Source organism: Oryctolagus cuniculus, chromosome 15, assembly GCF_964237555.1.
Source record: "Oryctolagus cuniculus chromosome 15, mOryCun1.1, whole genome shotgun sequence".
NCBI classification, from domain to species: domain Eukaryota; kingdom Metazoa; phylum Chordata; class Mammalia; order Lagomorpha; family Leporidae; genus Oryctolagus; species Oryctolagus cuniculus.
In genome coordinates, this window is record NC_091446.1 from 51605010 (window position 1) to 51893367 (window position 288358).

Below are 288358 nucleotides of genomic sequence, written 5' to 3' on the forward strand. Positions count from 1 at the left end.
TTATTACTTTAACACTTAGGATGCATTATTACTACCCTGCTCAATGGGATTTGGAATCCAATGGTGAGTTTTTAGCTGTACCCTTAGAAATAGGTCCATAGGCATCTACACAGAACTATACAGTTACACACTTTCTCCTCCCTCTCTTATTCCCACTCTTATTTTTTACTGGGATCTATTTTCAGTTGGCTTTATATACATATGATTAATTCTATGTTAAGTAAAGAGTTCAACCAATAGTATTAAGAAGAAGAAACCTATTTCTCAACAGTCAAGACAAGGACTGTTCAAGTTATTGCTTCTCAAAGTATCCATTTCACTTTTACAGGTTTCCTTTTAAGTGCTCTATTAGTTATCACAGATCAAGGAGAACTTACGGTATTAGTCCCTTTTGCACTGGCTTATTTCACTAAGTATAATGTTCTCCAGATTCATCTATTTTGTTGCAAATGACTGGATTTAATTTTTTTTATCATTGTCTAGTATTCCTTAGAGTACATATCCCATAATTTCTTTAGCTAGTCTTCAGTTGACAGCATTTAGGTTGATTGCATGTCTTAGCTATTGTGGAGCAAGTTGCAATAAACATGGTGGTGCAGATAACTCCTAGAAGTGGGATGGCTGGGTCATATAGTAGGACTATATTCAGATTTCTGAGGTATCTCCAAACTGTCTTCCATAGTGGTTTTACCAGTTTACATTCACACAAATAGTGGATTAAGGTACCTTTTTCCCCATATCCTCACCAGCATTTGTTGTTTGCTGATTTCTGTATGAAAGCCATTCTAACTGGGGTGAGGTGAAGCCTCATTGTGGTTTTGATTTGCATTTCTCTGATGCCTAGTAAATCTGAGGATATTTTCATATGTCTTTTGGTCATTTGGATTTCCTCTATTGAAAAATGTCTGTTTAAGCCCCTTTCCCATTTCTTAACTGGGTTGTTCTGTTGTTGTGGAGTTTCTTGATCTCTTTAAATATTTTGATTATTAGTTCTTTATTAGTTGCTTTATTTGCAAAAAAATTCTCCCATTCTGTCGGTTCCCTCTTCATTTTCTTGTTTCTTTTGAGTACAGAAGCTTTTTAATTTGATTTAATCCCCTTTATTAATTTGACTTGATTGCCTGTGCCTCTGGGGCCTTTTCTAGGAACTCTTTGCCTGTGCCAATATCTTATAGGGTTTCCCCCAATGTTCCCTAATAATTTGATGGTATCGGTTCATAGATTTAGGTCTCTAATCCACTTTGAATGGATTTTTGAATAAGGTGTAAGGTAGGTGTCCTGCTTCATACTTGTGCATGTTGACATCCAGTTTTCCCTGCATCATTTGTTGAAGACTATCCTTGCTCCAGGGATTGGTTTTAGCTCCCTGGTTGAGTATAAGTTGGTTGTAGATGCTTGGATTGATTCCAGCACTTCTATTCTGTTCCATTGTTCTGTGCATCTATTTTTGTACCAGTACCAGGCTGTTTTGATTATAAATGCCTTGAAGTATGTCTTGAAATCTGGTATTGTGATGCCTCCAGCTCTGTTTTTGTTGTATAAGTTTGCTTTAGCTATTTGAGGTCTCCTGTATTTTCCTATGAATTATAGCATCATTTTTTTCTAGATCTGAGAAGAATGTCTTTGGTATTTTGATTGATATTGCATTGTATCTGTAAATTGCTTCTGAAAGAATGGACATTTTGATGATATTCTTCCAGTCCATGAACAAGGACGATTTTTCCATTTTTTGTATCTTCTTCTATTTCTTTATTTAATGTTTTGTAATTCTCATCATAGAGATCTTTGGCATCCAAGGTATTTGATTTTTTTTGGTAGTAATTGTGAATGGGATTGATCTTAGAAGTTCTTTCTCAGCCATGGCATTGTCTTATGTATACAAAGGCTGTCGATTTTTGGTGTATTGATTTTTGTATTCTGCTACTTTACCAAACTCTTCTATAAGTTCTTATAGTCTCTTGCTGGATTTTTTTGGATCCCCTATATATAGAATAATTTCTTTTGCAAATAGGGATAGTTTGACTTCTATTTCCCAATTTGTATCTCTTTGATTTCTTTTTCTTGCCTAATGGCTCTGGCTAAAACTTCCATGACTATATTGAATAGCAGTGGTGAGAGTGGACATCCTTGTCTGGTTCTAGATCTCAGTGAGAATGCTTCCAACTTTTTCCCATTCAGTAGAATGCTGGCTGTGGGTTTGTCATAAATTGCATTGATTGTTTTGAGGAATTTTTCTTCTGAACACAATTTGCTTCGAGTTTTCATCATGAAAGGTCATTGTATTTTTTTAAATACTTATTTATTCATTTGAAAAAGTTACACAGAAGAGGCAGAGAGAGAGGTTTCATCCACTGGTTCACTTCCCAATTGGCCTCAATGGCTGGAGCTGAGAGGATCCAAAGCAAGGAGCTAGGAGCTTCTTCCAGGGCTCCCATATGGGTCAGGGACCCAAGGACTTGGGCCATCTTCTACTGCTTTCCCAGGCCATAGCAGAGACTGTATCAGAAGAGGAGCACTCAAACCAGTGCCCATGGGATGCCGGCACTGCAAGCGGCTGCTTTACCCACTGCATTACAGTGCCAGCTCCAGGGTATTGTATTTTATCGAACACTGCTTCCCTTTCTTACTTGCTCTTTCAGCGAGGATCTGCCCAGTCTCTGTTAGCCTACTGGGCTTCCTGACATGAATGTCCCACAGCTTTGTCGCCAGCGTGTATCTTCTCTCCTTTTTAACCACCTGTTTTGCCCCACGTGACTCGGATCATCGTCCTCTTGCTATACCACCATCTTGTGAACCCTGTGTTATTGAATTATTACTTTAAATCTTGATAAAATAACCAAGATTGATATCAGTATATAATTACACTAGTCTTAGGATATGATCCTAAGAACATGTTAACTAAATAAATTTCAGAACAACTATTCCTAGAGATAATCAATACATTGTTAATATTATGATTTAAGGAATCACGGCATTTCTAATAATAATTTCAAATTATAAATGGGAGATGTGATCACTGCTTGGTTAACCTGTCTCATTTTTGCAGGAAGATGAGTAGGCTCAGATTTTTTTTTTTTTTTACATTCTTTCCGGATTTTTTTTTTTCAGGAAAACAAAAACCACGGGTAACACACGTTTTGTTGTTGTTGTTGATGTTGTTGTTGTTCAACTAATGCATCTTGGGACTTTCAAAGTGAAAAATTAGTAATTCCTATGAAAAGTAAGGATAATTAGTTATCCTACCCATTGTCCTGGTCTCTTCTGCCTACCTGGAGAGTGAATGCAATGCACAGGGACTAAGTTTTTTCTTGAGACTGTTAAGACAAGTGTTTTATTTGGATATCATAACAGTTAGAGTAAAAAAAAACCTGGTTCTCTAGTAACCTCTCTTACTAGCTGTATCAGTGTTGAATTGCCTACCTGCAAATATCATATTAGGTAAAAAAATGCAATCACTTTTTCTCAAAATGCTCTTGCAGTCTTTTCTGTCAAATGCAGCCAAATGCAATCCTAAAACCTGGACACATCCAGTTGAATCTAGAGATTAAGAGCAGATTTTGGAAGGATGAGGATTAGGCTAGGTCTTGATCAGTGATTAAGGATTGACAAGGTGAAGAAAGTCTTTTAGCCTGAAGTTGAGTAGACACCTCATGGAGTTAAAAAAAAAAAAAAAAAAAAACAAACCTTTGTTAGAAAACCCACAGTGTCTTTAGTGTTGAAGAACCAGAGGCCAAGGTGCAGGACAAGCACAGACACTGGAAAGTTCATGTGTGAGGGGAAGGGGGTGGAGAATTATTTCATAAAGAAGAGATCCAAAAAATATTGAAAGTACAAGAGGAAAATTACCTATAAATACAAGAAAACAATAATTGAAATTACTACTTAACTTCGCTTCAGAAACAAAGGCCAGAAGACAGGAACAAAATTGCTAAGGTCTGAAGGGCAAAATCTATCAACCCAAAATTCTGCAGCAAATGGAAATACCTTTGAAAGATAAAAGTAGAATAAAGATATTTTTAGACAAAGAGAATTTCTTTTTAACAGATCTACACTACAAGAAATGCTCAAGGAAATTATAAAGATGATAAGAAGTATTATCAGTTAGAAGCTTAAAACTTCAAGAAATAAAGATAATTTGAAATGGTAAATATAAAAGACAATATATCCTCTTATTAATTAAAATACATATACCTGTTTTAAGAAATTATACCAGGGCTAGCATTGCAACATAGTGGGTAAAGCTATCACCTACATTGCTGGCATTCCATATGGGTGCTGGTTCATATCACTACTTCTCCACTTCCAATCCAGCTCCCTGCTAATGGCCTGAGAAAAGCATCAGAAGATGGCCCAAGTGTTTGGGCCACTCAACTCTATGGGAGGCCTGGACAAAGCTCCTGGCTTTGGCCAGGCCCAATCCTTTCCACAGAGGCCATCTGGAGAGTGAACTAGCATTTGTAAATGTGTTTTTTCTCTCTCTCTCTATCTCTCTCTCTCTGTGCCTCTCTCTCTCTCTCTCTGTTTCTCTCTCTCTCTCTCCTTTTTCAGTATAACTCTGCCTTTCAAAATAAATACATCTCTTATTTTAAGTTTATTTTTATTTATTTGAAAGGCAAAGTTACAGAGAAAGCTAGTGACAGAGAGAGAGAGAGAGAGAGGTCTTTGTCAGCTGGTTTACTCCCCAGATGGATTGGGCTGGCCCAGGCCAAAGCCAGGAGTTTGTTCTGGGTCTATCTACATGGTTGCATGGGCCCTAGCATCTGGGTCATCCTCTGCTGCTTTCCCAAGCGCATGAGCATGGAGCTGGGTTGGAAGTGGAACAGCAGGGACACAAACCAGGACCCATATAGAATGCCAGTGCTGCAGGTTGGGACTTTAACCCACTGTGCCACAGAGCTGGCCCCAAATACATCATTATTTAGAAGAGAAATTAGAGCATTGTGCTGTGGGGGTTTTTATATGTGGATGTAATTTGTATGCCAACAGTGGTAGTGTAAAGGATGGAGGATTATAATGAGTGGGCATATATAGGTAATAGGTTTCTACATTTTATATCAAGTAATATTAACCAAAGTGTAGGAATTGTATTATGTGTATTTAAAGGTACAGCTAAGATGGAGGAGTAACTTGATCTGCAGTACAGTGAGGTCACTGATTGAAAACAGTTCATTGTATGTCTCTGAATGTTCCCAGCACAAATGGTCAATGTGTGAGGTGATGGATATGTTAATTAATGTGATCATTACATGTTGTATACATGCACTGTACCTTATAAGTATGTACAATGGTGTCAATGACGAACAAACATGCATATATTAAATGAATAATGGTAATAAAATGTCAACATATATATTGAAGTGGAATTCCAAAAAACTTCAGGTAACTCAGAAGTTAGTAAAGGAGGATCAAAGGGAAACAGAGTAGGGAAGACAAAGAAAAATCAGGTAATAAAATATGAGATATAAATCTAAGCACTCCAACAGTTATATGTTAGTGAGCTATATAACTCAATTAAAATCTGAGATTATCATAAAGGATTAACAAAAAATATTCAAAAAATATCTCCTTTAGAATGCACTTTAATATACTGACACAGAATGTAAATGAATGAGAAATAGAAATGACACTGTCTGTAAGTATAAGCAAGTGAGAGCAGGGTACTCAATATAAACATCAGATAAAGGGCCAGTGCCGTGGCACAGTAGGTTAATCCTCCGCCTGCAGTGCTAGCATCTTATGTGGGCGCTAGTTCTAGTCCCAGCTGCACCTCTTCCAAGCCAGCTCTCTGCTGTGGCCTGGAAAAGCCTTAGAAGATGGCCCAAGTGCTTGGGCCCCTCCATGTGGGAGACCCAGAAGAAGCTCCTGACTTTTGGCTTCGGATTGGTGCAGCTCTGGCCATTGTGGCCATTTGGGTAGTGAGCCAATGGAAGGAAGACCTTTCTCTCTGTCTCTCCCTCTCACTGTCTGTAACTCTAACCCTTAAATGAATAAACAAATAAATCTTTCAAAAAGTTAGATAAAATAGAACTTTCAGACAGAACAAAACCAGATATAAAATGAATATTTCATAATGATAAAAGTTTCACTGAAAGTAAACAACAACCAAAAATATGTCTACACCTAAGATAGATATTCAAAATATATGAAGCAAAAATTGAATTAAAAGGGGAATATAATTATTTCATTGTCATGGAGATATCAACATAATTCCCTCAGCATTTGATTGACGAGTATGCAAAATTTAGTAAAGAAATAAATGATGTGAACAATAGTATGTATCATTTGGATCAAAATGGTACTATGAATAACTACAGAATATGCATTTTTCCCAAGTGTAATAGTATGTTCAACACAAAAGGAAATAAATCATACAAAACATGTTTTCTGACCACAGTGGAATAGAATAAAAAATAAGTGTAAGGTATCTAAGAATTTATTATAGGCAGATCAAAAGGATATGAAGACAAACTTACAAAGAGTAGGCTGAAAAGACCGTATTGACACTTATGTCTAAATACTGTTATATGAAAAATACTTAGCAAAACAATATAAAAGGGACTTACTATATAATGTGCAAACTTCAAGTTCCAGGTAATAATCAAAGTTTGTGAAGCATAACTCTGTGTGCAGATTCTCCAATAAAACATGAAAGATGGAGAAACAACCTATTAAAGAGATTAATTAGCACTGAGGTTAAAGGAATCTGCATTTCCAGTAAAGATAAACACTGATCTTTTCATTCAGAAGCCCTTGTTTTAAGAAAAAGGAGCTTCACAATTCTAGCTCCTGTTCAGTTTGGGGAATCCAGAATACATCCATTGAATGCTTTTGTATTTGAGCTTCCTGTTCTTATCAATCTTGGTCATAGGCTTTTTACAGGATTCATGAATTAACAATCTGAAGCCCTTTGGGGTTACTTGAGAAGACAGTGTTTATGTCTTTTGTCCTTAGAGTAGAAGTACTACTGGGTGTTCAGTGGTTGTATTGTATGCTTTTCTTCTAGGACAGAAGTTTGTGAGCATAAATGTTGTCTAATCACAGTCTCTTCTACCTGGTGGTACATAAAGCTAATAATTACTCTGAGAAGTCTCAGAAAAGGGAAACCCTAGGTACTGGAGGCACAGACTTTCATCATTTCCTGCTGACTGTGCATGATACTTTCAAAATTGAACAAGAGGTGGGTAAATTCTCATGACTAGAATCAACTTCCCCCCCAAATCCCTAAGAGACCTCATTAGCCAGTTCTTGACTAAAAGCTATAGTATTTAAAATCTTGATCCAATACACTGTGGCAACCTAGAGGTAGGAAGTTCTGTGCATAGACATAAGGAAGGTTTATATTACTACCTTGGGAAACTTAGTTAATTGTTTAAAAGGTAAAAGAGACTTGAAAAATGCATGTGATTCTTTAAATGTATAATTATAAATGGGTGAAATGTATTCATAGCCTAGATTCAGGTGAGGCAACTTTGCAAGGTGTTTGTCAAAAACTAGTCAGAATAATCTGCCTCGATCAAATCCTTTTATTCTGTTTTCATAGCACCGTGTTCAGTGAATTATTGCAACTTTAGTTTCAGTGATTTTAAGTAATTTCTGTTAAGTTACAAAGACAGGTATGATGTTTTTGTTTGTTTTGTTTTTGCTAAGAATTGGATTCCTAGCACTTAGCATAGTGACTGATAAAAAGTGGGCATTTAGAAAATATTATAATAGAAAAAATTAATTATCGAGTAGTATTCTTTCAGCCCCACTCATATTTCCTCACCCATATGATGTGGATAATAAAATACCATTAGCAAATGTTACAAAGATTAAGTTAGATAAATCTCATTAAAGTTCTTTCTAAACAATAAATTGCCTCAAATCCTTAATACCCTTAGCCTCTCTCAATCTTTGCCAAGAGTTCTTTTTATTCTCATACTTTCTCCACTTCTTCTCTTCTTCCTTGGCTGTGTTCCCTTTTCCGTATCCGTATTATCTCCCTATAGATTAGATTCATTATCTTCCATTCATTTCTCTTTCCTGAAGTGGAGACACAACAGGGATGATGATCATGCAGACACTGGAGCTGAAGATATGGGATTGTGTGAAGTTTCATTAGGATGATAGGGTCAAGAGTATGAGAAATGCAAATACATATGGGCATGATTCCCTATATCTGTGGAACTCTTATCTTCTTGTCATTGGCAGTTTCCCTATATATCTCTCCTCTTTTTTAATATCACATGTCTCTTATGTTGAAAAGAATGAAAGAAAGAAAATGCTTTCAACACATCAGAGAGAGAAGACTAGTTTCTAGCTATGTCTCCTTCCTCTTTAGCTATATGCTTTTACTTAAGACTTGAGTTTAACTCAGGTTACATCTGACCCACTTATTCCCAAACCTTAAATCCTTGTAGAGAGAATCTTTGAGCTCAGATTTCTGATTCTCTTCAATTTTATATATTTGCAGTTAGTTGGATTGTGAAGCAAACCATTATTGGTTCAAATATGAGCTTAAGTATCAACAATTGTAGAGTCCAAGACTACATCAGTTTTTGTTTTTTAATCCTGTGTATATCAGGTAATCCATAGCTGCATGGGAAACTAGTCCCAAATAATGGATTCAAAACAACAACCATCATATTTGCTCAGGAATTGGTATAGGATTCAGTGGAGTAGCTCTTCTCCATGTGGGATCTGCAGTGGTCATTCCCATGGTTGGTAGCAGCTGATGGGTCAGTTGGGTCCTATGCTCAAGCATAGTACCGGTGCAGCTGAGGCTTGAACGTCTGTGTCTTCATGCGCATATCTGGCAGCTTAGCTGAGAAAACTGGAACTGTTAGTGTGGGGTGGACATCTTTCTCTGTTTATTTTTCCCTCTCTAGTAAGGTAGCTGGCTCATTTTATGTAATGGTTCCAGGATCTAAGAGAGAGGAAGTAGTGGCTTTCTTAAGGGCTAGAATCAGAAGTCATACTGTACCATTTTCACCAACTTAACATTTGTCAAAGCCAGTTATAGGGACAGCCATATTCAAATAGCAGAGACAGTCTTCACTTCTTTTTTTCCCCAACATTCATTTATGTATTTGAAAAGCAGATTGAGAGTCAGAGTGAGAGAGTGAGAGAGAAAAGAAGAGATACATAAAGATCTTTTGCCCCCTTGTTCACTTCTCAAATGGCTGCAACAGCCAGGTCTGGGCCAGGATGAAGCCAGTAGTAAGAGACTCCATCCAGTTCTCTCAGATGGGCCATCTTCCACTGCCTTCCCAGGCACATTAGCAGGGAGCTGGATCAGGGACAGCTGGGACTCAAATTGGCACTATGAAATGGATGCTGGCATTGTAAGTGGTACCTTGACACACTGCACCACAACACTGGGCCCAAGTCTTCATTTCTTGTTGAGTAGATGTCTTTGGGCCCAAGTCTTCATTTCTTGTTGAGTAGATAAAGATACAGATATCTTTATATACAGAATTTGTCATACTTGGATATATTTCCTATTTGGGTGGTTTTTTGAGTACGTTTGGATTTGGCATCTTCAAGAAGGAGTCTTAGAAGTTTTCTAGACTAACAGCTCAACCTATCAATAATCCTATACAAGTACATAACATTTCTATCAAGTTGATAACTCTCTATACCCAAACACTTTTTTTCATTATAAAAATGGTGGGTGCCAGTGCTGTGGCACAGTGTGTAAAGCCTGTGGTAGTAGCATCCCATATGGGCGCTGGTTTGAGTCCTGACTGCTCCTCTTACGATCCAGCCCTCTGCTATAGCCTGGGAAAGCAGTGGAAGATGGCCCAAGTCCTTGGACCCCTGCACCCATATGGGAGACCTGGAAGAAGCTCCTGGCTCCTGGCTTTGGATTGGCACAGCTCCGGCTGTTGCAGCCAAAAGAGGAGTGAACCAGCAGATGGAAGAGTCACTCTCTCTCTCTCTCTCTCTCTCTCTCTCTCTTTCTGTCTCTCCTCTCTCTGTGTAACTCTTTCAGATAAATAAATAAATCTTTAAAAAATGGTTTTAATTTGCACATGGTAATTGTACATTTGTGTGGGATACACTGTGATACTTCTGTAATGTGTGTAATGGTCAGGTCAGGGTAATTGCTATATACATCATCACAAATATTTTTAACTTCTTTGTGTTGTAGAAATTCAAAATCTTAGGTAATAGCTATTTTAAAATATGAGCATTAGGGTACTTAAAAAAGCTTTTGGTTGTTCTGAATAGTTTGAGAAGAATTGGAGTTAGTTCTTCTTTAAATGTCTGGTAGAATTCAGCAGTGAATCCATCTGGTCCTCGGCTTTTCATTGTTGGGAGGGCCTTTATTACTGATGTAATTTCTGTCTCAGTTATGGGTCTGTTTAGATTTTCTATGTCTTCCTGGTTCAATTTAGGTAGGTTGCATGTGTCCAGGAATCTATCCATTTCTGATAGATTTCCCTGTTTGCTGGCATACAAGTCCTTGTAGTAATTTCTGATGATTCTTTTTACTTCTGTGGTGTCTGTTGTTACGTTTCCTTTTTCATCTCTGATTTTATTGATTTGGGTCTTTTCTTTTTTTAGTTAGTTGGGCCAATAGGGTGTCAATTTTGCTTATTTTTTCAAAAAACCAGCTCCTTGTTTGGCTGATTTTTTATAATTTTTTTTTGATTCAATCCTGTTGATTTCTTCTCTGATTTTAAATATTTCTCTTCTCCTGCTAGATTTGGGTCTGATTTGCTGCAGTTTTTCTAGATCCTTGAGATGCATTGAAAGCTCATCTATTTGGTGCCTTTCTAATTTCTTGATGTAGGCACCTATTGATATAAACTTTCCTCTCAACACTGCTTTTGCTGCGTCCCATAAGTTTTGGTATGTTGTGCTGTTATCCTCATTTACTTCCAGAAAGTTTTTGCTTTCTCTTTGGATTTCTTCTATGACCCATTGTTCATTCAGGAGCATGTTGTTCAATCTCCATGTGTTTGCATATGCTCTAGGGATTCCTGAGTTGCTAATTTCCACCTTCATTCCATGGTGGTCTGAGAAGCAAAAATCCTCAATAAAATTCTGGCCAATAGATGGCAACAACACATCAGAAAGATCATCCACCCAGACCAAGTGGGATTTATCCCTGGCATGCAGGGATGCCAATGTTCGCAAAACAATCAATGTGATATACCACATTAACAGACTGCAGAAGAAAAACCATATGATTATCTCAATAGACACAGAGAAAGCATTTGATAAAATACAACACCCTTTCATGATGAAAACTCTAAGCAAACTGGGTATGGAAGGAACATATCTCAATACAATCAAAGCAACAAGATGGAGGAATCTGGAAAACATTATGCTGAGTGAATTAAGCCAGTCCCAAAGGGACAAATATCGTATGTTCTCCCTGATTGGTGACAACTAACTGAGCACCAAAGGGGAAACCTGCTGAAGTGAAATGGACACTATGAGAAACAGTGACTTGATCAGCTCTTGTCCTGTTGATGTACAATGTAATACTTTATCCATTTTAGTATTTTTTTTTTGTTCTAGTACTATTGGTTGAACTCTATAATTAATACACAATTATTCCTAGGTGTTTAAATTTTAACTGAAAAGTGATCCCTGTTAAATATAAGAGTGGGAATAAGAGAGGGAGGAGATGTGCAATTTGGGACATGCTCAATCGGACTTGCCCCAAATGGTGGAGTTAGAATCGTGCCAGGGGATTCCAATACAATCCCATCAAGGTGGCATGTACCAATGCCATCTCACAAGTCCAAGTGATCAACTTCAGTTCACAATTGATCACACTAATAGGTCTAAGAGTCAAAGGGATCACACAAACATGACTAGTGTTTGCTAATACTAACTGATAGAATAAAAAAGGGAGAGAACAATCCAACATGGGAAGTGAGATACACAGCAGACCCATAGAATGGCAGATGTCCTAAACAGCACTCTGGCCTCAGAATCAGCCCTTAAGGCATTTGGATCTGGCTGAAGAGCCCATGAGAGTACTTTAGGCATGGAAAGCCAAGACACTCTGGGAAAAAAAAAAAAAAAAAACCTAAATGGAAGATCTCTGCAACTGAGATCCTTTGGAAAGAACGGGTCATCAAAGAAGGAGGTACCTTTCTCTGAAGGGAGGAGAGAACTTCCACTTTGACTATGACCCTGGCGGAATAAGATCGAAGTCAGCGAACCCAAAAGGCTTCCATAGCCTTGGCAACTCATGACTAGAGCCTAGGGAGATTACTGACGCCATAAACAAGAGTGCCAAATTGTTAAGTCAACAACAGGAGTCACTGTGTGCTTACTTCTCATGTGGGATCTGTCCTTAGTGTGTTGTCCAATGCGAAGTAATGCTATAACTAGTACTGAAACAGTATTTTTACACTTTGTGTTTCTGTGTGGGTGCAAACTGATGAAATCTTTATATACTGAATTGATCTTCCGTATATAAAGAGAATTGAAAATGAATCTTGATGTGAATGGAATGGGAGAGGGAGTGGGAGATGGGAGGGGTGCAAGTGGGAGGGATATTATGGGGGGGGAGCCAATGTAATCCATAAACTGTACTTTGGAAATTTATATTTACTAAATAAAAAAAAGCTTTTGGGAAATGTAATTAAAAGATAAATTTACTTTGATGCAAAAAACGTTTGAAATCCCCATCTGTGCCCCTAACACTTCAAGAAGCAGTTCATTTTTACACCAATCAAATTTCTTACAATTTTCTTAGTCAAGATTCAGACAAAATCTACAAATTGCATTTTGTTGAAAAATGTCTCACATGTGTTTTAATCACCAACAGAAACCCATTTTATCCTTGTTAGTACATGCCATTTATTTGCTAAAAACTGGCTCATTTGTCTTATAGAATTTTCCTCATTTTGAGTGTGGCTTATTGCATCCCTGGGATGTTTTTTAGCAAACATGCTCTATCTTCTGTAATAAAATAAATAAACTATAAACAACTTATTACTATAAGTTAACTTATGACTATAAAATAACTTATGACTAACTGAACTCAAATTCAGTATTCCAGGAACAAATACATTAGAGTTGGTACTATATACTTTTGGTCATGTCACATCAGGAAGCACTATATGCCTTGTTGTCTCTCTTTTTACAATTTAAATTTTATCCGTGGATTCAGATGTTGTCGACCTACCATTCCCATTATGAAGTTCCCCAAGAATCTTTCTCCTAATTGATTTGGCAGTCAAAAGGCATTGCTTCATTAGGTGTTACAACCTGAGCATTTCTGAAGTCTGTGCTTTGGCATTTATTAGCTGAACTTCTATTAAGAACTTTGGCTTGACTTTTTGATTTCACAGTTTGTTTAGCAAGGGGGAGAAATACATACGTGACTTTTTCCCTTTTATTTTCCAGTTTTCAGGAGAATGATTTGGTGCTCTAACAATCTTTAAAGGTGACCACTGAGTTGTGTTTTGTTTGGTTTTGAACTCATGCATCTTAATGAACTTGTTTCAATACACTGGTGTCAATATTCTTTTGATGCACAAATGCCCATCTTTGGCCTGTAACAGTCTTTCAGAATTGTCTCCTGAGTCCTCTTGAAACCACCACAGTGGACTCTGATCTTCTTTGCTTTCTAGCATAATGAGATATTCTGGTCTAATCTGGCATATTTCTTGCCAGGATGTGGCATCAGTGATTTCTCCAAAGAGACTTGATTCCTTGTAATACGGAACAGTAATAGGGAGAGCTTGGTCTGGACTCAGGGATAATTGCTACTTTGTTGACATTGCTTCCAGGAATTTTTCAGGGGATAGAGCCAGGACCTAATTATTTATATTTGAAAATACATCATGAATTTATATTGAGACAAACAATTCAAACCTAAGATTAAGGATTTTTCCATAACTCATTTCACTTAGATATAAGAATACCTGAAGATATTAACATAATTATTTAGGTATGAAGTAAATAAGAAATGAATCATGATAATTTAACACATAAATGTATGTATTATAAAATAACTACCAAGTTATTACTAAGTATTTTGTACATTTTCTTTTCTGTTTATATTAAAGATATATCAGCCACTATTACACTATTATATACTGAGATTATTAAGGTTTTTTTTTTTTTTTTTTGACAGAGTTAGAGACAGAGAGAAAGGTCTTCCTTTCTGCTGGTTCAAATGGCTGCTACGGCTGGTGCGTTGCACCGACCCAAAGCCAGAAGCCAGGTGCTTCCTCCTGGTCTCCCATGCGGGTGCAGGGCCCAAGCACTTGGGCCATCCTCCACTGCCCTCCCGGGCCACAGCAGAGAGCTGGACTGAAAGAGGAGCAATTGGGACAGAATCCGGCGCCCCAACCGGGACTAGAACCTGGGTGCTGGCGCCACAGGCGGAGGATTAGCTAAGTGAGATTATTAAGTTTTTAAGTTTCTTGAAAGATTTCTTTTCTGTGCAACCAAGTTACCAACTTGATATACAGTTAGTCACCCGCATGGGAGACCAGGAGGAAGCACCTGGCTTCTGGCTTAATTAATTTTTTTTTTTTGTTACTTTTGTTTTTAATTTTGTAAGGAAATTTCCTTATCAGATTATTTTGACCAGGTTGACTATATGTTCCTTCTTTATATGATTATCTTATTAAAAACAGATTTATTAAGATATTTAACATATAACATGCTATTCACTCATTTAAAGCACACAATAAAATGCTTTTTAGTATAGTCACATAACTGTGATTCATCACCATAATTTAAGTTTAAATGATCTTTGTTCTACTAAAATGGAACTCCATCCTTATTCGTAGTTCCTTTCCCTTTCCCACCAACTCCAGGCCCTATGCAGTCATTAATCTCCTTTCCATCTCTATATATTTGCCATTCTGGACATTTCCTGGAAGTACAGATCAGACAATATGTGGATCTGGCCTTGTGTGGGTGGCCTTTTCACTTAGCATAATGTATTCAAGTTTCATCCATGCTGTGTTTATCCGTGCATTATTTTTTATTGATGGGTTATATTCCATTGTGTGAATATAGGTTTCATTTATCCATTTAAAAGTCTGTGGACATTTTGGTTGTTTCTACTTTCTGGTACAAAAGTGCTTTTTTGTGTGAATATATGCTTTGATTTCTCTTGGGTGTATGCCTGTGAGTTCAGTGTGTGTGTATATATATATATATACACATATATATATATATATATCTTTTTAAAGTATACTTCTTTCTTATTAATAAAAATGGTAGTGATGCTATTTTTCCTGTGTTTCAGTAGATCTTGTACTAACAAATATGTATCATCTTATATAATAATTCAGAAAAAAATCTTAGGAGAATTTTCCCATCTTTCTCTTATTTAGTCAAGTTATAAAGGAAATATGTTGTCAACTGAAAAAAGAACCAAGAAAGGAAAATCTAAAATTCAGTCACATTATCCATGCCTCCTTGTGTTTTCCTGACAGTACTTCACACCTACCTCAACTCTGGCTGATGGTATGAGTTTATCTTCTACCCACAGCTCAGAAATACCTTTGACTGATACTCTTTTGTGTATATTTCTTACTGATTAACCAAACTATCATAGGGTAGTAACTAAAATAGAGGATATGGAGAATCATATACAAGAAAATTCATGTGATAGAAAGTCAGAAATAAGGGTTCATATCATGACTCTGTGACTCAGTAGCAGTGTGACCCACAGCAAATCACTTAAGTTCTCTGCTCCCATGTTCCTTCTCTGTAAAATGACGATAAGTGGACAGAACAGATTTTGCTGACCTGTGAACATTAAAATTACATAACATAAAGTGTATATCAGGATGGCTGACATGTTCTACATATGTTCCTGACAAGCAGTGGGCATAATTATTTTTATTGCATAATTTCAGTTTGAGAGTGATATTAAGATTCAGTGAAAGGAGTTTAGTAACTTCATTGAATTCACATTCTCCAAGCTATATATAGATTTGGAACTGGTATTAGCAGGCAATGCACAGTTTCCTTGACAAATCATTTTGGCAAATTGGAGTGCTCAGCTTTCAACAATTCATTTTCTGCCTTTGTTTTACATACCACAATAAAGAACTTGGAGTGTTCAAGGGGACAGATAGGAAAGTGTCCTTAAAATTGACTACAGGAAAAATGAGGCTGGCTTGGCCACTGCCCAGAGTTTCTTAATTAGTTAAATGTAAATATGCAGAGTATTCAGCATTCTCTGTGGACGCTTAGACCTCTTCTTGTAATAAAATTAATTTCTCTAGGTGGAGTTCCTAGTAATAGCGTCCTAATAGGTCCCTGTGTTCAATCATTGAATCTAAGTCAGTTGTCATGACCCAGCTTCATTTGTTTCAAATTCTAATTATGTTTTCCAAGTTAAGTTTATTCATAAATCTTCCCAAATGTGCAAAGGTCCACATTATGCTCATAAACTTGTTTTAAGCTTAGCATAATTTTAGATATTTTCATGTATTCCATTTAATACTGCATACTACAGAGCTGGCAACAAACCAAAGCATCTTTGATAACTCTGACAACAATTTTTGTGTTTTACCAAATTGCTCTCTAGTTGTTGCTTCTTTTTTAGATATCTAGCATGTGAACAAACCTGGAATGTCCTATAACTATTTTCTATTAAACTAGTTAATCAATGTGTATCTCCTACAAATAAAATTTTTAGTATAAAATAATATTTGACAAGATAAAAACTTTATAATTTTATCTTTGGAAGTAAATATATGTACAATAAATGCATGTATTTGAAGCATGTAATCCTATTCATTTTGATTTATGTATACATACCCCACTAAACACCTCAACCAAAATAATAAATATAACATCACGCATAGTACGTACCTCCTACTCCACTGTTCACCTTCTTTCCTACACTTCTTTTTACCCTCCCAGTGCTACTCTATCCTTAGACAATCATTTGTCTTTTTCCACTATGAATTCATTTGTAATATAAACTTTTTATTTAAATGAGATCAGTACATACTCTTGCTTTTCTTTAATTCAGTGAACTTATGTTGAGATTAATTGATGTTGCCATGTATATCAATATTCTTTGTAATGCTGAGGCCATTGCACAGATATTTCATAGAATATTTAAATTGGTTTGAGTTTTGATTATTCCAAGCAATGCATCTGTGAATATTTTTTAAATGTGTTTATTTGGTCATAACTTTGTTATCCTCTTGCATAAAAGAGTAGAGTAGCTGGATCATGTGTTTCATGAAGGGTGAGCTTTTGGGATCCTTGCATCCCATGTTGGAGTGCCTTCTTCCAGTCCTGCTTCTTTCATTTCTGATTCAGCTTCCTGCTAATGTGCATTCTGGAAGACAGTAGTGATGGATCAGATACTTGTCCCCTGTTTACTATGTGAGAGATGCAGGTTGCGTTCCTGATTTCTGGTTTTGACCTGGCCCATCCCTGGCTGTTTGGGGCATATGGGAAGTGAATCAGTAATTACTTTGTCTTCTCCTTCCCTCCCTCCATCCCTCTCCCCTTCTTTTCTTCTCTCTCTTCCTCTCTCCTTCTATCTATTCTTCCCTACCTTGCTCCCTCTCTTTCAAATAAATACATAATTTTTTAAAAGAATAAACAGAAACTGCTCAAGTATTTTTCATAATAGTTGTAGCATTTTATAATTCCACCATTGTGTATCAGAATTCCAGTACACCCACTTTGTACAATCAGTCTTTTAGTTTTTGCCCTTCTAATAGATGTGCTGAGATAATACTATTGTGCTTCTGTTGTATTTTCCTAACTGATAATGATATTGAGTATCTTTTAAGTGCTTACTTATCACCAGTATATCTTCAGTGGGTTGTTTGCTTCGTAACTATTCATCTTTAGAGTTACTTAGATATTCTGGGTACAAGTCATTCATCAGATATATGCATTTTAAATGTTTCATCCCAGTTTGTGACCTTGCCTTTCCTTTTTCTTTAATGGTGACTTTTTAAGTGCAGAAGTATTTAATTTGAAAAAGTTAAGTTTTTATGGATTGTGCCTTTAGTGTCACACTGAAGAAATCCTTCAGTAACATGGAATCACAAAAATTTTCTCCTATGTTCTCTCTAGAAGATTCATACTTCTAGATTTTATACTTAAGTTTATCGATCCTTTTTTTATATATAGTGTGAGATATGGAATGAAGTTATCTTCCCCAAAAATATAAATTTCAAATTATTTCAACTTTGTTGAAAGGACTAACCTTCTCCACTAATCATTTTTGAACTATTATTTAAATCAAATCCACAAATATGTGACTCAAGTTTTAGCTCATAAATTTTATTATTTCCCACTCACTTCCCTATGTGAACACACCAGTTATTTCAGGTACTATTCCTGGACATAACACATAGATGGATATTTCTCTTGGTTCGGAGTATGGGAATGAGATGTAGCAATTAATTCACTGTGCACTTTATTTCTGTTTTCTACTAGTGTTTTTATCTTTATAAATACAACAGTTTGGTAGTTATTGCCTCGATGTTTATGATGATAACTAGAACACCAGGCTGATCATTCAGTATCAATGAGTCACAGACTGAGGCATCAAAAACCCTATGTGCGCAAGAGGCACTCCTTCAGAAAAATCCAGGCTGATACGGGAAGAGGGCAGACATTTCAAAAACTGCCTTACATATGTCTGCTCTAACTGAATCATCCAGGTAGTTCAGTCCTCTCTTGTGAGAGTAGGGCATGCATATATAGGATTGAAAGTCTGTATACAGAAGAGGAAGGAAGGTGGAAGATAAAGATAAAAAGAGGGGTAAGCATACTTTTGTGCCTATTTGTAGATTATGTGGTCCTATAGTGTCTATTCCTAGATAACTATTGCTCTCTGATATCATATGCATTTACTCAGCCTTTTACAGAATGGTGATACTGTAAGACACATAACAGACCACTTAGGAAGCATGTTTGCTCATCCCCATTGGATTGAGATTTACAAATGAACATTTGGCTTTGAATCACAAGAAAGCTATCTGATAACATTGAACTGGTAGATAACTTTGAGTATGATTTTTCAGGAACTTTTACCATACTATTATACTTTATTTTTCATGTGTGCATATACACACATACACATTTACACAAATTTTATATATATATATATATATATATATAATTTTTTCTCCCTATACTCAAATGACTACTTGAGGGGAGATAAAGAATAAGAAAATCCAACATGTGAAACCAATTAAATAACTTAATTATGTCTGCCAAATTACTGGCATAAGAGAAGATATTTCATATAAAAGTTGTAACTAATCCTTCCTAAGTCATCTACATATGTCATACTATCTGCACTTATAGATTCAGCCTTAAGTATGATTTTCCTTATGTACAGCTGTCATTATTCAAGGCATTTTTTCTCCTTCACACAATAAGTTGGGAATTTAATATTAGAATTTAGAAGTTCACATTATACAATAATAAATTGGCCTAGTTTTTACATCCAAACTTGATTATGTGATGGTAATGTGATTATAGTAACAATGTATGAAATTCATAAAGAGCACAACTTAGTGAAAGCCCATAATTTGATGCCACTAGAAACATACTAGCTAGCAAGGAAGATATTTACACTTAAGATATATTAATAGTCACAATATCTGAAAAATAAGAGAATACAAGCAGATTATAGTTGCAGCCAATGGATTTCTTAACTACAACATTGCATTATCGTAAGTATTCCATTAAACACCAATCATTTGTCCTTGACTTTATACATTTTTTTCATGTTTTTAAACTTTGGTTACATCTAAAAACCTCATATCAAATTATTCTCACACATAATTACTTCTAAGTCACCAGATAATAGAAAACTTGAAAAATAGGGCCATCTCCATTGGGATCATATATATTTAATTCTACAATAATGATTGAATAAAGGTTTACAGATTTAATTATATTTTAAAATATAAATCACTTACCACCTTGGGATAAGTCAACTGTGCCTTTTTAGGTTCTTGATCCCAAATAGTTCATCCCATGGACTTTGTCTCCAGATGGCCAAATAGCCACCTGCTCCCACATAGGGTCATTTAGCTAACTCTCTTATGACTCAAGTCCCACACAATTGATTTATATGTGGTGCTTTCAGAAGGATTGAATAAGTTTGTCTGTCTATTGTATTTATCTGTATTGTAACTGCAGCTCCCGATGAAACTTGCAGAAAATTAGAAATTGAGAAACAGTAGTTTTGACTATTGTTGCCCCAAAGTTTAAAATTCTTTCAATAGATTAAGTAAATGAGCTACTTTAGATATTAACATAAAGTCTTGACTTAAAGTGTGTAACTAATGGTGATCCACCAAGTTGTTTGCAGGGAGAAAATCCCTATCTTTTGGTATACAGAAGAAGTAACTATAAATACTTAAAAAATACTGACAATGTACCAGGTAATTTTCTGCATGTTTTATTATATATATATAATATACATATATACATATATTATTATATTATATATATCCATTAATTCATTTATTGGACAACTCTATGAAATGGATCCAGTTATTATCTTCATGCTATCAAAGTAGGAACCACGTTACAGAGGGTTTAAGTAACTTGTTCACAGTAGTTTTTAGCAGAACTGGAGTTTGGATCCTGACAGTTGGACTTCAGTGCCTGTGCCCTCACTCAGTAGACTGTTTGCCTCTCCTTGCTTTTTTCTCTGCCTTTTATTCTCTCTCTCTTTAACTTACGTCTTACTCTGGTTTTGGAAAGACATTTCATCACTTCTGTCCCTTTCTCAAAGTGACCTCTTCCACATAGGGTGATGGGAATAAGACCAGAAAATAGTTGCATTGAGAAGTAATGAGCTCAATGATCAAAAATGGTTTTTATAAATTGAAGAACTAAGAAAAAGTGGTATTTCTGAGTAGGAATGGGAAAAGTTAAAGGAAGGAAAAAAGTTTGATTAGTTTCTCGATGGATTTGATAGGAAGTAAAATGAGAAATTTAAAGATCTAAATTCCCTGAGATAGCTCAGTAAGCATTGTGAATCTTTAATAATACCAACTATCATGTCTTAGATATATCTCCAAAGTTGTACAAATTGCAGTTCAAGTACTGGGACACAGTATTCACTGTAGGGCAGAGCTAAAGTCTGTGAGCTTTGCAGAGGTATGCTAATAAAGGTTTAAAAACCGGGTGGAGGGAGGGGTTAGCATTAGCTAAGTGGTTTGTGAAATAAATATCTTGACTATGGCCAATTTTAAGCTTCCAACTTTATGTCACTGAAGAGTTTGGAGAAAAGAAATATAGTACACTATTATATAGTCTTTTTGAAATACTGATAAATATTTATAAACTCAAGAATGTATATAGTAGTAAAATATTTAGAAAATGATATATTTTGAGTACTTAAACTTTTGTCTATGAATATTTTATGTTATACAATCTAATTTTTAACAACAGCCATGTTAAGCAACCAGATTGCAAGATTCCTGATAATTTTTTTTTTTTTTTTTGGACAGGCAGAGTGGACAGTGAGAGAGAGAGACAGGGAGAAAGGTCTTCCTTTCCCTTTCGTTCACCCTCCAGTGGCCACTGTGGCCGGTGCGCTGCAGCTGGCGCACTTCGCTGATCCGAAACCAGGAGCCAGGTGCTTCTCCTGGTCTCCCATGTGGGTGCAGGGCCCAAGTACTTGGGCCATCCTCCACTGCGCTCCCGGGCCACAGCAGAGAGCTGACCTGGAAGAGGGGCAACCGGGACAGAATCCGGTGCCCCAACCGGGACTAGAACCCAGGGTGCTGGCGCCGCAGGCGGAGGATTAGCCTACTGAGCGGTGGTGCTGGCTAGATTCCTGATAATTTAACATTTCGCTCTTACAAGCTAAAATTAACTGACTAGGGCACTCTACTGCCACCAAAAGTGTCTAGATGACTTTGAAGACCCTAATGGCAGAAAATAAGAGTTCCATAAATTTCTCAGTTCCTCTATTAAGTAATTAATTATACATAGGACACATCTTTCTCCATCCTAATTCAATGTGGTAAATAATACCATTGTATCAGTTATCAGTAACAAAATAATCTTATTTCACATTTGTTGTGGTTATTTGCTGTATATAATTTAAGAATGCGTTTGCCTCACATATATGTGTGGCTTACCCTCTCTGGGCCAGACTGGGCTGATTTTAGCTGGGATTGCTTTGCTCACGCATCTGTGCTCAGCAGTAGGACAGGTAGACAGATTTACTGGTCCTGGCTGCACTCACTCACATGTCTTGGGATTGGCTGGCTGTCAACTGATTTAGGATGGTATTAATTGTAATGACAGAAACAATTTGGCTCTGTCTGTTCAGGTATGTGTTCACAGGTTCAAGAAGAACAGTAAAAATGAGGAGGAACATTTTAAGCCTTCCATTTGTATCATGTCTGCTAACCTCTCATTGGCCAGAGCAAGTCACTTAGCAGTGTCCAGAAAATCAATGAAGGACACTACAAGGTCACATGGCCCAGGATGTGTATGTACAAGGTGAGAAGGTACCGTTAATGCAGTTCACTGCATTCATCATCACTGGGACAAACCAAGTCACGAAATTATGCATTCCCTGGGTACATGTGAGAATTGATTCCTAAAATTTCAAGAATTTTTGGAAATGGTTGTTAAACCATTAGTATCCTGAGATAAGCCATGGTGGAAGTATTTGTACCACAAAAACTAGCAAACATTATAGATCAGGGCTTTGTAAAGTCAGTTTATCAGCTCACCACTATATACATTTCAGTCTAATGCTTCTATGTATAGAAATTCCAAGTGATTATGTAATCAAGTTACATTTCTATTTTCATCAAAGAAACTAATATAAGCATAATGATCAGGTTGCTGTTTTGTTTTATTTTCCTTAGTTACCTAAAGGAACTAATTTTCTAAAGCTCTAAGCTCATTTTTCTAAAGATAGATGGTTCATCATTTCTTGAACAGGTACAGTCAGAACAGTAATTATGTAAACATCATCAAAGAAATTACTTATGAATGTAAAGATTCCAATTTGCTATTTTAAGGGCATTTTAATTTTCACTCACTTTGTGTTTTTGGTAAATGTACTATAGATAATCCAAGGGGCAAAATCAGGTTATGGCAGCTATGAATTTTGTCTGCGGACAGTTGAAGTTATAAGTTAAGTTGACCTGGAATCATAGCACAAAGAGCCAGTTTCTTTTACCACTCACAGTATTTGGGCAGAGATGAGTTTTTGCTTCATAGAAATAACATATAAATTTCTTCCATTTCAAATAGAATACTGCTTATGAATTACAATAAAGATTTTAGAGTTTTATAATGAACTAAGTGGAGACACAAGGACTTTGTTATATTTGCAAGCATGGAGTTTAAATACAGAGAATAGACAATTGGAAATCTCATACATACAAATACGTGAATATTGGCTATGAAAAACACACTAAGTTAAAAATTGACAATTGTGAATCTATATTATGTAAACTGGATTTCATATACCATACTTATATGATAGAACAAAACAGATAAAGACTAACGAGATTACTTGCAGATCTGTTTGGGAAAGCATGTGCTGTGGTGTTAAGTAGCATCTATAAAACAGGTCCAGTTTGCTTTTTCAGGCTTTATTTGAAGGTATGGCCAAAGAAAAGAATTATTGAAGCTTTAAAAATGGAATTTGCTATAGTTTTAATGAATAGAAATATAATTATTTTTAAAAAAATTTATTTATTTTTATTTGAAAGAGTTACAAGAGAAGGAGAGACACAGAGAGATCTTTGTGCACTGGTTCACTCCCCAAATGGCTGCAACAGTTGGGGCCAGGCTAGGCCAAAACCAAGAACCAGGAGCTTCATCTAGGTCTCCTACATGAATGGCAGGGGCCCAAAAACTTGGGCTATTTTCTGCTGCTTTTCTCAGGTCATTAGCAGGGCGCTGGATTGGAAGTGGAGCAGCAGGGATATGAATAGGTGTCTATATGGGATGCTGGTGTTGCAGGCAATGCCTTTACCTCTGATACTACAACGCCAGCACCCAAAAATATAATTCTTGGTTATGAGAGACTAAGCCTCATATACTTTCGATATAATAGTCACAGAATATGTTATAAAGAAACTATGTTAGATAATTTTTATTTTAATCATTGAAAAGAATTTATAGTATGACATATAATCTTTAAAAAATCAACAAGAATCCATATTCAGAACCCCAGGTTTTCAAACAATAGTATTGACAGATCAACCTGCTTTATTTAAGACAAAATAAGAAAATAAAGTGCTTATCAGCAGTTTTAAAAATAATATGAAAGTAATTTATGATATACATAAATGCTTTCATTGTAATAAATTAAAATTTTATTACCTGGTCTCATATTAATTACTGTTAAATGCTCATTGTATACAGAGCATTCATCCCTAAACCCTGTAAAAGAGTGCAGTTTTTTCTTATATATCTACAGAGAACAGGGGGAAAAAAAGTGTTTATAGAGGTAGGATGAACGCTTTTTTGGATCCCTGTACAGGTCAAAATGATTGACCAAACAGTACTTAGAGTACAATGTAGAGCCTGGAGAACCAACCTGATGGCACTGTAGTTGACTGTTCGCACAACACTCACAACAAGTGCTTTACTCACATAGATTTCCCCTAGCTGAAAGAAATTTCTCACTTATTTGTGCTGGTACAGCACATGAATTCTTTCACTCTAACAGCATCTGCCATATTTCACCTTAATCTAAGCTCTATTTTTCATGTAAAAATGTGAAACATCAATATTTACAAATATCTTGAGGAAAATTTTGTTTTCCTGTTATTTCTTCCCTCTTTTTTTATCTCTCTTCTCTAAATGAATGGTCTGAAGTACATGGTTGCTACACTGAAGGCCAAGTCTAGGTCAACTGGTACATTTTAAAACAACATGGAAAATGAAAAGGAATGAATTAGTATACAGGTACAATGTCACAGTTTACCTATTTTTGGTCTATATATTGGTATGGCAGAAAATTGTTAATTTCATTCTTTCTTAACAAAAAATATTTGTAATACAGTATCATGAAAAACAGATTACTTGTGAGAGATTGATGTCCCCTCAATGGGAGTAGATTGTTAATCTTCTTAAGGGTAAATTCAAATGCAGAATAAAATCTTACATTTCTCTGTATCCTAGCACTTAATACCTTACACATTGGAAGCATTAAAATCTTTGTAAAATTGCAGTAAGAAAATCAATGGACTTTGTTAATCTAATCCTTGTTAAGCCAATGATGTGGCATACCTCCCACTACTACCTGCTCTCCATGAGCCACTACCATCCAGGAAAAAAAAAAAAAAGCCAGAAAGCAAGAAAAGAAAAAAGATTAAAAAGTTTCTAAGAGGGGTCGGGCATCGTGCATAGTGTGTAAAGCCGACACCTGCAATGCCGGCCATCCCATATGGGTGCCAATTCATATCCCAGCTCCCTGCTGGGAAAGCAGTGGAAGATGACTTAAGTGTTTGGGTCCCCGTACACACATGGGAGATCTGGATGAAGCTCCTGGCTCCTGGCCTCGGCTTGACTCATCCCTGGCCATTGCAGCACTTGGGGAGTGAACCAGCAGGTGCAAGCTCTGTTTCTCCCTCTCTTTCTGTAACTTTGACTTTCAAATAAATAAATAAATCCTTAAGAAAATGGTTCTAAGTGATTTAGTTTTAGCTGTTTGGGGATAAATCTGAGCAGATAGATCTGGTCGAGGAGTCTAGGATGAAAGAAGTTTTGAATTATAACTCAGTTGTATAAGGAACTTCACAAGTTTACCCTTTGAAATTTTAGGGAAGCCATTACTGTAACAAAGATACCGAGGCCTTAGGAGTCAGCAAATACAAACAAGAGCCTTGAAACAAACTTACGTGTAGTTGTAGGGGGAAAGATCTGTCATAGTTTTTGGTCCATAATGATTTTCCTTCTCTTCCATAAAGAGGTGAGACCAGTAAGCACCATTTGTATCATCTGCTGCAGTAGGGACACAGGAAGAAGCTATGATGAGCTGTTGTGTTCACTTTCCATTATTATATTTTTTTATTATATTATTTCCATTATTATAAATACCTAGGGCAAGTTAACTTTCTAAATAAGCTATTTCAGCTCAGGATTCCAGATGTATAAGGGGTAGGGGCTTCCTCTAGTGATGGCCTTCTTGCTGGCAGAATTCTGAGGCAGTGCATAGCATCAATGGCAAGAGAAAGGGAGCACATGTGTCTGTCTAAATCTGTCTAGTCTCTCTTCCCCTCTTGATAACATCACTAGATCTATTCATGAGGATGCCACCCTGTTGACTTGACCTAATCACTTCACAAAGGCCCCATCTCCAAATACCATAGTTAGATTATGTTTCTACCCTCTACATACCATTAACATAAGACTTTGGGGATTCAACTCCTGCAAGAGTTCAGGGGACAAATATGCAAAATCATAGCAGTTGTGTATTAAGCTTTAGTGTGGTTTCAGCTAAACACTCAATAGATGCCTGACTTATTTATGTGACACCAGACAAATGGATTGGACTGAATATACACTAATATATTTACTGAAGGAACACTTGCCTGAGAGCTCACGTATATTAAAAAAGAGAGAAATAGACAAGCTGACTGAGGGCCTATTATGTTCCAAAATGAGGATCCTCTCTTTGTGATTTTGTTCTCTTTTCCTCCCCACCCATCACAGAGCATTTGGCTATTGTGAGGTGGGAAAAAAGACAAAAATCTAGAAAGAAAGATTGATCCATGAATATAAGACAGTGAAGTAATATGGAGCAGAAACCAGGACAACAGAATATAGTATGTGGTAAGAATGAACCAAATGTACTTGGTCTGTCTTCAAAGCTCAATTCTGCCAGTTGATAAATTAGAATTTAACTTTGTATTTGTATCACTGTGGTTACTGGTGTATCAGAACTTTTTCTGTAGAGTTAGTACCCATGGAGTGTCTCTGTAGATTTGTTCTTTGGCTATGTTGAATTAAGGGTTCTTTACCATCAATTTTGTGATATTATAAATAGATCATTATTTTAGATGTTCATTTTTTTGTGTGTGTGTGTGTGTATGTGTAGGAAAAATTAAATGCTCTGGAGAACTGTGCTGTAATAAGAGAATTATCACATTAAAGCCCAAAGAAACACTCTTATCACTACTGCAGCATCAACTAAATCCATACAAGACTATGAGATTTGCTCTATAAATACCTGAAATAAGGCTTCCTTGTTGCATTTCATGGACTGTCAACATCTTCCACACCATGGAAGAGTAGCCCATGATCTGTCCCACAAAATGCGTGAATCCACAGATACTTTGATTATATGACACATATCATAAATAGAAAATCTTATTATCAAGCTGCATGCCACATCCTGATTTGAAAGTCTTCAAGATCATACAGTAACCAAGAGACTACATAAAATGTAACTAGAGTGCAGCAGTTATTTCATTTTTGATATGTTAATCATAATTAGCTTTAATATCAGCTGTGATTTGTAAAAATAAGAGGTGTAGACATTCTTTTCAGCTTACAAAAGCAAAACTTCAAGAAAACTGTTGTGAGGAATAATAAATGAGTTATTGTGAAGGACTTTATGAATACAAATAGCCATACATTGTCAAACAGTCAAAGAATATTTCTGAATGTGAATAAACATGTAATTTATTTAAAAGTGCTTATTTGTAATCAAACAGTTCAGATGGCTATAGAATTGCTCTATTCTGGTAAGACCACCCTCATTATACTGTGTTTAGTTCTGGACATTATGTTTTAAGAAGAAAATGTATAATTTCTGAACACATTTGGAGAATAACAAGGACATAATACCCTTGAAACAGGGCTGAAGTATTTGGAGAGATCTAGAGAAAAGAAGAATGGGGGCAATACTATGTTTTGATTTCTCTCTCTCTTTACCTGTTTTCTGTGTCCCCAAGACAGTAAGGAAACAGTGACAATGAGAAGACATGTTTGATTCCTTATAATGAGATGCCTCTCTCTTTAAATTAAAAAAGACTATCTTAAAAGGAAATAGTTTTCTAGTTGCTAGACAGTACTTACATACAACTTGGTTTAGTTAATGTGGACAAGTTTCATACACAGAAAAGTCAGTGGTAAAATAAATTGCCCAATCTTGAGCATTTGACACCTTTGTGACTATTATACAATGAACAGCCTTGTAAAATAAATGGCTTCATTTATGTCTCCTAATAATGGAGCCCTGATTTGAGACTTATTTAAGATTATCAGCAAGAGATAGTCATCTGTCTCCATGGCCCTCGTGGCCTTTCTAGCTGAAGTCCCTCCTATGAATAGCTACTGAGGTTATGTTTGTGATGATATTTTCCTCGTGAACAACAATTAACCAGAAGCAACTCCATTTATATACCTTCTAAGATAACAGTGATAACTTGGGAGTAGTTGGCAATGATGGTAAGGGCAGTGTCTCTATTTGTATCATCATAAGAAATTCAATGTTCACTGAGTAATATGTATTTAGTTCATATATACTGACACACATGCATACATATGGATATACATAGTATTAAATTATCCTTTGGTGGGTCTTAGTGGCAGACTAATCTCTGTAATAAACTTCTACCCACCCAAATATTTTTCTTATAATGGATCTTGGAGAAGACCTAGTTTGGATGGAGCCTGTAACATCAATACCAATTGAAGGCAGTGTGGTAGTTTTGTTTACCTAAATATTACACAGAAAATCTCAAGGCAAGATGTGATTGTTAAATCAACCTTTCTCATACTTATGCGTATATGGCAGATGTGAACTATATAACATCTCTGATGTTACAATACAATATGAGAGGTGGTTAGGGAATGTTCAGGAAAAATGAGAGTGCTTTTAGAGATCCTGCAGGCATTAATTTTAGCTCAGAAAGAACATTGGGGAACTAAAACGTGTTCATTATAAAAATCACAGTTCTAATTCAGCTGAGATAAAAATTCTTGAGAAAGACTCATCAGAAAACTTCTGTGGTTATATTTAAGGGGACACTAAAAAAATAAGGGTGTAAAGGGAGCAGGTTTGAGCTCTGTTAAAGGAATGGACTATAGATCCTCTTTGTCAGTAATGTAAAGAATTATTTTTGAGCCTGATGAAAAACTAAAAACTAGAAAGATAAATCTGTGCAGGCAAGAACAAACCGGCACTTGTGACAAAGTAGTTGTGACATTAGATACTTGTAACTCTTCTCGCCACATATATTTTATTTCCTAGATTCCCTCACAAGATACTTAGGGAAGGCTGTGCACTTGAACACTATCTTAGAATACTCTAGATATGGAATAGAAGGGAGATGAAGAGAAAGGGAGAAAGGAGATGAAGAGAAAAACTCCCAGAATAGTTCTGTCTGAAGAGAAGTTCTTTATTCTCCATTCTTCTAAATATTTCTTCCCCCCACTCCCCAACACCAGTACCTTCTAAATTTTAACTAGTTGCAGCAGAGGATATTCCAAGATAGGCTATTCTGAGAGCCACTTTCCATTTTGTTTTTTGTTTTTTTTTTCATAGTATTTGTTGAACTCTTTACTTAACATAGAGTTAATCACATGTGTATAAAAGTAAGTGAAAATAGATGTTAGTAAAGAAAAAATAAGAATGGGAATAGGAAAGGGAGGAGGAAGAGAGCTGGAAGAGTGGGTGGGAGGTCAGGTATGGTGGAAGAATCATCCTGTTCCTAAAATAGTAATTATGAAAAGTATGAAGTTTGTATTCCTTATGTAAAAGAACGGTTTCTGGGGGAATAAAAGGGAAAAAATATTTAAAAAGAAACGAAAAAAGAAAAAATTATGGAATAGCAACAACCAAAGAAGTTGCTTTAGTTCTTAAGGATAATCTATTCATACAGAAAATAACTGTTGAGCTCTAAACATTGGGGAACTATCTAAAATATATTTTTCTTTGTATGTTTTACTATATTATAGCATACTAAATACTATATGTATAGTATATAAACATCAGTATTATGAAAATGAATAGCTTAATCTTTTATAATATTGATGGACCGCTCAATTTCATGACTTTTTTTATGGTCTTAGAAACAAGATTATAACATCACTCTCTCAAATCCATTGCTTTCTTTTCATCCCTAATTTCATTGTCATAGCCCATAAGAGTTGATCATTTCTTGCCTTGATTATAGTAACTTCTTAAACTCTAGCCTTCCTAAATTCCATTCATCCTAGGAGTCACATGGACAGATTATTCTTTTTAAAATTCTACTTTGCAACTTCTTAAAACACTGACTAAAAAGTTGCAGTAGCTTGACTTTTGCTATTGAACAAAAATAGGTAGCCATTTAGTTTGTTGGGCAAATCTGATTAACAAAATGTTTTACTGTGTTAATCTTGGTATCAATAAAGACTAAAGAATGGGGGTAGCGAGAATATATACATAATGATTTCAATAATCCAGTCAAAATGATTAGAACTCAGTATAGTGGAAGTAGTAAACAGAAACATCCAAGGAGTACTGAAAAAGTCTGATTTTATAGTTTGATTTAAAGAGTAAAAAGAAAATGAGAAAGTTGGGTAACTACTGCTGCTAGCACCTACAATGGGAAAAATTAGAAAAGTGAAACAGTGTTAGAGAGGAATTGATTAATTATAAATGATTTTGGGAATGCAGATAAAATGTTCATCAGATAGCCCGAAATGTGGCAATGGCTTTTGTTTACAATTCAGGACTTGAGAGAAGAATTTCATGATAAAGTTGAGAATTTAAACATTGAGATTAAAATTCATGATAATGTGTGAATTCTCAAAGGAAATGGCCTTAAATAGAAAAGAACATAGTGGCAAAGGATGAACTTTAAAGAACATCTATACTCAAGAGGGTAGCATGGTAGCTAGAATTGATAAACATTAAGTATACATGTAGGAAGAGATTGGTAGGCTTCACCAGCACAGAAATTCAGCAGAAATAAACTGCTGCAATACAAAGAAGATGCAGATGATAAAAGGCATCTATATTTGGCAAAATGAAAATTGTACCAAATCCAAGTGACATTTGAATAGTAAGAATTACAGTGCTGAAAATAGGTGATAAGTTGTATGAACATTAAAAGTAATGGAGGCAATAATAAAACTTTTATAGCATTTCACAATTTGTAAAAAAAAAAAAACCTCAGACATAAAGAGATTTTAAAAGTTCATGCAAAATGAATTAAAAGGTAAGTTTTATTTTGGTGAAAACCATGGAAATCCATGTGTTTTTTTTTTCAAAATACATATTTTCCATAAACTTTTTGAAGCACTCCCATAGATTAGAATATTAAGAAATAGACTAGTACCTGTTTGCTTAAGCAGATTAATTGTTAAATTCAGGGATATTGGGTGATATGTGAGGAGAGGAAGAGAAGCTGGAGCAGGGAAAGAGGATGATAACTCTTACTTTGCAGTAGCAAACAAGCACTGACCCAGGAGCAAGGATGAGGGAAAGGAAGTACTCATAGTGTTAGCTCAACCTACTGAACTAAGAAGAACGAAGGCAGAGAGACAGGTGTTGGACTTCATGGTTAAGATACACACATCCCATATCAGAGTGCCTGGGTTCAATACCCAGCTCTAGCTCCAAACTCCAGCTTCCTGGCAGTGCTGATGGCTCAAGTCACTGGGTTCCTTGCATTCATAGGCTGATCAGGATTGAGTTCATAGCTGCCAGGCCCCCAAAACTACTGTTACTATTGTGGGGAGCAACCCGGACTAGACTAAGTTACTGGAATTAAGACTTATTCTATGCATCTGCTCTCCCACAATATGGCGCTGAGAAGGGAGAAACAGCTTCTACACAGCTGCCTCCAGTTCAACCAATAAACTGTAGGACCTGCTCCTGATTGGAGGAGAGCAGCGTACTCAGCGTGTGGGTAGCAGAGTTGGGATTGGTGGAAGAGGACTATAAAGGAGGAGAGAGACAACATGCACCAGGAACATCTAAGAGGAACACCTGTGCAGCCCCCAAGAGAGCCGGCCGGCGGTGTGCCACTCCCCCGCGGAAGTGGGGAAAGTGGCTAGGGGGAACCGCCTTTCCACGGAGGTGGAAGGGTCGGTAGCCAACCCGGGAAGAACCAGCAGCAAACCCGGGGAGGGCCGAGCAGACAAAAGAACAACACAGGGTCCTGTGTTGTTCCTCCACAAAGACGGGGAGCGACAACTATTAATTTGATTTCTTTGGGCTTCTATATATAAGTAAGGTCACATGGTATTTATTTTTCTGTTTGGATTATTTCATTTAGCCTGTCCTCTGAATTCATCCAGTTGATGCAATTCAAGTGTCACCTTTTTAAAGGCTGAATAACATTCATACATATATATGTACAGAAATCACATTTTCCTTATCCATCCATCCATCCATCCATCAAAGGACACTTAGGTTGTTTCCACACCTTGGTTATTGTGAAAACGGCTGCAAAGTACATTGGACTGTAAACATCTCTATGAAATATTTATTTCAATTACTTTGGGTATATACCTGAAAGGGATTACTGGATTACATAATAGTTCCATTTTTAGTGTTTTGAGGAAGCTCCATAGTTTTTTCCATAATGGCTATACCAATTTGCATCTCCACCAACAACGTACAAGTTTCCTTTTGTCTACATTCTGGATAACACTTGTCATTCGTTGTTTTTATAACAACCAGTCTAACATGAATGAGGTGACATCTCAATGCGGTTTTGATTTGTATTTTCTTGATGATTGGGTGGTGCTGAACATTTTTACTTATACCTGTAGTCCATTTGCATGTCTTTGGAAAAATGTCTATTCAGGTCCTCTGCTTAGTTATTAACTGAGGAGAGAGTGACTCATTCCGATCTGCTAGTTCACTCTCCAAATGCCAGAAGTCAGGCCAAACCAAGGAGCCAGGAACTCAATCTGTGCCTCCCATGGGGGTGGCAGAGACTCAAGTACTTGAGCCATCACCTACCACCTCTCATCAGGAGCTAGCTGAAACCCAGGCATTCCAATATGGGATGCAGGTGTCCTTTTTTTATTTTTGGATAGCAACCTCTTTGAGGATATGTGATTAACAAATATTTTCTCCCATTTCATAGGATACCTTATTTTTTTGTTTATTTCCTTGGCTATGCAAAATATTTCAGTTTGATATAGTCCCATTTAGCTATTTGGCTTTTCTTGACTGCTTTTGGTGACAAAAAAAAAAAAATCATTGCTGAAATCAATTTCAAAAAGCTTTTTCTGTTTTCTCCTAGGAGTTCTATGGTTTCAGGCCTTACATCTAAGTCCTTAGTCCATTTTGGGTGATGTTTGTATATGGAATGAGAGAAAGTCTAATTTTTTTTGGTAAGGGTGGGGCATGTGGTATGGGCATCCAGTTTTCCTAATACCATTTATTGAAGTGCTTATCCTTTTTCCATTGTGTATTCTTATTATTTTAATAAAAATTAATGACTGTATATATGTGACTGCTTCTCTGCTCTGTTCCGTTTCATAGACCCATGTGACTGTTCTTATGATTACTATAGCTCTGAATTACAGTTGGAAATTAAGTGTGGTATCTCAAGTTCTGTTTTTCTTGCTTGGATTGTTTTAGCTCTTTGGGGTACCTTTGTGACTTCATATGAATTTTGGAATTGGTTCTATTTCTGTGGAAAATGCCATGAAATTTTGATAAGGTTTGCATTGAATCTGTAGATCACTTTAGGTAATGTGGACCTCTAAACAATATTGATTTTTCTAGTCTGCGAACATGGGTTATCTTTCCACTTATTTGTTCTCAATTTCTTATATTATTGTTTTATAGTACAGATCTCTAACCTTACTGGTTAAATTTATTTAATATTCTTTTTAATGCTGTTTTTGAATAGTTTATTGTTAGTGTTTAGAAATGCTGCCAATTTTTATATGTTCTGTGAACCTTGCAATTTTATAGAAAGTGTTTATTATGATGGAGACATTAGGGTTTTCTATGTACCAGTATAAGATATCATCTACAAAAAAAGACAATTTAACTTCTTCCTGTCTGATGTTGAATGGCGTTTCTTTTTTCTTAACTGTTCTTATTAGGATTTATAGTACTGTGCTGAACAGAAGTTATGAGAGTTGGCATTCTTACCTACTTTCTTTTTTTTAACTTTTATTTAATGAATATAAATTTCCAAAGTACAGCTTATGGATTACAATGGTCCTCCCACCCGCAACCCTCCCTTTTCCCTCTCCCTCCCCCCTTCCATTCACATCAAGATTCATTTTCAATTCTCTTTATATACAGAAGATCAGTTTAGCATATATTAAGTAAAGATTTCAACAGTTTGCACCCACATAGAAACACAAAGTGAAAAATACTGTTTGAGTACTAGTTATAGCATTAAATCACAATGTCCAGCACATTAAGAACAGAGATCCTACAAAGTGCACAGTGACTCCTGTTGATGACTTAACAAATTGACACTCTTGTTTATGGCATCAGTAATCACCCTAGGCTCTTGTCATGAGTCGCCAAGGCTATGGAAGCCTTTTGAGTTCACCAACTCTGATCATATGTAGACAAGGTCGTAGTCAAAGTGGAAGTTTTCTCCTCCCTTCGGAGAAAGGTACCTCCTTGTTTGATGACCTGTTCTTTTCATGTAGGTTTTTTTTTTTTTTCGCCAGAGTGTTTTGGCTTTCCATGCCTGTAATACTCTCACAGGCTTTTCAGCCAGATCCGTATGCCTTAAGGGCTGATTCTGAGGCCAGAGTGCTGTTTAGGACATCTGCCATTCTATGGGTCTGCTGTGTATCTCGCTTCCCATGTTGGATTGTTCTCTCCCTTTTTTATAATATCAGCTAGTATTTGCAGACACTAGTCTTGTTTATGTGCTCCCTTTTGTCACTCCCCCTCTTCGTGGAGGAACGACACAGGACCCTGCGCTGTTCTTTCGTCTGCTCGGCCCTCCCCGGGTTTGCTGCTGGTTCTTCCCGGGTTGGCTACTATCCCTTCCACCTCCGTGGAAGGGCAGTTCCCCCTGGCCACATTCCCCACTTCCGCAGGGGAGCGGCACACCGCCGGCCGGCTCTTCTCGGGGGCTGCACAGGTGTTCCTTCAGCTAGGTGTTCCCCTTAGATGTTCCTGGTGCATGCCGTCTCTCTCCTCCTTTATAGTCCTCCTCCGCCAATCCTAACTCGGCTGCCCACACGCCGAGTACGCTGCTCTCCTCCAATCAGGAGTAGGTCCTACAGTTTATTGGTTGAACTGGAGGCAGCTGCGTAGAAGCTGTTTTCTCCTCTCCCAGCGCCATATTGTGGGAGAGCAGATGCACAGAATAAGTCTTAATTCCAGTAACTCAGTCTAGTCCGGATTGCTCCCCACACCTTTGACTCTTAGTCCTATCATTATGATCAATTGTGAACAGAAATTGATCACTGGGACTAGTGAGATGGCATTGGTACATGCCACCTTGATGGGATTGAATTGGAATCCCCTGGTATGTTTCTAACTCTACCGTTTGAGGTAAGTCAGCTTGAGCATGTACCGAATTGCACATCTCTTCCCTCTCTTACTCCCACTCTTATATTTAACAGCAATCACTTTTCAGTTAAGTTTCAACACTTGAGAATAACTGTGTATTGATTACAGTATTCAACCAAAAGTATTAAGTAGAACAAATAAACAAAGAAAATACTAAGAGGGATAACGTATTAAGTTGTTCACCAACAGTCAGGGCAAGAGCTGATCAAGTCACCGTTTCTCATAGTGTTCATTTCACTTTAACAGGTTTCTTTTGGTGCTCAGTTAGTTGTCACCGATCAGGGAGAACATATGGTATTTGTCCCTTTGGGACTTTCTGATCTTAGAGAAGTTTTCAATTTTGCACTTTGAGTATGATCTGAGTTGTAGATGTAGATTTGCTATAGTTGTATATAGCCTTCATTGTGGTAAGATACATTTTTTTTTGACAGGCAGAGTGGACAGTGAGAGAGAGAGACAGAGAGAAAGGTCTTCCTTTTTGCCGTTGGTTCACCCTCCAATGGCCGCCGCAGCCACGGCGCTGCGGCTGGCGCACCGCACTGATCCGATGGCAGGAGCCAGGTACTTATCCTGGTCTCCCATGGGGTGCAGGGCCCAAGCACTTGGGCCATCCTCCACTGCACTCCCTGGCCACAGCAGAGAGCTGGCCTGGAAGAGGGGCAACCGGGACAGAATCCGGCGCCCTGACCGGGACTAGAACCCAGTGTGCTGGCGCCGCAAGGCAGAGGATTAGCCTAGTGAGCCGCGGCGCCGGCAGATGCATTGTTTTTATACCCAGTTTGTTGAGGTTACTTTTTTTAATCTTGAAAGGGTATTAAATATTGTTGAATCATTTTTCTACATCTGAAATAGTATGTTTTTTGTCCTTCATTCTTTAAATGTGGTGCCTCAAATGGATTGATTTGTATATGTTAAACTGTCTTTGTGTTTTAAAAGCTCCCACTCACTAAATCCTAAAGACATTTTAAATATATAATTTCTCAATATTTTTAAAGTTAATATTTCCAGAAATTATTACTGTAAAATTGACCAGATATACTTCCCTAATAGGGTTCTTAGTGTTCTATAATAATATGCTAGCTTTGAGTAGTGTCTAATAGTTCATATATTTTCAATCCATTATCTCACTGGATCTTCATAAGTCCAGAAATTACTCAACTTTAATCAGGACAAATAATTTAGAATATTTGAGTTGCTTTCAGCTTTGTCAATCATGTGTCTTTTGCCTTAGGAAAGGTTACAGTATGTTATTAGGGGAAATAAAAAAGCACTCCTTCATTTATTAAGCATTTTGTGGAGTTTGTTTCTACCTGTAATTCTGGTCCTCTTTAGTCTCTGCCTAGATAAAAAAAACATGGGTTATACCTGAGGCTATGGATCATATAAGATAGACCTTTACACAAGCCGAGTAAAAGGACTTTGTTGAGCTTTCCTTTGGCTTTGATGAAACCCTAGGCTTCTTGCAGCGGTATCACTGAGTGCACATTCAAAGTACAGAAGTTCAAATAATTCAGTAAATTGTACCAAGTACCTTCTCTATGCAGATACTCAAATATGTGCTCAAAATTTACAATATTATAAGAAAAATAAGAAATGTTCAGGAAAGAGGTGTAGTTTTTTATGTGTTTACAACCTCTGGATGTGTGAGCAGGCTGTGATCTCTCAGAAAAGCTAATGTGCTCCTGAGTTGCTTTACAAAATGTCTAGCATATAGAACAAAGATGGTGATGGCAAACTATGTTTTCTTTTATATTGTTGTTACATTTTCACACCTGGCATATTTACTTACGGAATCTTAAAAAAAATGGAAATATCTAGAAGTGGGTGTCAAGATTGATAGACTCAAAACAAGTTGACATCAGAAACATTTCAAAAGAATTACAATTATTTAGCCAGAGATTTGAATATATATAGGCAAAAGGATTATTGTGTACAACTAACAGAGGGGAAAATTGAAGTCTTTGTAATGAGCTTATACGATGCGTGTATAGGCTTGGAATGAGGAAGACTTTAGAGTATTTCATGAAGATTTTAATTTACTATTTATTAGAAGAGAATTTCTCTTCAAGGGCTTCAATTTCAGATAGGTATTAAGATCCTTCTCAAATTTAAACTTGATTTTTCTGTATACTAATTTCTAAATCATAATGTAATTATCTATAGGAGTAAAGTCCCATGGAAATGCAATGGTTTTTGGAAAAACCATTATATTATATTATATTATATTATATTATATTATATTATGATTCCTTAATCATTTATAATATACCATTCGGTAGGGGCTTGAATAATTGACAGGATTTTGACTCTAATAGTGGACAACTCAGCTAACAACTAGGTGAGTCAAGTATTTGTAGCTTCTAATTATTCACATTATAACTTCTGTATGAAAAGGTAGAATTTTCATTTTATCAAAAACTGTTTTGATCTTTATGAAGTCTCATTCACAGAGGCACAGGAATACTTTTAGTATGTTTTTGGTTTAATCCAGGAACCTGTGTTCAATCAGAACTTTAATCATTCCATTAGGTAAAGTTCAGCTTTGTTAGGTTAAAAGTCTTTGGTCTCTAAGATGTCCAGCTTTCTCCTACATCTCATTTCACATGGTATCTGAGAATATCAGGGGAGAGGGACTTGCATTCCCCTGAGGCATTGGGGAAAAGGATCATTGGATTTAAGTGGTGCCTTCTGCTTCCTTTTGCCTCTGTGGTGACATCCTTGCACACCCGGTTGCTCCTGAGCTTTCATTTGAAGTTGATGGATAGAGAAACTCATACTCTGCACTCTCAGTCTGGTTAGGGACCTGACTGATGAATCTCATCTCTTTGTTACTTTAGACATCTCTGATCTAGAAGGCCAAATCCCAAAGTCTTGCTAAAGGATCATCTTGCTCTTTTAAATTGGGATTCATGGAAAACCCCCTACCTCTTAACTCAGCTACCTTCTGAGTACAAAGTGCTTCAAAGTAAACTCCTACTCCCCCTGTGCAGAATATGATGCCCTGATCCAAGGTTCCTTGAATGTGGTTCCTGCTGAGCCTGACCATGATGTAGCCTCCCAGATTCCAGTATCTGAGCACAAACTTTACTTTCCATGAATTTTCCCACAACCCCTCATCCTACATCCTTATGGTAACAGTGAGTAAAAATGTTTTTGGTATCCTTCCTCTAGCTCTTCTACCTTTTTAAAAAATTTTGTTTAAGGTATACAAATTTCATTTATTTCCTACATAGAGATTCAGGAACATAGTGATACTTCCCACCCTACCTTGCTTCCCACCCACATCCCTACCCTTCCTCCTCCTCCCTTTCCATTCCCATTCTTAATTTTTTTTTTTTACCATTCTTAATTTTTACAAAGACCTGTTTTCAGTTTACTTAATACTCATAAGATTAACCTTGCACTACGTAAAGAATTCAACAAATAGTATGAAGAAAAAAAAAACTGTTTCTCAATAGTTTAGACAAGAGCAATCCAGTACTAAAAGGACAAATACCATGTTTTCCCTGATCTGTAGCTCTTCTACTTTTTCAAACTATCATGAGGTCTATTGGGCAAAGATATATTAAACAAATTTAGATTTTATCTTTTGACAATGCCTTGAATTGAAACCAAGAAACTTACTTTAAAAATGTTGTATCAAGGGTGGATGTTTGGCCTAGCCCTTAAGACAACCATGTCCCATAATGGAATACTGTGTTTTATATCTTTCTCTGGTTCCTCAACCCAGTTTCCTGCTAATGCAGACCCTGGGAGGCAGTGGTGATAGCTCAAGTCACTGGGCTCCTGCTACACACACAGGAGACCTGGACTGAGTTCTCCGTCTGTCCTCCAGCCTCTTTCCAAACCTGGATGTTGTGGGCATTGGAGAGAACCAGTGGATTGGAGCTTTCTCTATCTGCTCCTCAAATAAGTAGTTTTAAAAATTAATCCGAGGCCGGCACCGCGGCTCACTAGGCTAATCCTCTGCCTGTGGCGCCGGCACCCTGAGTTCTAGTCCCGGTTGGGGCACCGGGTACTAGTCCCGGTTGCTCCTCTTCCAGTCTAGCTCTCTGCTGTGGCCCGGTAGTGCAGTGGAGGATGGCCCAAGTGCTTGGGCCCTGCACCCGCATGGGATATCAGGAGGAAGCACCTGGCTCCTGGCTTTGGATCGGTGCGGTGCGCTGGCCGCAATGCAACGGCCGTAGCAGCCACTTCGGGGGTGAGCCAACAGAAGGAAGATCTTTCTCTCTGTCTCTCTCTCTCACTGTCTAACTCTGCCTGTAAAAAAAAAAAAAAAAAAAAATTTAATCCTATATTGGATATCAAAAACAAAATATTCCATCTTTCTTTTGTATTTCTTATATAATAATCCAAATTCCTAGCAGAAAGGTCCCTTGGATCAAATAGATCTTATACCCAGAAAACCACGTTAATATTTCTCAAAATAATACCTTTTCCAATTACACAAGTATCCTTGCCTATAAATCTGGTTATGCTAATTCTTCATTTAAAGCTTATTAATAATTTTTTATTCCATTAAGATAAAATCATTTTAGAGGTTTCCTAACAATCCAATGACTCTGTGTATGCTTCTACACTCTCCCATAATTCCTCTTTCTTAACATTCATCATTTTAAGTGTTTGATTGTTGTTCATTTCAAAGGCAGAACAAGGAGGGAAAGAGAGAGAGAGAGAGAGAGACAGAGACAGAGAGAGATCCACCATCTACTGGTTCATTCTACAAATCCTTCCAACAGTCGGGGCTGCAATAGGCCAAAGTCAGGAGTCTGAAATTCCCCATCCAAGTCTCCTTCATGGGTGGCAGGAACCCAACTACTTGAGCCATCATCTGCTGCCTCCCAGGGTACACAGCAGCAGGAAGCTGGATTAGAAGCAGAGCAGAGACTCAAACCCAGGCACTCAAACACAGGATATGAGAAAATCAAGAGATGAACCGTTCATACTGCTAATTTTCTTTTTCTTAATGGATTTGAGCTCCAAATTTCCAACATCTAGCAAACGTATCGTCTTGGACATAGTAAGTGCTTAATAAATATTTGTATCAGTTATAATTTTAATTTTATGCATATTATGCTTCTCATTTGTCAACCAATAAACTGCTATTCTAACTTACACAGTTCTATTTGAGCTTTGTAAATCTGAGACTACTCTGAAAGTGAACGCACTGAAGTTGACAATATCAATTTCCAGTTACACAGAGCTAGGCATTCAACACAAGAAATTCACCAGTAAGTACTATCTTTTCCCATCTCTTGACAGGTAATAATTTGCCTTCTCTTTGGGGACACCTCTACCTTAACACAAGAGTTCTTTCAAACTTCATAAAAAGGAAATCCATCTTCATTAACATCTAAGTTCATAATGAGGATGTTTCACTTTAAGATACTCAATTATCTTTCACAGATTTTTTTTAATCAACCTGCAGTTGTGCTATGTTTTTTTCTCCAGGTTTTTTCCCCTGTTAAGCTGACTCCTCCATTTTATGAGCTTTCAATGAGTTAATATTTAGTCATGTTACAACTAAATGGATGTGACTAGAAAGGGTAGCATATAGCAATCTATATGGAAATTGTTACTTTATTGGTTAACATTCATTTATGAAATTACAAAATCAATAAAAGGAACAAATTAATTGCTAACAAGCACACACTATAAAAAGGGGCATTGTTTTTGATCCTGACATAGCAACAAAACTAAAAACTATTTCAAAATGAATGGGATCAGCGGTCAGTAGGCTGTGACCTATACTCATCTCATTTTAACAGCATCTGCACATGTGCTAGGTGCCCTGCAGAAGCAATGGGCCTGTGAGTTTACGGTAACTTGAGGAGGGCACAAGTCAGTCTTCATCCTCCCAGCATAGCAAAGGTCCCTTCCACAGCCAGACAGATGCTGCCTTTCCCCTCCTCCTTGAGGTCAGGAGCAACGGCTGGCAGAGTATTTACTACTCAGTTGCTGAATGAACGAACGCAGGAAGCTAGGCTGCGAAGGCAGGCCGACAGGTGGTGTGGGCCCACGCAGGTTAGCTGGCATCTTCCACTCCTCTCGCTTTCGCGGCAGTCGGGAGTGCCCAGGTTTGACCCTGTTTTGGGGTGGCCGAACCCCAGTGCTCCTCCTTCACCCCCAAGGCAGATCGTGCGTGGACTGGGTCTGAGCCAGCACGGTGCGGGCAGCGAGGAGCTCAGGATCGCGAGTGGGGAAGGCGGCCTGCAGGACCCAAACCCCGATACAAAGGGGCTGGGCCCTTTTTTTCCCCATGCTTCATCAACAACCAACCTGCTCGCCCTCGCCTCCCTGTGCAGAAGCCTCAGTGACAACTCGGGCTCCGCCTGACCCCATGAGGAGAGGGGAACGCCAAACCGCCCCGGACAGCAGACAGCGCGGCGGCGCGTGGCGTGTCGCCGCGCGCAGGTTCCCTCGCGCCGTCTCGTCCGACGCCTCACGCGCCAGGCGGTGGGGACCGCGGCGCAAGGGCAGCCGGGGGCGCGTGCGCTCCAGAGGGTGGGGGCGGGGCGCCGCGCTCCGGCAGGGGGCGCGTCCTGGCACACACACACACACACACACACGGGCGCGTGCGCGTGTCGCGCTGTCTCCCTCACGTTCCTCGCGCGCCGCCGGGAGCGCGCACCTCCCGCCCTCGCGCCGGGTCCCGCTCGGTCTCGGAGAGCCAGCCGCACACTCCCCGGAGCTCCCGCCACGGCTGTCGCCTGGGCCGTGGCTCTCCAGCCGGGCTGCTCGGACTCGGCGCCTCAGTGCCGCGTCCCAGGCCTTCGCTCGTCCCTCCGCCACTCCCCCCTCCTTTCCCGCCCTTCCTGCTCACCCGGCCCGGCGAGAGAGCCTGGATACGAAGCAGGCGGGCTTGAGAAGGGGGTTGGAAAAATGGAGGTGCCGCGCCTGGAACATGCCCTCAACAGCCCCACCAGCCCCTGTGAGGAGGTGATCAAAAACCTCAGCCTGGAGGCCATTCAGCTGTGCGACCGGGACGGTAAGAGCGGTCGGGACCTTGAGGAGAGGGTCCGAGCCCGCCCGGGCTGGGGCATCGCGGCCGCTCCGACCCCGCTGCCCGGCCTGGCCCCGGCCCCTGCCCCTGCCCCGGCCCGCAGGGTCTTTTGTTGTCCCCCCGCTGAGCGAATAAATGCAGGTGCGGGCTCCCCACCGGCCCCCACCCCCATCACCCCAGAAACAAAAGGACCCCGGGGCTTGCGCTGCGGTGCGGGAAGTGGCCGCGGTCCACGGCCCGGCGCCCTGGCCGCCCTCGCCCGTGCGGCCCCGGCGAGCGCGGGTTCCTGGCCGCCGCGCCTGCCCGGACCCGGCGCTTCCCGGCTTTGCCGCAGTCTGGATTTCCTGGGTCCCCCGGCGCCGACCGGGACATGCCCTCTGGATGCTTCCAGCACCCACCGCCGCCGCACGCGTTCGCTAGTTAGCGTTCTCCGCCTAGAAACTTAGCCCTCGCTTCCCTTCTTTAAACCGCCCATCCTTAGACGGCTCGCGTTTGAAGTCCTTTGAATCCTCTCAAACTGGGACCAGAATGACAGTTTTTTTCAGCCAGGGGCCAGAAACACTGCGTTTCAGCACCAAGGACAGACACAGGCTTTGTGGTTCTGGGCTGCGAGTCAGGGACTGTCCAAAATCTGTGAAGGAATCGGCCCGCTAGAGGGGCTGTGGTTCAGAATACGTGGCGAGTCCGCACCATTGTGTGTTGACATTCCATCTTTTATTCCATTAAGTTGGCAGTTTCTGACGGAGGGGATGGATCGAGCCCAGCTCGGAGCGCTACAGGCAGAGCTGGTGCTCTGTGCACCGAGGTAGTTACAGCGCTTCTGTGGTAGTTGGGCTAGTTGGAGACTCAAAGGTGTTTCGTTAATGTGGACCAAGTCAGCCGATTATTAATTGATTAGCCGAACAATTGGAAAATTCTGCCGCTGACAAAGGAAAAACAAGTTGTATGTTCTGGAGAGGACGTTGGGCACATTTGATTGTCAGTTAAATTAATGTTTAACTGTACATTGTGGTAATGATTGCCAAGTATTTTTCAACCAAAGGTGTGTGGAGAGATTGAATGCTCACAGAAAGGTTGTAAAATTTATCAAATTATCAGTGTGATCCAAATAGGGAGCAGAGGTCTTGCTTCCAAAGTCACTGAAATGGTAGTTAGTAACTTGGTTAGGCTTTGCGGTAGGTACATTTAGCTCAAAGGAACAAAATTTGAGATTATTGATAATATACTTTTTATTACAGTTTTAATTTACTGTTAATAATTTGCTATTAATAAATTTACATGTAATAATTTTTAAACAAAAATTCAAGCTTTCTGAAATCAAAGCCACTTTAAATAATTTCTTGAAAAGGCTCTTTATATTTTCTTTATTCTTAGACCATTTTGATCACCATAGTAGTAAGTGCACAAATTTATGTCATCTAAAACAATTTTTCATTCTGTTACAAAGCTTGACTGATTAGACTATAAAGATTATTTGTAATATACCACATAAGAGGACATTTTGATTTTAGTTTATTCTTTCACGAAATAGCTTTTTGTGATGTTACCATTGTAAAATACCTATGTTTTTATTTTGTTAGATGGGTTCAAGAGAAAACTTAAGAATCTAATAAAAGTAGATTTTATTTTTACTTCAGTGATTTATCAGATGCTCCTCTTACACTAATTAGAAATAGGCAGTTCATTGTTGTTCCTTGTTTCAAAAATACTAGCAGAAATAAAGGTTTGTTTTTAAGTTTACAGAATTAATAATATGAGTACAAAAATTAATGCTACATTTATTGTGTTCTCCTAGAGTAGGAGCTATCCTGGCAATTTTTGTAGTTGTTTATTTTATAAATCTTGCAAAATAAGCAAATTATGTGACATTTAATTTGAGGGGTACTGGCACTAAATAGTATATGAAAATTACTATTTTCAGACTTCTAATTGATTTAATATAGACTAATTGAATAGAACTCTAACTTGTAAAATAGCTTTTACCAGTGCATACAAAGAGCAAAGTCTTCCTTTAACAACTTCACTACATGGGGGGTATATCTTTTAAACACTTAACATTTTTGTGTGTGATCTTAGCTTATGTGTCAATTACATAAATATTAAGTTGGCATCACAGGAATACATTAGGTAGGGATAGTACAGTTGTTTTTATATCACAGTTTACCCAGTGTTACATTAAGTTTGTAGACCAGAGTTTATTTGGCATCATTTTATACTGAGAAATTTTCAGTTAGATATTGTTTTCTCCTTCAGTTTCTGTTACTTTTTCCCCCTCTCAGGTCTCATTATTTTACTTGTATAAATATATAGTATAGAAAGGCAAGTATGTGGCAGAAGATCTGTCTTATATGTAAGCACATAATAAGAACTATATTTTCATAATTTTCTTATCCTAGGAATGCATTTGTTTTGCTTGCTGTTTACTTTTCATACTTTATTTCACCCTATTAACTTAGTAATGAAAACAGTAATTCCTTGATGGTGGAATAAATTAGCATAAATATAATTACCAATATATATTTCCTTTACCTTGTCCACTCACAGATGTTTTTAATTTTATGACGTTCCGCATATTGTATCAACTAAGATCCATAGCTGCTGGCGATCATAAATGTCTGTTTTCTTCTCTCTTATTTATAATTTTCTCTATTGATTGCTTGCTTTCATTTAAATTGATGTTTACTACATTATTAGCATCCATTCACAATGTTTCTCTTTTAATAGTTTCTCAAAATATTTAGTAGTCTCAGAAGAATATGAGATAGAGTTCAAGTGGTCATATAATTGGATTTTTAATTAAGCAAGAGGGCTCTTAGACACACATACACATTACCTAATGAATAGCATGTGCACTTTAGTTGTTTGTACATGGTCCCTGTTCAGATGTTAATTGCTGTAGCACAAAATGAGGATTCTGGGTAGACTTCTATCAGGAAACCTTCTGGAGTTGTATGGTAGTTCCAATGCTTTCTGCTAGTTATGATAGCAAACAGAAGAGTGTTTCTGTTAATCTCTGCTCAAGTTGAAAACATGATTTACTTGCATTTTGACTTTAAAAAAAAAACTGAAGATGGAAAACAATTTTTTACCTGGAAGCCTTAATATGTGAGAACCTACTTCCAGTTTATTTCTCCAAGTAGTTATTTTAGACCCTCATTGACCTGTGACAACAAAATAGCTGCGCAGCCTACCCACAGAAGCCTGTATTACTTCTGCTTTTCTTTGTGTTTTTATTATGCAAATATGAGCACACACATATATGTATATGTATTATACATGTACATATATATATACAGGGTCATAAAGTTCACAGAAAATATGTTTTATGGAAAAACTGCATGAATTACAATAATTTTTAAACCAGGATAATATTTTAATTTCATTTTCTATGAACTTTTTGAAGTATGCTTGTATACACAAATATAGATACAGATGTATTTAAGTTTTACGTCCTGAATATGGTTAATGGAGTTTATAATGCTAGTCAACAAAGGAACGCTTTTTAATGAAAACTACACACACAAAAGCTGATAGATTTTCTTGTCTATGTACATATTTTAAAAGATTGTTTGTGTTTGGACTTTGGTATATTTAAATTATGAATCAGTTGAGACCTGATTATGCTCATTTACGTGTTAATAAGACAGTTTTGAACTTTGGAAAGTATAAAGTACTGCCATAATGTTTGGTAATATAACACAGTAATAAAATAATCCTTAATAACATTTTCTGAAGTGAGCAAGCATCTAGAAAGAATACTCACAACTGTTACCTTTAATGTTTTTATTATAAGAATGTCAGGTAGTCTTTCCTCAGTCTTACTGACACATGGTATAACATAGTATTAACACCATTTTAGATCTTGAGTTAAAGTAGTTTTTAATTTTCTTTTTTGTGAATATGTAGATCTTCGTTTTTTTAAAATAATTCCAGTTGTATTTTCAATTAGGAAATGATTTCTTAATGAGTGATTAATGGAAACTGTAAATTTTGAATTTTAAATGAGCACGAAACTTAAAAATCACAGTTACAGTACAGTTATCCCTTCTATTTTACCATCCCTTTCATGCTAGCCTTATCCTAAAAGCTAAGTTTTCAGCTTGCAGTTCAGATCTGCTGTTTGCTGTTATTCATGTGAATTGTGACCTTGATACCTACTTCACATAGGTATTTGTATGAGAGCCCTCTTCTGTTCTTGTCTTACAATATCTTTATGACATTTTCCCTTAGGCTAGATCTGTGCAATGACATGTGACCTCTGGATTCATTTCTTTGACCCAGATGTGACTGTAGAGATGCTGTAAATTCTTATTAGTGAGTATCAAACAAAAGAAAAACTAAAAGAAATAAGAACCTTGAAAACCATAAGATTTTGTTGAACCAATTCATATTCTTGGTAGGGGTTCTAATTCATTTAAGACCAGGAAGTTATGAGTAAAAGTCACCTCAAAGGATATGTGATCAGACTCCCTCCAGTGGTCGAGTTACTGATGTGTCAGAAGTAGTGACGCTGGCAACTTGCGTTGTTGCCTCTGTAGGCCACTTAGAAATTCTTTCTCAATAGAACACTTTTAGACAGCTTACAATTCACTTGGCTGCCTTTTCTTAGAATTCTTTCTCATTTAGTCTCAGACTTGGTTTTTCTACTACTTTATATTTTCCTGATGACTTTTATGTTTTGTACTGGGCTTTAGTACAGATAACAGGAACTGCATCATTCTTGCAGAAAGCATAAGCCACCTTGTTTCTGGGTTTCCTCTCTGCCCTTAGTTGATGCATAATTTAAGTTTTCCCCTGCAAAATGTTCCTCTTTCTTGGGCTTAGTTTTCTTTTCTACTTTCTTCTTTATTATTAAATAATTCTATTTTTATTACTCTAAAACATATATTTTATTCTTTAACTGTTTGAAATACTGTTACTATTAGCTATTAGACTATTATTGAAGCAGGCTATATTTTATTTACATAACATTTGAAAAGTACAATCAAATGTTTGAAGAAGATTTTTGGCTGAAATATGTAGAATGGGAAAACCTAGGCAGGAAGAATAGGAAATTTCAGCATATTATCTACATGTAGGATAGTAGTAATTCTATAAACTAAATGAAGAAATAATTAGTAAGAATTCATGATTGAATTTTTAGACAAAATGGGATATGAGCATGAATAACTTTAAGATTTTGCCTGGAAAACATGATGAATCATTGGCAGGAAAGGAAAATAAGAGAAAGGAAAAAATATTTAGAGATCATGATGACATCAATTTTTAATACATAAAATTTTAAGTTTCAGTGGATACCTAAGTATGTCCTAATCCCCTTTTCAGGAACACTTCTATCTCTCATAGATACTGTATCACTGGAAAAATATTATATATTACTTTCTCATTATTTCTGTGTGACTACTCACAAGAGAAGACTCTTAAATTCCTTTTAGACTCTATTCCCACTTCTCAAAAGCTACTTATAATCTAATGATAATACTTGGAGAATTATTACACTTAAAACTGACCATTTGGTACTTTAGAGAATATTATGAAAAAGAGATCTTTCAATAATCTATAATAGTGTTGGAATCTTAGGGGACATTTTAAGGAGATTAGTATAATGTGAAAACATGCAAGACTTTTGGAATCTAATGAGGGATGCATTGGAAACTTAGAATCATTGAGCGTTTTTTCTTATGCTCTGGGGAAAAGAGTTCTAGAATGGGGAGAAGAGTTCCTTATGGCTACATATAGATACGTATATTTCAAAAGAGAGACTAGAACTGAAGTGAACACAAGAAGGTCAGAATTTGGCTCCAATTTTAGAGTGAACTCTAGTGAGCTGTGTATCTCACCCCTTGAAACAAAGTAGTGTTTTGGAGAAGGCCAACTTTAAACCCAAAGATCTACAATCCAGGTTTGTTAAAAATGTAAACAAAAGTGCTATATTTTTAAGTTGTTTAAATAATGTGATTTGAATAAAGAGCTTTGTACTTGGAATTTCAGTCAGTTTTGTTATGACTTTAGCCAGGTTGTGATTTATTTAAAAGGGGATGCTCTGTGGGAATATTGAGTGTATACTATTTGTTATAATGATTGTGGCAAATAGTGTAAATAAATTTATCTATTTTTTGTTTCTATAACCTGTGGGGATATTACTATCTACTGATATTATGAAACCTTAAAGCTTTCTTAGACATATATTGGAAAGATACAAAAGATTTTTCAGTAAAGTTTGATTTTCTTAAAAATGGGGTCACATCTTCCATGAGCCTGAATGTTGGTAAATTTTTCAGTCTTTAAAATATAAAAAATTGGTGAATAATGCCAACAGCAATCATAGTTTTGGCTCATGTACTATGTGATAGATGGGTTCTTAGTGACTGCTTTTTGGGTTTTGTCTATAATTTAGAACAGGGATCAGCAAATTATGGTAGTTGGGCCAAATCTGCAAACACGCTGCCTACTTTTTTGTAAGTAAAATTTTATTGGAACACAGCCATGCCCATTTGTTTATTTATTGTCTATGGTTCTCTTGCTATGGCAACAGAATTGAGTTGCTGTGACGGAGTGCATAGCTCACAAACTGTACAATACTTACCGTCTGGCCCTTTCATTAGATATTAAAAGTTTGCCAAATCGGGAGTTGGGAACTCAATTCAGATCTCCCATGTGGGTGACAGCAACCCAATTGCTTGAGCCATCACTGCTGCCTCCCTGGGTCTGAGTTATCAGGAAACTGTAATCAGGTCCTAGTACTGGGTATTTAAACCAGGTACTCTGATAGGTGATGTAGGCAGCCTAACCAATGGCTTAACCACTAGCTGAACAAATGTCCATGGACCACACTTTTTTTAAAAAAATTTTTTAATTATTTATTTTTTTGACAGGTAGAGTTATAGACAGAGAGAGAGAAAAAGGTCTTTCTTCCGTTGGGTCACCCCCCAAATGGCTGCTACGGCCGATCCGAAGCCAGGAGCCAGGTGCCTCCTCCTGGTCTCCCACTTGGGTGCAGGAGCCCAAGCACCTGGGCCATCCTCCACTGCCCTCCTGGGCCACAGCAGAGAGCTGGACTGGAAGAGGGGCAACTGGGACTAGAACCCAGTGCCCATATCAGGTGCCAGTGCCGCAGGTGGAGGATTAACCAAGTGAGCCGTGGCGCAGGCCCCCCATGGGCCACACTTTTAAGTAGTGCTTGAGTACATTACAAATTTATTCTTGTTCAATGATTACTTTATAGGTACTAACCTTATTAACCAGTTAAGAGTCTCACCATTTCCTTTTGTTCTTTTTACAGTTTTTTAAAATTTGTATTTATTTTTGTTTGAAATGCAGTGAGGGAGAGGGAGGGTGAGAGGGCGGCGGGAGGGAGAGAGAGGAGGAGAGAGGGGGAGGGGGAGGGGGAGGGAAGGCAGGAGAAAGGGAGAGAGAGAGAATCTTCCATTCCCTGGTTCACTTCCCAAGGTTCTGCAGTAACTGAGGCTGGGCCAAGTCAAAGCCGGGCTCCTGAAACTGATTTCAGATCTCTTAAGTGAGTGGCAGGGACCCAACTTCTTGAGTTGTCATCGCTTCCTCCCATGGTGAGCATTAGTAGGAAGCTGGAATTGGAAATGGATGTGTGACTTCAACCCAAGCAATCCAATATGGTGAATGGGTGTCCCAAGCTGTTTTTAATTGCTGTGCCAAATGCCTGTCCCTGTATTTACTATTTACTTGTACATTGATTCTAACTTTAGGATCTGTATTAAGAATAGGGGGCAGAAAGGATCCAAGAATGAATTTATCTTGGATCCTACATTCAAGGGATTTAGGGAGATAGTTTATCTAATTGATAAATGTGTGATAAGTACAATATGGAATATAGAAGAGAAAGTGATTAATTCTGTTTTGAATCTGAGAAGCAATATTCTGGATGTTGAAAGTAAAATAATTTTTGAAAAGTGAGAGAAGAGCATTTCTGGCAGAGAAAGGAGTATATCTAAAGGCATCAAATTGTGTATAACCCAGGAATGCATAGCTTTTGCTATTAGTGAAGGAAAGAAGTCTGCCTGGTGGGAAATTAAACTGCAAGAGCTAACTAAGCTATGTCATAAATAGGAACAAAAGTAACATTATATTAGTGCACTTTTATCTGTAATTTCAAACATGCCACATTTTTCAAATTAAGTCATTCGTGGTGTTCTAGTGTATAGTGGAAAATTTAAATGAGCAGTTATGTTTAAAAATTGCTGTTTTATATCAGCCTCAACATCTACTTTATTTTTATTGCATTGTGGATAGAAAGTTCTGGTTCATACAGATAAGTGGTGGCAAACTAATGTTTTTAATCATTTTGCCTTCTCAAGATACTCTTCAAGCAAATCGATCTAGATTTAACAAATTAGTAAAGTTCCTCCCCCCACCCCACAGAGTTGAGTCATAAAGGAGCCAGTATTCCCTTTGAGGGAAGTGATTGAATCAGTTAATGTTTTTTCATAGTTTAATGATAAAATCGGGTATGTGCTTTATTCCAGTTATGTTATTTTTTATTAATAGGTGATGTGACAACATTTTTCTAAGTACATTGTAACTGTCAGATTTATAATAACTTTAGCCACCCTTGAGTTAGGGAACTTGTCAAAACTGTCTCACTATTTTTGCAAAATCTTTTCTTATTAAACCCAATCACTACAACGTAAATCCTAATGATAGAAGAATGTGATGCATTTTAGCTTTGCATGACTGTGTCTGAGGGTTTCCAGCCTATTTCATTTTGAATATTGTTGCCACTGTGGTACATATTAGCTGAAAAACCAGCTGATATAATTAATCGTAAGACTTAAGACATCATGAGTCAAATCAGTCTCAATATATCTTTGGGAAATTTGTCTAATATTTAGTTTTTAAACTAAGGATTCATTTCTAGTTTTATAGGTAATTATTTATTACCTACATTTAAAAATGTAGAACTCTTAAACTAAGAATAACTTCATCATTAATACAGTTATGGAAGAAGGCCTTAATCTGTTTAATTTGTTCTTATGAGAGGAAGGGCTAAACAGATACACATGAACCTTATCCGCAACTAATTAAGTGCTTCATGCAAGCCCATAATGTGTTTGTAAAATTTTATTTGAGTATATACTTGCTGGCCTGAATTTAAACAAATAAACATGAAATAAAACTCCACCTTTTATACATTGCTATTTTTATACATGGCACTATCAGTTTTATTTTGATGTGTACCCCAAAATACATAATACAGCACAAAATGATGTATGCTATTTGTATTACAGTTTTGAACAGTTTAAAGATAATTAAAAAGCAATAAAACAATGAAAAGAGAAATAATAATGTTTTCTATACCTCAAATCTCTGTATTAAAAATTAAATCATTGTTCAGTAGTTCTTAAAATGTATCACTTAGGGAATTTGTTAAAAAAGGTTGCTCGGCACCATCCCCTGAGTTTCTGAATCAGATATGCCTTAGAGCACAACAGTTTGCTTTTCTAATTTCTTTCCACTTGATATTAGTAATCCAGAATCAACATTTAGGAAGCAATGCTATAGGTAATGTAACCAAAGACATTCTAAGGTAGCTAAGAAATAATAATAGGTGGTTTTAAGAAATAGCATTCTTGTATCAGTTGGATAAATTAACTGAGATATTGAGCTCAGGGATTTTAGCCCCTTTTTGGCAATTACAGATAATAAGGATTGTTCAAACAAGCTACACAAAAAGGAATTAATTGAGCTATATTTCTGAGGCAAAAATCTGTTGATTTTGTGATTAATATAGACATGTGAGATACGAAAAAGTTGTGAGGATGGCTAAATTTGCTAGTTGGGGAGATTGGGGACATTTTGACACCAGCAAATAAAATAGGGGTTGTTGGTTGGCATTAATATGGAGTAATCTTGATAACAAACTATTAAGGTTGTTTCTTGACAAATTAGATCTAAAATACTTGTGGAATATATAGATGGAAATGTCCAGAAGGCTGTCAGAAATATTCATCTATCTCATAGGGAGAGGTTGAAGATCAAGATGAGAATATGGTAGTGATTTCCAAGCTGTTTTTTAGTCTCCCTTATTTTACCTACATCAAGTGTTCTTTTATCTTCTAGTCCTTCTTTGAGACCCGTGACAGGTTGTTGAACTGCTCATTAAAGTGAATAAATTAGAATGCTGATGGATTTTTTGTTTGTTTGTGTAGTATCTTTTTTGTTGTCTCTGAAAGGATCATTTGAAACTACTTTTGATATGATTGTATTTGGTGGAATATGGTTATCATGTGCAGATAATATGGAAGAAATACAGTTGACCTAAGCTACATACTATATAGATTTCTACTTATTTTGAATTGCAAGAGAATTGAATGTATGATTTCCTGTGTTTACTGTATAAATGCACTGGATTAATTTTTCCCACTCTAGCAATATAACCTGCAGTACATAAAATGAATAAACTGTTAGAACTCAAATTAGAAAAATAATGACACTGGAGCCTAAAGAAAAACTAAAATCTTTACTGAGTCTCTTTCTAAAGTTTTCATGCTGAACACGTTTCCCAGATTTTCTCTTGACCATGAACTCGCTAATTTTAATGTTTATCAGGGTATTTCTTGAGTGCCAGCTTAATAATAGTCTTTTTTAAGCTTGTGCTTTGGTTTTTTTCAGATTCTTTGTGTACAAGATTAGATACACCTTCCATTTTAATAAGTCTTTGTATGACGTTTTCCAGCTGTGCTAGAGTTGGTTGTTTGAACATATATATTTGTTTTACTTCTGGTGCAATTCGGTATATATGGTACTAATTCCTCTGGTGCTTAATACCTGGACATAGTTTTTTTGGTTGTTATTTTTAGTGATACAAAAAATGAAGGCCTATTGACTAAAACAGTGGTTCTGAAATTTATTGTTGATACTGATTTATACTAGCTAAAATCTTTACTCACTTAAATTCTAAAATAAAATTTATAATAATTTGAACTTGAAATAATGATAAATGTTTCAAGTAAAATCTAGCCAGTTCTGCTAGAACTTTTATTTTTTTCCATGTATTGTAGAATTCTATTTTCACCTCTTATGCAAATATGACCAACTTTGTAGAAGAAGGAGGTACCTTTCTCTGAAGGGAGGAAAGAACTTCCACTTCGATTATGGCCTTGTCTAAATAAGGTTGGAGTTTGTGAACTCAAGAGGCTTCCATAGCCTTGGCAGCTCATGACAAGAGCCTAGGGTGATTACTGACGTCATAAATAAGAGTGTCAATTGTTAAATCAACAACAGGAGTCACTGCACACTTATTCCACATGTAGGATCTCTGTCCTCAATGTGTTGTACTATGCGAATTAACAGTAAAACTAATATTCAAACAGTAAGAGTACTTCAAACAGTACAGATACTTTGTGTGTCTGTGCGAGTGCAATCTGTTGAAATCTTTGCTTAGTATATACTAAGTTGATCTTCTGTATATAAAGATAATTGAAAATGAATCTAGAAGAAGAATGGGATGTGAGAGGGAGTAGGAGATGGGGTGGTTTGTGGGTGGGAGGGTGGTTATGGGGGGGAAAACTGCTATAATCCAAAAGTTGTACTTTTGAAATTTATATTTATTAAATAAAAGTCTTCTTAAAAATAACTTTGTAGATATTTCTAAGGATTTAAAATGAATCAACCATTTTCTTTGCTGTCCTCAAAATAGTTTAAAGAATTTTTTCCAATTTCTTATCTTCAGTGATATTTTTAAAATAAAATCTAATGATGAAATCCATGAATTCCTTCTCTTCAATTGGTCTAATTAGGATTTTATGTCATAACTCTGTAACTGAGTATCTCCTTTATCTGCATGTTCTCTTTCTTCCAAATCACATATTATTTGAGCTTTAAAAATAATCTGTTGTGCTGCAGTAGGTTAAGCTGCCACTTGGGATGCCTACATCCCATATGGAAGTACCTGGTTTGAGTCCCAGCTACCCTGCACTTAGAATCCAACTTCCTGCTAATGTGGCTGGGAGGCAGTCGATGATGGACCAAGTGCTTGAGTTCCTGCCACTCTGATGGGTGATCCAGATGGATTTTTCTGGCTCCTGATTTTGGCCTGACCCAACCTTGGCTTCTGTAGGCATTTGGGGAGTCAATTAGTAAATAGAAGATAGCTCTGTGTCTCTTCCTGTCCCTCTATCACTCTGCCATGCAAATAAATAAATACATTAAAAAAATCTTTTTGACCTTTTATTTTTAATTTCTATCCTCCCTGTTAAGAAACCTTAATTCAATTATAATACATTTGAGTACTTTCATAATTCTTATTGCAGCTTTCCATCTTTTAGGTTCATTTGTTCATTTGGGTATCTTTTACCGTATTGTTTCCAACCTCACTCTGATGACTATCAGCTGTACGTACTCTTTTTTTTCCTCCTGTACTCAATATGTCTTTCTTCCAAAAATCCACCTAACTGATTTTCCATGTGCAAGTTGTACTGCTATCGAGGCCCATATTCTCACTTTTGCTCTTCCTTGCAGTTTACAACTGTCTTATATTCTGGTTTGCTACCATATATATTGTCTTTGGCTTAATACTTTGACTTCTCTAGGTTTATACTTGTTGGTTCCTGTAACATTTGAGTGCCAACTTTTCCTTCAAGTCATTCTTTTTTTCTTTTAAGATTTTTTTTTTATTTATTTGACAGGTAGAGTTATAGACAGTGAGAGAGAGAGAGAGAGAAAGGTCTTCCTTCCGTTGGTTCACTCCCCAAATGGCCACAACGGCCGGAGCTGCACCAATTTGAAGTCAGGAGCCAGGTGCTTCCTCCTGGTCTCCCATGCGGGTGCAGGGGCCCAAGCACTTGGGCCATCCTCCACTGCCCTCCCGGGCCACAGCAGAGAGCTGGACTGGAAGAGGAGCAACCGGGACTAGAACCAGCAACCATATGGGATGCCGGCATTACAAGCGGAGGATTAATCTAGTACACCACGGTGCTGGCCCCTCAATTCATTCTTAACATACAGTTACTTCCTCCTTTAACATTTACTCTGCTTATATTTTTTTGCGCTTCTCTTATACATTATTCATGTTCATTACTTTTTGTTTTATTCTAGGTCACATTGATTGAATTTGATTGAATTTGTTTCTTTTTGTTGCCAGCTACTCAGGGTTGTGCCTGGGGTTTGATTTGTTTTGTAAGGTAAAGTAGAGAGAAATAGTGGGCATAAGAATTTGGATTTATTGGAAATGTGAGTTCCCATTTTGGATGGGTATCAGCACTTCCTTGGACCAATCCTGCTATATAAGATGACTTTAAAGAGTTGGAGTCTCAAGAAGGCTTCTTTATTTCAGTTTTAACCACTGAATAATAAAATTTGACATGAAACTGGAAAACTTACTAGCTCTTTAACAAAATTATGAATTTAAGACGTTAAGAGAAAATCTGGGCCTTGATAATTTTTAATTTAGGCCGGCACTGCGACTCAATAGGCTAATCCTCCACCTGCGGCACCGGCACACAGGGTTCTAGTCCTGGTTGAGTCACAGGATTCTGTCCAAATTGCCCCTCTTCCAGGCCAGCTCTCTGCTGTGGCCCAGGAGTGCAGTGGAGGATGGCCCAAATGCTTGGGTTCCTGCACCCGCATGGGAGACCAGGAGAAGCACCTGGCTCCTGCCTTCGGATCAGCACGGTGCACCAGCCACAGCGGCCATCTCTCTCTCTCACTGTCCACTCTGTCAAAAAAAAAATTTTTAAATTTATAAATATGTTTGAAATCTTATGAAGATTGAAGTTTTGTCATTCATTCCTTATTCATCTAACAGAAGTATATAGGAAGATATGCTAACTGGCTTGTGATGAGGAACTCATGAGGGTAAAGTCAAAGAACTTGAAGAAGAATGAGTAGAAGTTGAAATGGAAAAATTGGGAGGATAGGTAAGCTCCCTGGAGATAGTGATACACAATGGGTAAAAGATGACATAGGCAGTAATAAGATATAAAAGAATCACTCCAGCAAAAGCTTAGTAGTGGGTGGTGAGAATCGAAGTCAAATAAGTTTGAGTTAGATAGGAAAATGTCAGATCTTAAAGTGTCAATTTAAAAAGTTACCCTTGTCAACTTTATTACAAGGCTAGCCAAGGAACTGTTTAACACATGAGAGTAACATAATCTTCACATTAGCAGTCAGACAGATAATTTAATCAATTATAGGGACATTTAGCTTTTGGCAAATTACATAGGTAATTTAGATATATCTGTTTTTTCTTCTGAATGATACCACTTCTTTTATGCCATTTTGATTTGTTGATAAAGCTTTGAATGAAGTTAATAATATATTTTGTAAGCAGAGTTAAACAATTTTAGGGCAAGAAAGTAGCTTAAAGTTTATCTAACTCAAATTTTCCATTTGTCAGATGTGAAAATAAAAAAAAATTACTGAGAATTAAGTAGCCATTAAGTAAATTTAAGTAGTCCTATAGCTGTTAAGAGCAGAGTCAGGATTTGAACCAATTTTGTCTATTTCTGAGGCTCATGCTCTTAACCAATATTATTCTATAAAATAAAATCAATAGTAAGTATATTCCAGACATGATTTTAAAGTGTTTTACTCTGTACTGTTACTTTGCAACTTAGACTATACATAATTTACACAGACACATTAAAGTATACATGTCTCAACTTCTGCAAAATGTAGTGTTTACCAAAAATGCTATAGATGATGATAAATAGCTCATTTTGATAATTAAGTATACTATTCCATTAAGTAGAAAGGGAGCAAGGGAGGACCCTTTGGTTACATGTTTCAGAAATCTTCACCAAAGTAAAATTCCATGGAAAATATTTATGTAATTATAGAATATATAGGGTTTGTAGAATATATTTAGGTTTATACCCATAAGCCAAGCTTCTAAAAGCTATAAAAAGAGCTACCATAATTTTAAAACCAAGTTATAAAATATGCTTTAGGATGTACAGATATTTAACTTAAAAATTCCATCTTGTTAGGAGTCTGGACCTTAAATTAACATGAAAATGACAATTGATGACTAACTGCTACTGCTGTTACCATTACTCTATTACTGTTAGGGTATATGGTCTAATTTGAGGAGATAGTTGTAACCATTTTAAATAGTTTAAGTGGGAACTGGTGCTGTGGTGTAGTGGATAAAGCCTCCGCCTGCTGTGCCAATATCCATTATGGACGCCAGTTCGAGTCCCAGCTGCTCCACTTCCTATCCAGCTCTCTGCTATGGCCTGGGAAAGCCATAGATGGCCCAAGTCCTTGGGCCTCTGCATCCACATGGAAGACGTGGAAGAAGCTCTTGTCCACATCCTTGGCAGCATTTGTTACTGTCTGTGTTTTGAATTTTAGCCGTTCTGGTGGAGTGAAATGATATCTCATTGTGGTTTTGATTTGCATTTCAATGATGACTAGTGATGTTGAGCACCTTTGCATATATTTGTTGCTTATTTGTATTTCTTCTTTTGAGAACTGGCTATTGAAGTCCTTTGCTCATTTCTCAACTGGATTGTTCTTTTTGTTGTTGTTGAGTTTTTTAAGTTGCTGATATATTCAGGATATAAATCCTTTGTCAGGTAGTTTGCAAATATTTTTCTCATTATGTTTGATGTCCTTTCATTTTGGACATTGAATATTGCCAATCTTGGCAGAGAGTGCCATCTCCAGTATGCTTTTAGCCATATTTATATTTTCATGAATTCATGTTCCCATCCAGTCATGCATTCATCATTCACTCTGTAAATAGGATTGACATTCGAACAATTCATACCAAATGTATATTAAAAATGTATGCTTAGATTTCAGATTCTTTTTGCACCAAAATACACCTAATCTTTGAACTTCCTTTTCCCATGAACTTTCTGAAGTATCTTCACATGTATAAGGCCAGGTGCTCACCTAAAAGAACATAAAATTACGTATGTAAAGTTAGACAGGAATAAGATAAAATCATCACATTTCTCTGTGAACATTTTATTCAAATTGTCCTGCTGCAGCAGCTCTTTGGGCGTGTGACATTCTAGATAGGTATCATTAATAAATGTGAAATTATCTTGTCTAAACAAGATAAGAGTCGGAGAACTCAAGGGGCTTCCATAGACTTGGAAACTCATGACTGGTGCATAGGGAGATTACTGATGCCATAAACAGGAGTGTCAATTTGTAAAGTCAACAACAGGAGTCACTGTGCACTTACTCCTCATGTAGGATCTCTGTCCTTAATGTGCTGTACATTGAGGCTTAATGCTATGAGTACTCAAACAGTATATTTCACTTTATGTTTCTATGGGGGTGCAAACTGTTGAAATCTTTACTTAATGTATACTAAACTGATCTTCTGTTAAAAAAAAAAAAAAGAAGAAATTATCAATTCCCAACTTGACTCTCACTGGGATTAAACATGACAATAGGTCTGATCTGATTTCATCATCATTTAAAAAATCATCTATTATTTTTCACTTTATGTTTCTGTGTGGGAGCAAACTGTTGAAATCTTTACTTAATGTATGCTAAACTGATCTTCTGTATATAAAGAGAATTGAAAATGAAAAAAAAATGTGAAATTATGCTTATTTTGTCCATGGGACAAAAAGGGAAGTATTTGATCCTTTTATATACAGAATAATTTTCTCTGATTTTTTTTCTAATTAAAACATTGCTCTCCTGGCTCCTGGCTTTGGATCAGCGCGGTGCGCCAGCCACAGCACGCTGGCCACAGCAGCCACTGGAGGGTGAACCAACAGAAAAGGAAGACCTTTCTCTCTGTTTCGCTCTCTTTCTCACTGTCCACTCTGCCTGTCAAAAAATAAAAAAAATTGCTCTTTTCTCAGCAGCCATGCAATTTCTTGGTTGCACATTATTAGTACTGTTTTAATTTTATTCTTTAATGTCCTTAATGTGTTCACTTTTTTCGTGAACTCATCCTGGAGGGCATATTTTAATTATTCATGTGATGCATTTATCTTTATGCCCCTTGATAAAATGGTATGCCATTCTAGTTACCAATATGCTAGCAAATTGCTGAGTTTTATGGGTAACCTGTATCCATAATTCTACTTCAGCTAATATTTAGCAGAAGTATATTTTTCAGCAGAAGGAGAAATCACACCTAAGGCTTGAATTCTGGGGTGGCTGTTAAAACAGAAGCAGTTTAATTAGTATTAAGCCATAGGTCTGAACCTGATAATTGTTCTAAGAAACTTGAGTTTCTTAATGTCACATGGAATTTCAGCCCTTCTCTTGACTGTTGGAACAATTCTGGATCTGAGAACTGGTACTGGAAGAAACTCACGGTCAGGATTTCATGACTCTAGCATCAGCTAATTCTTGGCATTACTCTGTCCTGGTTCTAGTAAATAAATTCTCATTTTGACTTACTTGATTAGGCCTCTTCTTATATCTGTCTGAAGCAACTAAATCTCTGTAGTTTCATCTAAAAAATGAGTCTGTGCATTATTTTCTTGCCCAGTATTCTAATTTTGTCTTTCATAGTTCTTCATAGGTAGAACTATTCAACTTGCTATTAAACTCCTTAATGCAGCAGGCTGATCACCTGAAGTCATTCCTTATTGGCTATTATAAGACTACTTCTCCTCATGTCATACTTTGCCCATCGAATGATAATTATGCCACTTGTAGACTGCCAGATTTCTGTGATAGTCTGTCTGAATTCTTTTCATATCTGTTACTTAGAATTTCCCAGTCTGGTATCACCACTTCAAAAGTCTAGTGTCGGTGCATGCATACTGACTTCAGCAGTGTAACCCATCCTTAATCTGATTCTGTTTTTAGTTTTTAAAGACTTATTTATTTTATTTAAAAGGCAGAGTAACAGTGACAGACAAGGAGGGAGCAAGAGAAAGAACTTTTGTCTATTGGTTTACTCCACAGATAACTGCAACTGCTGGCTCTGGTCCAGGGCAAAGCCAGGAGACTGAACTCACATTCACATCTCCCACCTGGATAGCAAGGGCCCATGTACTTAGGCCACCTTCCACTGACTTCCCAAGCACATTAGTAGGAAGCTGGCTCAGAAGTGGAACAGCTGGGACTTGAACCAACACTGATACGGGATGCCAGCACCATAAGCAGTGGCTTAAGCTACTGCATCACAACCCGAGTCTCTTGTTTTATAGCAGCCACCTGAAAACTCCATGTAAAAATTTGCTAATTCTGGAAATCTAGTTGACATACCATGTTTGATGAATACAGCTGCATGTCGTATTTAGGTTTAGAAACATTCAGAACCACACTTACTTGATTTAAACCTAAAGCTTGTGATTAAGGGAGACAGAAGGTTGAGCAAGTGACTAAGTGAATAAAAGCTGTCCTGGGTCTGTTTTTGTTGTATTATTTCTTTGTAGTTTTCAGAAAATTGAAATCCAGAGACAAGGAATGGAAAAAAAGCACCTGGTAGTTCAGGGCAAGTTACTACATTTTAAGTGATCACTTGCAAGTTCAGTTTTTGTCCTGCACTAGTCATGTTTTATAATTTGTCCAAGTTATAGAAAGCATGGTGTGATTTATTAATATTTCATATAGGTAAAGATTTGATTCTTCAGAAAATAGTACAGCAATACTTATTTTGAATACAGAAAGGTAGTTCTTTTGAAAACAGCAAGAGTTCTTTTCTCAGCCTTTTACTTAAAGAATATGAAATAGCTAATTTACCTTAAGAATGTTACAAATAGATTGTTTAGTTCATGTGGTGTACATTTACTCACAGCACAGCATCTGAGTAAGCCAAATGTGAGGCCAAATGATTTTTATAATTTGTCTCCAGTAAATTTCAAAAGCCTAATTGATGTCTTTAGAACCAAGTTAAGATTTTCTCAGATAGAAAATTGGTTACCATTTTATATCTGATTGTCTGATGCAGCTACTCATGGCTGTCAAGAATTCCTAAACTGACCACTGGGGTCAAATTGTGAATGCCTTACTGTAAAATGACTTGAGTCCAGTGAAGTATCATTTGGGTTAAGAATATTTCAGAGATTCTTAATACTTTGATTTTTGTTTTCTGAAATTGGATTTTATTTAATCTTAATTTTAGTTCAACCAACTTTTGTGTTCTGTACATGTGATATTTGTACCATTAACTGTTATGGAAGTTCAGTATTATATATCCGTCTCTACACTGTAATGTACTTTTTCACAAATGAGCAAATAAGTAGTATCCTAATTTTTTCAGTTCTAGTCCAGTTGAGAACCAAACATGGTAGAAAGGAAATACACATATAAGATGAAACCATTCTGTTAAAACCCTATTATACTGAATTTGAATTAAAAGTGTGGTTGTTTGTGGAAAGGGGATTTAAGTGACGAGGTGACATGGTAGGTGGACTTTTTCATAGCATGTGCCTTGGAATTTTTGAATATTAATCAATCTTTGCTTTTAGAGTGATGAAATCATTTAGAAGTATTTGGCAATGTGAATTCTGGCTTATTGTTTTTGTCTGTGCCTGAAAGAAAACATTACTTGGGGTGTGGTTTGCAGGATTTACCCATATAATGTGATACAGAATATTGTGGTATCATATCATATAGTGTTTTAATACAGTTATTAACTGCTTTATCGAATTACAGAGGTGATTGTTGCATTCTAATAGGTCATCACCATATTATTACAAGAAAAATACTCAGTTTGGTAGCTGAGAGACAACTGAAACATTTGAGAATTTATTTAGAGGCTTTGAAAATCAAGTGATTAATAACTAAAATTTATTTTGCCAGTTCATCTGATGGTATTTTAGAAGTATAAAAGTAATACACTATTTCCAAACTCAGGGTATAGATGTGTTCCTTTATATAATTATTCACTTATTCAGTACATATGTACTAATTTTGGATACTGTAGCAATATTGGTGACAAAGGGATCACAGCCCCTGTATTCATAAATCTTATGCACTAGTGGGAAAAACAAATTAAATACACAAATAAACAAATAGATGATAACATGTAGAAATTGTAGAAGTGCTGTAAATAAAAAAGAATTTCAGGAATCTGTCATTAGTTGTGGGATAGACTTAGATCAGATTGAGTAGTCACAGAAGGCTTCTCTGAGAGATGATACTTAAGTTGAGACTTACAGATGAGAAGTAGTTTTAAAAAATGGAGGTAAAGCATTACAAGACAGGGCATGCAACCTTCAAGGAGCAAAGAACTTGAGTTTTTAAATTATTAAAAAGGTGAGTGCCAGCATTGTGACATAGCAGGTAAAGCCACCCCCTGCAATGTCGGCATCCTATGGGCATTGGTTCATGTCCCAGCTGCTCCACTTCCAACCCAGCTCCCTGCTAATGTGCCTGGAAAAGCAGTGGAAGATGGCCCAAGTGCCTGGGCCCCTGCACCCACTTGGAAGACCTGGAGGAAGCTCCTGGCTCTTGGCTTCAGCCTGGCCAAGCCCTGGCTGTTGTAGCCATTTGGGGAATGAACTAGCAGTTGGAAACCTCTTTCTCTGTCTCTCCCTCCCCTATCTGTAACTCTTTGAAAATAAATAAAATCTTAAAAGAAACTTGCTTATTAAAAAAAAGAATTAGAAGGTTAATTAGGGGTCGGCCATGGCTTATGAATATATATTGAAGTGCCTTTCAGACTCCTGGATACTTTGTCTCAATCCAGCTCTCTGCTCATGCCCTTAAGAAGCAGCAGAAGATGGCCCAAATATTGGGCCTCTGTCACCCATGTGGAAGACTAAGATGGAGTTCCTGGTTCCTGATTTTGATGTGGTCCAGACCTTCTTGTTAGCAGCCATTTGGGCAGTGAACCAGCAGATGGAGTATCTCTCTGTGTCTCCCTCTCTCTCTCTGTCTCTATGTGTATCTCCATTATTCTCTATTGCTCTGCCTCTAAAATAATAAAATCTTTAAGATCAGTTAACCTGTATTAGTTATTGAAGTCTATAATTTATGAATGGAGCATCTAGTGCTCGGTAGCCACATTTCCCTGATGGCAATCATAATAAATAGCACAGGTAGAAAAAATTTCCTTTATTGCTGATATTTCAGCATTGTTTAGAAATTTGGTGCTGGTCAACAAAGAGAATGCTGGCCTCAACCCCAGAGAAACACTAACTTTTCGTTAGACAAAGATCTGGAGAATATGAAGGAGTAGTTAGTGAGGTAGGAGAAAAACTAAGAACATTTTAATACTTAATATATTTATTTGAAAGACAAGTTAGAGGCACAGAGAGAGAGTTCTTCCATCCACTGGTTCAATTCTTCAGTGACTGTAGGGGCCAGGTCTGATCCAGGCCAAAGCCGTGAGCCTGGAACTATATCCATTTCTCCCATATGGATATCAGGGGTCCAAGTAGTTGGGCCATGTTCTGCTGCTCCCCTGTAACATTAGCAAGTAGATAGCTCAGGGTCAAACAGCCAGGAGTAAAATCAATTTTCATATGGTGTGCCAGCATCTCAGGTGGCAGCTTAACCTGCTGTATCACAATTCTAGTTACTAAGAATATTTTAAGAAACAGCAAATGATCTTGAGACATGTATGGGAAAAAGATTTTTCTTCACTCAAAGCTAAGTTTGTGACTTGAGACCCACGTAACAACAACAAAAAGTACTAACTAGAAAAGCAAAGATTTTATTAATTTGTATTTCTTACATGACAGTCTTCAGAAATGAAAAATCAAAGAACAGGGAAAGCTATGTATATTTTATGCTAAGTCTGATGAAGTGGATAGCCAATGCAGAGATATAATTGAACTAAGAGGGATATGATTCAGTGGTAAGAAATTCTGGAGAATTTAGCAAGGCGCATTTGTTCTGATTCTTCCCTGTGACTTTGTGTCTTCAGAGAAAAAAATATATTCCTTTCTTCCAGGTATAGGGAAGACCCCTGTGGAATGAAAGTCTTATGAAAAGAAGTTCAGTTAATTTTTTTTTTATTTGACAGGTAGAGTTACAGATGGTGAGAGAGAGAGACAGAGAGGAAGGTCTTCCTTCTGTTGGTTCACTCCCCAAATAGCTGCTATGGCGAGCGCTTCGCCAATCCAAAGCCAGGAGCCAGGAGTTTCTTCCTGGTTTCCCATGTGGATGCAGGGACCCAAGCACCTGAGCCATCCTCCACTGCCCTGCCAGGCCACAGCAGAGAGCTGGACTGGAAGAGGAGCAACCAGGACTAGAAACCAGCACCCATATGGGATGCCAGCGCTGCAGGCGGAGGATTAACCAAGTGAGCCACGGCGCCAGCCCCTCAGTTAATTTTTATGGCTTGCTCCAGGGGAGAAGGATGGGAGAAAGTCAGAGTGATCTTTTAGTTTCTGCTATGCCCTCCAATGGCAAGATACTATATTTGGGCATAAACTCTATGCCCTAAACTCTATGAGAGAAAAAATGAAAAGTATACATGGATTTACTTCCATGCATTTTCTTGATGACCTGACAAGATATCTTTTGCTGCATCAGCATAGAAAGAAACTAGATTTGACTGAGTTTAAGAGTGAATAGGTGATAAAGAAATGGCATGTATTTGGAGTTAAGAAGGGAGGTAAATAAGTGATCATCTGAAAGGTTATATAGCAGTAAGTGCTTTAAAAATTAACATGTTTGTGCATGTTACAGGTTGTAACATAAGCTCCTTGAAAATATAAACCCTAGGGGCTGGCACTGTGGGATAGCACGTTAAGCCTTCAAATGTAGTGCCTGTATCACATATGGGAGCTGTTTCGAGTCCTGGTTGCTCCACTTCTAATCCAGCTCCCTGCTAACGTGCCTGGGAAAGCAGTGTAAGATGGCCCAAGTGCTTGGGACCCTGCACTCATGTGGGAGACCCAGAGGATGCTCCTGGCTTCAGCCTGGCCCAGCCCTGGCTGGTATGGCCATTTGGGGAGTGAACCAAAAGATGGAAGATCTCTCTCTCTCTCTCTCTCTCTCTCTCTGTGTGTGTGTGTGTGTGTGTGTATGTGTGTATGTGTGTGTGTGTAACTGCTTTCCAAATAAATCTATATTTTTATCTACATATATATATCCACTGTCTCATCAGTTCATCTTCGAATACTCTAACACTTAATGCCTTCAACCAATAATGCATGTCTGTTGAACCTGTAAGTCAGCCTTCTCCATGAGAAAAGTTTGTAATATTTTACTTTTCCTAATCATCAAAATTTGTGTATTTACTTATGGAGAACTGCTTTTGCTTTTTCATAATGTTGAGGTGGCAATTGATAGTGTACTTGACTACATTTTGCAAAAACATGTTCTTGTCTATGTTTATTTTGCCACCAGGGCACTTTTTTGACTTCTAGTATAAAGAGAATTTGAAGGGATGGAGAGAAAAGATGTGCTTATTAATATTAATATTAATACTATTTAGAAAGATAGATTTCAGTATGCTGATGAATTTTGTAGTAGTACTTTCATTACAAATATAGCCTCAGTTTTAAAAGAAAAACACATTAAAATGTGATATTCTTCAGTCTTTACAGATATACTTGGTGAAAATTGGAATTAAATAAAATGACTAGTTTGTGAATAACAACTATTATATATATTAAGATAAAAAATTTTAAATTTTCAATGCAGAGGAAATGCATATCTTCATTTTCCTCTATGATATCATATTGTGGTATTTGTATTTCAAAGAAATATTTTCTCTTGAAATGCTTTAGCTGCTTTTGTACATTATGAAAACTGTTGTAAGTATTTGCTAATGTATATAGCATTTAAAATATTTTGGCATCAATTTATTGAACCTTACAATGAAAATGTATATGTTTAAAAATATTTATCTAGAAATATGCTATGCAGTTCTACCTTATTAATCATTATTTACAAATACAATTTGGAATACTGTAATATACTTATGATTCATAATGAAAATGTAAGGAAAATTTAATGTAAATCACTTCCTACTATATAGATGTAATAGGATTCCATCAGTCTTACCTTCATTGGAGAAAGTTTTTTGTTTTTTTTGTTTTTTTTGTTTTGTTTTTTTTTTTTTGGTAAAGATTCTTACCATTACAAACACAATCTCTTTTATCCAGGGAATTTTGAGTACTTCTAGCATAAACCTTGGACTAACATCAGGCTTTTACACTCTTTGACTCATTGTTTCTTTCCAGCTGATCATTCAAAGAAAAATTTTTAATATATAACATAAATCTCATTGAAATCAGATAAAAAAGTGCTGGTCAGTGCCAATGCTCTGAGTCATCAGAGTCCCTGAGCTAAGGATTTTTGGTTACTAAGATGTTCCTGTTTATCTTTTTTTTTTAAACATTAGGCCTGCATATCTGTAGTTTTCATATTAGGTGGCATGGATCCATGTTTTTGTGGTGCCTGAAGTTTATGCAATTTTGGGTACCCTTTAGAGAAAAGCAATGTAAAATTATAGGTACAAAATCAAGTCAGATTTTAAAAATAAAAAATAATGTTAGCTACTAAATTTTCTTAAGAAATAATAATCTGTATTTATACTTAAAAAGAAATCAAACGCTGGCGCCGCGGCTCATTACGCTAATCCTCCGCCTTGCGGCGCCGGCACACCAGGTTCTAGTCCCGGTCAGGGCGCCGGATTCTGTCCCGGTTGCCCCTCTTCCAGGCCAGCTCTCTGCTGTGGCCAGGGAGTGCAGTGGAGGATGGCCCAAGTGCTTGGGCCCTGCACCCCATGGGAGACCAGGATAAGTACCTGGCTCCTGCCATCGGATCAGCGCGGTGCGCCAGCCGCAGCGTGCTGGCTGCGGCGGCCATTGGAGGGTGAACCAACGGCAAAGGAAGACCTTTCTCTCTGTCTCTCTCTCTCACTGTCCACTCTGCCTGTCAAAAAAAAGAAAAAAAAGAAAAAAAAAAGAAAGAAAGAAATCAAATACCCAGGTATGTGCACATAAAGATTCCTTAAAGCTTATGCTTCCTGAGTTTACTGAAAAATTCACCTCTGATGGTATTTTATGTATCATTCTCCTAAATTTTTTTAATATTAATTTATTTATTTGAAAGAGTTACACAGAGAGAGGAGAAGCAGAGAGGGAGGGGTGAGAGAGAGAGAGAGAGAGAGTGAGTGAGTTAGTTCTATCCACTGGTTCACTCCCCAATTGGCCGCAACGGCCGGAGCTGTGCCAATCTAAAGCCAGGAGCCAGGAGCTTCTTCCGGGTCTCCCATATGGGTGCAGGGGCCCAAGGGCTTGGCCTGCTTTCCCAGGCCACAGCAGAGAGCTGGATCCGAAGTGGAGCAGCCGGGTCTTGAAACGGCACCCATATGGGATGCCGGCGCTTCAGGCCAGGTGTTAACCTGCTGCATCACAGCACCGGTCCCCATTCTCCTCAGTTTTAAAGTGAATCGCCTGAGTATAAATAATTTGAGTAATCTCTAGTTAGACCACAAAACTAAAAGTAGCGGATATGATTCCAAAGCCTTGTCTGATTCTAAAGCCAATAAGTATAGAATAACTAAGTAGAATAGAAGAAATATATGACCTATGTGGGTAGAGTACCATTAGAGTTCTCAGAGAGAAGCTATCAACGAACCCTATGGTGGTCAGGAAAGGCTTGCAGGAGGTGGGGCCTGACATCAACTTTGAAAACTAGAATGTAAAATATGGTTAGATTCATATATTCATAAAACATTTATTGTGTCATGTCAACCTTATATATTGTGGGGGACCTTCTTTAGAAAAAAGAATGCATAATTATAAAAATATTATTTATTGCACTAAGAAAGTAAACCTTGCAAATGAGGAACATTCAGAATGTCAAACTTCATTAATCTCATGGTTATTCAGCTTGTATTATAAAGTAGCAGTATGGATTTTACATGCAAAATTCATCCTTTTAGGAGGGGATGTGCAATCTATTCTCACCATATTATAGAAGTTGCTTTGAAATTAGCTGATGTTTTCCATGCTGAAAAATTAATTTTCTTTTCAAACCCTTTTTGATGCCCTTTTACTAGATTTGGACATGCATTTCTTATATGTATTCATTTTTAAAAAAAAGTGTTATTTAAAATAAGAAGTCAAATATGCAGAGTTGGGAATAAATTGTTGCAGTGTTAATAATTCAATGTCTTGCTCATGGAATAAATTCTATATATGGTTTGCTATTTCTAAATATACTGGATGAACAAAGATCATTATTAGAGAAAGTGAAAGTAGGAAGAATGTTGAGTTGACATCAGTAATGGGTAGATACTCTTTTCCTTAAAGTAGGTTTGGGCTCTTTCAGTAATTCCATGTATCTTTGTCAGAGTTTCTGGTTGAGTACAATATATTAAATACAAAATATATGACTTAGTTAGGTCATTTAAAAATAACAATGGAAAAAGCAAACCAAAAAGCAAATAGGATTATTCTAAGAACTTGTATTTACTCTATCATAGTGGAGAAAAGGAACAACAGGAGTAGTTCAGACCCTAAGTTTAATGCAGGTTCTGCCTCCTTTCACCCCAGTTTTGTGGTGAATTGCTAATAACTAAAAAATTGAATAGATATGTCTCTTGCCTACTCTGACTTTTATGTGCCTTTGGGTGTCCTTGTTGAGGACAGAATACTGTAAGGTGACAGAAAGTTAGGCATAGTCAGCTGCTAAGTAAATCAGAGTTGATCTGTTGTGCTTTTTATTTGTTTTCTCAAAGTGAGACAAAAATATCACCAAAAAGAATAGAAGGCATTGACATTATTCACCTAGTATATTTGTCAGTGTATAAGTTAAAGAGGAAGAATTTTAACTTCAAAAGAGGTTACCTAGGTAGGGCTGTAAAACATCTCAGTGTGAGAACTTGGACCATATACTATTCCCACTCAACTACACTATGGAATCTCAATTAATTGTTGTATTGCAAAGAAGTATTATCAGAAAAGAAATGAGTTCTTGAATTAATTTATTTTAATCATGAGGTGATGTAAATTAGTGTCAACTGATAAATGCCAGAAACTTAGAAGTTGTTCATTTGAGAATATATGGTAACCTTAGGATTTCTTTTTAAGAAAAGATGTATGTTTTATTTGTTTGAAAGGCAGAGTAACAAAAAGAGAGGCAGAGACAGAGAGTTTACTCCACAGATGGCTACAACAGTCAGCTCTGAGCCAGGCTGAAGCCAGGAGCCAATAACTCTTTCCTGGTCTACCACATGGGTGGCAGGGGTGCTAGCACTTGGGACATCTTCCAGTGCCTTTCTAGGTACTTTATCAGGAAGCTGGATCAGAAGCAGAACAGCTGGGACTCTAACTGGTGCTCCAAAGTGGGATGCTGGCAGTGTAAGCAGAGGCTTAATCCACTGTGCCACAAGGCTAGATCCAACTGTAAGATTTTTTTTCTTTAATTATCACTGTAATTTACTTTTTACTTTATTTTTAAAGGAATTTATTTATACATTCGAGTCTCAGGCTCACAGCAAATGCACGATAGTTACTATAACGCAATCCTTATGACCATAATGTAAATTAAAAATGTTATCTAAAAAATTTAATAAGATTTCTTAATTTTAGAGTTGAGGGTGACTGTAGAGAATCTCATGCAAAGGAATTCTCTTCTTTTACAAATAAGGAGCAATGTAGATTGATTCACCTGAAACAATACAAGTAATTCTAGAACAACCATGGTAGGCAACTGTAGTATGGCAATTAGAAATCTGCACTTTTATGCCAAAGCTTTTGGCTTGTTTTTGCATTAGTTATTTGGCATTGAACAAGTTACATAACAACTTCTTCCCTCATTTCCACAGTCTGTTAAAATAATAATGGTGATAATAGTTAATTCATAAATTTTTATGAGAATAAAAATATATGTAAAAAATATCCTCAGAATACTGTCTGGCTGACAAAAGTGCTCAATAAATGTTTCTGGTACTAAAAGCTCTAATCAGTACTATGAGTATATTTCAATATTATCTGTTAGGGTTAACAGAAACTGCTTGTATGGTGGCCCAGTGGCTTAGATCTTATTGTCTAGAATTTCCATCTAATATTTTAATTATATAAAATCATTTTTCTTTGTTACAGATTTCTGTTTAACTTTAGAAAAACTTTCTACTTTATTAGTCACCATCTACCAAAGTCTTTTTCAACTTTTTTGTTGAATCATTTTAATATTCTTTGAAAAGTAAGGAGATAAATGAAAAACAAATTTAACTCATCTTTAAAATGAATTTAACAAAATACCCTCATTTTATCATTGCCATTTTGGCTTTCATAGGAAGAACTGACCAAAAATCAATTCATTTTATTCACTGTTGTTTAGCCCATGTACATATATTTTGAATAATTGGACAGCATGGTAGATACTGGATGAGTTTCACTCTTTCATTTGCTGCTTGTTATTGGTACTGCAGTTCAACTACAGGGGCATTGATGACTTACTTTCTAAAAGTCTTTAGTCGTTTTAACTTGGAATTAGCATTGGGTATGGCTAAGAGAGATAAGCCTATAAACGGGAGTATAAAGCATTTATTTTGTACTTTTTGTTTCACTGAAGCAAGAATTTTGTTGTTTCTTCTGTGTACTGGAGAATCCAAATGCTGTATGTTAAGGGTTAGCACCACAGGGATAAACTTGTCTTCTTGGTTTTTCATAAAAGCCAAAAAGTCTAAAATTCATAAGATTTGCAATTGAGATACCTTTGGATACTGACATTTTGGACTTTTGAATCTGAGGTTTCATACTGGTCTTACTCCTTTGCTTTTGTTCACCTAAGTTACCTTTATGGAATAAAACATTTTCATTAATAAATAAGTATACAGTTATTCCCTAATGGAACTGTTTTCCTAACTTTCTAACAGTTGAATTATCCATATCCTCCATTTGTAATTGATAACCCTTGTAGTAATGAGAAACTGTCAAAAGTGTGTTGATATCATATTTCATCAGCTCTGCAACTGGTTCAATATGTAGTTTCATCATTGATGAAGAATAAAATAGTACCTCATAAAACTTTCTTGGAAAATATATTGGAACTATGTTAATAAAGAAATGCTTTTACATGGATTTAAAACTATTCCAAGAGTGATAACTGCAGAATAATTAGACATTTTTAAGACCTCAAATTGGGGTGAAATGCCTTTCAGATACTGTGGTTATTGAAGAAATAACTCCTTCCTGGGTCAGCTCTGCAGCTCCTACATTTTAAAAATATTAACGATTTAGATGTGAAATTCCTATATATGCTGATTTTGTAAGCAAAAATGTAAGAAATGATTCAGAAAGAGTGACTTAAATATTTGGTGCACTGGAAAAAGGTAATAAAATTGTTATGTTGTATAAAAATAAAAAACGAGAAGCTGATGGAAAGAAAGTATGCACTAAGAAGGTGGCAAGTAACAAAGATGAAGACAGGAAATTAGATGTGATCTGATTTTTTAAAAAAGCATATTTGAGAAAAGCATGATGTAAATTAGAAATTGCTGAACTTAAATATCACATAAAAATTAGGAATTCGGGGCCGGTTCTGTGGCACAGTAGGTTAATCCTCTTCCTGCTGCGCCGGCATCCCATATGGGCGCCGGCTCTAGTCCCAGCTGCTCCCTTCCAATCCAGCTCTCTGCTGTGGCCTGGGAAAGCAGTAAAAGATGGCCCAAGTGCTTGGGCCCCTGCACCCACATGGGAGACCGGGAAGAAACACCTGGCTCCTGGTTTCAGATCAGCGCAGCTCTGGCTGTTGCGGCCATCTGGGGAGTGAACCAATGAAAGGAAGACCTTTCTCTCTCTCTGTCCCTGCCTCTCACTGTCTGTAACTCTACCTGTCAAATAAATAAAATATTTAAAAAAAAAATAGGAAATTATATCCTTTTTTAGCATGTGTAGATTTACTCAGAAATACTAGACTCTATCTGAACATCAATGAACATCAGCAGATTGGGATTTTAGAAGCAAAAAAAGTCTTTAAATATGACCAGAGGCCTGACATTCTGGAGTGAATTAGAACAGTTATGCATTAATTAGATGAAAAGATAGAGTGAACTAATAATTTCCTTTTATATCAATGTGATGTTAAATCAGCTGAAATGATCTGCTACATACCAGATACTGTATTAAATATTTTATATCTGCATTGCCTCATTTTATACTCACTGACCTTATGAGGAAACAGAGGCTGAGACGATTTTAAGATTTCCTCAGCATCAGACGTCTCTGTGTGGCATCATTAGAATTCAATTTTTATTTTTTATTTAGTAAATATAAATTTCCAAAGTACGGATTACAATGGCTCCCCCCACCCATACTTTCCCTCCCACTCGTACCCCTCCCATCTCCCGCTCCCTCTCCCATTCCATTCACATCAAGATTCATTTTCAATTATCTTTATATACAGAGAGAAAGGTCTTCCTTTTCCGTTGGTTCACCCCACAACTGGCCGCTGCGGCGGGCACACGGCGCTAATCCGACGAAGCCAGGAGCCAGGTGCTTCCTCCTGGTCTCCTATAGGGGTGCAGGGCCCAAGTACTTGGGCCATCCTCCACTGCACTCCTGGTCCACAGCAGAGAGCTGGCCTGGAAGAGGGGCAACCGGGACAGAATCCGACGCCCTGACCAGGACTAGAACCTGGTGTGCCGGCATCGCAGGCGGAGGATTAGCCTATTGAGCTAGGGCGCCGGCCTGGCATCATTAGAATTCAAATGTTTGTATGACTAGTAGGGACACTGTCAGCCATTCTGTAATTAATTGTGTTGTTAATTTAAATTATTTACTTTCTTTAACCAAGTAAGAAAGCTGTAAAGTTTAGTGGTTTTGTTAATAACTTGGACTTTAATGGGTAGTCTGAAAATGAAGAGTCTTAATATAATAAATCCTTTACAGGTTTGAGCTTTATAGTGTTCTTAATGGAAAAAAATATGATTTCAGCAAAGGTTCCCATATCACATTTTAATGTAAGGAACATTTTCATCAAATTTTAACAATTAGAAGAAAATTTATAAAATGTGCTGTACTGTATGAAGAAATCAGTTATCACTTTAAGTTTGAATAAAATAAGAGTAGTGGCAGTTTAAATGGTAAAATATGTTAGGTAATGTCAATATATTGAAATTGTATATGCAGTAAATAGGATCAAGTACAAAATAGTTTTATTTTTCTCTATGGATTGTAAAAAACAATTTTATTCTTAATGTGAAGTTGTATGGACAGAGTTATAGTATAGATGAATTACAGAATTTTCTATCATTAGTGTCTAGAGAGATTTTCATTAATACTACTACTGTTTTGAAGATAACTGCAATCCAAACAGTAGTTTGAAATGTGACCTTTTGAAAATAGGACAAAAATTACTGTTAGAATATTTATTTCCTTTCCTTTTCCCAAGGCTATTAAAGGGAGTCCACTTGGTTTTTTCCTTCTCTTGAATTCTGAAAAGTGTTAAGCCAAAAGCAATTTGGGGATTGTATGAAAACAGCTATGGAGTAAAGTAAAAAGTGGGAGAAATTTTTCTGGGAATTTCATGTATAAAGTATGTGGAGAAACTAGGATGTGATGGTGCTATAAAGAAGAATGAAAGTTTGTTTTTTTTTTTTTTTTTAAAGATTTATTTGAGAGAGTTACAGAGAAGTAGAGACAGAGAGAGGTCTTCCATTTGCTGGTTGACTCCCCAGATAGCCGCAACGGCTGGAGCTGCGGAGATCCAAAGCCAGGAGCCAGGAGCTTCTTCCGGGTCTCTCCCATGGGTGCAGGGGCCCAAGGACTTGGGCCATCTGCTGCTGCTTTCCCAGGCCATCACAGAGAGCTAGATCAGAAGTGGAGTAGCCAGAACTTGAACCAGCGCCCATATGGGATGCCGGCACTTTAGGCCAGGGTGTTAACCAGCTGCACCACAGCACCGGCCCCAGGAGGAAAGTTTTAAAAAATATTGTTCAACAAATAAAAGTGAAGAACTTAAAGGTATTTTGAAGTCAATTGTTGATTGCCGTTGGGTTCCTCTGGCCACAATACAGTTTGAGATAACATCAAAGATTTAATAAAGTTGGGATTTGTCAAAAGTTTTATTTGAGTGATTGGTGCTGAGTATAGCAGAGGAGAGAACAATTAATCTACACATAGAAGGTATTATAACAGGCTGGCATTCAATGTTATTGCTTTTTAATTTTTGTTAACCAAAATTTATTGTTTTCTGGTAAGGATTAAGATACGTAACTGGTATATGACCTACCATTTTTTTGTCATGTGAATAATTATTTCACTTTTTTCTCTTTGTGGAATTGAACATTATGTTGGCATGGGGAAAGGGAAGGTAGAAAGAAGTAGAATAAAATTTGAATCCAGTATGTCTTTATTGTATATGGAACAAACCTGGCAAGTCTGGGTATATTTCCTTTCTTTGTACTGTCATTCCTCATGTCCTTATCACTTTAAGTGATAGCATTTTCTCTTAGTAGAAGTGTGGAGACAGTCTTCAGAGTAACCAGGTATGAGATCAGTTTTTCAGTATTTCAGTTATATCGATTAACATGGGAATCATATTTTCTTTTAGCCTTATCTATCATTTTGTTACTCAAAATTAAATTTATCAAGATATCATAGGTAAAAGATTCCTAGAGTAATCCTTGACATAATAACTTGTAATTGAATTATCTTCAATGTTATTTAGATGTGTAATGTAATCATTAGCTGCTATTTCCATATATTTCCAAAATAAAAGAGGAACAGCAATTTTTATAGGTTGTCATTGCTACCTTATACATTTTAAAGGATTTTTTTTTTCACTTGAGAGAAAAAGATGGAAGAAGGGAGAGTGGCAGAGGAAGAGTGAGATCTTCCATCTGCTGATTCACTCCTCAAATGCCTGTAAACCCCACCCACCACGCGCATACACACTGGGCTGGGCCAGGTCAAAGCCAGGAGCCAAGAACTCAATCCAGGTATCTCCTATAAGTGGCAGGGAACCAATTACTTGAGCTGTCACCTGATGCCTTCTAGGTGTGTGTTAGCAGAAAGCTGAAATCTGGAGCAAATCCCAGGACTTGAACTCAAGAACCATAATCTGGGTTCAGGTGTCTCAATAAATGCCTTAACTGTTAGGCCAAATGCCTGCTCCTACCTCATATACTTTTAAAGAAACATTACTTTTATTTGACTGGACTCTTTGATTGTCAGCATTTTTATGACATCATCTAGCTTAAAACACCTGATACTACTCTAGGGCAGAACTGATTGGTCATGTAGGAAAAACGGATTCTTGGGGGCTTTTAAGGGTAAGTGTAACCATCAGTGTTTCTGTTTCAACTCTATGAAAGCAGATATTAGTGAAAATGTAGATATGGGAAGGCTTAAGTCATCTCTTATTGTAAATAGGACCTTAGAAACATCCTTTATTATCATTAGCACTCACATTACTTCATGATCTAAATTAAATCCTAGATTTAGTAACTATATAGTTGAATTCAAAATAGGTACACCTTGAAAATTGGAAAACAACACATTAATTGGAAACTACCTTTATGTGTATTGTTTTCTTTCAGGGAACAAATCACAAGACAGTGGCATAGCAGAGATGGAAGAACTTCCTGTACCACATAACATCAAAATAAGCAATATTACATGTGATTCATTCAAGATTTCATGGGAAATGGATTCAAAATCAAAGGATCGTATTACACATTATTTCATAGACCTTAACAAGAAAGAGAACAAGAACTCTAATAAATTCAAGCACAAGGTAAATGCAACACACACTTAAATTGACTTGCATCTTAAAAACATTTGTAGTAAGAACATTTTTTAAAAAATGGTTCATTAATAATATATTTTATATTGGCAAGAATAAAGATTATGTGATTTTAAAACCTAATCCTGTAATATATTTTATAAAAAATGCTATACTAATTGTTAAAAGATAATTTTCAAAAATGGTAAAATCATGGCTGTCATGAAGACATGAAATCAGTATATGCTGAAGATTTCAACTGATTAATAAGGAAACTGATAAGGTACTACATTGAATTCGTAGGATAACACAAAAAGATACTCATTTTTAGATCAGGTATATTGAAATTAATGTGGATGTAGACTCAAAAAAATGGGTGCAGTGTCCCTCCACTGGCAGAATTTATTTACAGGTATTTAGACAAGAATAACTGAATTGTTACTAATTCCTAGAGATTACAAAATTGTAGAATAGCTTCCATAGAATCAGAAGCAGATAGCCAGAAAGTTGTGCTACAGGCAGTGCATACGTCTTTATTGAGACACACATTTTTCCTCTGCTAACTGCCAAAAGAGGAATCTGATACAGCTTATAAGCATCATGTTATTTGTTAAAACACTTTAGGGCTGAAAATTGCTTTAGGCAGTTAATTTTCTGTTGTTTTGTTCATTTTGGGAGTGAAAATTTCTTGTATTGCCTTTTTGTTTTTAGAATGAAAATTACCAACTTTTAGATTTTTTTAGATATGTAATATTTCTGATGTTTATTTGCATACCTGTCTACATATCATACATCTTTTCTGATGTATATCTCTCTAAAAGCACCTGTAGAGAGGATAAGTTAACTGGTTTAAGTGTTCTTTCTTATGTTGTGTGAAAGAGAAAGCAAACTTAATCAGTCGTTATTGTTCCCAAGTTCTAATTTTGATTATGTTTCTTGGTGATACTCTGTTTACATTTGCCTTCTTGAAGCAGCTTGGAAATATTTAATATTAAATGAGCTCAAGATTTAACCCCCTTTATTTACTCCATACTTAGGATACCATGTCATTGAAAATGTAGTGTCCACTCATCTGGCATATTAATGATTAGTCCTTATTTACAAATACTTAAACTATTCTGTGACTCAGACTCAGTACCTGAATAAAAGTAAAGCAGATGTTAGCCTCATTTGTATTAAAACAGATCCATTTAATTAAAGTAATTTTTAAAAAAATTCTATCCTTTCACATATAAATTGTTTAGTAGTGGGCTAGTCCTGAAAAAAAAAAATAAGGTAAATTAAGCAAATGTAGTACTTTTAATATCTAATATATTGTTTTGTTCTTAAAAAAACTTTGTCATTTAGTATTAATGTAGTACTTTTAATATCTAATATATTTTGTTCTTAAAAAAAACTTTGTTATTTAGTATTACAGGTTATAGCATTTTGAGGAACATATAGTTCAGAAAAGAACATACTGGAAATCAAATCCATGAACATTTATGCTATTGATTAGCTGTGTGGTCTTGAGCAGGCCTCTTGATCAAGTCGGGGCTTTAGTTTTTGGATATGAAGAATAAGAGATTTAAATCTAAGTATCTTTAAACAAGAAAATTCTGTTGTCAGCTAGGAATTTAATAAACTTCCTAATTGGTTACAACTCATTAAAGTTATATGCTGAATTAGTATCTGTTCTCCCTTTCCTTCCATCCTTCCCTTCCTTTTCTCCCTCTTAGGATGTTCCAACAAAACTTGTGGCAAAAGCTGTTCCCTTGCCTATGACTGTACGTGGACACTGGTTTTTGAGTCCAAGAACTGAGTATACAGTAGCAGTGCAGACGGCCTCAAAGCAAGTTGATGGTGACTATGTTGTATCCGAATGGAGTGAAATTATAGAATTCTGCACAGCAGGTAAGAGAACGAGGTATAAATATAGGGAAAAAATAACCATTACTTAGTTGTTACTGAAAAGTAAATTACAGAAAATCTATTTTTGTAATTATAAAGGTGATATGTACTGAACTGGTCATTGTTGCATTGTCAATAGCACCGTGGAACAACAATATTAAATTGGTTTTGGTTGGACAGAGCTAAGGTTCTCAGTAGGAGCACCAAGGTGATTGCTTCAAATCATTTCTTTATAAGTTTTCCCCAAATGAAAGTTTTGCAAATAAAGACAGGTGAAGTTTGAAAACATACTCATCATACATTGGGTTTCATTTTCACAGAGATGTCTTTTTACTTTTTTTTTCATTACTTTCATTTTCACATATATTAAAATAAAGTTCAAAAATACTCTTATCTAATTTAGGGGTATTATAGATTGAAGTGTCTGTCCATAGCAGAAATGTTACTAGATGTTTCATTTAAATGCTGTAAGAGTCCAAACAACAACAACAACAACAACAACAAAAAAACCCTGTCTAAACTAGTGTCCTATGTGTGTATATATGTCTTTGTTCATTAAAATATACCTAATAGCCATTTGGCATTGGGAGATCTGATGTGGAGAGCTTGTGGCATTTGATGCTAAAGTGTACCCTAATATTCCATTAGATTATTCCAATGGAAATTTATCATTCTTCTCATTCACCTATTGTTTACTCATTAACCAAGAAGTACTCAGGGACCAGCGTTGTGTTGCAGCACATTAAGCTGCTGCTTGTGGTGTTGGTGTCCAAAATCAGAATGCTATTGGAGTCTCAGCTGTTCTATTTCCTATCCCGCGTCCTGCTAATGCACCTGGAAAAGCAGATTACCCAAGTACTTGGGTCCCTACCACCCATGTGGGAGACAGAATGGAGTTCTTGGTTCTTGGCTTCAGTCTGGCTCAGACTTGCCCATTTGGGAAGTGAACCAGCAGATAGAAGATATCCACCCACCCCCTTTCTCTCTCTCTCTCTCTCTCTCTCTCTCTCTCTCTGCATTTTAAAAACAAATCTTCAAAAAGAAAAAACACAAAAACAAGCATTTATTGAACAGTGAGGTATTGAAAGGATGAAAAGCTCTCTCTCTACCTAAGCACTTCTGTCATTCTTTTGTTTTTCAGAATGGAATTTTGTTCTCTCCTCTTTGTCTAGATGACTATTTCCTATAAAAATGTTGTGGGGTAGAGGCTGCAACAGTAAAAAAAGATGCTTCTAGAAAAAGTCTTGTAAACAATTTGCCTCACCTATTGCAGGTTGCTTAGCAACTTTCCTCAGCTGAGACATCCTTCAGATCAATCAGCTTTCCCCACTCCCCTCCCCAACCCATGGCCTCAGAATTGTATTATTTTAGAATCATTGCATGCTTAGTTCTTTATTTCAATACCTTCTGTTGTTTCTCAGTCTGCACTAAATATGAAATTTGTATGAACATGTTAAATGGATGCAATTTTACTTCTGTGTGATTTTGATTTTATCTGCAACCTTTTGTTGTTGTTGTTGTTCATTGAGGAAGTTGTTAAGGATTGTAGCATCTTTGTTAAAGATTTCAGTGTTCAGTGTTCCAGATTTCAAGAAAATAGTATCTTTCCAGTACCATATTTGTTTATCTTATGCCATAAATTCTAAGATGCACCATTTTATGTATCACTTAGAAAAAAATTCCACCAACTAACTTACAACAGTGCTTTCTTTTACATTTATTGTTAGGGACATGTCAGAGATGTTTAAATGTGTAAAAATGCATTTTAGAATAGGTGAGAAATGGTAGTAATCATAGTTCACTAATCAGTAATGAAATAGCTAAAGATTCTCTATTAACAATAGATATAAAAATTCTTCATAATACAACTTTTAACTGTATTTCAAGTGTCATGTTGGAATTAGCATTCACCTGATTTTTTTTTTCCTGAATTAAAATTTCTCTTTGGAATCTCATATTCACTCTTTCCTGCTTCTCCATTTTCATTCTACCCTACCAGGGAGGCTTAATCTAAGTAAGCACATAGGCACAATCTCTTTGACATTTTTTACAGGTTAGGCATCCCTACTTTGAATGTCAAAAATCTGATATGCTCTAAAATCTGAAATTTTTTGAGCATTAACATATGTTTTGAAAGTTTAGGATTTTGAAGCTTTTCAGGGTAGGAATGCTCAGCTGGTAAAGCCTATACCGATTTTTCCAAAAACTAAAAAACTCTGAATACAATTCTGATCCAAAGCATTTCAGATAAGGGACATTCAATCTGTAATACATGCAGTTTTCTAAAGGATGATAGCAAACAGTAACATAGTATTTTACACTAAAAGGTGCTATAGTATACCCGCCAAAACCCCCATTTGATGTTAGGAAAAGGCATCAAATTTTTTCTGCAGCTTAAGGAAGACCTTTTAGGATTTTAGTTCAGAAATATTATAGATTCACACAAACTCTACACATGTATATATTCAGTCTATTCTGTGATCTAGTTAACGATGTGACTGCATGTTTACTATGTATATGAAGGTAAATCTTGTATCTTAATATGATTTAGTTCTTGTTAACTATAACAAAATCCCTGAGACATTTATGAAGAAAAGAGGATTATTTTGGCTCAGTTTTGGAGGTTGAATGTCCAAGACTGGGTGTCTCCATCAATTTAGCTTCGGAAGAGGGTGTAATGGTCGATGGTATCTTAGCAGGAGAATGTGTAGGAGCAGGAGGTCACATTATTAGACAGGAAGCCAAAGAGTGGGGTCGTACACTGCCTTCTCAGGGCATGTCTCCAATTGAACTAAGGACTCCCACTTGACCCCCCATCTTAAAAGAGGTCCCACACTACCTCTAAGTACCACATCCCTGGCAACAAAGCTTCTAACACATTAACTTTTAGAAGACGAACTCAACCATATACAGACCATAGTACTCCTTTAATTATATACCATAATTTGCTTAAGGAAGTTATAGGATAAATAAGGAAAATGCCAGTTTGGAGATGTGTGACAATATTTTTCTATAAATCGTGCATTTTTATTTACATGATTAAAATCTAAGAGGAACTTAAAATGTCCAAAACTGTTGAGTTTATCATAATTAGAGATTATTTCACCCATGCTTTCTCAGTAACCTTGACTCTGTAAATTTTGAGACAGCTATTTTATATAAGTTGTCTTTTAAGCCAGACATCTAATTCAATATTTATTGAGCTTATACTATGTATGAGGCACTGTGCAAGGTATTGGAAATAAAATAGAATGCCACAGGCCAAACTCTTCATTCTGTGAAAAAGATGATACCACGTATTTATCCCAGACTTAAAAATAATGATGCCATAAGAAGTCATTTTTGTCTCTCTATATATTTATCTTTCCTTAGAATCCTCCCTTAGATTGCTAGTTCCTTGAAGCAATTTTTTATCTTGATTATCTGACTTTGTATTCTGACCTGTGCATTATATGATCTAATATAAATGTTTATTGACCCAGGGAAACAGTGGGTAAACCGAACAATGTTGCTGTGAGCAGTTTAACTAAGTTGGTCTGTTTGGAAAGTCTTAACTGTGATTAACCACGAAGTTAATTCTCGTGCAAGAGTTTGACAATGAAAAATTGGTAAAAAGTGTCATTACTTTCACAGTATCATTAGATTTCAAAGGGTGTTGGTACTCAGACAATCAACTGGGAGCTAGCAACCAAGTCTCGTAAGTTACTGGTTATATGAACATTGGGCAAAATCATTAAAAAGTTTGATAAGCTTCAATTTCTGCATCAATAAAATAGTCATTTAAAGGGAAAAGTTTTATTTATTTGAAAGGCAGAGAAGACAGACCAAGAGATGAAGAAAGAGATCTTCTATCTGCTTATTCACTCCTCAAATAACCACAATGGCCAGGGTTAAGCCAGATCAAAGCCAGGCACCTGGAACTTCATCTGGGTCTCCATGTGGGTGGCAGGGCCCAAGTACTTGTGCCCTCTGGTGCTGCTTACCCAGCAATATTAGCAGAGAGCTGGATTGGAACCTGAGCAGCCAGGGGCTGAACTGGTGCTCCCAGTGGCTTACCTTGCTGCACCACAAACACTGGCACCTAAAATGCTAATATTTAATCTGTCTTAACAGCTTTACAAAATAAATGAGCATTATTATTTCTGCTTTCCAATTTTGTTATTGATTGCAGATTATAAACTATCAGCTTATTTTATTGACTTTATCACTTGCTCAAAGAAAAGCTAGTCAGGTGCTGATGGACATTACTTGAGTTATGAAAATTTATTTAGCTTATTTTTGTTTCAGTATCTTCCATTTTGTAGAGTGAAAAAATATAAACATAATTCTAAGCAGCAATGATAACTTAAATACATTTATAAAATGAAAAATGTGCCATACAATGAATGATTTCTGTTTACAATTTTATTTCCTATTCACTAAATTGAATTCCCTAAAGGTTAATTTAAAAAATCTTCAATTTATTAAATATGTAATTTATTTTTTGGTGTTCTGTTTTTAATGGACTTTCTTGGTTATTTTCAGACTACTCAAAAGTTCATCTAACACAGCTGTTGGAGAAGGCTGAAGTGATTTCAGGACGTATGCTTAAATTTTCAGTTTTTTATCGTAACCAGCACAAAGAATATTTTGACTATATTCGGTAAGAGTAAAAATATATTGACTTGTTTTACTAAATACTCTAAATTCTAGGCTCAGATTTACTTTGACTCTATTTCTGTCAATTAGCAATTATTTGCATTTAAAAATACTTCATTATAGCTGGCTTTTATTTCCCACAGAAATTTAGAAAAAGATTATAGGATTTTTCTCACTTCACTTAAATTTCTTTCCATAATCATTTGTAATAGCAATTCTTGTCTGTTTGACCAGATGATTTTTTAAAATATTTATTTGAAAGAGTTACAGGGAGAGAGAGAGAGAAAATCTTCCACTCCCCAGGTGGCTGCAATGGCCAGGGCTGACCCAGACTGAAGCAAGGAGCCAGTAGCTCCAACTGGGTCTCCCAAGTTGGTGGCAGGGGCACTTTGGCCATCTGCTATTGCTTCTCTCAAGCCATTAGCAGGAAGCTGGATTGGATGTGGAACGGCAGGGACTTGAACTGGCACCCATATGGGATCCTGGCATCCCAAAGGGTGGCTTTATCTCCCCCACTCTACCGCCTCCCCACCCCCACCCTGCTAAGCCACGATGCTAGCTTCTGACTAGAAGATTTTAAACCTGTGCTGTTATTCAGATTGATAAGCATTTAATTCATACATTCCTCTAATTCCTAATCACAGAATGCCCACTTGCCTTATACTTTGAAATTTTCTCTTTGGCGTTCCTTTCATAATATATTGTAAATCAGATGGGATTTGCAAAGCTTCTGCCTAAGTACAAAGTGGAAATGGTTCCTGCGAAGTTGAAACAATTCTATCTTATCAGCGGTTTTAGTAGTTGTAGCAAATTTTCTTCTACAAATGAAAAAATGTTTAAGATGATAAATAGGTGCATGTTTCACAGTAAAACTAAGACTTATAAATGACAAATGCTAGTTTCTGTAACTTCTACACAGCAATACCTGTAGTGTGTCATTTTAAAAGCCTTGGTCTTACCTTAGACTCTTAAGGATTTGGAAGTTGACAGGACTGTGTATATATATATATATATATATATATATATAAACAGGAAATTTTTTTATTTTTATTTTTCACACTTTTCGTCTCTTAAATCAAGATCATGGTTCCAGATTTAAGTCAGTTGCAATATATGAAAAAATTTTTAAAAAGTGTAGTTAGGCATCAGTGTTCTTTAAATAAAGTATTTTACCATAGCATATTTTTAATACATTTTGGTGTGAAAAGCAGTCCTGCCTTTTCTTTGATTATCTCATGTAAATACAGAATTTGGTCCATCATTCTCTAGACTGGTAAAGTATTCACCCTCGAGTTTATGTAATTCCTGGTGTATGTCATTAAGAGTATAATCTGATAATAAATTACTGTGCTTGTTAGTTGCCAATTGGAATGATTATATATACTCAGCAAGAAGGTGTTTCTTTATTAAACATGAAATTTGAAAACAAAATTTTCCACTGTTGCTGTTGTCTTAAGAAATAGATGAAGCAGATAAATAATTTTATATTTGGTGCTAGGTTTAAATTTCTTGAGAATTACTAGTGTCTGTGTTTTGTGGCCACTGGAGGTCAGTATCACCCTAGCATTTTTTCACTGTCCTTCACGTGGGCACTGGCCTGTTTTCAGTCCTTCCATACTTTAAAATTTCCTGCATCTGTTTCCAAAAATTCTTCCAAGAAGTAAATAAAAACATAAAGACAAAGCACCAGAAAATGGATAAAGTCATTAGAGATATTGTATGATTTATTAACGAATTTGCTTTTTTTGAATTTTCAATGATAATTATAAAACAGGTGAAATCCATTTAGATATTTGGCAAGGCATGAGTATAATTTCTTTTTTAGTTATTCTAAAAATTTTAATGACATTTAATATTGCTCCTTTTTTTTATGGGATATAATGCAATGTTTCAACACATATACAGCATAAAGTGATCAAACCAGGCAACTAGCTTTTCCATTTTCTTATCTTTTGTGTTTAGAAACCACAAGCTCCTCTCTCCTATATGTTATATCACATGTTGGGTGGATTATAGTTCCTCATATAACTCATAATAGAAATTACGAATTCAATCTATGTTGATCCAGTCTTCCTTTATTTCCTCTACCCTCCAGTATCTCCAGGCTCTACTAATCAGTGCATTTTTTTAGCTTCCACATATAAGAGAAAACAAGTACATTTGAGCTTCTCTGTATCTTACTTCAACCTGCATGTAGTTCTAGCAATTTTTATGCAAATGTCAGGATTTTTTTTCTTGATGAATAATAATCCACTTTGTGTGCAGTTACCATATGTTCTTTATTCATTCATCCATTGATGGACATATCTTGGCTACTGTGAATGGTGTTTCAATGAACAATAATCTTGGGAGTGCAGATATCACCTTCATATTCTAGTTTCATTTCTTACATACCCAGAAGTGAGATAGCTGAGTCCTATGACAGATCTTAGTTTTTATGAAGACCCTCCATACTGCAGAATGGCTGCACAAATATGCATTCCCACTAGCAGTGCATGAGGTTCTCTTTTCTTCACCATTCTCACTAGTGTCTGTAAACTTATTTGTCCTTTTCATAATAGCCATTTTAACTAGAGTCAATACTTATCTCACTGTGGTTTTGATTTGCATTTCCCTGATGACTAGTGACGTTGAACTTTTTTTTAAGGTATTTGTTAGCTATTTGTATTTCTTCTTTTGAGAAGTTATTTGTTTAGATTCATGTCTATTTCCTGGATTTTTTGTTCCTTATATATTCTGGATATTAATCTTTTAATAGATGCATAACTTGCAGATATTTTCTTCCATTCTACTGGTTGTCTTTTTATTCAGTTGATTTATTGCTTTTGATGTACTGAACTTCTTAGCCTGAATTAATCCCATTTGCCTAAATTTTATATGTATTGTGAATGGGATTGCTTTTATAACTTTTCAGTTAGTTTATTACTGGTTTGTAACAATGATGATTTTGCAGTTTTTACTGAATTTTGCAGATTTTACTGAATTTGCCAATTTTAAGTCTCGTAGTAGATTGAGTTTATTGTGTGTTGAATCATTCCATTTACTATTAAGATTGTTCTTCAGAAATACCATCATGTGAATAGTCACGGCTGCAAAGTAAGGAAGGACCATCAAAGTAGGTGGTGGCTAGTGCTTCATCCATCCAGAGAGGTCCTAGTGGCTCTGGAAACTGGTGGTGATCACAGAGGTAGTTTTGGTGGCAATGGCAGCTTTGGTTGTGGGGGAAATCTCAGTGGTCACGGTGGCTGTGGTAACAGTGGGGATGCTTACAATGGGTGGAATGTAATGAGGGAAGCAATTTCAGAGGTGGTGGAAGCTACAGTGATTTTGGCAATTACAACAATCAGTCTTCAAATTTTAGACTCCATGAATAGAGGAAACTTCGAAGGCAGAAGCTCTGATTCCTGTGGTGGTAGAAACCAATATTCTCCCAAACCATGAAAGCAAGATGGCGTGGTCAGTTACAGCAGCAGCAGTTTCTATGGCAAGGGCAGGTTTTAATAATTTCCAGTCAACAAAGCATAGGAGGAGTGGCAAGCCAGAGAAGTGACAGGGAAGCTATAGGTTACAACAGATTTGTGACCTTACTAAAGCACAAGGCCTATCTGCTACAAAGAAGACATGTTTTAGACAATACTTATGTATATATATAAAAAAAAAAAAAAAACTTGACTCTACTGGAGACTAATTGTGTAAGAGGTTTAATAGTTTTTAGTTTCCATTCTGTGCAAAGTATAAAGCATTCCAACCAAGTGTTTTAATGTTTGTTTTCACACTCACGCTGGTGATTGTTCAATGTAATAGTCTGGTCATGATGTAGATAAATGTCTAAGAACATTGTGGCAGGCGCCGCGGCTCAATAGGCTAATCTTCCGCCTGCGGCACCGGCACACCGGGTTCTAGTCCCAGTAGGGTCACCAGATTCTGTCCCGGTCACTCCTCTTCCTGTCCAGCTCTCTGCTGTGGCCCGGTAGTGCAGTGGAGGATGGCCCAAGTACTTGGGCCCTGCACCCACATGGGAGACCAGGAGAAGCACCTGGCTCCTGCCTTCGGATCAGCGCGGTGTGCCGGCTGCAGCGGCCATTGGAGGGTGAACCAAAGGAAAAGGAAGACCTTTCTCTGTCTCACTGTCCACTCTGCCTGTAAGAAAAAAAAAAAAAAATCTTGTCACTTTCACATAGGGAAATTTTTTCACCTTTTCCATTTGTGTGCATTTTATGTTTTCTTCTTTCCTAATTTCTTTGGTTGAATCTTTTACAACTACATTGAATCTAAGAGTGAGAATGAACATTCTTGTCTGATTCTAGATGTAAGAGGAAATAGTTTCAGTTATTCCTATTTAATACAATGTCGACCTGTGCTTATACTATATAGCCGTTATTATGTTAAGCTATGGTTTTTGTTTTGTTTTGTTTTGTTTGTTTGTTTGTTTTGACAGGCAGAGTGGACAGTGAGAGAGACAGAGAGAAAGGTCTTCCTTTGCCGTTGGTTCACCCTCCAATACCACCACGGCCGGCGTGCTGCGGCCGGCGCACCGTGCTGATCCGATGGCAGGAGCCGGGTGCTTCTCCTGGTCTCCCATGGTGTGCAGGGCCCAAGTACTTGGGCCATCCTCCACTGCACTCCCTGGCCACAGCAGAGAGCTGGCCTGGAAAAGGGGCAACCGGGACAGAATCCGGCACCCCGACCGGGACTAGAACACGGTGTGCCGGCGCCGCAAGACAGAGGATTAGCCTAGTGAGCCATGGCGCTGGCCAAGCTATGGTCTTTATATACCTAATTTGTTCAGGGTTTTTATCATAAATGGACATGGAATTTTATCAATTGCGTTTTTTTTATGTTTTTTTTTTAATTTTTTTTTTAATTTTTTTGACAGGCAGAGTGGACAGTGAGAGAGAGACACAGAAAGAAAGGTCTTCCTTTGCCGTTGGTTCACCCTCCAATGGCCGCGGGCAGCGCGCTGTGGCCGGCACACCACGCTGATCCGAAGGCATGAGCCAGGTGCTTCTCCTGGTCTCCCATGTGGGTGCAGGGCCCAAGTACTTGGGCCATCCTCCACTGCACTCCCGGGCCACAGCAGAGAGCTGGCCTGGAAGAGGGGCAACCGGGAAAGAATCTGGAGCCCTGACCGGGACTAGAACCTGGTGTGCCGGCGCCGCAAGGCGGAGGATTAGCCTATTGAGCCACGGCACTGGCCCTCAATTGCGTTTTCTGTACCTATTAAGGTTAGATGATTTTTATCCTTCATAATATTGACATTATAAATTACATTTATTGATTTGTATTAGGTTGAACCATCCCTGCATTCTTGGGATGAATGATCATTTTGATGTATTGTTGGATTCAATTTGCAAGTATTTGTTGATGTATATATAATATATATACATATATATATATATATTCATCAGGGATATGGGACTATGGTTTATTGTTGTGGCGTTGTTTGGTTTTGTAATCAAGGTAATGTTACCCTTGTGTATTAAGTTTGGAAAAGTTCTCTTAAAAGTTTGGTAGAACTCTAGGCAGTGATGCTATCTAGTCATGGAATTTTCTTTGTGTTAAAGACCCATAAAATCATTTGGTCTGGCCCTGCCAAGGCACCTGCAGGCAGGACTTGAAATTCAGCCAATCTGTAGCAGGCTAAGTTGATAATTTGGTATGCCCTTGGGCAGAAAAAAAAGCTACCCCTGGTAGCTAAAGGCTTATCAATTTTATCTTTTCAAAAATTAACTCATCATTATCCTTTTGTATTTCTTTTCTATGTCTTTATTTCTTTATCTGGTCTTTGGTAATTATTTCCTTCTCCTAATTTTGGGTTTATCCCTGTTTTCTAAAATCTTATATCAAGTTATTTGATACCTGTTTTTAATGTAGTTGCTTATTACTATGAAGGATACAGCATAAGTTTCAATATGTTTTCACTTTGATTAGTTTCAAGGCATTTTAAAATTTTCCTTTTGAATTCTTCAATAGGATGTTGCTCAGTCATGTATTTTTTTAATTTCCTGAGTGCTTTGTTGAATTTTATTCCATTGTCATCAGAAGAGATATATATGATTTTTATTGTTAAAAATTGAGACTTATTTTGTGTCTTAATAGGCTATCCTAGGGAATGTTAGATGTGCTGGGGTGAAAAGAATGTGTATTCTATAGTTGTTGGGTGGAATGTTCTGTAAATATGTCAGGTCCATTTGATCAAAAATATATCTTAACTCAGATGTTTGTTGATTTTTTTTCTCAATGATCTTTCCATTGATGAAAGGAAGTGAAGTGCCCTACTAAAATTATATTGGAGGTTGTTCACCCTTTAGATCTAATGTTTGTTTTATAACATTGGGTGTTCCAGCATTTACAGTTACATTTCAATGTTCCATCATTTACATTACATTTACAGTTACCATATAATCTTTGCTAATTTATCTCTTAACTATTATATAACAGTCTTCTTTGTCTCCTTTTATGGTTTTGTCTTAAAGCCCATTTTGTCCAATATATGTACAACTTTTCCTGCCAGCTTTTAGCTTCCATTTTCAAAGGAGTCCTTGTTATCTATACTTTGACTTCTGTCTGTCTGTCTTTACTGGTGAAATGAGTTTTTTGAAGGCAGCCTTCTGCTTGTGTTTTTTCAATTTATTTAGTCTATGCCTTTTATATTCAAAGTAATATTGATAAGTAATGACATAGTTCTATTTTTTAAAATTACTTCTTTTGATTTTAAATATCCCTTGTTCTTTTCCTACTGGGGTTTATCCTTTCAGGCGTTTGTGATGTTGGTTGTTTATTTATTTATTGGCTTCTGTATATAGGACTTATTTAGTATCTTTTGTAAAACCAATATGGGAGTGATAGAATTCAGCAATTTTTTCTTATTTTGGAAAGTCTGTTTTTCCTTCATTTATGAATGCTTGCTTTGTTGGGTATAGCATTATTCGTTGGCAGTTTGTTTTAGAACTAGAAATATATCTATACATTTGCTCCTGGTCTGTAACAAATCTACTGTTCACATAACAGGGACTTCCTTAAAGGTGACTTGGCGCTTTGCTCTTGCAGCTTTTAGAATTATCTTTGTCTTAAGCTTTTGACAGTTTGACTTTATATATATTGTGGTGAGGTTCTTTCCAGTTTGTATCTTTATGACATTCTATGGTACTCCTTACTTGGATGTCCATATCTTTGCCAAGACTGGAGAAGTTTTCAGGTACAGTTCGATTGAATAGATTGTATATGCCTTTTGTCAGCTCTTCAGTAATTCCACTGATTAGTCAACATTGTCTTTTAAAAAAGATTTATTTAAAAAAATACTAAATAACTTAAGTGGATCTTGATGTTCTTTTTATCTAATGAAATCTAGTCAGGACTCTCAATTAGAATCCATTTAAAATATCTTGTTACTCAGAATACTTGACTATACGAGGCAATTGGAATCTTCCTTTAAATTCTCAAAGTCCTAGACAAATCTACTCAATCTGTATGAACTCACTTTGATGTCTTCTAGAAAATAATGCCAAAATGAACATTCCTTTTCCTTACTTTGAATGAAAATACTACTTTTTACTAGGTAGCTTAATTGTCCTTGAAACACCTTTGTGCACCTGTAAAGTTTCTAGTTAGGACTCTATTGAGATTTGTAGGCAGGTGGAAGAATGCCTTTACTTTTGGTACCAAATTATATACCCTCAAAGTGCACAGTCCTACCGATAGGACACATTTTCTAGTCTAAATTCCTGCTTTTGTATTTCTTGCTGTTATTTCACATAATGGTATACATATAAATATGTGGGACACATACAGTTATTTGCATTTTATTAATGAGACTACGATAAGAAATATAATCAGAAAACATGGAATAGAAACATTTCTCCATATTCTTCCCAGTAAGTACAATGTAAAACCCTGGATATTACATATGAATATGTAGGATATAAGAGGACTTTGAAAAGTAAAAAGGACCTTGAAACTAAAGGAATGACATGATGAGTAGTCACCTGAATTTTCTTTGTTTTTATGTACTAGACTAGGTGCTGGAGAATCTGGAGTGTCAGTGGGCATTAATAAAAACAAATAGAACATCTTCCTATTAACGCAAAGAACCAGGAAAGGGACTGCTTTCAATGTCGAAACTTTTTACAGGGTAGCCACTCCCTTCCAGCCAAACACCGTTGCAAAAAAAGAACTGCAGTCCCATTGTGGGGAGCAACTCGGACTAGACTAAGTTACTGGAATTGAGACTTATTCTATGCATCTGCTCTCCCACAATATGGCACTGGGAGAGGAGGAAACAGCTTCTACGTAGCTGCCTCTTGCCAACTTGAGTGATGACCTCCAGGAGCTGATCCTGCTCCTGACTGGAGGAGAGCAGCGCACTCGGTGTGTGGGCAGCCGAGTTGGGATTGGCGGAAGAGGACTATAAAGGAGGAGAGAGACAACATGCACCGGGAACATCTATCTGAAGGAACACCTGTGCAGCCCCCGGGAGAGCCGGCCGGCGGTGTGCCGCTTCCCCGCGGAAGTGGGGAAAGTGGCTAGGGGGAACCGCCCTTCCACGGAGGTGGAAGGGTCGGTAGCCAACCCGGGAAGAACCAGCAGCAAACCCGGGAAGGGCTGAGCAGACGAAAGAACAACGCAGGGTCCTGTGTCGTTCCTCCACGAAGACGGGGAGCGACATAATGGTGCCGTGACTCGGATATGAAGCATAGGCAGGGTTTAGTGTCGTTCCTCCATGAAGAGGGGGAGCGACACCCATGGTTACCAGCCAAGGTCAAGGGGACAACCTATGCCTCCACTCTCTTTCTTTCTTAAAGATTTTATTTGAGAGGCAGAGTTACAGAGAGAGGGAGAGGCAGAAAGAAAGCTCTTGCATCTGTAGATTTACTCCCCAAATGGCCACAATGGCTGGGCCAATCTGAAGCCCAGGAGCTTTTTTACGGGTTTCCCACACAGGTGCTGAGGCCCAAGTACTTGGGCCATTTTCTACTGTTCTCCTAGGCCATAACAGAGAGCTGGATTGGAAGAAGAGCAGCTGGGGACATGAACTGGCACCCATATGGGGTTCCCAGCTCCAAAGGCAGAGGCTTAGCCAACTATATACCATAGCACTGGACCCCTCCACCCTCTTGTAAACATACGGCAGCACTGCTTCTCCAATCCTTCACTCTCTGCTGGGGTGGTGCCAGGAAAGGCTGGCTAAGGAGTTTAGGGTTTCTACCACTTCTCAGAGGCAGTGAGTCTTGCCACCGGTGTCAGTGAAGGCCACATGGGGAACAGTAATAAGATATATCCACCCTGTCTCAGCTAGATTTTGTTAATGGAGATTTACTGGGAACTTAAACTCCCACCTCCTCCTGTAATAGCCTCTAATTGCATGAGGCTGGGAGGTGGTTAAGTGGGGACCTGTACCCTTATCCTCTTCTGACAGGAATGATATGACACACTGTACACTTCCCCTCCTTGTACATTTCAGGAAAAGCCTACTAAAATAAGATCAGATCTATAATCTTCCAACATAATACCCCAAATGTCCAAGATACAGCTGAAATTCACTGATCATACCAAGAAACAAGAAGATCGTAAGCTGAATGAGAAAAGATGACCAAAGACACCAACAATAAGATAACACAAATCTTGGAATTTGCTGCAAGGATGTTTAAGCAGCTACCATAAAAATGGTGCAAGGGGGGCCGGTGTTGTGGCCTAGCAGGTTAAGTTTCAGCCTGCAATGCCAGCATCCCATATCAGAACACGGATTTGAGTCCTGGCTGTTCCACTTCCTACCCAGCTCCTTGGTAATGGCCTGGGAAAAGCAGCAGGAGATGGCCCAAGTGTGAGCCCCTGCATCCTGGTTTTGGCCTGGCCCAGCCCTGACCATAGCAGCCATCAGTGTAGTGAACCAGCAGATGGAAAATCTGTCTGTAAATCTGCCTTTCAAATAAATAAGTCTTTAAGAAAACATGGAATTCATGTGCAGAGGTATGAAATTAGACTCCTACCTTACACGAAAATTCACTCAAAATGGATAAAATACCTAAATCTACAACCCCATGCCATCAAATCATTAGAGAACTTGGGGAAACTCCAAGACACTGGCATAGGCAAAGACTTCTAGGAAAAGACCCCAGAAGTACAGGTAATCAAAGCCACAATTGATAAATGGGATTATACCAAGGTGAGAATCTCTGAACTGCAAAAGAAACACTCAGCAAAATGAAGAGGCAACCAACAGAAGGGGAGAAAATATTTGTAAGCTATGCAGTTGATATAAGGTTAACATCCAAAATCTATAAAGAGCTCAAGAAATTCAACAACAGCAAAATAAACAATCCAGCTAAGAAATGGACAATGGACTTGAACAGAAACTTTTCAAGAGAGCAAACTCAAATGGCCAACAGACACTTGAAAAAATGCTAAGGATCACTAGCCGCCAGGGAAATGCAAATCAAAACCCCAATGAAGTTTCCCCTCACTCCAGTTAGAATGGCTCTCATACAGAAATCAACAAACAACAAATGCTGGCAAGGAAGTGGGGAAAGAGGTACCCTAATTCACTGTTTGTGGGGAATGTAAACTGGTGCAGCCACTATGGAAGACAGTATGGAGAAACCTCAGAAATCTCAATATAGACCTACCTATATGATCCAGTCATCCTACTCCTGGGGATTTACCCAAACCAAAGGAAATCAGCATCTGAAAGAATTATCTGTATCCCCATATTCATTACAGCACAAATTCATAATAGCTGAGATATGGAATCAACCCAGATGTCCATCAACTGTTGACTGGATAAAGAAATTATGGAATAGTACTCAACTGTAAAAAAAAAAAAAAAAGAAAGAAAAGAAAAGAAATCCTATCTTTTCCACAAAATGGATACAAATGGAAACCATCATACTTAGTAAAATAAGCCATTCCCAAAAGACAGATCTCATGTTTTCTCTGATCCAAGGTAACTAATAGATTACCTAAAATGTAATGTATTAGAGTGAAGTGGACATTTTGAGATTTGATGATTGTTTACAGACCTCATGTCTTCCTCTAAGGAACAGTGTTTTTTTTTTTTTTCTTTATACTATTTGTTGAACTCTTTGACTTAGTGTAGCATTAACTTTATTATCAGTAAGTAAGTTGAAAATTTATCTTTGTAAAAATTAAGAGTAGGAATGGGAGAGGGATGAGGAAGAAGGGTTAGAGCATGGGCTGGAGGGAGGGTAGGGTAGGAAGTATCACTATGTTCCCAAACCTGTATATGTGAAATATATGAAACTTTTATAACTAAACAAAATTAAAAAAAAGGAAGTGACAAAAAAAGATATAAAAATTAAATGCAAATTTTAAAACTGAAAAACTTAATAGGCAAAGAAATAACCTGGCGCCGCGGCTCACTTGGCTAATCCTCCACCTGCGGCACCGGCAACCCCGGTTCTAGTCTTGGTTGGGGCACTGGATTCTGTCCCGGTTGCCCCTCTTCCAGGCCAGCTCTCCGCTGTGGCCCCGGAGTGCAGTGGAGGATGGCCCAGGTCCCTGGGCCCTGGCCATAGCAGCCATTTGGAGGGTGATCCAATGGAAGGAAGACCTATATCTCTGTCTCTCTCTAACTCTGCCTGTCCAAAAAAAAAAAAAACCTCTGTGGGTAGACTCAATAGTAGAATCAAGAGTACAAAAACAAAACAGAAAACTCTGTCAACTTGAAGATAGAATAAAAGTTACCTAAACTCAGAACAAAGATACAACTTATCAGAGAGGGGAAATAAAAGCAGTGTCATGGACATATGGTGCCAGAGCAGATCAATGAGGGGAAAAAAGAAAGCATTGTGGTGTAACAAGTTAAACTGATGCTCCTATATCAGAGTGCAGGTTCCAGTTCTAAAGCTACTCTGCTTTATTAGAGCTTCTGGCTAATATACCTGGGACAGCAATAGAAAATAGCCCAAGTTCTTGGGCTCTGCCACCCAGGTGAGAGCTCAAGACAGAGTTTCTGGCTCCTGGCTTCAGTCTAGCCCAGCTGTGGGGGTTGTAGCCATTTGGAGAGTGAACCAGTAGATGGAAGATCTCTGTCTGTTTTTCCTTCTCTATTGCTCTGCCTTTCACATATGTATATAATTTTTCTAAGCTATCCATAAAAACCGTAGCTTAAATGTTCCCAAATTTGGCAAACAATGTAACCTACACATTCAAGCTGAGAAAACGTCAAATGGGATAAACTCAGAGAAATCCAGGCCAAGATACATTATAAACTTCTGAAAACTGAAGACTAAGAAAATAATCTTGGGAGTGGTGAAAAAAAAGGGTATTTATGGGGAAAACTTTGAATAATGAAATATCAGAGGTCAGAAAAATGGCAAAATATTTTCAAGTTCTGATAGAATAATCCAGAATCCTGTATACAGTGAAACTATCCTTCAGGAAAACAAAAAAAAAAATTGGAGTTAAGATATGCTTAGGTAAAGGAAAACTTTGGGAATTTGTCACTAGCAAAACGACCCTAAAAGAAACCAGCTAAACAAAATTTCTGAAGCATGAAGAAAATAAAGAAATCTTGGAATATCAGTAGGAAGAAAAAACAACAGTAACAATGCAGAGTATGATCCAGGATATAACACTGCATTTATTTCTTGTCTCCTTACTCTATGTGTGGAATTTTTTGGTCTTTACTTGAACATGCATTTCAGCAAGCTCCCAGGTGGCTTTAGATGAAGGAATTTGAGATCCATTGCAGTTCTAAAGTCAGTAGCAGATACAGAGCATACCTCATTGACTCTTTAAGCAGCATGCCGACTCGGGGAATCTTTTCTTGGCTGGGGGATAGCTTGAAATTTTCATCCAAAGTCAGAAATCCTGCAAGGAAAAGAAGGCACACTCAGGGAATTCTGGAGAATTTGTAAAGGTGTATGCAGGATTAAGGAGATACTAAAACCACCAGGAACCACCAGGAGTCGAAAATTTTCATTATTCTTGGAAATGAATGTAGAGGATGTAGAGGCCATTCGGCTGGAACAGTGTGCTATAGACAATCATACAAACACCCAGTCCTGCTAGAACCACAAGGCTCAGATGCTTGGAGGCAGTGGAGGAAAATACACCAGGAGGTTTTCATCTCTTATCTCTGCTGGTCCTGCCACTGGTAGAAGTGAAATGGAAGGGAGTTAGAGGGCAAAGAAGAACTGGATAGAGTGCCGGACGGTGATGGAAGACAAGAAGGGTGGAGAGTGGATGTAGGGGTGAGCTTAAAGAGAGACTAACAAGCACAGTGAAGGAGAGAGAACTTGATCCAGCTGTGCCTGGGTAACAAAGCCAAAACAAAACATTTTTCTCTCAAATAGACTCCGTTCATTTTATGAAATTTCTACCATATTTTAAAGAAACATTCTAAATATTTAAGTAACCAGTGCTTGAGTTCAGTTTCCTCTTCACAAGGCCACTTTGGACCCGAGTAGGCACATATTAGTTGTGATTTCATGTGTAAGATTTCTAGTGTGATATTTCTGGTCAGGAAGTTTATGATGTTAAAGATTTTCAAGGTTTGCAGAAGGTCATTTTTAAAGACCCTAAGGATCAAGATTAGAATTCAGCCATCTGTAGAGAATGTCAAAAGATGCCTTCCCCTCGATCTGTTAGTAGGCTGGGCATTCAGGCCTTTAACACAAGATGGCTGACTCTTGGTCCATTCAAATGTATAAATCACTAAATAGTGACTGTTTATTTCCTGTTGCAGAGAACATCATGGGAGCGCCATGCAGCCCTCTGTCAAGGATAACAGTGGCAGCCATGGCTCTCCTATTAGTGGAAAACTAGAAGGCATCTTCTTCAGCTGCAGCACTGAATTCAATACTGGGAAGCCACCCCAGGATTCACCTTATGGAAGATACAGGTTTGAAATTGCAGCAGAAAAACTTTTTAACCCCAATACTAACTTATACTTTGGGGACTTCTACTGTATGTACACTGCTTATCATTATGTGATTCTTGTTATTGCCCCTGTGGGATCACCAGGAGATGAATTTTGTAAGCAGCGTCTTCCTCAGCTCAATTCCAAGGATAATAAATTTTTGACCTGTACAGAAGAAGATGGGATGCTGGTCTACCACCATGCCCAGGATGTCATTTTAGAAGTCATTTACACTGACCCTGTGGATCTTGCTCTGGGCACCGTAGCAGAAATCACTGGTCATCAGCTCATGAGTTTGTCTACTGCAAATGCAAAGAAAGATCCCAGCTGCAAAACCTGTAACATCAGTGTTGGACGTTAATGCCCACTTTTCTTATTCTTACTCAGCCCTTTTTCTTCCCTAAGGAGAGTCAATCTACTCTTGTCCATTTTCATTACCAGATGTTTCCACTGAAGCATGCACATGCCGCTATCACCAAATGCCAACTGTCACTTTTCAAATTTCATTCAGAACCATTTTAGTGTTTCCTATTTCCCACCACTTTCAATGATGAAGTAGCCTAAGTTCTCCTTCTGACACTTTATTTGCCTAGATGCTGCAATTTTTTGTTTATGCCAAACATAACAAAACAATTATATAGACTGCTTTAGCAAAATACAAATTAATGGCTTATAAATGGTGTTTAAATATGCATTCATTTTAATCTACTGAACAAATATTGGGATAAGTCCAAATCGCATGAAAGGGTGTAATTGCAGCATGAGTGAAACCTAGAATTGTCAGCACTTCCAACTTGTTGTTTGACAGTGTTATTTATGTTATTTATATTAGCTAACAGGAAACAACTACTGTATTTCAAACATAATAAATATAATAGAAAAATATTTTATTTGCATTGTTGTATAAAATATTTACAGTCATACAGAATATAGTTACATTTTAATAGCAATTGTATACTTGTCACAAAACCATTTCTCTTATCAAAGATGTAATTTGTAAACCTCAAATAGCTGTGTATCTGTCCTGTTACAAGTAGATGACTTCAATTAAACAAATTTATGGGCATTATTCCGATTCATAAAAGTTAAAAAAAATCAGGTGAATACAGAGAAAATAACAAGCCTCTGAATTAGTCTGCTTCTGAAACAATAATTTTCCTATCCAAATGATGTGAAAATGTGAGTTTCTTCATGCTTGAACACTACAGAAAACAGAAACTTAACGTGGTTGGTACATGAGAGAATGTCAACTTTACAAAAACAAAACATGCTTCAGTACAAAATAATAAAACAAGATACACTAAAGTTTATGAAACAAATAATATATTCTGCCTTCTTTTCTAAGGTGTCATGGCAAACAATTTCCAAACCTTTCATTTAGTACAGAATAAAGAATAACTATAAGTAATGAGAAAGTGTTCAACTTTTACAAAGTAGACCTTGGAACATTAAGAAAAATGCATCTTCCCAATGGAAAAATAGTTGTTTAATCTTAGTTATAGTAAAGAAAAACATCAGCAGTAATACTATGGTCACATTAGATTCTATACTGCAGATACATCTATCCAAAATACCAATTTTAAAATTTTAATACAGTATTTTAATATAAATAACAATTTTAGACAAAGATAATTCACAAAGTACATGCTATCAGAATGAACTTTGGTAACAAGAAATGTAAAATTTCAAATTACAGATAAAATAATTGCTATTTTTATATAGAAATAAAAAATTAGCATGACACATTCTAGTATATTTTAGGGTACTGAGAGCCTAGCAGACTTAAGGGACAAGGTAGTAGGTATTTTATCACTTAAAAATCTACTAAAGTTTTAAGTAAATTTCTTCCTTGCTAGCTGAATTCCTCTCTGCATGACAAGCAGAATTTCTTTTCCTCTTCTCCTTGGTTTTAAAAAATTATGTGCTCCACTTATCAACCTATATAATCTTTGGACAGTATATAAACTTTCTGTAACAGGTAGCTTGGCTATGTATTACACTGATTTTATTAGATTATTTTGCAATCATTATATTCACAATTCCCCCTTGGCATGGAGAAGACTGCATTTTTACCAATTAGAGTTACTTGTTCTATTTTCCCTCATCCAAATCCCTCCTCAAATATAATTTAATTGCATTTGTTATTCCTTCTTAAAAACAGTTAATACTATCACTAAAGTGCTTCCATTTTCAGTATGTCAAAGCTGCTTGCAACAATGGCAGAGGAAGATAAGCTTGACTTTATTGTAAGTGAAAAGATCATAAACATTTCCTGAACCTCAAATAGTTTTGGCTACATCTTGCTTGCTGATGAGGACCTCTAATAATCTCAGTTTGGCTTTTATGTGCTTGTATTCATAGTACTCATCTGCCATTGGAATCCTGTCTTCCTTTTGTGGACTTCTGTAAAACAGAAAATACAGTCTGTTAGTTCATAATGAATACATTGATTCAGTATTTTTTATAATTTGCAGTGAGGAAGTACAGAGTAATAGCTTGTACTTGGGTTTTACATCATACTGTCCTCCCCCTCCCTTTCACCTTCGTTCATTCCCTCTTCCAAATAACAGTATCCTTGGAGAACATGAATGTCATGCGTGTTTTTGCAAATACAGGGTCCTGTGCTTAGACATATAACAACGAGACACAGGGAAAAAAACCTAAAGAGGAAAAAAGACAAAGGCACTGAACTCTCAAGACATTGCTTGTCCAGTCATCATCATTACTGTACACAGTCCCATGCCTATGTAGAATATTCAGCCCTTAAAGTGAGAGCTGCTAAAAAGATCAACCTGAAAATGCTCAAAGAAAAAAAAAGTGATCACAGAAATAGTTTATGAATGTTTAGTGACAGAAAAACAATGGCTACCTTAGGAACTTGGAACATTTTCAAGTTTTCTTGTAATCAAGTCTGCCTCTATTAAATGTGATAGAATCATCTAAGCTATTCTTTTTGACTACTGTATTTTTAAGAGTCTAAATTCCAACAGTTTTCTTCACTAATTCTAAGACTAGACATAACAATGTAGATTTTTAGACATATGCAGTTAAACACTTGCTCTTGCTTTTCACTTTGAAGAATAATTGGGTGACATCTGGAGTTAAAGCCATTTGGCTTCCCACAATACGTTGTCAGGATGTTTTCTAAAAGAAAATAATTGCTCCAGGGTCTCAGAAGGCTCTAGTCTTCTTAATAATCTAGTCAGTTGTTTTAAAAACATTTTTACTCATGACCAGTACGAGGGGTGGGAAATACAGTTCCGTGACTACAATTACAACTGAATATAAACACATACTTTCCAATATTAATATAGCTGAAACTTGATGAAGAGTGAATATTTGATGTTTATATGTAGCCCCAATCTATTTTCCCAATGGAGAGATTTCTATTTTACAACTGTTTTTTAAAGCTGATGTATAGATACTCTAACAATGTCATTATCTTCTTGTGTTGCACCACTATTTATTGCTCTATGATTTCTTGTATAAGTTATAGTAGTACACAATTGCATGGATCGACACGTGAGAGGAACCCTAAGTTATATAACAAATACTTTAGCTCATTCTGTGTTACCAGACAAACTTAATACAACTGATTATCTGAATACCATCTTAATTATTACAGGGAAACACTAACAGTCCCTCATTTAACGTTTTCCTAGTCCTACATACTCCATTTTGGTTAATAAACCAGAGTTTTGTGACCAGAGTGACAATTTTCGCTATGTTTTTCTTTAAGCAGTTTCCTCATATAAATTTCCTATCTCTATTATAAGTGATAATATTAAATTGGTAAATATTACAAAGAACCTTTACAGTGCCTCAAAACTTTAGGTAATGCATTGCATGGTTATATTACCATATGGATGTTTAGACTTTCTCTGAAGAAAACAAGATTTAGGTCCATAATTCCTAACCATTCAATTATTTGATTTTAATTGTAATAAATCACCACTTTTGCATGCAGTTTAAGAATATAGCCACAAGAGGGCATACAACTTCATAGCCAATTATAGGCATATCTGAAGGAGATTTAGAACTCAAAGTGCAGAATGTGAATACAAAGAGTTTCTCACTGAATTGGTCCAGCTCCAAATCAAAGGTCTATGGAGTCAAACAGCAAAGTTGCCAAGTACTCAGACTAAGCCTGAACATTTCCAGATTCCTTTAGAAATTAGTTTGTTTTTATCAGGGCAACCCTGAGGTACTACTAAGCTGAAAGCAATTCAGCAAAGTCATATGTCTAGATGGAGAGGAATACCCAGGAGCCAGTGTACCACAGACTCCAGTGCTTATGCTGTAAAACCTGAAGGAAGATTTAATTCTGTCTCACACTTCATAAGTTTGTGACTTTGGGAAAGTTACATCCTTTATCTTTTTAAGACTGATGTCCAAATGATAGCTGTAGCTGTCTAATATCCCAGGAATCCTGTCATTTCATCCTTTAACAATGGAAACTAAGGCTGAGGGTAGCTAAGTGATTTGTCTCTGTCTTCCAGAAGTAGATCCACAGTCTTTATCTTCTGAGCATGTAATTTGGTAGGTGATACACCAAAAGTTAGAGGAAACTAATAGAGTGTAAAATGAGACTTGAGTTAAGATAGAAAAACAAAGGACAAATAGAGAATTTAAAGTTTTTATGAGATAGTAAAAATGGCAATGAACCCTTGGCCAATCCTGAAATAAAATAATTACAGTTCCAAAGAATAAAGGAAATATTTAAAGCAAAGGAATAATTATTGTTTAAAAAGTAGGAAATAACTTTGGAACTAAGATACCAAAAACAAAGAAGTTACCTTGATTGAAAAAATGGTTTTCAAAACACTAAATTCAACAGTTACGAGATTTATTATGCAAAGTTCTAGAGTTTGTCCTTTATATTTTAAAAACTGATGTCATACCTGAAAGCTACAGCTTCCCATAATATCAGAATATTCCCTTGGTTAAAACCTGAGTGGAAGCCAGTGTGGAAGTTATTTACATCTTGTATAATGCAACTGTCCCTGCAAAAACATTCGAGCTCACTCTGAACAATAGTTCTGTAGGAAAATTGGCTTTAAAAAGTCTCTCAACCCACTTACCTTCCTGTTTGTTTAAAAAACTGCTCTTCAAATTCTCTTAAGGCTTTCCGGAGTCTCTTCTTGTCAGCTCTAGTTTCTCGAAGATGGTCAAGCAGCACAGGCCTGTATCAGGGAAAATATATATTTGCCATTTAAGCACTGGCAAAACAGATCATAACCAGTTTTGTTTGTTCAGAAAAAAAATAAGCTGATTATGTTCAAAATGTGTTCTGATCATGTAAGTTTGGAGTAAGCATGGTACACATAAGGCTGAAACAGGAAAAGCACATAAATATGGGGAATAAACTGATAGAAACAGTGACACTTGGAAGAGAAAAGGATGGGACAGCGCTGCGGCTCACTAGGCTAATCCTCCGCCTGCGGCGTTGGCACCCTGGGTTCTAGTCCCGGTTGGGGCGCCAGATTCTGTCCCGGTTGCTCCTCTTCCAGTCCAGCTCCCTGCTGTGGAGGATGGCCCAGGAACTTGGGCCCTGCACCCGTATGGGAGACCAGGAGGAAGCACCTGGCTCCTGGCTTCGGATCAGCGCAGCGCGCCAGCCGGCTGTGTAGTGGCCACTTCGGGGGTGAACCAATGGAAAAAGGAAGACCTTTCTCTCTGTCTCTCTCTCTCTCTCTCTCACTGTCTAACTCTGCCTGTCAAAAAAAAAAAAAAAAAAAAAAAGAGAGAGAGAAAGGACAAGAGGTAAGCAAACTAACGCATTTAGGGTAACCACATTTGGTGACGGATTAATAGACACAAGAAGAGAAGATGTTAAAGTTCTGTCCTTAATCTAGGCAAATTCATTCCAGGGAAATGATAAAAATTTGAGAATGAACTCAAACCCAGAAAAACAGCTATAGTTACATGACAAATTCTACTCACTTCATTCAAGAACTTGGATACAGTTTTAGAGACTTTGTTAACTCTCTGAAATTATATATGGACATTTTCTTAAAAACAGATACCATTGATGTGAAAAAAAATTCCATATCCTCCAGAAAGTTAGAGACAGTTATGTTAGAACAATCACACACTCAAAAATAATGCCTGCTTTCAAGCAGGTTACATTTCTATAAGCTGGAATTAAGGTAACAATAAATCCTACAGCACATTAAAAGCTCGATTTATAACCTAGTCTTTGGACTTAGCCCATCTCTGCTTTGGGATATAAACTCACCACACTATGTATGTTAAAGAAAATCTCATAAGCTGGGCCATAGTAGTCAGGAGTGACAGCTAATGAATGATGGTAATGATAACATTAATGAAAATCCAGACAGCTCCAGACTAGGGGGCTGTTGGAGACAAAAGAAAAGTTCATTTATTTAAGGCCAAGCAGACTCCAAATCTGGAGAAACTACATCACCTAAATAGACTAGGACAAAGTTTCTCACAACTGGTGACCCACAAAGGATCCTAACTCCTTTGGATCCAGTATTTTTAAATGTGGCTGTACTAATACACTCTTGAGAGTTGGACTGGTGCCAGCACCCTGATGAGAAGAAGCATGATTATAGCAAACTGAATATTAGTATTCATGTCACCTTGAGAATTTTATTGATACCTCTAGGTTCTCTCCAGTTAGAAGAAAACCAAATTATACTTTGGGGCTACTCTGATGGATAGCACTTTTTAGAAGATCTAATAGCTCTTCTGAACTTTGCATGTACATACAAGGTGTCTCAGACCAAAATAAATCTTCACATCTAAGATGCATACTCACATTGTAGCCTCATGTAGATTAGACATGGAGAGAGCTGGCTGTTTTACTTCTTTCTTTTCATCTGGAAGCAGGGTCCTAACAGGCTCAGCCTCATTTGAGTAGGTGACATGTTCACCAATAGGAAGGTGAGATGCTGGGTCTGGCAAAGACGGCTGCTGGCCTCCCTGTTGACAGTCTTCATCAGAGTCCTCTTCCTCCTGCTTATCACAGGGCAGTTACAGAAAGTGACAAAATGATGAGTACGTCTTGAAGATGCAGAAGTGGGAATGGAACCATTAACAGACATGAAAACCAATGAGTAGCCCATGTGCCTGCTGAGAAGCAGAACAGAAAAGCTGAGAGGAGTTCATTCTCAGTTGCAATAGAGATCCTGCAGAAGTCAGTGAGCAAAGATGTACTCATACTGGGCTAAGGTGCTCACCAAGTTCTCTTATGTTCACTGGCCAGAGAGCAGAGACATTTAGAATACGTTGTAGTATGGACTACGCTGCCAGATAATTCCTCTCCTTCATCCAGGTCTGGGCCCCAGCTTCACATACTTCATGGTGATATGAGTTAGAATGAGAAGGACTAGAGATTCCTTTTGTCATCCAGAAATACCCCAAGTCAGGTCCATTTGTGGCTCACATTCAGATACAGGGGATACTTGGAAAATAAATTAATTCAAGAAAGGTCTCTGAAGACCAAATTAACATAAGGATACTTGTTAACCAGTTCTGATAATTCTTATCACAATAAAAAAATTTCTTGGCAAAGTTTGAAAATCATACTGCACTTTAAATTATACCTTAATGGGAAAATTTTAAAATTATGAACCATTATTCTCTTATTATATTTAAAAATAGAATTATAAATGTACTCAAGTGTACTAAAGTTTATATTTATTCCTTTTTATATTGGTATATTGAGCAAATGACCATTTTGATACTGACGGGGCAGGATTTGTGGTGGTTTTCTAGTTCTATCTAACCATAAATCATTTCTTATTAAAAGTAACGTAAACTCATTCCAGCACTATTTCATACTAAAGTAAATCTACTCATACTGTGCTTAAATGGTACCAAAAATAATTGTTCCATTTTATCAAAGAATATATTCTGAAATTTCTTATTAGGAAGAAAAATTATCCAGTATAAATACAGGAAGGCTGTTCTGTCTAGCTCTGTTATAAATTAAACATTGCCAGTTAAAATCCATTGTTTCTTCTCATTACCCAAGGTAATGCAAGCAAATGTTAAAACTGGCTTCAGTCACCGGCACCATGGCTCACTTGGTTAATCCTCCGCGTGCAGTGCCGGCATCTCCTATGGGCACCAGGTTCTAGCCCCGGATGCTCCTCTTCCATTCTAGCTCTCTGCTGCAGCCCAGGAGGGCAGTGAAAGATGGCCCCACTGCTTGGGCCCCTGCACCCACATGGGAAACCGGGAGGAAGCACCTGGCTCCTGGCATCAGATCTGCATAGCTCCGGCCATGGCATCCATTTGGGGAGTGAACCAATGGAAGGAAGACCTTTCTGTCTGTCTCTCTCTCTCACTGTCTATAATTCTACCTGTCAAATTAAAAAAAAAAAAAAAACTAGCTTCAAACACACATGTGCTATCATGTATCCCTGTTTCAAAACTATTCCAATTATTAGCCACTGCTAAGTGTAGTGTTGAGGGTTAGGGAAGACCTTATTTCCACTTTCTGAAAATAAAAACTGGCCTTGCTAGCAGTATATATTGCCAAAAAGGACCATTTAGAATTTTCATAGTACTAACTATGATAGAGTTGACTACACACCAATATAAAGCACCAGTAGAGGTTTCTAGTTAATGCAAGCTTCCTGACTTACAATTGTTGGAATAAGAGAAGGCGTTGACAAGATTTGCTTGATAATTCTGTACCGATCATAAAGAGGCTTTATGAGGTTCTTGTCTTGCTTGGTTACCTGAAAAACATGAAACTATTTTTTCTTAAGAATAAAAACATTTTTAGCAGGCAAAAAAAAAAAATCATGACACTTCAAAGGATTATAATGCCATATTAATAAGAAAAAAGGTGCCATTTATAAGATTTTATATGTAACATATGCCAGCATTTCCTAGGAAAACTTCCTAGCAGGGATGGGGAACATCTAGCCTGCAGGCCATAGAAGGCCCACCAAAGCATCTGGTCTGGCCCTACTAAGGACTTAAAATTCAATACATCTATAGCAGGCTAATTTTTAAGTTGATACTTTTATATGACCTGTGAATGATATTATAAGTATCTAAATGCCCTTGGCACAAAAAAAGGTTCCCTACTCCTACCTTAAAGGACAGGTTGAAGTTTTAGAAAGATGGTTTGTAGAGCTTTCTAGAGGAGCAGGCAATGTGTTAGCTGGATGAAGCTTTAATTACTACTTCATTCTTGATGGAAAAACACCAGACTTACTGATTTTTTCTTCTTAAACATTTATTTGATTTTTCTTCTTAAACATCTATTTTATCTATCTGGAGTTTAATGATTATATTGATAGACATCAACCTTGTGCAAAGTCTTCATTACATACTTGAGTTATATGGTAGCTTACTGGGTAGCTCTGATATGAACTAAGTTACTTGGACAAAACATGTAACTTATCTGAATGCTCAATTTCCTACCCATAAAACAAAGTTCGAGTTACAAAGTTCCTTTCAACTAAAGAATTTCATAAACTCTTGATGCAGTAATGCAGTATATATTCATTTGTTGCATGGTCTAGCCTCAAATTCTAATTTCAAGGATCACATTGTATGTCTATCTACTTACTTACCTACATCCAAAGTGACCCAACTCCTCTGCTTGTTTTTTCTCCCTGCTGTGTGTCCTACATTAATTTGCTGCATACTAGTATATACAGTTTCTCTCTCACTCTGGGCCTATGGTTTAATACTTAGCAAGTAGTGGGAGGGAAATGGCAGAAATAGCTCATAATATCATCACCCTGGTATCTTTTATCAAAGTACACAGGTTCAAGCATACCATATCCCTTTGCCTTCCAGATACCCCAGAGAGAACCTTGAAGGAAAAGATAATGACCTAAATGTGTGTTAAGCTTTCCATTTAATCCCATGCTACCTTACCCCCATCCCAGTAGCAAACCATCCTGGCCCGTACTGATTGATTGATCTTTTCTCTAAACTTTTTGTCTTACCGTCTGGGCCTTAACTGCTTTCTGTGTTTAAGTTCTATCTGCTCAAATACATTAGAAGTTTCGTGAGAACTGAGTTCAGATCTGGACTTCTTAAGTTTTCACACCCACATCCCCACTATCAGTCTATCAGCACAGGTTTATATGCAAAAATGACTAATTTTTAGCAATATTTATATAAATTCCACAAAATATAACCTAAGGCTTTTTCATCTTTATTTTCACTAGAAAAATAACTGATCTCTGCAGAGGCCTTTTAAGTGTTTGTTAACCCCAAGAGCCTTTAGGTTATTTACCCATCATTCCTTAGACATTATCTTAGTCATGACACATCTTCCCCTAGAGGAGGGAGGAATCGGTCTCCTGATTCCATGATTCCATGATTTTACTGTTAGAATCATTACTACAACAATTCCTGGAGACACGAGGCTTCAATGGCTAGCCTAGTTGAGTTTCTTAGAAACAAGAAAACTGGGTAAAGAGTTGAGTCTCTACAAGCCCCAAGGCAGACGCCAGTGCTTGTCACTCTGCTGCCCTGGTGCCTCCAGCCGTGCTCCTGGCGCTCTGCGTTGATCCATTTTGGCTCTGAGATGTTGCCAGACACCTTTGCCTCTTTTCTTCCAGACAGTGCCGTCCTTGTTTGCAAACGCTGTCCACTCAGTCCATGGTGCAGGACGATTTTGTGATGACCAAGAGCTGCGAAGTCCCGGATTCTAGCAGCAGCTCTTCACCGAGAGCATCGGTCCGCCCCAGCATGGGATCTCCTTAGCTGGTCACTGAATGTGTTGCTGCACGGCTGCCAAGTCTCGTAAGATCTGGGGCTGCCGCTGGCGAAGCCGGCATCTCCCAGGAGTGCCCGTTTGAGTCCTGGATGCTCCGCTTCCTACCCGGCCTGGGAAAGCAGCGGAGGATGGCCCGGGTGCTTGGGCCCCTGCACCCATGTGGGAGAGGAGGGTGGAGTTCCTGGCTCCTGGTTTTGGCCTGACCTAGCCCTGGTTTTGAACCAGCGGATGGAAGCTGTGGCTCTCTCTCTCTCTCTGTGTGTGTGTGTGTGTCTTCCTCTCCCTTTGCCACTCTGCCTTACACACACACACACACACACACACACACAAGATGTGCAAAGTGCTTTGAACTCGTTGGAGGAATGAAGACAGTCTCTCCGTCTCGAGTGAACCGAGTGGTGATGGGGTATCTGCAGCACAGTAGCAGGCAATGGTGAGCCCTTGGGGGCTAATCAGAGCTGATGGCAACCTTGACCTCAGGTCTACTGTCTCCCTGCTCACATTTATACCAACAGCACTGGCGTTGAAGAGTTAAAATTGTATATGTACAGGTGTCAAAAGTTAAGCTTAAGCTTACAGGTTTAAACCTTCCTAGTGCAGCTGTAAAAATAAAACAGTGAAGTAGCACCTTGACAGTAGGGACTCCATTTTGGAGCACTTGAGACTGCATTCTGGGAAAGCAACCCCCCCCCCCCCCCCACCGTGAGACTCTGGTCTGAAACTATGATCTCAAATAGTCGGACAATAGCAGTGCACTACATCACCCTTGGCAACACACAAAAACCCCCTAGCATGATTGCTCAAGCTTAAAAGTAGAAAGGTTGCACCTGGGTTACCTGGGCTAATAATGAAGATGTGATTTGTCTGTGTCTTACATTAATGTCAAGTCCTAATTGCTGATTGTAATATTGTAACTGGTATTGTCAAGATTATGATAAATATTAATTTCACTTAGGTTTTAGGTTATGTTGACCCCAGTAACCATATACTCTCTTTTGATTTTATGTACTCTCTTTTGATTTTAGCAACTGTGTATAGCAACTGTGCATAGCAACCATGTATTCCCCCCTTCCCGGTTTTGCGGTTTTTGCCTTTATAAACCCTAACCTTTGGTTATTCGGGGCTGCTCTGTTCATGTATGATCAGACAGCCCCAGCATGCTGGATAATCAATAAAGCTTCCCCTTGCTGTTTGCATAAGAGATGTCTCTTGGTGACGTTTTTCGGGCAGTCGACTCTAACATTTGGAGGCCCCAGCGAGATCTGACTGCTGCCTGCGGACGTCTCCAACAGATATCTCTCGGGGTAAGTGCAGGCGCCTATTTGTGTTGTCGGCCGGCTTATTTGTGGTTTGTGTCTCTTCATTCTGGATTTTGGTAGTTTGTGAGCGCTCTAGGGTTTTGGGAACTGTGCTGGTGTAGTAGCTGCTGGGACAGGGCGTGAGCCCTTCCTGGCTGTGGCTGGCAGACGTGCCCGGGGGCCACAGGCTACGGCCCTGAGGGACGCCTCAGGAGGACAAAGGAAGGCTGGGGACGCCCAGATACTTCCGACGGGGCAGGCGTGGAGTCTGCATTCCCAGCACTGACGGGGTGGCCAGTAAGGCCTTCTTATTATTAGTCTTTTGTAGTTGTAAGGTGCTTTGTTGGTTGTCTTGTTGTTTGTTGATTGTATTCTCTTGTCATTTAGCATTGTATGGGGCGCTGTGATGGCTCCCATTTGGTAGATTTGGAATCTGTGTTTGTATTGCCAGCATTGTCGCGTGACTCTGAAGTGGTTCTGGAGTCTGCATTTGTAGGTTCTGAAGTGGTTCCGGAGCTTGCATTTGTATTACCGGCATCCTCACAGGGCTCTGAGGCGGTTCCAGAGTCTGTGTTTGTATTGCCAGCATCATCGCGACCAGTAGTTTATCTCAGTTCCTCTACAGACACTTTGTGTGGTTGTTGTGTGCTGATTCTCTACACTGTTTGTCTGTTCGTGTACATTGTGTTGTCTGCTAACATGGGCCAGACTGTGTCTACACCTTTGTCTCTAACTTTAAATCATTGGTAGGAGGTAAGCGACCGGGCACATAACCTTTCTTTGTCAGTCAAGAAGGTAAAGTGGCAGTCTTTCTGTGCCTCTGAATGGCCCCCCGGAGGGCTCTCCATTTACCACTCATTCGCCAAGTGAAAGAGGCCGTTCTCCTGCCTGGCCGTCATGGGCACCCAGACCGGGATTTTGAGAAAACATCGGAGGTCAGTATTCCTTCCCTCAAGCGGGACCGGATCTGTGGAAGTGACCGTTGAGTGTCCGGCACCCCACAGCTCTCCGAGAACGCGGAGTCCCCCCGGCCACGGCTTAGCTACGGCCGGCCGAAACTCCAGAGGGATTGTAAGGAATGGGAGGGAAATTAGGAAGGGCAGTTGGCTGAGAGCCTGGAGATCCCCTGAGTTTGCTTTGGCTTCCCGGCAGCCGGACTGTGACCCGAGCACCAGGTCTCTCTCTCGGAGGGACGCCTGATCACGCTGCCTACTGCTACGCGAGCAGGGCTTAGCTTCGGTCGAGGCTAATATTGACCCTCAGGTAAACTCAGACAACTAGGTAGTGGGTAACCTTAAGCGATAGGAGATTTCATGAGGAGCTTCATTGCTTTCTGCCTTCCTCCTCCTCCCGGGTCTCCCTCCTCCACTCTTTAGCTCTCCTCATCTCCATTCCTATACCACTGGCCTGGAGAAAGGGAGAGGGAAATTCCACAGGTCTCTCCACCTAGGGAAAAGCTGTTACCTGTTACCTGTTAACCCTTTCCAACCGGGTAAAAAGTTTTCCGTCTTTGCAGCTTATGGTAGCTCTGGTGCGTCTTAAAAGTTTTTTGTAAACTATTACTGTTGCTAAGCTTTGATTGCCTGAGGACTAAATCTGGAAAAGAGCTAAAGTTAACTATCTGTTGTAATTGACTGAGTGTCTGCAGTAGTCCTAATTAATCTGGCTTTGGTTAAATTATAGAAGGTTCCCAACACCCCACGGCTAGTCCTGCCAGGCCCCGGTGTGCGCAGTCTTCCCTGTAAATGGGGGACCACAGCCTTTCTTTGCACTCCAAATATCTCTAGGCAGAGCCCCCACCCCAGGGCTGCTTCTTTTTCCTCTCCTGGAGGAATTTCCAATTCAATACCACTGCTGACCTTACCTAAGGGAGCCAGAACCTTAAGCCATTAACCCTTTCCAAGCTGATGGGTTATTCTCTTTGCAGCTAATAAAAACCTAAACAATGGGTTCATATGCTGATAATCAGCTCTTTTCTGTGCTGCTGTCCCTGACTCATCTGAGAGCGTTCACCTGTCTTGAAGGTTTCGTGTTTTTCTATTGCCATTATAAGTCTTAATTGGAAAAACTACAGCGCGAAGTTTGTTTACATTGTTTATCTGTTTTTAATGTGTAAGTAATTACCCAACTGATCAGAAATGTACTAATTTTGGCTAAATGGTTTGACTCTCTGACAGCTTAAATTCTAAACCGAGTCTTCCAACTTTGGGCTTCCAGTTGGATCCCTGGAACTCTCAAAGGATGAGACTCTAAATTTGTTAAAGTAACAGCTGCTTGGGTCAATTCAAATTATATAAAATATATTAAAATATTATAAGTAATGTCAGACCTATGCTATATTTATGTTTTTGCTTTCCAGCTAAAGCGGTCTTATAAAAATAAGAGTAAAATTCTGTGTATACAAGCCTTTATGTTGTTAACTAAAGTAAGCCAATACAGATTGGTTCAGAAAATTGAGGTAATGCAAACGCCCTTAAGTTTGCTCAGTGGCTTGCTTGCTCAGTTTTACATGTCTTTGATATGCTTTAAACTTGTTTCTCTTAATGAGGAAGATCTTTTCAAAGTTGTAAACATGCACTAATGTTTGCTGTCCAGGAGGTGTTATCCTCATGTTACTTAAAAATATAAAAATATAATTTTAACTTTTATTTCAGATAATGATGTGGTATTCATTAATAACTCAGTGTCTTAAGTCATCTAGGCATCAGTGCTAAATAAAACTTGGAAAAATATATTATATATACTTTTAACATCTCAAATTCAATAAAAAAAACTGTTTGAGTTTGTTAACATGTATTCGCATAGGTTGGCCATACATGACAATTCAAGGCTATGTAAAAATAACTAAGTATAAAGTTTCAAAAGGTATAAACAAGTCATAAAAAGTTTTAAAATGTTTATAATTTTAAAATATTATTTACAGAGTTAAGTGCTAATGCTAAAATTACACTGACCTAAAGTTAAAGTCTAATCTTCTATTATAACAATAAAGTTTAAAAAAAAGTGTACTAATATTAGTAAATATCTAAAAATGGTCTAAATCATAAATCTTGGAATCTGTTTCTGCAAAAACTGTAACGTCTGTTTTAACAGTGTCTGCTTATTCGGTTACTCTGCCATTTCTAGAGTTAGGTCCTGTAAGCTCTTTTTTTTTTGACTCTGTTAAATAATCCTAAATTATGTAAACTCTTATATACAGGTTTTTTTTTTTATTATTTCTGGTTTATTCGACAACAAGAGACATAAAATTCATGTTAATCCATTGTGTACTCTACTGTCTCTGTTAAGTTATGGTTATGTGGCAGATGCTAGAAAACTGGGTTCCAGAAACCCAAGAAAGCTCTCGTGTCTACAGGCTACACGGTAAATACCCGGAAGCCAAAGAATGGCAGAGACCTCTGCCACAATTTCTCCTCTAAGTCAGGCTACACAGTAAACACTGGTTAAACTGCCAGTTAAATCTAAAAGCCCAAAAAGTCAGGCTAGAGACCCAACTCGCTGCCTCACTTCTCCTCTTTTCTCTTCCAGAAGGGAAGTTACTACTGTTCTGCAGGACTCTCCATTGTGATGTACGGTTTGATCCCCAGACCTTATGTAAGGGATGACTGACCTTTTCTGTAATAATGCCTGGCCACAGTATAGGGCCCCAAACAACAACAACAACAACAACAAAAAAAAGGTTAAACTATAAAATAATATGACAACTAGATCAATTTTTCGGTGTAAAAAGTTACACTGACGACCTCAAAGTATGCAAGCAGGTCACCACAGTTGATCTTACCTAAAGGGTCATAGTTCTCCTCATGGGCGCGGTCTTAACTCGCAGGAAAATACTAAGTGTCAGAATTTGCCCATGACCATAGTTTTTCTAGCTCACCCTGATATTTAAAAAAATCTCCAAAAATCAGGATTGGGTTGAGCACCCCCTTGACTGACATCATAGAGGCTGCCTCCTTGGTCTACTTTATTAGAGACCAGGAAAACGAGGAGCAAGCTAGCAGCAGAGGATAGGCAACAGACCAATCAATGGCTGCTTTACATGGTGATTGCCATCAAGGAGACCCAGCAAGGCCAGTGCACCCCAAACGGCACCTGTTGCTGATATAAGGAGACAGGGCATTGGGCAAGCAGCTGTCATGACAGCAAATGCCTTCTGTCAGCCCTGCCAAGAGCACAGCCACTGGACACAGAACTGCCCTGGGTGTCGAAGGACTCCTGGTTCAGAACCGCTGACCCTGTGGCCCCAAGCTAAAAAGCCTTTGGCTCTGCCCAGCCTCTGCCCAGCTTCCAGCTCCAGCCACTGCTATTGAGGGGATGGCCTACGGTCAGTAAAACGCAAGTTGCCTATTTCCATCAGCCTCCTATTCAGCTCTCCTCCTAGTCCAGCCATGTAATGCAAGTCAACAGGGTGCCTCCCTTAAAGGAGATTTGCATCTCTTTCAATTCTCTTCCAGCACCCCATGGATAGGTCTGGGCCTCACACACCCATCCAGGCCTTAAAAGTCTATCCAATAACATTAAGCTTAGAAAGCCCTCCCTGCCAGTTCCTAAAAACAGGGCTTTCAGTAACAGCTAACTCAGATAGCCCTACACCGATTTGGACAGGTCCTCACTGAGGACTTAAAGGGGCTATCTCTTGAGGGGGGGTGCACAATAATCCATAATATAAATGGTTAAATGTAAATAATTCATTAGTCTGTCCTTTTCCCAGCCTGAGACTCTAGTTTTGTACATTGGCTTAACTTCCTAGCAAAACTGGCTACTAAATATCAAAAAAAAAAAAAAAAAAAATTGTCTCTGGGTCAATCAGACTAGACAGGCACAAACCCAAATTTGTACTTTTCCTGGAAAAAGCCAAACAGCTCCAGGACCAGGCCAAGCAGGGCTGGGATTTCTGGCCTGACACCTGGTCATGGAAATCCTGGCTATTTCCTCTCCTTGGCCCACTAACTTCTGCAATCTTGATGCTTCTCTTTGCACCGTGTGTTTTTAATGCCCTTGTTCGTTTTGTCTCTAACAGACTAAAAGCTGTTAAACTCCAAATGGTCATCAGGCAAGGCTTCCAGCCCATTCCACTGGACGACCTGAGCAGCTCTCTGGACCAAGCAACACAGTTTTTCCAAGGCCACTGTTGCACACCATAAGACAGGTAGCAAGAGGAAATACCCAAATCCCCCTCGACGCCCACATGCCAGCTTCGAAGAAGTTACAGAAAACGGAACTCCATCCATAATCCCAAAGAAGAATTTTGGGTATTACCTCTTGAGGGGAAAATATTAGGCAGAAAGTCAGTTATGAGCTTATGTGTGTGTGACATAAAGGCCTAATGTGTCCAGCATATGCATCTACATCTCAGTCATCCTGACAATGTTTCACGGACAGCCCGGCCTTTGCATCCTGCCCTGCCCCCTTCTACCTGATAACCTGCCAGGTGGAGATCCCCGCCCCTTCTGCCTGACAAATCTTCCACAATCTCCCAGATGTAGCCCAGTATCTGCATTTCAGTATTACAGAACAGGCGGGGGTTGGATCTCATTTTCATGAGGGGGGGTGTGTGTTATGCGTGGCCCTAAAGGAAAAATGTTGTTTTTATGCTGACTAAACCCAGGTGGAAACTTCATGGCCAAACTCAGAAAACGACTGGAAAAATGGCAACAGGAGAGGGAAACTCAACAGGGATGGTTTGAGTCATGGTTCGGCCAGTCCCCATGGCTTACTACTCTACTGTCAGCCCTAACAGGACCCTTAATTGTTCTACTCCTAATTGTAACCATAGGACCTTGTGTGTTAAATAGACTCATCACCTTCATGTGGGAACAAGTTAAAAATGTTAAACTCATGGTTGTAAGGCAACAATATGTCACATTAAAAGAGACAAAAACGAATAATCTCTAAGATTAGAGATCCTCACAACAAGGAGTGGGGAATGAAGAGTTAAAATTGTATATGTACAGGTGTCAAAAGTTAAGCTTAAGCTTACAGGTTTAAACCTTCCTAGTGCAGCTGTAAAAATAAAACAGTGAAGTAGCACCTTGACAGTAGGGACTCCATTTTGGAGCACTTGAGACTGCATTCTGGGAAAGCACCCCCCCACCGTGAGACTCTGGTCTGAAACTATGATCTCAAATAGTCGGACAATAGCAGTGCACTACATCACCCTTGGCAACACACAAAAACCCCCTAGCATGATTGCTCAAGCTTAAAAGTAGAAAGGTTGCACCTGGGTTACCTGGGCTAATAATGAAGATGTGATTTGTCTGTGTCTTACATTAATGTCAAGTCCTAATTGCTGATTGTAATATTGTAACTGGTATTGTCAAGATTATGATAAATATTAATTTCACTTAGGTTTTAGGTTATGTTGACCCCAGTAACCATATACTCTTTTGATTTTATGTACTCTCTTTTGATTTTAGCAACTGTGTATAGCAACTGTGCATAGCAACCATGTATTCCCCCCTTCCCGGTTTTGCGGTTTTTGCCTTTATAAACCCTAACCTTTGGTTATTCGGGGCTGCTCTGTTCATGTATGGTCAGACAGCCCCAGCATGCTGAATAATCAATAAAGCTTCCCCTTGCTGTTTGCATAAGAGATGTCTCTTGGTGACGTTTTTCGGGCAGTCGACTCTAACAGCGTCTGTTCAGTTGGATGTTGTCGAGCCAACCTTTCCAATAATGCTCCCACTGGAAAGTAAACTGAGGACATAGAGAACAAATATTGCAAATATTCTAAAGCAAATGGCAGTGTTGATGGGATCTCTAAGAAAGTTTTTCCTGTCATCTTGGAAGAAGAAGAAGGAAGCAAGAAAGATGAAACAATTTTTTTTTTAAGATTTACTTATTTGAAAAGTAAAGTTACAGAGTGGGAGAGAGAGAGGAAAAGACGGGGGCGGGGGGGAGAATCTTCCATCCACTGGTTCACTCCCCAAATGCCCACAATGGCCAGAGCTGGGTCGGGCTGAAGGCAGGAGCCTGGAACTCCATCCGGGTTTCCCAACTGGATGCAGGGACCCAGGCATTTGGGCCGTCTTCCACTGCTTTCCCAGCCACGTTAGCGGGAGTTGGATGGGAAGTGGAGTGACCAGGACTTGAACCGGTGCTTGTATAGGATGCCAGTGTTGCATCAGTGGCTTGACCTGCTGCACCACAAGGTCAGCCCCTGCACTTTTTTTAATGATGGAATTGCAATAACCTACAAAGTATGTTAAGAGAGGCAAACTTGGGGCTGCTCTTGTGGTATAATGGGTGGAGCTGCAGCCTGTAATGCTGGCATCCATAGGAGACCCAGTTCATGTCCCACCCGCTCTGCTTCTGATCCGGCTTCCTGCTGGTGTGCCTGAGAGGGCAATAGGTCATGGCTCAAGTGCCTGGGTTCTAGCCGTCCATGTGGAAGACCCGGATGGAGTTCCTGGCTCTTAGCTGAACCAGCGGATGGAAGATCTCTCTCCCCCACCCTTTCAAATAAATGACTAAAGTTTTTAAAAAGAGAGGCAGTTTGTGGGAAGTTAGTTCCTAATACTCTGTGTCCCCATCCTGCTTGTCTCTTTGTCCTTGCAGAATAAACTAAAGAATTGGCTGAAATCCAAAAAAAAAAAAAAAAAGAGTTGAGTCTCTAAAGCTAAGAAGTCCAGAGAGAATTGCTCACTGTCCAGAGAAGAGAATGTCAATTTTACTTCTCTGCTTAAGAGAGAGCTTGTTTATGAGGATGATTAGAGAGAATGCTTTTATATATAAATGTCTGTGGTTTACTATGAGAGATTATATGGCACCAGGCCCATGTAGAGAAAGAAAAACAAACATGTTGGTAAACGTGCTAGAGCTATGGTAGTTTTTTCCCAAACAACTTTGCCATCAGGTCAACAAGAAAACACATCTGGGCTGGCCACTCAGTAGCAGTTCTGTGTCTTGCAAAAGCTGGCTTGTTTTTGGTCTGCTATTCCAGAACATAGTGATTGGGATCATCTACAGGGTTGGTTAGTTGTTTCTATATGGCAAAGCTATCAAGGTATCAGCAAATCATATATAACTGTATTCTAGGCATGGCCTTCTTTTTGCTCACTCTCTTGCTAATTTAATTCCTCTAGTGCTAAAAAGAAAAATTAAAAAAAAAAAAGAGGAGCATGGGGTTGGCACTGTGGTATAGTGAGTTAAGCCACTGCCTGCATTGCCAGCACCCCACATGGGTGCCAGTTCGAATCCCAGCTGCTCTACTTCTGCTAATGTGCCTAGGGAAGCAGCCAAAGATGGCCCAAGTCCTTGTGCCCCTGCACCCACGTGGGAGACCTGGAAGAAGCTCCTGACTTCAGCTGTTATAGCCATTTGGGGAATGAGTCAGCAGATAGATCTCTCTGTCCTTGTCTCTCCCCTTCCCTCTTTGTAACTGTCTTTCAAATAAATATAACTCAGTCAAATAAATAATTAGAAAAAGAATTTAAAAAACAAAATAAATCTTTAAAAATAAAATGGAGGAGTAGGAAGGTAAGAATAATTATGTTTTGGGGTTTATCTCCTTATATCTCCTTAAAATTATTTTGAAAATTAAGTGTCATAAAAATATACCTAGACATCTGGAGAGCTCTCTCTGGATGTTTAAGCTACTCAACATGATCTTTGTTTCCACATTTACATAATAAAAATCAAGTTAGTTTATATCTTTTATGCTGTAGACAGGAAGGGTTGTGTAGAATGAGAGAAGAGAGAAAATTCACTCATTTCCAGGGCACAACAATGTCCTGTGACCCAAAGTTATTACCTCTAAAAATTATCCATAGATAAAAGAGAGAAACGTATTCATTAGCAGTATCTGCACCAGCAAGGCAGTGCTGTTGTGGGATTTATCAATGTCAGCACAAGCTCTGACTGAACACCAAACATTTCAGAAAGAGATGTAATAAAAGTCTCTTTAGGAAAGAAGTCATTCTTCATCTTCCAAGTTTTAATATTTAATGCAGTTGCAGTAAGAAGACTGGGACTGCAGATAAAAGTCATCTGTCAATTTAAGTTTAAAGAAACCAGACCTAATGAGATTACCTGAAATGTTAGTCAGCTCACTGAGGCAGGATTAATTCTAGCTGCTATGGAAATATTTAATCCTCACTGAGGTTGTGCTGCAGCTTGTCTCAGTAAGCCTCATGGTGGCTGGTCAGTGGTCGCCTATCTTATGCCCTCCCAGGCACAATGCTGAAGCTATATATACTAAAGCATACATGTTCTACTTTAGATTTTTTTTTTATCTGAAAGACCTAATGTTAATTTACTGCAGAGCTGTTTGGCTTATTTAAAGGGGTTCTGATACTTATTAACAGATATTTCAATTGAAATAGGATAATTGACATTTACATAAGGATGACTTCCAAAGTACTCAGATTTTTCTCTGATCTGTAGGCTCTCATTTGCATGGGTCTATTTAATTTAGATGTTTTGGTGTGATGGCCACCTATTCCAGTTGGCCCAGGACTGAGGTATTCCCCAAGACATAGAATTTTCAGTGCTAAAAGTAGGAAAGTCCTGGGCCAGCTGGGATGGCTGTCATTCTGTTCCTCAAAGATCTTAAATTTAGCATGTTCCAAGTAAGGCTCTAAAGTTTCCATTCCACTCCCAAATATGCTCCTCCTGAGGCTTCTCCATGTCAGTAAATGGACCTGTCATCCGGCTGGGTTCTTCCATTCCTTCTTTTCTGCCTAACACATATTTCAGCATGCCTTTTTGATTCCAACCAAAGTAAGCTTTGATGCATTTCTTTTTTTCCATCTCCAAGGCTATCATGCTAATCCAAGCCACCTATTTCATCTCCCATTTCCCCTTATGATTTATTTACACAATCAAATATATTTAAAATATTAATCATATTATGTCATTTTTCTACATATAACCATTCCAACAACTTGCCAGTACTCTCCATAGCCTAGAAGGTCCTGTGTGATGAGACCCAATCCATCTTTCTGACTTCATCTTATGCCATCCTGTGCTGCAGCCCTCAGATCTGAGAAGTCCAAGTACACAATAAGCTCTTAGTTCCTTCAAGGCCTTCACACCTGCCATTCCATCTGTTTAGAATGCTCTTTGCTTCTGCCTTAATCCAATTTTTTTTCATTAAATGCCATCCCCTTGGTCTTCTTATCCTATCGAAGTAGAAACCATACCTGTACTTTTCTATCATTTGACCCTAGTTCTGCTCTAAGTCTTTATACCAATTCCAATTCTCCTCCCACTATCCTGTTTGAGTAGAATGTAGAATTAGGACTTGGGTACTAACCAATTTGCTTTTATGGAAATGTTCAAGGCAACTCTAAAGATTCTCACAACTATTGAAAGATGGAAAACCATGGGTAAGCATACAGAAATTATTCCATCTCTATCACCAAAGTTTACAATCTTCACTGGGGGATGGACATGTTGGTCACGATGGAAACCTTCTATTAACTTTTTACAACATGTATTAGTTTTTCAAGTCTAAAAGTATCTCATAAAGACAGGGGTGGCAACATTTCTACTTTTAGATTACAAGTCTCAATGTAAAGGATTAATCTAGGGGCATAGTGTAAGCTTTTGGGGGTTTGGCATATGTCACCACCTTATATTTAATGTCAGATAATGTATAAAGAACAAGTAAAGGTGAACTTCTCAAGACGTCATTTAAAGTTAAATGTTGTGGTTTGTTCATTTATCTGTCCAATTGTCCATTCACTCAGTGGATATTTATTCAACACTTACTGTGCACAGCAACAGTCCTTCTTTACCAGGAATTTAAGTATAGTATGAGAAACAGAACATGACATACAGGATAGAGCTATGATAAGAACTGAAAGGCAGCCATACCAATGTAGCTGAGTCAGGAAGGATAAAAGGAAAGCTTCTCTGGTCTAAGCAAAATGGAAACTGATGCATGCAGAATGAAGAGGGATTGACCAGATACATGCTAGCTGCTCTTTTATTTGAGATCCAGGTGCCTAATTGACAACTCTGTCCAGTTGTCATGGATATTTCAAAATAAGATTTCTGATGCTGCAAACTTGAGTTGCAATAACAGCCCAAGAAACCCTACTTCTCTATTCCTATTAGGCAGATTTGCTTACTATTTATGCCTCATCCTTGCTTCACTACTTTTGAGTAAACCATATGGGGTTCTCGTTTCTTTCAGACAATATGCTTACTCCCTAATCTTTGGTTCATTTGCTCATTTAAGAGGGGGAACGTAGGGGCTGAGAGCAGTATGACATACCCTAGTCTCTCTGCCATTTACTTTCTCTCAACACACAGGATTATAACCCCTACAACAGAGGCACATCCTGGAATCATATGGCAACACCCACAAGTCATGAAAAATACCCCACCAGGAGCACAACTGACTACAGTTTCAGAACCAGTCTCCTAAAGTTGTTTATGTGGTGACAGAATACTCAGCCGAGTGAGTCACAGGCATGATCTCACTGATACTATGCAGGATGTGGGGACCCTATAATGATATGGTAAGATACCTTGGAGTCCTCCTGTGGCGGAAGCTGCTGTCTCTTCTCCTTCAGACATGTCCACACAGCATCTGTAGTCTCCTCCCCAGAAAAGCTTGGCTCAGGGCCTGCAGCTTCTGGCTTCCCATGCTCTCTGGGGACTGTGGGTTGCTCACATGAGAGGTTTCCAGGTGGGCCTTTGGGAGCACTCCCTTGTTCTTCTGACAGCTTCAGCTTCAGTTCTAAGAGAAATGCTGCGAGTTACTAGGAGAGTAGGATTCATTGACCCTAATAATAACAATAAGCCTTTCAGGAATTTACCCACTGATGACCAGCTGTACAGATGACCAATGTTAATGGTTTTCCAAAGGGCAAGGGCAATGTTAATAACCAGGGCTAATAGCATGTAAAAATAGGTCTACAAGAGGCTTGGATATCATGGAAGTAGAAGGTGAGTGAAGATGACTCAGTGGTTTAGGTTTATGTGCAGAAGCATTCTGCAAGAAAATTGGTAGGAGCTACTTTCTAAGTTTCTACCTGTTGCCTACCATAGCACCTGAAGTATATACTCAGAGATTCATTTGCCCAAGTTCTGAACCTTTTGTATTCATCAGGAGCCCCAAGGGAAGCACAAGTACCTCTGGAAGGCCTTACACATGAAGACACCTAGGGAAATATAGGAGGGGTGGGAAAAAGGGGGATGGGAAGGCCAGTGCCAACCTAACAGAGGTCACCATTTTATCTAGAACCACCTTCTAAAACCCAGGAATCACCACTACTGCAGTATGGCTTTATAGAAACTTAGAAAATTAAAAATAGAAAAGCCCAGGGATTACATTACACAATATGTTAAGAGTAGTCATTTGAATGAAGCCATTTACATTGACTTTTTTCAGTTGCTGAGCTCATTGTCTTTGTTGAGTGTTTGCTTTCTGGTTAGATTCTGGCTTGGTGTTTAAACACTGCATATTTTATAAACCTGCTACATCTTTTTATTTATTTATTTATTTGAAAGACAGTGAGAGAGAGAGACAGAGAGAAAGGTTCCGTTGTTTCACTTCCCAAAAGGCCACTATGGCTGGCGCTATGCCGATCCGAAGCCAGAAGCCAGGTGCTTCCTCCTGGTCTCCCATGCGGGTGCAGGGGCCCAAGCACTTGGGCCATCCTCCACTGCACTCCTGGCTACAGCAGAGAGCTGGACTGGAAGAGGAGCAACTGGGACGAGAACCCGGTGCCCATATGGGATGTCGGCGCCACAGGCAGAGGATTAACCAAGTGAGCCATGGCACTGGCGCCAACCTGCTACATCATTACAGTTCCAATGAATTAATACTCCCTTCTAATTCTTTCTCATCTTCATCCTTCCAGAAATCTGAAAAAACTTCCATCTATAAGGATTTATATTAGTGTGGAAAGGAGAAAATCATTTTTATTGGTAAATAGTAGTCCTTTTTAAATGGATTTTTAAAAGTCATACTCTACCATATCCACAGAAGGACAAAGAATAGCATTTGACTAGGAAGCAGGAGAACCCCAGTGTTACCCTGGCTTGCCATCTCCCAGCCACAGCTCCTTTTTAGGCACAAAGACCCTCATCTGTGCAGTGGTGCACGTGGCCGATTCTCAGTCTGCTGCTGTTTCCAACAGTCCTTTGTCCAGTAACCTAGGGAGACTGACACTCTCCATGTTCAAATGTTCCTGGCACTGAAGTCAATCAGTCTACTTGGAATCTAGAGATCCACAGTCTCTTGGTAAAGGGTTTATTAAATGGGTCTAAACCATGAAGGAGATCCAGGACTCTTGATTTCAAATAGGGCTTCCAATCTAAGTGGGAAACAGGATTCAAGAGAACACAGGTGGAAATGATTCAGAGTCGCCCTGGAGCACATCGCCACTACTTTAACTGCTTCCTTCCCGAGGAGACAGACCTTTGGCTGGCATTACCTTTGAGCTGTTTGCGACCTTTAGCCAAATCATTCATCCATTTCAGGACTTCAGGATTAGAAGTCTTGTCACCGTGTGAAGGCTGCCGAAGGAGGGGAAGAAGAGGGAGGGAGAGAAGGAGGTAAGAAAGAAAAAACATGTTTTCAACCGCTGAGCCACACCAAGATTCTTTGGGGACATATAAAGCTGGTGAAGAAACTCAAGAGTGGAAACTCCAACGATGGAATTGCTTCTGGAAAACAGCAACCATTCCTGACTTCCACTCTTCCATCCATGGCATGGACAAGCTTTCCTTTTCACATAGTGCCCCACACTGCCCCCAGCAGGCACTTGGACAAAGCAGTGCCTACTACCCAGCCAGTGGTTCACACACATGGCTTTATATGACTGTAACCTGAGACAAGATTTAGTGCCTGTCAGTCATATCCTCAAGCTGAAGAAAGGAGACCACAGGACCTCTACAACCTTAAAACAGGCCTGAGAGGGAGAGGGCAGTATGTCAGGGGGATACCCTGATTTCTAATCCTCTCACCACTTCTAGGACTCCATTTTTACCCCAGTTAGCAGTCAAGCGAACAAAATCACTAGTGTGCGACCTCGGGCAGGTACTTGGTCTCTCTGTGCCTCAGTCTTATCTATCAGAGATGAGGAGAGGAGAGGAGAGCAGATGAGAGGAGCCAAGAGAGCCACGTGTTCAGGAACAGGTCCTTTTAAAACTTTGCCGGAGGGCGGGCAGGGAAGTAGGAATAGTGAATTCCATTAGGGTGGGGGTGGAGCTTGACACCGGTGGTTGGGCCATATGGCCACCTGGCTTTCAGCAATGGCAGCGGGGTGGGTGGGGGGGGGGGGGCGCTAGGGCCTAGGATGTAAATCACGCCATAGATAAAACGGTGCAAAAGATTTTTGAAGTCCATGAATACAAAGGGTCTTCAAAAAGTTTATGGGAAACGCATATTATGAAAAATTATGTATGGATTTCAAATTTTGCACTAAAATAAGCCTGTTTCTTAATTCCATTTTCCCATAAGCTTTTTTCCTTTTTAATTTAAGTAAACAATTTCATGTATTTCATTTACACAGATTTAGAAACAGTGATACTTCCCACCCCATCTTCCCTCCCACCCATGCTCTCACCCTTCCTCCTTCTTCCTCTTATTCCTTCTGTTAATTTTTAAGTGATCTACTTTCAGCTTACTTTATAAGATTAACCCTACACTAAAAATTCACCGGCGTATTTCACTAAGTATAATGGTTTCCAGTTGCATCTATTTTGTTGCAAAAGACAGGATTTCATTCTTTTTTATGGCTGAATAGCACTCCACTCTCTTTCTCTCTCTACATATATATAACTTATATATACATTATATATAATGTATATATATTTAAGAAACTTTTCAAAGTAATACATACATAAGGCACATATAATCTTAAGATGACATAATCATAAAAGTATGAAATATGTGCATTATTAGTGACCACATCTAGAGGCTCTGTCATCTTTCTTTAAGGATTCACTGAATACATGTGACATTGACAGGCCATTGCTGAAACAGAGGTACAGGAATAAGGAAAACATTCATTTCAGGTCACAGGAAAAAACTATACCTATGTGACAGAATCATAAATACACATAACATTAGGTAGGTTCATTATGAAACACAGCCATGCTTCTGCCATTCTAGAGTGGTAGAAAAACCACACGTGTTAAAATGGAAAAGCTGACTGAATGAAAAAGACAATGATTCTTCCCCAGGGGAGCCTGGACAGGAGTGCTATGTTTTCCATGAGGGAGCCCTGATTTTTCAAGACCACAGACAGTGACCTGTGGGCACCTCTTCCTCCCAAAATGTCTGAGCCTGATGCTATCTCTGGTTTGCTATAGTGATGCACTGTATTCCTCCCAGTCTAGGCCTTTGGCTTTGGTAGAAGTCTGGTTATATGGACAGTCAGTGTTTTACATTTGGTTTCCCCAAACCATCTGAGAAGCCATCTAGTTTGACAGTCCTCACTGCATCTGCCCCACAGTTTACAGTTAATTCTCTTTCTCTCTCCCTCTCTCCTTCTCTTCCACATACACCCACACACACACCCTTAAGACCTTAAGTCAAAGACCATCAAACAAATGAGCTTTCACTGCTGCACATAGGACTTAGAAGACATTTAAGACTGAATTTTCTGACAAAATAATTTGAAGGCTAAAATCATTTTCTTAAATGAATTTTTTATTCCCTTACCCTTAGGGTTACTTTTAAAAGAGGTTAAATCAAGCTGTCCTGGATGGTACCCTCCATCACATAAAAGTTTTCATACACAAGATATAGATCTTCAAGCCTTCTAACTTCTGAGCAAATATTCTGGCTGAACAGACTCCAGTGGTCATACCCACAGGTGCTAGAGTTGAAGTTTTGTTCAGTGCCATGAAAATGGAGCTCCCAAGCTCCATTTCACATAACAGAAGGTACCACTAGCCCAGTTCTGAGGTCTTCCACAGAAGATCTCTACAACATAGTAGGTCTCTGGACTGATACTGAGAAGACCCAAGTTGTTATCTTGGCTAGATCAGTTCTTTGTAGTGTGATCCCAGGGAATTCACTCAATATCTGTAATTGTCAGAAAAGAAAAAAAAAAAAAGACTAGCAGATCCTTACAATGCTAACATTCTGTTTCCACCAAGTAGACATGTGGCTACAGCAGCATTTTTCTAACCTCTAGAATCTAAAAGTCAGACAAAAAAAATCAGTTGTAGCAAATAACCACAGTTTGGGACAGGAGAATAAAATGGTCAAATTCAACAGAGATGCAAAGATGTGTGATAAACACAGGCATCAGAACAGTGCAGAGGCTTGGCAGGAGCTTGGGTTCAAAAATGAGCAATGGGAACTATTAATTCCACATTCAGGCTGCCGGGAAGGGAAGTTTACACACAGCAACCAGTTAAAGCCCACTGATAGGTCAAACCTCTGACCAGAGCTTGGCACCTTGACAAGAAGGGCAAGGGGAAGCCCTGTTTCCTGAGACATATAAGGTTCTGATTATTTCACGGGCTTTTATGCCCACTAAAGCAATGCCAACCATGAAGTCCCCTGTCCCTGCTCCTCCTGATGCATCTGTCTGCAAGTGTATTTATATGTGTATATCTGCTTTGGCTTTACAGCTTCTCTAAACAAAGGCAGGAGGTGCCAGGAAAATTCTCTTCCAAAGTAGGCAGCTGCTGGGTGGCTGCTATGGTTGAGAATAATCATCCACAGTCTCTGGCTACAGGTGGAAAAACCCACAGAGAATTACCACGTACAAATTTCCTTTGCTTTATGACAAGACAGAGATAGCCATTGGCTAGCCTGGTCAAATATATCTCACATAGATTAAAAAGCTACTTTAGAATCTAGTAGCCCAATTTGTGTCAAACACTGTAATAAGCATATATATCCCTTATTTACTACTCAGAGACTCAAGAAGTTACCACTAATATTAACTGCACTTAGCGGATAGACAAATGGAGACTCAGAGAGGTCAAGTTCAAAGTCACAAAGTTCTTAAGTTGCTCCACTGGATTTACATCCAGGAGAGTCCGATTCTGAACTTCCAGGTAAGATGTGTTCACAGGCCCTGGGCAAGAAGCCTGAGCTGGTAGTCCACAGTTCCCAGGGTTGGGACATCACAGGCCCAGGAAGTCTGCAGCAAGCAGCAGGTAACAATCAGTGCTTTCAGAGTATCTGGAGCTTTCAAACACGGCACACGTAAGAGTTATCTGACTTCTCCACTGCAAAACCTATTCCCCTTCAACCCACTGATCCAAGCCCAAGCTGACAGACAGTCACGGGATGTAAGCTCTAAGTCTCTGCCCGGCCTCTGTTTCCTTATTTGTAAAATAAAGGCCTGGACTAAGGCAGGGCTCCCAATAACCGCTGTGACAGTCTGACCCTAGGGAAGAGAAGAACCTTCAACATCCTGACTAAGGTTGCCTTAAAAGTCAACCTGGTTTTACCTCCCACTTTGGAAAGCTGAAAACCACTCCTTAAAATTCCCCCATTAGTGAACCTGAGCCCGCTATGGGAAACACAGGACAGGAAGACTGGAATACTACCCTCTTCCACCGCACTCCCCAGAACTTAACACCATGCTCACAGGAACCTCCCAACTGTTTTTGTCCCAAATGCTCAGGGAGCCTTTACGTATTCTAAGATGTATGACGGATTGTTTGTTTTCTTTTATTCTCATAGCAAGCTGTTCTGGGCTCTTTGCCAAAGACTCACTATCTTTGTGCAGTTCCGTGTGAATAGGACTTTTCCTTATGCAGTGGTCGCCATCCGAGAAAATAAAGAAAAGCAGCACTGATTATGTGAGAAGCAGCAAGGCTCATGTTTGTAGCACTGCGGCACTAGCACGAAGACTCGTGCCTCTCTGATGGCAAAGGAGGTGCAGACTTGTTCTTGTGGGTGGCCCTGAACTGATGTCACATGACAGGTCCCTTTTTCTCCCACCAGGACATGCTTCAGTGTCACAGAAACCATCTTGCCCTGATGCTACTCCACAATTGGACATTCTGCCCTTTAGGTCCTTAATAGTGCCCTATCAAAATGGGAAAAAAAGTTAAAAAAAAAAAAGACAAAAATTCAAATGCTTTCCAAATTTTCATTCTGGAATAACTAGTGATAATAGGGTCCTCCAGGAAAAAAGGGTGTGATCACAGTCCAGTTCAGAAGTGAGAGTCATAATCCATTACAAGAAGTATCACAGCAGAGACCCTCCCACCAACAGCAGGGGAGACTGCAACAGACACAAGATGCAGACTGAGTTTATCATGGGTCCGGGTTGGCCAGTGGGAATGGAGTCGATGCCTGCCAAGCAGGCAACCCAGAAAGAAGGAACGCAGCCCAGGAATATCCACACAGCTCTGACACAATCTGCTCTTACATCCAACCCCAGGTGCTTACCCGGTACTTCTTTTCCTGTTCAAATTTTTCTTCAAATTTCCGAATTTTCCGCTTGAGGCTCTGGATGTGCTTGGTGAGCTGGGTAATGGTCTGTGGCTCCTTGCTATCACCACAGCTGCCCCGGGAAGAACTTCGGGGCCTGCAGGAGGCACAGAAGGGAAGAGCGTCAAAAACAGTGGTCTTGGGTGGGCATTGGGCACAGCAGTTAAGACATGGCTTGGGATGCCTGCATCCCATATCACAATGCCTAGTTCAAGTGCCAGCTTCTGTACTTCCCATCCAGTTTCTTGCTAACAGGAACCCTGGGAAGGCAGCAGATAATGGCTCAAGTAGTTGGGTCCTTGCCACTGAGGCAGGAAATCTAGATGGAGTTCTGGGCTCCTGGCTTTGGCTTTCTTGTAGGTATTTGGAGGGTGAACCAGCATATGCAAGATCTCTATCTCCTCTCTGTGACTTTCCCTTTCAAATACATAAATCTTTTTCAGAAGGCTTCTCTGTCTCTCTGCCTTCCAAATAAAATGAAAACAAACAAACAGTCTTTGAGGACACATGGCTGCTTGGTCTACAAACCAAAGATTATCACAAAGTGCAGAGATAACTTGTTCATCACGTGATGAGGTTATCATGGTTGCATCTGCTCAATAAAGGAGACCTCTGATCACAACGTGTTTGTGAGCAGATGTTGGCATAGACTCTAGTGCACAAATATATATATATATATATACATATATATATATATGTGTGAAATTTGAAGAGGGCTATTAAAGCTCTCACTTTTTCATAATCGTAAAACACACAGAGGTTAACAAGTATCTAGCGTTCCCACAACCCATGCTTGGCTGCTACCACTGGACATGGGCGAGAGTCTGGGTTCATCAGGAATGACAGTCCTGCCATTTACATGTACCTACAAGGGTACTTTACCGAGTTTGTAGAAAATGCACATTGGTGCAAAAACAATTTTCAAATCTCTGCTTAGTTTTCCCCTAACTCTCATTCCCATGAATTTTTTGACAATCCCTAGCATACATGCTTATACACCAACTCAGGGTACTAGTCATTTCATTCCAAATATTCAAGCATGCGAGCCCATGGGGGTAACCTGTTTCTCATGACCAACTCCTGATGAAATATTAAAGCCTGAAACAGAACTCTCAACTGGGAAGTACACCGATTTTCACCATTTATTTTCCACTTTTGCAGCTGCACTTGGCAGAGACATATTTGCACTACTGCAGAAGCACACTTCATTGTCAGTTGTCAATGTGGTATTTGAAAAACTGTATGAAATGGGGATAATGACAAAAAATGTTCCCTTACATCATGAACTGCTGAGTGCTGGGTGGAGAGGGGGCTGATTCGGGGTCCAAGTTGAATCTCTGGCTTTGGCTGAAGATGGAGCAGCGAGGTGACAGCAGGGGGTTGTCGCCGTCAGTGATGTGATAGAGCAACCTGCTGGTCCCCAGAGCCTGCTGGTCCTCTGGGGCACTGTCTGCTCCATTCTGCTCATCTCTGTGGACTGGCACGGGGTCTGGGAAACAAGAAGCAGCCATCAAGACTCAGCAGTGACAGAGGGCTTGAGACTGTCATGTTCCTAAAGAAAGGTCATCAACATTCATTATAATGGCCTGCCTCTTTGTCATTTATTCCTTCTGGGGATATGAAAAGCTTTCAAAACACTGTCATGTTTATTCTCCCAGAACCAGCAGAGAAAATAAAAGCTGTCACCACCACCACCACCACCACCACCACCAATAAAAAAATGGAAACAAATTATTTTGGTTTGAGTTTCAGAGCCATCATAGCCCAAAACTACAAAAATTAAAAAAAAAAAACACCTTGTTTTTATTTTCATATTATTGGCATAAGTAGGAAGATTATTGCAAAATGATAGAATGACTCAGAACAAGACAGTAAAATGGAGCTAGAGGAGATTATAGAGTATAAGGAAGAAAGGAGCAAATAGAATTGTCCAGAAAGGAAAGGAGAGAAGGAGGTGGAGAGGAAGAGAGAAAACAAGGGAGGAATAAAGGGAGAAGACTCCCTGATAGAAAATTACTCCGCAGACCTCAAAGAAATAATGGAGAACTCTGCTTATCAGCATGGAATGATGTTTAGAAGATGTAAAATGGAAACCATAAATTTTAAAAGCAAACAGTATTGATTCTTATATGATCAGCATTTATTTACAAGTATGTGTACAATTAAATGACTTAAAAGATCAAAGAAGTCAATGGCAATCACAAAGCATGGTAGAATTAGGCAAGATTCTCATTTTTTTCCTCCAGAATTTTATGTAGCACTTAATTTCAACAAAACAGAATAAAACCTGCTCCAAATATTCTCCCCAGCTAGCCAACTGTGTCTCAATTCTCACTGTAACCACCACCCCTCACTTTAAAAATAGTTTTTATTTATTTGATGAGCAGAGAGAGAGAGAATCTTCCACCTGCCAGTTCACTTCCAAAATGCCTACAACAACCCAGGGCTGGGGCAGGCCAAGCCAGGAACCAGGAACTCAACCTGAGCCGTTCACATTGGAGGCAGGCACCTGACTATTTGAGCCATCATCTGCTGCCCCCCAGAATATACATTAGCAGGAAACTGGAAATAGGAAAAGAGCCAGGAAGCGGAGCCAGGACTTGAATTCGAGCACTCTGATACAGGATGCAGGCATCACAAGCAGCAAGCAGCTCAACCACTAAGCCAAATGTGCACTCTCGTTCCCCTTTTAAATGAGCACATTAGCACCCCATCCTGGAGTCAGCTAGAAGGTCAGTGTGCTGGGGGGCCCACATGCGGCACAGCAGGTTACACCACCGCTTAGGAAACCAGCATCTTATCCTGGAGCACTTGTTCCATTCCAGCTGCTCAGCTTCAGAGCCAGCTCCCTGCTAATGTGCCCAAGAAAGCAGCAGAAGATGGCCCAGGTTCTTGAGTCCCTGCCACCCATGTAGGAGCCCAGGATGGAGTTTCTGGATCTTAGATTCAGCCTGGCCCAGACCTGGCTGTCATAGCCATTTGAGGAGTGAACCATGGATAGAAGATGTCTGTCTCTCTCATTCTGCCTTTCAAATCAATAAATCTTAAAAAATATTAGGTGGGCACCTCATTCTAGGGAGGTAAGGGCAAGGGAGTAGGGCATATCAGCAGAGGGTCACTGAGTTAGGGTGGCCAGGATGAGGGGTGAATAACCAGAATCAAAACCTGGGACAACCCCCTTTTCCAAAATAAACATGTATCACAATTTGAGACCAGTCTCCGTGTTCTCTAGGGCTTGAAATGCCTTTGCTTTGTGTAGCATCAAAGGTCTGACTAGGTCTTTGTGTGCCATCCCCCATTGCTATTTTATATTGCCAAAATGGAAGTATTTGGCTTCAGAGTCACAGCACTGAAGCAGAGCTGGGCCAAGAACTTGGCTTCTCAAACCCTAGAGCCCTGAGATACAACTGCACAGGAACACCAGTTACTGTGCACGCACGGCTTTTTCTGCACTGCATTGCAATAGCAATTGTAAACCTCCATTGACATGGCATCTGTTTTCCATGGGAACTTGCAGAAGTTGCCAGTGAGGCCTCATTAACATCTTAACCTGCTAACCTCCCATCCTCTGATTCAATCTTGAGGGAAACTGTGAGCCACAAAAGACCCCAAAGCAACTAACTGAAAAGGAATAGAATAAAAAACTGGTGATTTGGTAGAGCTTCAGTTCTTTGTACAAACTCTCCATTTGGGGATGGAGGGGGGGGTGGCTTAATGAAATGAGCTGGTGTGTGTGTGTGTGTGTGTGTGTGTGTGTGTATGTACAGAATCACTGAGCTCTTTATACTCAGAAGAGGCCAGTTTACATTCAGACTCAGTGCCTTGCAATCCTCGGAACAGAGGCCAGCACACCACTTCCAGACCCTGCTCCCAAAACAGCCTAGGGCAGTATTAAACTTGGGTGGCTTCTGCTGGTTCCCTGGGGACAGGTTAGTTCTCTTCCCCCAGGAAGGTGCAGCTTACCAGGGCCCATGGTGTGATGTGGTATGGTTTAGAAGGTGGCAGGCAGGAGTCTGTCACGGGGCTCCAGCCATTTTCCCCACCTCTCTTGGCTTCTTTCTTTGGCCCATCTCACAGCACTATGCCAAGAAAAATATACCTGTATCTGTTGTACAATGTTGTGCCTACAGTTAACAATACTGTATTGCACACTTAACAATGTGTTCAAGAACGTAGAACTCGTCAAGTGTTACTAAAAAAAATTCATTATTGCTTTTTCTGTATTCTCTAAAATGGTTCTAACATACTTTAAATTTATACAAAAAGGGGGGAATAAAATTTTGAAAAGATAATTGTTCCTGGAAAAGTGAGAAAGCTGAAGCCTAGTGGAGAGCAATAATCAGTAGCATGAACCTCACGTTTACTGCTGGTTAACAGAGACTCTGACAATGGCAGACCACATTAACAACAGCTGCCTCACCAGCTAAATGGGCAGAATCATGGTGAATCAAATATTTCTAACAAAATTTTTACCATATCCTTAAACTATTTTAAACAAACACACATTTTTAAAAATTTCAACCAATGGATTTTTAAATTTTTTAAATTTCATCCTAAGCAATGACAGTCAAGGGATTGTGGATTTGATGGGCTGGTTACATTTTTTAAACTCATACACATTAAAATAAATTCCTTTTAAAACTAACATTGGGGGCCAGTGCCTTGGCTCACTTGGGTGATCCTTTCCCGGCGGCACCAGTATCATATGGGTGCCAGGTTCTAGTCCCAATTGCTCCTCTTTCAGTACAGCTCTCTACTGTGGCCCGGGAGTGCAGTGGAGGATGGCCTAGGTGCTTGGGTCCCTGCACCCGCATGGAAGACCAAGAAGAAGCACCTGGCTCCTGGCTTCAGATCGGCACAGCACCGGCTGTGGCGGCCATTTGGGGAGTGAACCAACGGAAGGAAGGCCTTACTCTCTGTCTCTCTCTCTAACTCTACCTGTCAAAAAAAAAAAAAAAAAAAATAACATGTTCCCCCATTCATCTTTGTATTTCATACTTTGTGAAACATGAAGGTAAGGCATAAAAACTGGTAAGCACAGTATCCATTCAAACTCCTCATTTTAACAATCCTTAGCAAAATAAGGGAGTCTCTTACTGATCACCTCATCAGGGCCCCCGTGGGGTTAATATGGAAATTGGAATCAATATGCCCCAACATCTTGTCTCTCCAATCAGTCTTTATTTGTCAACAGGAATAATAGTTACATCTGGCATTTATGGAGTGACTCATTTTGTCCTCAAACTTGTTCTGAGAGCTTTTGCTGTGTTCAATCTTCATAATCACATGAGGCCAATGGTCATTTATCTCTGCAGTAACTGCACTAGGGAAGGTTGTGCATGTGTGCTGCCTCCATTCAGAGAAGAAGGATTTGACCAGTGAGCGCCCCTACGGGAAGACTCCACATCTGGAGCTAGAAGCCAGGGTATTTCTAACAGCCACTCACTGAACAGTACCGGACACTGAGAACAGAAATAATTATCATCAGTCTGTAAAGGCCCACAGACCACTTTTGATTTGGCTCCAACTCTAGGCAGACACAGATGCTATATTACAGCTGTTAAATGAGTCAGATTTAAAAATATATCTTTCTTATGTGAATCCTCAAAGCAATTCAAATAAGTATCTACAAGAACGTGAGAGAAACTGCTGAGGCTTAGTTGAGAAATATTTTAGCTACGTCCTTGTGGATTTGTTCATTTGCATTCTTGAGTTTGCCCATCATAGTGGTCTCATAGTTAGCACTCAGATGTATTTCAAAATGCCAACTCATCAGCCATTTTTCAGCTTAAAAGACTGATGAATCAAAAGCATGTCCATGATTCTAATAAAGGTCAAGGACCAGAGGTCTTATCCCAGCCTCTCAGGACCAATTTAACAGGGTAAACAGTTAAACAAGAGTGCCACAAAAACAAAACAAAACAAAAAAATCAGGACCATCTGATGGATACATCCTGATTCAATCTTAGGTATGTTGAATTTTAGGGCCAGAAGGCACTTAAGGGTTTAGCTATGAGACTAGGAGAGACACATATGGGTAATCCTGAAGTCATCCCATAATTAAGGCTGAGGAAACAGATGTGTGTGCTTGGTTGGAGACCACTGAGCGAGATGTAGTATGGCCATGTTAGGGAAGCTGTGGGAATAAGGGCGGATGAAGAGATTCTGGGGCAGGGAGGTGGCCAAGTGGGGGCGGTCAGCAGTCCCAGCACGCTTCTGTGCAGAGTGCTGGGGAGCTGAGAGTATGAGCAATCTGTCACCATGAAAGCAAGGCTGGGCTTCATGACAGGCCCCTGTTGGTGGTTTGCAATCATAGCTAAAGCATGAAGTACAGGCCCTGGAAGATCCAGATTCAAGTTCCAGTCTTTTCTCTCCAGTGTCATCCAAGATACGTTATGTAATTTCTTTCAAGCTCATTGAATCTGAGAAATAACCAGGGGAAATGACCTTTATCTTTCTCCCTCCTGTGTCACCAAAGTGAAGCCAACTGCTCAGATGACACTCAGGCTGAGCCATGCCCTGCCCCGGGCATCATCCCTGACAGCCGAGGATCCAGACGTGCCCACCCAGTTACACAGAGGGCTGGGAGCCGTGATGCTGCTCATGTTTCAACCTAATCGTCTTGCCAGGTCTTCTAGCTGATTCCTGCACAGCTGATCATCTCAATGGTGTGCCTCAATAGTTACCTCCTAGTAAGGTAACAGCAGTCTTTTTCAAAAGGAACTTCTCCTTTAAGAGAAGTACCTTGCAAAGGAGGAACATTGAATATACAAAGCAGTCATGAAGACTACTGAAGGAAATTCCAATCTTCAGTGCAGGCCGTGTCCTTAACTAAAGGCATATCCAAAGTTGCTTGGGAAGCACAGTTAATATTAATTACTGATCGCAAGTATCCACTAGTTTGGCTGTATCAGCCAATAAGTCACCGAAGTTGGACCATATGGAGCTACAGAAACACGAGTCTCAGGGAACCAGAAGACATGGGAGAGCTGGGAGGTGTGCAGAGCAATGTCACACACCTAGCTTCCAGGCACACTGCTTGCCAACTTTCAGATGATAGTCTTTACAGGAAGAATGGTGTTGAAGTGACTCTGACATGGAAAACCCCTGGGCAGAGGCAAAATGACGAATGAGAACTCTGCAATCTGCTCAATTTGCTCTAAACCTAAAACATCTAAAAATAAAGTCTATTAATTTTTTTTATAACTGTAAAGCTGCTGGTTAAAAGCCTGGGTTGTGGGGCACTAAACATTTGTCCTTGGCCAGGTAAGCCTCTTCAAATTCAGAATCCCCATTTTATAAAGGGTTGTAGTGAGGACAAATAGGATGAAGCACGTTACGGTAATACTTGGCCTGACTTTTCAAACTGAATTAAATACATTTAATGAACTGGAAGCTTTTGCTATAGGATTCACATTTTTCCTTTCTCAATAGGGCATTTGCAGAAACAGTCTCAGAAAATTGCATTGTCATAGGTAAGTTTTTCCTATCACCTTTACAATACCTTCTTTGGAAAACAAAGGATTCATGTGGTCTCCTTCAGAGACCATGAGCATGGAAAAAACAAAAACAAAACAAAAAAATCCCACACCTTTAAAGATGAATTAATTGAACTTTTTGCTATTCCAAGTTAAAGGTTTAAAGCAGGACAGATTTGATTGTAACAATGCAGTTTCACATTTAATAGGTTTAAATTAGTCAGCCATCAGCTCTATAGATAACTGCTGTTATAACAACCTTTTGCTTAAGGGAGCTAGCATAATGTCAATCATTTGCAGGATTCTAGAAAGGACACAGAATGAACGGTACAAAATATCACTTCTACACTCTGCAAGTAGTTGGAAATTACAATAGATATTTAAAGACAAATAAGCATTATCAAGGGTGAAAGGCAAACTAAGCTCTGAATAAGGTAAGAATGCCCAGCTTTTTACATAATGAAAGCCAACTTTTATTGAGCATTTCCCTCAAGTGACTGCTAACACCATCCATGTGTATTATGCCATGTCACTCTTGCCACAACTCTAATTAATACATAGCATGCTTTTTCCCATTTTAAAGTAAAGTAATATAAGGCATACAGGGATAAATAGCCTTTCTGAGATCACCCAGTTATCAAATGAAATTCTGCAAGGAGCTACGTTTCTGAATAAGACACAGCCAAGACATACAACTGGGCTGTCAAGAAAACTGGCATGGTGTTCACAGTCAAGGTTGTTTTAAAACAAAGCCGAATAATGACTAGGCCATGTCTTACAATGCATACAAAATTCACTTAACAACATGCAGCAAAAGCTAGACTTGAATATCTCTGTGATGGACATGCCAATACCAATCCTTGCAAATCACTCCTGGATTAATCTTATTTTACATTTCAGAAATGACACAGAAGAGGAAGTACAGAGCAGTAAGTCCGAGTTTGCAGATGTGGTGGATATTTTTCAGAGTAAAATGCTAAGCAACACAGAATAATCTCGCAGACCATGAGGAGGCCCAGCAGTGGCAGACAACTGGCACTGCAGGTCTGTAGGTAATGGAGTTAGAGAAGCCTAATCCAAATACTCTTATCAAATAATAAGCACTAGACTACTAGTTTGAAAGGGAAATGGGATTATGGAACTCTTACAGAATATGCTGATGTGACAAAAAGAAGCCAAGAAAATAGTACGTAGTTAGCTCTGGGAAGGGTTTGGAAAACAATACTGGAGTCATAATTATTTTGTAATTACATACTCTATAAAACACCTGTGTAGCCTTATTGAGATTTTAGATTTACTGCTGTTTTAGGAAATAACAGACATTCCCATATACACTTTGTCCAGTTTCTCTCAATGGTAACATTTTGAAAAACTGTAGAACCTCCACCCATATTTACAAATAAAATTCTGCTATTTGCCTTCATCCAGAATACACTATGTAGATTGGGTTAATACACAGGAATAGAGATGGTTTAGACCAGAGGAACTGAAACCATCTTAAAGCCACAACAGGCTAACTGACTACAAATTGAGGTCCCTTCAATCTGACAAAGCAAAGTCAGGGATGGATCACAAAATGACTTTGCAAGCACTGAAATTATGTACAGTGCACTTCATGTCAAATCCTAGAACGTCACATGGAGACAACACTGAAGCTGGATAGCAAATAGAGTGACAAGACTCCAGCCAACAGAGTTTAAGTTAGGAAGACCCCTCTCACAGTCCTCCTCTTGCCTACCACCACCACTTCCCACTACACTCCATACCTATGGGGCCTTCAGCAATTTACATTCACTTTCCAAGTTGATTTCTTCATCCTTTATGTGGGGATAATAATGAAACCTACGCTATAAAAGGGAATCCATGCAATCATGTCTGGTGCAAATGAAGAGGTTGTGGTCAGGTAATGATGTTATTCATTTAAAAGCATCTGAAGCAGGGTTTCTGAGCCTCAGCACTATCGACATTTGGGACCGATTCTTTGTTGGAGGAGATTAATTCTTTGTTGGGTATCCTGCACATTGTAGGGTGTTTAGCAGAATCCCTGGCCAGTACTCATTTGATGCCAGTAACAGCTCAGGCTTCCCCTGTAGGATGAACAAATTATATGGATAATAGCCACCTAGTAAGATAGTGGAGATCCTTTACAGTTCTAGAAATCCAATGACAAGTTTCATTTGCAGCACAAACACGTCATTGCACCTCTGGAGTAGCACCATGTTCTAGCAACTGTTCCTGAGCCTCCCTAAATAGGAGAATCACCAGGACAGCTTTTCCAACACAGAGATTCTCAGGACTCAGTTCTCCATGTTAATGTGGCATTTTTAAGGTGGGCATCCCAGATCTGTAAGTTTAGTAAGTGCTCACAAATAATTGGAAATTTCTGGCCAAAGTAGGAGAGAAAGGGTCAGGTTCTCTTTGACTCTGCCTCACCTCCAATGCAACATTATGAAGAGGCACACAGATTACTTAGAATTCTTTAAGAATAATTGCAGTCTAGGGCCTGCATTGTGGCACAGCAGGTTAAGTTGCAGGCATCCTTTATGAGTGCTGGCTTGAATCCCTGCTGCTCCGTTTCCAACCCAGCTCCTTGCTAGTGTTCCTGGAAAAGCACCAGAAGATGGTCCCAGTACATGGGCTCCTGCCACCCACTTGGGAGCTTGGATGGAGTTCTAGGCTCCCAGCTTTGGCCTGGCACAGGCCCTGCCATTGTGGCCAGTTGGGGAGTGACTCAATGGGTGGGAGATCTTTCAATCTTGATCTCTCTTTCTGTAGCTCTCTGCCTTTCAAATAAATAAATGTTTTTTTTAAAGAATTGCAGTCTGTCAATAGATACAGTATATTAGTGTCTTATCCAAATGGAAACTTCAATTTGAAAATGAAGATTTTAGAAAAAAATTTCAGTAAGCACTCCTGAACTGTTATCTCTAGTGGTAGGTCTCCAGTTATCTCTGATGACAATTCTTGCTAAAACCTCCATACCATCAATCATCCCCACTCAGATAGAACAAGGGTTATTCTGCTTAGTCATGGGGAATGTCTAACAGTCCTGCACACTTCAAAAATGACAGGCAGTTGAAAGTACACATTCCATTTTCCATCGACCAAACCAGAATACATGTTTACAATGCTATGGAGGAAACATGTGCTCCAGCCATAAGAGGCTGTAATATAGTTAGAGGGATTTGGGCCTCCCTGTCATGTGCATTTAGTCAGTTTGGGCTGCTTTAACATAGTATCATACACTGGGGGACATAGAAACAACAGAAATTTATATCACGGTGTTGGAAAGTGGGAATCTGAGATCAGACTGCCAGCATGGTCAGGTTCAGGTGAGGGCTCTCTCCTGGTTGCAGACAACGGACTTCTTGCCATATCCTCACTAGTCGTTAAATGAGTGAGCGAGATCTCTCAACTCTTCTTACAAGGGCACCCTGCCATTCATGAGGACACTACCCTTGAGACCTAATGACCTCCCCAATGTTCCACCACCTCCAAATGTCATCACATTTGGGGTTAAATGTCAACATCATGATTTTGTGGAGTATACCAGGGTTCAACCGTGTAACAGCGTCCATCTCACATTATGTGGTTTGAAACCTACAGTGATCAGTTGTCTTAGTTCACCTGAGACCAAGGATTTCTCAGCACATGTGACTATTAGTACTAACAACAGGAAAGTGCTAGGCAAACCAGGACAGTTGGTTATCCTCTGTGTATCCCCAAATTGCTTTGTAGCTGGTTTAACTTTTCTCTAAAGCCTCCTACACATCCCTCAAATCTGTGTCCCTATCCCTTCTGCAAGTCCCCACGACTTGAGCACCTTTCCCTCCTGGAGTAAAGGAGTAGAGTCAGCTTGCCACAGACCCTGAGTTGTCAGTCCCATATGATCTGTGAGCATCTTCCTACTGAACACATTGAGATAGAACACAGTCAAAGACAACCTTATTTTCTCTCCTAATTCAAGACACTGTCCATTAGTCCACTTGTTCCCACAACTATGCAGACCATCTAGTCCACCCCAAGCTTTCTAGAGGTGGCCCAAAAATCAGAAAAGCTATCTGATAATTGTGATGTGTAAGAAGCTTCTGAAACGCTATCTATAACACAATATCCTACAGGAGTACCATGATTACAATTGCATTTCTAGCAGAGGGCAACATTTCAAGTATCTTACTAGATGGGACTGATCTTTGCAACCCACAAAGGCCAATATGCTTATCTCAAGATAGACTACTATATACCTTGCTTAGCCTATAATTTCACATAACAACTCCTACCAGTCACTGACATCAACAGTCACTATTGGAATATGTCTATACATATGAAGCTCAGGGCTAAGGGGTAGGCTTTGAGAAACAGAAAATTATTTCCAAGCTACTCTAAACTTTTATGGACTTATTGTCATTGGTGCTAGTCCTATGTAATCACTCTCTCACCAGGGATTTATACATCAAAAAACTATACTATCAAAGTGTTCAAAGGTAATTCAGAAAATCCACTGAGGCCCTAAGTTAAGGACAGCAGCTCTGAACATAAATTTCTTTGACTTGGGTTAGAAAATGCATGGTTTTCCCTTAAGAGTGTGTTTTAGAAGTCAGTGAGACTGAACTATCTAGTAATTTAAATAATGAAAACATCTTATAAGCATCTGCCACTTTGTAGTATCTCTATGTAGATCCCTAGAGGCTATTTAGATCCCTGCAAACATCTATGTTTCTAGATGTTTCTAGATTCTGTTGCCAAGGCTCTAGGATAGCTCAGATTTATCTACCTTTTCTAAAGTCCAGCATCTCACCCATGTGAAAGGAGCTTTTCTGTCCATGTTTACTATCTGACACAATATGGAGTGTGTTGCTAGCTCCTTTGTGTTAGAAATCCCTGTACGTACCCAACATTCATTTCCATTTTACAAGGAGTGTTAATAAACTTGTTCAAAACCCTTCCATCCAGAGAGAGAAAATCTAAAAGCTATTCTTAATCTTTGAAGAAAACTGGAGGCATATAAATAAAAGTCATGGTACCAGAAGTAAATATTTTCCTATATACAACATGCAACAAATATTTTATTGAACACTGTTTTCTAGATACTTGTATAGCTCATTCTAAACATCAGATAACAGAAAAGTGAATTTGTATTTGGCTTGAGACTTATGTGCTGTGTATTCTGCTTGCAGGGGGTGGAATATGGAATTGGGGGAGGAAAAAGCAGTTTGTCTAATCATGTGACTTAAATCCCTATTTGGATGCACATTGGCTCCTGACTCATTTTCCTTGCATTTCTTCTAAACACAATGACCAACAGAGCAGGAACTCACACGAGGTGACAAGGACAGCCAACTGGTCAACTACATCCAAAAGGAACTGATTAACCCCGAACCAGCAAAGTTATACTAGGCCTCAGTGTCCTTACTACAAATACTATTCACAGCTAGGTTTAAAGAATGACTACAGTACATAAAATGCTCAACTGGATCATGAGAAGTTTTAAATAATTATAGGAGCCACTCTTAGTAGTTATTATTAACCACTATCATTTGTACATTCCAAGATAGGAGAGGACCATTTTGCCTACTTGGATCACAAGGGTCTGTTTGAAACAGCAGTGTCTTGAATGTACTATTGATCATGTGCTGACATAGACAGCCTTCGTAAATCTTTTCCTTTTCAATTCCTGGAGATTGGCAGCCTCTCGTGAAGCCAGCTAACCGCAGTCCATTTCTGCCATCCATCCAGAAACCAGTCTGCAAACCTCTGACCCATTTGTGTTAGAAATCACAAGTAGCGCTTTCTTTGCTACTCACATAAAGTAGTGTTTCTTTCCTGTCTTCTTGGGAGCATTAATTTGCCCTGTCTTTGCTAGTCAATCTGTCATTCCCAGAATTAAGACCGGAAAAAAATAACAGAAAAAAAAAAAAAAACAAAAAAAAAAAAACAAAAAAAAACCTGAGACCCAGGCTTTATGACATGGAAAGTAAGCGACAAAACCAAAATGAAAGACAGGACAATGTAAGATCAAAATGAACTCTCGGTGGAGCATTCAGCTCCACACTCCCTGTACTGATGGATCATTTTACAGACAGTAACTTAAGTAGCAGTGTCAAAACTCCTCCAATCCCTCAGTACCCCAGAATGTTGCATCAAAGACAACACAGGTTATCTACGTCCAGTGATTAAAAAAAAAAAAAAAAAAAAAAAAAAAGAACAAAAACAAGCACAGGATTCAAATGTCCCAGCAGACCAAACAGGAAAACGAAGATTAGAAGTTGTGATGGGTGTTTTCACCTGACTCCCAATTAGAGAAGTCTGATTCTTGGCCCCAGCTGAAAGTCTGTGCTACAGCAAGTCCCAATTTCTCCTGATCCCTCCCTCTCCACTGTCCCGTGGGAAACCCAGAAGCACCTCGGTGGCTTTCGTGTTACCCCAGACACCCTTTCCCTCAGTGGCCAAGCTGAGCGTGAAGCAGCAGGAAGCTGGTGCCTGGAGGGTACCATATGGGACATCCCCCCAGCCCTGCCTCTTACCTGCAGAATCCACCCCATCAGCAGGCACACTCTGGGTCGGTGCTGGGGCTGGGTCCTTGACTCCATGCACCTGGGCAGCTTCTTCCTGGTTTGCCAAAAATGCAGAGCACAGATCAGATTCGAGGGCTTGGAGCTTCAACAAGGAATTCTGCCAGCAAATGCAGAACATCAGGCTGGCTAGGTAGACGTCTAACACACAGCGGTGGGTCTGCAGCCTCCCCCCAGGCGCCGTGCTCCAGCACCGGGCAGCAAGAGGGTCACAGCCGCAGCTGCTTCAGGAAAAGAGCTGGCTGTGCCCGAATCACATTCGCATTATGCCACAGGCAGCCTCGGCTTCTGCCTCATTTAAATCCTAACATACACAGATTATCTATGACACATGGGGCTGGTGATTTCGTCAGCAAGAGACGCCGCATCTGGAGAACCAATCTGAGACGGTATCTGCTTCCTGAGCGTTGAGGCTTCACACGCATTGCCAGTGTTTCATTCATTTTGCTAACATCAGGAGCAGATGACACTCTGTGCCTCCCAGCCTCCCATTCATAAAAACCATCGTCCCTCCAGTGCGAAGACTGCAGCAAACCGCAGTGCACAGAGTTGCTGCTGCAGAGTCTGGCTGGGATCACCTGGGAGGGGCTTCTGGCCTCCCCTGCCACGTGCGCTGCTGTGTGTGTATGCGTGCATGTGCGTGTGTTCCAAAGTTACTCCTCTCACAGGGGAAGGCTCAGGTCGCCTTCTATAAGGAACAGGGTCCCGGGAGACAACCTCGCTCACTCGGCATAACCCAGCCACTCAGAAGCCATTTCTCTTTCATAACGCCCAGCAGAACCCTCTGCCCACTCCACTTTTCACTTTAAATTTCTCCTGTGATTCTTAATCAGAGCAAACTCATACAGTCTGACGCACATACCCTGCCATGATGCAGAGGCCCAGCAAATCAATTCCCACCACCAGATGAAAGTGAGTCACGCACCAGTCCCTGGCAGGGGGAGGACACGGGGGGGGGGGCTCTAAAGGTCTTAGCAGTTCTTCTGCCTGCCTGGTCCTGGCAAGAGCAGCCACTAGTCTTTTTTCTATTATAATCCTATGACAGCAACAACCACACACACACACACACATACACAGCCCTCCACATATCCTATTCTTCACATACCCTCAATGCCCCCACTCCATCCTCCTTCCTCATAGCCACACTCACCTCCTACCCCTCACCCGGTACCCTGATGTACTTGTACTGACATACACACACTACCATACCCAACCCCCCACACCCTTATCCTCTACTCCGCACACATACCCTGATCCCCAAAATGCCCCCGCCTCTACTCCATACACACCCATGTGCTCATATTTACCCTTCATTTCCTTTGTAAATAATATTCACTCAACCCCACTCCCCTACATATTCCACAGATAAACACCCACCTCACACACAGCCCCACCCCCTGCCTGCTACTCTCTGCATATTTTACATATACATCTCCATCCCTGACTGCCCCTACAATCATGCCACCTCCTCACTTCATACGCACTCCCCCAAACCTCACAGCCTACTCTATATACACAACCCTACCCACACACACCCCACCTCATCATGCACATACCCACGTATCAAGCCCCATACCTGTACACCCCGTTACACACACACACACACACACACCCCTCTACTGTATACTCTCACATCTTACATCACACACTTACCCCAGCATCTCACATCCCAGCCACACAATGTGAACTCCCAGGTGGGAAGGCTCAGGGTCCCTCCTCCACCATTCTCAGTGACAGGGCCAGATATGACACCAACTCAGTGCCCAGGAGCTGCTACCTGAGCGTTCACAGCTTATATTTAGCACCTGTCAGAACCCGGACCACTTTTCATGACTTCTTCCTCCTTCCTGAGATGTTTTCCCAACAGCTCAGTAAGATTCCCAAAGTTGTTGACAGGGGATACATCAGGAGCAAGTGCACCGATTTCTGGAGGGATTTAGTATTTAGTAACCAAGTAGCTGGCATGTAAAAACAACAACAAAAACAATTTCAGGCAAGCTTCCTACTGGAGGACCTTGGAAGTCACAGTGATCTCTCAAAAAAGAGGGATCTATTCTGACAATAAAGAAATAATGCTATGGCAATTTAAATGGTGCAGCCACTATGGAAAACAATATGGCAGATTCTCACAAAGTTCCAAGTAGAATCATATAATCCAAAAATCCTACTGTTTCACGTATACCCAAAATAGGTATTTGTATACTTGTGTGCAAAATATTACTCCAATAGCCAAGATATGTATTCTGGACTTAAGTCTCTCTGAGATTCATAGATGAAGGCCTCACCCTCAATGTGACTGTAGTTGAAGGCAAGGCCTTTAAATGAGCTATCAAAGAGGTCATGAAGGTGTGGCCCTAATCTGATAGGACTGGTGTCTTCTATAAGAAAAGGAAGAGACATCGGAAAGTGTGCACAGAGGTAAGGCCATGGGCAAACCCCGTAAGCCAAGGAGAGAGGCCTCAGGAGAAACCAATCCTGCTGAGACTTTGATCTTGGACTTCCAGGCTCCAGAACTGTGAAACAATACATTTCTGTTGTATAAGTCACCCAGTCTACGGTATTTGTTAGGACAGCCCTAGACATTAACATAAGATGGAAGCAACTCAAGCATCCATTGATAGGATGCATGAATAAAATGTAGTATATACATACACCAAAAACTCTACCACAGGAGATACTTTGGGGATATTACACCTCATTGAAATAAGCCTGCCACAAAAAAAGACAAACACCATGAAATTCCACTTACATAAGGTGTTTGGAGTGTAAAAAAATTTCTAAGAACACGAAGCAGACTTGCAGCTGCCAAGAACTGGCAGGGGAACAGAGTGAAGCTGGGAGTTACTGTTTAATGGGTACTATCAGTTTCAGGTTGGGGAGACGAAAATGTTCAGGAAATGGACAGTGGTGGTGTTTGCACAATGTGAGGAGGTACTTAGTGCCACTGAACGCACACTTAAAAATGGTCAAGAATGGCTCCGGCGCTGTAGCAAAACAGATAAAGCCACCACCTGCAGCGCTGGCATCCCACATGGGTACCGGTTCTAGTCCCGGCTACTCCACTTCCAGTCCAGCTCTCTGCTATGGCCTGGCAAAGCAGTAGAAGATGGCTCAAGTCCTTGGGCCCCTGCACCCACATGGAAGACCCAGAAGATGCTCCTGGCTTGTGGCTCCTGTTCAGCGCAGCTCCGGCTGTTGTGGCCATCTGGGGAGTGAACCAGCGGATGGAAGACCTCTCTCTCTCTCTCTCTCTCTCTCTAACTCTGACTTTCAAATAAATAAAATCTTTTAAAAATTGGTCAAAAGTATAACTTTAAAATATAATTTACTACAACTATTTCAAAAAGAATGAAAGCTAATTTTTTTTAAAAAAAGGATGATGTTCTTTTCTTAATTTTATCTTTCATCCTCTTTTTTAAAATTGTGAAACTAGCAGTGTCTCAAACTCATATGTGCTACACTCTCTGCAAAGTTCAAGGTGGCATGTAAGTTCCCACAGAACCAGTAGTGTTAGCCCTTCAACACACTGTGTACGCAGTGCTATAAATGGGAAAGAAGAAGGCTGAATGGAAGAAACTACTGTCTTCCACCAGATCCCTCTCCACCCACGTTTACCCACCGCTTAACTACAACCTGGCATTCGGCAGCACAGAACGCTTCTAAATCCTCCTGTACAGGGGCTGGGGCCTTGGACACCCCATACAGGGACACATCTGATGCCCAAAGAAGCCAGGATCGGGTGGGGAACACTTAGCTATGAGCAATCCTCCCAGTGGATGGCAGGAGACGTGCAGCCACTGCCATCAGGACCAAGTCCCACGGAGCCACGTCGAGAAGGCCATGAGTGGCTCCCACCACACACACAAGGTTCACGTTCCCCGTGGGGATGTGATGCACCCACATCGCTCCCATGCACCGGTAGATTCCAGTGCACAAAGAGCTGTGCTAGACTCTGTGGTGCAAGATTGACATCAGTCTTACCCCTGTGTGGCTTCCAATCTAGAACCAGCAAATAAGCAAACACTAATGAAAGGCAATGGGGGAAATACATTGGAATCCTGGCAGAGGGACAAAGCCAACACTACACTACTAGATCATGCCTGACCTCTGACCTTTCAATGCAGGAGCATGCTTGTCCCTCCGCATGGAGGAGGATACTAAACCTTAGGGGTCCTAATTCCTACCTCAGCCTCGCCATTATTTCCCAGGACGCCCACTCCCTGTGAAGCTGTCAGTCAGTCACTCAGGTCTGGCTGCCGGCACTTCTCCACGTCTGCATCCAAAGCATCCAGTGATGGATGTCTAGAATCTTCCAGAAAGTCCACTGAGGGCTGGAGGATTCCCCACAGCACTATGACTACCTCTGCTGCTCCCACTCGCTTGACTGGCTCAGAACGAAGCCAGATCTGTGACACGCAGGTGTCATTTTCTTTATGGAAAACAATTTTGTCCCTTTCCATAATGGAGAATATTCGACTTGTTTTAGAAAATACTCATTTTCTCTCCTCTACAATTACCCAAGTCCCACTTTAGTTGGGTTGAAATAGAGAACACCCACACAGGCTGGAGAGCTAAGTACTATTTTAGGGTGCCTTTGTCTGCAATTCACCAGTTGCAGAGCAGGGACAGCTTACGTTTAATTTCCATGAAAGGGTTAAATGTCCCTCTCCCATCCCTTTATCTACCCAAGAATTGGCTAAAGATGCTCTATGGTGACATAAAGAAAATTAAATAAGAAACCTGCTCAGAACTGGAGAAACAACAGGGCCAAACAATATTTCCATTTCTGCTCAGCACTCTTCTTCCTTGAATCTTCACTTTCCCTGAGCACACACACCCCACCCACACACACCACACCCGTATTTTCTATCTGCCGATTCACCTGCTCCCTGTCACCACCTCCCCGGGCCCTAGTCAGCTGTGGCTGCTCCATGGTGAAACCTCCAAATTATTAAGCCAATTCTGATGAGTTTATCTAAACAGCACCCTCCTCTCACTTCACTTTTTTTTTTTTTTTTAAGAATTATTTATTTGAGAGGCAGAGTTACAGAGAGGAGAGACAGAAAGTTAGGTCTTCCAACCTTTGGTTCACTGCCCAAATGGCTGCAACAGCCAGAGCTGGCCAGATCTGAAGCTAGGAGCCAGGAGCTTCTTCCAGGTGTTCTGCATGGGAGCAGGGGCCCAAGCACTTGGGCCAGCCTTAGCTGCTTTCCCAGACCATTAGCAGGGAGCTAGATCAGAAGTGGAGCAGCTGGGACTTGAACTGGCATCCACTCGGGATATCAGCGCTATAGGCAGAGGCTTAACCTACTACACCCCAGTGCCAGCTCCCCTACTTTTCCTAACGATCACCACAATATATATTTTATTGGCTCTTTGTAGCTCCTTTAGGGCTGGCACCAGGCCTGCATTGTTCACTGCCATATCCGAACACAATGTATGAAACGAGAGCCAAGCAATAAGAAAACTGCCATTGTAGATCGGTTTGATTTTCTTGCCTCTTCAAGCTAGTGCTTTGGGGATGGGGTGGAGGGTGGGACTAGGCCACTGAGAAACAATTTAAAGCCCCCTGCTGCCATGGTTCAGCATTTTCATCAAGTGCTCCAAATTCCCTGTGGCGTTTATGAGCGTCCTGACTGGGAGCACCCCAGAAATGACTCCACTTGGTCTGTGGCAGGCTCATTTGAAATGCAGAGGCCCAAGGTCCCCACTTTGAGAAATAACTGCCCTAGTCTCTGGGACCTTGATCCACTGTAGATGTGGCTTTTGTTTCCTGCTTAGCTTCACTTGCCCCGGGGACCGTATTTTTCCCTGAGCGAGCTCCAGCTCTCTCCCCACTTCAGTGTCCTTGCACTCCAGCCTCACCTTGAGAGTGAGCTCCCCCACACTAGGAAGTACCAAGTACAAAATGCTCAGAGCCAAGACAGCCTCCCAAGCTGCTGCGGCTGCACTCGGGTGTTCTCGCCCAGAGACGTTGGGCTTCTTCCCATGTTGATGGCTCTAACAAAACACTACTGTCACCCTGTCCCCAGAGACACTGGGCTTTCGGCTCCTCTCTGGGGACTGTGCCACTCATGTCCCAACGTGTTCTGCAGCACGATGCACCTCAGCTCAGTACATAGCAGCTTCCTGTGTACAGGGTGCTCAGCCCTCACTTTCCTGCACTTGGCAACAGAGAAGTTCAATGTAAAGGGCAACCATTCACTTCAAGGAGCTCTCTGTTAACAAAAGGGCCCAGGTCCTACTGGAACCCACCAGCAGTTCTTTGTAAACAAGGACAGCCTGGCTATAACACAATAACACAGACCAGAACTCCTTTCAGCCAAATGGTTTCATCCTGGGGAGGAGAGTTCTATACTTAGTTCTACTTCATTGTGATATCCTCATTATGTTCACTTTATTCAATAAATAAAAACTAGATGCTTGCAAAAGAATAATACAGTTTTATATTCTCACATTTGCGATCAAGACTTGGAGATTTTCTAGATAATAAATCTTAAAAAAATTAATGTCTTAATTTCAAACAGAGTTACAGAGGTGGGGGTGGGAGGAGACCAAGAGGCAGAGAGAAGTATCTATCTTTTTTTATTTTATTTTTATTTTATTTTTTATTTTTATTTTTTGACAGGCAGAGTGGACAGTGAGAGAGAGAGACAGGGAGAAAGGTCTTCCTTTGCCGTTGGTTCACCCTCCAATGGCCGCCGCGGCCGGCGTACCGTGCTGATCCAAAGGCAGGAGCCAGGTGCTTCTCCTGGTCTCCCATGCGGGTGCAGGGCCCAAGCACTTGAGCCATCTTCTGCTGCTTTTCCAGGTGTATTAGCAGAGGACTGGATTGGAAGTGAAGCAGCCAGGACTCAAACTGGCGCCCATCTGCTACCCGCTATGCTACAGTGCTGGCCTCCTGACACTGATTTTCTAAAAACAGAATGTGTCTGGGGCCAGTGTTGTAGCATAATGGGGGAAGCCGCAGCCTGTGATGTCAGCATCCCATATGGGCGCTGGTTCTTGTCCTGGCTGTTCCTCTTCTGATCCAGTTCTGCTGCCAATGGCCTGGGAAAAAAACAATAGAAGATGGTCCAAGTGTTTGGGCCCCTGCATCCATGTGGGAGATCCAGATGGGCTTCTGATCTGCCCAGTGCTGGCCACTGTGGCCATCTGGGGAGTGAACCAGCAAATGGAAGATTTCTCTTTTTCTCTGCCTGTCTCTAACTCTTTCAAATCAATAAATAAATCAACCTTAAAGTAAATAAAAATAGAATGTATCTCATCTATAGCTTATAAAACAAACTTCAATACTGTGTCATTAGAGTTTACTAATACTTAAACCATTCGAATGCACAGGCATTAAGATGGATAAACCTTTACAATAATTTTTCCCGGAACAAATTACATCCCAGGAGCTGAAGTCCACAGGGCTGTGTTGCATTGCTGTCCATATGGTTACTTATTTGTGGCATTTTTGTCCCATTTTCTTTTAGCCCTGAAAAAATGCTAAAATTAAACTCAGTAAGAAGTGAGGGCTCAGTGAGCCCTTAACTCTGGCTCATTCTGTGTTACTGGGGAAACCATCCAATTGCTGGCCCATAGGTCTTTTCTTTGTTCTGATGACATTATCTTAATCCCCTCAATTTCCAAAACTCAGTGGATACTAGAAATCGCTAACAGTGCCCCTGAGAATCATAAAATCACATGCCATATGAAATACATAGCATGCTTACACCTTTAAAGGCATCAAGTCACTTTGGAAAGCCTTAGCCATCTCTTCAAATATTAACCTTTTGTTAGGAATCAAGAAAATTCGGCTTTTGCCTGACTTAAAGCTTGTTTTGCAGCTCTAAGAAAGCCGACAATGTCCTCCAAAGGATAAAAGGTACCAACACTAGAAGGTCACACTGTGGGACAGTAAGTCCAGAGTCAGTGTGTGCCCCTATGTTCCAGAACTTTCTCTGGAAAATGGGGGTAAGAAAGTTCATTTCTTTCCTGAAGTTCCCACACTCCAGCCCTACAACAAACCCAGAACTAGGTACACATTTGCTTCTTAAGAAATATTACTGAAAGAATGAGTTGTTTCTTAGAAAAAAAATCATAGTCCTAAAGGTCACAGCTCCAAGGCAAAATTGGTCATGGGACCAGCACTAATATCTTTTAAAAACTTACAGTGGTGGGGGGGAGGGGTAGGAGAGGAGGGGAGGTACAGTAACATCAACACTGTCAAGTTTATATTTTGCCAAATGAGAGCATGTGGGCAAGCAAACCAAATTTTTCCCCATCATTTCACCACAAAATGAAAATTTTAAGATCTGTAAATTAAGGAGCTGTTCATAGATGTTGGCTTTATGAACATGCATGGCGTTCACTGTTCTTCTGCTCATCCTTTAATGATAAAGTGTTTGTGAAAGCAACAGAACAGGCTCCCTCTGGGATCCACAGAGCTGGACACAGCACCTGAACGCTTTCCCGGAGAGAGCAGGCCGTTAGTGGCACGGCAGGGAACAAAGGAGTGAGCGAGCAGGAAGACAAAAGATGGGGACTTTGTGCCAGAGCAAAGAGCAGAGGCTGAGGACACGGAGGTCAGCGGAGGGAGGCAGGCAGGGGCAGGCGGACAGGCAGGAGGCAAACACAAGTGGGTCAGTTGTGTCTTGCCACCGTGCCTCTGCTCAGCCCAACACTCCTGATGGTTCTCCACATGAATTTCTGGACAAAGAAGAACATGGGCACCTGCTGGCACAGCTGCCACTTTTTCTGTCAAAACCACTCTCAGGATTGCAGACCTGGTTTCCCTGGAAACAAGAAGCCAGGCTCAGTGGAAGCCTTTGTCAGACATGGCAGAAGAGACCAGGCCTGGAAGCATGCAGAGTTTCTTTGCTGTGTAAGTTCTTCCACTGGGAATGAGAACTAGGATTCTCACCATGATCAAGTTGGCTACAGGATGCTATTGACAACAAAATTTGGTTTAAATTAAATGATTCATAGTATACTATTCCACCTGAGAAAGAAACCTTGGGAGCAGACAAAGGCACATTATTTCAACTCAGAAAACTATGCCAGAAAAGTGCTACATGGTATCGTGCAGTGGTCCAGCATAGAGGAAAATTACCCTGGAGATCATGTTTCCAGAGACCAGAATTATGCAACTCTGGGCCCAGTGACCATCCTCTCCTCTAAGAAAAGAAGCTTCGGGTCAAAAGTGGGAAATACAGCTCATGTCTAGCCAAGTAGCTTATTGTGAATTCCAAGATCACATGATTGGTTAGGAATGGGCACGACCTGATGAGATGAGATAAATGTGGCACAATTATGGGGCTTTTCAGAGCTGGAAAGAAGTAGAGACAGACGCTTAATCCATTATGCAGGCAAAATCTTAATGACAACCCACAAGAATCCCATACCATGGTTATTACATCAAACAGCTACCTGTACAATGTTAATGAAGAGGTTTTACAGATGTAATTAAAGTGCTAAGTCAGCTGACCAAAGGTAAGCTATCTGAATGGGCCTGATCCAATCAGATGAGCCTTTTAAAGCAGAGAGTTTCTTCCAATGGGAAAGATAAGACAACACTGGAGAGATGTAAAGCACAAGGAGGAATCTGTGTGTGACAGCTGGCCCAGCTACAACAAGAAGGGGACCACATGAAGAGGACCACCGCAGTCTTTAGAAGCTGACAGTTAACCCTAGCTGACAACAGCAAGGCAGCAGGGACCACAATCCTACAACCACAAGGAGCCAACTTGAGACAACAATCTGAACTCAATGTGGAATCTTGCCCTGAACCTCCAAACACAGTGCATCCCATCCAATGCCTTGATTTCAGTTTTGTGAGACCCTGAGCACAGAACACAGTTCACAACACCTGAATTTCTGGCCTACATAACTAGCTAATAAGTAGTTGTTTGAAGCCAGCCTGTTTTTGATTATTTGTTATAGAAATAATTGAAAACTCACAGATACTGTAATCCCTAGATGTAAAAATGGGTTTCTAGGGGCAGATCCATAGACAAAGCCAATATATGAAAACCAGATACAAAGGATGGAAAGAGATGGGTCACCACGATGAGTTTTTAATCCAGGTGTCTAGTCATGCATACAGTTTATCCTGATACTAAACCTTCAGGTGTATGTCAATAATATCCTGTTACTAAAGCCAAGTTGAATTGATTTTCAGTCACATGTTCAGAATTCCAGACACTTTATATAACAAAATCCCTCAATCAATCCCGACCCAGAGCCTAAACCTTAAGGATTGAGTTTTCATTGTAATAGAAAATTTCAGTTGCCCAATTTTTACAGAAATAATACCATTCAATCAACTTAGGAGTGCCAAAGACCTGAAAAAAAAAAGCTCTTAATATCACTTTTTCAAAATTAAATTAAATTAAATTAATTAAAAATTAATTGTATCTCAAACAAAAAAGTCTGTACCACCTGTGGCCTGATATAACTTGAGGTAAAAATACCTATATGATAAACTACAGATTGTGATAAAGAGACAATTGAGTTTTTCATATGAAGACACAGACATATACGTGTAGGTTCAAAAAGGACACTGCAAACTGTCTACTTTTATTAAAATTAAAATATTAAAGAATTATTTCTAGGCTTAAAGGCAAATGATATCTGTTATGTTGAGCAATTATGACTACCATAATACAAGAAATAAGGGTAACAGCATGTCAAGAAAATATTAACTTTTTATATTTATGTTAGGCAAATATATGAACTCCTTCACACTCCAATACAAACAGATTTTCCCTTTGTAGAGTAACAACTAAAATAACTTATCCATGGTTAAATTTCTTGATATTGTTAGGTCATCACTGAACATTTGTTGGAGTCTAATAATTTATTATGTTTGTTTCTTATGGCACAGATCCATTCTCGAAGTTTCAAACTCTATTTGTCCTGATTTCTACTCTCCTTCAATCAGAATATATAGTACAGCACAAGACTGAATTATATATTTAAAAAATTTTATTGGAGAGGCAGAGAGAGTGGGAGAGAGATTGCTCATCCATTCGTTCACTCCTCAAACACCCACAACAGCAGGGCCTGGGCTGGGCCAAGCCAGGAGCTAGGAATGTAACCCTAGGTCTCCAATGTGGGTGTTAAGAACCCAATTACTTGAGCAATCACCACCGCCTCCCAGAATCTGCACTGAGTATCAAGTCCAGGCACTCTGGCATGGCATACACTCATCTTAACTACTAGGCTAAATGCCTATCCTGCCAATATCATTCTGGACATCTTCTCTTACTCTGGCTCTTCATCAAACAATAAAACTAAAGATGCCACACACAAATCTGGAAATCTCCTAACTACTCTTTTTGATGAAGTCAAAACTATACTTCAAAGTAGCCATAAAAAGCTAACACATTTCTGGAATGTCTGACGAACCAACTAACACCTAAGTTGTTTAGGTGTTATTCCATAAACTCAACGACGACTCATACAGTCACGAGAATAGAGTTGCACTTGGGCAAGCATTGTGGTGCAGTGAGTTAAGCCACCACTTGTGATGCTCACATCCCACAGCAGAGTGCTGGTTGGAGTCTCAGCTGCTCCACTTCCAATCCAGCTCCCTGCTAACGTGCCTGGGAAGCAGCAGATGATGGCTCAAGTGCTTGAGTCCTTGCCACCAATGTGGGAGACTTAGATGGAGTTCTGGGCTCCCAGCTTTGACCAGGTCCTGCATTGGGTGTTCTGTCCAGCGGGGTAGTGAACCAACAGATGCAAGATCTCTGTTTCACTTTTTTTAAAGAATAAAGTTGCACTGATCATCTTCCCTTTAAAAAGACACTATCATCTTCTTTCTTGAAGCACTCAAAAAGAAAAACAGTAAGGTTTCAGGGAATTTGTACCCAAGTCTTTCAGATACATTGGATAGTACTGGCTACCAGGTAAAATTGTACAGCCATTATGACTACGTTAACTTTTCTTAGGAAGGACCCATAACATTAGAATTTTCTTCACCTCCAACAAACCATTATTTTTCCTACTCACACATAGAAAATGCAATCAAGGTGGGAGGGAAGCATTATTACCATGTACCTTTTGATCCTCGGTTGCGTCCATTACTGTCTTTCCCCCTATGAAAGATAACGCCATCCTTTCCCATTCCATGACCTGAATGTCTATAACTTAGTGACTTCCATATAGGTTGGCTTCTTCCGTTTCTTCAGTCTTTGCTTCCATATTCAGTTACCTTGTCCAGGCTGATGACCATGCTAGTATCTGGTCCCACAATTCCTTGACCTCTTCAGCTTCAATACCACTATGGTGGTCATTTCTGTATTTTGCTATAAACTTCCAGGATCTCAACCTTGCTAAATATAAACCTCATCCCTTCCATCTTTTCCACTGTATCCTGAAAGTGAAATTACTCACTTAAGTGTATTAAAGTTTTCAATTCATTTGTGTTCTTAAGAGCAATCAGATTCTTACTTAGGCTTCTTGAAGTAGTGGAAACCATAGACAGCAAGACAGACAACTGTCTCTACAGTTTGATTCTGGAAGACACAAAAGTCAGTATATATGCCTGGAAGTATTTCTGCCAGTGACCTCTTAAGTCACTGAAATCCTTGATAAACCAAAATAGTAGGGTGTATTACTTGGACAAAAGACTGATTCAAAGAAGTGTGTGCTTCCCTCTGCAGACATCTCTCTTGGGTAAACCTAATAAACGATGGCAAGCATTTTTCCCTTCATATTTTTAAACTGGTTTCAGTTCTAGTCTGTCTATGCCAGCAGTTTCATAGCCAGTAAGCTTCAAAGTGGAGGGAAATAAGGGCACCAAACACCAGTTTCTCTTTCAGGGCCATTTGGTCGAAGCCTGAACTCACTGTTAGGATCTTTATTTCAGAGGCAAATTCTATGTAAAAGGTGACATAGAAGCAATCTCTTATTCAGCTGATATTTGCTTTATCCAAAAGCTAAGCCAAAAATACCTTCATAGTATCTATCCCATAAGAAAATGTTAGTTTTTACTGAGCACAGGGCACAGAGGTTAGAAATTTTGGAAGAGACCATTTCCTTTTTTTTAAAAGATTTTATTTATTTATTTGAGAGAGGGAGAGAGAGAAAAGTCTTCCACCTGCTGGTTCACCCCCCAAATGTATGCAATGGCTGTATGTGAGCCATCTGAAGCCAGGGCAGCTGCCAGTGTTGCAGGTGGAGGCTTAGTTTGGGCAAGTAAAATGGCACAAAGGAATGCCCACATTGACCTAGAGCTCATTTCAGATCAACCACATCCAATCCTTTACTTATCATAGTTTAGCCTCCTCTCTCTTGTCATTCTTAAGTAAATACATAGTGCACACATCACTTTTATAGCACTATTTTCTATCCAAGCCAGGCTTTCAGACAGTTGACTGTGAGAAGCATTTACACCTGAAAACTCTAGGACTATTGCCTTCTCCTTTCCCGGATGGAGACATATCATTAAATCCTGCAACCACTAGGAAAAATGAGAAAGAGTATCAATGAGTACTAAAACTAAAATGACTCTAGAACTAACCCATATCAAAACTTCCTTCTCCAATCTTACAAAGATGTAAAAGAAGTTAGTGTCATCCATGTTACACATGGGAGTCCAAAAAAAAAAAAGTGGTTTGAGGAGAAGGGCATTTGGCCTAGCAGGTAACATGCAGGTTGGGACATTCACTCCAGCTCGTCCGGACTCCAGCTGCTTGCTAATGTGGACTCTGGGAAGTAGTGGTGACGGCTCAAGTAACTGGGGTCCTGTAATCCAGGAGGGACACCGGACTGGATTACCAGCTTCTGGATACAGACTGCAGACTATCCTGGGCCACTGCAGGTATTTGACAGCTAGGACAGTAGAGAGGAGTGCTCTTTTCCTGTTTGTGTCACTCAAATAAATCATTTGAAAATAAAGTGGTTCAAGGGCCCAATATGGCATGCTTGATTAGGGAAGGGCAGAGCTACTGTCTATTTTTAAATATATACATCAATTATTAGCTTAATTTCCAGTTACAGGAAACAATGGGATCTACAAGGGTGCAGAGAGTGAAATAATAATTTTTCCTCATTTTATCTTTCAAAGACTTTTCTGCTCTGTTTAAGGCTTAACAATTATATGGAAATATGGGAGTAACTAAGATCACAGATTAAGATAGGTGAGACATTGATGAGATCTCAAGTATAGATTTACCACTCAGAATTCAGAGACACCCAACAAATAAAATCTAATCTCTTCAGAGCTGTCAGGTGAATAGTAGAAGGGAGATATAATCAGTTTTTCAAAAACAAACTCCTACTTCTATAGCACAGTCCCAGAGACAACAGAAACTTATGGAATAGAGACCAAAGTCCTATCAAGAGACCCAAGTCCCGCTATGGTGCAGTGGGTTAATGCCTTGGCCTGAAGCGCTGGTATCTCATATGGGCACTGGTTTGAGACCCAGCTGCTCCACTTCCTATACAGCTCTCTGCTATGGCCTGGAAAGGCAGTGGAAGATGGCCCAAGTTCTTGGGCCTCTGCAGCCACATGGGAGACCCAGAAGAAGTTCCTGGCTCCTGGCTTCGGATTGGTGCAGCTCCAGCCACTGCGGCAAATTGGGGAGTGAACCATTGGATGGAAGATCTCTCTCTCTGTCTCTGTCTCTGCCTCTCCTCTCTCTGTGTAACTCTGACATTCAAATAAATAAATAAATCTTTGGGAAATAAAAAGAGAGAGACCCAAGCCCAAAAAACTAGAAGCTTAAGAATAGCAAAAGAAGATGACACTGGCAGGAAGCAAATCTATGTTCATGCGAAATGGAAGCAAAAAGTCAGGGAGTTTTTCAGCTCACTGGGGATGTATGTGAAATAAACACAGACATGACATACACTGATGTGTTACACCATGGATCACCATGCTAGGTATGGGGGTGGGCATCAGGTGTGAGCTCTGGAACCAAAACTAGCGCTGAGCACCACACAGCTGTGACAGAACAAATGGAGTAAGATGTTGAAAAAACAAAGTAAAACGTAAAATGTTAAATATGTGCAAGTATAAGGCACATAGGCAACTTCTCATAATTATTTACATATAAAATCAGGTTGGTGGAAGCATCTGGAAAATACTTATAGATCACACTTCTCATGATGGTCAAGGAAATTTTTTATTTGGACTTTGAGTTGATGTAGAAGAAAAAGTACAGCTATAGAACTGATAGGTTCTTTTTAGGGAACTGTAAGTCTTTTTAAAGAACATAACTTCTAAAGATTTCTTTATTTTCTTGAAAAGCAGAGCTAAAGCAAGGGAGATTCCATTCTCATATCCACTGGTTCTCTCCCCAGATGCCTACAACAGCCATGTCTGGGCCCAGCCAAAGCCAGAAGCAAAGAATTCCACCTGGGTCTCCCATGTGGTAGGGTGGGAGGGTATAAATAAATAAAGGAACAAAAAGCAACAAACAGAACTAACATAACAAAAAGTTCTACCTTAAATGTCCAGTTGGAAATGAATATTCTTTTAAAAATCGTACAAAGAAGCCAGAGAAGAGTTAATAATAAAAAGTATAAGCAGTAACAACTGATCATAGGACAAACAACCATACAGCAGCTCACTGAAAAGCAAATAAAAACTACAAATGCATGCCAAACACAGACAAATCTTATAAACATAATATTGAGCAAAGGAAACCAGCCACAGAAGAACACATATAAAGGCTGGGCATGTAGCCTAGCATCCCACATTGGAGTACCTGGGTTCAATAGCTGCCTCTGGGTCCTGAGTACAGCTTCCTGCAAATTCAGAACCTGGTAGGCACTAGGAATGGCTCAAGTAATTGGGTTCCTACCACCTACATGGAAGAAGTGGATTGAGTTCCTGGCTCCTGCCCTCCGCCCGGCCCTGGCCATCAGAGATATCTGAGGAGTGAAGCAGCACATGAGAGTTCTCTCTGTCTCAAATTAACACTAACAACCTACTACATATTGTCTACGTATAGAAAGCTCCAAAAATGGGAGGGGGCAATTAGCACAGCAATTAAGCCCCTGCTTGGGATACCCACATCCCACACAGTTAAGTACCTGGCCCTGCATTTGAGTCCCAGCACCACCTGCCCCGCCCTCTATTCCAGCTTCCTACTAATGCACACCATGGGAGGCAGAAGGTGATGGTTTAAGTAGCTGGGTTCCTGCCATCCATGTGAAAGACCCAACAAATCTGTCTGAACAGTAGGAATCCTTATAAGGGCAATACTGATTCAATGAAGTGCAAAGAGGCATCTGGATGCTTTGTGTGGTTTTTTTCTTTTTCTAGATGCTGTTTTTGTTACACACGCCGCGGCTCACAAGGTTAATCCTCCACCTGCAGCGCCAGTACTATGGATTCTAGTCCCAGTCGGGGCGCTGGATTCTGTCCCGGTTGCTCCTCTTCCAGTCCAGCTCTCTGCTGTGGCCCAGGAGGGCAGTGGAGGATGGCCCAAGTGCTTGGGCCCTGCACCCGCATGGGAGACCGGGAGGAAGCACCTGGCTCCTGGCTTTTGGATCGGCAGCGCCGGCCATAGCGGCCATTTAGTGGGTGAACCAACGGAAGGAAGACCTCTCTGTTTGTCTGTCTCTCTCTCACTGTCTAACTCTGCCTGTTAAAAAAAAAAAAGAAAATTTTTTTCCAGGGGCTGGCATTGTAGCATAGCGGGTAAAGCTGCCGTGTGCAACGCTAGCATCCCATATGGGTGCCAGTTCGTGTCCAGACTGCTTCCTATCTGATCCTGTTCCCTACTAATGGCCTTGGAAAAGCAGTGGCAGATGGCCTAAGTGTCTGAGCTCCTGCACCCATGTGGGAGGCCTTGCTGAAGTTCATGGCTTCGGCCTGGCCCAGCCCTGGCCACTGCAACCATCTGGGGAATGAACCAGCAAAAGGAAGATACCGCTCTGTGTCTGTCTACCTCTCTTTCTCCCTCTCCTTCTCCCTTTCTGTAACTCTTTCAAATAAATAAATCTTTAAATAGATCCCCACCCTACAGGACATCTTCCTCTAAGTGTGAACACATCAGCCCTCCCCTACATGGCCTCTGCCCCACTGATGTTACTCCCTTCAACTTTTTCTAAGGCCTTTTCTAGTCTCCCAAATTTGGGTCACAGAAGAAAAAATTTCAAAGAATTTGAGTCTGCATATACAGTTGATCCCGGTGACTAGAGCAAAACCACTGTATGCACAGTCACTCTGTTCAGCCAGCCCGGATCTCAGTGCCACCTATGCTGGGAGGCTCATTGAAAACATGGCGCTGCCTGCTCTTTTCCATGCATGTCTCCATTTAGCACTCTGTGCCCACGTAATCCCGGAGCACTGAGCTGGCACATTTCCTGCCGTTTGCAGATACAACATAGTACAGGAACACACAAAAGCAGATTTGCAAATAGAGCTCCTCACCACTGTGATTTGGAAATGCTCAAGTGATCTAAGCATCCTCCTAGGCTCCCAGTTTGAAAATCACAATGTCTCCCAAATACTTGAAAGCTATCACGAGTTGACTCTTATAATCACTGCATTTTTCCAGTCACCCATGTCAAAACAAACCATTGCTTCTTTACAACTGGCGTTCTGCTTGTTCCTGTCGGGGTAGACAGCTGCATTCATTGATTCTGGCTCTTGCCTATTTTAATTTTTTTTTTTTCATTTAAAAAATTACCCAAGTGACGTAGAGAGGGAGGATGAGGTTGGGGGAAAGAGTGTTTTCCCATCTACTGATTCACTCCCCCAAAGCCCTCAGTGACCCCTGGCTAGGCCTCAAACCAAGAGCCAAGAATCTCAAGTCTCCCACCCAGGAGCAGGGACCCAGGCACTTGAAACATTACTACTACCTCCTAAGGTGTGCATAGGCAGGAAGCTGGAATCAGGAGCAGAGCCAGGACTGATGCCCAGGCACTTTGACATAGGATGTGGGCCTCCCAAGAGGAGACATAGCTATTAGCCAGACCAGTGTTCACTCCTCTTTCTCCCTGGTTTGCAGAAACTGAAGGCTGCCTCTAGGCACATGCTCAAAAGTAACAGTGTCCTTTGCTCTTATCTTTAGGATCTTTTTCTCAACTTCAGCTATTTACTTTGGCTTAACTTTTGACTATTCATATCTGCCAACTTCAAGGAAGAGACAGTGAGAAAGACACCTGAATTTCGTTAAGTATCTTTCAGGGTAGGGGAAGAAGCCACACCCATCCTCACAATGTCAGTAACACTTCAAAACAAACAGTTTGCCTGAAATCTATCGCTGTCTCTTCCAGGCATCTGAGTATCAAATCTTTTCATTTTCTTTGCTATGATCCTAATCAGACATAGCACATACCACCCACTGCTCCTTAATTTAATAAGGACAAGACAAACCAGACAGTGCATTCCAAACCCATGTCTTAAGCCAAGGCATTCATAATAACAGGTACCCTAATTGTATTATGTTGATTTCCAACAGCAAAATTAAATTACATATTTCAAAGAATATCTACAATAAGCTAACATGGTGATGTCTAGTTTAGTGGGAAATCATTTGGGTTGGAAAATATGGCTTCATGTCTCAAAGCATATCAAGATCCCATTGCAAACATTAAACTGTATTACGCTCAGTGGATATACAGTAAGCAGGATTATGTATGAGACTGCAATAGCCATTAGGAACAATACATACAGAGAGACAGGCAAATGTTAACTGTCTGAGCCATGGTTATAAAATCGTAAACCAAAGTAAAAAAAAAAAAATAAGAGTATAATGAGATGACTCCTTGACTTGGGTTAGGTCCAAAACATTGTAAGTACTCTCAAAAATACTATTTTAAATGTGTTTACAACAGAATGAAGGAAAAATATTACCAAGCCCAAGAACCACATCTTCAACTCAAAAGAAATAATGATTGAAGTTTTAATTAAACACAACCCCTAGGAACAGAATAATACATTTCATGATTAGCTAATTCATGTTCATACAATCAGTAATGACTGCACCTACCTCATTTAAGTCCTGCTGAGTTTCAAAAGCATCCTTTGGCCAGACAGAAGTCCTCTGGTCTATTCTATAAAATACAAAGGAAAATGATTTCCATTTAAAAGAAACTTCTCAACACTGGACCTTTGAAGCTGGCAGCTCTAGATGCAGCCATACCTCTGTTAAAAACCCTTAGTAGTATTTCACTGTCCATGAAATCAAATCCAGGCTTCTGACAGTGGCTTGAGACAATGACAGTGTTTGGTGTGACAGTGACCAGACTGTCTGGTCTCACCCTCACCCTTGCCTATCACACGCCAGCCACCTTCCCCTCTGCTTCTTGAGCACACAGTGCTTGTTTCTGGTGCAAACACACTTGCTGTCCCCGGACCCAAGGGGACTATTCTCTCCCGGAAGATCTGCAAACCACCGTCTTGTCTCAGCACGGGTAGCATCAGCTCGGCTCATGCGTCCCCTCCCCAAGCAGGACCTCCAGACCTCCCTACCAGAAGCAGCTTCCCTCAGTCACCAGCACACTGTCTTGCCTACTTCCTTCCTAATGCTTTTTACAATCTGAAATTATGCCTGCTCATTTGCATTTCCACACTATAATGTAAGCTCCAAAAAAGCACAGGTTATGCCCATTTTTTGCATTGCTCAATCCTCGGTACCTAGTAAAAAAATATATATGTATATACATATATACACACCCTTTTTTAATACACAGGATCTTATATAGTAGTTATAGAAAGATACCGTTTGTTTACAGAATTTGGCTGGTAGAAATTTCACCCTACTGCGGCCTACGCTGTGGTGCAGTGGGTTAACGCCCTGGCCTGAAGCACCAGCATCCCATATAGGCGCTGGTTCAAGACCCCACTTCTCCACTTCTGATCCAGCTCTCTGGTAAGGCTTGGAAAAGCAGTAGAAGATGGCCCAAGTCCTTGGGCCTCCGCACCCACGTGGGAGACCCAGAAGAAGCTCCTGGCTCCTGGCTTCGGATGGGCGCAGCTCCAGCCATTGCGGCCAATTGGGGAGTGAACTCTCTCTGCTTCTCCTCTGTGTAACTCTGACTTTCAAATAAATAAATAAATCTTAAAAAAAAAAACTAGATTTTTTCTATCTGCTAAAAAAAAAGAAAAGAAAAAGGAAATTTCACCCTGTCTCTTAAACAACAAATGTTATAATCATCGCTGGGCTATCTGTAAAGCTGGTGCTATGGTTTGAACAAGATTTGGCTCCCAAACTCAGACATTTAAACCCTATCACAGTTGAACCAAGACAATGTAACCAGAAAACTAACGCCTGGCAGCTCATGTTGAAGCTGAAGTTAACCTTACATGGATGCATAGGTTAACGACAGGAAGAGGTTAGACACTTAATCCCTATGTGGTGTTGAGAGGGCAGGGCCTAGTGAGGACCCTTAGGGCACTGTGGATATGCCACTGGAAGGGAGTTCCTGAGAGCTTGTCATGAAGTCTGTGTGGGGCCCAGTACCTGTTTCTGCTTCCTGACTCACCACGGGATCCCTACTCTACTGAACTCCACTCTCCTTCAATCCCACCCAGAGTCCCTTGACTGTGGACTTCAATAAATCTTTCCCTTTATAAAATTAGTTTTCTCAGGTATTTTGCTGTATGGATGAAAAGCTAATGGATACAGCTGGGTTTTGTCATGACAAAGTTCCCAAGAAATATGGTTGTAAAACCAGGCGTATCTATTCTGAATCAATCTTCTTTAGTTTGAAACAACATACACACTCACACATCAGTGCTGGAAGATGATTAGGTCCAAATTATGATTTTTCAAATTCTGTACTCCAGTGGCATCTGTTACATAGCATTCAAGTTTTTTCTGCAGCAGTCATATGCTATTATATAACAAACATATTATAGTTATTATCCTTATGAAAATGAAAGCTATCTCAATGAATAAGATTTAGTGAGTGTTACGCCATTCATAACAAAATTTATTTGGGGACATTGTTAATTATAGCTATTATTGTCTCAGTTGAAATGAAGAAAGTATATTCCTATGTCCTCTGAATGTTCAACAAGATTAATGATTTTAAACTGTCATAATGCATTAAGCAGTGTGAATTTAGAAATGCCACAAGCCTAACTTCTTCAAAACGCTCTTAAGAATGAAAAGTTCGGCTGGCGCCGCAGCTCACTTGGCTAATCCTCCGCCTACGGTGCCAGCACCCCAGGTTCTAGTCCCAGCTGGGGCACCGGATTCTGTCCCAGTTGCCCCTCTTCCAGGCCAGCTCTCTACTGTGGCCCGGGAAGGCAGTGGAGGATGGCCCAAGTGCTTGGGCCCTGTACCACATGGGAGACCAGGAGGAAGCACCTAGTTCCTTGCTTTGGATTGACGCAGCGCGCCAGCCGTAACGGCTATTTGGCGGGTGAACCAACAGAAGGAAGACCTTTCTCTCTCCAACTCTGCCTGTCAAAAAAGAAAAATGAAAAGTTCTTTTAGACCACAGGTGTTGCTACCTGTTCCAATAAGTTACTTCAATGAGAAAAATTAGGAGATGGTAACACAAGAAAATTGTCAAGTTCAGACTGCCTTTTGTACCTGCACAAACCAGTTTTTCGCTCTTCTGAGTAACAGACCAAGGCTCCCAACCATAAGCTCAGGCAAAGACAGCTCTAGTTTTGAGGAAACAGAGAGGAAGACAATTGCCAATACACCCATCCTGAGTTCATCAACCCCCTTAGCCCTCCACAGTGATTTCACGACTTCAGAAATGATGAAGCAGCTCTTTCCTATGTGGTGGGTTAGATAAAGATCCAGAAGAAACAAGACCCCAAATAACTTCATGATCTGTTCCTTACCAGATAAGTACTCTTAGTCAATACACTAACCCCACTTCTCGTCATTAGAGTGAAGATGGGGGTGGGTGTTTAGCATACCTATTAACTTGCCCCTCGGAGAGCCCCCATCCCGTATCAGAGTGACTAGGGTCGAGTCGTGACTCCAGTCCTAAATCCAAATTGCTGCTAATGTGCACCCTCGAAAGCAACAGGTGAGAAGTCAAGTACTTGAGTCCCTGCTCCCATGTGGGAGGCCTACTTTGAGATCTGGGCTCCCAGCTCTGGCATGGCTGAGTACTGGCTGTTGCAGGAATCTGGAGAGTAAACTAGTAGATGGGAGATTTCTCTTTCTGCCTCTCCAATAAATATTAAAAAATAATAAAGTAAAAATGATAATCACAGCTACCTCATAGACTAATATATAATGTGAAAGCCAACTAATGAATAATGCTTATCACTGCTGTTAGCTCTAACACATAAGTCCTATACTCATGTGCAGATGCTCCATGATTTACCATAGGGTTACATCCCAATAGCCCATCCTAAGTTGGAAGTATCCTAAGCTGAACATGCATTTAATACACTTGACCTACTAAACAATTTAGCAACACAGTACACACTGCAGGGTATCTGGTGTTTACGCATGTGATCGCATGGCTACTGGGTGCTGTAGCTCACTGCTGCTACACAGCATTGTAAGATAGCACCATACTGCATATCCCTAGTGCAGGAAGAGTTCAAAATTCAAAGTTTGATGTAGTGTCTCCTGAGTACGTATCACTTTAGTGCCATCCTATTATTGAAAAATTCTATGTGAAACCGTTATTAAGCTAGGGACTGCCTGTATGAAAATCCTATAGTAGAATTTTTATGTAATGGTGATAACTAGTGGAATATTTATTATTATTATTATTATTAATAAATTAGGCCTTTTAATAAATAAGCTGACATAATGAAGCAATGAGAATCACGAAGCATGTTTCTGGATATATGAGTCGTTAAGGAAATGTAGAAGTGTCACTAAGGGGATAAGAGGCCAAATCAAATGAACACTTGAAATACCAAACAGGAAGAAGTTATTAGAATAGTGTAGAGAAGGCCGGCGCCGCGGCTCACTAGGCTAATCCTCTGCCTACGGCGCCGGCACCCTGGGTTCTAGTCCCGGTGGGGGCGCCAGATTCTGTCCCGGTTGCTCCTCTTCCAGTCCGGCTCTCTGTTGTGGCCCGGGAGTGCAGTGGAGGATGGCCCAAGTCCCTAGGCCCCTGCACCCCATGGGAGACCAGGAGAACCACCTGGTTCCTGGCTTCGGATCGGCGCAGTGCGCCAGCCACAGCAGCCATTGGGGGTGTGAACCAACGGAAGGAAGATCTTTCTCTCTCTCTCAGTGTCTATAACTCTCTCTTTCTCATTGTCTAACTCTGCCTGGCAAAAAATTTCAAAAAAAAAAAAAATCAGAATAGTGTAGAGAAGATTCTACTCCTATCAGTTCACCAGCTCTTACTATGCCAGGCAGGATTACCAGGCAGTTTACTCACATTATTTCATTTAATTTTTAAGAAAAGCATGAGATTAGCATTATTACATCCAATAAGAAAACAAGTCAGTTAAGTAATTTAATCCAATCATTCAACAAATATGTTTTAAGAGTCAACTGTGCTCCAGGTATTAGTGCAGGCATTTGGAATAAAGCAGTAGATAAAACAAAGTCTACTCCTGCACACTTGAATTCTCCAGGAAGGGGAGAAAATATAAAGAAATGGACCAGTGATGAGCTATGGTGCACCAGGTGTTAAGTATTACGGATAAGAAGAAAGCAAGGGGAGCAGAATGGGCATGCAGGAGAACTGCTCAATCCCACACTGCTGGGAAGTATCAAAGTCACCCAGAAACAATGAGAATGAAAGTGGAGAAGGAAAAGGCCACCAGATTGAACAAGTTAAAGGTCATGGCCAAAGAGGAAGAGAAACGGAAGCTTCTCACTGGAGAAGTTCAGCAATGAAAAGAGAATTGGAACAGTAGCTAGCTGTCCCCAATTCCCTTTTTGAAAAGACCTTTAAAGGTAACTTCATGAAGTTTTTTACAGAGAAACTGGATCACAGCAGAACACTCCCTCCCACCTCCACCCTCCCAGCACCCAAGAACTGGACAGTGACTAGCACATCCCTATCAAATGCTTGCTTGGGGGGGGGGGAGGGGCAAAGATTGAAAAGCCAGAGACTAATCCTCCACCTGTGGCACCAGCACACTGGGTTCTAGTCCCGGTTGGGGCGCCAGGTTCTGTCCCGGTTGCCCCTCTTCCAGGCCAGCTCTCTGCTGTGGCCTGGGAAGGCAGTGGAGGATGGCCCAAGTGCTTGGGCCCTGCACCCGCATGGGAGACCAGGAGAAGCACCTGGCTCCTGGCTTTGGATCAGCGCGGTGCACCGGCCGCAGTGCGCCAGCCACAGTGGCCATTGGAGGGTGAACCAACAATAAAGGAAGACCTTTCTCTGTCTGTCTCTCACTGTCCACTCTGCCTGTCCAAAAAAAAAAAAAAAAAAAAAAAAGCCAGAGTCCTCTGCCAAGTGAAATGGCAACTGGCAACTTGCCCTCTATTCTAGGCCAATGCCACCATCACAACCTATGCCTGTTGCTACCACTGCTATTATGACCAGCACACAGCTAGTATACAACCATTGCTCTTGCCACCACTTGCTGCCATTACCATCACCACCACTGTAATTAAAATAATAATAATAATAAAACAACTTCTCTATAGAGAAATGCAAAACTTAACTGTGTACTGATATTAAAAGTGCTTCCCCCTGGATCCTGTGACAGCAAAGCTTTCAATAGCCCACCACAGTGCAACTTGATGATGCCCCACTTTGATAGAACCTAAAAAGCATGTGCTGGGTCAGCCTTTACTGTCAACTTGCAATGGACTTCTCCCACAAATCTAGGGGAACTCAAAACAGCAAAGCCAAGTTAGCATGAAGATGCTTTTCTTGGCTCAAGTATCGAACCACAACAGGATGTGATAATTGGTGAAAAGCCCTATTATAGCTTAGCATTTTAGTTTACATCAACAATTACTCTCAATTAATTAATCTCAAATTAGCAGAGGAAAGTATTCTCTTTCTCAGTGAAAAGCGTCCCCATCTACCCAACAGCTCCAGCAAGATACCCAAGGGTTATCTGAGAGTGAGCTTACACTTTCCTCTCCCACAAGCCCAATAGCCAACTTATCACAAGTTCTTCAATTTCTCATGCCAAGTAACTTTTGTACCTCTGCCTTCCTGTTCATCTCCACCACTACCGTCTAAGGCCAAGCCACTGTCATCTCTCATCTGGACTGGCTAGATAAAAACAGCATGCCCCCGGTCTCCCTCCCCAACTTGCCCACACAAGGTCTTGTCACCATCTTCTGTACGCTGGATTTAAAGACCAACAGTCTGGAAGCCTCTCTGACATCCTGCAGGATTTAGCATGCATGCACCTCCCCTTGTGTCATTCTGAGTTCTGGCTGTGTTGGCATTTCTAGTTCTGTGGTGTCCTATGCTACTTTTCAGCGTAGGCCTTGAAATAGGTGGCCCTAATTGCCCATAATGCTCTTCCCTCTCCACTGTCTCTCCTAATTAACTCACTCATCCTTTAGATACCTGTAGCCTCCAATCACGTCTCCCTTCTATATGTTCTTGCTGTATCTTATCTTCACTTCTGCTATGTAGACTACTGTCATCTCTGCACTTGTACAATTGATCATCTCTTGTAATAGTAAGCTCTATGGGACACAGTCTGCCTGAGACTTGTTTAACATTTTATCTCTAGGGCCAATCCTGACATATGACACACACAGGTTTCTTAATTAATGTTCATGCCAGGGTTAAGGGCAGCTGCCAATCCACATATATATCCGAGTGTATACAAGGACTGCAATATCATTCATGCTTCCTCTTCATGCATCAAGATGAAATATTCTCATTCCCATAAGGAAATATGCTTCTCCCCAGAGAGATCTACTGAAGTGATGAGCAAGTGCCCTTCTGATCCACCACTGAGAAAACACAGGCAGAAAGAGTAAAGGAGAGCATTGAACACATTCTTCTGAGTGCTTCACACAGAATCAGAGCCTCAGAGCCGAACAGTGCCTATCCCAGATAGGACAAGAAGAATTCGGGATATTTGCCTGCATTAAAGTGAGCCTCTGGATCAGAAAGAACCACTTGGGCTACAGCTAATGTATACCCGGATGGCTGCTGGCTGGCTGTATGACTGCTGTTTCCTGAAATTCATTTGAAAACAAAAGGTATATCCCAAGAGGACAAGTCTCTGAGCAAAACATTCTTTATATACAAACAATAGCTCTATATGCAGACACAGACAAGACTCAAATAAATTCCAGGAATATTATTAGCAACAATAACACTCCTCAATATCCATAAATATAAAATTCCTTGCACTAGGCAGCTGAAGTCTCATTGAACACATTCTCTAATTGGTTCTTATCAAAATTATGTGCTAAAGGACTGAAGTCCAATACTGGGCAGCTAAACTTCAAAGATAAAGAAACCAAGGCACGGAAAAGTGACCACAAACAAAATAACTAGAAGCCAACAGATGTTCCGTGAACTGAGTTTTCAGTTCACACAGCCATTTGTCCAGGTCAATGAACTCCTACAGAGGGAACAAGGCCGTCATGGCTAAAAGCATAATGTGGATCTCCAATGGCCTACCCTTCAAGTGGCTGGGACCCATGCCCCACCTCACCCCCACCTCCCACTGCTTTCAAGATCAGAATCAACCAGTATTATCAAAACAGATTCCCAGGCCTCAGTCAAGACCTACAGATCAGAATGTCCAGAGGAATCAAATGGTGATGTGCGGTCCACAAGCACGCCGAGAGATTCCTAATTGGGAAACATCATCTTAAAGGTCCAGGTGAGGTAGCCTTAAGGAGACTGGTGATGAAAGGGCACAGGTTGGGGACTTCCTGAGTGGTGGAGTCACCCAGTGTTTCTGGTCTGGCCTCCCAGGGGACACATTCCCAGGAGAAAGGCTACACCCGGGAGACACGATGAGAGAATAACTAAGAGGCAGCCCAGCTGGCGTGAAGAGGCACTACTCCTCACTCTGCAGGAACAGATGCCAGAAGCAGCCAGGGCCACACAAGCGCCTGGACAATGGCTGAGCCGTGTGAGTCAGGCCCACAAGGCCAGCCTCAGGACTGGAGGAGGGACGAAGGCAGAGTCGTCATGGGTGTGGTTTAAAACACGCAGTGGCCCAGTAAAGTTCAGGGTTAGGGATGGGATATTGAGGACATGGGATTCAACAGGTTTATTTGTAGGGGCTGAATGATATAGCACAGCCCCTAATAACAGGTTAGTGGCAGTGCTAATGAGAGCAACAACTGGCTTGCTGAGTAGGATACAAAACACTTTACCTGAAAAACCTCATCCATTGCATATGTTAGTAAGGAATCATCAGACACCTGCTCCTGGTGCCACTGGTCAGCCCAGGAGACCCAGCGGTTGGCACTGATGCCTCAGGTCTTTGTGCAGTTGTACCCACTTGCATTGTCTCACCTCAAGCACCTGTCACCTTTTTTTTTTTTTTTTGACAGTCAGAATTAGAGAGAGAGAGAGAGAGACAGAGAGAAAAGTCTTCCTTTTTCCGTTGGTTCATCCCCCAAGTGACCGCTACAGCCAGTGCATTGTGGCCGGTGTGCTGCACCAATCAGAAGCCAGGAGCCAGGGCTTCCTCCTGGTCTCCCATGCGGGTGCAGGGCCCAAGAACCTGGGCCATCCTCCACTGCCTTCCCAGGCCACAGCAGAGAGCTGGACTGGAAGAGGGGCAACTGGGACAGAATCCAGCGCCCCAATCAGGACTAAACCCAGGGTGCCGGCGCCACAGGTGGAGGATTAGCCTAGTGAGCCACGGCGTCAGCCCTCTTTACTTTCCTGCCTCAATATTTTTGCCAAGCACAGCTCATTCTCTCAACCTGGAAGTGTGGCAGAATTAACTCCCCTGGGGTCGATCTGCAACCAACAGAGAGGACAGTGCGTGTAACATCACTGTAGCCCAACATTCAAAGGGAAGAGTGAGGTCCTTTCTAAAACAATTTCTCAGAAGATCAACCTTGTAAGACAGATATCTACTGTTGACTCTTCCTCCTTCCTTGTTTCCCGTGTCCTGGGACCAGCTCCTACACCCAAGTCCTTCCCTTAGGCTCTGCTTCTAGGAGGAAATCTATATTAAGACAGTGAACAATGGGGCAAAGCAGAAACAATTCCTGTGTTTCTGGAGCTTAAAGTCAAAGAAAATACCAATCAGACAGGTGAAGACTGTTTTCAGGGCAGACAGGGTGAAGGGCCCAGGCCATCACAAATGACTGGGCAGTGGGAAAGTACAATTTGAATGATGGTAAAAACCAGATGAATAGTTATGAATACACGCTGCACAGGGAACAGTGATATTGCAACTGATACTCAGGCTTCTGACTCTCTTTTCAAGTACGATTCAGGATAGCTCTAGGAACAAAAGAATTTTAAGAAAACGCACAAATTTGAGCAGACATTAGTACATGTTAAACAAGCCTAAATGCTACCTGTCCTTCTTAATGGTTTTCTTTCTTGAAAGGAGAGAGTCCTGGGGCCAGCACCGTGGCTCACTTGGTTAATCCTCTTCCTGCAGCGCCGGCATCCCATATGGGTGCTGGTTCTAGTCCTGGTTGCTCCTCTTCCAGTCCAGCTCTCTGTTGTGGCCCGGGAAGGCAGTGGAGGATGGCCCAGGTGCTTGGGCCCTGCACCCACATGGAAGACCAGGAGAAGCACCTGGCTCCTGTCTTCGGCCGTAGCAGCCATTTGGGGATTGAACCAAAGGAAGGAAGACCTTTCTCTCTCTCTGTCTCTTTCACTGTCTATAACTCTACCTGTCAAATAGATAGATAGATAGATAGGACTTTCTGTCTGTCTATCTGTCTGTCTAAGTCTCTGTCCTTCACATGCCCACTTCCTTCTACCCTGACCTCCAACCACCACCTCCCACATGGATGATTTATTAGTTTCCCAGAAGTCTTCCTGAGCGCAACACACAGTACCCAGAGTGGTCTTCGAAGACGTACTTCTGAGCATATTATTCTCCTGTTTATAGGCTCCACTGGCTTCCCTCTGGACTTAGACAAAATCCAAAATCCACAACCTGGCACCCAGGCCCTAGGCAGTCTGGCTGTGAACAATTTTCTTGACTTTTTTTTACCCGTTCTCTTTGAAGTTCACCACACTCCAGCCCCTTCTTGTCCCTGATGATGCACCCTTGGCATGAGATGAAGGGTATGTAGGTTACTGCTTGCCTGAGGGGTGAGGGTGATATGGATAGGCAGGCAGCTAGCTAGGGCTGAGGAGCCAGAAATCACAGGCCACAGCACCCCACCCCCCAGACACCTGATGTATCCTCAGACTTGTCAATCGAAACACCTACCTTCCCATCATGCATCTGTCACACTTGGGAGCAAGGCACATATGAGATGGAAGGTAGGAGACCATTCTCTCCCCACCTTGGATCTGACTTAGGGGTACTGCACCCATCTTTTGGGTGCTTAGATGGAGCTTTTCCACTCTCCCATCCTCTTATTCTCAGACCTTCCTAATCCCAAGTACCATTTTCAGATTTTTTTTTTTTCCTCCCTAGTTTATGGGCAACTCCTTGGACCACTCATGTTGCATATTTTTCCCACACTCCAGCATGAATGTACTTTTATTCCCCCAATGCCCAATAAGCTTTGTTTCTATTTGCTGTCTTCACTTACTATTGCTATCTCTGCAAGCGACAAGAACATGGACTAAAAATTAATGAATTCATTGCCCATATTAAGGCTAAGTTAGTGTCAGAGACACAAGTGGTTAAGTCTGTGCCACCCACACTTGGATGGAGTTTCAGGCCCCCAACTGCAGCCTGGCCCAGCCCTGACTGTTGCAGATATTTGAGGGGTGAACCGTGAGACTGAAAATCTCTGGGCCTCTCTCCCTCTGTCAGCCATTGAAATAAGATTTTTAAAAAGTGTCAATAAAGGATCCAGCATTCTAGTGTAAGGGGTTAAACCACAGCATGCAACAGCAGCATCCCACATGAGTGCCGGTTCAAGTCCTGGCTGCACCACTTCCAATCTAGCTCCCTGCCAAAGTGTCTGGGAAAGTAGAAGATGGCCCAAGTCCTTGGGCCCCTGCCCCCTAGCTGGGAGACCCAGAAGAGGCTCCTGGCTCCCGACTTCAACCTTGCCCAGTCCTGGACATTACAGACATTTGGAGAATGAACCAGTGGATGGAAGAGCTCTTTCTGTCTCTCCCTCTAACTCTGCCTTTCAAATAAGTAAATCTTTAAAAAGGAATATTACTACACTACTAAACTAGTAAGTTCAGCATGGCACTAATTTCATACATTCAAAAGAACTATAAGAAAAGTGGCATATTTCCTATTTGAAGATATAAATCAAGAACTTTGAGCTTAACAATGTGCCTAATCCAGTTGAACATATTCCAACTGCAGAAATCAAACTGGCTGTCAGAAAGAGAGCAAAGTGCAGGAGAATCTGGGAACGAGCTTGACTCAAGGTTGGAACTTGATGAACGGAGGGGAGAAGAGAACGAGGGCTGCGTGGGCAGTGGCTCGTGTGCAGCTGGATGGAGACCTGCACTTAGTGAGACCTGCACTTAGTGAGCACCTGCAGTGGGACCTGCCCTGAAACAAAGCTGGACACGGGCTGTCTCGTGTAATCCTCATAACAGGAGCTCTGTAAAGTAGGCATTTTCATTTCCACTGCAATTCTGAACAAACTAAAGCCCAGAGAGGTTAGGGAATTTGTCCATGGAAGTAGCAAGGCTAGAATTAGCATTCAAGTCTGACTACCACCAAGGCCCTTCCTCTCTATGGGGCAGTATCTTGGATACATTTTCTAGGCCCTTCCCAGGGGCTCTATTATATGTGTTTGGATTTATTCAATAGGCTGGGTGTGGTCAAATTATTTTGTGTTGGTGCTACATTCAAGGCATTGTCCGGGAAGCCTCTAACATCTGGCTTACTTCTGCTTCCACTCCCTCTGAATCTTCCTCCTCTTGGACCCCACCTCATTTGAGTGAGCCTTGGTATTTCCTTTGTTTTTGGTATCTGCGAGGTCATAGGGTGCTCTAAGAATTCAGTGCTACTGCACGCCTGAGAAGCTTGGCACAGCTCAACGGTCTAAGGAGAAACCGCTTCCATCCAGAGTCAATTACTCAAGGAAAGACACAGCTAGGACACAAATTCTGATTTTGATTATCATCATACCCTTTACAAAATGATCTTTAGTATTTCCTTTCTGATACCAACTAACCCAAAGCATAAAAGCCACAGGTATCATTGAAAATTACTTTTAGGCTTCTCTTAGTTAACAAGAACAAAATATAAATTCATTATCTCCTAATATTCCTATATGCTCCAAAGTAAGACAGTTAATAAGTAATGCCAGAGAAACCATAGGTACTATTATTTTCTTGTACTTATAAATTAATTCACTTCCCCCATTACAAATTTAATAGGGGTTCAATTTTGGAAAGCAAAAGCACACATATTTTTTATGTTGCCCACAATCATCTGTCCAAAAGTCGTCACCAATAAAATATTGATTTTTATCTTTTCAGTATGTTTCTGTACATAAATACATAGTAAGCAAAAATAGGATCATGATGCAATAGTTATATAGTTGTTAGTTTTCCCACATGTGAACACATCATGAATGTGTGCCCATGTTAATAAAATTTCACATAAAACATGGTTGATAATGATATACCAATCACACAGACTGGCATTTCTTACAAGGCCGTGATATACAAAAGATCAAAAATTTGGGGGTTCTTTGTGACTATCTCAGAAGCTGGGAATGTCTACTGGCATTCTGTGGGCTGGAGCCAGATGCCAGAGTCCCTGCTATGCGTGGGCCAATCCCACACAACAAAGAATTGTTCTATCATCAGCATGACTTAGCAATATTCTCTTGGAATGTTAGAGCCAGAAGCACTCTGCCCCTTAGCACAAACTGAATTAGAGATCCATAAGGACTAGTGGATGAAACAGAAACAACTAGTGCATAAACCAATGAAGAAGGAAGGGATTGATTAGACTGAGTTGCTCAAACGTTCCAGCCAAAGTCACAATGCTAATACTCCAACACTTAACAGAAATCCAGCTGCATGACTAATTCTCTCAAGACTCAATTCTTCATTACATTTCAATCTTCTTCCATGAAACAATATCATAAATCTCATTTAAGCTAATTATTTCAAATTGTGTGTCCAGACAGCTTTGACCCTTAAGAAAAACCAATGAAACTATGATAGATGTACAAAAATATTTATAAACGTTTGCCACGGAGCCGGCGCTGTGGCATAGTGGGTAAAGCCATTGCCTGCAGTGCTGGCATCCCATATGGGCACCGGTTTGAGTCTCGGTTGTTCCACTTCTGATCCAGCTCTCTGCTATGGCCTGGGAAAGTAGTAGAAGATGGCCCAAGTCCTTGGGCCCCTGCACCTGTGTGAGAGACTCAGAAGAGGCTCCTGGCTTCGGATTAGTGTGCAGCTCTGGCTGTTGCTGCAAATTGGGGAGTGAACCAGCAGATGAAAGACCCCTCTCTCTCTCTCTCTATCTCCTTCTCTCTGTGTAACTTTGACTTTCAAATAAATAAATAAACAAATAAATATTTTCCACTTAAAGCAATATCTACAAATATAAATTCTCAAAATAACAAAATACCAAATACTTTGCAATTAGTCAGATAAATGATGGTGTATCCACACAATGGAGCATATCCCAGCTATTAAGTGTGATACATAATATTTTCTATTATATGGAAAGGAATAAAACATTAATTGGGACAAAAATTTACAGAGATATTTAAATAAATGAGAGGAGGGGGTGGTGCATGTGGGGAGCAACTCGGACTAGACTAAGTTACTGGAATTAAGACTTATTCTATGCATCTGCTCTCCCACAACATGGCGCTGGGAGAGGAGTAAACAACTTCTACACAGCTGCCTCCAGTTCGACCAATAACCTGCAGGAGCTGATCCTGCTCCTGATTGGAGGAGAGCAGCGTACTCGGCATGTGGGTAGCAGAGTTGGGATTGGTGGAAGAGGACTATAAAGGAGGAGAGAGACAACATGCACCAGGAACATCTAAAGGGAACATCCGGATAACATCTGAGCAGCCCCCGAGAGAGCCGGCCGGCGGTGTGCCACTCCCCCGCGGAAGTGGGGAAAGTGGCAGGGGGAGCCACCCTTCCACGGAGGTGGAAGGGTCAGCAGCCAACCCGGGAAGGACCAGCAGCAAACCCGGGGAGGGCCGAGCAGACAAAAGAACAGCGCAGGGTCTAGTGTCGTTCCTCCGTGAAGAGGGGGAGCGACAGTGCAGGTTGTGTGTGTCACTATGTATAATCTGTGTATATATAGTATTTAATGTAAATCGTGAAGAGGAATAATCTTATTGACAAACACTGCAACAGAAGTATGGGAGTAGCCATTGCCTCTGTGAGAAGAAGAGTTAAGAAAGAAATAGCTTCATTCCATGAACCCTGGAAACATGAACACGTAATGAGCTGGTCAAAGTTCTAAATTAGATTTTCTCCTATAATCATTACTGAAATTCCTCTCAAATCTACTTGAAGTTAAGCTAGAAAATTTTCATAACATTCAGATGTTAAGGACAAACTTTTCTCTTTTCTCTCTTATGATTTTTTATTTATTTGAAAGGCAGAGTTACAGAAAGAAGAAGGGGGAGAGACAGACAAAGAAAGATCTTTCATCTGCTGGTTCACTCCCCAGATGGCCACACATGCTGGAGTTAGGGCAGTCCAAAGCCAGGAACTTCTTTTGGGTCTCTTACTTGGGTGCACGGATCCAAGTACTGGGGCCATAGGGCTATAATGACACCAAAGCTTGTAAAAACGTGTTCCTTTTAGAGATTATATATTAGAATGCTTGTTACAGAAAATTACTTTGGTTCATTTTAGTCACCGATGAACTCACCAAAATTGTGATGATTCGTCTACTACTCTATTATTCAACTAACTGGTCCCATGTCTAAAAAGTATACTATTAAATATAAATATTGTGTAGTCAGAATGCATTCTTGTCTATTTTCCTTCTTTGGGGCCTACTTCAAATAATTAGTGCCTGAACTAAACTTGGAATCTTCTGTACAACAAAGAAATCAATATGGTGAAGAGGCATCTGACAGAATGGGAGAAAATATTTGCAAGCTGCTTGTGACAAAGAATTCAAGTCATGAATATTTCAGAAACTCAGAAACCTCAACAACCAAAAAACCACTAATCCAGTTAAGAAATGGGAAAAGGACATGAATAGACGATTCTCAGAAGAACAAATACAAATGGCCAACAGGCATATGAAGAAATGCTCAATGTCACTAACCAACAGGGACATACAAAGCAAAACCACAATAAGTTATCACCTCATCCCTGTTAGAATGCCTGTGATCAAAAAGACAGAAAGTAAATATACTGGTGACGCCAAACCCCTATGATGTAAATGTAAGATCCCAGCCTCTTGTCTGTCTCCATTAGACCAAGGTGTTCCTGCCTGTCCCATATCAAAAGGAATTCACTGAATTGCTGGAGTGATACAGCTGGCCCCACAAGGTTCTGATCAGTGTGCTCAGTCATCTGTGTACCCAACAGATAAAACCTTGTTGGCCAGCACTGTCCAGAGAGGTTTGTTAGGGGAAGTCCAGGTCTAGGGCAGAAGTTAACTACCAGTTACATGTAACTCCCCCAGACCAAGTGAAGCCCACCTGGTCATCATAAAGATTCCCTAAAGAACACGGCATCACAACCAACCAAAGGAAGGTCATGAACACTACTGATTAACCAGGAACTTGGACATGAACTTAATTTGCACCTCTCAGCCCCAATATCAATCTTTAAGAATCTGCACACGTAACTCAGAGGGAATTAACCAATAGCTGCCCAGCTCCTTGCTCAGTGTGTTACATATATATCTACTTTCTTCCACCATCCCAATGTAAGTGATTGGCTTTCTGAGCATTGGGTGAGCAATTCCAGATTTGGGGGTTCTATAGCAACACCTTCAACTAGGTTGGGGGGGTGTATTGCAATGCTGGTAAAGAGGTGGGTAAAGGAGAACTCTTATATACTGTTGATGGGAATGTAAATTAGACCACCATTATGGAAAATAGTATGAAGATTTCTTTCTAAACTAGGACTGCCATGTGACCCAGAAATTCTACTACTGAATATATATCAAACTGACATGTAATCAATGTATAAAGAAATGCCTGCTCCACCATGTTTCTTGCAGCACTGTTCATAGTAACAAAGATATAGAATCAATGTGTCCACCACCAAAAGAATGGATAAAGAAAATGTGGCCTATATACTCAATGAAATACTATTCAGCCATTACAATGAAATCATATCATTTGCAGCAAAATGGATAGAACTGCAGGACATGATGTTAAGTGAAATAAGCCAGACACAGAGAGACAAACACCATGTGTTCTCCCTCATCAATAGAAGCTGAGAAAAAAAGAGAAGGAAGGAAGATGGATGGATGGATGTAAGGAAGGAAGGAAGAATACGAACACAGAGTGTTCATTACCAGAGGCTGGGAGAAGTGGGAGGGATGGAGGGATGTTAGATTTTAAAAACCAGGGAAAGTTGGTTGTGATTTAAATAGTGACAAATATACTAACTGTGACAACTACACCAATATAAGACATGGGGCATATGGGAACTCTTAATACAACTCTACAACTTTAGTTTTGTAAACTTAAAAATACTTTGAAATAAAAAAGTTAAAACTAGTGCTTATAGCAGATTTAAATCCTAATGCATTGAGAAGTCCCTTTCATACAAAATTCATTTTTATACCAACATTAACAGCAACATAAGAACATACACTGTAATCATAACAGTATATATTGGTGGTAAGAGTATAAGACATTTGGGTTCTCAGGATTTTCTGTATTTACCAGTATTTCACTTAATTTTTTTATTATTTTTAATGAGAACTCTGAAGTTTCCTTTTTATCCTTATGTCTGATTATTAACTGGTGAGAGCACTAGGAATTTATTAAATGATCAAGAGCAGACTCCTTAAAAAAAAAAAAAAAAGATGATTTCATGCCCCAAATAATCAAATGTGGGCACTTTTTCAATCAGCAGTTTAAAGATCTGGTGTGGGGTTTTTGTGCTCTACAGCAGAGAAGGGGAATTATTTATCTGTGTCTGCAAGGCTTGTATTCTTAAGCTCAAGTCTTTCCGTGGATCAAAGCCTTTCAACCTCGAGTGCTCATCTTCCATGGGAAGAGCCAGGAGCCTCAGTCATCTTTGGACCTAAACTCCTTAGGTTAGAGGAGGGATTTGCCTGAAGCGACCAATGACCTGACAGACATGACGCAAGTCCCTGCACTTTTGAATTCAAATATTCCGTTCCTTCCATCAGACTGTTTCTGTGGCTGCAGGGCGAAGCAGAGCCCTAGCCTCATGGTTCCGTCCCAGCACTGGATACCATGTCAGAACCCACTCATTACCCAGCTGTGCATCAGGGAACCCCAAAGCACTGTCAAGATAAACTTTGTTTTTAAAATTATCTCCATACTTTATCCCTGCCTCCCTCCATTTAAGAAGCAAACCCGATCTAAGGAGGAAGGAGCACAAGCTGGAAACTGGCAGGAGTCCTGCTCTGCTGCAGTCCAAGGAGGGGAAGGGGTCTTTTGTTTGAGTAAAACCTCTGGGTCGGCATTGTCTTTACCGCTCTTCCCCCTTTCAGCAGAACTCAGACTCTCCTTACTCCTAGGAAAAGCACTGAAGTAAGAAACAATTAGCTATTAACACACACACACACACACACACACACACAGAGAAACAAAAGATGAAAGGACTTTATCCCCTGTGGAAAAGTTGCTGCCAGTAACACTTCCTCTCTCCATAAAGCAACAAAGCCTCCAGCTTTTTGGGGTTTTGTTGTCTTTTTTTGTTGTTGTTAATCTGAAATGTCACAAAAACCCAAGTCATCCAAGGCCATTATCCCTGCTAAAGATCTTTAGGGCCCTCTCACAGGAGACTTCCAGATGAAGAAAGAGGTCCATGAACTCAAACTTGCAAATGTGGCCATCAAGCTCATTAGTAGTAAGATAATGCTACCAAATAGCTCCTGTTGATACAGACAAGGTCGTTAATGATGTTAAAACTTTAATGCTGTCATAAATTTTAAAACAATATTTTAAATGTAAGTGAGTTAATCACTCTCAAAAGTAAATTTACTTAGCTTGGTAAGAAACCCCAGACTGCATTAGTATTCTCTTACATTCACAAATTCCCCCTTTGACATTTCTGAGGGTTTATAGGATTGGTGCTAGCTTGAGCTATAAAAATCAGTCAGACTGATGCATATTCATCAAGTGGCTGCTCTAAATGGATTGATGGTGCTCCTCTCGGTTCTATTACCAAGGGAAGTGAGAAGCTAAGCAAACCACAGCCTCATTGGGTGCCAAACTAGAAAATGGGAGTGTTGTACTCATATTCAAGGATACTACGACTTCTTCCAACTCTTACAAAGTATAGTTCTATAATTTTAAATGCTTTCCAAAACACCAGGTATTGAAGAGCATGCCCGAACATTGTAACACCCTCCACTGTATATGTGCTATCTGTTATCGTGTCCACAGGTCATCAGAGAAAGCAGTACATCAAGACCTATCAGCCACCACTATATTAGGACTCGGACTCCCGGCAGCCAGCGTTCCCAGAATGAGCAGCTGCCAGGAAGAAAGGGTTGGAGCCGGCACTGTAAGTCAAATGCCTGTGAGTGCCTGGCAATGAGCATAAATGAATAGACAGCAGCAAGCAGAAACTGTGGGGAAAAACAGCGAGAGCTACTCCTCAGCCCCAGTTCATCACTTCTCTATAAAAAGGGGGCTTTTTACCGAAGAAGGCAGAAATCAGTAAAAATGTTAAAATCTTGATTTTTAAAGACTGACTCAAAATATTTTAAAACACCATCTAAGCCAAACACGTCTCCTGGTGTGCTCCCTGTAGGACTCCTAGTCCGAAACCTCTGACGTGCAGCCCTGTGCTGCCAAGGTGGAGGTTGGGGGCAGCCAATGGCAGCGAGGCTGCAATGAATGGCTTGCCGGGGATGGAAATCCTACCTATGATGGACTCTGTTGAGGAAATCCAGAAGAGCAAGCAAACCCGGAGTTCGAAGAGGTTAGTGCAGGCGTTTGAAACGCTTTGGAGGGTGATGAGCACACAGGATAAATGCTTTACAGATGTTTCCCTGGAGAAAAATAAACAAGTACAAGCGTTCTGCAAACTGAAGAGTAGGCATTTAGCCTAATGGTTAAGAAGCCCACATCGCTTATCTGAGTAGCTTGGACCAAGTCTTGGCTCCAGCTAAGGACTCCTATTTCATGCAAATGGAGATCCTGGGAAGCAGGAAAGGAGGCTCAAGTAATAGGGCTCCTGGCACACGTGCGGGGGAGCCAGGTTGTATTCTAAGCTCCCAGCTTTGACCCACTCCAGCCCTGGCAGTCTAGGGCATGTCAGGAGCTCATCACTGAATCTCAGTGCTCTGGTGCTCACACCTGCTCTCCGCCTCTCAAAAAAGGTTAAAAACCTTTCCTAAAACTTGCATGTTATGAAGAAACTACCCATACATTTCAAATTTTTTGAACTCAAGTTTTTAATTTTGTTTTCCATGAATTATAAGAAAAGGATTTATTTGTTTATTTTTAAGGTAGACAAAGTGGGAGAGAGGGAGATTTTTCATCTGCTGGTTCACTCCCCAAAGGCCCACAACAGCCAGAGCTGGGTCAGGCCAAAGCCAGGAACCAGGTATTCCATCAGGGTCCTCCCACAGGAGTGGCAGGCCTACAAGCAGGAGGCTGGACTGGAAAGATAGTAGCCGGGACTAGAACCAGCTCTCCAACACAAATTGTAGCATAACAAGCACAGGCTTAACCCACTGTGTCACAATGCCTCCCCTTGATGAGTGTTCTGAAGTCTCCTCATGGAAAGTGGGCAGAAAGGTCCTCCTGCCCCCAAAATTGTCCACTTCCTCTTTCCTGGTCTGTACCCCCTCCATGTTACTTTACATTTTAAAAAATAGTTTACAGATGTGGTTAATGACCTTTCACAGGGAGATGAACCCAGATCATCCTGGGAGCCCAATCTAATCACATGAATCCTCAAGACCAGGAAATCTTTCCTTGCTGTGGGCAGAGGGGTATGTGACTATGGTCAGAGGAAGTGTTGTTGCCTTTAAAGATGGAAGAGGGAGCCATGAGCTATGGAATGTGGGCAGCCTCTGGAAACTCAAGAAAAAGCAAGGAATGGTCCGATTCTCCCCTAGAGCCTCTAAATCCAAACACGGTGCTGCCAGCACCTTTATTTTGGCCAACTGAGAGTCATGTTGGACAGCTACAAAAGTGTAGTACAATAAATTCAATTTGTTTTAAGCCACAGGCTTATAGTCACTTGAGAAAGTGCCATTAGAAAACCAGCATAATATTGATGCACTCAAACTTAAGCAAAACACACTCACATCCACAGAAACAAATAAAGCTCTTGTGCTAGAAAGAGCCCAAGGTACAGTACACTCTGAGAGCTGTAAGTATGAAACTTCTTGGTGTGCATGGAAACATAATATCCACCATGACTTCAAATGGCTCCAAAAATCCCACTTCTGCAAGGGATTTTCTTCGCTGAAGACTAACAACTCCTTCTAGTCGAACACAAGAGAACTACGACCCTCTGATGGTTCCTGGCTACAGGAAGATCTTTCCTCTATCACTTGTGTTATTCATCAAGTTAATAATTCTCCCCACCCCCAAGAAGGTGGCATTTCACACTTGCTGAGATTTAGCCTGGCTTCTTCCCTGTACTTGGAGCAAGACCTAGGAACGGCGTGTTCTATTACAGTATCATGTCTCTATCAAGATCTTATTGGGCATGATATGCCTGAACTTGGCCACTTGCTGGCTTAAAAGAGAAGAGGAAGGCTATCAGGAATGTGAACTACCTGACTCAAAGCTGTTTTTAGCCCCAGATCCTATTTCACCAGTTCATCCAATTTCACAATCCTTGTAACAGTTTGAGATAGTTTTGTGTTCCACTAGGATGTCCCTGGGTGGCGCCACCAAGGCTGTGATAAATAACAGCATATTTTAATGGTTCCCAGCCCAATCTGAATACTAAATTTAATATTACCAGAGATAGCTGGCCTAACAGTGCTCCTGATCTGTGACTTAGCACCAAATCCTGTGATTACTTATGCTGGTGCATGGAACCTTCTAGAATGCTGCTATCTTAGAAGGCTCAATGTTACCAAAGTAGGGTCTGGAGTTCTGCAGCAGGGAAGGATAAATATCTGGGGTCCTGTGGAGGCTTGCTAAGGGGGTAAAGAGAGACCAGATCTGCTTTTACCAGGAAAAGCTGTCCTACCACTGGAGGCTAGAACACAACTCTGACTTAAAGAGGCAGGCTGCTCACTCACTCTATCTGGTTTTTTTTCTGGGCATGCACAGGAGGTCTAGGAGCTGCCTAAAATTTCACAAAAACATCTCTCTCTCTCTGGTGTGAGTGTGCGTTCATCTTTTTTATTTCTGAAGCAAAGTACCATGGATCTCTGAGAATCTACACTAAGGGTAATTTCTCCCACCCCAACTCTAAGAACTGCTGCTCGTACACCCAGAGAGCTATTTCATTCAATACTCTTCTCTCTTAACTAGTCATACATGAATGATTTCCACCACAGAGCCCTATTCAGTTTCTAACTTTCCTTCTGACAACAGTAAAATCACCAGTTAGCATCCTCACAATAGATGGAATATAAAATGGTTGCAAGTTTGCCAAACTTGAGAAGGTTAATTGCAAATACCATTTGTCCTTATTGGTCTCTGCTGAGTATCTACCCCCGAAAGACTGTCATACATTCCACACACAAGCACGAATGCTTTAACTTTGGTTTTTGTTTGTTTTGTTTTTATACTTTTTTAAAATGTGCATGGGAATTAGTTGACCTTAATCTTGCTGACGGAGGCAGTCATGAGGCTGATGGGGGAGGGGGAGAGGGAGACATGGTCACTGTATAAATCCATTCTAACCATTACAATCAGGCTTCAAATAGAAGGGACACTATCCCGATGACTGGAGAAATGACAAGGTTGAGTCCAACAGGTACTACACCTGAGGTCAGATTAAACAAAGATAAAAGGTAGTAACTTGTGAGAAGTGTTTTTTAAAAAGGTATCCATGAATCTTCTTGGCCAGGGGATCATCTGACCACTGGAGTCCTCTCTAATCCTTCGGGGTTCTACGATTTTAAGTTCAGTATGTTGGATACCTTAAAGCACAATCACACAGCACAGCCAATCTTCTCTGTACTTGATTCATTTGGACTCAGAAAAAAAGATCTAAAGGTCACGCCAGGAAGTGCAGCATACCCTTTCTGAGTAAGGGCTATGATTACACCACACACAGGATCCTACAAAGACAGCTGACACAACCTGACACAGCCAGCATTGGAATTCTTTCTTCGGTTTATTTCCGCAAGAGACTTTCCATAGACAGCTGCAATGGGAGGCTCCCGTCGGAACACCACGCCAGCTTTCTGCAGGCAGCTTTCCATACATATCCTTACCTTGGATCCACAACAGCCTCCACGTGGTGTAATCAGCTAGGAAGGCCAGTCCTCAGACGGCCTCAGAGCTAAGGTCACTGGGTGACACTTGAGTAAGGACACAAGATGCACTTGCCATGCCATATTCACACATTTGTAGGTTCAAATTCTGGCTAGTCTTTTTTATTTACCCATCATCAGGAAAGCACCTTAATGTCTCTGAGCCTCGGGCTCCTCTATACAATGGGGCTATGAGTACCTAGGCTTCTGAGCCAACTAGGAAAGGCTAAGTGAGATCATAGGTGAAGAACAATTGGCATGATGCCTACATGGTCATCATTGACTTATCATTATCACAGAGGAAAATCCTAATCCACTGTGGCATGGAATAAAGGAGGAATAAATGAAAATAGAATTTCTTTCCAAGAGCAGAATCTGTCCACATTCCTCCCTGAGTCTAAAGTATGATTATCTTCCTATAGAAAATAGGCAAAGTAGGTTGTTTGCATTTCTCTCTGACCCCACGACTGTCCTACTAAACCCTTTGATCGCAGCTTCTCTGGCTCTAAGGACTAACAACAAAAGCCAGGAGGCCTTGGCTTGTGTGCGGGTGGCAAGCACACAAGTTGGCATCCCTGGGAGAGGATGCTCAGGCAAGGCACAGTTTCTGACAGCGAAGGCCCACCTTGGCTGCAGTCGCACTGTTTCTTGGCACCTGAAGGCATTGTTTTGTGGACTCTCGTGAGCTGGCGTCCCGGCTCTGCCCTGACACTCTGACTGGCTGGGCACCACGTGCTCTGTCTCCTGCAAGAAGAAAACAGCAAATGAAGATGAGCCATCAGCAGTCACCCGTTTCACAGCACTCTTCAGCTAGGGAGTGGTCTCAGGGCAGGGGAGCAGCAACATGTAACCCGTCGACTGGCTGGACAGTGGGAAGGGGGCCGCCTCACTGGGCTAAAATTGAGAAAGCCTCTATCAGTCAGTGATTGCAAGATTAGAATATAAAAGAAAAAATAAAAGCAAAGGTCCAAAATATGTGATATAGCCATCAATGACAAGTTAACATACATTAGTGATAGTGTTCTAGCAAAATTGTGAACAAACAGATACAGCTAAAAATACAACTTACAGAACATTTATAGTATAGGTTCCCTTTTCCGAAAACAAACATGTATGAATGTTCACACACATGCATATGCACACAAGGATCAGGATAATTTAAAGCAAAATCTTAACAGTGATTACTTCTGAAATGTCATTTCTTATTCCTAAATTTTCTATGATAGACAGTATTTCTATAATAACAATACATTTAAGTGGGGCCAGTGTTATGGCACATCAGGTTAAGCCACTGCCTGCTACGCCAGCATCCCATATGAGCACTGGTTTGAGTTCTGGCTACTCTACTTCCAATCCAATCTCCCTGCTAACGCACCTGAGAAAGATGGCCAAAGTGCTTGTGTCCCTGCATCCATGTGCCTGCATCCATGTGTGAGACCTGAAGAAGCCCCTGGCTCCTAGCTTCAGCCTGGCCCAGCCCTGCTGTTGCAGTCATCTGGGGAGTAAACCAGCAGGCAGAAAATCTCTCTCTCCCTCCCTCCCTCCCTCCCTTTCCCTCCCTCTCCCCACACCACCTGTCAAATAAATCTTTTTTAAAAAGAAATTTGTTTAAAATAAATAAGGCATATGTACAAATTCTACATTCCCAATATGCTTGTTACCTACCTCTGCCATACACACACACACATTATTGTCACTGGCTATGCTGCCTCCTAACAAACCACAACCCTGGTCATCCATGATGCAACCTCCTCATCAATTTAGAAAAACTCCAGAGTGCTCACTTCTCTAGGGAATATTATAAACACTCCCAAGCTAAAACTAACCTGGATTCAACACAAAGACATATATACACCAAAAATGAAAGATATTTTTGTCTAGCAGTTTAAGCTACAATCTTTGAGCCATGTCAAAATTCTGACAAATTCTCCTTAGAATAAAGTAGCCCCTTTTTACCTGATAAATGAAATACTGAAACAGAAATCCACAAGAAATTCAGCCAATCCAGCTGTCTACCATCAAACAAAGTATTCAAGGAGTACAATGATTTTGGGTCTGACTGTGCAGTATTAGCTGGAGGCAACAGACACCTTGCTCCTGTATTTGGGGTACAGGTTGACGTCAGTACAAGTCTTAACTAAAAAATCATTTTTCGAAAAATTCTTGAATAATCTTATGGAACTGTTTACTGAGTAGACATTACAAGTTTCTAAGACCAAAAAAAAAAAAAAAAAAAAGTCATATGAATGCCTTCCTAAGCTGGGTAAAATGAGAAGGGTTGCAGAGAAAAGGAAAATCAATGAGTTAGGCCTATCAAGAACCTTGCCTTAATTGTTCCAACCCTCCAGCTTCAGCCAAGATGCTCCACATGATAAGGGTCTATTGGTATGCACTAGGTCCTTGGATTTAGTAGTTGCCTGTGAAATCTATAGCTACCCCCATCCTGGACAAGTTCTGCTACACAAAGGTTTCCAAGTGAGACAGCTCTGCTTGCTACCTGTTCTGTTTGTGACCTTGATAAAGTAACATAAGCAGTCTGGGTCTCAGTTTCCTTATCTGTAATACAGAGATAATAGCACCACCTTCAAAAGACTGTTAAGCATAAAGTCATTAGAACCTCTTGTAGTGCCTGCCAGTGAGAGGCAATGTCCAAGATGAGGGTAACATTCTTTGTATGAAAAGTCCCTTCAACTCAACGTTCTGAAACCAGTGCTAGGGCAATAGCTGGAGACTTAACCCAAAAGACTTTTAAACTTATTTCTGTGGCAGAATGCTTATTTGAAGTTTTTATAATAAAAGTTAACTAAAATTAAAATAAAAATGAAAATATTAACAGATTCAGTATAATTTGTAGATACAAGTCTAAGAACATGATATTCCCCTCTCCCTCCCTCCCTCTTTCCTTCTACCTATGCCTTCTATTTTCTTTTTTAGTTTCTGAGATAACATTATAAATTTACATTACAATAAGAAGGCATAATACTTCACTGAATAAGAAGTTTAAGTAGGGCCTGATGCCTTTGCCTGTGGTGCTGGCATCCCATATAGGTCCCGGTTCAAGTACTGGCTGCTCCACTTCTAATCCAGCTGCCTGGGAAAGCAGCTAGGGATGGCCCAAGTGCTTGGGCCCCTTCACCCACAAGGGAGACATGGAAGAAGCTCCTGGCTCCTGTTCCATCCAGCTTCGCCCTTTGTAGCTATCTGGGGAGTGAGCTGGCAGATTGAGAACCTTTCTCTCTGTCTCTCCCTCTGTCTGTAACTCTGCCTCCCAAATAAACAAACAAATCCTTTTCTTAAAAAAATAAAAAAGTTGAACAAGTAAAAAGCAAAAAGATCCTGGTTTAGTGGGAATATAGACAATTGCTATAAACAATAATTGAATGTGTAAATGACCATATACAGATAAATATTATTTTAAACATCCTATTTAGAAACCTCACCTGTAGATCTTATGATAGCCCTTTTTTATTGCTAAAAAATTTAAGTAAAATAGTTTTCTTAGAAACTTTACCATTCTAGGAAAGAATTACGTTCTGCTTAATCACTAAGACAGTAGCTCATCTAATTTTTTGAATCCTCAAGTGGTTGAAAAAACCACATCAGGCTGGATTCCCTCGGATCTAATGATTTATCTTACCGATGAGGAAGAGGGACCTTCCTCCTTGGAGGAAGTGGTTTATGAGCCAGCCTGGGGAGCGATCTCACAGCATTGCAAAAGGAGAGCTTTTCTCTGGAATGGGTGGATAAGGAGTATTGGGAACAGCTGACACTGAAGTCCCGGATTCACATGGAGACAACAGCTACACTTTCAGCTGTGTTTCTTTTGTTTGCTAAGGACGCCAAACCTCAAGATGGCACGGAGAGTTAAGAATCAGTAAGGAGTCTGGAATGAATTCTGCACACTGACTAACAGAGCAGGCTGGGATGTGGACTACATGCCTAATTGTCATAACAGGCTGCTGCTTCCAATGCCCAATCAGATGAGCCTCCCAAGTTCTGGTCTCCAAAACTCCCTCAGATCAAAAACCTAAATGCAGCCTCTCTCAGAAAATGCTTAGTGTGTTCTCTCTTCCAAAATTCCTCATCAGCTTGCAAAGTATTTTGTTCATAAGAAAAATAATCAAGATTTTTCCCTACAGTGTCTTCCACTCCATTATCTCTTCATGGAATGACCCAGTAGGGACCAAAGACCCAGCAAACCCGACATGACAACCAATGAACTTTCATACAATTCTTTCTCTAAGGCTCAAAGTCTTATGGCTGAAGCCTCAGACATCAGAGAGCAGGGAGACCTCCCTGTTGTGCCCTCGGTGAATTCCTGACCCGCAGAAACTATCAGAGGGAATAATTAGTATTGTACATTTTGAGGTTGTTACACAGAAATAGATTAACTCAAGCACATTACCTTTCCTCTAAGATGTCATCAATTCTAAAAGCCACTACCAGTTTGATCAAACAGCTTTTTCAGAGAGAAAACAGTGCCAGATTGAATGCCCTCATCAATTTTAAGATGCATTCAGACATGAGAAAGGCGAAGTCGGATGTGTGTGTTGGTATCAAGAAACTACAGAGCATGCCCAGTACATTATGGTATGCATGTGAGAGATACAAGAACCATCATCAGGAGAACACATCCAGAAAAAGCGACGCTAGAAGTTACTCTGCAAGACTCAAGAGCTTCACATGCAAGAGGAGAGGAAAATTCACCCCTGAATTATGTCAGTTTAAACAATTAACTTTATGCTTTCCCTTAAGAGAGAAAGGCACAAGTGGATATCATTTTATTGAATTAACAGAACAATAGTTTTCAAAGGTACTGTATTTCTAGTTACTATTTATTCAAAAAGATATGAAGGGTGTGGGGAGCAGCCCGGACTGGACTGAGTTACTGGAATTAAGACTTATTCTATGCATCTGCTCTCCCACAATATGGCGCTGGGAGAGAAGTAAACAGCTTCCGCACAGCTGCCTCCAGTTCAACCAATAAACTGTAGGACTTGCTCCTGATTGGAGAGCAGCGTACTCGGCGTGTGGGCAGCCGAGTTAGGATTGGCGGAGGAGGACTATAAAGGAGGAGAGAGACGGCATGCACCAGGAACATCTAAGGGGAACATCTAGCTGAAGGAACACCTGTGCAGCCCCCGAGAAAGCCGGCCGGCGGTGTGCCGCTCCCCTGCGGAAGTGGGGAATGTGGCCAGGGGGAACTGCCCTTCCACGGAGGTGGAAGGGATAGTAGCCAACCCGGGAAGAACCAGCAGCAAACCCGGGGAGGGCCAAGCAGACGAAAGAACAGCGCAGGGTCCTGTGTCGTTCCCCCACGAAGATGGGGAGCGACAAAGGGGAAATACAAAATGATACCAACAGTATTCAATGATACTCATCTAGCCCCATGGCAAAGCATTAACCAGACACACAGGGGTCGAGGGTTCACCCCCTCAGTGAGCCCACATCTCCATTCTGACTGGACTCTACTGCTCAGCCAGTGCCAAGTTTAACCAAGGATGCTAGACAAAGTTCTTAGAGTAGAAAATGTACTGTGGACGACTCAGAGTGAACATTTGCCCCCAAGCACAGTAATATCTAGCCAAGAAATAACACAGTTGATTACCTTCGCCCATTTAAGCCCATCATATATTTTTCAAGATTTGAGTTAGAGTTACACACACACACACACACACACACACACACAGAGAGAGAGAGAGAGAGAGAGAGAGAGAGAGAGAGCGAGAGAGAGAGAGAAAGAGAGAGAATCAATGAATGAATGGATATCTCTATCTACTGGTTCACTTCCCAGAAATGGCCAGGGCTGGGCCAGGCTAAGCCAAGAGCTCCTACTGGGTCTCCCATGTGGGTAGCAGGTGTCCAACACTTGAGCCATCTTCTGCTGCTTTTCTCAGGCCATTAGCAGGGAGCTGGATTAGAAGTAGAGCAGCCAGGACTAGAACCAGCACCCAAACACCCATACAGGATGCCAATGCTACAGATGATGGCTTAACCTGCTACACCACAATGCCAGCTCCTTATTACATCTTTGTTCAGAATTGGCTAGAATATCCAAGCTCGAAAATTCTATAATAATAAGGCCGGCACCACGGCTCACTAGGCTAATCCTCCACCTAGCGGCGCCGGCACACGGGGTTCTAGTCCCGGTCAGGGCGCCGGATTCTGTCCCGGTTGCCCCTCTTCCAGGCCAGCTCTCTGCTGTGGCCAGAGAGTGCAGTGGAGGATGGCCCAAGTCCTTGGGCCCTGCACCCCATGGGAGACCAGGATAAGTACCTGGTTCCTGCCATCGGATCAGCGCGGTGCGCCGGCCGCAGTGCGCTGGCCACGGCGCCCATTGGAGGGTGAACCAACGGCAAAAGGAAGACCTTTCTCTCTGTCTCTCTCTCTCACTGTCTACTCTGCCTGTCAAAAAAAAATTCTATAATAATAAATCAGGGTGTTTACCCTGAAATAGATATAGTTTCATTTTAAAAATCAACATTACATACATACATACATTCTGATGGTTGAAGTGGCTATATAAAGGTCTACCCCCAACAAACTAAAACCTAAAATGGAAGAGAAGAGAATAGGCTCTAACTTGCTTGCTTATGTGTATGGATTTGTCAATGGTTAGGTCCAAATGCATCAAAGGGAAAGAAGTAAGGAGAAGACAAGACCCTCTCCTTCATGCTTGTCTTCCTGACACATTGCCAGGCACAGCTTAGATGAGCATCTGGAAAAAAAAATCCTACGTCCTTTCCCACTCCCAGCCATCTGCCTCTACTTTCTATTTACCCTCAATATGTCCCAAGTCAGTCTAGTGGAGTGGTTTGTTGGATCTTCACTAAATGCAGGAGTCAGCAGATTGAATAGTCCTAAATATTTTTTTAAACTTTTATTTAATGAATATAAATTTCCAAAGTACAGCTTATGGATTACAATGGCTTCCCCCCCATAACGTCCCTCGCACCCACAACCCTCCCCTTAATATTTTTAAGTTGTCCTTAAAACAAATATCATTTAGGTTATTTTCTCATTCATAGGCAGAGCTAGCAAAGTGTATGCAATAAGAACAATTATCTATAAACTTGAAGGAGTCAAAACCCTGTCTTGTTGAGGTAAATCAGCTGATTTTAATGACAATGGTGAAATGTATTATTTTGTGCTTATGGGGATTTTATGGAGTTCAGTTGGCTCTTACAGAACTTGGGAGAACCTAGTTTTGCTCCAATGGTATGATCATAGCTTCCAGCCCTTCCAGCTTTCCTAGTTCTTACAAATCCACAACCCACAAGAAAGAAAACAGCTTTCCAACCTAATGCCAGGTCTTGCCCATTTGCTCTCGCCTGACAAACAGTAACTTACAGCCTCAAAGATATATGCATCTTTTAAGTATTTCTCCCAAGGTGCAAGCAGTCAAAGCATTACGTCTTTTCATCTTATACTTGAGTTTTTCCTGTATCCATTTCACTCTAAAATTAATAAAATTCTTCAACTGCTAGCTTGAAGTTTAAAGTTTGATAACTAATCTACTAACAACAGTGACTTGCATTTATGATAACATATGCTTCCCAAGAGGTCTAATTACTACATGATTAACACATTTTTATCTCCATTCTTGGAGAAAGCATATAAATTCAACTTTTCAGATGAACAAGGTAAAGTGCTGTAAAAGTTACTCCATCCTGTGTCACTTTAGAGTTTTTACTTTAAACCTGTACACATGTATGAAGTGACTTAAAGTCATTTTGCATAACTGAGGAATTATGGGGGAGCAAACACTTGGTCTCGTGGTCAACACACTGGTTAAGATAACTGCATCCCATGCTGGAGTATCTGGGTTCAATTTCCAATTCCTAATCCCAGCTCCCCAACAGTATTGACACTGGGAGGCAGCAGGTGATGGCTTTAGTAATAAAGTCCCACATAGGAGGCCCAGAGTCCATTCCTAGCTCCTGACTCCTGCTGTTGTGGACTCTTGGGGACCAGACCAGCAGATGGGAGCTCTTTGTTCATCTATCTCTCTAATAAGAATAAAAATAATAAAACTACTGTGTGTCATAAGGATAAAGGAGGCACTGGAAGAACTGATGTAAATTCCTTTAAAAAAATGTGTGTATATTATTTTAAATGTACTGGTCCTTGAAAAAATAGGTAATTTGGGGGCCAGTGTTTTGGTACAGTGGGTTAGGCCACTGGCTGCAATGCCAGCATCCCCCATGGGCACGTGTTCAAGTCTTCACTGTTCCACTTCCAATCCAGCTTCCTGATAATTTATCTGGGAAAACAGAAGATGGTCCAAGTCGTTGGGCCCCTGTACTCATGTGGGAGATCTGGATAGAGTTTCAGGCTCCTGGCTTCAACCATTGTGGCCATGTGGAGAGTGAATTGGCCAGTGGAAGATCTGTCTAACCCTCTCTCTCTGTAATCCTTTCAAGTAAATAAAATGCTTTTAAGAAAAAGATTATCTGGCTATCTTTCTGATTATCTCAACAAAGGAAAAAATCAGGGCAAAAGAGGTCTAAAATCTACACACGATCATGATACAGGGTCTCCTTTGGTCTGATTTTTTAAATCTTTAATATGGAATTTCCCAAAGTGCCGTAAGAATTTCTAGGCAAAGATTATGTTGATATTCTAATTATGCTGTTGATATCATCCACTTTCCTAATAACAGTTACCTAATCACTTTCCTAATAATTTGTACCAGGCACTACAGGAGGCACTATGTCCTTTGTGTCCTCATTTAAAACCAGAAGTGGGTTTTAGTCTCTCAGTTTTCTCCGGTAGAAAATGAAGGCAAGAAAGGATAGATGATGCATGTTGGTCAGATTTCATTTTGTGCAAGAAATACCTCTTGAAGACTTTGTAAAATCTGACACTGATTTTAAGGCTATTCCCAAGGCAGACAATATTGGGAATTTCTATTCACCAGCTGAAGTGGAAAGCTTTCAATAAAATAATCAGTTTATAATTAATTTTAATTCAATAAGTCAAATTAGTATTGAGATTACCCAATTCTTTTCATCAATTTGAAGACAAGGGCTGTGTTACTTCAAGTTGTTTGCATTACATGAGATTTTATACTTTTTAATACTTGATTCAAAATCACATAAGACAGGACCACACTGTATCACATGCATGAGGTAGAGGACTCAGCAACCAGCCCTCATCTCCTGAGTTGAGTTTCTCACCCTCTACGCTTCAATAACCCAAAGTTTGCTCCAGAATGGAGACGTACTCCATGAAACCAGTGTGAGCACAGTCATGGTTAACAAAATGCAACAGCTGGGGTGGGTGGTATTCCAGTGTGAAATACAGCTGACAAGTACAATGAAGTAGAAAAGTCAGTCAGTTACAAGGCATTTGGGTTAAGAGTGTTATTTTTTTTTCCTCCTCTACAGTATATGAGTAAAAGACACTTGGACTCTGAATCAAGAGAGATCCATAAATCATTTCTCTAGTGAGCTTGCACAGATGGGAGGAAGCAGGCAGGAGGACCAGCTGGGTGAGAGGTGAAATCGGCCACCTTCGTGTTCTGACAATGGACTACCCTTAATCTAATGACCTCTCTCCAGGAATCCTACCATTTCTGCTTCTGCCCCATTGAGAAAGGAGGCCTTATACAAGCCTTCAAACCTCCAAACACAACATATCACCATGTCTACAGAAGACCCAAACAGGTTGAAGCACGAAAGAAGGCAAAAGGCAAACAGCTTCTGGTCATGATCACATTGCTTTCTTCTCTAGTAGTAGTGGTACCTCTCACTGCCAAGCCTGTGCCCCGAAATGTGCTTACACTGACCTTTGAACTGTCCTGAACCACCAAAGCAAATTAGGCTTCCTAAACGTGACCACTGTAACTCTTAAGATTCCAGAACTGGACATCCCCACAGCTTTATAGGCTGCCTGGGTTTCGCACTATGTTTACTCATCATTCTTTGTTGGCGTAAGACGTCATGTTCTCCCTAGTTCCTTCCCTCAGTCAGCTCACAGTTCAGTGGCCATTGTGCTGTTGGTTGGTGGGTGGATGGGGTGAGGGTATGACCCAAACTCTAAACAGGCAATCGCTGTACAGTATAATCAATACACAGTAACCAAGTGTGAGATGCTTTTAGAATACGTCAGAGTGACATATTTAGAATATGGCAAAATGACATAAAGAATGAAGGACAGAGAGCCAGGGAAGACAGCATGCATGTGGAAACTAGTAGAGCAAACAGAGATGTGGGGAGGGAGAATGAACCCAGGCCTAAATGAGAGCATGGCATGTTCGGGAACTCGGAGTGGGCGACTGTTTAGGTGAGAGTCAAAGGAAGAATGGTGACCGATGCAAGTGAGGCTTGGGCACAGGACAGACTGTGCGAGTATAAAGACCCATAAGAAGAGCATGGCTTTCATCCTGAAGCCAAGAGAAAGCTACTGATTATTATATGGAAGGCATGTTTACACTTGCAATAGAAAAAAACGTCACCTCGGGCTTGTGTGGCCAATAGATGTAAAGATGAAGGGAGGAGAAAGATGAGAGGAGTCAGGCAATGAGAGTGTCCCAAGTGAGAGCTGACCACCTCTGCAATCCAGGTGACTGTTGTCAGTATGGATAAAAACTACCTGGGTTGGAAGATGTTAACGAGGTCGAAGCAGCAAGTCTGGTGATTGACAGGATAAAGGTGAATGAAGAAAAGAAAGAACCGAATATGATGTCAAATCTCTGGCTGGAAAGATGGGATGGATGCTGTTGCTTCTCCCTGTGAGGGGCACAGGAAGAGCACCAGTGCCCATGGACAGTTGGTTATGAGGTACCCACGGGGCATCCAAGGTGGGAATGATGACTAGGTGGGCTGGAATCATAGTGACAGATCAGACATGGGAACGTGTACTTGGAGTGAGCATGAGCATGACTAAAATAACAAGCTGAGTAACACCACAGAGTGTGAGAGAGGGAAGAGAAAACCTGGGTGAGAACTCTGAGGTAGGGCCAGTGCTGCAGCGTAGTAGGATGAACCTTTGCCTGCAGTGCCCGCATCCCATATGGGTGCTGGTTCGTGTCCTGGCTGCTCCTCTTCCAATCCAGCTCTCTGCCTATGGCCTGGTAAGGCAGTAGAAGATGGCCCAAGTGCTTGGGCCCCTGCACCCATGTGGGAGACCCAGAAGAAGCTCCTGGATCCTGGCTTTTAATCAGCTCAGCTCCAGCTGTTGCAGCAATTTCGGGAGTGAACCAGCAGATGGAAGACCTCCTCTCTGTCTGAACTCTACCTCTTAAATAAATAAATAAATCTTTAAAGAAAAAGAACTCTGCAGAATGGAAGTATTTATGGAACTGATCATATATTGCTAAATTAAAAATCAAGCTACAAAACAATGTATATGATACCAAAAGAGATTAAAAAGCAGATCAAATGTGTATATATTACTTTGTGTAGATATGACTTAGAGATTTTGTTATTCTTTTTATTTGAAAGTCAGAGTGACAGAGAGAGGGAAAGATAAATAATAAATGATAGAGTTAGAGAGAGAGAGAGAGAGAGAGAGAGAAATCTTTCATCCATTGTTTCATGCCTCAAATTGCCACAATGGCTGGGGCTGGGCCTGGCTGAAGCCAAGAGCTTGAAACTCCACACAGGTCTCCCACGTGAGTGGCACAATCTCAACTACTTGGGCTATCACCCACTGCTTTCCCAGGCACACTGGGAGCTGGATCAGATCAGAGCAACCAGAACTCTAACTAGTGCTCCAATATGGGATGGCATCACAGATTGTGGCTTAACCAACTGAACCAAAATGCTCCCTTTGCCTCCTCTCCCAAAGCCTTGGAGGGGAGTGTCCCAGTCTCTGAGCTGTGTTGAATATTATGAGGGTTGTTTAATAAAAAGGAAGCTACATTCTAACAAAGGGGAGTAATATTCATGGTTTTTCTGGGAATAGGTAGAGATTTCTCAGAACCTAACTACAGCCCCCTTTCACTCCTTATATGGTCAATGTCTCCTGTCATGGCGACTGGCAGTTGTGTCATTTAGTAAACTATGGTATTGCAATGATCATACAGTGAGCTGGAGGTCAACCTAGTTTGGCTTTGATCCCCTAAACTGGCTAGGCAGGAAGTCTGTTTATTTTCAGAGCAATGGAAACCAAACCCTTACCCTATATTTCTTGAGATACAAGGAGGAACTACCCCCAGATGCTACCACTGCCTCCTCCACCTCTCTGTCTCCCTTTAGCAAGCCTATGGATAGAAAAGACACAGGTATTTCAGTCCTTCTGAATGGCTTCCTAGAAATCCTATATTTAGAATGTGCACAATTTAGGGGTTTGAATAAAGAATGTCTACAATCCCTAGTCTCTATTTCCAACTACTCAGAGAACTTTAAATCAATTTTCCAACAACATATGGTAAATCTCTGTCTCTCTTCCCTTCCTTACTTTTCCTTTCAAAAAGATACACGAGGTGGCTCATTTTCTTTTCCTCCCTCATTCCAGAAATATTATATAAATCTTACTATTGTGGTTGCTTAGGTTTTTCAGAAAGATCAAGGGCAGAGAAGCCTAAAAAATGAATTTAGTTTTCAGTGAATCTTTACAGTATTACATCTGTGACCCAGCACATTTGGGGTAAGCATGAGGAGGATAGGCCTCCTTTTTCCTTATTTTACAGCCCTACTTAATTTTTAAAGATTGGCTCACTTTAATGAATTGTTACTAAAATTTTAAGCAATAAATAAAAACTTAGCCTATGCAAAAAAAATTTCAAAAGAATAAAATGTTGGCCCCTTATGGTTTTTTTTTTTGCTTTTAATGTGAGACATGTTAATTTATAAATTACTTAATTTCTTGAATTGTTTAATGAGTATATTTTGCTTTAATATGTAAGAATACTTGTTTTAAAAGAATTTAAGATGCAACTAGAAAGAAGACTGCAAAGACCAAGCAAGACAGATGGAAAGAATGGGTTGTTGGAGGCTTCAAGTAGGAAGCTTTCTGCCTGATCTTACTTGTTTTCTGTTTCAACAGAAGGCTAAAGAATATGTAACTCCACAAGAGAAAGCAATCAAAGAAACATTAAGTGTTAGTAAAAGTGCATTCAACAGTAGGACTTCTGTCTTCACATGTGATAAATGTTGTTGTTTAAGATAGGTGCCACTGTTTCTCAGAGTCTATGTTAAATTTTAATAACATACATTTTTCAAAAGCGAGAATCAAAAGCCATGGCTAAATGAGACAACTGCAACAGTGAGTCAGCATCTACGAATATGGCAGCAGAAGCCTGAGCTTCCTACCGGAACCTGGTCAGCCCCACGGTGCACAGACCTCAGAGGACGGCACGCAGGCACCTCTGCCAAGCCTGCCTTCCCTTCTTAGGCACACAGATTCCCAGAAACTAGTCCATCACTTTTACTTTAGAAGATTACCGTACTTTAAAAAAAAAAAAAAAAAAAAAAACAGAAAATGCTAACTTTGGTGTATTTACATATACTTAAAACATGTATATTTTGGATCATCTCCCTTTGAGCTGAACTTTAAGATCCCTCACTCTCTCTTCCTATATTCCCTTCCGAGGAAAAACCACCTGTTGTCCCCTTTTGGCTGAGGAGGCATTCAGCCTGTCGGTATGCAATCTGTACCATGTTATTTTCTGAAATTATTAAACTGTATCTGTTAATCTTTGCTTTCAAATATTTCTCAATGTTTCATTTCACAAGCTCCATTGTTTATTTTATATAGCTTAGCAAGAATCAAAATATTCTATTCCCAAAGCAGTTGTGAGAAAAATCCAAAATTACCATCACAAAAATTACCCCAGCAACTGTTTACACGAAGCAACAAGGACAATGAGAGCCCCTCCAACTCAGAGTGTGTGGCAATGAGGGGCTTCCAATTTTGAGGAATACCTATGGTTCTTTGGCAAATACTTATTCAAATATTTACTCAATACCCCCTACCCTGCAATACCACAGTACCAAGCACTCGCACAGGGGATCATCACTCGGGGAACAATCACTAAAAACAAGAAAAAGCTCTAAACCTTTGCCAAGTCACTGCAGGTTCATCCCCATTTCCTACCTTTGGTAACAATGGATGATCAAATCAAGAAAAGGCCAAGGAGCCGGCGCTGTGGTGTAGCGGGTTAAAGTCCCAGCCTGCAGTGCCAGCATCCCATAACGCGCTGGTTCAAGACCCGGCTTCTCCGCTTCCGATCCAGCTCTCTGCTATGGCCTGGGAAAGCAGTGGAAGATGGCCCAAGTCCTTGGGTCCCTGCACCCACATGGGAGACCTGGAAAAGGCTCGTGGCTCCATCTGTTGCAGCCATTTAGGGAGTGAACCAGCGGATGGAAGACCTCTCTGTCTCTACCTCTCTCTGAAACACTTTCAAATAAATAAAGATAAATCTTAAAAAAAAAAAAAAAGAAAAAGAAAAGGCCAAGGCCAAGACTACCATAGGATGCAAAACATCTTCTAAGGAGATCCCTCTGTACTCTGGCCCCCACCCATCTACCCAGTCCACACTCTTTGCTCTCTCAGGGCAGTCTTCTCATTCCCAGAATGTCTCTACTCTCACCCTACCCACATCTCAAAGCTCCCGGATGGTCTGCCTCAAAGCCCATCTCCCCAGTTAAGCCGGGCCACTTCAGCATTCCTGTGCCTCTCCTCCTGGACTCTGTGGTCATTCTCTGTGTTCTGTGGCCCTATACAACCTTGTTTGAAGTATATGCAAAATTTCTGTGCTTGGTGCTTGTCCCCAAGTTAATGACTAAGCACAAGAGAAGGAGATCTGTCCCACATTTCTTTCCCTCTCTCCAAGTTCGCCCACACCTTACAAAGTACTTGTTAATTCAGTCAGGCAGTCATAGCGGGCCCACTGAGCACCAGTGCCCAGCACAGGACTTGTGCACTTGGAACAATAACACATTTCCATAGCATAAAAACTCCAGAAATTGGAACTTAACGGAAATGCCAGTTGAACTATTTCTGGAAAGTAGGAATGGCACAATATTGTTAGTGAACTGGCAATTTCTCATTGCTTGCTTGCTCATTTCTGTAACTGGAATGAAGCTAGCAAAGTTTGGCCTGAAGAAGGTTCTTGAACAGCTGTTTGAATAAATAAGAAACTGCCACACTCTAACAGCAGCTTGCATTGGCAGTATGTGAACTTTTCAAACTGACTTCCCATCCATTAGCATAAGTATCATGAATGTGTCTTAAATGAGGGCATTTAAATACTTAGTGTTAGATTTGCATTTCTGCTGTCCATGTTACTATGATACTTAACAATTTTTCATAACTTATGATCATGTTAAATTCAACCTGAACATTTTCTAAAAAATTCTGAGCATATTTAAGTCTAACAGCCTTAGATCTAACATATAACACTAATCTCTATTGAAGTGCTGAACCAAATGTGACATTAGACAAGGGCATTTTGCTGCTTTAAACACCGGGTTCTAACACATTCTTGTGTCAGTAAAGGCTGTGTCTGCTTTCCATTCCATTGAAGATTTAAGCCAGTCTCACCATTCTCACAAAATGTAGAGCAGCTAACAGCAAGGACAATCACCCCTCCCAACACGGCCCCTTTCAAAGCCCGTGTGGAGTCATCAAATCCATCCCACCTTCACAATATGTGGGTCTGTTTTTTTTTTCTTTTAAAGGAGATTACAAAAGACAGAGGAAGGAAGAGGAGAAAATAGTGAATCAGAAACTCAAAAACTACCTAGATGGATTTCCATCCCACTTAAATTTATTTAAGAAACATTTTATAACTGAGATGAAAATAAACTAAGGTACAAATGGAATATGATGTACCGTACTATCTCAAGCTAAAAATAAACTAACAGCAGTAAGAAAAAGAATCCTGACAAGGAAATTATTCCAAGATATGTAAAGAGAATGGGCATTTTTAAAAATGGGTATCTGTGAATCTCTAACATTCCCTTGTATTAAGGTTTCACATCCATTTTAGCGGTATTCAAAGATGCTAAGTTTTTTTTTTAAACTTTTATTTAATGAATATAAATTTCCAAAGTACGATTTATGGATTACAATGGCTTCCCCCCCATACCATCTCTCCCACCCACAACCCTCCCCTTTCCCCCTCCCTCTCCCCTTCCATTCACATCAAGATTCATTTTTGATTATCTTAATATACAGAAGATCAGCTTAGTATACATTAAGTAAGGATTTCAACAGTTTGCTCCCACACAGAAACATAAAGTGAAAAATAATAGATGATTTTTTTAAATGATGACGAAATCAGATCAGACCTATTGTCATGTTTAATCCCAGTGAGAGTCAAGTTGGGAGTTGATAATTTCTTTTTTTTTACAGAGGATCAGTTTAGTATACATTAAGTAAAGATTTCAACAGTTTGCACCCCCATAGAAACACAAAGTGAAATATATTGTTTGAGTACTCATTATAGCATTAAATCTCAATGCACAGCACATTAAGGACAGAGATCCTACATGAGGAGTAAGTGCACAGTGACTCCTGTTGTTGACTTTACCAATTGACACTCCTGTCTATGGCATCAGTAATCTCCCTATGCTCCAGTCATGAGTTTCCAAGGCTATGGAAGCCCTCTGAGTTCTCCGATTCTTATCTTGTTTAGACAAGGTCATAGTCAAAGTGGAGGTTCTCTCCTCCCTTCAGAGAAAGGTACCTCCTTCTTTGAAGACCTGTTCTTTCCACTGGGATCTCACTCACAGAGATCTTTTGCCAGAGTGTCTTGGCTTTCCATGCCTGAAATACTCTCATGGGCTTTTCAGCCAGATCCGAATGCCTTTAGGGCTGATTCTGAGGCCAGAGTGCTATTTAGGACATCTGCCATTCTATGAGTCTGCTGAGTATCTCACTTCCCATGTTGGATCACTCTCCCTTTTATTTATTCTATCGGTTAGTGTTAGCAGGTACTAGACTTGTTTATGTGCTCCCTTTGACTCTTAGTCCTTTCATTATGATCAACTGTGAACTGAAATTGATCACTTGGAATAGTGAGATGGCTAAGTTTTTAATGTTAATAAACAGTAATGCCCCCACATTAATACCCATAGCAATATCCAACAAGGCAGACTTGCTTGGGGTGGGAAATGAAGAATCCATTCTAAAAAAAGCAAAATATTAGTTCACTTCAAAATACAGCTCACTTCTATCTACAATGTCAGCACAAAGCAGGACTAATTCTATAGAGGCCAACTCTTATCTTACCAAACACTGCACAAACACTTTCTAGGTCTAATTTCCCAATTCACAGTCATTAGCACTGTTCATCTCAAGTCTTTTACCAGACTCTTTAGCCATAGTTAGAATATGTAAAGTTTTTTGCGGTACAGGGAGTCTCCATAAAGAAAGCATGTTTCCCTGTACACAGTCACAGAACACAACGCATTTGGACTGAATTGAATATTGCAAGTCAAGGTATAACCCATCAAAAAGTTCTTGCCCTGCCTGAGAAAAACCTAAGAAGGATCTATTAGACCCAAACTCATTCTGAGGTTTTTAAATTTGAAAACCTAGTAATTATCTGGAATGAAAGGTAGAGGTCAACACTCAGAACATTTGAACTGAGCAATATCTGGAATTCAGCCGATAGCCCATGTTCCTAATACAAAGGCCACACCCCTCTTCTTCAAGCTATTTCCAAAGAGCTTCAAGATAGAAGAAACCCTGATGGGAGACAGGAGTCTACGAAGTAAATGATGTTGAGAATAAATGAAGACTGTCCATAAGAAGAGATTCTCAAATCACATCACATGACTTCCCTAAATATTTACCAATTGTTCATTGCTTGTACTGTGCTTAATCTGGGGCCAAAGCCCCAGGGGTTAGAAATGGCAGGCATTAGGGTCATAAAATACACACTGCAACCAAAGCTCCATGAGAGCCACTCTGTCACAGGATTCATTCGCCATATTATCAAAGAGAGGTACTCAATAAATGTTTGCTCAATGATGAGTTACTAACATGGTCTAGCTTCCTAGGGCATCAAATTTAAGTGAAGATTTACAAACTTTTATTCTCATTGAAACACAGTAATAAATGGTAACATCCTCAAAATATTTCAAGATGACATGCATAAACCAGTCAAGATGCATAGCTTCAAAAAACAGAAACAAAGTACATATTTTAATCAAAGAATCAGTTCATTAAAAACCTTACAGGATAACCCAAAGAACTGGGGAGCAAGACATAGGGCTACCGGGCCAGAAGCATATAAAAATTGTCCTCAGAATTAATATTTGGACGTTTCTATCAACCCTGAGCACTGCACCTCTGAAGTCACTGATCCCAAGATCATTTTGTATATATCTGGTTTTAGAACCAGAAAGGGAGAGAACTCCAATCTGCTGGTTGACTCTGCAAATACCCAAATATCCAGCTCAAAGCCAGGAACTCAACGCAAGTATCCCACATGAGTGGCAGGGACCCAGCTACTTCAGCTATTACTGTTACCTCCCAGGGTCAGCATCAGTAGGAAAATGGAGTCAGAAGCCACAACCAGGCATCGGACCCCAGCACCCTAGCCAGGACACAGGAAGATTAACTGGCTTCTAAACTGCTAGATCAAATGCTTACTCTTTATTTTTTAAACTAAATACTGCTTATCAAAGTCCATCACAATATTCATTTTTAGGGGCATCCTGAGTCCAGCAGTTCCAGAAGGTTGAGCATATGTGAATTTCAGGGCAAAAAGCAGTGAATTCCACAGAGTGCAATGTTCATACCACAAACTGAACCCTTGGTACCACTTCTACAACTGGGCCTTGTCTCTTGCTGCCTGCTCTCCCACCCTCTGAACTCCCTTCTTTGGGCCATAAGCCCTCTAGCCAAAATGGCTGTGGGCACTTCTGACCAACAAAACTCAGGCTGGGCCCATGTCCTAGCTGAAAGGGAGGCTGGAAAAGTAAACACTGGTCTTTTTCTATAATGGGGAAAAAATGATTCTGCTTCTCTGCTTCCTGTGGAAAATTCTACAAGTAGAAGTTCAGATGCTAGGCACCCAAAATAGACTGACAAATATCCCTATAGGGAGATCACAAAGAAACATCCCTCTTATGGTAAAAGTTTAGTCTCAAACACGAAAAGGCTTGAGAAGTACTAAAACAAGAAAAATCTTTAGGATGTAATCTAAGACCCTCAACATCCAGGCACTCCTAACTGTTCCCATCTAGCTTTCATCATCCCATACTTTCCACATCCTACAGTCCAAGGATGATCCATTAGACAGCAGCTCTTGAACTGATGTCTTCACTTAGGGTATATTCCCTCAGCCAAGAAAATCCCCGGCTCCTGACATTTTCTCTACTTAAGTAACTCCCACTTTGCAACTGGAACCAAAAATTCCATACTGTCCCATCTTGGTGTCCCTTTAGAATTATGTATACATATGTATATATATATATGTGTGTGTGTGTGTGTATATATATATATATATATAGAAGAGATGTTGCTCAATATTGGAAAAATCTGAATTTACTGCTTGCTGAAAAAGCTCTCAAAGCAGGGAGAGGTGATCTAACTTAGGTGGGAGACCCTCGGAGCTCAGGGATAGACTACCAGAGGCCGGGCTGTCTGCGCATCAGCGGACCTTCAGCAGCAGAAGCAAAGCTGCAGTGAGAATCTTGTTGACTCACTGTCTTGCAGAAGTGTGTGCACCAGAGTCAGACTGTAGCTGATTGTTGGGTGGCACCACTGCGTCTGCTGGCAGGTCCACTGACCGGCCAGTTACAGAGGGCACGAGTGACCACGGAAGCTGTTACTGATGAATTTAAACGGGTAAGAAACAGGTTCTGGCAGTTATTGGTGACGATGGCTGCAGAACAACCAGTCTTCTCCTAAGAGGAAAGGGACTTTGCACTTTTGGTCTCAGTATTGTGAGATTAGGCTATAGTAACCACGCTAGTGGCTAATAGTCCAAGATTTTTTTGAGGTCTTACTATGTACCAGGCATTACAGTAAGTACTTTAGAAGCACTACCTGATTTAATCCTTCAAACAACCTTCTAGGAGGGACCCATCAGCCTTCCCTTCACAGATGGGTAACCTTAGGTACCTTGTGGGGATTCAAGTATGAAGAACAGAGACGGTTTTTACCAGCACACAATAAAGGTACTGCTGGCGCTTAGTGCTGCCTTCCCCGTGACAGATAACGTGCTTATACCCCAGGTACAAGCACCAGATTTCATCTCTGTGCCCAGAACCACAGTGGCTCAGGGCCTCTCAGGCAGAGGCAACCTCAAAGGCCCACTCTCGCTTTCAGAGACAGGAAACTGAATCACCCTCTTGGTTCAAAGCCTGATCTGGAGGGCCACCAGCTCTGCATGGTTGTGCATGGTCAACCAAGGTACAAGTTGATAACAATACATTCTGCACCAATTGTCAAGTGCATCTGGGATTTTAAGAAAGCCAGGCCTTAAGATCTTATACTCCACCTGGTTGGTACCTACTTTGTAGCCAGTCTCCATCTTCCAAGCAACTGTAAGATCTAAATGTCTGGTTAGCAACGTCTCAGCTTCTGCTTCACCAAGACCGCAGGGCTCCAGCAGCCTAAATCCAGGCAGAGGCACTGGCTGCATAAAACCAGCAACAAATTGCTCTGCCACGTTCTTTTCATGTGCATATCCCCAGCAAGACTGCTCCATGCTCCACTTGGGAGGCAAACTCTCCCCTATTACCCTAAAAATTGTCTTATGAAATGTACCAGACCACAGCACTCACCCACACAGGCCCTTTGATGTCACTAAAATACCCACATTCCCTTTTCATCCTTCAGTAAGTACAACAAAATCCATCTGCAATGCAGTCCTCTGATACAAAGTATATATTCTGGGCTGGCACTGTGGCACCGTGGGTTGGGCTGCCAATTGTGACACCAGCATCTCAGAAGCTCTGGTTTGAGTTTCACCTGTTCCTCTTCAAATACAGCTCCCTGTTAAAGTGCACAGGGGATAGCAAGCAGCAGGTGATGGCCCAAGTGCTTGGGTCTCTGCCACCCACGTGGAAGACAGGGATAGAGCTCCTGCTTCCTGGCTCACCCTAGCCCTGCCCTGCTGCAGACATTTGGTGAGCTAACCAGCAGATGAAGATCCCTGTCTCTCTACCTTTCAAATAAATCTTTTTAAAAAAGTTATAAGGGCTGGGGCTGTGGTATTAGGCCCCCACCTGCAGTTCAGGCATCCCATATGGGCGCTCGTTCGTGTCCTGGCTGCTCTTCTAATTCAGCTCTCTGCTCAGGGCCTGGGAAGGCAGTGGAGGATGGCCTAGTGCTTGGACCTCTGCATCTACGTGGGAGACCTGGAGGAAGCTCCCTGGCTCCTAGTTTTGGATCAGCTCAGTTCTGGCCGCTGCAGCCATCTGGGGAGTGAACCAGCAGATAGAACACCATCTCCCCCGCCCCCCCACTCTGTCTGTAACTCTGCCTCTCAAACAAATAAAATCTTTAAAGTTACTCATTTGGGGCCAGAGCTGTGGCATAGTGGGTTAAGCTGCCACCTGCGGTACTGGCATCCCATATGGACACCGGTTCAAGTCCTAGTTGCTCCACTTCTTGATTCAGCTCTCTAATAATGGCCTGCAAAAACAGTGGAAAAGGGCTCAAATGCTTGGGCCACTGCAACCATGTGGGAGATCCACAAGAAGTTCCTGGCTTTGGCCTAAGCCAGCCCCAATCATTGCAGCCATTTTGGGAGTGAATCAGCAGATGGAAGACCTCTCTCTCTCTCTCTCTCCTTCTCTAACTCTGCCTTTCAAATAAATGTCTTTTAAAAAAGTGTATATTCTAATCCCCTACAAATCAGAGGGACTAGATAAACAGTTCAGTCTGCCCTTATCCCAAGCTGTAGCAGGCCTCATGCTCTAAAGTGCCAGACACATTCAAAATCTATGATAAATTATTTGCTGTATATATTGAGGGCCCCCATACATTTAATTGACCCTCCAAGTCAGTAAGAAGCGTTTGTCAATTTTTGATACAATCATAAAATTAAGATAATACCTCATCATAATATAAGTGATTCAATCAATTTATGCCTTCTTCAGAAAATGACTTAACTCACTGTGACTCAATTTCTCCATCTGTAATAAAGGGATTATGAATCTTAGAACCTTATAACGTGGTTTGAAGAATTAAAAAGTGGGGTCTGGTGCTGTAGTGTAGCGGGTAAGGCCGTTACCTGCAGTACCGGCATCCTACATGCACTCTGGTTTGATTCTTGGCCACTGCACTTCAAATCCAGCTCTTTGCTATGGCCTGGGAAAGCAGTAGAGGGTGGCCCAAGTCCTTGGGCCCCTGCTCCCATGTGGGATACTTGGAGGAAGCTCCTGACTCCTGGCCTCAGATCAGCGCAGCTCTGGCCCTAGCAGCCATCTGGGGCGTCAACCAGCAGATGGAAGACCTCTCTCTTTCTCTGCCTCTGCCTCTCTATAACTCTGCCTTTCAAATACATAAATAAACCTTTAAAAAAAAAGAATTAAAAAGCATATTTAAAAATTGCAAATGAGGGGCTTGTGTTGTGGTACAGCCAGTTAAGCCACCGCCTGCAATGCCAGCATCCCCTGAGTACTGGTTCTAGTTCCAGCTCTACTTCCAATCCAGCTGCCTGGTAACATGCCTGGGAAAACAGCAGAAGATGGCCCAAGGGCTTGGGTCCCTGCCACCCACATAGGAGACCTGGACAGAGTTCCAGGTTCCTGGCTTTGGCCTGGCCCAACCCTGGCTATAGCAACCATCCAAGAATGAATCAGCAGATGGAAGATCGATCTGCCTTTCAAATAAGTAAATAAATAAAACTTGTTAAAAATTTCACATGAGAAATCTCATCATTGACAATTACTTGCTATCGTAATATGACCAATCAACCATTAGTGGTAATATTAGATTATATCAGCTTAGTTCTTTAAGGGTTGATGATTCAGATGTGCGTTTTTTTTTTTTTTTTTAGAGAAATCATCATCCTTTTCTAAATTTCTGAAACTTTTTTGGGGGTCAAGTACTTCAATAGTTTGGTTCAAATACTTTGTTTATAATGAAAATGGTTAACACAGCATTCAATAAAAATATTTAAAGTTTATCTGAAAAAACATTTTAAGGTTTATCAGCATGGTTTGGTACAAACTTAAAAGTAAAACCTGTTTTGAGTATTTTATAATGTAGCATGATCACTGAAATATCAAAGATTCTAGTAACTAAATCTGAATAAATGCATGTTTATGAATTTTCTAACTTAAAAAATAATTAAATGCATTAAGTACACTGGACAAAGCTACTGAAGTATTATTTTTCTAATTATTAAAGTTATGGAGGTATGACCTAGAGATTTGGAACCAGAACTACAACAAAGAAAAAAAAAAACACTACAGAGAGAGATTGAGGTTCAAGGATGAAAGCCTTCAACTCATCCATTGCGCCTATCAGCAAACACATGGACAGGATCTACTGATCTACCTGGTGCTAAGCAACTGCTGGAATACCGGATGCTTTTGTCTATATCCATCAACTTCCAGTTATCCAGAGGACTTTTGTAAAGAACTACCTGGGCTCCTGCCTTGCTCTGTCACCTTGGCCCAAGCCAAAGTTCTTCCAGTCTAGGACAGATTCTGTCCTCTCTCAAGGAAAGGACAGGATGACTTGGTAACAGACTGGTCTTGCTGCTGCTGCCACTCTGAAGCTTCACACTGTGTGTCTGTCTTGTTTCTACGCCCAGTTCCCGTTTCATACCACCTGTGGTAACTGGATCTCGGCTGCAGCTCCATACACCTGCCTGTTCCTTCTCCCCGTGCGTAGTTCTCACATCCTTCAGGATCAGAATCCCTCAGGCCTTATCCATTCCCCTGGAGCAGCACGGAGCCAGCCCATAGCTTCATAACTTCAGGAAGCACCTTGTGCTAGTTTTCTGAGGCTACTATACCAATGACCACAGCTTGTCAGCTTAAAAACAGAGATTTATTCTTTCACCATCATGGAGGCTGGTAATTCAAAATCAAGGTGCCAGCAGGCCTATGCTGCTTCCACAGACTCTAGGTCAGATTCGTATACTTCTATCCAGCTCCAGTTGACCTCCTGGCATCACTCCAACTTCTTCCTCCATCATCACATGGCTTTTTTCTCTTTTTATCTCTGTGTCTGCTGCTCTTCTTAAGGACACAAGTCATGAGCTTTAGGACCCACTCTCAATCTAGGAAGGTCTGAGCCGAATTCTTGCATTCATTGTATCTGCAAAGACTCTTTCCAGATAATGTCACGTCCTCAGGTTCCAAGTGGATAGGAATGTTTAAGGGACACCATTCAAGCCACTACCCTCTCAGCTTAGAAGAGGGGGAACTGTGGCACAATCAGGCACACTCCATCCGGACACAATGATGAGCAGACATATTTGGAATTTGATCTGGCAAATTAAGCAAAACAGATGGTTTTGCTCAGGAAAGGATTATTAATGAAACTAACAGTTTGAAAAGGCAAAGAAAAAGCCAGGTCAGTGGGCCTGGGATGGATCATCTTCAGAACAGAACTCCCAATAGTGCTAAAACTAAAAAGAGATTTCCTATTAAAATTATCCAATTCAAAATAAGGCAACAGAGAACCATTTGTATGAGTGAAAGACATGCTATATTCTTCAGTCTTGTTTGCAATTGAAAAAGCTTCTAAATACCAAAACATAAAAATACTCTAGGACAAATCACAGCAATTTGCTCAAAAATAAGAGGAAGCCAAAATAAACCAACTTCAAATGTACCCTAAGTCAACAACAGAATGTATTCAGAGATACTGCACTGCAATAAATTCTAGGTGTGTCAAGTATGATTTTAACCAAGGAAAATTTCAATGACAGGAAAGTTAAATAATGCTTTAGACTGTGGGGAGCAACTCAGACTAGACTAAGTTACTGGAATTAAGACTTATTCTATGCATCTGCTCTCCCACAATATGGCGCTGAGAAGGGAGTAACAACTTCTACACAGCTGCCTCTCGCCAATTTGATTGATTGAGCTGCAGGAGCTGATCTTGATTGGAGGAGAGCAGCGCGCTCAGCGTGTGGGTAGCAGAGTTGGGATTGGTGGAAGAGGACTATAAAGGAGGAGAGAGACAACATGCACCAGGAACATCTATCTGAAGGAACACCTGTGCAGCCCCGGAGAGAGCCGGCCGGCGGTGTGCCGCTCCCCCGCGGAAGTGGGGAAAGTGGCTAGGGGGAACCGCCCTTCCACGGAGGTGGAAGGGTCAGTAGCCAACCCGGGAAGAACCAGCAGCAAACCCGGGGAGGGCCGAGCAGACAAAAGAACAGCGCAGGGTCCTGTATCGCTCCTCCACGAAGATGGGGAGCGACATTAGACTTGTGGTATCTGCTGCGTTTTCTTCCTAAAAACATTTTTTAATAGTATCTGAAAAGCCTTTGAATTAGAATTTATCTCCACTGCCCAGAGATTAGAATCCTGTCGCCTCCATTGTGAGCTTCCTGCTGTCTACCTTGAGCCAGCACCAGTCTCCACAGAGAGTGAGTCCCTCCTGGTAGACTGCGTGAGCCCCTCAAACACCATGGAACCCTGGAATCAGCAAGGCTCCAATGGTTAGAGAACACAGCGCTCAGCATGTGGCTCAGGGCTGTCTCTAAACTCAGACCTGTTCCTCCAGATACCTCATTTCACCAAGAACCAATTGCTGAGTTCCCAAGCAGCTCGTTTTAATGGGGGGCTTAGACCTTAATAGAGGGCCCCCTTCCCCATTCTCCTTCCATCTTGATGTTTCACATCAGGCCCAGGTCACAGCTACCCAAGGCTTCATAAGTAACCATTAAAGAAGAACACAAATTTAAAAGGAGCCTTATTTCATTACTATTTACCTGTCATGTTTTGATTTCAACTAATTCTGCCTTTTGTTCAATCCTCTTGCCTTTTAGAGGGAGCAACATCTGGGTCTTCTGAGTACAAGGCTCTGTGTTTCTAAATCAAGCATCAGTTGCAATCAGCTGAGGAAGGGAGAAGCTGACAGGAGGAAGGGGTAGGAGGAATTCATGCTCTCCTGTGGCTCCCCAAGCACGGCGCGGCATTCAGTGACTTTCCCCCTGATGATTTTTAAATTGGGTAGGTCATACCTTTAGTATAGTCAGTGGTTTCTGAATTAAACACTCTAACAGCCAGCCATGACCCCTACTGTGCTGACAAATTGATTGAGCAACCTGAACAATCTCTTTTTGGTTATTTAATGTTAGCTATGGCTAAAAAGCCTGAAAATCCAACATGGGAATGACCTTTCCAATTGGAAATTGCCCTGGCCCACAGCAACATCACCAATGTAGGCAATCATAATACTGTAGCCCAGCACATTAAAGAATGAAAGACGCAGTGCTGAACATCTGTTTTGGCATAAAAATCCCTTAATTAAGGCTACAACTTAACTAAGCAGGCAAGTTGCAGAAGGATCAGCTAGGGGTAAAAAGTAAATAAATAAAAAAAATAAGGAAACCAAACCAGGCTCTGTTGCATGGAAAGCAAATTTGCATCATGAGTCAGAGGACATCAGTTACCTGTGCCTGGAGGCATCTACAGAATGAAATAATGCTTAAAATAGTTCATCCCTTCTCAATGTGCACGGAGGGGACATGGACCTCAGTCTAAACCAGCAGCTTTTAAAGCCACAATGCTCTAGCTGGCTGATTATCTCTAGCAAAATTACAGCTCAAAACGTGGCGCTATCGTGGGTAGCAGAAGCCATGTCACTTTTGATCATATTAACACAGGAGCTGGTTCAAAGTCAGCCTTCCTACTGATTTGACAGTGGCTGCTCAGAGCAAGCAGAATCCTATGGGAGAGATGGTCCACAGGCTTGGAGGGCAAATTTTTTAATTTTCTCAGTGCTTCTATCCAATCTTCAAAGCTTTAGCATCCCAAGAGAGTGGGTAGCTTTTACCAAGAGTTTCATGCTGCTAGAACACTAAAGGTAAAATGAATACTGCAACATGCTTCCCAGACTGAGGCTGTGGACTTCCCTCCCTAAGCCATCTTTAACCAGCCTTGAAGGACTGACCTAAAAAAAAATAATCATGGCAGCTTTCAGGCTATGTGGTTGCAACTGGTTACTTCTACCTTGGGAACAGGTGCATCTGGTGACACATTTATGCCATTACTTCGATAGGGTTGTCAGAGTTAGCAAGCGCAAATAAAATATTGTAAATTTGAACTTCAGATCAATGCTGAATTTATGTTTAATAAGTAATTTATGTAAGTATATCCCCTGCAATGTTTGGGACATGCCCATTCTAAAAATGTTATTCATCATTGATTTGAAATTCAGATTTATCTGGGCATCGCATGTTTTATCTGGCAGCCACAAAGCTCACAAAACATGAAGCCCAAAACTGCAGGCTTCAGAGTTATGTGTTAGGTCTCAGTGCCAGGGTGAGATTTAACCATATTTGATCAAGTTTAGATTGGCGATTCCTAGTTATCCAAAATGTCAGCTCATTATGTTTGTGTTCTGCAGATTTCCCAAACAGCTTACATTCCAAGCTCCAAAACAGGCTGTGGAAGTCCTTGCGAAGCTGCTTTCTTTGCTGAAGAACACTCTGCTCTTGAATAAATATCACCAAGTACAGGAGGATGTGAATTTGCATTTGGATGTGTATGCAGGAAACCCGGCTCCCACATTTGACAATATACAAATTGTCATATCCACTTTCTATAGAAAGTATTTTGAATTAAAGTTTAAAATGCCTCCAAATCGTAGCACCACAGTCACTAGCATACCCCAAAGTCATTACAATCTTCTGACAAGAGTAAGATAATTATTGTGAAACTAATGAGCTCTGAAGTTTCATTTGGTAAAGGCTAAGGAATCAATTCTAGACCTACTTCTTTGTTCCCCATAGTAATGAAGCAGGTATTAACTGAAGGGATGCTTGTACCAAATTCCAGATCCTGTTCAAAACAGTAATATAACATATATATCCTTTGGCAATACCCAAATAACCAAACTACTGTTCTTTCTCTTCTTCTAGTCCTTGCCATCAATAACCTTTATACTTCGGTATTGTGAAGGACCAAATGAGAAAAAAAGACTGACTTCACCTTACTTTAGGTTACACACTATTTTGAGTAGGGGATATGGAAGTCATTAATATCACTGGCTAGCATTTCCTCTCCCCTTTGTGACACTGAAAAATTGTACTTCCTGGTCCCTTGTGTTACAAGGAGGTTGTGGTTATAGCAGGAGCCCATGACCAGCCCTGGCCAATCAGGTTCTATGAGCTGGTACAAAACCATCCAGATATCTTTTCTCCCAAAAACCAGCAGCATTCAAAGCTGAAAAGGCTCCACTAGTGGTCGTCCTTAATTGACTACTGTGAACAAACAACTTCTATTGACTAATGTTAGCAAACATGTGAGAAATACATTTGATGAGAGTTTTATTTGAATGGAAATGATAGACAGGCACAGGACTCCCATGCTTTGGTTTACTCCCCAAATGTCCTCAAAGCCAGGGTTGGACCAGGATGAAGCCCATGCTCAAGTCCAGAACTCAACCCAGATCTCCCACATGGAGAGCACCATCCACCACTTCCTGGGGTGTGCATTAGCAGGAAGCTGCAATGGAGCCAGGACCCAAATCCAGGCATTCTGACATGTGATGGGGGCACTCCAAGCAGCATCATAACAGCTGCAGCAAATGCTTGCCTGAAAATGCACCTCTGTTGGCTCAAACCAGTAAGGCTATGGTTTGCTTGTTATTATGGCAGAGCCCACCCTACCCCAACCCAGAAGACATGAAATTAAGGACACTGTAGTGCAAAACCAGTCTAAAACATTCTAGAAGCTACGTTTAGTTCCCTTAATTTTCTGAATGTTTTGCTATCATCATTTTTAATCCTCAACAACATCTTAAGATGAAAATTATTATTTCCACTTTATACATATCAAAACTGGCACTTAAACTGGTAAGCAGATAAAGTCACACAAAAAAGTGGCTGAGAAGGAACGTGAACCCTTCTGCACCTAAGGCTCATGAATTTCACCATGTTACTATACTCCATTCATCCTTGGGCTTTGTCAAAGGATACCTGTCTATGCAAGAGGTCGCAGGACTTGAAACCCAATGGAGGGGGAGTAGGTGCCAACAGGGACAAAGACATCCAGGCTTTCTTTCCTTTCCATGTGTTGGCAGGTCTTCACTATGGGCTGAACTCATAGTGCTACACAATGTTAGAAAACATCTTTGGAGCTAGATAGAGAATCAGAAATCCTTTTTTTTTTTTTTTTTTTTTTGACAGGCTGAGTGGACAGTGGAAGAGAGAGAGAAAGATCTTCCTTTTCCGTTGGCTTACTCTCCAACGGCCGCTGCGGCCGGCGCACCGCGCTGATCAGATGGCAGGAGCCAGGTGCTTTCTCCTGGTCTCCCATGCAGGTGCAGGGCCCAAGGACTTGGGCCATCCTCCACTGCACTCCTGGGCCACAGCAGAGAGCTGGCCTGGAAGAGGGGCAACCGGGACAGAATCCAGCACTCCGACCGGGACTAGAACCCCGTGTGCCAGCGCCGCAAGGCAAAGGATTAGCCTAGTGAGCCGAGGCACCGGCTCAGAAACAGAAATCATTTAAATCAGAATTTATAGATGCGAAATATACATTGGAAGCATCAAAATAGACCATTCTAATAGTTATCCTATATAGGGGTAATCTGTATCCCTGGTTTAATATTTCAGGAAAAAGGATGGTAGAGAGCAGTCCTTGCCATCTTCCATGGCTATACTCCGCCAACAGCGTCACTACATTCTTGTTCATACCTTTAAGGATAATCCATCTCTAACTTCCATCATAGGTATAATATCAATTAGATAATGTGACTCTGAGGACTTAAATGCCCACTTTTCAAATTTCCCGTTGCTTGAAAACTGAACTTTCAAACCAGTTAATGCTGTTTTGAACTCAAATTCCACCTGATTACCAACTTTTTATATTCATGAGATATTTCCAGGTGAAAAAGCACACTAGAGTCTTTCCCACTGGGGCAGGCTTTTGGTACAGCAAGCTAAAGCACCACCTGGGACACCCACATCCCCTGTGGAGTGCCAGTTCAAGTCCCGGCTGCTCCACTTCCCAATCCAGCCTCCTGCTGGTGCATCCGGAGAGGCAGCAGATGATAGTTCAAGTGCCTGGGCTCCTACCAACCAGGTAGGAGACCCAAATTTTCAGGCTCCTGGTTTAAGTCTGGCTCAGCTCTGGCTGTTTTGGGCATTTGGGGAGTGAACCAGCAGAAGAAAGAGATCTCTCCCTCCCTGTCACTTTGCCTTTCAATTAGATGACAATAAACATTTAAAAAATCCCAACTTAAATACTGATACAAAGAATATATTTCTATTTTTTAAAAATGACAATGTTGGGGCCAGTGCTGTGGCGCAGTGGGTTAACGCCCTGGCCTGAAGTGCCAGCATCCCATATGAGCGCCAGTTCTAGTCCTGGCTGCTCCTCTTCTGATCCAGTTCTCTGCTGTGGCCTGGGAAAGCAGTAAAAGATGGCCCAAGTGCTTGGGCTCCTGCACCCACATGGGAGACCTGGAAGAAGCTCCTGGCTCCTGGCTTCAGATCGGCGCTGCTCCAGCCGTTGCAGACAACTGGGAAGTGAACCAGTGGATGGAAGACTTATCTCTCTCTCTCTCTCTCTCTCTCTGTGTGTGTGTGTGTGTAACTCTGACTTTCAGATAAATCAATAAATCTTTAAAAAAGTGACAATGTTATATAACAGACCTCCCAAGTTCCTTGCTTAATATTTATTTGAAAGTTACAGAAAGAGAGGAAGGGCTGGGCCAGGCTGAAGTCAGGAACCTGGAACTCTATCCAGGTCTCCTATGTGGGTGGCAGGGGCCCAAGCCCTTGGGCCATCTTCTGCTGCTTTCCCAGACATGTTAACAGGGAGCTGGATTGGAAGTGGAGGAGCCAGGAAATGAACCAGCACCCATATGGGACACCAGTGTCACAAGCAGTGGCTTAACTGCTGTACCACAAAGCCAACCCCTCAGATTCCTGTCTAAAACTTTCTTTCTTCATCATCTTAATCAGAGGCTGCCTGTTAATTCAAAGAGGAGAGTCAGGATCTGCTACACCACAAGAAACCAGTGCATGCAGACATTGACAAACTGGCCTCACTTTCAGAGACCCTCCATTTCTCCAAACCCCACCCCCTGGAATCTCCAGAAAGATTGACAGGGAACTTGGAAAACAGACTCAGAGCACCACCCTTCTTGACCACTAACAGTTCTTCCAGAAAACCCATGCTTAAACAGAAATCCAAGTAAATGTCTACCCCTGGAGCTTCAAAACCATGCATCAGAAATAATGCAGCCCAAACAAATGTGTCAAAGCAATTAACTAACGAAAGCCAATTGTTAAAGAATTTTGGCTCTTGACACAGTGCAATAAGAAAGCTCTCAAAGGCATATTCGACCCCAAATGTCTTCCTCTTGCCGGAAGGCAGGTGAAATTCTACTTGAAGTTCATTTTACCATTCCAGTACTCTCAATTTCAAATTCAATCACCTGTACTGGTTTTCATTCTCTCATCACTTGGAGTTGCTCAGTAGCTCAGCGATTTCTTAAGAAAAAAAAAAAAGGTGCATGAAGTAGAATTGGAAACAGAATTTTAGTTCCTTTTATTAAGGGAAAAAATGGCTTTAGAATGACTATTCTCCTCTTTTGAATTTAGGGTTTAATACATAAGAATAAGGTCTAGACCCTCCAACCAGAAATATATTAAATGCTTTCATAGTTAAGTTACTTTGTCTCAAAGTGTTGAAAGACTTGCATTTCTGTGGAAAGATAAAAACGAAGTTTCACAATCAGACCTGGGTGCTTTCCAGCCACTTAACACATCTACTGGGGCCAAGAAACCTGATGCTGATGTACAGCAGACCCAGCAGCTGGTCTCCCTCAGCCGCCTGACCACGACGCACAGCTCACAGCACAAAAGCTCCCTCCAGAGCCTCCTCCTTTTTGTCTTCTGTTCAAATAGCCACCAGAGGCGGAACAGAAGGACAGTGCACAGCATGACGACAGATGGCATGGAGTGAAGAAGGCAAGACTCCATCTACCCATGCTAAAAATGAACGCCCTCCAGACGGTTACGAGGTCCAATACAGGGAGGCGGCGGTTCCCTTAGTCAAATCTCATCTTCTCCAAATCAGGTTGTCGGATGAATACCGTGATTTGCATGGTAACACACACAGGATTATTTTTAATTTTCTACAAAATATTACACCATGTAATTTGCAACTTGAATCAGCCCTCTTTAGAAAGGTTTGTTGCTACCTAATCAGACATTCCACACAATGGCAAACTTCCTACAGCGTTCCACTTTGATGCAGAGTTCATACTTAGCACTTGACTCCTCCCCACGTATCTTGATTTAATTTCGAGTTCATCATGTCAATGAACTCTAGTAATAGCCTCTCTAAGCTCTGACCAATAGACAGCCCATTAAATGGTCCTCATCCAAGTCCCTCTTTTGCAAAGCCCATTGTCAAAGAAAGGGATAAACAAGCTCAAGGAAAAATTGATTCTGGCTCAAGTGAACATTCTCTTGATCCCAAATATCTTACCTTCTTCTAGGACATTCTTGAATTGCTTTCCTGGTTCCTTGTCTTCTGTTGGATCAGTAAATACACCTAAAACACCCCTTTTCTAAATCATTCAAAGTGGGTGAAAAACTAGAATCAGTTATTCAAGTATGCACACAAAACCTCAGATACCACCACTCTACTCATGGTTCTAGGCCAAAAAGAAAGTTGCCCTAAGAAAGATATGAATCTGACCCTCAAAAATCAAACTTCAGATTCTGACTCAGGGGCTAATCAGCGGAAATGGCGAAAGTAGGTAGGGCACTAGGTCAACTTGCAACAATGAACCATTTGATTCCTTCTCTCTTCCAACACATGCAGTTCCTAACTGCTTAGAATCCGAGTGAAGAGCCACTTCGGAGTCCTGCATACAAAGTCTGTGAAAGAGAATCTAGAAACAGTAACAGTCCAACACCTCCAATGGTGTTCTTCAGTTTCAGGGAGGCTTATTTTAAAGATTTATTTATTTATTTGAAAGTCAGAGATACACAGAAAGAGAAGGAGAGGCAGAGAGAGAAAGGTCTTCCATCCACTGGTTCACTTCTCAGTTGGCTGCAACAGCCGGAGCTGTGCCGATCCAGGGCCAGGAACCAGGAGCTTCCTCCAAGTCTCCCATGTGGGTACAGGAGCCCAAGGATTTGGACCCTCTTCCACTGCTTTCCCAGGCCATAGCAGAGAGCTGGATCAGAAGAAGAGCAGCAGGGACTTGAACCGGCGCCCATCTGGGATGCTGGCACCACAGGCAGAGAATCAACCTACTGTGCCCCAGCGCCAGCCCCTCAGGGAGGCTTATTTTTACATTTATAAAGTTGTGCCCACTGTGGGGAGCAATCCGGACTGGACTGAGTTACTGAAATTAAGACTTATTCTATGCATCTGCTCTCCCACAATATGGCGCTGGGAGAGAAGTAAACAGCTTCCGCACAGCTGCCTCCAGTTCAACTAATAAACTGTAGGACTTGCTCCTGATTGGAGGAGAGCAGCGTACTCGGCGTGTGGGCAGCCGAGTTGGGATTGGCGGAGGAGGACTATAAAGGAGGAGAGAGACGGCATGCACCAGGAACATCTAAGGGGAACATCTGAGGGAACACCTGTGCAGCCCCCGAGAGAACCGGCCGGCGGTGTGCCGCTCCCCTGCGGAAGTGGGGAATGTGGCCAGGGGGAACTGCCCTTCCACGGAGGTGGAAGGGATAGTAGCCAACCCGGGAAGAACCAGCAGCAAACCCGGGGAGGGCCAAGCAGACGAAAGAACAGCGCAGGGTCCTGTGTCGTTCCTCCACGAAGAGGGGGAGCGACATAATGGTGCCGTGACTCGGATTAGGAAACCTAGGTCGGATAGGAAACTTAGGAGGGAAGAAGTGACTCGGATAGGAAACTTAGGACGGATATGAAACTTAGGAGGGAAGAAACGGGAAGAACTGGGAAAATACCGGAGAGAGAGACTAGCAAACAGCCTAGGGAAAAGCCGGACGAAAAGGGTGCCGGAAGAAGCTATTGAAAGCCTAGGCATAGATTCAGATACGGACTACAGGGGGAAGCTGGGAGAAATCTCTAAGGGCAAAAGCGAAAGTGAAAGCTAGAACAAACAGACTCGGACGCGGACTGTGGGGAGAGGCCAGGAGAAATGAGGGAGGAATATCGTTGGAGGAAAGTTTGGGGAAACATACCGGGTAGAGAAAAATGTTAGGGAAATTGAAGCCGCGGGGGGCAGGCCGAGGCGGACACGAAAGCCACTTTGGGGTTCTCAAGTTAGCCCGGGAATAGGGGGCGAAAAGTTGAAACCAGAAGCTGAGACGCAAGCCAGGTTGGGATCCGTCTGATTAGCCCGGGGAGCAAAGGACGGGAAGCCAAACCGTGGGGCGGAGACGTACGCTGGGTTGAATTCGCCAGGCTAGCCCGGGGAACTTAGATTGAATGCTAGTGGCGGACACGTGAGCTACGCTGTGTTACTCGCGGAAGCCGCCGCATGCAGAGAGAGCACGGGGCGTGAATAGATAGGGAACGCTGGCGCGAGGCTGTGGTTCAGACGCGAAAGGGTTAAGCGTGGAGACCGCGGAGCGCGCGAAGCCGAGCCGCGCAAAGCCGGGAAGCTGCGCAGATGAGAGAGGCGCGCGGGCTGAAGCGGCGCAGAGCCGGGAACCCGCCGGCGGGGCGAGGTGCCGGAAAGCTGCGGGGATAAGAGAAACAGAAGTTTAGAAGTAAAAGAGAAATAGGAATGTTGGCAGACAGAAGTAAAATGGGAGAAATAGAAATGCCCGGAGATAGAGAAATAGAGAAAAATAAGGCCTCCCCTCAACATGCCAATTAGAAGGCTTGGATTCGGTCTGCCTAATCAAGTGAGGCGATGAGCACCTGCGGGCAGCTAGCAGCTTATGCGCTGCAGGTCACCGAAGATAGGCACAAACCAACACTAATAAGTCTCCCCCACAATACGGCAATGAGAAGGCTTGGATTCGGTTTGCCTGATAGGTTTTGTAAGCCCCTGCAGGCTCGACCAGAGCATGTGCTGCAGGGCACCGAACACAGGCACGCATCAGCGCCTAAAAACCTCCTCACAACATGGCAAAGAGAGGACCCGGATTCGGTTTGCCTGATGGATAGGACTTGTAAGAGCCTGTGGCAACTCTAGCAAGTAGAGCGAGTGTGTGCCGCGGGACACCGAAGACAGGCGCGTATCAACGCCAAAAAATAAAAAGAAAGGGGGATCTGTGGGGAGCAATCCGGACTGGACTGAGTTACTAAAATTAAGACTTATTCTATGCATCTGCTCTCCCACAATATGGCGCTGGGAGAGAAGTAAACAGCTTCCGCACAGCTGCCTCCAGTTCAACTAATAAACTGTAGGACTTGCTCCTGATTGGAGGAGAGCAGCGTACTCGGCGTGTGGGCAGCCGAGTTGGGATTGGCGGAGGAGGACTATAAAGGAGGAGAGAGACGGCATGCACCAGGAACATCTAAGGGGAACATCTGAGGGAACACCTGTGCAGCCCCCGAGAGAACCGGCCGGCGGTGTGCCGCTCCCCTGCGGAAGTGGGGAATGTGGCCAGGGGGAACTGCCCTTCCACGGAGGTGGAAGGGATAGTAGCCAACCCGGGAAGAACCAGCAGCAAACCCGGGGAGGGCCGAGCAGACGAAAGAACAGCGCAGGGTCCTGTGTCGTTCCTCCACGAAGAGGGGGAGCGACAGCCCACTGGCTCTTCATAGGTGCTTTTGGGGAATCACATTCTCAAAACAAACAATTAGAACTCAGTGTCTTGATGAGTGCAACAAGCACTAGGCATGATTTGTAGCAGCACAATAAGCTCAAATTTGCCAAATAAAGCTGGCATTACAAACACAACCGCTCTGCCACACTGCACTGTAAACCCAATGAATGCAACACTTACCCTGTGACCAAAATTCTTATGAAACAGTTCTCCAACATTCTCCCTATATTCGTTCAAGTCCTAGTGAAGTTTTGTCTGACAGCAGACAACCCTGAAGTGTTACCAATGATAACTGTGTTTATTATTTTAAATATTTACTTGTCCCTACCCTTACCTTTTTTAAGCCATGGGTTTTCAATCAGGAGTGTATATTAGACTTGTCTACAAAATTTAATAAAAACACGGATTTATTACAGACTTGAATGATCTTTTTACTTGGTATTCTTGATATATTCTTTTAGGATTGTATCATATACTGAGGATTTCTCCCTCTCCCCATAAAAACAATATTCCCATCTTTATCAAGTCACAATATTCCTGGACTTCCTTGAAAATAGGTTTCGTCATTATCCTGCCTCATTTTTGGAGAATGATTTTAAATCTTCTTCCTTTTTTGCATGTCACATTATGCCTTATCCTGAACACTCATGAGACCTTTCACATTTTAAAATTGAGTAGCAGATTAATCACAGACATTTCAGTCTCTGTCATCTATAGATACTGTTTTCCTTAAATGGTTGCCTGAGATTTTATTCAGGTTTAGGCCAGGTTCTACATCTTCAACAAAGAGGACTCCCCAGGGCATCATGGTAAAGGACTAGATACCTTAAGCAAGTGACACTCAAAGAGCAAACCCTGGGGTTCAGGCATTTGATGACACCAGTGGGTTGAGCCGGGATTTGCAAAACTTCAGTGGAGACGGAGATGGTTTTATGACACCACTAACCCAAGATCAAAGGAACAAGAATTAATTACAAAGACTAAATGGACAAATAAAGGATATTTTATTGTATTTGTATAATATACTGTTGTGTTAATATTCTATTTTCTGATTATGTAAGAAGTCCCTTCTCTTTCTAACTCAACTGTCTGTAACCCATAAGAATTTAGTAGACACTGCTTATGTAACCTTAAATGAAACATTTTAAAATGATATCTTTCTCTGATTGTCATAGTTCTGAAACTCAAGTGTCCTTACACTTGTAGGGGACAATAGGTATTTACATACATTCAATGATCATCTTCCTCCCTTCTAACTGGGATCTAACTGGGGAAAATGCATTCTACATCTAAAATCTTGCCTGGAATGTTGTATTTTGAGAAGCAAGCTCACTGAATCAGATAGGGCAGCCCACCTAAATTCCACTGGGCGTTTCAGCTGAAGTCTGAGATTCCAAAACTGTTTTATGAGTAAAGATTTTACACACATCTCTCTCTCTCCTGAAAATCTTTCTGTGTATAAGCAATATGCTGGGATTTACCTGTCCCATTAGCACCCTATGACTGCATCAGAAGGAAGAGGGTAGGCTAAGGAGAGATGGATGGTCACCCTTGAGGCCACAATGTCACAGGTGACCGCTGGTAGGGACATTCGAGATCAGAGCCTCCCGAGGATCAGTAGGAGTCTGCCAGGAGCCCTTTAGGGACCTCTGCCACCCCAGGAAGCTCTTCCTATCGCACCCGCGCTGGAGAACAACTAGCAAATAGTCAGGGGCTCAAGCTTAACATGATGCAAGTTGTACCTCATGTTCTTTCTCGCTAATGAGTTACACTCAGCTGAAGATCATCATAACAGTTTCAGGAATGCAAAGGGTATTTTCACCTCACTGCAAAATTAACTGACTCTATAAGAGGTCACGATGCCAAGGAAGAAGGGAAATAAAGTCACAAGGCAAAATACACAATCCCGAGTTCAAATCAACTTCCCAAAGTTGTTCTCATAAGAAGACCAAGTGTTGCCCATTTGCCAAATAGAACGGGACTTAGAGGTTTCACATAATTAACCTATTACACTCAGAGTCTCCCACTTGATTTTTAAAGTTGGTATCTAAATGCTAACAAAAAAACAAAGTTAACAGTATGAAACATCCATGTCCCAAAAGCTATGTTAGGTGAATTAAAATAAAAACTCAATGTTGGGAATACTGACCTCATACAAAGATCAGTATAAATTATATTCATCTAATATTTTCTAAAAGCACCATAAGTTATACAAGGGGTTTTAAGATTTAAGGAAATACATTTTTACTATACTCCTATACAAGCAAACTTTTTTAAATTTAAAAAATGTTAATTTAGAGCAGAAACTTCAAACACTCAAATAATTGATAAATTTCTTTTTTTCATTGTTTATGAAAGTGGGGGGGGGGGGTCTTCAATCCACTGTTCATTCTCCAAATGCCCACAATAGCTAAGGGCTAAACAACGCTGAGCTCAATCTGGGTTTCCCATGTGGGTGGCAGGGACCCACGTACTTGAGTCATCACGTGGGGCCCACCAGGTTGCATTAGCAGGAAGCTAGATCAGAAGCAGAGTAACCTTGACTCAAACAGGCACTCTGATATGGGATGCAGGAATCCCAAAGGGTGCCTCTAACCTCTGTGCAAAATGTTCACCCCTCATTCAAATGCTGCCCGCCCCCCGAACCAGATATTGCACACGCATAAAAATACAGATACACAGTTAGTGTTTATTCAAGCCGGTTAAACTGTAGCCCACGAAGAATGGTTCCGTGTAAACGGAGACTTTGGATCTTGCTGAGCAGATTCCCCAAATTTGGGGCAAGATTTACACTGTCCTGGATGAAGACAGTTTCTTTCCCACCTCCCACCCAAAGCAGCAGAGCTGTTCCTTTAAATCAAAGTCTACCACTTAAAAAATACCTGTTTGAATGCGCACTACATTACTGTCCTGCCATAGCACACAACTTTTAACCTGTAAGAGTCCCAGGCCGGCGGTGTAGGCATCACACTAAACGTCCTCCAGCAAAACATGCGACTGAAATATCTGAACACCGCTCAGGATCGGAGACCTCACCTGACTTTCTCCGTGGCTCCTCCCACTCTCTCCCTTCAGGATGGATTTAGGCTTCCGGGACTTGAAGTTGCCCATGCCGGGTCGCAAAACGCCGTCGAGAAGCAGGGCCTGCTCTATACGCTGCTGGGCCTCGCGCAGGGGCGGCACGTGCTCCTCTACGCGTGCCTCGGCGTCGGGGTAATTCTCCTTATTGTTTTCATCTCTGCAGCAGGAAAGACTAAGTAAGAAGACACGCCCCCCACGGCCCACCGCCCCGCCCCTCCCCCCCCCCCCCCCCCAAAAAAAAGCAACAGCCGCTGTATGTTCAGGGCATCTAGCAACATTTTTGGCACACATTATTTTCCAGAAACAAGAACCTAAGAAATGGGCCCTTCACTCTTTATATCAAAGGCCTGCCCTTTGTGGGACCAATGTCGTAGCAGACGTCGGCAGCAGATCCTGTAGTGCATTAGGAGTGGCTGCTTCCCAGTGTTGCTTCTCCCTCCTGCTCCCTTACCAGAAGCACACAGAAACACAAACGAGACCAGCACAGTCAGCTGGGATGTCGTTCCTTGCTGCTCAAGGACATAGCAAGCCAAGAGGCATCACCCGCAAAGGAGGGGCTACCCTGTTCACTGGTCAAGACAACATTTAACAATTAGAAGCAAAATTACGTTCACTAATGAATCTCACTGGGGAATGCGATTCAGTTACTCTCTGGGAAAATACCAAAGCAAGCATCAGTTTAGGAGGTCTGGAGTGTGACTTGGGCATAGCTGGGCAAGAGGTGACAAAACTATGTCAAACAGCTCAATGTAAGTCTCAGGGCAAACTTAGGGCTGACTCCTAAGAAGAATCTGATAAAACTACAAGTAAAATAATTCTTCAGTGTTAGAAACTGAAAAAGTAAATCAATGCTACTGATAATGGTAATAGTCTTCCCTTGAACTCAGTGACAAATTTAAACTTTTTTCTAAGTCACAAACAGATTTATTAATATCAAACCATGATTTGGAAGCCAAACTATTTATTGGAAGTGTACTTCTTTGAGCATACACAAGTTATACTCATCTGCTTTATGTTCCTGCATGAAAAACCAAAGGCAAAACAGCTGCCTCTAGTTACCTTCAGGGTCTTCGTTCAAGTAGGACCTCAGAACATTCACGAATGGAGGAGAGGCAGGAGTTTTCCAAATATAAAATTCTTAACAGACTTGTTCCCAAATCAATACCTGAATTTTGTTTTTATATCATGTTTTCACTGTGGCCCAGATTTTATAAACATTTTATAAATGGTTCTGTCCTTCACTTGGAAGGCAGGGCAAAGGAGGAGGCAGCCAAACAGCACCCTCCCCCATTATACAAATGTAAAACCTGCCTAGGGAAGTCATCCTCAAAAATGTCTTTCTAAAACAGTGCTGCTTCCACAGGCTCCCCCAAACCGAGAAGCACAGGCTTAGGCCACCATTTACTGGAAGAAAATCGTGAGAATACGCATGCTATCCTGAAAAGTGTCTCAAAGATCTCCCAACTTATTAGTTGTGTAGCCTGGGCTACACCACTTCCTCCACAGTCCTCATCTACAAAACGGATATAATCTCTACTTTGCAGATATTTTACAGACTATGTGAATTATCCATCATGGAAAACTAGCCAAGTGAAAGTTATTGTTACTCTCTGGCACAAGTGGTTACTTCCAAATTAAAACCAGGGTCCTTTTTAGTTTCTGCAATATCTCCAGGACAAATTCCAAACCCCTTAGCGTGGCACACAAACCTTCTGAAATCCAGACTTTGTTTATCACTAGCACTTCCCTGCTCATCACCCCTTGAGTTTACCCCTACTTGGCTCTCGGTTCCCACCATCCTGAACTGTGACTGTTTCCTTCAATTCAAACTATTTTGTCTACCTTCTGTTGACTTTCCAGTAAGTTGCTTTATGGCATCACCATTTTGTTGGCCATAGATCTCATCAGAAAAAAAAAATTTGTGTCATGACTATGTGTAGTTGTCTTCAAAAATCCATCTCAGAAACCTCTCTGGGTTATTTGGTGCTTTAAGAGCATCCTCTGTTTACCATAATAGCACTAATGCCCCATAGCATCAACATTTACATTCTTGCCTGTCTCCTCCAGCAGACTGAATTCCCAATTCAAATTTTAACTGGTTTCTGGCACAGGAAATAATCTTTCAAGAAATGTGTGTTACCAAACATGGACTTGATGATCAGACAAACCTCACTCCAAATTCCGCCTCCTAGGGGGTGCTATGCTATTCTGGAGGAACTTCCCTCTCTCTGAGCCTCAGTTGTGTCACCTCCAGTGTGAGAAGCTAAACATCAGCATCCTTACTGCTTAAATAATAAAATATGCATGAGACTTTGGGACAAAGTAAATGTACAGGAATGGTTAACTGTGAAGGTCTTGCCTCCCTACCACAAACCTTTTAATATCCTACACCATACTCCAGCCACTCAATAACATGTTTGGTGAATAATCTAGAACCTCATCAACAAGTCACATGACAGAAACACTGAAATAGGCTAATCAATGTTTGATGTAATAGGCATTTGTTGACATTCTCCATATATAAGAAGTTGTCCTAGGTACTGACAGGGATATCCATAAGTGGACAAAACTTCCCTCAAGAGCTTAAAATCTGGTAGAAGAGATGATACACAAGAACAAATCATTAGAAGAGAAAAGAACAGAATTCAAGGATGAGCCCCCCGACCCAGATGGCTTCTGTCTTTCACAAATAAGAACCAAGCAAATGTGGGCCATACCTGAGGCTGGAGCAATCAGTGTGCTCTTCATGTAGAGAGACTGTGTCTTCTTCACACCTGTAGAGAGGAAACAGAAAACATATCATATGCAGCTGCCTGCCATAGCATTGCAACAATAACCTAGAATTATCTCGAGATGAGTGTGGGAAACTAAAAAGACAAAACAATCCACACTGCTCTCTCCAAAACCAGCTCTGATTCCCATCATGCCTGCCAGGTCATGGTATTGGTGCCATCATATTATGTGAGCTTAAAAGCTCAGAACCAGCTATGACTCTCCTTCTTTGCTTCTACTCCTCTGCATCACCTCAGCTAACAATGTCGTAGCAGGGCCCAAGAACTCACAGCGTTGGAGGGGAATCAGGCATTAAGGTTGGTAGATTGTTGTTGGCTCAACCGTGATTCCACTACCTGTCACCTTGCATTCTCTCTGCTTCAGGCAGTCCCACACTACATCAGCTTACTGACAGTCAAAAATATCCCAACCTACATCCAATGGCTTATTCCTTTGGCCTTGGCCTTCCTTGACCTTGTTAAAAGGAAAGGATTACTTTTTACTAAATTTCTCGGTTAACCTTATGAAGAAGTCTTGGTTCGTCCATATTGAAACCTCTCCAGGAATCTACACCATTCTCTCACTCTCGTGCAGAAGGGAGCCTTTGTTCCTGTTCTCAGCCGTCCACACCCTGCCTCACCCTAGCCTGCAATGCTTTTTACATCTTGAATTCCTACTCATCCTTCACTGCCTAAGTCAGGTCCCACCAGCTCCATGAAACTTCCCTGCCAAATTCATTCACATGCCATATTCCTACTTTACCCTTAATGCATAAAAATTTACTCTTCATTCTGGGGTTTTGGTAATCAACTATATCTTGTCTCAAACTGCTCTGTAATCCTTCATACATCTGAGACCTTTTTATTTAGTAACTAATTCCATGAATAAAAACTACTGTAATTTCCATGTCAAGATGCACTACTGCAATGCTGTACTGTACACTGCTATCCTAGAGCAGACACTCAATTTGAAACATTAACTCTGTTTTTTTCACCAGGCTGAATAATTTAGCAAGCACTTACTAAGTATTTATTGAACTGAAATAATTTAACAAGCATTTATTGAGCATTTATTGCCTCCCAAGTACTACATTAAGCTTTGGAGCTGTGCTTCTCAAACTGACCAGTAAGGACAAATACTCTGATTAAAATGTCACATAAATATCAGATTCCTGTTAAGGTTTTTTTTTTAAAGATTTATTTATTTGAAGGCAGGGATGGGAAAAGAAAGAGATCTTCATCCTCTGGTTCACTCCCCAAATGACTGCAACAGCCAGGGCTGGGCCAGGCTGAAGCCAGGAACTCCATCCTTATCTTCCACATGGGCCATCATCCACTGCTTTCCCAGGTGCGTTAGCAGAGAGCTAGGTAAGAAACAGAGCAACCAGGACTTGAACCAGCACTCCAATATGGGATGCTGGTGTTGCAAGTGGTGGCATAACATTGCCACAATGCTGGCCAACTGTTAAAGTTATTAAATGCTTACTCCCTAGTTCTCTTCTTGTCTCAGGCAAGTTACAAACAATTTAGAGACCCACACTTTGAGTAGCACTAATTCTAAAGGACACTAATTTTACAAAGATCTGTACTTTGAGAAATTCACAATGTAATGAGTAAACAAAAATAAATAAGCAAATAAATACCTATATGCAGAAATAAAATCATAATATGACATTTATACTCTAGGAAATAACTTAGGATTTTAAAACATTCCTCCCTGATAATGTTGTATAATAAATTCACAGAAGGAATGGCTGAACAGCTAGGGCTGGGCTAGGGGGAAGCCAGGAGCCAGAAGATTCATCCAGGTCTCCCATGTGGATTCAGAGATCCAAGGACTTGGGTCACCATCCAATGCTTTTCCCAGGCTATTAGCAGGGAGCCATATCAGAAGTGGAGCAGCTGGGAGTTGAACCCATATGATATGCTAGCATCCCAGGCAGCAGCTTTACCTGCTATGCCACAATGTCAGCCCCAGAATTTCTTTTTAAATTATTGTTTTGTAGTGAATTAAACAAAAGCTACATACAGACCCTAACACTCTCCACATGATGAAATATTTTGTTCCCTGTGGCAATTAAAAAACAAATTGGTGGACTTAATGTTTCTTTTAACAGCATGAACAAAATTTCCTTGCGTCTCATGTTTTCAGCTGCCAGTAGTCCACTCTGTCCATCTCATGGAGAGCAATGATTAAATTCATAAGTATCACCTTGTTCTCTTCCATTAGCCATATTTACCTGATAGATCCACCTGGGCTTATTAATATGACTAAAGATGTTTTCCAATAGCAAAGTAGAAAAATCAATGAAGAACAGAAATGTAGAATCATTGCTTCCAAAGAACAAGGTCTTAACTAGATCTTCGACCCTGGAGTTCAACAATACCTATTGTTTGGGGATTTGGCAGGAACTTTATTTTTTCTCCCCTCATTAGATTCATTAATCTTTCTCCTATAAGACTAATCAGTTAAAAATAGAGACTTGGCACCAGAGCATACAGAACTGCAGATACATTCCAATGTGTGAGGCTGGACCTAATTAATTGATCCAATTTTCATGTCTACTGAACAACCGTATTTGCAACTCAAGGAAACACAATTCTAAGCTTACAGACACAGCAATTGAAATAGGTCTCCTAACTGGCTTAGATGGTACAAACATATACAAGTCCTAGTTCAGCTAAGTGTCATCTGCTTTGATAGGACCATCTATTCTACTAACACTGGACTCCACAGTCGGAACCCATATCCAGATATCCCCGCTGTTAGAAGAAAATCACTTCAGAGCAAGTAGCCAACTGACCTGGGGTGTAGCATGCTGTTCCTACAGAGAGTCCTATACCAGACTTTTAAGACCAATCATTTTAATGGTCTCTCTCTTAGATGTTCAAAATTGGTCATCTTCTATTGCAGTATTTTTCAAACTGTACACTGTGACCTATTATTAAGTCTTGAAATTAGATACTAGTTACAAGTATGATTTTGATAGTGTTAGAGAAAGTAGAAAACAGCAGCAGAATAAGAGTTAATTATTTCATGGAACTGATTTAAATTGCATATGTGTGTGCACTAGACTGCGATATAGAATGTTTTTCTTATGGCTGTTTATAGTTTTTTAAAAGTGAAAGAAACCTCTATTAAACATGTTCCTCTGTAGTTTTTATCAACTAGAATCTTTTCAACTAAAATCTTTTTTTTTTTAATTTATTTGCGAGTCAGAGTTATATGGGGGGTGGAGAGAGAGAGAGAGAGAGAGAGAGAGGGGCCTTCCATCCACTGTTTCATTCCCCAAATGGTGGAAACAGCCAGGGCTGGGCCAGGCTGAGTTCAGGAGCCAGAAGCTTCTTCTGAGTCTCCTGCGTAAGGTGCAGGGGCCCAACTCTTGGGCCACTTTCCACTGCTTTCCCAGGTAGGTTCCTGTGGGGAGCAACTGGGAGCAACTCGGACTAGACTGAGTTACTGGAATTGAGACTTATTCTATGCATCTGCTTTCCCACAATATGGCGCTGAGAAGGGAAACAGCTTCTACACAGCTGCCTCCAGTTCAACCAATAAACTGCAGGACCTGCTCCTGATTGGAGGAGAGCGGCGTACTCGGCGTGTGGGCAGCCGAGTTAGGATTGGCGGAGGAGGACTATAAAGGAGGAGAGAGACAACGTGCACCAGGAACATCTAAGGGGAACACCTGTGCAGCCCCCGAGAGAGCCGGCCGGCGGTGTGCCGCTCCCCTGCGGAAGTGGGGAAAGTGGCCAGGGGGAACCGCCCTTCCACGGAGGTGGAAGGGATGGCAGCCAACCCGGGAAGAACCAGCAGCAAACCCGGGGAGGGCCGAGCAGACGAAAGAACAGCGCAGGGTCCTGTGTCGTTCCTCCATGAAGAGGGGGAGCGACAGGCTCCCAGGGAACTAGATCAGATGTGGAGTAGCTGGGACTCCAACTCGCATCCATATGGGATGCTGACATCAAGGTAGCTTTACCCGCTATACCACAACACAGAACCCAAGTCTTACAGTTCTTAATATATGCTTGCCCCAAACAAGAAATGGATAATTTGTCTTTTAATCATCTCTTTGTGAACTGTTTAGAGGTTTTTTTTTTTTTTCCTATTTGGTCTTTTATACCCTCCAGCAACCACAAATAAAAAGTTTTACAACATCTCACAGCTCACCTGTTTGTTTGTTTATTTATTTATTTTAGACTTATTTATCCATTTGAATGGCAGAATTTGAGAGAGAGAAGGAAACACAGAGAAAGATCTTCCATCTTCTGGCTCACTTTCCAAATGGTCAAAATGGCTAGGGGTGGGCCGGGCTGAAGCCAGAAGCCAGAAGCCAGGAGCTTATTCTAAGTCTCCCATGTGGGTGCAGGGACCCAAGCACTTGGGCCATCTTCCACTGCTTTCCCAGGCAGGTTAGCAGGGAGCTGCATTGGAAGTGCAGCAGCCGGGTCTTGAACCAATGCCCATGTGGGATGCAGGCACTACAGACTGTGGATTAACTACACCACAGTGCCTGCCCCGGCTCACCTGCTCTTGCACATGATCTCAATTCAGCCTGACAATGTTGTGTGGTAGAAATTACCTTCATACAGAGGCTAAGATATTACATAAATTCTCAGTCCTAAAGCTGTGAGGCCTGGGTTGTTTCTGTTCCACTACACAAGGCCCTGAGACTATTCCTAAGAGGGTGAGAATGCCATTTTTTGAAGAGTGGTGGTGGGAGAAATGCCCATTAGAAAATCTTTTTCTGACTAAGAAGGCTGTGGAATGGCTGTGGAATGAAATGTAGTCATTCTACAAAGGGATTTTCCATTCACCCTGTCAGATCATGCTCGCTGTGGGAAAAGTTGTAGAAGTACAGCTTCCCATGGTATCTCTCCAAAAGCAGCCCCATTGGCTGGCACCACGCCTCAATAGGCTAATCCTCCGCCTGCGGTGCCGGCACCCTGGGTTCTAGTCCCGGTCAGGGCGCTGGATTCTGTCCCGGTTGCTCCTCTTCCAGGCCAGCTCTCTGCTGTGGCCTGGGAAGGCAATGGAGGATGGCCCAAGTGCTTGGTCCCTGTACCCCATGGGAGACCAGGAAGAAGCACCTGGCTCCTGCCTTCCGATCAGCAGAGTGCGCCAGCCGCAGCGGCCATTAAAGGGTGAACCAATGGTAAAGGAAGACCTTTCTCTCTGTCTCTCTCTCTCACACTGTCCACTCTGCCTGTCAAAAAATAAAATAAATAAATAAATAAAAAGTGGCCCCAGTACCACTGGCATGACCTCCACTTAGAATACCTGACTGAGATAGCAGACTCCAGTCCTACAAACTCTCAGAGGGCAGGGCCCAGCCATGTGAATGCTTAAACCAGATTGCCCACTTACCTTCAATTCTAGTATTATTTTAACTAAATGTTCAATACTGACCTAAAGATTTCTAAAACTCAACTTGGCTGACCACAACACAATCACCTCTTCTGGGTTCCCACTTTGAGATGAAGTACGGGAGAATGTGCTTTTCACAAGTCCAAGTCTTTTCTCCAGCTGGTACTGATGATCAGTTGGTTTTGAGAACTTCTGCTTTGCTGATAACCAATCAGAATTATTACAAGGCAGGCTTCATTTCCAACAGCAAGTTAGCCAGGGCCACAAGGGAAATAGTCATGGCAAGATAAATGAAAAAGTGCATCAGATAGAGAGAAGAAAAGGTCAAGGCCTTTCTGATGTTGAAATTGGGTATGGGGGGAAGAACTGCTATATTCCTAAAGCCATACCTGTGCAATTTGTATTCATTAAGTAAAAGCTTTATATGAAGGAGAAGGAGGAGGAGAAGAGGAGGAGGAAGAAGAGGAAGAAAAGGAGGAGGAGGAGGAGAAATCGAGTTGGTGCAGAGCAGCACAGACAGGGCCTTTCCTGGGCAAAGCCAAGAAGAGACTAAAATGTGTCCCTGAATCCTTCACAATTCCACTTCCTGTTGACTCTTAAGACCCTCAGTTGGCCCAGTGCAACCCTGTCAGAATGGAATACGTGATGAAGCAGTCCCTATAAAAGTGCTACTGACAACTTGAATCTACCTCCCAGGAGTGCAGACTTTTACACCTCCATTTTAAGAAGGTTCACTACTAGCACACTTAATCCAAAAGATGTTATCTCTAGGTGGAATGTCGGACACGAAAGAAAATAAGTGGGTGTGAGTAGGAGGAAGTGGGAGTGTGGTGGGCCCAGGAGGAAGAGGAACTTTTCTGATATCCAGAACATGTAAGACAGAAAAACATCTCCTCCGTGTAGTCTAAGCCCATACCCAGACGTTGACTAAGTCCCTGATACGTCTCTGTCTCTGGATAAGGGACCCTGGTCCTACTGCTGTGGGGTCATGCCCTAGAGAACCAAGGAGCATGGTTCAGATTACTGAGGGAGAATTTCAAGTTAGCCAATGATTGGTTTTAAGTGACCCCAATCTGTGCAGTGTTCCACCTTGCATGCTTTCAATATGCTCCTTAGATTTTTATATTAGCCAGATGGCATCCCAATTATCACTTACAGCCTTTTAAAATAAATCACTATCACTTCTCTGAAAGTAACAACATGATCTTATGCAATCCAAACTTCTTGGGGAGTGTCCAAAAACAAGATACCACATTCTCTCCAGCATTTAACCATAAAACCTTTACCAAAAAAACAAAAAGCTATGTGTCATCTGGAACTAAGTGTCTCCATTTTAAGCTGCTATGCCTGTAACTGTCTCTGGGTACTTAGCAAAACAGGGCTCCTGACAATCAGGCCAAGTGAGCTCTTGGTGTTTGTAAGCAGAGCAAAAGGAGAAGAGCAGTACCTATGCACCTGAGTCAGGACGTCAAGGCCTCACGTTTGGCCTGGAGATTTGGGCACACATCTCTCCACTTCTCTCAGGCTTTTAAAAAAGCAAAGTTGCAGCACAGGTTACCAAGCAATTAATGGCTGCAGGTCCAAATGAGTATTTCATACCACCTCAGCTGGAATCAACCCTAGTGTTTGCTTTTAAGCAGCTCCTCTTAGGTGAGCTCAGTGCTAGACACCAAGACAGCAGCAACCCAAACAGAGCAACAAAAGAAATGGGAAACAAGAGGGTGTGAGAGCACTAGAGAGACCTGCTCTTCCGTCACCAAGGCATTGAGACAGTAGTAGGACTGGGAGATCTAGTGATACCCATTTCTTTATTTATTCGCTGTTTTAGAGAACTTCAGCAAACAGCTCCCAAGTTAGTTGTGCTTCCTCTATCAACCTTGCAACATTTGCTTTTAAATGTAGTTGATTATACAACTGTACACATGCCTTTTCCCTGAACAGTTGTTTAGAGGGACTTTTGCCAAAGGTCCCGGAAGTAAACATAAACATCATGAATTCGCCTAGAGGAAGATGACATATATGTACTTCACACACACATATATATATATAATACAAACTACACATTAAATATAGTATTAGCAAAATATACTACCTTTTACTTCTTAAGTTATATAGTAAAATATTAGGAAAACATTGAAGAAGGGACAAGAATGAAAACTATGAACCTTAACTATCTAACAGAACAAATACGGTGCCTGCTGGCCTTGAGAACAGCACACTCCTTCATTTGATCTTTTAATGGTGTCAGTTGCCCTAATCTACAGCTTTAACCATAGGACCAGATGACTCATTCCTCCTATAGCCAGATCTCTGTGCCTAGAAGCCAAGAATGACAAAGGGCATGCGAGAAAAGTTTACTCTCCTGTGTCTTAATCTGTAGAAGAGAGAGAGAGCAAGGATAAGTTTAGCCTGTTTCATCCGCATGCTGGAATTAAACTCAAGTCATTTCACATCCATCTCCTATTTGCAGTTAATGTATACAACGTGCACTCCACGAGCATTGACACCAATGTTGGCAAAAAAGCAACAAAGCTTCCTTTCTGACATGCCAAATAGATCTTTCTCAATATCTGAGCTCCAAGAACACCTATCTCGGAGCACTGAGCTCCCACAAGCAATCAGCTGCTTTTCATCTCTCTCCTGCAGCTGCTAAAACGCTGATTTCAACCTGCAAAGATTTCTGGGCCCCATCAGTCAGCACGTCTCGCGCCGTGTTCACAGCCCGATTACGGGAGACAATGCATCTAATAGGAAGAGCTGCTGGAGACGGTGGAAGATACCTTCACGCTAGTTGCTTCCGCAGAAAAGGCATGCAAGTCTAATTTTAATGGCAAGAATCACTTACTCTGTTACAGCGGTGCTGCTGAAGGAATTATCCTGAAGGCTGAAACAGAAACAAGAAAACATCAGCCAAGTCTGGCCGGGGAGCCGTCTCCCTGATTGCTCTCCGGGAGTTAGAGCGCATACACAAACATGGCATTGCAAGGCAAGTCTCAGGGCTCGCCCGGCACGCTCTACCTTGGGCTGCTGTCTGCACATGCTCGTAACGACACCCCCAGCAGGGGCCCAGCTGCACAGGCGAACCACAAAGCCCGGCAGCCCGCGAGGGTGCGGGGACCGAGCTGGGCGGGGCGCGGCGGCGGCTCGACCGAGACCCCGGCTGGCAGCGAGGGGCACCTGGAGAGTTCCCGCGCGCCCCCAGCCTAGCCAGCCTTCGCTGCACGGCTCTCTGGGCCAGCCACCCCCACCCCGGGGCCGGCCGGCGACGTCCTCCTGTTTCTGCCTAGGTGCTGAAATACCCCGGAGACCTGCTTTCCTCCAGACGTCTTCTACCAGTCTGACTGAGCTACCCCCCCTCCACTCCCAATCCCCAGGGCTGGAGGCTCGCCGAGAAGCATCCATCCTTCAGAAAAAGCCGAGGGGGAGGGGGACTTCGCTGCCGGGATTTTGCTTGGTTTTTATTGTGTGTGTTCTTTTCATTGCTTAGGAGAAGAGCCGTTAAGAAGGACTGGGGCATCACTCCCGATCTGTCTGCCCCGTTATCTCAGACCCACAGAGGAAGCGCCCAGCCCGGGAGGACAGAGCTGTGAATGAGCCCACACAGGGCAAGTGGAGCATTTATTTATTACAGGCATTAGCTGGTGACTAGGGCACTTGAAAGGGGGTGGGGCTTGCTCCGCCCCAGCCGCCCGCCTGAGCTGCACCCTCACAAAGGGTGGAGAGACAGAATGGACAAACACCACCCCCTGGAAGGAAGGTAGCCATGCTGGAGGAGGGGAAAGCTGCCAGCCCCTAGTGGCTTCATGCCCCTGGGGATGTGTGTCCTGCCCTCTTTCCGTGGCTCCTTTCTCTGGTCACGTTGACCTTGATATGGAATGAACAGTCATCTGTGAAAGATGCTTATTTGAATTTTGAAGTAAGGTTCACCCCCCCCCCCCTTTTTTAATGTCTCCACTCCCAGAAGCAACTGAGATGGTGGCTTTTAGTGCAAAGTACACAAGGTGATGAGTTAATTTAAGACCGAAACCGCCAAAAATGTATTTTTAAATTTTTAAATGTTTTTTTAAATTTCTAAATTTCAAACTTAGAAATGCGGGGTTGGGGAGGTAGGGAAGCATGATCTATCAGTGCCATACTAAGTGTCATACTGTTTAATAGGTCCACCCAAAGGCTAGGAGATTATCCTTGTGCTTGACTTAGCTAAGCACAGTGGATTAGATCTTACCCATGTCGAGTTACATGGTAACTTGCACGTTTACGCACTCTGTCCAGAGGACAAAGATACCTCAGCATTCCCGGTTATACTGTATTGTGGAATGCTAACCAGTTTTGCATCTAACCAAACTAACATACCGCCTAAGTGCCTGTAAATACCTGGATCCTCAAAATGCTCTTGGAACCAGACTCACCAGCTTACAGTTTCCCTCTTATAAATGAGAGGGAATGGACGCGCCTGTATTGATTATCATACCTTTAATTTTTATATTCATATTTGAGAAATCCAAATTGAGTTTCAAAGTAAAACATTTCAGTTTCTTTGCAATTTTATTTTCTCCAAATATTATTTAAATCAACTGAATAAAAGCTTAATGAGTTCTTTATTAGCTCTTTGTTACTACAATGAAATACCTGAGAATACTAACTAAATAAGGAGAAACATGTTTTTAGCTCATACTTTGGGAGGTTCAAATCCAAGACCAGGTGATTCTGATTAGGGTGGCTATGGTAGAGTAGGGAGTGGAAGGTGGAAGGGCCACACAGTGAGCCGGGAAGCAGAGACAAGCTGGGTCCCAATCAGGTTTTATAACCAACCCTCCCTTTAGAAGTACCTGCTGAGGGCACATCCACTAAACACAGGAACTGTGGTAAGTTTCTATCCTCTTCTTACCATCAACTTAAGATCTCAGGGTTTAAACATCTGCCTGCCTTCAGGATCCAAATCTTGTTCAAACCATAACGTGATCTTAGACTTAATTCTATGGGCTAACAGAAGTTTAGAAATACTAAGCCCTTGAACATATGGATATGCAGTACTTATATGTTTCTAAACATACACTGGGTAGGTTTGAGGGTTTGAGACATGGACCTCTATACTGTGTTCATTGTTTAGCCACCACAGATTGAGGTTTGCTTTTCTGTTTATTGAGACTGCTCAAACTCAGTCCATATTCAACCCTTAGTTCCACAGATCTGAAGGTTGTCAGTTTGCACAGACCCATTTTACTCGCTGGGTCTGGTAATGAATCCCGGTATTCCAGTCAAGGAGCACACTTGTCTCAAGTGAATGTTCCCACTGGTCATTTGCAAAAGGGAAGTGCAATGCTTTCAATATTCAAACAGGATTTAGACAAATACATGAAATCATATGGGCCCTTTGAAAATAAAATGAAATAACACATGTGTTCAATAAAAGCCACTACTCAAGAATGTCCACAGAAAAGAAATAAGAATTCTCAGCAACTCAATAGCAAGGGCCAAAACTGTTCTAGGTGGTGTACATCTGATGAAAGCAATCAGTTGATACAGTTGATTATAGTTAACAACCAAGAATATCCCAGAAAAATTCCCTTATTTGGTAAGGTGTAAGAAAGTCAACGATTTTAACTTTTACATCCTAAGATATTTGTTTTTATCTTAAATTAGGTTTATAAATTGTATTTATTAATGGTTTTTCAAGTATCTTTTTTTATTTTTGTACTCTTCAACTTAGAATAGGACAATACTGATAAATATCACACAGCAACTCAAGTACAGTTCAAAAAGAGAAGCAGAAAAATTAATATTGGTGTCCACGAAGAAGTAAATCTAGACCAGTATTTCCCAAAAGGGCAGTGAAAATCTAGTCTCTCAAATCATCTAGAAAAAAAGTTATAAAAATACATCATGGAAAATACATTTTTGAAAAGTTACAAATTTTAAATTCACAATGCACATTAGATAGTAAAGTATTCCTGTCTTTAATCAAAGTTTCTCAGTCTGAAGAACAATTTTTTTGCCCTTAAATATATCATCAATTAGCACCCTATGTAACTGAATTTTGAGAGAAGAGTTCCTGAGTACCTTAGGAAAAGATATTCAACAGAGATCAACTGACATAGTTCTTTATTGAACAAATGAATGAGTGAACAAATGATGCCTAATCATTATCATTGTCCTATAGTTACTAATAAGACAGTCTCCGCCAGCAGTATATACACAAAATATATCATATATATATATATTATATGCAAAACTATTTTAAACTCTAAGTAGAACAAATGAAGATGCTAGATTTGAATATGGTTAATTTACATGCATGTTAAAAGCTTCAATGTTTAGCTTTTTCTCTCAGTGCTCTTAAAACCAATATCTGACTTTCAAATTGAATACTAATAGTTTCTTTACAATAATAACAAATTTTTTGTATTCTAATGTGTTGGTTTGCCTGTATGTAAAGTTTAAAACAAGAGAATAGTCAAAAAGAAATTTCCAGAATTGCCAGAATTTAAACCCATTGTTTGCTGGTAGTATAAACTTGGATAGACTCTACATTTCCATATTCTCATCTGCAAAATGGACATCATGATGATGTACCTCATGTTCATCTTACAAAGATTAATGCATGCCTTCCAAATAAACAAACACTAGTTTTATCATTATATTCATTATTAGTAACACTATATATAAATAAGAGTATGTAAACGTGAAGTCAGAAGATGAAAAAATAAAACAAACTGCTCCGCTTTGTAGTAGGCTTGCAGGTGACATTTCCTTCCTCCTCTTCTATCGGCACAGTGCTTACATCACTTTCTCTTTGCTTACAGAAGAGTAAAATTCAGAAGTTTGCTGAATGCGAATGGGCTGCTCTGGCTGAAATGAGCTCCTTCCAGGATGGCTCTGTGCTCACTTCACAACTCCTCATCTTAAAACACATGAACATCCCTGGAGAAACAGACAATTCTGAGAAATCACTTTCTGCCAGAAGCTGGGGCAAGGAGCCAGAATCCTTACAATGCCAGGAAGTCAACACCGACTTGCTCTATTGGCCTGGACACAGTGACTTGTCGCTTCCTGCCAGTACCCTTGGGAATGACCAGTCTTGCCTCTGGAAGAGAGGACTCTTGTCTGAAAAGATAATTTTCCATAAAAAAGAAAATCCTCCCTGAATCCCTGCCCTCTAGTCCCTTCCTTTGCTAGCCACAGTATCTCACTCCACAGCAAGGGCCTCATGAGCTGAGTGGCCTATACCTGAGCTCTTGAAGAGTCAAAAGTGCCCTAGATGGGTGGCGGTGGGAGTTCACCCAGTCGGTGAGATGCCTGCACCCCGTATCTCAGTGTCCCCCACGTCTGAGTGCCCGGGTTCAAGTCCCAATTCTAGATTCCTGCTATTGCAGATCCTGGGAGGCAGGAGCGATGATTGAAGTAACTGGATTCCTGCCAGCCATGTGGGAGATGTGGGAGACGTGCTCTGAGTTCCTGGCTGCCGCCTGCAGCCTGGCCCAGCTCCAACCACTGCAGGCATTTGGGGAGGTGAACCAGCAGATGGGAGCTTGCTTCTGCCCGTCTGTCTCTCAAAGAAAGAATTATTTTAATGAGGATTCTAAGTTTATATTTAAAAAGGTGGTAGTAAGACAGACTTGATACCAAAAATAATACTGGGGACAGATTGTTTAGAGTATTGGCATCCAGTGGTGTACATTGAGTCTACCTTTGTCTGACATTCTCTGATTAATGATAAAAAGAAGATACAATGTAAATTGAATATTAAGTGACATTTTGATTGTCAAAGATTCAGGATCTCACGAGGTCAACAAAAGTGATGGTGGAGAACAGCTTGAACCGCATTCAAAACCAGTGACCAGCGAGGTCTTGGTAGTATCAACCAAAGAACAAAAACCAGAAAGGATAGTGACGTGTCAATTTCAAAGGGAATGAGTCAAGTATCAAAGGATTTAAAGTGGTCCTTAAAAAAAATATATGAAGCCCTTAATTTGGTAAATGCTACCATTTTATAATTATGCTGTGTCAAATATGAGGTGAAGTTGGTAATTTTGAGCTATTAATTTTTTTCAGAAATGTTATATATCAGTAAAACTCCTCTAATGGGCAAGCCTTAATCTTTGCTGTTTCTGAGAATAATTTCACTATATTATATACAGAATATAAAACAAAAATGTTTAATGCTTTCTTTACCACTTACTATCGCCTATCAGGTCCTATATGCTCTGGCTCTGGAGGCAACTGAACACTTCCAATCACACCAGCTTCCTCACAGTTATTACAATAGCTAAACCTGACCCTGCCCTAGGGCCATTTTATTCTCTCTCTGTCTCTGCCTCTGTCTCTGTCTCTGTCTCTCTCTATATATATATAAATACATAAACATATACATATACATGTATATCTATATACATATGCATATAGATATATATACATATATATGTGTGTATATATGTGTGTGTGTGTGTGTATATATACATATATATTAGCAAGGAGCTGGATTAGAAGTGGAGCATCCAGGACTCGAACCAATGCCCATGTAGGATGCCAGCACTGCAGGCAGCAGCTTTACCTGCTACACCTCAGCACTGGCCCCCCATATGTTTTTATTATCATCTATTTGAAAGACAGTGAAAGGGAGAGAAGAAAGAAGAGAGAAAAGGGCAGGAAGAACATGCTTTCTTCCACCTCCAAATCCCCTCAATAGCTACAGCCAGAAGCCTGACTCCCCCCAGGTATCGCATGTAGGTGGCAGGGCCCCAAGCACGTGAGCCATCAACGCTGTCTCCCAGGGTGCATTAGCAGGAAGCTGAATTGGAAGCAGAGTAGCCAAGACTTGAACCGACACTCAGATACAAGACATGGGCATCCCAAGTGGCAGCTTAACCCACGGTGCCACAATCCCACCCTGCCTGTGACCTGTGCTATTGCCACTGCCCACGCTAATACCACCACTTCCAACGTGCTCAAATGCGCTTCCTCAGGGGACCTTATCTGAGCACTCTCCTGAAATAAGCATCTCCCATGACTCCCTTGTGTTCTATTTCCTTCATAGGATCTACCGCTCTTACATTTAATGTATGTTTGTCTAGTTGTTTTATAATCTTCCCCAGCCGGCATGCACACACACACACACACACACTATAATGTAAACTTTTTGAGGACAAAGACTTTGGGTCTTATTCTATTCCTAGGACCAGAAATAGCATCTACCATAACAGCTACTTGATAAATGTTTGTGGAATGAAATTCACAAGTGAATATTTGGTTTAACTTTTTCAAGATAAAACTCTGTTCACACCCTGTGTTTTTCAGTTTACTATGAAACGCTAGCTCCTGTTGTAATTGATTCATTTGAAGTGAGGCTTTTCCAAGACAAGTCATCTTCAGGCAATGAGACCTTCCTGTACTAGACATTCCTTTTTTTGGTTCGGGGGTGACAAACAGATTTTATGCTACTATGTCACCTCAACCAGTGAGACTGCTGCTCAGAACTTTGTTTCTGGAGTGTGTTCCCAGTCCAGCCGGAGGGACCCTGGGATTGATTGTCCAGCAATGTTTGCCACAGGAGCAGTATGTTGGCATAGTAACAGAATTATCAACCAAGAGCACCCTATTATGATATAAATTTTCTTGGGGAGATCACATTTTATCATTAACATCCTAGTTTGAATTAATTTTCCAATGACCAAATACATCCTTGCTACTGATGTGGTTCTCAGAAGTTACCTGGTCTTTTTCTAATACCTAAACTCCCAGAACTATTTCCAATGGCTGCTTGAAACCTTTAAGCGCCAGAAATTGACACCTCACAAAAGCAACCTCCAACCCTTGGGGGAAAAAATATTCCAGCGGTGGCCTCCCCTGCTTCCTGTTACACCCACCGATGACTGAACGCCACTCAGGATGAATCCACTCCATGCTCTCATCTCCTGGCCACAGCCTGGCAGTTCCTGCAGTAGGTTCTCATATGACATGAATTAGAATCCCACAGCATCTTGTGTAGCGCTGATACAGTGTGATAACATCTTAGAGCGGAGCCCCCGCAGTGCATTTATCACTCCACACGTGGTCTGCTCAGGGAAGAGTGAAACGTGATTCACATCTCCTTCTCAACACTCCACTCCTGCACGCGGCTCACTGTGAGTGCCTTTGGTAGTTTCCTCCTCCTTCAGACTCCGATTAGCTGTGTAAACCGATACTCCAAAGTCACATCCATGCCATTCAGAGGAGATAACTGATTGGATGAACCCAAGTTCCAGCTTTATATCTCTTCCTATAAAATTTTATATTGTTTAAGAGACCATTTCATACCATTCAATTCATTTGTTCAGAACTTTTAGAATATAAACTCTTGTAAAAATTAGATTGACTATCCCTTACAATTGCACATGATCTGGACTCTGGATACAGTCCTTTCAGAAACTTGTAGTATGTAATAAATACACTTATATTCAACACATAGTGTTTTCCTGCTTCTATATGTCAGGAAATCTATTAAATAATTATTCACTTTTCACATTAAATTTTAAAATATTTGAAACTCCTTTACTGCAAGGGTGGGAAGTGGAAAAAGAAGACATGAGACCCAGTGCTTGGGATGCTACTAAGGAGAGAGATAGCAAAGGGAGGGCCCCAGGGTTACCAAGTGGCAGCATGAAGGCACAAAGGGATACCATGGGAGAGTGGCCCTTCTATCCTCTTCAGCACCCTATTTCTCTCAGCAAAGTGACAGAGCTGAAGCTCAACACGGATGTAATTTGGTGAGTCATCTAGCGGAAAGACAGCCTCACACCTCCTTGGGTACACATAAACTAGGACACATCCAAGATTATCTGGGCCCTGCTCAGCAATGCTGCCCCTGGTCTATGAAGGAGAAAGAGTATTGTCTCCCTCAAATTCCTCTTAGACCCTCAAAGAGAAGATTTCATGTTTTCATTTCCTGTGGTTCACCTTTACTACTCCTCTTTCTTTACAGATGGTATTTGAGCTTTGAACCAGATAAGTCTGCCCACATTTCCAATGGTCATCTCCTTAGATAAAGACCTTATATGTTTACAGCAAGCTAGTCCATATCTCTTTAATATTCCCATCCCATGGACATGATTCCTGCTAACTATTTTTTAAAAAGACATATTCATTTATTTATCTGAAAGGCAGAGTATCAGAGAGAGGTTGTGGTGGGCGTGGTGGTGGTGGGAATATCCTCCATCCTCTGATGTACTCCCCAAGTGGCTCTGAAATTGGAAAAGACCCCCTAAAATTTACCCTGAAATGTGGCCCCTTAAAGTTCCCTAGAAATGCTACCCGGGGTGCCACATGTGCTACCGGAATTTGGGGTGCCTTACAATTTCACCACAGGCTTATTACCAAATCCCCAATATTAATAAGCCCGAGAGGGTTCTTGCCTAGTATTTATAGAAGAATTCTAAATACCGGCACAGATAAACGAGGCAGCATGGTACGTTTTAAGCTTTTATTTAGTAAGAAAGGTGCATAAGAGAGTGAGAGCTTTATTTAGGGGAGAGAAGTGAATAGGGGTTCATACCAAGCACCAGGAACCAGCCACATGGATGAGCATCTAGGCCAGGAAGCCTAGAGCACATGGCCCGAAGGCCATGCACCCTGGAGGCGCGGGGCTACAGCAAGCCCTGTCCTGGCAAGAGGCCAGGGAAGAAGAGCAGGGCAGAGCCTCGAGCACACTGTGCCCCAGGCTTTTAACCCACTCCAAAGGGGAGTGGTTAATTAACCTGATTGGCTGGTGGGCACCCTGGTGTGGCCAGGTAGGGGAGTGAGGCCACACAGGGGCGTGGCAAAAGCATCAGGTAGGAGCATGAGGTCACACAGGGGCGTGGTCTCCTAGTTCAAAAATCTGACCAATTTTAACCTGTATGCCTGCCTACTTCAGTTCCAGCAGCCTGGAACTCCAACCTGGTCCCCTACATGGGTGGCAGGAGCCTAAGCACCTAGTCCATTTTGCGCTGCCTTACCAGACACATTATCAAGGAGATGGATTGGAAGAAGAGCAGCCAGGATTCAAACAGGCTCTCTGATATGAGATGCTGGTATCCCAAGTGGCAGCTTAACCCACTGCACCACAACGCTGGCCTCCGATTGTTGTAATCACTTAAAACAACCACTTTATTTGGCTCAGGACTTTGAGAGTTAGAAATTCCTGGAAAGTTCAGGGGGTAGTTCATCTCTGATCCATGTGGTATCAGCTGGGGCAGGTGGAAGCAAGGACCACCCTCCGTGTTTGCATCTCCACTCCCACAGCTAATAACACAGTGCTCCTTGGCCCCTCTCTCCCTACGCAGCTCCTCCTGCAGAGTCCCTCTCCATGGTGACTCCCAGCACAGTGGTTTTAGAGCACTCTGTCTTCTTCCACAGCAGCTGACTTCCCAGCACCAAAGCAGAGGCTCCCACTCTACGTAAAGGCTGCACCTAGAACTACAAGTGCCCGGGTTCACTTTCTGATGCCAGCTTCCTGCTAATGTGCACCGTGATAGGCAGCGGGCTCAAAATTTGGCCTCTATCACCCATGTGGGAGACCTTAATTGAGTTTACTTGATTTCCCAGCTCCTGGCTTCTGCCTGACTCAGTCAGGGCTGTTACAGATTTTTGGGGAGTGAAACAAAAGGTAGAAGCTTTCTCTTTCAGTTTTCCCAATAAATGAAAAATATTTTTCAAAGTACAGAACTTCATAGCATCACTCTGGCCACTCTCTTTATGATATTCTAATTTACTATGGAGTAGATACAAGTCAGCCTAGACTCAAATACAGAGGAACAGAACCTTCCTTTTAATAGAAGTGTCAAGGAATTTATGACCATCTTTCATTTACAACAGACAGTTACAATGGTGCATCGAGGAATAATTATTATGGGTTTCCTTATCCTTTGGGTCATGACAGTAGATAGTGATACTTCTCATTTCAGTAGACTACTGGCCTGCTTTCGGTGCACCAACATATACATGTATGTATATATTCCTATACATATGAATGGATGGATGGAAGTCTCTACTGTTGAGGAACAGTGGTTTTTCCTTCTATTTGTTGAATTATTTATTTAGAGGAGGGTTAAGCTTATGATTATAAAATAAACAGAAAGTATGTCATTGTAAACATTAAAAGAAAAAAGGAAAGGAAGGAGGAGGGAGTGTATGGTGGGGAGTATTACTATGACCTTAAATCTCTATATATGAAGAACATGAAATTTGTACACCTTATAGTCCCGGTCGGGGCGCCGGATTCTGTCCCAGTTGCCCCTCTTCTAGGCCAGCTCTCTGCTGTGGCCCGGGAAGGCAGTGGAGGATGGCCCAAGTCCTTGGGCCCTGCACCCTATGGGAGACCAGGAGAAGCACCTGGCTCCTGCCATCGGATCAGCGCGGTACGCTGGCCGCAGCGCGCCAGCCGCGGCGGCCATTGGAGGGTAAACCAATGGCAAAGGAAGACCTTTCTCTCTCTCTCTCTCTCACTGTCCACTCTGCCTGTAAAAAAAAAAATTTAAAAAATTTAAAAAAAGTTAAAAAAGAATAAAGGCAAAAATTCTGCTGTTCTCAGGGAACAAAATACATCAGACTAATTAATTTAGATAATTCAAGCAATAGTTCTTTTTTTTTTTTTTTTTTTTTTTTTTTTTTTTTTTTTGACAGGCAGAGTTAGACAGTGAGAGAGAGACAGAGAGAAAGGTCTTCCTTCCATTGGTTCACCCCTCAGATGGCCTCTACGGCCAGCATACTGCACAGATCCGAAGCCAGGAGCCAGGTGCTTCCTCCTGGTTTCCCACATGGGTGCAGGCTCCCAAGCACCTGGGCCATCCTCCACTGCCTTCCTGGGCCACAGCAGAGAGCTGGACTGGAAGAGGAGCAACCGGGACAGAATCCGGCACCCCCACAGGGACTAGAACCTGGCGTGCCAGCGCCGCAAGGCAGAGGATTAGCCTAGTGAGCTGTGGAGCCAGCCTAAAGCAATAGCTCTTAAGGGGGCTGTTTCAACATCCTGGCATGCCATGATAAGCTGCAAAATGTACTGCAACTTGCAAGCCTTTTGTCAAATATTGACACTTGTGAATAATTCAATTTCTAAATAAATTAGAGCAGATCCAAAGTTTTCTCTACAACAGCATTACTCTCTCACACATGCATTCCTAACTATATTCATCAGTGGGTGGAGATTAAGGGGTGGAGTTGTTGTAGCTCTTCACCCCGCTCCCTGGGAACTGTTCATAACCCTGACACACTGGTGGGAAAGTTCCACACCCCAGCCATCATCCATTCTGTATGGCTTGGAGAAGGAAAAAAAGAAAGAAAATTAATAATTCCTAGCTGTAAGCATGTTGCTAGTCAAGTCAGTATTAGCAGGATGGATTGAAGACAGATAAAATCCAAATACGAAGCAACTTTGAAGTTTGTTTTGCTGTGTAACAAGAGAACCATGTTATAGTCTCATACTCCCTTCTATCTTCAGTGTTTCTCCTTCACCCAACCTCTTCCCTTATGGGCTCACAAATTGGGTAACAAGACTCAGTAAAATGTATCAGCTGCCAATCACACTACAAAAATAACTCAAAGGTCATATTTTCCTAAGGTTGGGTCAGAAATACAGTTTATTAATACTGAAAACAGCAGATATATTTAGAGTTCAAAAAGCATAACATCTCATTCCACAACTATTTCTAATAGCTAACTGCATATTAGTAGAAAACCAAAATTCGCCATTATCACCTCCCTGAGACAACGACCTGGTTTCTCCCAAGGACCTTGTGAGCAGTTCACGATTTGTGGGTGGCTGACACACATCCAGAGAGAGTGGCATTCCCTTGAGCCCAGGAGCAGTCTGGGCTGCTGCTTTGCTATATTTGGTAACGATCCCTCGTGCAAGATTCAACTCAGATCACTGCTGGGACTATTGTCACTTAAGCTTGATCCTGCACAGGCACCAACTAACATCTTAATGGTCCTCAAGAAATCATTAAAAATTCATGTATGACATTGTGACTTTCAACAAAAAGGTAAAAATCAAGTCCTAAAATCATTAGGACATGAATTAATGACATAGGACTGATTATAAATGGTCAAGCTAGTGAGCAAAAAATAGAAGAACTACAACCAACTTCTAAGGAAACACGAATTTAAAAATGTATACCATCAGTTAGAGATATTTTTATTTAATCAGTAAAATACTGAATTCTTAAAAGTCTAGAATGCAGCATAATCTTAGCAGAAAGTATACAACACAGAGGGTTCTAGGGCCTGGATGCTGTCTCCATTAATGTCAATGTTCCACCATTAACACAATCAACCTTGAGTGTGAGTGGCTAAACGTTTCTGGAACTCAGTGCACTAAAATATGAAACCACTATACCTGATTTTTTAAATTAATTATTTTTATCTATTTGAGGGGCAGAGAGAGAGAGAGAGAGAGAGAGAACTCACACCCATCTGCTAGTTCACTTCCTAAATGCCTGCAACAGCCAGAACTGATCTGGGTCAAAGCCAAGAACCAAGAACTCAGCTCAGGTCTCCCATGTGGGTGGCAGGACCCCAATCATTTGAGCCATCACCTGCTACTTCCCAAGGTTCACATTAGCAGGAAGCAGGAATTAGGAGAGGGCTCAGAAGGAAGAAACTAAGGATGAAATGAGGCAGCAAAGTATGGGTGGACATTAAGAGGCAATGAAGGTATCTGAATTTACAATCAGACCATGGGATTCTCCAAACGGCCCAACTTGAAGCTGTTTCACATCCCAAATACCCCTTTGTCTGTTACCCACCTTCTTCCTACCATCACGAGAAATAACTTAGTAGGAAAAGAATCACTTTACTTTTCAGGCTCTGGAATGACCACCCCACTGCTGCTAACATGTGCTCATACGGGTAGAGTTGCAGACCCAGGTCTGCCTTGTACCATTCATGAGTGGGCAGGGAGGCCTTGCTGTGATAAATATTGTCAAGAATTGGCTGGGAGGTTATGTTCACACTCCTTAAATTGAGGGAGACTGGGTCATAGACCATGAAGTAGATACCAGGGCTACATTTTCCAAACTACTTACCACATTGTCTTGAGCTCTCATCACTCATTCAATAGCTTCTCTCCTTGGCCTCTAGCTCAGGTAGGATTTAACTCAAGAATTTTTAGTTTTCCCCCCAATTTCTCCAATCTACACAAAAAAACCCACTAGTCTAATAAACCCACATATACCTATTACTCGGCTTCAACAATGTTCATCGCCTAGCCATTCTTCTACTGACAAATGCTAGCCCCCCTACAAGATCATCAAAATAATCTATTCATAAGAAACGCTGAGTTCATTTTAGCTGATAAGACAGGATACTACTGTCAGAGTTGTAAGACCCTCTTGAAGTGAGGACGGCAAACTTGGGATATTTACAAGGTTTTGGAGACTAGTTTAAGGCGAATCTCTCAACGGAATGAGACATATTTAGGACTAAGGAAAGATCGTGATATAATAACTTCTGGCATGTAGACACAACCAGATGAGGATTTTGAGAAGAAGCTTTCAGAGCCTTGACGTGAACAGTGGCTTCGTGCTATTAAAGAGTTGAATACTTTGATGTTCATTCAAATGAGTTTTATAGGAAGCTCCTGAAACTGTAAGTTTATATGAAACATCTGATCGGGAAAGAATACTTTGGAATAGTGAAAGCAGATAGGTGAAGGCAGTGTAATAAACTCAAGTTACTGAAGTAACCAAAGAGTGAAGTTATATGAATGCATGTTAAGGTTTGTAGATGGATATGGTTTGGTTCTCATTTTCATCTAGAGTCCACTCCCTTTTATTGTTGCTACTATTTTCTAAAGTATTTGAAATTACTGCTTATTTTGTAAAGCTACCAACACTATCCAGCTCATGTACATACTCTGTAATAGGAAAAATATCTGATAACCTGGATCCTCGTATGCATTCTTTTTAAAATTTTTGTTCAGTTGTTCTATTCTTAGTTTTATCAGGAAAGCCAAGCAAATAACTCTCATACTAGAAATTCACTGTCACCTCTGAAATAAAAAGAAAATGCTGAAGACAATTCGGAATCTCATAGAGCTCTAAACGGAAAAATCATCACCTTATTAGGGAAACAGCCCGTCTAAGCCATACCAGGAGCAGAGAGAACCAGCAAGTACAAATTCAATGTGGGCTTTGTAGGGTGCATGCCAGGTAAAGTCAGCTCCTTTTCAGTAAATCAAACTATTCTTCCAAGGAAAAAGCTGCCTTAGAGACAACGCATCACAGCTTTTGATAACCACTCCTTTGGGAAAAGGAGTGACATCTACTTCTGGGAAAACACATAATATAAATGTACTCAGGACACAAATAGTAATGAAGAGAAAAAGTCATCTCTGGGTTTTTGGGAAAAGCTTGCCTTGGTGGAAAAAAGTTTCAGAGTCATACCTGAGTGAGAATCTTGAAAAAAATAACTTAGCATCTAATCTCTCAAGGTCATATAAGTTTCAAAAATCTACCTTACACAATCTTGCAAACTTCTAACGACAGGAAGAGGTAACGCACAGACAGATCCTGGCATCCAAAATTCATTGTTATTTCCACTGCCGTCCATGTCTTTGAGAAAAGTGTGATCCAGAGTAAGGAGGGATTGCGGTCTGATGGTCCAGGGCCCACAGTGCCTTGTTTGTGTTGTGTGCCTTGGTGAATATTTTTGTATGGAGGCCTGGCATCAGTGGAGCCACACTTCAAGAATATGAATTTGACAGCCAGTGTCACTTTTAGATTTGCAATAATGATTCTTCACTGGACGTTGGCTTTAAAGACTGACCAGTGAACATACGCTGAGGCTGTCTTTTGGGACCCTGTCTCAGCACTGACAGGCTGAGTGTGACCCGTGTTCCTGTGTCTAACAATGCCTCAGTCTCTGCTCACCACTTGTCTTATACGCTTGAAAACAGAGGCGACTCTCTCCAGCTGTCCTTGTGAGGTGAATGGTTTTCCACAGGTGTTGCTCTGGCGTGCTGGGGGGATTTGAATGGCAGCCAGCCACAGAAGAGCAAAGTGCTTAATTTGTCACTCCTTCCTCTCAGGGCTCCTGCATGCAGTACACTCGTGCATGATGTAGGGTTTCCCGGGAGCGCTGAGTGCCTCCACCACGTTTTCTTTCTTACTCGCACTTCTAGAGGCACTCACAGGTGAGTGGGGTATTGACAGCTGAGGAATATTTTACAGTACGAAACAAAGCATGCAACTGTACAATATGTATTGGGTTAAACCATATAAAACTGTCCTTTTTTGTGTGTAAATCTATATGGTGCAAAGACACACATACCAGAACTCCTCTGTGTCTGAAGGCGTAACACGAGGGAAGCAGAGCAGCAATTCTGTGGGGATCTAAATTGGTTTAAGAGATGCTGTACACTGAGGAATATGTGCCACAGAGTCTTTTAAGGAAATCAAAGTATTTTTATAATAGTTTCTGTGATCATATTTTACCATATACTATCCTAGTACAATACATAAACATGATACAGAAATTCATAACTGATTCAAAATATAAAATGCATAATCATTTCTAATTCGAAGTATTACTTTTAAATTTTTTTAGTAATTCTAGTTGATACTCTTTTAAGAGAATCAAATTTCTGTGAAGTGAAATTAATAAAAAAATTCTAAAATGCTATTTTAACTCACAAAAAATGATACTGCTGAGGACAGACCGCACATTCTATGAAAATCTTAATTTTATCAGCATAATTATTCAGTTTGCTAAATAAAAGTGAGAAATACATTTTGTGGAACAAATATAAATTCGTAAATTACATAGATCCTTTTAAGATACTTAAACAGACACCATTATTCCAAAGAACAATGATATACTTGGATGCGTAAAAATAAATTCAGTCATTTTTGACACTTTGCCAAATTTAATTCTAATAAAACTATAGCTTAAAAGATTGTATTTGTTATTATTAAGATACGTTTGCCACAAGAGGAGGATGGAACAAATTTTATTTAACAGTTTAACTTGATGATAACTTTTAAATACCTATGCTTTTGCCCCAGGCCTGAGAGATGTTTTGTGGCAGGCCTGTTTCCAGAAATATCTTTGCTCATTAATCACAATTAGTCATTTGCACCTATGATGTGAAAAGTAAATTGGAGAGAATAAATATCTAAAGGTGCTTGGGCCATATAAAAGGCTTCTGTTCAGAGTGTTAAAATCACGAAACCACAGAGGCCAGGCAGATGTCATAAACTGATGTAGCCACTGAGGAGGAAGTAACAGGGGAGGTGACTATGAAGCACTGGGCAGAGTTTACCCAAAGGGACATCAACATCTACTGCTCAGGTCCAGCCTGCTGCTGCCACACGGAATGTGGGTCAAAGACGGCTTGATCTCATGCTTTTTTTTTTTTTTTTTTTTTTTGACAGGCAGAGTTAGACAGTGAGAGAGACAGAGAGAAAAGTCTTCCTTCCATTGGTTCACCCCCCAAATGGCCCCTACGGCTGGAGCTATGCCGATCCGAAGCCAGGAGCCAGGTGCTTCCTCCTGGTCTCCCATGCAGGTGCAGTAGCCCAAGCACCTGGGCCATCCTCCACTGCCTTCCTAGGCCACAGCAAAGAGCTGGACTGGAAGAGGGGCAACTGGGACAGAACCGGCGCCCCAACCGGGACTAGAACCTGGTGTGCCAGCGCCGCAGGCAGAGGATTAGCCCAGTGAGCCAGGGCACCGTCCGATCTCATGCTAAAAAGATCTTTTTAAAAAAAAAAAGAAGAAGAAGAAGAAGCTAAAATATGGATAGTTTCATATAAAATCACTCAGCTAAGAAATTGTTTTAACTAACTGAAAGAACAAAGTATGTCAATGGACTAGATTTAACCAACCAACTACCACTTTGCCATCTTTACTCTAGATTAAGGTTAACAAGGACATGAACTAATGCTTTACTGGCTACAAGGATACTTCAAATAATCTGTGGTGCAAGAAATTTTGAAATGCATGTATACTTTTTTTTTAAAAAAAAAAAGATTCATTTATTTGAAAGTCAGAGTTACACACAGAGAGAAGGAAGAGTTAGAGAGAGCGGGAGAGAGAGGGAGGGAGAGAGGGAGAGGGAGAGGGGAAGAGAGGGAGAGGGAGAGAGGGAGAGAGGCAGAGGGAGAGAGGTCTTTCATCCACAGATTCACTCCCCAATTGGCTGCAATGGCCAGAGCTGTGCCAATCAGCCAGGAGCTTCTTCCGGGTCTTCCCCATGGATGCAAGGGCCAAGGAATTGGGCCATCTTCTACTGCTTTCCCAGGCCATGGCAGAGAGCTGGATCAGAAGTGGAGCAGCTGGGTCTCAAACCAGCTCCCATATGGGATGCCAGCACTGCAGGTGGCGGCTTTACCCGCTATGCCACAGTGCCAGCCCCACATACTTTTTTCACAACATGCATGTCCATGAACTTTTTGAAAACCTCTTGTATGCATCTCAAAAAAATTTTTGTAAATTTTTTTCATAACTTTTTCTTTTTAACAGTCTTATTTATTTGAGAGGTACAGAAAGAGCTCTGTTCTCCTGGTTCATGTCCCAGATGCCTGTAAAAGCCAGGGCTGGCCAGGACAAAGCTGGGAGCCAGGAACTCAGTCCAGGGCTTCCACATGTATGGCAGGGACCCTCACCTCCTACTTCCAAGGGTGTGCATCACCAGGAAAGTGACAGCAGGCCTGGAGCTAGGAATCAAACCCAGGCACTTGGTAGACGATGTAGATATCACAAGTTTGCACCTCAACCACTAGAAAAATGCAAATGTTTTGCATCAAAGCAAGCTTACCCTTTAAGTCTATTTTCCATGAACTTTTTGAAGTCCCTTCATACTCTTGTCTTTTCTGATTGCCTTGCCTGAGCTATCTTTCATGCCATCACTGTCTTCCTCCTCTTCTTCCTCCCTCTCTTCCTTTCTCTCTTCCCTTTTCCTCTCCAACCTGGCTTTTTGCTTTTCTTTTCTGGATATAAAATATGTCTATCACAAACATCGACATTTCAGTCTCAACTAACACTAATTAGCCAAGGAGAGAAAAATTTCTTCACACCACCTGTGTACGAACAGGGAGAGGGGATCCTGGAGAATTCGGTTTGGGCACCAAATGTCTCCCACACAGAATGAGGGAAAATTGATAACTCTTAAGATTAAGCTGCCTTGATAAAGCATATTTAAACCAAAAAAAAGGGATTTTTTTTGGTACTCAATGATGAAATATTTCCTGCTTTTCAAGTTTATTATTTTACGCAGAAAGTTACCAGACTTCTCAACTTCACACACCCTCATGCTAAAAAATAAAATCCAACTTGGAATATTAATAACTATTATTATTCTTAATATATAGACTGTTATAACTTAATCAGAATTTTGCCATAAACTCAGAGCAGATGATAACGATGTGAGAAGGTTAATCTCTACGTCTGTACCTGGTACAGCTGAGTACAGTTAGGGCTGGGTTCTCTGTGCTAGCACATCTACTCCCACACAGAAGCAATGGAATAGAAAGGAACGGCAGTGAAACAAGGGTGCTGAGAAAATCATCACAAGAGAACTGATAGACCAAATACTAACAACACAGTCTCAAAAAAATAACAGGATGGGCAATTACACCTTGCTTGATGTTCCACCAATTGACCTTACCAAAACTATCTCCCCAATTTCTTCTCTGAAATCTTGATTTTCATCATTTATAGTAGCTTAATTTCTCTGCTCTCAGGAGCCATTTATAGATTAGATGTTTAAAAGGTCAAACAGGGGAGGCTTTCAGACTAGCAAATTCGATGGCAGTTAGAATGCTTGTATTCCACACCTGAGTACCTAGACTGGATTCCCAATGCCAGCTTCCTGTTAAGGCAGACTCTGGGAGGCAGCAGTGAAAGTTCAAGTCATTGGGTTCCTGCCACCCTCTTGGGAGATGTGGATTGTAGTCCAGGCTCCTGTCTCCAGCCCTACACTAGTCCCTGGCTGTTGCCGCCATCTGAGGAATGAACTGGAAGGTTGGAGCTCTCTCTGTGTCTGTGCCCCCCACCCCTTCTCTTTGTTTGCCTCTCAAATAAAAGTAAATAAAATATCAAACATTTAAAACAGCATTCAAACATAAAATGTCATTTTATGGAATTATTCCTCAGTAATTATAGTGATGTCTTTTATTATTATTATTGTTTGAAAGACAGAGTTACAGAAAGAGGTAGAGACAGAGAGAAAGGTCTTCCATCTGCTGGTTCACTCCCCAAATGGCCACAATGGCTGGAGCTGCACCGATCTGAAGCCAGGAGCCGGGAGCTTCTTCTGGTTCTCCCACATGGGTGCAGGGGCCCAAGCACGTGGGCCATCTTCTACTGCTATCCCAGGCCATAGCAGAGAGCTGGATTGGAAGAGGAGGAGCTGGGACTAGAAATGGCGCCCATATGGGATGCCAGCGCTTCAGACCAGGGCATTAACCCACTGAGCCACAGCGCTGGCCCCTATAGTGATGTCTTAAATTAAAACCCCCAAATACTCCTGCTTTAAGAAAAAAGTGTATGAAATCCAAAAGCAGGAGTATCATTGTCTCCCTGATCATATATCATTAACCATTTTTCAATCTCCCTCATCCTCTTCAGTAAATCAGGAGGCTTTTTCCAGATTGCTGTAAATTAAAGTCAATTTCTTGTATTCAGCTTTAACAACAGGTGGAATATGTCTTTCGTTCACATTATAGCACCTACCTACCTCATGTGGTAAGTGAGTTCTAGGAATTATCTCATCAATTTTAGAGCTGCAAAGTCCATAGACAACTAACCACCAACATTTTACAGGTCAGGAGCCTAAGGCCCAAAGGTGCAAACAGGAAGTAAGTGGATGAAGCTACGCTTGGCGTCAGACCTCCATATAGTTAATACTTTCCTACCATTTCACACTGAATCTTTCAGTAAGTTAATTTTATGTGTCAACTTGACTGGGCCATAAGAAACCCAAATTGAACACTATTCTAAGTAATTTTACAAGGGTATTTGGGGATGAGGTTAATATTTAAATAAGCAGACTTTTACATTAGGGTAGGGGTCGGCTCCATGGTGCGGTAGGTTAATCCTCCACCTGAGGTGCCGGCATCCCATATGGGTGCTGGTTCTAGTCCCAGCTGCCCCTCTTCCAATCCAGCTCTCTGCTATGGCCTGGGAAGGCAGTGGAGGATGGCCCAGGTGCTCGGGCCTCTGCACCCACAAGGGAGACCGGGGAAGAAGCATCTGGCTCCTGGCTTGCAGTTGGCGCAGCTCTGGCCGTTGTGGCCATTTGGGGAGTGAACCAGCGGAAGGAAGACCTTTCTCTCTGTCTCTCTCTCTCAGTCTGTAACTCTACTTCTCAAATAAGTAAGTAAAATCTTAAAAAATATAACATTAGGGTAGATTAGCATTTTAAACAGTAAAGTAAGCATAATGTGGTGAGCCTCATCCAATCAGGCGAAGGTCTGAGGTCAACAGAAGCCCAATCCCCCAGCCCCAAGCTAGCGAGAACTTCCCAGGAGGCAGACTGCCTTTAGACTTCATCTGCAGCAACAGCTCTTCCTGTCTGATCACCTCTGATCTGCAGCATTAGCTTTCCATGGCTGTTCTACGCCACTGGCTCATCTGGACTTGACAATCTCCATGATTATGTGAACCGATACCTAAAAACAAATCACTTTTCTTGTGTGCCCGAAGTCCAAGAGGGTTTGCACATGATGTTTGTTCATGGATATTAGGAGACATAGATTTATTCTACTTCCAGGAGTGACTGACAGTGGCCAGTATTCTGCCCCATCTTGTCAGTGTGGACAGACTAAACAGCGAGTTGTAAACAAGCATAATTCAGTCATGGTCAAGGCAGCCAGGCATGCTCCCCAGTGTGCAACAAAGCCATGAAGGCAAGGACACAATCTGCAGCTGCAGCCAGCTTCCATTCGCCTTTCCCACCAGACTCTACTTAAGCTGTTTACCCAGGGGTGGAGGGAGGGGAGTAGGCATAGAATGTTCTTTCTTTTAGGGGGTGGGCAGCATTAGAAAACTTCCCCACAGAGCCTTATTGGTTCTGTTTCTCTAGAAAACCCTAATAATGCAACCCTGACCAGTGGAAAATGAACAGGAGGGAGCCAGACAGATGCACCTGCCCTGCTTCTCTTCAACAGGCCACATGGGGTCCACCTCACAGCCCTGCTGGGGAGTCCTCCATGCTAAGCGAGCATACCTGCTGAGGGTTTCATTGCAACATGGCAGCCAGCCTGGAAACACCACATCACAGAGCTTCACATCTTTGACTCACTTCCCTCTCCTTACCCTAGCCACCCTAGGCTTACACTTCCCAAATCAAGTTTTAGCACTTTATCCCTGCCTCAGGCACTGATTTCTAATAGATCAAGGAAAAGACATGCTTTCTGAGTCAGGACTGATAATTGCTTAATAACAAATTGGCTTGTGTACGCCAAGGGCTTAGGGTCCAGGACAAGCAGATCCACATTCTGACAGATCAGAGAACTTGGAGTCATTTACGGATTTGTATCTCCTTTACACACAGTGGCAGTGAAAAACACACAAAGAATAGCCACTGACCTCTGAGAGCAGGGAGATATCCACCTTTGTGTTCATGACCGTGTCAGACACACAGAGACATCTACAGACATCCACACAGAACCACACATCCAGCACATGCAACCACATGTATGTCGATACCCATCCACAAGTAACCAGATCTACTTATACCCCCCCCCCCAACCAGTGGCTTATATGGGCCTACAGACTAAAGTGGCCCAAAGTAAAATCGTTACCTAACAGGGCTATGGGCAGCTAGCAAAGCAGGTGCACCTGTCGGTTACCATAGAGAGAGATATGGGAGCAGAGAAATAAGGGAGCAAGGGTAGAAGGTGTGGGAACTTAATAAACCATCTTTCCAAGTTGATCACCTCAACAGTTTGGAAGGTAAAAGAGTAGCTAAGTTCATCAAATAAAGGGCTATTTAAAATTAAAATAGAAGTCATAGTGTATATTTTTATAATAGCTACATAATTTCTTGATAAAATATTTAGGAAGGTAGGATACCAATTATATGGAATTCATGGCTTTTTTTCTAATTAAACTCCTTTCATTTGAAAAACTTTATAAGTCCAGGTTTATAAATTTATACAAAGAATATACACTGCTTACTGACTCAATGGTATATAAAGATTTTTCAGTATTTTGAGCAACATTCCCAACATTAATCATGAGAGTGTAAACTAAACACAGAAACAAGATTGGGAAGTTGGGTAGATCATCATCTTGGGACTGCTTGAGATCCCTTTAAGCAAACAAGTCTGGGATGTTTCCTTCTTTTAAAGTCACAGGTTGAGGGGTGTAATCTGGTAAGTCCCAGCTAACCAAGATTTTCCTGAGTGTTTTGGACTGAATGCTTGTGTTCCCCCAACATCCACATGTTGAAGCCCTAAGCCCCAGTATGATGGCGTTTGGAGGTGGACTTCTGTAGGTAATTACATTTAGATGAAGTCTTACAGGTAAGTCTTCCTGATAGGAGCAATGCTCCTATTACAGAAAACCAGGATGCTAGTAGCTCGCTCTCCCACGTAATGACACAGCAAGTGTCAGGAAGAGGGCCTTCACCAGGAACAAACAGCACTTTGATCCTGGACTTTGCTGTGAGAAGTCAATGCCTATGTTGAAAACATCCAGTCTGTGGTATCTGATTATAACACACCACAGAGACTAACACATTGACACTCATAACTTCCTGAGATTCAACCTTGACACATTCTTCTCTCCAAATCATCAGTCTGCAAACACAGAATCAGTGGAAAGAGTGAGAGTAACAATGGCTGATGATCAATGAGGAGTTCAGAATAACATTGAAATGTAGTAATTCTGTTTGAAATCTGTTCTAAACACAAACCTCTAAAGAAATAAACTTCTCTGAAACTCAGAATTGCTAATGTTGACCTTGGCCTCTCTAAATACCTTAGGACGTCAGAGCTGCACACTCTGGACTGAGTCCCATAGAAACAGGATTTAATAGCTTCTTCCAAAGTCGCAGTTAGGGCATATTCTGGTCAGCAAAAGGAACAAAAATACCATCTGCAGCTCCTTAATTATATTTGCCCCAAGAGTTAATTTAAATTTGTTTAGTTTATTATGCAGAGGGAAAAAACATTATCTAAATTCCCAGCTTTTCCCAAAGCCAGGGATCACAGAAGTCAAACCACAGATTCAGCCACTTACATCACCAATAATAGAGATTCCATAATTAGACATTAGCCAGCTGCAATCATTTCTGATGCTCGAGACAGCTGGATCAAGCTGATTTCATCTCACTGTATCAAGCTAGAAGGTCTCTTTTTTTTCCTTTTTAAAAGAAATCAGCAAAATAGTGACTGAGACACACAGAGAATCTCCCCTGCCCCTGTCAAACCTCTAACAATGTGTTTTTTGTACCTATACATTTTTTTTAATAACTTCACCTCTTTTCCAGCTAAAACACTTTCTTTGCCATGTAGCTGCTGGGTGTGATGCCTAGAATATCTTTAATCTTGACTTCAGATTGATGGCTTTAGGAATAGTTCCTCTGAACTAAATCATACACTCAAGCCCACAAAAAAAGAATTGCTCCATTTATTTTCTCACTCCCAGTAGATGATTGGGAAACCATAAGATTAATAACCATGGCATGAGCAGTAACAACGATGACATCAATACTTCCATTATTAATGGAGAAGTAAGCATTTGGACCAGATGTTCTTTCCTCCTAATTGAAACTCATTAAGAATCACAATTGCATTTACATTGGGAGTTCTGCACCTAACTTGAATTCTGTCTCAAAATCCTTTCTTCCCTTGACAGTTGGAGGCACTGAGGCTATTTTGGCCATTGTTCTCCACATTGTTATGCCCTTGTTGTGAGATAGGAAACTGGCTTTACATTTTAATGTGAATGGCAAAGTTAAGTAGCAACAAAGTATTACTCAATCTTAATTGCTTGAAGATGGCATCAAAACACAAAAAAGCTTCCAAAATTTGGCAATTTCTCCATATAACAATTGTTAGAACCAAAGTTTACAGGAATGGTCAACGATATTTTAAGGCAGGGGTAGGGAACCATTAAAAATTAGCCTATAGATTCACTGGATTTTGGGTCCTACCTGTGGTTGCCCTGAAAGGACCAGACCAGATGATTTTATGGGCCTTATGTGTCCTACAGGCTTCATGTTCCCCATCCCTGTTCTAATGGAATCAATGAATACTTGCTAGAAATAATATTCTCCCATTCCTTATTATATTGTCAACTAATTACTAACCAGCTGTTCTCTACCAAAAATTAAACAAAGATCAAAGATAAAAAAGCATCAAAAAATTAGAATACATATGAATAAATTTAACTAAGAAGGGGAGAGATGTATGCTGAGAACTAAAAGATACTAATAAATTTATGAAACCATAGATAAATGGAAAGATAGCCTATGTTCTTCATGGAAGAATTAATATTGATAACATATCCATACTACCCAAAGCAATCAACATTGTCAAGGCAATTCCCATCAAAATTCCAATGCCATTCTATACTGAAATAGAAAAAAAATTCTAAAATTTGTAAAGGGAACCAAAAGAGACCCCCTAACAGAGCAATCTTGAGCAAAAAGAACAAAGCTAGAGGCACTATGCTTCTTGATTTCAAAACATATTACATTGTAGCACAGTAAGTTAATCACCCTTGCAAAGCCAGCATCCCACACCAAGTGCCAGTTCCCATCCAGCTGTTCTGCGTCTACTCCAGCCTTCTGCTATTGTGCCTAGGAAGGCCCCTTCCACCCTCCTCCCTGTCCTGAGAGACCATGATGGAATTCCTGGCTACCACTTTTAGTCTGGCCCAGCCTGGACTGTTGTGGCCACTTGAGGACTGAATCAGCAGATGGAAGACATTTCTATGCTCTCCCTCTTTCTCTCTGTCACTCTGCCTTTCAAGTAAATAAGTATTGAAGAAAAACATATTACAAAACTTCAGTGATCAAAACACCATGATACCGGCATAAAACCAGACATGTACACCAATAGAATAAGATAGAGTTCCCAGAAACATTCCCACACATCTACAGTCAATTGATTTTTGACAAACACACTAAGAAAACACAATGAGGAAAAGACAGTCTCTTAAGTAAATAATGTTGGAAAAAAATGGATACCCACAAGTGAAAGAATGAAATCAGACCCTCATCTCACACCATCTAGAAAAATCAACTCAAAATGGATACAAGATCTAATTATCCAACCTGAAACTGTAAAGCTACTAGAATAGAAGGGAAATCTGCACAATGCTGGTCTGAGCAATGATTTCCTGGAAAGGATGCTAAGAGCACAGGCAACAATAGCGAAACCAGATGCGAATGAAATTGCATCAAACTAGAAAGCCCTACACAGCAAAGAAAATCATTACTGGAGTGAAGAGACAATCCATACACTGGAGGAAAATATTTGCAAGCCATACATCTGATAAGGGGCTAATATTCAATGTGTGCAAAGAATTCAGACAACTAAGTAGCAAGAAAAATGGGCAAAGGATCTGAACAGTCATTCCGTGAAAGAATACAATTGGTCAACACACATATGAAAAAATGCTCAGCATCTGCAGTCACCAGGGAAATACAAATGAAAACCACAATGAGATACCACCTAATTTCTGTTAAGCAAGGCTATTACTGGGGCAGGCACTGTGGCACAGCAGGTAAAGCCACCACTTGGAATGCCCAGTTCCCATAACAGAATGTCTGGGATCAAGCCCTTTCTTGCTAATGCATAACCCGAGGAAGTAGCAGGTGATGGCGCAAGTACTTGGGTACCGACCACCTGCCTCGGAGATCCAGACTGAGTTTCGGGCTTGTGGTTTTGGCCTGGCCCAGCGCTGGTTATTGAAGGTAGTTGAGAGGTGAACCATTGTCATCCTGCGTTTCAAATAAGTCAGTCAGTCAGTCAGTAAATAGATAAACAGGAAGAAAACTGTTGTAAGCCCTAGAATTTACAAAAAAAAAAAAAAAAAAAAAAAAAGAAGAAGAAGAAGAAGAAGGGCTATCATTAAAAAAACAAAGCATAACACATGGTGGCAAAGATCTGGAGAAAAGAGAACATTTGTTATTTTTGTTATTGTCCAGAATGTAAAGCAGTACAGCCATTTGAGAAAATAGTATGGAGAATCCTCAAATGGCAATTGTGTGATGACTTCAGTTAATAACAGTGAACTATATATTTGAAAACTGCTGAGGGAGTAAGTTTTAAGTGTTCTCACCTTTAAGCAATCATAAATTGGTAAGCTGATGGATATGTTAATCAGGCTTATCAAATCTTTCTATAATATATGTATATAATTTATATACATGTACCCTATAAATTTATCAATTTATAATAATTAATCTAAGATATTTAATGATGTATTTACTTATGTGACAGGCAAAGTGACAGAGACAGAAAGAGGGGAAGGAATAGAGAGACAGAGATATTCCATCTACTGGTTTACTCCCCAAATGGCTGCAAAGGCTGGGGCTGGGCAAGGCCAAAGCCAGGAGCCAGGAACTCCATCCAGGGGCCCAAACACTTGGGGCATCTTCTGTTTCTTTCCCAGGCACACCTGCAGGGAACTGAATCAAAACTGGAACAGTCCGGGCTCCAACTGGCAATCCAATGTGGCATATTGACATTGTAAGGGGCAGCTTAACCCACTACACCACAAGCTTGGCCCCAAAAGTATTTTTTGAAAAAGAAAACTCAAACACAGAAAAGGCAAGGATATAGAACTTCATATATTATTCATAAGCTCAACTATATAAATTTATTATGCATAGGAAAGAAACAGTTAAAATTCTAGCATAGGAGAGTTATGAGGTCAATTTTAATTTGTAGGAATATTTTTCTATATTCTACAATTCCTTCAATGAGCATTTATAAGAAGAAAAATAAAAATCTTTCTCTCCTCACTCAATACACTTACCACACACACACACACAATCCTGAAGGGAGAAATCCAAGCTTTGTATCAAAATAAATTGAAAATAGAAGCAGATAACACGCTGATAAGCAAATAAACGCTCGGTGAGTCAAATTAGACGGTTCTGCTGTAAACACGTAAACCCTTGGCTAACCCTGATTTTCATGTGCACAAAGGCCTCCAAGTCAGGGCATGGTGCTAGAGGGCAGATAAAAGATCTCCACCAGCCCAGGCCACCAGACTGCTGAGCATTTCCCTGATAGCCTTGTCTTTTTTACCAAAGCCACCTGCCCTTGTCAAGGCACACATTCCTCCAGGCAGCAACATCAGAGACCTAGTACAACAACAAAAATGTTCAACAAGTTACCTCGAAATTCTTAGCAAAAAGCCAAATTAAAATCACTTTCATGATGTGTGACTTGGTATCCCTAATTTACAAAGAATTCTGCACATACATTGTCTTACAACCACAATGATAGATACGTAGAACCCACACGATTTACTCTCGCTTTACCAATGTACTTGCTTTATCCAAGGACTCACAGCTTTTCCAAGTGGCAGGACCTCACTTGAACTCCAGCATTTTTCATCCAATCTTCTGTTCCTTTTACTAAAACACGCTGTTATCCCTCAAAAAATCTTAATGCCTCTAACTAGAAATAGACTGAGCTCACTCATCTTTAAAAGAAAGACACAGTATCATGTACCATTTCCCTGCTATTCTTAAGATGGTTATGACAGCATCACAAGGCTGCCTCGAAAGCCAACCATCTACTCAGTATGCTGATAGCTCACTAATGCACAGTTTTGTAAAAGCAGTTTTATGGGAGAATGAATGAACTTTATATCGACCAGACAATCAGCTTGTTTCATCAGAGACTGCTGAGTTTTGAGTTACATTAAGCTTTGGAGTCATGATCCCTGCTTTATGTAAGGGCTTAAAGCTGTGAGTGACAGGATCCAGTTGAAGCTACTTAGGCTAAAAGAAACTTAGAGGGTCACTATGAAAGTTATCAGAAAGAGAGAGGTACAGCTGGGCCTGAGAAACAGCTGGAACCAAGGCCAGGGCCACAGCCAGGACTCTCCCACTCTCTTCTTGTCTCGTCTCTGATTCTCTTGGAATATTAGCTTCGGTCTCTCACCCTGGCCTCTTCCACACAGCTCAAGTCCAAACCACCGGCAACTCTTAGAATGATTTCTTCAACTTCTCTATCCCCTCTTTCTCTGTCACAGTTTGAAAAATCTTCAACCATGAGTTTGCCTGACTCAGTTCAAATAATGGCCACACTTCTGGTCAGGAGGGTAGAGCATTCTACAAGGCAGTACCCATTAAGAAAGTTTGACTAGAGTAAGATACATGTGTAGGGATACTTCAACAAGTTTGTAGAAATTAAAAGATAAGTTTGTTTTCACACAAAATTTTTAAATTCATGCATAGTTTTTTCCATAATACACATTTTCTACAAACTTCTTGAGGCACTGTGTCAGCTCAGGCTGACATAACAACACATCAAAGACTAATGGCTTAAACAACCGAAATCTATTTTCTCCGAGTCCTAATTTCCAGTCAGTTCCTGGTGAGGATTTCTAGCTGGCTTTCACATGGCCACCTTCTATTTCCTCACACGCTGTCTTCCCAGTGAACTTGTATGGCAAACGAGCAAGCAAGTGCTCCGGGATCCCTTCTGAGCAAGACACCAGTCCTATCAGATTGGGGCACCACCGTTATGACCTCATGTAACCTAAGTACTTCCTGAGAGGCCCCACCTCTAAATACAGCCACACCAGGGGCTAGGGCTTCAACAGAAGAACTTGGGGAGACACATTCAGGCTGTAACGAGGAGAGTCAGGGGTGTTCTACTGAAGAAGGTTGCTACCATCAGCTTAGGGAGCAATGCATGGCAGACAAAGTGATGTATGGCCTGGGTACCTGCTGTCAGATCCTGGACTGTGGTTTCTCAGAATTTCTAGTGAAATGTGGGAGACGTATATCGTAATCAGCAATGGAGATGAAGTGGGGCTAAAATTCTGTTAGGAAAACTGTGCAGACTGACAAGAATCCATCATTCAACCTCTGAACCAGGAGAGGAATTTTACACCAGTGATGAGGTAGTATTCTTACTTAGTGGCCACCACTGATTATAGACAAAATAGTTTCAGACTAGAGATGATGTAAGACATCAGATAAGATATAACTATCAAGAAAGCCAAAATAAGCCAGTTGCAAATATAATGCAACAGAATTGAGGAGTTAAACTGTGCCATCTAGAAATGTTAGCTAGAACACTCTTAGATGCCAGGGCAAATCTCACCCTTCCAAAGTAACATCTATGATAGTCAAACCTTTGATCAGGATCTCTTCGTTTTTGGCATTAATTACAGCTGGTCTGGCTATCCACCAAGGGCATTGATGGTTCATGATAATAAAATCATGATATTTGCATATCAAAAAATGTTTCTCTGCATTCTATGAAAGCAAATCAGTATGTCTCTATGTCTTTTAAAGTAGCTTCAGGTCAGGAAGCTTGAGTGAAAAGGAAAGTGGACAGAACACATCCTAAGATGAAAACTGCTATGTGATTAATCAAAAGAACATAAAAATCAACCCTGACATTTGCAGTCATCTTGCATCTGTACATGCATCAAAAACAAAGGGTTTATTTTAAGCTCATTAGCTAAGCCTGTGACTGATATTTATACCTAGAATCAAAGGCCAGGAAAAGTGAATAAAAGCATGGAATTTGCTTCAGTCCATCCTTAACGATCTCTCCTCCAGGTGATGAGGATTAAAATAACGTTTATTGGCTCCTTGATACAATCCTGGCTCCAAACTCTCAGACTTGCAATTAAGAAGGAAACATATTTTGTGTAAATAAGACAATAAATGTATAATAAAATACCAAATAAAAGATGCTCTTTCAAAACATGAAAAATTGCGACTTTACAGCTTGAGTAATAAACAAAATAATATAAAGAAAAAAGGTATAGTTAGTACTCTCGGGTATGTGTATTCATGTACCAGCCCACTGTGTATCCATCTTTCAATATTAATCTATATAAGCTATTACAACCTTTCCCTCCCCCACACATTCAATCCCTCAATATGCTGCTAATGACGGAAGAGGCACCCCTATCTTCCAGTGTGCAAGTGTATGTTTCACAGCACAGCTTACTCCAAATAACTTCTCAAAATATTCTCAATAGGGGCTGGCACTGTGGTGTAGCAGGTAAAGCTGCCGCCTGCAGTGCTGGCATCCCATATGGGTGCCGGTTCTAGTCCCGGCTGTTCTTCTTATGATCCAGCTCTCTTCGATGGCCTGGGAAAGCAGTAGAAGATGGCCCAAGTCCTTGGGCCCCTGGACTTGTGTGGGAGGCTCGGAAGAAGCTTCTGTTTCCTGGCTTCAGATCAGTGCACCAGCCTTTGCGGCCATCTGGGAAGAGAACCAGTGGATGGAAGACCTTTCTCTCTCTCTCTCTCTTTCTCTCTCTCTCTCTCTCTCTCACACACACACACACACTGCCTCTACCTCTTTGTAACTCTGCTTTTCAAATAAATAAATCTTTTAAAAAATTATTAAAATATTCTCAGTGAATCTTCATTCTATCTTCCAAACAGATAAAGTATTCAAAAGTCATAACCAATTCTGAAGTATTTTTTTTGGAAAATTTGCAACTTAGTGATTAGTTTTCCTCTATCTCTTAAGAGATAAAGATATAGCTATATCTAGATCTAGATCTAGATCTAGATTTAGGAAGAGCTATCCTACCTACTCATTCATTTCCCAAATGCTCCCCCACCCAATGATTGGGACTGGCCCTGGAACAAAGTGGGAACTGGAAATGCAATTCAGGTGTCCTTTATCAGTGGCAGGAACTCATTACTTGACCCATCACCAGTGCCTCCTAAGGTTTCCATCATCCCAAAGCTAGTATGAGGAGCCAAAGGCACCCATCAAACCTAGGCACTCTTATATGGGATACAGGTTTTTAAACCATTAAACCAAATGTCAACCCCCCTCTCTCCCCATTTTTAAAGATTTATTTATTTATTTAAAGTAAGGGATGGAGGGAAGGGGAGAGAGAGAGAACTCTTCTATCTGGGGTTTACTTCCCATATGCCTGTAACAGCTGTGGCTGAGCCAGGCCAAAGCCAGGAGCCAGGAACTCCATCCAAGTCTCTCAAGTACTTGAGCCATCACTTCTTCCAGACACATTTGCAGGGAGCTGGGTTGGAAGATGAGCAGCCAGGACTCAGCCTGGCACTCCAATATGGGACACCAACATTGCAAGAGGCATTTTAACTCACTGTACCACAGTGCCTGTTCCTCCCTATCCCATTCAAAAAATCTGAATCTACCATTTGATAGCTCAGTAAAAATGTCCTCACTAAGACCATTACCAGTATGGGCACTGGCCTCTCCTAGATAGCCTTGGTTCTCAGGATGTCATCCGGCAAATCCAGTGTTTGACTGTGGGTTTATTTAAACTTATTTTCTTAAAAATGTTTGCATAAATGCATACAAAGTAGTTTTAAAATCCTCACAGAAAATGCATGGTCTTCTAGATTGTCTCTGAACATGGTTTAGGAAACTCTGAGATAAGGTGCATGTGGGGTGTGGGTAAGCGGGACTCTACCACTGTGTGGATACAGGTGATTTCATCCGTAAGGCATCTTCCCAGGTGTTTTATTTGGACCAGAAGAGTTTCTATTTTCTGGTTCAGTTGGTTAAATACACAATGACAGAGCTTATTAGCAAGTAGCTTCAGATATTCAAGTTTGGAGCTCTGAGAAACTGATTCCCTTTTCTAGTAACCATTAAGATCTTAGCTTCACACATCTGGTACCAGCTCTCCATAAGCTGCCTGTATGGAAACAATATGTGCTGAAAACTCAGCTCTTCCTGAGGGCATTGTAAGATGAAGAAGTATTAAAATATTTACACGTGATTTAAGAAAGGCGTGAGTGGAATTTTCAGAGTCTCATTTCCCCCCTTTTAAACTGGAGATTTATTTTGAGACAGGTATTTGGATGAGTCCTATGTTTGCTATGAAACAAAGATAATGGACCAATTTTAAACTCAAATAAAACACTGATAGAAGAGGAAAGGATAAACTTCCCATTAAATTCTCAGCATTTAAACAGGCTTTGGATAACAGGAGTCACAACAGTTTTTTAATCTTTTGTCCAACTCATTTCTTGCACTCCATAAGCTCCTGGCCTAGGGTTGAGTAATGGACTGTGGTACAGTGAGACTGTATATTAAAATGTTGTGGTGTTTATTATTCCTGGAGAGAAAAAATAATGATACTGAAGATGGTGATGAGTGGAGAGGTACCATGCTACAAAGGTAGAGCTGACGTCAGTGTCAGCCATGCGTGTTGCTTGCGATACACAAGCCCAGGAGACCTTACTGACACTGGTGAGTAGCTCATGTGGATGACTTATCCTGAAAGACTCTGCAATGTAGCGACACTGGGAGTGGAATTCTCTGGAGTGTGTGTCTAAGCTGTCATATACACCACCTCATCTCAGTTCATAGGTACATCTTGTGAGAAATTTTTCATTAAAGAGTATTTCATAACTACTCAATATTCTCATTCTCCTTGATTGGGGGGGGGTGGGAGGACAGGCCCTCAGACCACTGATAAGCTCAAATTTCAGATCCAGAGACACAACTCTGCTTTAGTATGTGTATAGGAAATGTTAGGCACTCTTCTGAAATTGTAGGAAAGAAAGATGAGGAATGTACTAGAAAAATGGGCAAATGACATTATGGAGAAGGGGTTTGTGAAGACAGGATGCGCAGAGCAGGAAGCTTCTACTGCCCGGGCTTCTAGCGCAAGTCCCCTCTGTGCCACTGCCTCTATGATCACACTTGTTGCCAGCCGCGATAAATAAATGAAGGCCGGCACCACGGCTCACTAGGCTAATCCTCTGCCTGTGGCACTGGCACCCCGGGTTCTAGTCCCAGTTGGGGCGCCGGATTCTGTCCCAGTTGTTCCTCTTCCAGTCCAGGTCTCTGCTGTGGCCAGGGAGTGCAGTGGAGAATGGCCCAAGTGCTTGGGCCCTGCACTTGCATGGGAGACCGGGAGGAAGCGCCTGGCTCAAGGCTTCGGATCGGCACAGTGCACCAGCCATAGTGGCCATTTTGGGGGTGAACCAACGGAAGGAAGACCTTTCTCTCTGTCTCTCTCTCTCACTAACTCTGCCTGTCAAAAATAAATAAATAAAAAATAAACAAAGGAAAAATATGTGATTAACTTTTTTTTTTTTTTGACAGGCAGAGTGGACAGTGAGAGAGAGAGAGAGAGAGAAAGGTCTTCCTTTTGCCGTTGGTTCACCCTCCAATGGCCGCCGTGGCCAGCGCACTGCAGCTGGCACACCGCACTGATCCGATGGCAGGAGCCAGGTACTTATCCTGGTCTCCCATGGGGTGCAGGGCCCAAGCACTTGGGCCATCCTCCACTGCACTCCCTGGCCACAGCAGAGAGCTGGCTTGGAAGAGGGACAACCGGGACAGAATCCAGTGCCCCGACCAGGACTAGAACCTGGTGTGCCAGCACCACAAGGCGGAGGATTAGTCTATTGAGCCGTGGCGCCGGCCTTGTGATTAACTTTTAATAATGAAGAATTAAAGAAAGAAAATAACAAAATATTGAGAATAAGAGGGAAAGAAAGAAAATAGAATCAAAGAAAGATTAAAATGGAGACCAAAAATGCCAATGATCAAGATATTAACTGTTAACATAACAAATGGCACTTTAAATAAAAGACAAAAGGCCAGAGGACAATGAGATTAAAGGCTGAAAACCTAAGAGCAAATGAGACAAAGGATAAAAATCCATGAGACAGTTTTAGACAGAAATCCACATAAATATAGCAGAATAAGGATTAAGAGCAGGAATTAGGATAAAAAAGGTAAAAGTATAAAATATATGAAAAAAATCAATATAAGGAGGATTAAGGAAAATTATGTTTAAAGGCCTGAAAATTAAAAGCCCAACTTTAGAGAAATCAGCAAAAAGAAATGGTGTCATGTTATAGTCGACAGCTCTTGGGTTGAAACTCTGCCGTCTCCTAAGGGGCATTTTTTTTAAGTGGAGTGGTCCTTGCAGGTGGGGCACCAACCAGATGGAGAAAAGTCCTGTGAATATATATCCTTTGAGTCTCCCTAAAGTATAAAACAGAAAACCGTGTTGCCAGCTGGCCTTGCAACATGTCAAGGCACGCCCCACAGAGAATGAGCGTTCCCAAAGACAAGGCTGAGGGAGAAATGACGAAAGCCTAGAAGCTAGGAAACCCTAGAAAAAGGGCTGAACATGGATTTATTATCTTCCGGCGAATCTCCTTATACCATTTGAGGGAAAGAGGCAAATATAAGACCACTTACAAGAAAGAATTGCTGCACAGAGCTCAACAAAGATGGAGCTTATAGCTCAAAAGAAATGCTATGACAATTCTTAAATAGCTGTCAGAGGGTCTGGAAGCCATTGGAAGTGAGCAGAGTATAATCAAAAAGAACTGGCAGACATGCCTGGGTCGACCCCAGCTCAGTCACCAGCTAGCTGTGTGACCTTAGGTAAAGGATTTTATATTCACGTATTATTTTTCTTGTGACTCTGTACAAAAAATAAAAAGGTCTGAATCTGATATTCCCTAAAATTAACATCTGAAGTTGCTATTAAGGAAAGATAATGTTCATCATACACTGAATACTATATTCACTGCGTTGTGAATCTAAACAGGGCTTGAAAAAGACAACTAAAAGGGCCGGAAGGTGGAGTAGATGAGAGAAAAGACCAGGCAAAAGACAACAGGGGCTTGACAGGACTGTAAACAACTGGAAATATATAGCTCACTCCTCCAAAGTGAGTGGTGTTTTTCAACTCGAATGGATATTGTCATGTTGACAGCTAGGTCTTCAGATTTTTCTAAAGAAGCCAGCTATTTTTCAAAAGGTAAAATCTCCTGAATATTAAGAATCATTAAAATGTTTAATTTTTAAAAAAAATCACTTTGTGAGCCAATTGAAAAATATCCGCCAGCTTCATCTGGCCTGTGGAGCTCTGTTTCCAAATTCAGTCTGTTCCCGAGGTAGAACAGAAAAGTGCAGAAATAAATGGAGAAGAATGAGGAGGCAATTTTGGGCAAACTCCTTATCTTGAAAAATCATGTTTGACACTTAGTTCTAGAAGTGATAGGGAAACAGATGGAAACGATGTTGGTGCTAGAAATTACTTTATCACTCTGTTTTCATCCTGCCCTGCTAAGAAAGGACATTGCTTGTTTATCATCCACCTAAGCACCTCCTTTACTTCGCGCCATCCTCGTTTGGAGGCACTACAGCCTAATGCTGGTATTCCTGATGCACTGCCTCCTGTGAAGTTCCTTTGCTCCCCATGAATTAAGGCTCAAAATCCTGAGCATCGGAAAACTTTGCTTCCAAAGTTAAAACTCAAAACAAATCAAAATAAAAACGTTTTGAAGAATCAGCCTTTCTCTGCAACAAAAGAAAACAGAAGAACACATTCTCTCATTCTGCCCTATTTACAAGAAATAAGTTGGATTTGATGTATGGAAGAGCTCGTCTCAATAAAATGCAAGTACTGCATGGAGGAAAAAAGGCACTCACTTGTAACTGGAATTACTTTTCACTTTGGCATCAGGTTATCTGGACATTCAAGTATTACTGCACCTCTCACTTCGGACAGAAGATCATCACAGGGTCAGATCTAGAAGATTATTGCTAAATAATGTCAAGAATTCACAATGTCTCTCAGTTATGTTCCTTAAGATTGACTTGGTAATTCATTGTACTAAGTCCCTAAACAACCTTCACATAGCATTGTTTAATTTTCTAAATCATAACAGGGTCGACCTAATTTCCCGTTTGCACTCTCTGTATTGATTTCCATATAAATAGAGATAGAAATATAGAGAATATGTAAACAGTATATAACACTTAGTTGTGACACACATCTATCAGTATCTATCTATCGATATTTATTCTGTATCTTCTATTTGTATCTAAAGATATCTATGGAAAGTTTTAAATAGATAATGGTAGATATGTGAGTAGATGGCTACATGGAGAAAAAGATACAAAGAGAGATAGATGCACACAATTGGAGAGTGTTCGTGATAATGATAATGAATACTTTGCAAGAGAAATCTGATACTTAAGTGGTATTTGGAAGTTCTCCTACCACATTTTGCCTTCTTTTAGCTATTACCTTTACTATCTAAACCGTAGTCATGGTCATAAACCATCTGCAATCCTTCCTCCCTATGGATAAGTTCTCTTTAATGTATTTTCTAATAGGTAAATCATTTTTATTTACCATAATGATCAATTCTCTTTCAGATCTCTTCAACTCACTGAGTTAATTATATAATTTAAAAGGCTCCTTGGGGAAAATACAACTCAAGTATATATATAGAAACCTAATGGTTTAGCCACTTAACATTTAAATAAGTCATTATGTGGCCAATCCTATTAACTAAGCAGGCAGTAACTGTGAGGATAACACCCCCTCCTCAAAAACAAAACAAAACAGAGTCACTGAAAAATGATCAATTCAATGGTTATACTCAGGGCTCCAAATGCTCTTTATTAATCGAGGCTTTTGTCTCCAGAGATGCAATTGTTAGGATTCTACTAGTAAGAGTCAGAATGTGTAAACGACCACAAAGCTCTTATTTTTGAAATGAGTGGTTACTTTTTAATGACTGAAAAATTCATAATAGAAATATTTTAAAATATAAGAAAATTATATGGCTTTCAAATTTCAATTTAAATAAAGTTTTATGGGAACATGGCAATACATACTCATCTGTTGTCTACTAAAGCAGTAGAGTTGTAACTGACCCTGTATCCCATAAATCCTGAAATATTGTCTACTCTTTTACAGAAAAAGTTTGCCAAATCTTGCTTGTGGAATAAAGTATCAGATTTCTCTTGTAAAGTATTCATTATCATTATCATGAACAGCCATTGTTCCTAGGATTCTTTATAGTACTCCTTTTAACAGTGTTAGTTAGAACTCTCTTGTCTGTAAGAGACAGAAACCCAAAACAAAACACAAAGTTTAAGGAAACAGGTGGATTTATTGGATCATGTAGCTTGGGAGTGGGTGACAAGCATGATCAAACTCAAGGACAGGCTCTTGACCCAATCAGGGCCAATAAATGATCTTCTCTGTAACTGACAGATTCAGAATGAAAGATACTAACTACAGCCTTCTGCTGGTGCTGCTAACCTGGTGTGTCTTAGGCTTGCAGCACTCCCCAAGTGCTTAACAAGGTTGGCCTCAGGTCACTTTCAGGTACCAGTGGAAAGATATTGCATCTTTTCTAGTAGTTGCAGCAAAGGTCCCCCAGCTAACACTTCAGTGTTTTGGATTGAGATGGGATTGGATGGGATCCAACTTCCCATCAAAGAAAAACATGGACTCAGTGTGGGGAGAGGTCCTTATGCAAAAAAAACCTTAGGAAGTGGAAAAATGGCTGCCACCTAGGTAAAACCAGCAGATGATCACTATGGTAAGAAAGGAAGGCACAGTTCTTTTTTTATAGTAAGAATATGTAATCTCAAAAATGTTAAATGATTTATTTAAAGGATTCAATTAATAAAGACTAGGGGAACATGAACACCTAGTCCATACTCTCTACTCACTGTGATTGATATTCTCTTCACAAGGTAGCTTTTGAGATCCCAAGTGTACCTAGGCTAGCCTGATGGAAAATTTTGAGCTTTCCATAAAATAGGTCTTGCTCATGTCATATATCTCTAGTCATTTCCTGCCCTATATCAAATTACTTCAACCATTTAGTAAGGCCTAAGGAAGAGGACTGAGAGAGTGGATAAGTTTGGTACAGAGGGAGCAGAGAAGTTTCACACCAAATCTGTTACTTGATGAGAGAGTCACAGTGTTCCACTATCAGCACCCAGGAAGTGACTGGGAGTATATGAACATGGGAATGGGGAGGAGGCATGGGAAACAAAGGAGAGGAAAATGCTTGGTTTATGAGTTGCAGAGGGAAAGAAACATAAACTAGAATGCAATTTGAGAAGCATGTCTGGGAGACAAGTTCTGCCTATTTCACAATTCTGTCTCAGCAGGATCCTGGCGCACTCTCCAGGTGTAGATTGGTCTCTATCCAGAGTATAAACTGAGAATAGAATCAGTATGCTAGACATTTCCATTTGCATTGGGCAAGCAATGACAGGATTTCTTTATGGATTTCTGAAGATAATGAAAGCACGCAGTTCAGCAAAGATGACTCACTCAGTGAGTTGGTTGTTTAATGCTGTCTTTTTATAAGTCATCACTCAAAAATCAAGTTCTAGCGTTATGCCAGCGATTAGGGCCTCATTCTCATTCCTAATTTCAGGAAAAATCTTTAGCTCAATCAATTGGTCACCTGCCAATTTCATCCTTTATTTGCTAGAAAGTATTTGGCATCTGTATGCAAAGAATGTGATATCCCAGGAGCTATAGCAGTCTTGTATTTAGATGAACAAAATGCCTTGGCGCCTTCATTGTAAATTCAATGCAATTCTCAAACATTTAAAACAGCAGGGATGAAGCCAGCATTGTGGTATAGTGAGTTAACCTGCTGCCTACAATGCCGGTATCCCATATGGGCACCGGTTCATGTCCCAGCTGCTCCACTTCTGACCAAGCACCCTACTAATGGTCTGGGAAAGCAGTGGAAAATGGCTTAAATATCTGGTGGGAGACCAGGAAGAAGCTCTTGGCTCCTGAAACTGGCCTGGTCCAGCACTCACTGTTGGAGCCATTGGGGAGTAAACCAGTAGATAGAAGATAACCTCCACCCCCCTCTCTCTGTAACTCTGCCTTTCAAATAAAAATAAGTAAATCTTTTTTTTTTAACATTTGGAATGCTTTTTTTTTTCATGTTAGCTTTTTTTTTTAACTTTTATTTAATGAATATGAATTTCCAAAGTACGGCTTATGGATTACAATGGCTTCCCCCCCCCATAACGTCCCTCCCACCCACAACCCTCCCCTTTCCCACTCCCTCTCCCCTTCCATTCACATGAGGATTCATTTTCGATTCTCTTTATATACAGAAGATCAGTTTAGCATACATTAAGTAAAGATTTCAACAGTTTACTCCCACACAGAAACATAATGTGAAAAATAATAGATGATTTTTTTAAATGATGATGAAATCAGATCAGACCTATTGTCATGTTTAATCCCAGTGAGAGTCAAGTTGGGAATTGATAATTTCTTCCTTTTTTTTTTTTTTACAGAAGATCAGTTTAGTATACATTAAGTAAAGATTTCAACAGTTTGCACCCCCATAGAAACACAAAGTGAAATATACTGTTTGAGTACTCGTTATAGCATTAAGTCTCAATGTACAGCACATTAAGGACAGAGATCCTACATGAGGAGTAAGTGCACAGTGACTTCTGTTGTTGACTTTACAAATTGACACTCCTGTTTATGGCATCAGTAATCTCCCTATGCACCAGTCATGAGTTTCCAAGGCTATGGAAGCCCCTTGAGTTCTCCGACTCTTATCTTGTTTAGACAAGGTCATAGTCAAAGTGGAGGTTCTCTCCTCCCTTCAGAGAAAGGTACCTCCTTCTTTGAAGACCTGTTCTTTCCACTGGGATCTCACTCACAGAGATCTTTCATTTAGGTGGTTTTTTTTTTTTTTTTTTTTTTTTTTTTTTTTTTTTTTTTTTTTTTTTTGCCAGAGTGTCTTGGCTTTCCATGCCTGAAATACTCTCATGGGCTTTTCAGCCAGATCGGAATGCCTTTAGGGCTGATTCTGAGGCCAGAGTGCTGTTTAGGACATCCACCATTCTATGAGTCTGCTGAGTATCTTGCTTCCCATGTTGGATCACTCTCCCCTTTATTTATTCTATCAGTTAGTATTAGCAGGTACTAGACTTGTTTATGTGCTCCCTTTGATTCTTAGTCCTTTCATTATGATCAATTGTGAACTGAAATTGATCACTTGGACTGGTGAGATGGCATTGGTACATGCCACCTTGATGGGATTGAATTGGAATCCCCTGGTATGTTTCTAACTCTACCATTTGGGGCAAGTCAGCTTGAGCATGTCCCAAATAAGTAAATCTTTAAAAATAAAGCAGAGGAGATTTAATAAAGCAGATTTTTACCTGAACAGTGAGCTAAACATGAACTAGGTGTTTGTACAGAAAACATGAACTAGGGGTTAAATAAATGCCAATATTCATCAATGTGTTTTCCATTTCCAGACTCCAAAATTTCAATTCCCCATAAATTCCTTGGGAGTAAAAGTATAATCGTAAGTAGAGCTTTTATTACTTCTGCTCTTCTACTTCTCTCATTTGTATTTGAGCTCTGACATTTCTTAAAAGCAAGTAATTCTTTTAAATCTAATGAAAAATGTTTCAACATCTATCAGACAAAGGTAAGTCTCGTACATCAGGACTAAAATCAAAGTCAAGTCATGCTCCAGCCCTATATCTAATCCTTTAGCCACTTAATCATCTCTTACACTCGTGTTAGTGGCTCCAGACCAGTAGGGGAACCAGATGCTCTGAGAAAAGGAAATATAATCACATGGATTTCTAATTACTAGGAAGAAAAAATCATTTTTCCTCTTCACCCTCTGCTTACTTTTTCCTTTCAAATTTAATAGTGCTATATCCCAAGCATGTGGGAGAAAAGCATTCCTTTGCAGATTTAAGGAGCTGTGATGAAATCAGCAGTGGGCAGTTGAATAATAGGGAATTTGGGCCATGATTTAAGATGGAAGAAGGGCAGAACTTAAAGGAGGAGAAAGAGGTCCTCCAGGATCCATTTTTCCCCTCAGAAGCAATGTCATAGGAAAGAAGAGTTTTTTCTGGGCACCAAGGTAGCATTTTGTGATTTTAAAAAATGGTAATCAACAGACTATATAATGGACATCAGTTGTCTGCCTGCCCATCTCTTCTTCTAGTAACAGAAAACAGGGCTCTCTTTCCCAGCTTTCAGTCCATGTGGACCTAGGGTGATGCCTTACCTCATTGCCCTACTTGCCACCAATGATGAGAGTCACATGAGCCTCCAGATGTGACCATTAGCATAATCCATTCCCTTAGCTTCAGTGGACCATTAGGGTTGGCCACACAATTTAAAACATTCCAATGGGAATTCCAGTCCTTCTTTGGATCTTTTGGCAAAGACTCAATGGAATTTGCTCCTTTTCTCCCTCATATTGCTAAACCAATTGACTGGAAGAGGAATGCAGTAAACTTTCTTGCTGTCGTGGAATAGCCCGCCTCAGAATGAGATCAATATGGGAGAGAGCAGACCTGAGTGACAGTCACCCCAGACACACAAAGATACTAGCAACTCTGTGTCCTTGAACCAATTCATGCCCTGCTTTCCTTCAGTGTCTCAGTTATATAAGCCAATAAACAAATATAAAAATTCTAGTCCAAGATGAGCTTTTCCTGATCTTTATATTACCTGCAACTGACCTGACTTATTATACAAGTTATCTATTTTCATTTTTATTCTGGATTATAGTAGGAAGGAGACAAACAGAAAAAGAAATAGGAAAAGGATAAGGAGCTATTCTGCATTAGTGTAAAACACCAGATAGTCTTCAAATAATCTACTTTGGAAACCAAGAGAATACGCATTTTTTTTATAGCAAGCTGTTTTTGTTTCCCTTGAAACTATAAGAAGAGGATTATTATCACAATAGAATTTTCTCTGCACATTTTATTACTCATCCCATCAGCTAGTATACTCTCAATTTGAATGAATTCCATACTTCAAGATGCCCATTCCAATTTGCATTATGGCAATCTAATCTTCAAAGCACACTGTAGGTTCTGAACAACAGCCAGGTTAATAGTGAGTCACAGCAACAGCAAAGTTTATCATGAGTAATCGTGATCTATTACAATATGCCCCTCATTCCTACTTTTTCAAAGCTTCTCATCCATAGTTACTCTCTGCAGAAATAGCCATTATCAATTTTGTCATATGGATGAACATAAAGTACTGATATCATGCAGTGTAGGTAACGAAGAGATACACGCTAATCCTTTCTTAAGCACTCTACCTGGCTATAGTATTTTTGTTGATGCTGTTGATGTTCCCAAAAAAAGGAGATAAAAGTGGATAAAATTGACAAGTCTTGAATCAAAACCAATATTCCCTTGGGAGCTTGTTCTTTTCCAAGAGCTATGAGTCACGAATCAAGTGAGCTTATGAATCACAATCCCTACAGAACACATTTATAATAAGATTGGCTTCAGCTGCATTTGTTATTTATTAAAAAGATTTTCTCAGAAAAATCTAAAACTCTAACCATAACTTATCTACCATTGTGAAGGATTTATTTAATTGTTCTGGAGGAATCAAAGGCTAGTCAACAAGAATCTGGAGACAGGTTCAAGTCCTGGTTCTGAATAAATTGCTGAGCTTCTCTAGGTCTATTTCCTGTTTGTGTGAAGCAGAACCAAATTGTTCATTTGATTTTATGCATGGCAAAATGATATAGCTAGTGAATATGTTATCCTGACTCCTCTGGTTAAGATAATGGTATTTAAATGCTACTTCTTAGGGAGCTGGGTAGACAAGACAGTAAGTTATATCAATAAACCTACAGATTCTTTCTACCCAACACCAAGCATGTAACTTAAAAGTGAAAACAAAATGAGTTAATCCAGTTGTGTTTCACACAATCCCTACTCAATCAAGTGACTGCCATTTACCTACAATGCAGTGAATTTAAGTTGGTGACATTAGGAGACAATTTTTTTGGTGAAAGTGAGGAACCTCCCCAATATCAATCTTAATATGTGAGTGACACAAAGTCACAACAAAGCGTTTTTCAGCCTCTTCCTTTCTCTTTTGGATGATAGGAAATGTTGGTTTACACCTTATCTCTTATTTATCTTTATGTCTTAAACACTCTGGCCAAAAATCTGTAAGTCTTCTCTGCCTCGTGCAAATCCCTACACTTTGGCATTCTTTACTTCCTTAGAAAGCGTTTTGCTTTCATTCTCATCTGTAGCTCCTCAACTTTCTTTTTAGAAATGCCCAAGTCCCTTTCTTGAGAAAATGCTTTTATAATGGGAAAAGCACAGGAGTCTATACATGGGAAACTAAATTCTCATCCAGGTTGGGATTCTGGTCCCTACTGGCTCTGTGACATTAAACAAGAAATTCCACCTCATTGAGCCTCAGTGTCCTCACCTAGAAAATGAGGATAGCAATTCTCTTTGCCTTTCAGCAAAGTCAAAGCATTTAGTTAAATAACAATGTTATACTGCACTGACAGTGACTGGTTGAGAAATGTTGGAGTCTAGTCCACTGCATCCCACAGTGCCTGGTTCTGCCACGCCACAGTGATGCAACATCCGAAATCTTAAATATCCCTTTATGTTCAGGGTAGGAGCAGTTGGGGAGACTGCCTCTCTTGCTAAGCATCCTTATCTTCCAGAAACTTCTAGGGCCTTCAGGAGTACTGACTAGTTTGAGAGAGCATATCTTCTCCATGGAGCTCCAGTTATGTTTACCAGTCAGGCCCTCGTCACTAAATGTTTTGGATGGATCCTGACATGCTAATATCAAATAATAATAATAATAATACCCTCTGATTTCCTGATCTCACAGACAAATTTCTACCCCATTTTTAGTAGCCAAATTATGACAATGTTTTGAAGGATCTTTCCTGGTAGCCACATGCTCCCTAACTCGGTGATTTGAAAAGGGAGTGAACAATGGAATCAACATGGGGCTTGGATATCCTGGATCTCCTCCCCTCACCTACTGAATGAGAATCTCTCAAAGTGGGGCAAGCACATATAATCAAGATCTTTGGTTCATGATTGCTTCAGAACCTCTCTTCTCTTCAGGCCAAATACCCATCTACTCTCTGATTATCACTCAATCTGACAGGCATTCTGAGTTGATGAACCAGAATCTAGGGCATTGCTCTGGATTTATTATTATCTCCATTCTGCACATGCACAAATGGAGATTCAGAGATGTTAAGTGAACTTCTGAAGATCAAATAAAGAGCAGAGACAAAGTCGGAAGTCAAAGCTCTTTCACAATATCACAGAGGCCTCCTCCCCTAAACAAGACATCTGATCTCTCTAATGTGGGTGACAAGTCCACACTCACTGTGCCCAGGTCACCATTGGATTTTATTCCCTGTCCTTAACACCCCCTCCTCACCCAGCACAGATTACCACAGGAGTCTCAATTCCTTCAAGGGGAATGTCAGACCATTCTGAAGCAGGCAAAGGCAATGAGATCTATTTCCAACAGAGTTATCTCAAGATACCCAACATGTGTGACCAGGATTGCTTTTCTACTCAACACTTTCATGTCCATTGGTCTAATGAGGTGGCAGAATAGTATACTGCCCTTCTTGCATTCTCTATTCTATTAACTTCTATTAACTTCCATAATTTTTTTTCTTTCAAACTTTTATTTAATGAATATAAATTTCCAAAGTACAGCTTATGGATTACAATGGCTTCCCCCCCATAACGTCCCTCCCACCCGCAACCCTCCCCTTTCCCAATCCCTCTCCCATTCCATTCACATCAAGATTCATTTTCAATTCTCTTTATATACAGAAGATCAGTTTAGCATACATTAAGTAAAGATTTCAACAGTTTGATCCCACACAGAAACATAAAGTGAAAAATACTGTTTGAGTACTAGTTATAGCATTAAATCTCAATGTACAGCACACTAAGGACAAAGATCCTACATGAGGAGTAAGTGCACAGTGACTGCTGTTGTTGACTTACCAAATTGACACTCTTGTTTATGGCATCAGTAATCACCCTAGGCTCTTGTCATGAGCTGCCAAGGCTATGGAAGCCCCCTGAGTTCACCGACTCTGATCATATTTAGACAAGGCCATGGTCAAAGTGGAAGTTCTCTCCTCCCTTCAGAGAAAGGTACCTCCTTCTTTGATGACCCGTTCTTTCCACTGGGATCTCACTTGCAGAGATCTTTCATTTAGGTTTTTTTTTTTCCCCAGAGTGTCTTGGCTTTCCATGCCTGAAATAGTCTCATGGGCTTTTCAGCCAGATCGGCATGCCTTAAGGGCTGATTCTGAGGCCAGAGTGCTGTTTAGGACATCTGCCATTCTATGGGTCTGCTGTGTATCTCACTTCCCATGTTGGATCATTCTCTCCCTTTTTGATTCTATCAGCTAGTATTTGCAGACACTATTTTTGTTTATATGATTCCTTTGGTTCTTAGTCCTATCATTATGATCAGTTGTGAACAGAAATTGATCACTGGGACTAGTGAGATGGCATTGGTACATGCCACCTTGATGGGATTGAATTGGAATCCCCTGGTATGTTTCTAACTCTACCGTTTGGAGCAAGTCAGCTTGAGCCTGTCCCGAATTGCACATCTTTTTGTTTTCAACTCAAGATGTGGTGATATTAATTTTAGGGAAAAATAATTGAAAAACATTTACTTGTGCTGACCTCATGTTACTTCCAGGCAAATATATTTAAGTGGCTTTCAGGATCCTCAGTTGATAATCATATACAAAGAGTCATCAAAAAGTTCATGGAATGCATATTTTTAAAAACTATACATGGATTTCAATTTTTTGCATCAAAATACACCACTCTTCTAATTCCATTTTTGATAAATAATCTCATAAATGATGCATAAACTCAAGTTAGTTAAATAATATATCCACTACTTGTCATAACCTAACACACAGATTTTAAATTTTATTTAGGTCTACCAATACCTGAGAAGTTTCAAGAGATGAAACAATAGCTAATAAGTGCAATAACAAATGTTCGAGTAAATTAGCAGGGAGTAAAGGCCCTATTTGAAGATGATCAATAATTATAAAAATAAAACATACAAATATTGGATGGAAAAATAAGTCCTGAGGCCATATAATTGCTCAGTCACTGATGAAAAATTCTGCCACCAATGTAGATTTCTAGCTAACTGCAATAAGTATCAGTAAGGGACTATACAATATTCCTCATAGTTCTAAGTGCAGAGATAGTCACAAAGTTTTTTTTTAAATAAATAAACTTTCATTAGTAAGAATCAGGCCATGAGGCCAGCATCATGACATAGCAGGTAATGTCTATTGCCACCTGCTATGCTCATATCCCATTGAGTGCCGGTTCAAGACCTGGCTGCTCTACTTGCAATCCAGCTCCCTGCTAATGCACCTGGGAAAGCAACAGAAGATGGCCCAAGTACTTGGGCCCCTATACCCATGTAGGAGACCTCAAAGAAGTTCTTGGCTCTGGTCTGGCCCAGCCCAAGCTGTTGTGGCCATTTGGGTACTGAACCAGTGGATGAAAGACACCTCTCTCTCTCTCTCTAACCCTGCCTTTCAATTAATTAAAATAAATCTTTAAAAAAAAGAATCAGGACTTAGGACTTTGTATCTGGTCAACAGGATTTTAAATTCTTCAGCTGAGTAGCACCGAAGTGAGATTCATGCAATGAGGAACCAGAATGCTGTCTGCTCTCTACTACATATTCAGTCTTGGAAGAGTTCTTCCCATCTATTCAATGAAATCTTGGGTAGGTCCCATAACTTTCAGAGTAAATATCAGACAAATTATCTTCTGGTCACTTTTAATACCAAGAGTATTCGCTTGTGTCACTGAAAAGCCCAGTTCTAGCAAAAGTAAAATATCAAAACTCTTCCATTGTAGAGCTTGCCCCCTCCCTCAGGCTGGGACTCTTGCAGAAGGAAAGTCTTCAAGCAAAAGAACAGTGTGGGCTTCTTCTCTGTTTTCTAGGCTGGTACTTCTATTCTTTGATCTCCATCCACAAGGCTGCTTTTGACACTTCTAGGACTCAGTTAGGAAGAAGTGGGACAAATCCAGCAACTGTTATCATTGTCCTGTCCCAAACTTCTCATGCTCAATCCAGGGTATCCATGGTTTCCACTTGCAAGTCCATACTTCATCTGAGAGCTTTCTTGGGCCTCTGGAAGAGCCCACTTCTTCTGAGGAGTGAACACTCATAGGAGTATCCTGCAACAGATGGTTGGTAAAAATTGATGAAAGCCCAGCTCCCTTGGTTGAAGTAAATCCAGGGTAGATTCTTTACTGTATCCCAGAGAAAACAATTGAGTTCTGTTCCTATATCCAGTTTCTTACTGGAGTGCTTCCCCTCCCTGTTGCACTAATCATTCCCCTGCCATTGCTTTTTTGGGGTCATTTCTCAAATAAGTTATTGACACATCTGTGTTTCAAAATTTTCTGCTACTTGTACCCAGACTAAAAGATCAATTTACTATGGTTTTCTCTGGCTACAGCAGATAGCTTATGTTCACTTTCTCCCAGATTTCTGGATTCTTGAGAGAATTCTCTTTCTTGGGGCAGATATACAGAATCCTCCATTTCTGGAGGTATCTGACCCTTTCATTGAGCTTCTTCTATTTGAGTATCACTCTCCAGTAGCTGGTTGCTTAGGACTCTGTCAGGCCTTGCTTTTGTTGGTGTTCCACAGCGTGAAGTAGTTAAAGCCTCATCATCTGTCGAGTGCTTTTCTTGTCCAAAGTCATTTTTAAATGACTGTAGGTCTATTCTCTGAGCCAAGATATCCATTTCTCATGAATTGCTCACACTCACAAATTCTGGGAGTGCAGCACATTCCCAAGGCAACAATCTCTCTTTGCTAGCCAGCTTCACTTGCTAGTCTTTAAGATTTTCCTGACAGAGGTTTTTCATCAGCCTGTTGTCCTACAGTCACTAGGGATCCCATGTCAAGGTTTCTTTGTTATCTCCTTGAAATCCTCTAAGTTTATGTAGCAAGAGAGGTTTGTTCTCTTTTCCTTCCACACAGCAGCACACTGTGTCTTCCTCTGAAGATGTTTTGCCTTGAATTTCCCATCTCTGGCTACTTTCTTTTAAACCTGTATATACATTCAAAAAGAGAAGAATCCTTGGGCTACAAAACTGACCTTCAGCTATTTCTTTTCAAGCATTAAGTGGTCCAGGAAGAAGCACATGGGATCCTCAGCCAAAACTGAAAACAAGACCTATTTGAACATTCCATTAGGTATATATTATCATTAAATTTTCATAAATTTCAATGAATTTTGGGCCCAGAATATATATGCTAGGTGAAGATAAAGAGCTTAATCCTGCCTAAAAGTTTTCAAGTTTAGTAGAGGATGGACATGTAGATAAACAAATACCGTATCACAGGGAATACACAGTAGTAGAGATTTGCTAGGTCTAAAATTATAAAGTAATTAATGATTAGTTCCAGCAGAGTTGGGGAAAGCAGGATATCCAATGAGTTGCCAGAACTTTGCTGGGTACATGGGGAGGGAAGTTTATATAAATACATACAGAAGCATGAAATATTCATAGAGAAACAAGTTCAGGAGCATGGCTGGGTATCCAATTCGTAGGAGATCTTTGAGAAGCAGACAATGAAGGAATCAGGATCTTTCTAAGGAGTCTATACTTAATACTGCTAAGTTATTGGGAAGTTTTGAAGGGTTTTAAGTAGGATATTGGCCAGTAAATATTTACAGATGACAGAATGGAAATTCTATAAGAGAAGTTATCTTTTATTCAGTAGGACATTAATTTCAAAGAATGCAGAAAACTGGAGTTTAGAGATGGCATAGCCAGTGGTCCTCAGCTCTGGCTGAACACAGAATTATCTCTGGATCTTTTACAGAACACCAATACCAATCCTGACCAACACTATCAGAATCTCAGAATAAAACAAACTTTTAAAAGATCCCTAATTGATTCCAATGGGCATCCAGTTGTTGACAATAACACAGGGGCAGGTGAATTCAAGATATTTAGGTAAGATAAGATATTTAGATAGTTCATAGAAGGTTGTTTCCATTTTCTTGGAGAAACTAGTTGCCAAAGAAACTAGTTGCCAAAGAGTAGAGACTAAAGGGACAGGCTGTGTATACAATGCTTGAGAAGAATGGCTAAGATTTAGAGCAACAGTAGAGGAAAATTGGAAAGGAACTGACCACCAACAAGAGAGCTGTAAAATAGGCTAATGGGGTCAGTAGGAAGTGAAGACCCTTCAGTTTTGGTAGCCATAATTGCACTGTGTGATGTTCACAGGGTAAACCTGCACATCGTAATGGCAAAGGAATGCATTTTGCATTTATCCAGGGATGGACATAAGGTTAGAGGGTCATAAGGACCAAGGGAATCAAAACAGTCATTGAAATGAGGCATTGGATAGTCCAGATAATAGCCAATGTAGTCTAGACTAAAAGTCTAGGAAATATGGAATGAATTAACTGCTCATTTACAACTACATAGATTGTTTGGAATCATTGATATTTCTTTTTTAAATTTTTACTTATTTTAATTTTATTTTAAAAGCAGAGAGAGAGAGAGACAGAGTGGAGAGAGAAAGAGAGAGACCGACCATCTACTGGTTCACTCCCCAAATGACCACAACAGTCACAGTGGGCCACAACAGTCACTTTCCAAATGACCACAACAGTCACAGTTGGGAAACCAAAGTCAGAAACCAGCAACTTAATCGCTTCCTCCCACATGATGGCACAAATCCAAGAACTTAAGTCATCAGGTGATGTTGTCTGCATATTACATTAGCAGGAAATAACTATGGAAGCAGAGCTGGAAGTCAAACAAGGCACTCTGATGTGGAATGTGGGCATCCCACCAGTGCTAACTGCTGCACCAAACATCCACCCCCATGGGTATTTCTTCACTCAGACACCAGAAACATTTGATAGGGGTAATTGCAAATAACTGCCTGCAGACCTGTGTGTTTCCTGGCTACAAGTTCAGAACCCTCAGGTTTCTGAGGGCAACGTAACAGGACGACCACAGGGAGCTTGTCTTTCTGTACTCACCGGTTTGTGTTGTCGCAGATCTACCCGTTGCCCTGCTACACGCCCTCAGTTTGGGCTAGCCCTCTTCCCTGAGTTGCCTTTGATCACTAACAGCTCTTTATGCGGATTCTTCTGGTGATTACAGTATCCACTCTGGAATTAGTTCCTTTAGTGACTGTCTCGGTACTAACTCACTTTTGTTTTCAGAATTACACCCAGAGTGTAACCCATCTACTAATTCAACAAATGTTTACTGAACACTTGTTATGGGCCATGCGTTGTGTTTGGCATTTTATTAAATGTTTTGTTTTTGTTTTGTTTTGTTTTGACAGGCAGAGTGGACAGGGAGAGAGAGAGACAGAGAGAAAGGTCTTCCTTTGCCGTTGGTTCACCCTCCAATGACCGCCACAGCTGGCGCGCTGCGGCTGGCGTACCATGCTGTTCCAATGGCAGGAGCCAGGTGCTTCTCCTGTTCTCCCGTGGGGTGCAGGGCCCAAGCTCTTGGGCCATCCTCCACTGCACTCCCTGGCCACAGCAGAGAGCTGGCCTGGAAGAGGGGCAACCGGGACAGAATCCGGTGCCCCAACTGGGACTAGAACCCGGTGTGCCGGCGCCGCAAGGCGGAGGATTAGCCTAGTGAGCCGCAGCGTCAGCCCAAATGTGGGTTTTTTATTCAATAGTTATTGACTGAGCACAATGAGGGAAAATCAGTTGCAGAGCTTTCAGACACACACACACAGCAGACAGCATTCTCATCCAGTTTTCACTCATTCTGCTACTTACTGGGTGCTCCTCACTTAGAACTGTATGCTTCATTCTTGTCACGTTTTATTTCAGATCCGCTAAGAAGCGGTGACCCAACGATATTCCCATCTCAGCTAGCACTGATTAGAACACGGGGGTCTTGAGCCAAGCATGGTCAAAAATCCCTCCCCTAACACATGGAGCCAGGACTTGAGGGACGATCTACAAAATCTCTCCTATAACTGAAGCTGTATAAAATCGCGGGCTTTCAGCAAGTCCATGGAGAAAGCCCCGCTGTGGAAAAACAGAATGGAGCTCAGGTGCAGGGAAAGCCAGAGAGCAGCTGATGAGACAATGTTCTGGCAACATCTAGCTTAAAGCTCCCGGTGCTTTGCAGCTCCGTTGAATCCCTGCTTTTCTCTCTTTCTCATTCTATTCCTCTATTGCTAAATTCCACTTTTTGCTTAAGGGAGTTCAAGAAGGGTTACCAATAGAATCTATAATTAATAAACTTTTTTCTGATGCATACATACCAGAAATGACATCAATGGTCATTGAAATTATGACCCAAGTTTATAGGTCATCATTAAAATAACAATAATAGTTATTTTCTGGGTACCACGGATATGTCACATGATGATAAGTATTTTATGTTTTGTAATCCTTACAACAGGCATCCAATGTACATATTCTTATTGCCAGTTTATAGGGGAAGATTGCAAAGCCCAAAGAACTTCAGTAATGATTCATCCGTCATAAAAGCAGAAATTGGGAGTTAAAAGCGCCAGCAGTTTCCATGGGTTATTCTCTGACAAGTTGTATTAAATAATGAAAATCTACAATGACGTCTGGCTAGACAAAAAGAATTAATTCCCAAGAGCCCATGAAATTCAACATAAGAATCGTAGTCATCACTTAAAATAGGAGATGGTGGGGCCGGTGCTGTGGCGCAGTGGGTAAAGCCGCTGCCTACAGTGCCGGCATCCCATATGGGAGCCGGTTCAAATCCCAGCTGCTGCACTTCTGATCCTGATCTCTGCTATGGCCTAAGAAAGCAGTGGAAGTGCACCTACGTGGGAGACCAGGAGGACGCTTCTGGCTTCAGGTTGGCACAGCTCCGGCCGTTGTGGCAATCTGGGGAGTGAACCAGCGGATGGAAGACCTCTCTTTCTGCATCTGCCTCTGCCTCTGCTTCTCTGTAACTCTGCATTTCAAATAAGTAAATAAATCTTTTTTTTTAAAGGAGATGGTGCAAAAGTTAGGAAAATTGCATTTTAAAAACTAGTAATTCTATATTAAGCTATAATTTCACATGTATTAAATTATAAAATAAAATACTGTACAAACACATTGTTATGATGGAAAGATAACTCCACATACTGCTCATAACTGTAGAAACTGGTAAAAGCTTTTTTGGAGAGCAATTTGGGAAAACATTTCAGCAGCCATTAAGTGTTCACATCCTTTGTCCCATATAATTTAAGTCCTGGAAAAACAACCTTAGGAAATAATCCAAAACTATGTTCACCAAGATGTTTACTAAAGCTAGATTTACAAGTAAGACACCTATAAAATGTGTGAAAATTAAGATGTGTTTAAGCATGAATTTGTGGGTTTGTTAATTTATTTAATCAACAAATAATGAAATGTCTAACAGGTGCCAGACACCATGCTAAAGAGAGACTTGCGCAGGTAAACAAGGATGACACGCGGTCTGCCCTGTATGAATATTGTGCTCATATAAGCAAAGAAAAAACAGAACTTAAAAAGCAATTTTTACTTATAATGTTTTAGTTCTCAAGCAAAAGAAGAGCTTATAATCAAGTAAAAATAGAATAAAGAAAAACAGGACCAGAGGAAATGCACATTTTGAAACAAAATCAAATTCAAGGAGAACAAGTGCAGTACCCAGGGTCCTGTTTGGTTACTAAGACCTCCAATTCGCTTCGGAGCTTCTAGACAAGCCAAGAAAAAGGGCAGTATTATTAGGGAGTGAATCACGTTGCTAAGGAATAGGTAACACAAGAGTTCCTCTGGAGAAAAGAAGCCATTTCTTGCATTTTGTTTTAAATAGTAGCTGTCATTTTTGTACATGGGCAGTATGTGATATTAATGGCATTGCTTAGGGGTTATAAGAGGTTTTTATAAACAAAACACTCCAGGTTTATGAGAATATATATTGAATAGTGTAATGAGTCTATGTGCATTCACATGGACTAAAAATGAAACCATTACTCTTAGATCATTTTGTACCTCTCTGCAATATTATTTCTTTGTATTTCTACCAAGAATTAATCATTCTTAGTAAAAGGCAAAAGATTTATATGATCTGAAGAGAAACCAGAGTATGAGTTAATCATTCTTTTAAACCTAATGTCTCTAATTTTCATTCAATTCAATTCATACGTATACAGCCATTGATATATATGGTATTGCTTTCATGAAATACATATCTTTCTGTAAATGAGAGGTGTAGGGCCTCTAGCTCATTCGGTTTTTTTACCACAAAATTATATTTGATGATATGACTATGCCACATTGTATCCTTTCTCCTGTTGATGGAAATTTAGGTTGTTTCCATTATTTGACTCTTGCAATACTGCCAAAGGTCTCATCTAGACCTTTAAGTAGCATGAAAAGTACAAGTGTCTTTACTGGCATTTCCACATGACTCTCCAAATTGATCATACCAATTTGCATGAGAATACCTCAATCTGAAGTATTCCACAATAGTACATCCATGGATGCAACATTGCTCTACGGACAACCACCTCTCTTCTGCCCCTACACATTTCTACTCAAGGGACAAGAGTGGGACTGAAACTTAAAAAGTATCCTCAGAGCCAATATCTGATGCACTTTGGAGGCAGAGGTGCAGATATCGAATTGGAGCAATTTGAGTGTTTCCTAAGTCTCAGTCCTGAATTCTCTCAGACACATGTGTAAAGAGCTAGGGTTGGCCCTGAGCCCATGTGACCTGGGAAGAGAAGTCCAAACCTGGTGGGCAAAAGCTCTCAAGTCACCTCCTGACACTCAGAGAAGATGGAAGAGGAGGAGAGGGCCTGCAAGGAACCATGGGAGAAGCCACTTTCTGGCAAATGTGGCTGATCATGAGATAAGACCCTGCTCCTCCCTGGAGGGACAGCTAATACCCCTTCCAGCTGATCACCAATGAGGAGTTGAGGAGAACACTGGAGAATCAGGCAAGGCGGGGCTCCTCCGTGACAATGGACTTATCTGATTTTGCTACCACACTGAGAGTTCAATGATAGAACATTTTTTTGAAGTTCTCTTTAAAATATGATGGTAGCTCAGACTTTCATGGTTTCTTCCCTCATGAAATCACAAAAACCATCATGAGGGAATAAACTGATTGGTTGGGAACTTCAGGGAGGAATAAATGCTGCACACAGTCAGTCGACTTTTCACTGTGGGAAGCTTCCTTTCTGAAGTGAAAGTGAAAAGTGGGATTAATGTTTAATGTAATCATTTTGGAATACCTGGAATACCTTGCAGGTCATTTAGTCTACCTTTATAAACTATACATGATCTGCTAATTTTAGCATATTGGTTTGTGTCCCATTACTCTTTGATAATTGCCAGGATCCAAACAATCTCCTTATCCATGCATGTATTAGTTCCCTCTGTCTGCAATGCCAGTTCTGCTATAATAAGAACTTTAAAAGATGTTCAGACAGCTGTGTGTAATTACAAAGGAAGAACATTTGTATAAAAGGGCTTTTTACTTTGTTTCCTGTCCATTTATGACCACCAAAGATGACCTAATAAGCTCTCTTCTTTCTCTCTTTCGTCTTATGATATTAGAGAGAAAGGAGAGATGCTCATTGCCAAAAATCGTTATATTAATAGGTACTAAGCAGCCATTACAAGAAACATTTCCTGTTCCTCACACTTTCACCTTCAACTGCGGATACGATCGATGGACAACAAGGACTTGAAGTGCTCCCAGTCTGAGAAGTTTATGTAGGCCCTGTCTTGAGAGTTCACCATATCTCAAGGGCATTCCTAGGACAGTGAACTTGCGGCTAAGTATACCTATTATTGAGAAAGGCCTGAAAATTCCAATGAAAAGCCTCTTCTCTTTTGTTTATTTTTATTTAAGCCTCCTGATCCATTCTTTCAAAAAGATTGCTCTGACTTCCCACGGCCTGACACTCCCATCTGGATTTTGATCAAAGATCACAGGAGAGTTGCTTTCTGCAAACTCACAGCTACCTACCTTCTGTCTCCATGCTATGGGAGAAAACAAACTTTTATTTAATAGTATTGGAATTTCTATTAGCACAACCAGTCTTAACATATACCCCCCATTCTAGTGACTCACCCATACCATGCTAGCAATCCTTTCTTCCTATTGTTGTAGGCTTCTACCTTCTTTTTAATGATTATCGCAACTAAAGCTCAAGATGAGTCATTTCATGTCTGGATAGCTGGTGTAGACTGTGCCACACATGCATCTACCTCCAGTACTTCCTCTCACATTTGGTTGGGATTCACTAAATTAATCTTTCATAATATCCCAAAGTCTCTAAAAGTGCCTCACTTGATCAAATCTAAACTCAGACTGATGCTTAGGCACTCCGCAATGTGGCTCCACACTGCCTCTCCGCTCCACTGCCACCCCTCCTTAATGCTGTGCTATTTCAATTCACACTAACAAACCAGCCAGAACACCTAGGACACAGAGTTTTCATTCCCATCTTTGAGACTTTCCTCATGTCCTCCCCTCAACTAGGAAAATTTGCACCAAGCAGGAGCTGGGTAGAGTGCTAAGCATGGAGAGAGAAAAGGTGAATAAATCAAAGTTCCATCTTCCTCCTCTCTTCCCTTCTGTTGGAAGTTAGATAATGAACCCCAAAATATCCAGGTGCTAATCCTCAATACCTTTGAATGTGTTATCTTGTAGAGCAAGAGTGTCTTTGCAGATGTAGTTAACTTAAGCATTTTGATTTGAAGAGATTCTCCTGAATTATTTGGTGGGGGGAGAGGCCTAACTATAATCACAAGAATCTTTGTAAGAGCAGGGCAGGAAGGTGAATGGAGGAGAAGGTGCTCACATGACTGCAGAAGCAGAGACTGGAGGTGTGCAGTAGCAGCTAAGGAATCCTACACGCCTCTAGAAGTTGGGAAAAGCAAGGGGACAGGCTTGCTCTTGGAACTTGCATGAGAAAACTGCCCTGCTGAGACCTTGATTTTAGTCCTAAAAAACTCATTTGGACTTCTGACTTCTAGAACTTTTATTTTATTCCAAACTGATATATTTTGATAGGATTGTCCTCATAGAAGAGATGCATTCTTTTACTATATAAATCTATAACCACTATAGATTTGTTTTGATTCTGCTTTTTATTTTTTCATCTCTAATCTTTACTAGAAACTCTTGAGAGGTAGGACTGATTTACTTTCTTTTGATGTTTTATTCAACATCTCTGTTGCCTGTTTCAAAATTCTTGGTTCCTGGACTTTTTTTTTTTTTTTTGACAGATAGAGTTAGACAGTGAGAGAGAGAGAGACAGAGAGAAAGGTCTTCCTTCCGTTGGCTCACCCCC

At 40.6% G+C, this 288358-nt stretch overlaps 2 protein-coding genes across 14 annotated transcripts; one reads left to right on the forward strand and one right to left on the reverse strand.

Moving 5' to 3' along the window:
* The first annotated feature begins 42006 nt into the window (after window positions 1-42006).
* PHYHIPL (phytanoyl-CoA 2-hydroxylase interacting protein like) lies at window positions 42007-97254 on the forward strand. 6 transcript variants are annotated; one of them, XM_051823882.2, is made up of 6 exons: window positions 42830-43221; window positions 46647-46730; window positions 75778-75974; window positions 77681-77855; window positions 82377-82494; window positions 96196-97254. In XM_051823882.2, exons 3-6 carry the CDS (start codon window positions 75810-75812, stop codon window positions 96728-96730), a joined length of 993 nt encoding a protein of 330 aa, XP_051679842.1. In that variant the 5' UTR covers window positions 42830-43221; window positions 46647-46730; window positions 75778-75809; the 3' UTR covers window positions 96731-97254. The 6 variants fall into 6 exon arrangements, with proteins under 6 accessions (XP_008268327.2, XP_051679842.1, XP_008268329.1 ...); XM_008270105.4 differs by lacking the exons at window positions 42830-43221; window positions 46647-46730 and adding an exon at window positions 42007-42401; XM_008270107.4 differs by lacking the exon at window positions 46647-46730 and having other exon boundaries at window positions 42831-43221.
* On the reverse strand, window positions 97240-232845 carry FAM13C (family with sequence similarity 13 member C). Of its 8 annotated transcripts, none has more exons than XM_070057689.1 (15): window positions 232271-232845; window positions 232098-232136; window positions 223834-223890; window positions 221072-221273; window positions 182888-183006; window positions 159746-159809; window positions 140757-140841; window positions 128033-128243; window positions 126713-126851; window positions 121779-121860; window positions 119865-120076; window positions 104988-105083; window positions 103154-103350; window positions 101451-101552; window positions 97240-98772 (listed from the first exon to the last, which is right to left on the reverse strand). In XM_070057689.1, the coding sequence occupies exons 4-15, from the start codon at window positions 221144-221146 to the stop codon at window positions 98649-98651; spliced, it is 1506 nt and encodes a 501-aa protein (XP_069913790.1). In that variant the 5' UTR covers window positions 221147-221273; window positions 223834-223890; window positions 232098-232136; window positions 232271-232845; the 3' UTR covers window positions 97240-98648. The 8 variants fall into 8 exon arrangements, with proteins under 8 accessions (XP_069913790.1, XP_069913789.1, XP_069913788.1 ...); XM_070057688.1 differs by having other exon boundaries at window positions 103154-103353; XM_070057687.1 differs by having other exon boundaries at window positions 104988-105098.
* Window positions 232846-288358: the final 55513 nt, after the last annotated feature.

Bases quoted from the DNA above. Each gene is read 5' to 3' on its own strand.
- PHYHIPL (XM_008270105.4), top strand. From the start codon at position 42,296: ATGGAGGTGCCGCGCCTGGAACATGCCCTCAACAGCCCCACCAGCCCC. The intron at 42,402-75,777 runs GTAAGAGCGGTC...GTTTTCTTTCAG, and splicing joins TCAGCTGTGCGACCGGGACG to GGAACAAATCACAAGACAGT. The intron at 82,495-96,195 runs GTAAGAGTAAAA...TTCCTGTTGCAG, and splicing joins GAATATTTTGACTATATTCG to AGAACATCATGGGAGCGCCA.
- FAM13C (XM_008270110.4), bottom strand. From the start codon at position 232,159: ATGTTTTCTTGTTTCTGTTTCAGCCTTCAGGATAATTCCTTCAGCAGC. The intron at 221,274-223,833 runs GTATGGCCCACA...TTCCTGCTGCAG, and splicing joins ACTGATTGCTCCAGCCTCAG to AGATGAAAACAATAAGGAGA. The intron at 103,354-104,987 runs GTAAGTCAGGAA...CCCTGTGATAAG, and splicing joins CTTCTCTTATTCCAACAATT to CAGGAGGAAGAGGACTCTGA.